Here is a 288,358-nt window from a genome sequence, read left to right on the forward strand (position 1 = left end):
ACTGCTATCTCTACTGCTGACGGCCGATCGATGAACCCAATTGACCTCCGCAAACTGGTTTAGAATCACTTAATCCATCTCCCAGTTTATTAATATATTTTATCAACATTTCTACTTGGTTATAATCCAGCCAATAAATATTTATGTTAGATTGTATGCTGATCTGGAATCAGTTACATGGCTTTCATCGAAAGTCCAGTCTGATTGTAGACTGCGTGAAAAAGGAGTTGGAGTCAGTTTCACTCTTGCTCTTCTGAAGAATTGTCCACCCATATGCTCACACCCCTCATGTACACTACCGTTCAAAAGTTTGTGGTCACTTAGCTTTTCTTTCAAAAACAAGGAAATGTCAACAACAAAAAATGTCCATTAAAATAACATCAAATTGATCAGAAATACGGCGTAGACATTGTTAATTTTGTAAATGACTATTGTAGCTGGAAATGGCTTATTCTTTATGGAATATCTACATAGGCGTACAGAGGCCCATTATCAGCAACCATCACTCCTGTGTTCCAATGGCACGTTGTGTTAGCTAATCCAAGTTTATCCTTTTAAAAGGCTAATTGATCATTAGAAAACAATTTTACAATTGTGTTAGCACAGCTGAAAACTGTTGTGCTGATAAAGTAGCAATAAAACTGGCCTTTAGACTAGTTGAGTATCTGGAGCATCAGCATTTGTGGGTTTGATTATAGGCTCAAAATGGCCAGAAACAAAGACCTTTCTTCTGAAACTCGTCAGTCTGTTTTTGTTCTGAGAAATGAAGGCTATACCATGCGAAAAATTGCCAAGAAACTGAAGCTCTGGTACAACGCTGTGTACTACTCTCTTCACCGAACAGCGCAAACTGGCTGTAACAAGAATAGAAACAGGAGTGGGAGGCCCCGGTGCACAACTGAGCAAGAGGACAAGTACATTAGAGTGTCTAGTTTGAGAAACAGATGCCTCACAAGTCCTCAACTGGCGGCTTCATTAAATAGTACTCGCAAAACACCAGTCTCAACGTCAACAGTGAAAAGGTGACTGTGATCCCGGCCTTGTTAAATGTTGAGGGGCGGTAGGTAGCCTAGTGATTAGAGCGTTGGGCTAGTAACCGAAAGGTTGCTAGATCAAATCCCCGAGCTGACAAAGTAAAAATGTCATTCTGTCCCTGAACAAGGCAGTTAACTTAGGCCGTCATTGTAAATAAGAATTTGTTCTTAACTGACTTGCCTAGTTAAATAAAAAAAATGTCTACACTGTATTTCTGATCAATTTGATGTTATTTTAATGGACCAAAAAAATTGCTTTTCTTTCCAAAAAAGTCTGTCTAAAAAAAGTCTAAGTGACCCTAAACTTTTGAACGGTAGTGTACGTTATTTGAGTGACGAGGTCATGACGATCATTATAGTCCGCAATAAAAGTGCGTCTTTAGCCGATCAACCCAATAGGATTAACAGGATCAGATTACACAGAGCCTATCACACAGATTTATACCAACAAGGAATGTAGACTGTCCATGAAATAACTGTCTGGAACATGATATATAGAAAAGGGTTTGACACGTCGGTCTGCATAAGCAGACTGGTACAGTAGCCTCTTGACATTGAGGATAATGTAAATCTCTGATGACACCATTTTTCCTAGTGCACTACTTTTGCCAGAGTCATATGTGCTATTTGAGAAGAAGTCTATAAATTGCATTGGTCTTCGTCAGCCTCCTGTAACACTCTCTCCTTAGCAAACTTGTTTGTCACACTTGTGATGATGAAATCATCAGAGGATAACCCTTGAGTATACAGTATATGTTCTAGATGTTTTTCTCATGAATTACTGTGTGTGTGTGTGTGCGTGTGTGTCCTAAATCTGTCTATGCTGACACCATGCTGAGTTCCATGCACGTCCCTAATCCTAAGAGAGAATCTCTTAAAAGGGTCTCTGCCCGCCTCGGGGGGCAGAACACACCACCTCTCATCACCAGGATCTATTTCCTCCATCTATCTATCCAACCTACCAGCTAGAAATAGCTCCTCTCGTAGAAGGGATAGTGCTTTCACTTTCCTCTCTCAAAATACCAGAGAGGATAGAGAAAGACACAAACTCCTGTAGAGACACATAGACAAACAGAAACACACACACACCACAACAGCCGTCGCCATGAACGGCACAGAGGGCCCAAACTTCTACGTGCCCATGTCTAACAAGACAGGGGTGGTGAGGAGCCCCTTTGAGCACCCTCAGTACTACCTAGCTGCACCCTGGAAGTACTCGCTCCTCGCTGCCTACATGATCTTTCTCATCATCACAGCCTTCCCTGTCAACTTCCTTACGCTCTATGTCACGGTGCAGCACAAGAAGCTACGGACCCCCTTGAACTACATTCTGTTGAATCTGGCTGTGGCTGACCTCTTCATGGTGGTGGGGGGCTTCACTGTGACTCTCGCAACAGCCCTACAGGGATACTTCTTCCTGGGGGTCACCGGCTGTAACGTTGAAGGATTCTTTGCCACTATGGGAGGTAAGTCATGGTGGAGCCTTAGGCTAGGTAGAAGTTGTCGCAAGCTACAGGATAAGATATGTTTATTCCCATACTGGTTATGGTTAGGGTATGGGGAAATTTGATTTTAGATCTGTGGTTAAGAGGAACTTTTACCTAAAGGGGTGCCCAACTTTTTCAGGTGCAACCTCAATGTACCTTGAACTCAATGAGTTTAATGTAAGGAGATACAGATTTTTTTTTTCCCATATCAAGAACACTAGGGTTAAGTACCTTGCTCCACTAGGCTACCTGCCGCACTATAATATGTATATTTGCACCTCTTTTACACACCTGTGTTCTGTGACTGGGGGGATGGGGGAAAGGTATTTAATAACTGCAGATGTATAGGCCTTATATAATAAATACATTAAGCTTTGTGTTGAAGTAGGACCTACAGTAGTTATCATATCAATGTATGAAAACGTATATTTGTCAATATTTTTGGAACTCACTCACTGTACCCTGTGTACTTTTAGATACAGTAGCCTGTGTTCATTGTTAAGTTTTCTGCCTGTGTCCAATATTCCTTAACTGTCTGAATACTTTCTACACATGAGCATTTATACTGTGTATGTCTCTATAACTTGCTGTGTCTCTCTCAGGGGAGATCGCCCTTTGGTCTCTGGTAGTATTGGCCATCGAGCGCTATATCGTGGTGTGTAAACCAATGACCAACTTCCGCTTCAATGAGAGGCACGCCATTGTGGGCGTGGCCTTCACCTGGATCATGTCTCTCACCTGTGCTCTACCTCCATTGTGTGGCTGGTCCAGGTAGGTCACCCTCTAAATACCCTCCAAATAGCATATCCTACTAGTCTTACCTTAAATGTCACCTTAAGGACAGTGAATGGGCTGATGGCTGGTAGACCACAGGGGCAATACTTCTGTATATTACATTTTCAAACAAAAATATGAGTTGAATGTTTGTAGGTACATCCCAGAGGGCATGCAGTGTTCCTGTGGGATTGACTACTACACCCCGACGCCTGAGCTGGGAAACACCTCCTTCGTCATCTACATGTTCACCCTCCACTTCTCCATCCCTCTGGTCATCATCGGCTTCTGCTACGGCCGACTGCTCTGCACCGTCCGCGCGGTACGACCACACACACGGTCACTGAGTACCGGTAAACACACAGGACTAATATATCTCCAGTTAGGGCTCATATCAAAGCACTCTGTGTATGTCTGTCCGTTCAGGCGGCAGCCCTGCAACAGGAGTCGGAGACCACTCAGAGGGCAGAGAAGGAAGTGACCCGTATGGTGATCGTCATGGTCATCTCGTATCTGGTGTGCTGGATGCCCTATGCCACCGTGGCCTGGTACATCTTTGCCAATCAGGGCACCAACTTTGGCCCTGTCATGATGACCATCCCAGCCTTCTTTGCCAAGAGTGCTGCCCTCTACAACCCAATAATCTATATTCTACTCAACAGACAGGTAACCCAAGCAGATGATTCTGGAATTGTGTGTGTATGTCTACATAAAGCGTACATAGATAAACGTGTGTGAAAAACCTCCCCTCCTCCCTTCTCCAGTTCAGGAACTGCATGTTGACCATAGTGTGTTGCGGGAAGAACCCATTCGGTGAGGAGGAGACCTCCACCGCCTCCTCCAAAACACAGGCCTCCTCCATCTCCGCCAGCCAGGTGGCTCCTGCCTGACCTACGACCCATAAACCCTGACTCCTTACCTGTCCCAGCCCATCTGTGGACCCACCGCCAAGCAGCAGCCTCCGATAGGCCAATGTTCTCAATTTACCTCTGTCTGCACTGCAGGGGTGTGCCTGTTGTACCTGTACATATATCCCTCATTGTGACCTAAGCATAACAAACCAAGGAACAGTGCTTAGTTGTCTTCATCAATCGTTTACTGGAGTTGGTAGAAGTTGCCTCAAACCACTGATACAGTCAGATTATTTTACTCCCCTTTTAAAGGTTATGGTTAGGAATAGGGGTTGCATTGTCTGATACTAGGCCTCTGGTTAGGGCATCTTGACTTCTACCTCCAGCACTTTTAGCAGCACCACTGGGTGTCATTTTGGTGGCTGTCCAACTAACACGTTCCATGGGCTCCCTTCCCATTAAAACACATACAATCATTTAGTGTTTAAGTGAAACCTTCAAATGCCACAAAATAAAAAACTGATGTTAACATTTCTTTACATAATTGTTCAGCTTATGCCCCTTAAATACACTTTAAAGTATCTATTTGTTAAATTAATACTTAGGGTAAAATACATTTTAAATTTGTTTAGATTGTGCCTACCATAAAGCATTGAGGAGAGCTCTCCCCTGGTTTCTGTGTCTTTCCCATGATGAGGCTGAACGGGTTAGTTCTTAACACTTGGCTCGGAAAAGGTCCTGAATGTAAACAAATGAACCTGCATAGAACCTCTGCAGAAAGAAGACACCTCCTGAGAGTGTGTTTGTTTGTGTGCATGAGTGTGTGCATGCGTGTATGTTTAAAAGCTCTGGAGACAGGACTAGTGTTAATAATGTAAAGATTAGGATGTTGTACGTGACGTGGAAATAAAGTTGTTAAATGTCCTGGAATAAAAATGACGATAAAAATATGAGACCTTTCTTTTTCATAGCTGTTTCTTTCATATGGGAGCATTTACAGTACTATTCTTTCAGAAAAAGTCCAGATGCCCATTGGGTTGTTGGGTGGTATGCACAACCAATCAAGACAGCACAAACAAAACACTACAGTACATTGCTGCCCTGTGGTTTACAAATGTCACTTTGCTGAACTTTTCTCAGTTTACACAGGACTAGGGCCTAGATTCAGTCAGATCAAGCATTAACTGGCGATAACAGACACCCGCATAGCAGATGTTTTGGCAATGTCAGAGGTGAAACTGCTAGAGCTGTCAAATCGGTGAGCAGCTGCTCTTGCGATTGTTGTCATGAAAGCCAAAGCGTTAGAAGTTAAGAATGAGAAAATGTAGGCTATATAGAAATAATTTAGCTCAAATTTATAACTCATCCAATGAAATCATGAGCATTTCTATCATCCTAATCCAGGTGTAGATTATATCTCACATTCCAGTGTTCAAACTTGTAAATAAGGCTGCATGGGATTTTTGTTAATACAACTATGTGCAGCCAATGGGAATGTCCGCTTTAGGTATAATGCTGGGAGCCACTTGTGGATTTGACAGCTCTAACTCAGTGCCAATACCGCCAAAACAAACACTATGCAGATGCTGGCTAAAGCGGATTTGATTGAATCGAGCCATTGTCATTGATGAAAACAAGAATTTAAATATTTTTACGAAACTGAAATTTCATAACATTTTATACTATATTATAGCTTTGTAATAGCATTTATTTTCACAAACTCTGACAATAGACCCAAGTCATTTTGGCATCACAAGTACAGTCATGTCAAACAGTTCTTCCTCTTTGATTAACTGAAGGTCATAATTTTACTCTAAATTTCCCTCTTGGTCATAATCAATCTTCGTTCTCAGTCACTTCCAAAACAGATCAACCTGCCTTCACATGAACACATCCAATGTAATTATATAGAGTCTAGTCTCTTTGCAAGCAGGTCTGGCACATGAAACATCACCTAAATAAATCATCTAATTATACTCTCTACTCCTCCATAACCCATCACCAACTTGCAAAGCACATTGGGACTTGTAGTTCAAAGCACCGGTGGAGTTCTTTGCCCATTCCACCAATCAAACCTGAGAACAGTGCAGGTTATAAGAAGATGGGAGGAGTTTCTCATTCACATATCATTGAACAGGCCACTCAGAAAGCATTATAACTCAGCTATAAATATTGCTATGGACATTTATCATACAGTACAGTGCATCATTGGCTCGTCCCCCAAGAAAAAGGGGGTTAGTGCGTAAGATGGTTGCCAGGGATCCAGGTCCCAGAGGCGGTGACGTCATCCAGAATAAGGTCCATCTCCAAGTGCCTCCTCTAACTCCACTATGCTTCAGGTCAAAGCACTGTGAAACCAGAGTAAGATTTAAGCCAGGTGTGAATAAGCAGGAAACCAGATTGGGGTTATATCTATGTGTGAATAGAAGAGTCAACACAGTCAAAGAGAGGATCCAGAGATTCTATATTTGATATAATGGACGTGGGTATCAATTCCTCAGTATCTAAAGCAATTGCTCAGTACAAGGTAAGTTTCTTAGGACATTTCTTAATCCATGGTACAGTGCTCCCAATCAGGTTTCTGAGGCAGTCTTCTTGGGTTAGGGGTGGTACAGTAAAGCTCAAGCTGCCATCTCTTCCAGTCTTAAAGCAAAATCTTTCTTAAAGCAAAGAGTTCCTTTCTGTCTTTGGGCTCTATAAACAGAAGGGATATGTGGAGGGTAGACAGACAGGGGGTTTCCCAGGTCCTTGGACCCCAGGTAGGGTGGAGGCAGCCAGGGGGAATAGGCTGGAATCTGGGTAGAGGGAGACTCAGGCCTCACTGCTGCACTCATAGATGTTGTCCTCCACCAGAGCAATGACCTGCTCAAACTTGTGGTGCAGCTGAGTACGCTTCGCTGTGGGGTTGGACTCAAGAGCACTCACCACCTGACAGCAAGGAGGGTGAGAGAGAGGGAGAAGGAGAGCGAGAAAGAAACAGTTCAGACAATGGCCAAGTGAGCAACCTTACAAAACGTATCTACCCACAGTTAGAGAATGAGAGAGAGATAGAGAAATAGAGAGACTCATTTCAGTAACCCTTAAGCGTTCATGCATTCTACAGCACAAGACAGAAGCTCAACCACCTGCCCAGACAGAGAAAGAGTACTTCAGCAGTTCTCCAGCCTTCATGCATGACTCTCTCCCCACAAAAGCCTTTCCTGTTCACATACTATTTACAAAACCCATGTCTGTGCTGCATTTCATGCCTGCTAGTTGTCATGCGTTCAGTGGGTGTTACTGGCAGCATGTGCCCAGTGAGAGGGCTGAGTGCGAGAATGTGTAATTCAGAAGTGATTCATAGAGATTCCCAGAGAAACCTCTGAGTGCCAGGGCTTGGTTGCATAAAACATCTTAAGTGTTAGAGGGCACTTTGGTCACTCCACTGCAGGAAAGTGTGCAGGGAAATGTGCCTTAAAATGTTTTGTGCAACTGGCTTAAAGTTAAGGAAACTTTAAGGGAAAAGATGAGGGGGAAATTAATTTAAGATGTTTTATGCAACCGGGCCCTGGTGTCTGCTGGTACAGGAGAATGGCAGTGAACAGCAGTTATTAAACACGAGGGCCCTCAGACATTATGATGAGGGCCCTCAGACATCATCACTGTCTGAATCATTCCACGGAACAGTAGGTGTGTGTGTGTGTGTGTGTGTGTGTGTGTGTGTGTGTGTGTGTGTGTGTGTGTGTGTGTGTGTGTGTGTGTGTGTGTGTGTGTGTGTGTGTGTGTGTGTGTGTGTGTGTGTGTGTGTGTGTGTGTGTGTGTGTGTGTGTGTGTGTGTGTGTGTGTGTGTGTGTGTGTGTGTGTATTTCGGGTCTGGGTGAAAGAGGGTGTGTGGGGTTGTGAGGAGGCCGTTAGATCTTTAAAGAAGCATGTGATCGCCTGTACTGATGCTTCATGCCCTGATACTCATCTCTCTCTTTCTCTCTGAAACTCTAAACTCCATGTGGAATATAGACTGTGATAAGGCTGGAGACAGGGCCAGTTTAAACGTGTCAAACAGCTCATCCAGGGCAGAGGTAGTGTGAGAGATAGCGGATCTTACCTGGTTTCTGTATTTCTTGGCGTATTTGTAGATCTCCGTCAAGGCCAGGTTGGTATTGAACTCGTTTCTGTATTTCTGTAACAGAGTGAGCGTATCGTTCCGATATACAGTCAAAAGTTTGTATACACCTACTCATTCAAGGGTTTTTCTTTATTTGTACTATTTTCTACATTGTAGAATAGTAGTGAAGACATCAAAACTATTAAATTACACACATGGAATCATGTAGTAACCAAAAAAGTGTTAAACAAATCAAAATATATTTTATATTTGAGATTCTACAAATAGCCACCCTTTGCCTTGATGACAGCTTTGCACACTCTTGGCATTCTCTCAACCAGCTTCAAGAGGGAGGTACCTGGAATGAGTTTCAATTAACAGGTGTATCTTGTTAAAAGTTGATTTGTCAAATTTCTTTCCTTCTTAATGCATTTGAGCCAATCAGCTGTGTTGTGACAAGGTAGGGGTGGCATACAGAACATAGCCCTATTTGGTAAAAGACCAAGTCCATATTATGGCAAGAGCAGCTCAAATAAGCAAAGAGAAACAATAGTCCATCATTACTTTAAGACATGAAGGTCAGTCAATAGGGAACATTTCAAGAACTTTGAAAGTTTCTTCAAGTGCAGTCGCAAAAACCATCAAGCGCTATGATGAAACTGGCTCTCATGAGGACCGCCACAGGAAAGGAAGACCCAGAGTTACCTCTGCTACAGAGGATAAATTCATTAGAGTTAACTGCACTTCAGATTGCAGCCCAAATAATGCTTCACAAAGTTCAAGTAACAGACACATCTCAACACCAACTGTTCAGAGGAGACTGTGAATCAGGCCTTCATGGTCGAATTGCTGCAAAGAAACCCCTACTAAAGTACACCAATAAGAAAGAGACTTGCTTGGGCCAAGAAACACAAGCAATGGACATTAGACCGGTGGAAAGCTGTCCTTTGGTCTGATGAGTCCAAATTTGAGATGTTTTGGTTCCAACCGCTGTGTCTTTGTGAGACGCAGAGTAGGTGAACAGATGATCTCCGCATGTGTGGTTCCCACCGTGAAGCATGGAGGAGGAGGTGTGATGGTGTTTTGCTGGTGACACTGTCTGTGATTTATTTAGAATTCAAGGCACACCTTAACTAGCATAGCTTATACAGCATTCTGCAGTGATACACCATCCCATCTGGTTTGCGCATAGTGGGACAATCATTTGTTTTTCAACAGGACAATGACACAAAACACACCTCTAGACTGTGTAAGGGATATTTGAGCAAGAAGGAGAGTGATGGAGGGCTGCATCAGATGACCTCGCCACCACAATCACCTGACCTCAACCCAATTAAGATGGTTTTGGATGAGTTGAACCGCAGAGTGAAGGAAAAGTAGCCAACAAGTGCTCAGCATATGTGGGAACTCCTTCAAGACTGTTGGAAAAGCATTCCTCATGAAGCTGGTTGAGAGTATGCCAAGAGTGTGCAAAGCTATCGAGGCAAAGGATGGCTACTTTGAAGAATCTCCAATATAAAATATATTTTGACTTGTTTAACCTTTCTAGGGTATGTAGGACGAAATCGTCCCACCTACTCAACAGCCAGTGGAATCCCGTGGCGCGATATTCAAATACCTTAGAAATGCTATTACTTCAATTTCTCAAACATATGACTATTTTACACCATTTTAAAGACAAGACTCTCGTTAATCTAACCACACTGTCCGATTTCAAAAAGGCTTTACAACGAAAGCAAAACATTAGATTATGTCAGCAGGGGTACCCAGCCAGAAATAATCAGACACCCATTTTTCAAGCTAGCATATAATGTCACAAAAACCAAAACCACAGCTAAATGCAGCACTAACCTTTGATGATCTTCATCATATGACACTCCTAGGACATTATGTTATACAATACATGCATGTTTTGTTCAATCAAGTTCATATATCAAAAACCAGCTTTTTACATTAGCATGTGACGTTCAGAACTAGCATACCCACCGCAAACTTCCGGTGAATTTACTAAATTACTCACGATAAACGTTCACAAAAAACATAATTATTTTAAGAATTATAGATACAGAACTCCTTTATGCAATCGTGGTGTCCGATTTTAAAATAGCTTTTCGGCAAAAGCACATTTTGCAATATTCTGAGTAGATAGCTCGCCATCACGGGCTAGCTATTTTGACACCCACCAAGTTTGGCACTCACCAAACTCTGATTTACTATAAGAAAAATTTGATTACCTTTGCTGTTCTTCGTCAGAATGCACTCCCAGGACTTCTACTTCATCCACAAATGTTGTTTTGGTTCAAAATAATCCATAGTTATGTTCAAATATCCTCTGTTTTGTTCTTGCGTTCAAGACACTATCTGAACGGTGACGCGCGGACGCGTATCGTGACAAAAAATGTCAAAATATTCCATTACCGTACTTCGAAGCATGTCAAATGCTGTTTAAAATAAATTTTTATGCGATTTTTCTCGTAAAAAAGCGATAATATTCCGACCGGGAGACGTCCTTTCCGTTCAAAGACTCAAAATCGAAAATGGACTCTTCACGTGCACATGCACGCGCCCATCTCATTGTTCTCAGATCGTCCACTTACCAAATGCGCTACTGTTTTTCAGCCATGGGCTGCAAAGTCATCATTCAACATTCTGGCGCCTTCTGGGAGCCTATTGGAGCCTTAGGAAGTGTCATGTTACAGCAGAGATCCGTTGTTTTCAATAAAGAGAGTGTAGAAGGCCAAGAAATGGTCAGAGAGGGCACTTCCTGTACAGAATCTTCTCAGGTTTTTGCCTGCCATATGAGTTCTGTTATACTCACAGACACCATTCAAACAGTTTTAGAAACTTTAGGGTGTTTTCTATCCAAATCAAACAATTATATGCATATTCTAGTTTCTGGGCAGTAGTAATAACCAGATTAAATCGGGTACGTTTTTTATCCGGATGTGAAAATACTGCCCCTACCCAAGAGAGGTTAACACGTTTTTGGTTACTACATGATTCCGTATGTGTTATTTCATGGTTTTGATGTCTTCACTATTATTCTACAATGTAGAACATAGTAAAGATAAAGAAAAACCCTTGAATGAGTAGGTGTGTCCAAACTTTCGACCGGTACTGTAAATCCGTCAAACAAAAATATCTCAAAAAGTAATACATGAATTAACAGTGTATCACCGTTGAATGCAGTGACAGTCTGCCACCAAGGCTGACAAATTACAATCAATCAATCATATATATTTATCTGTCACCCCTCGCTATCTCACCCGTGACTCCTCGGCCAAGTGGGCGTTCATCTCCTGCTCGCTCAGTGGCGCCATCTCCTGGATCTGCTTGTAGTAGCACTGCACCCTCTTCTTGTACTCTGGGATCTCCTTGGCATACAGCAGCTTGTTGGTGGGAGAGTCCTGAAACAAGAGACACAGTCCTATTTAGTCAAAGTAACCTCTATGGATCTTGATCTTTTAGTAATCAACCAAACTAGTTCTGTCCTTTACCACTCTCCTGACCACGACCAGAATGTAATATAACCACTGCCTGTGTTTGGTTGTCAGATTGTTTTCAGTATGACAGTGATCAGTCCAGTGTATGGTGAGTGTGGTCTATGGTCAGTAAGTTGTTAATGAGACTGTGGGCAGCATGGTCTGTGGTCATATTGTAGTTGGTCTATGGTTGATATATGGTTGGTCTACGGTCCATGGTCATAGTGAGTGTTATCAGTGTGTGAGTAGGTCAGCACCTCCTTGTGCTGAGACAAAGAAGGGAGGGCCCAGGGTTTCCTCTCCTCACAATAGGAAAGTTAAACAAACCATATCTACAGCCACAGAGAACCAGGCCAGACATAACAACCCTTCTACTTACATCTGCTACTTCTCCAAGTTACTGACAGCATTTACAATGGTACTGAAAGCATTATTCAATCACTAAGGTACACATACAAGGTATTGGGTTGAGCTGAGCATACAGATATGTAGGCTATGCATTTGCGGGGGGTGTGTGTGTGTGTGTGTGTGTGTGTGTGTGTGTGTGTGTGTGTGTGTGTGTGTGTGTGTGTGTGTGTGTGTGTGTGTGTGTGTGGTATCGGAGCTAGGAAGACTCCAGCCACTGCCCCTCCTCCTGATAGGATCTCTCTCTTCCTCTCCACAAGGTCATTTCATTTCCTGTGGTTCCTCCATCTGCCTGACGACCCCCCTTGACCCCTAATAACCGCCCACACCCCCTCCATCCCTACTGTCTGTCTGCAGGCCACCAGATAAGGTTTTGGTGGAAGCAGCTTCGTTTCCAAGCCCTCTCTCACCCCTGCAGAGCGATTGCTAATCCAGACCTCTTACTGACCTGTCCTGTCCTGTCCTCTGACCGCTACACACTTGTGTATTATACTTGTGAGGATTTTGGGGGATTCCCATTCAAAGTCCTATTTACCCTAAACCTGACCCTAACCCAGGGTTTCCCAAACTAGGTCCTTTTGGTTTTTCCCCTAGCACTACACAACTGATTCAAATAATCAACAAATTATCAAGCTTTGGTCATTTGATTCAGCTGTGTAGTTTTAGGGGGGAAAAAACGAAACATGCACACCTTGGGTCCCGAGGACCGAGGACCGAGTTTGGGAAACGCTGCCCTAACCCTAGTTCTAAACCTAACCCTTAAGCCTAAAATAGTCTTTTTTCCATTTTAGGACTGGCCAAATGTCCGAATTCTCCTCCTTCTCCACATCCCAATGAACATAGATATTTTTATGGTGCCATGGTGTGTTTTTTTGTTTGTGTGTGTTTCACCTGCTTGAGGTGCTTACATTGGCTCTTTGGCAATGAACAAGTGGAATAGATCAGTATTGTTTGACAAATATCTCCAGGGAGGAAGTCAGTCAGAGAGACAGGAAGCAGTGTGTATGCTAGGGGTCACAGCGTCTGAGGGATGAGACTGATTTGTGGGGAGTGAGGGCACTGAAAGACACACACACACAGACACACACACACACACACACACACACACACACATAGGGGATTCCTGGCGCTCATGACCTTGGTTGAGCAGACTGGGCTGAAATAACATGAGGAGAGGTAGACAGAGCTGACGGACTGACTGGAGAAAGGAGGGGACGGAGGTTGGCAGGGACTGGGGAGGAAACTGGGGATTTCTGCACTTGCTTTTTCCTACTACGACTGACTTTGCTGATAACTATTTCGTTGAGGGAAAATGTACTTGTTAAGACAGTGATGTGTGGTTGTCTCACCTAGCTATCTGAAAATGAATTCAATAATTGTAAGTTACTCTGGATAAGAGCATCTGCTGTCAAAAATGGCATTTCTTTTCAGTGTGTAAGAGAATCTGCTGTAGGTACAGCTGTCTTGTGTAAGAGTATATGCTGTAGGTACAGCTGTCTTGTGTAAGAGTATATGCTATAGGTACAGCAGTCTTGTGTAAGAGTATATGCTGTAGGTACAGCTGTCTTGTGTAAGAGTATATGCTACAGGTACAGCAAACTTGTGTAAGAGTATATGCTGTAGGTACAGCAGTCTTGTGTAAGAGTATATGCTGTAGGTACAGCAGTCGTGTATTTGTAACTGTCAAAATATTCTTTGGTGATTTCATTGAACAGTTTTACTTTCATTTAATCCTTGGTTTTGCTTTTAAATAGTTGTGCTTTAGTATAATTTTGTTGGTCGAATTGCTGCAAAGAAACCACTACTAAAGTACACCAATAAGAAAGAGACTCGCTTGAGCCAAGAAACACAAGCAATGGACATTAGACCGGTGGAAAGCTTTGCAAATTACAGTATTCCAACAAAGATTTTCAAGCAATAAATATGCATTTTATAAATAAGGTAAATTTACAACAAGATTAGAAATAAAATGAAAATCACAAATTAAAGTTTATTCCTATTCCTGAGATTTGGGTAACCAAAATTGTGGTCTGCCTCTTGACAGTGGAGAGAAAAATGTACCCTTTAAAAATGAAATATCCAGCAATTCTACACATTATGCCAAGGAGGCGTAGAGAAAATCTTGCAGTTTTAAATTAAGTTTTCTGCAGTTTTACACATTTTGCCATGGAGCGAAGAGAACATTTTGCAATTTTATAAGAAATATCATGCTATTCTACTTATTTCGCCATGAGGCAGAGATAGATTTTTGCAGTTTTAAAGCACATTTCCTGCAATTCTACACATTTTCTCATGACTTATGTCATGTGTGCCCGGTCGGTATTCGGCCATGATTACTACAGGTTTAGATAACTGGCTAGACTAACTTACAATCTAAAAGTTGTTAGCTGACATGGCTAATTGAGGGACTGTCAATGACTGACAAAACATTTTAAAATCTGCTAATGCACAACCAAATTTCCAATTTACACCTTGTGTATTCTACTATTATAACTCTCAACAGTAAGTTGAGACCCCGACTGAGTTCCAAAGAAACAAAAAAAACATGGGGGGGGGGGGGGTCGGGTGCCCGCTAGCGGCCGGGGGCCCTAAGCGACCGCTTATGTCGGCCCTAATGTGTAACCATGTCTATGAGTGTGTGTTTACCGAGCAGTGAATATGTGTATGTGTGTATGCATGTTTATGTGTACTGTATTACATGTGTAGGTGTACCATAAAAGTGTGTGTAATGCATGTGTAAAGTGTTTTTGTGTCTCACCTTGCCCAGCTGCAGGTCTGAAATGGAGCAGGCGTCTATGAAGGCCTGGGCGATGACAGACAGACATGCATCCATGTGATCCGTCTTATCAATGTCAAACACAAACTGAGGGTTCTTCAGGATGTTCACCCAGAAACGCAAAGGTAAACTAAGGAGATGGGAAAACATTCTGTGAGCTTCAGAAAACATTTAGCATTAGAGGTACTATAGTACATCATGCTACATTGATGAGTAGATGATCAGATGTATCTAGTTCCCCTACCTGTTGGTCTTCCAGATGTGCAGGGTGTCGGGGTCAGTGATGCCCCTCTTGTCCGCCTGCTCCTCCAGGAAGTCAAAGAAGTATTTGATGGCCAGTGGGGGACGCTCTGCGGGAATACTGAGGATGGCCTGGAAAAGGTCGTCCAGGAACTTCTGCAAGGTTCCCTACGGAATCACAACACAGATGGGATCAGACACAGAACCAGAACTGGGATCAAGATGGATTGTTTGGAATTCCAGGATGATATCACTGTAAATAGAACTGATAATGGAATGATTCATAATGATAAAGGAAGGAGGCCTCTGGTTTAGCCAACTACTCTGTGATTGTCATGCGAAACTGTTCAGGCTCACGATTGGACATGCTAAGGAGTTGGCTAGCTTAAGCAGTTACAGACCCAAACTAGGCTGGGCACTGCTTTCTGTCACAGAATTGTAGACTGCAAATAGTTCAAGATGGCTGCCATGTATTTTTTATTTTCTTACCTTGGTGGAGAGGAGGCGTGTCAGGTAGATCTCAGGGAGGACCTTCTTACGGTGACTCTGTCTGTGGGACTTCTTATTCTCAAACAGCTCATCATGAGGCAGGACCTAGATGGGCAGGGGGCAGAGATTAGAGGTTAGAGGTCATGGTACAAAAACATCCAATCAGCACGATGGGAAATTACCTCATTCTAAATGGGAATCTACTGTACTACGGAGGTGACTAACATTTGACAGGGAGATTAAATGAAAAAAAAATGGTATTTTTGGAAAAGTTCAGTTAATACGTCTTCCATTTCAAAAGGTTTCTCTTATTCTTGCCTCATGAACACGACCCAGGAATCACAGTGGGGATTTATGAGGTATGACTAACATGATGTCACTTTATGAAATACTGCAAGTTGGAAACTTCTGGAATTTTCTCTTTCGCAATACCAGTATCATGTGTAACATGCTCCTACAGGTTTTAGCTAGGACAGGGGTATGGAGCTGGGGTAGAAAGACACTGCCATTTTTCCTCTACTGAGCCTGTCAACAAGCTCCAGTCCAGGCCAGCACACCATAATATGAAGTCCTACAACAAAAAACTGCACAGTAAAAATGACTGAAGCAAGAACTCATGTCTAACCCAAAGTCATATCTGAGTTTTTTCAATGGCTAATGTGCTATTAGCGTTGTCATGTCCTTGCTCCAGCTTTCCTACATGCACGTGCACACTCAAACTCTTATGAAATTGTGTAGTCAGATGTATTGCTCAGGCTTTCACTGTGTCTGTCTGAGTTAAATTGAGCTCTCTCTGAGACCAATGGGGCTAATGACAGAAGGAACGGGGTTTAATAGAGGTGAATGAGAAAGCTCTCTGTCCATGTGTGTGTGTGTGTGTGTGTGAGTGAGTGTGTCTGTACTTACTAAATGGACATATTTCTCTGTGTCCAAGTCTTTGGCTGCAGAGGGAGAGAAAAAACAGAAAAAAACAATCAGAAATCAGAGGAGAGAGAGAGAAATCAGAGGAGAGAGAGAGAGAAATCAGAGGAGAGAGAGAGAGAGGCAGTTTGAAAGAAAGAAGATTGGGGAGGGAAGGCGAGTGATAGACAGTAAAAAGGAAGACAGTTAGGGGTTTATGGAAAAGAGAGAGTGTATGTGAGAGCTAACTATTCAGGTGGATTGGAAGCTGAGTGAAAAAAAGAAAGATTATGAGTGAAAGAATGAGAGGGAGAAAAGCTGAAGAGAGACAGACACAGAGTTTGTGATTGGTGCTGGAGCCAGTGTAATGAGTTTACAAAGCTCAGGCATGCGCGTAGACAGACAGACAGACAGACAGACAGACAGACAGACAGACAGACAGACAGACAGACAGACAGACAGACAGACAGACAGACAGACAGACAGACAGACAGACAGACAGACAGACAGACAGACAGACAGACAGACAGACAGACAGACAGACAGACAGACAGACAGACAGACAGACAGACAGACAGACAGACAGACAGACAGACAGACAGACAGACAGACAGACAGACAGACAGACAGACAGACAGACAGACAGACAGACAGACAGACAGACAGACAGACAGACAGACAGACAGACAGACAGACAGACAGACAGACAGACAGACAGACAGACAGACAGACAGACAGACAGACAGACAGACAGACAGACAGACAGACAGACAGACAGACAGACAGACAGACAGACAGACAGACAGACAGACAGACAGACAGACAGACAGACAGACAGACAGACAGACAGACAGACAGACAGACAGACAGACAGACAGACAGACAGACAGACAGACAGACAGACAGACAGACAGACAGACAGACAGACAGACAGACAGACAGACAGACAGACAGACAGACAGACAGACAGACAGACAGACAGACAGACAGACAGACAGACAGACAGACAGACAGACAGACAGACAGACAGACAGACAGACAGACAGACAGACAGACAGACAGACAGACAGACAGACAGACAGACAGACAGACAGACAGACAGACAGACAGACAGACAGACAGACAGACAGACAGACAGACAGACAGACAGACAGACAGACAGACAGACAGACAGACAGACAGACAGACAGACAGACAGACAGACAGACAGACAGACACACACAGACACACACACACACACACACACACACACACACACACACACACACACACACACACACACACACACACACACACACACACACACACACACACACACACACACACACACACACACACACACACACACACACACACACACACACACACACACACACACACACACACACACACACACACACACACACACACACACACACACACACACACACACACACACACACACACACACACACACACACACACACACACACACACACACACAGAGAGAGAGAGAGAGCCCCATGGTGACTGTGCTCTCATTAATCCAGGCCTAGCTTTGGCAGGCAGACAGGTTTAGGCCCCGGTCCCAGTCCAGACCCTCTGAGGTGATCACAGAAAGGGGTAAATGTGTTTTACATTAGCCAGGGTTTACTTCACATCCATTTAGCCTGTTTCTGGCCCAATATGACTGAGAGGAGAGGCCCTAATCATTAAGGTGGACAGAGCGGGTCTGTCAGAACTAAGATCTGTTCTGGGTGAGGTTAGCAGACCCTCTGAAATGTTGACGTCACAGTAGAGAATCATCTGGTACAGGGAACACTCCCCCTCCTGTTTCATCTGGGGCTAGATATCTGTTCATGCTTATGGCTACTGGATACCAACCATGCTGTAGAAAGGTCTAAATGTCTGGTTGGGGTCACAGTGTCACAGTGTCTCCTGACCCCTCCTGTCTCAGCCTCCAGTAATTACGCTGCAATAGTTTATGTGTCGGAGGGCTAGGGTCAGTCTGCTATATCTGGATTATTTCTCCTGTTTTATCCGGTGTCCTGTGTGAATTTAAGTATGCTCCCTCCCTCCAATTCTCTCTCTCTCTCTCTCTGATGACCTGAGCCCTAGGACCATGCCTCAGGACTACCTGGCCTGATGACTCCTTGCTGTCCCCAGTCCACCTGGTCGTGCTGCTGCTCCAGTTTCAACTGTTCTGCCTGCGGCTATGGAACCCTGACCTGTTCACCGGACATGCTACCTTGTCCCGGACCTGCTGTTTTCGACTCTCTCGCTGTACTGCACCTGCTGTCTCTAACTCTGAATGACCGACTATGAAAAGCCAACTGACATTTACTCCTGAGGTGCTGACCTGTTGCACCCACTACAATCACTGTGATTATCATTATTTGACCCTGCTGGTCATCTATGAACATTTGAACATCTTGGCCATGTTCTGTTATAATCTCCAGCCGGCACAGCCAGAAGAGGACTGGCCACCCCTCATAGCCTGGTTCCTCTCTATGTTTCTTCCTAGGTTTTGGCCTTTCTAGGGAGTTTTTCCTAGCCACCGTGCTTCTACATCTGCATTGCTTGCTGTTTGGGGTTTTAGGCTGGGTTTCTGTACAGCACTTTGAGATATCAGCTGATGTAAAAAGGGCTTTATAAATACATTTGATTGATTTGATTGATATACTGTGTGTGTGCGTGCATCTGTGTGTGATTGATTAAGCGAAACTATTACAGCGTGTTTTATGGCGGGAAATGTATGTATGTCGGTGGTTTGATGTGTGTGTATGTGTTTAATATGCTCAGGATAAAGTGAATGTGTGGGGTTTTACTGTAATACGCTCAGGATGAAGTGAGTGTGTGCAGTTTTACCATAATAAAGTTTGTATTTTTCTAAGCATGTAGGAGTGTGTGACAAGGTGACAGAGTGTGTGTGTGTGTGTGTGTGACCTACCTCTCCCCAGTGTGTTGTCTCTCTTGTCTTTCATGCTCATGGCGAACGACGCCCCCTCTGGGATCTGTGGGAGGGTTCAGAGGTCACAGGAACAGGGGTGAGAGGGGGAGCACGAGAACTGGATCATTATCCGCTGCCTCAGGGTATGTGTGTGTGTTCGGGTGTGTGTGTGAGTCTGAAGTGGCAGGGTGGCTCCAGGGGGGCTGTGGGGTGTTGCAGGGGGGCTCATTAAAGTCAACACAGTGAAATGGATTGAACAGTCTTGCCAGTAAACCGAGACTGTTAGTACACACTGTGCCTCACTGCCTTCACAACTCAGCACTAACTTAACAGAGCACGTAACAGCACTGGTAACAGGGCAAAGGTTATAAGTCACCACCCGACTGTTTACACACACAAATACACTCAGACACACAGAATTACTCTAACACATTAAAAACATATCAAGACACTAGAAAATGCAAAGACCCCCCAATACATTTTTTTTTTACAAGACAAAACACAAATACCCACAGACAATGACAGATACAAACAAAAACAGAAATCACACAATAACATACTGCATGTGTATGATGAACAAACACAGTCACAGAGGGCACCACACACATACTGTATTGACACCCATTTGTATGCAAACACAGATAAACAGAATGTGGCACCCCTTGGGCAGTCAACATTTACAGTGACTTCTCACCCTCACCTCTGTTACTTCCACCCTTGCTGTGAGTGTGTTAATGTCAGGGAAAACACAAAGACACAGGGGACACACACCACGCACAACCTCACTTATGCATGCACTCACGCACGCACACACACGCACAGGTGAGATGGTGTGTGTGTTGTGGGAGCAGAGCCTTGCCTGGTAATGCGTGACTGTGTTGAGTTTCTTCCTGCCATCCTCCATCACTGAAGTGTTATCCAGGTCCTGGAGGATCCTGCTGTTACTACCAGACGCAAACCATTCTACAGCACAGCAGAGAGGGGAAAAAAGGAGAGAGGGACGAGGAAAGGGACAAAATGTTATGAATGTTCAAATGCATTTGGCCATCTATTGTATAAGCTTCATGTCAGTTGAGCTACAAAGCAAGAGTTGATCAGGGCTCCCTTTAAAAAAATGTCTCTCAATCAATCTAAATAAAGGAAGGAGAATAAAATACAGTTTTCTCACCCAGGTCTACGTCCTCTGCCTGGGGCCACTGCGAGAAGGGCAGGTTCTTATAGAAGGCATCTAGAATCTTGTCCTTCACCTGGCAGATGGTGTCTGTGTTCATCACCCTCACGGCCAGAGAGTCCATCCCACAGCCCTGGAACGAGACGTTGATGTTCTGGACACACACAAAGAGTGGGAGGACATTAGAGTAGGCAGGGTAGGTCACAATTATTTAATTAGGACATTATAAACAGGATTATATACAGGTGAATGATTGACACATGATACATGCATACAGCAAGACTTTTAGATTTTTTATTAACCAATCAGTTGTCAGTATATGAAATCAGCATTGCTGTGTGGTGACTGACCTGTGGCTTGGCCTCAATGTTCTCTCTGAGCAGCCACTCCTCGTTGAGGGTGTACCGGGCCTTCCCTGTGATGGCGTCTATAGAACCCTTGTTGATCTGCTGCTTGATGGCACACAGTAGCAGGAAGAAGGGCTCGCCCACTGTCTCCTGAAGAAAACATCACAGTAACATGTTAAAAACGTAACAGAAAGCTTTGAGAACCGAGGGATGATGTTTCTCAGTAAGGGGTTCAACAACATTGACAGTGGATCCTCATGATTTGATAAAAAGGTCCAGGTGAGTCTCTTTTTTATCCCTCCATCCTTCCCACACCTTGAGGTAGCTGTACATGCAGATAGACATCCAGTTGGTGAGCATCTTCTCCACCACAGACTCTGTGCGTCGCAGCATCAGCTTGGGGTTCTTGGCGGCCGAGGCGTCGATCAGGTCCACCAGCAGATCCTTCATAATGCTGGTGTAGTACTCCAGTTTACCATGGAGGGCGATAGTGAGCAAGGACGCCAGGCTACACCTGAGGAAAGAGACAAAAGAAAAACACCAAAATGTGTGTGAGAACAGAGTACAGAGACATACCCGATTCATGCAAGAGGATTTACTCCCCGCACCTGAGAACACACAGAGTTATGTAGTTCAGAAAGGAAATACCACTTGTACATTTAACCATTTATTAGAAAAGATAACCATGCATAGTATTGGCATTAGCAAGAGACACCAGCGCATGTGTGCGTGTGACATCTGGCATTGAGGAAGCATGTGTAGAACTGATCAACTTAACTAGACCGCATGTAAGTAGAGTGTCAATACATTTGGTGCAATATCCGTTGATGCCATCAGCTGATGCCACCACACTTGGGTTTCCCTTCTGAACTGGCTCCGTTTTATTTATGAGTGGTCCAAATGGATAGAGGGTGTGCACGGGGTGATTTCCATAACGAAGAGCCTTTCATCCAGGAGACCAGGTAGGGAAATATTATAGCTGCTGTGTTGCTTAGCCTGGAGAGGGAGGGAAGTGGTTTGGTCTCAGGTAACCTAATGTAGCAGGAGTAAAAGAAATGCCTGAGTTCCTAAATCCAGTTTTCAGCAGAAAAGGAAGCTAGGTTGAAGATATCCCTGAAAATCGGATGCATCCGGTTGTTGGCAACTAAGCTAAAGGTGGGACTCGGGGTCTTTGAAGAGCCTCCAGAAAAACATTGTTTTTACACTGATATGCTGAGGTGTTGTATGGAGCTGTCATATTCTACACATAAACACTTTGAACTGGGAAGAGGTGGATTCCAACTTAGGAAATTACGCCTTTCTTTCGCACGCCTTTCCTACGCATTTCTCAGTAGTTGGTATTCAGACTTACCTTGTGCAGGTGTGCAACAGGCTTTGGCAGGCGTGGTTCCCTTGCGCGCACTGAATAAATGTAAATCAACTGCTGAAAACCCTCCCGCTTGCTGGCCAACAGAATTTCTAGTGGAGCTTTCATTCAATAGGGTTGTCAGTACATTTATCTTAATTTTAAGCCATCCCTTTAAATACTGTGTACCTTTAATTAGAATTTTGGCGACAGACTAGAATACATTGAGAGAACTGGTTCAGAAAATAGGGATCAATAAAAGAAAGCCATCTGAATATATGCATATTAGTCTCCTATTCAACACCAACTGGTAGAATATATACTCTGATCTTGTAGATTATGTAGGCAAATTTTAGAGTTAGGAAAGTATGTATGTAAAAACAGGTTTGGAGAGCCTGTACTCACAAAATATATTGATGAATAACAAAGACAGTGGTTTGATTCATCCTGAAAGTTGGCATTTTCAAATTCAATCTATGAAATATTAGAAGGTGTGAAGAAAAGTGTACAATAGGGCTTGAACAATAGTCCTATAAATCTACCCTGATTCTCGCTAATCATGGAACTGTTTGACAACGGTCCAGTCATTGTAAAGTGTGCACCAGGCTCCAGGTTTACCTGCTATGTGTGGTCTTCCACAATGATTCAAATAGGCTACATGTACCAAATGATTGCACAACATTAGCCTAATGTGATCCACTAATGCTAGCGACCCTCAGGACCAACTACACAGACGTGACAGAGGAAAGAACAACTGCACAGACGTGACAGAGGAAAGAACAACTACACAGACGTGACAGAGGAAAGAACACCTGCACAGACGTGACAGAGGAAAGAACAACTACACAGACGTGACAGAGGAAAGAACAACTACACAGACGTGACAGAGGAAAGAACAACTGCACAGACGTGACAGAGGAAAGAACAACTACACAGACGTGACAGAGGAAAGAACAACTACACAGACGTGACAGAGGAAAGAACAACTACACAGACGTGACAGAGGAAGAAAGGTCAACGGAATGGAATGGAATGATGCAAAATGGAAGCTAAAGTGGCAGTTGGAAATGTATGTGGGTATTACTGACGGTGACTCCCGATCGTGGCTAATATTTCACATGATACAAATTGTAAAAAAAAACACTGAAATTATGAGACCACACATTTTAAAATCTGAATAACGGCACAGCTATTTATAACCTATTTCACTGTTGGAAAGGGGCCGCAATACATGTCACGTTGATATAATTTTCAGTTTGCTTCCATGTGGATGGTTTCACATTCGTCTCTAGGGATCATAAGGAAAAATAATCTAAAACAATTGGTATATGCACTCCAAACGGATTACTAATTTACCTAGCTCTTATCAATAGCTCTTCTCCATTTACAAACTACAGTGCATGGAGAATGCTGTTATTTCTATGGAAAAAATAAAGTAGATGCTTTTTCCACTTGGAACCTGCAGGTTGGCTCCACCTTATTCATGGTTTCCTGGCATGTAAAGCTGGTGGAATTATGAGGGAATTAAGTCAAGGTCAGAATACCGCTTATCTGTAGACACACCTCTGCCATACCTTCATTTCTTAGATCTGCACCCCGAACGAATAGCGGGTGAATAGAGTGCTATTCTCATGCTTAGGTTCAAGGTCAGAATACGCATAGAGAGAAAAATGCATAAAAAGGGAATGACGTTCCATTTACGCATGTTTAACTTGGGTTGGAATCAGGGCCTTATACAGTAGACAGTAACAGTGTTTTGGGTTTGAAGTGTGCATGGTTGTCATGATTTTCATGGTTACCTGTCGCGTACGGCAAAGTCCTTCTGTTGCTCCAGCGCGTGGACGAAGGTAACCAGGAAGTGCTTGTTGTTGAGAAGAGTGGAGAAGAGAGTTATGCCCTCTTCCATGTTAGGCTTGGCTGTGTTAGAGGGCTGGAGAGACAAAGAGAATGAGGACAGAGAAAAGAGGGAGTTACAGTATGTGTATTGAACCAACCTGTTCAATCAGCCTCCTCCCTAACCCAAATCCATCTCATAACTTCATATGATCAGGGTATGATCACTAAAAGTCATTATGCAGTTTCTACCTCTGAGCTTTCACCTGCTCTCTCACACTCTCAGCCTAGTTAATGAGATGATATCCTATCTAATGGTGCATCTAAGCAGTGCTCTGATAAAGTCTTCCCCCTGGACTGCAGCAATATGCTCCTGTTTTCACAGTGACAGGAGACCGGTGATAAATGGCAGATGTGAGATTTGGACGCTGTGGCCTGGAAAACATGGGAAGGATCTAAAACACTTTATCACTCTTAGACAGGCTCCCCAGGCTGTTGACCCAAAACCATGCAGTGATGCAATAGTAGATCTCTCTCTTTCTCACACACACACAACCAACAGAGATGGCTGACTGCATGGTTACAGTAAAATGTGTGGTGCCATTGTCATGGAGATGGTGGGAAGTGTGTCAACAACCTGCCAGTTTCTGGGTGGGCTGGGGTAGTGTTTGACAACATGAAAACTGCCAGAGTCATAAGGACTGGCAGCTGGTGAATGGGAATTAAAATGCAATGTATACATACAGATAGAGACACATGCACACACACACACACACACACACACACACACACACAGTTGTGGTTTCCTTCTATAGTTACTCCTAATCAACAGCCTCACCGTGGAGACGTAATAATCGGTGTGACCCAGTTGTGAAGCAGAGGCGCTGGAGATAGAGGGGAGCAGAATGGATAGTGGAACACTTCAGGGGGTTAACTCTTTACCTGCCAGTCCTGCAGAAGGGGGTGTGTCTCAGGGAGGGCTCGTGGACCGAGGGTGTTGTTCTCATAGACGGGCTGGACCAGACTCCTCTCATAGTCTGAACACATCTGAGATAAACACACAGAGAGACAGAATCAGACTGTGCGGACAGTGTGTGCTTGTGTGTCTGGCGATGTTGGAGTAAGTACATAATAATAATAACAATAGAGGGGGTGCTTATATTTGTCCTATTTCACACATGTACAAGTGTGTATTAAAACGCATGTGTGATTGGAAATGTGTTTTTTGCACATCCCAACTCGCCCTTAGACACCGTCGGAGAGTGCGGTCACGGCCAGCGTCTACCATTATCAACGGAGACCCTGAGCAATTAGGGTTAAGTGCCTTGCTCAAGGGTACATCGACAGATTTTTCACCTTATCAGCTCGGGGATTCAAACTAGTGACATTTTGGTTACTGGCCCAACACTCTAACCCAGGGGTGTCAAATTAATTCCAGAGGGCCTAGTGTCTGCTGGTTTTTGGATTGTCCTTTCAATTAAGCCCTAGACCACCAGGTGAGGGGAGTTCCTTACTAATTAGTGATCTTAATTCATCAATCAAGTACAAGGGACAAGCGAAAACCCGCAGACACTCGGCCCTCCGTGGAATGACTTTGACACGTGCTCTACCAGCTAAGGTCCTTGCCATTGTTAGGTTGTACTAAAGCGTGTATATGCATACAAAAGTGTAAAAGTGTGTATGGGTGAGTAGAAGAATGTGTGCTGTGTGCGGCAGTGTGTTTACATAAGTGGGGAAAGTTTTCTTGTGTGAGTGGCCAGCATTGTTCTGTCTCCTTGAAACATCATGTTTAAACATGAAACACACTGTTCTGTCTGTATCTCTGTCTGTGGAAAAACAGATAGAAAAGAGAAAACACTTACATGTAACAAATATATGTTCTCCGCTAGTGACTAAAACCACACCACGCTTGAAAAGTTTTGGGATGGTAATATATTGGATATGTGAAGAACTATTTAATGTAAATGGTTTCTGATCGAAAATCTCTCTCTAATGGTTGTAGTAAGGTGGTTGTAGTAAGGTGATTGTGTGTGTGTGTGTGTGTGTGTGTGTGTGTGTGTGTGTGTGTGTGTGTGTGTGTGTGTGTGAGAGAGAGAGAGACTGACTCACCTTGGGGAAGAAAGTGCGTGTGACAAACTGTTTGTACTCCAGGAAGGGGATTCCCTGGCTACTGTTCAGCTCCTTAGTCAGGTCTGTCATATCTGTCTGCAGCTCTGCAAAGCCTGGAGGGACACCACAGGGTTAGAGGATAACATCTCACCACCATTCACAGGACATTTAGTCCAGAATACCTCAGACGACTGTCTTTTATTCCAGAGCACAGGCCCAGAACCATGCATATGTCTCTACCTAGTTCTCGAACATTATTTCACATTCTAGAATATCCCAGAACTAAGGTTTAACTACATTACATTCTAGCATGTTCTGGTGTCACATGACCGTGCCAGCATTTGCAGTCCAGCACAGCATGCAGGGAAATATTTACAAAACACAATCAGAGCTGCCAGATTCAATCTGAGAGTCTCCTATCAGAACCATGTGTGCTTGCAGTAAAACCCACAAGAACAGTATCAACATATCTAAACACATGGGTCTCATAGGTTCTGGTATGAGTGGATTATGTTCTGTCATTACAAGCTGTTATGAGACATGGAGGGGCTGTGTTGTCTCGTTATTGGACATGGGAAATCTCTTTATGGACAAGCTCTTCCTTCCTCAGGATGAGAAGTTTGTTTACGTTTTATACAATAATCACCATGGAGACATTCTGTGTGTGTGTATCTGTGTATGTGTGTGTGTGTGTGTGTCAGGCCAAAACTCCCTCTTAAGCATTTCCCTTCGGGATAATACATCCCCTGACAAATAGTCCTTTGGTCAGGCCTGACCATCAATGACTGACTCTACAGCCAAATTCCAATGCTCTTCAGTCACACACCTTATCACTCCCACACATACCAAACTATTCTCATTCATCTAGATAGGGGTGTCAAACTCATTCCATGGAGGGTCTAGTATCTGAAGGTTTTTGTTTTTTCCTTTTAATTAAGCCCTAGACAATCAGGTGTGGGGAGTTCATTAATAATTAGTGACCTTAATTCATTAATCAAGTACACGAAAGACACTCGGCCCTCTGTGGAATGAGTTTGACACGTGTGATCTGATTTTAGGGCGGCAGGTAGCCTAGTGGTTAGAGCGTTGAGCCAGTAACAGAAAGGTTGCTGGATCGAATCCCTGAGTTGACGAGGTAAAAATCTGTCGTTCTGCCCCTGAACAAAGCAGTTAACCCACTGTTCCCCAGTAGGCTGTCATTGTAAATAAGAATTAGTTCTTAACTGACTTAACTAAATTGTCCCTGCAATATGCCAATCTCTTTACTCCCTTCCCAAACCTGTCCCCCGCCCCTGACACTCTCACCCACACATCTATGTGTCCTCTAAAACACCTACCCTCCTCTTCTTTCCCTCATCCTCCTCCCACACTTCTCCTCACAGAAACATGTCCCTGACTCCTGCCCCTACTTCTTCCTCTCCATTTCTCTCTCTTTATTTATCCATCGTTATCTATCTGTCCTATAAATCTGGTCGCTCAGACATTCTGTGGCCTTCAAACTGGCCCACAGTGACCCCCCTCCTCTCCTCTCCCCTCCCCTCTCACACTCCTATCACTTTTCCCCTACAGAGTAGACACATCTGAAGCAGTGTGTCCATGTTTGTGTGTGTGTGTGTGTGTGTGTGTGTGTGTGTGTGTGTGTGTGTGTGTGTGTGTGTGTGTGTGTGTGTGTGTGTGTGTGTGTGTGTGTGTGTGTGAGAGAGAGAGTGATCACTACTCAGTCTGTGTTTTATGAGTCACGCGAACTATGCACACATCTTTCAACTGCTGCCACCACATATCTGCACAGACACACACATACGTAAGCGCACACACATAAAAGCCCTATCCCTAAGTGAAGGTCCATGTTTTCTGTTTTCCCACATGTAGCCTTGGCCCAGGAACATCAGAGAACATGAGTGAGACTTCAATGGAGCTTTAATAACAATCTGAGTGTAGGGAGACCTGCTGGTAGCATTACCAATCACACAGAAACTCCAGCCAGTACAAGAGAGTGCAAGTGTGTGTGTGTGGTTCTGAACCTTTGCGGATCTCCTCTCTGATCTGGGACTCCATCTCCTCCATCTGCAGCAGAGTCTTCTGCCAGTAGCGCTCCGCCCTCCGGCTCTTAGTACAGTATACCACCAGAGCTGTGTGTGTGAGTGAGAGTGAGTAAGAGAGTGAGAGTGAGAGAAAGAGAGAAAGAGAGAAAGATGAGGCAAGGGAGATGGAGTGAGAGAGGAAAAGGGTGAGAGAGAAGAAGGAGGGACAAAAGGGAATGAGGGAAAGTATGTGGGAGAGAAACACACAGAAAGAGACATAAGAGTCAATAAATAGATGTCTTTGAAGCCATATCCTGTTATCACAGGTTGACATGTTGTAATGAATCAGGACATACTCCATTTGTAAAAGCTCCATACATAAACAGCTTCTGGAGAGAAATAAAAACACACTTGTCGAAGACACACACACACAAACACATTAAAAAAGACACACAGACATACAACTACGTGAGTACAAACAATCGCACCCACAGACACAAACACAGACGTCACACGCACACACTGGGAGCAGTGGTAACAGTGGTGTCTTTGTGCTGTGTAGACTGGGGGAGAGAGACCCTAACCCCAGAGATCCTTTTATCTCCCTCACATCTGGAGCATCCGTCGACAGGCAGCCCAGACATCCATCATCCCCGGCAATGTCACCAGCCCAGACACTTACCCACAGTGCACAGCAGCAGCAGGACGCAGCACACCACGATGGACACCACAATGGCCAGCTCACTACCACCCAGCTGCACCTTAGCTATGATCCTCTGGAAGTTACCCACCTGCACCTAGAGAGGGAGAGAGGGGGAGGGAGAGAAAGAGAAAGAGTAAAGAAAGGAGAGAGAGTGAAAGAAAGGGTGAGATAGGAGGAAAGAGGAGAGAGGATTCAGGGGCGAGAACGGTGTTTAGCAGGCCTGTTTCAACATACAAATGCAAACATATGTTCTGAGGAATAGAAATGCACACAACCTCACATTGACACACACAATCAGACAAATACACGTTCAGGCTAACATGACACACATAATTGGAATGTGTGTGATGGTATTAGTCAACCAGTTCAGGGTAAACAGATGTGGCTGGAGGGATGACTTTCACTTCTGCTTTCTGGTTGTCCAACCCAATTCCCTATCGCAACCTTGTTGATAAAAGTCTGTATGTCTGCTTCTAGGTCCTATTCCCCATATCCTTCTGTTCCTGGACTGAGGAGGGGTACGAGTGGTCTCTCTCTCTGCGGGGTCTCTCTCTGGTATGACCAATTCTTTCTCCAAACCATGAAAACAAAGCAAGAAAGAGTGTTGGAAAGAAATGCTATTGTTCTGTGTTCATATTTGGTTTGGGGTACAACAGCCCACACAACCCCTCACACACAGCTCCCCCATACAGAGGCTGAGCTTCACTTCTGAGCCAAGGGAATAAAGGGAGGTAAAAATAGGTACTAGTATGCCACTGAAAAGTCACTGAATAAATCATAAAGGTTGTTTTAATGCCTAGAAGCTAAACATTTGCATACCTTTTAAACAGGGGGGAGCTAGCGTACACACACACACACACACACACACACACACACACACCACACACACACACACACACACACACACACACACACACACACACACACACACACACACACACACACACACACACACACACACACACACACACACACACACACACACACACACACACACACACACACACACACACACACACACACACACACAAATGCACACACACGAGGGATGAGGGCAGCCCAACCGTTAGTGTTTTGACATCTTGTTTGACCCCTGCCCTCTGTGTTTGTCTGCTAATTGCATGTGTTTATTTATGGACATCCTGAGAGAGTTTTTTTCCTTCCTACACTCCATTTCTCCCTCTCTCTCTTTTTGTGACTCACGCCTCACTGACTGTCTGTGAGGGACATAGACTGACAGACAGACAGACTGACTGACAAACATGGCTATTCTAATCCACTGCTCTCAATGGCCTTATTTTCCCTAATAAGCCCTCTTATTAGGGAAAGAGAGAGTAAAACGAGAGAGAAAGAGAGAGAGAGAGAGAGAGAGAGAGAGAGAGGAAGAGAGGGGGTGGGTCTTTATCAGAGCAAAGCAGGGTTTAGTTGATTGAGCCCTTCTATTATAAAGAGAGACTTCTTAGACAAAACAAAAACCATATGGGCAAGTTCTAGCGTTCCTTCCAAGAAAGTGTAATTTCAGCTGAAGCCCAATGTGTGTGTGTGTTGATGCTTGCATGCAGGCTTACGCACATGCTTGCGTGCCTGTGTCCCCCTACACGTGTGATTCAGATGGACAGACACAAAAGATGAGCAGATAACAGATGAACAGATATCAGATTGGTTTACTCTTTGATTCGTTTACTGTTACACCCTATCCCCTGACCAAGAGTGGCCTGTCATCCTGCTCGTCCCTCTGCTCTCAGCCAAATCATCGAGGCATAGTTAAGTTGGTAGTTAAACCAAACTGGACACTGTTTCAAAACATTGATAATAAAGTGGTCCAAAGTAGCAGCCTTAAAATATAATGCAGTTGTACTTACGGTGACAGGCAGTTCTCCTTCACTGGAGCCCAGCGAGCCGTTGATGCTGCAGTGGAACAGCTGGTCGTTATGGAAGCTGATGTCACAGGGATAGGAGCCAATCATTACTGAGTATTCCTCCGGCGCCAGTTCCAGATTGCTCGGTCCTTTCTGTGCCAGACCCAAACAAAAACAGCCGTCTGTCAGTCAGAGCTCTAGGGACACCATGGTCTGTCTTGGATAGGCTCAGCTGACACACAAGCACAGGCACACACATAAACACACACACTGAGCAGTCCAGAACCAAACTCATTCAGTCTCACATCATTCCTCACACACAGGGCGAGAGTTCATCTTAAAGAATCAAACAGTAGACATGGAGAGAACACTTTCTCCAAACTGACTAACCCACTGACTGTCATGACGGAGACTGTCCATCAAAACCCCAGCCACTCCTTCATCAATGCACTGTAGGAGTATTGGTCCCCTCCATGCGCACGCACACCCACCCACCCACCAGTGGAGACTGCTGTGTGAGGAGAAGAGGAGAGGTTGTATGTTTATCCCCAGTGTGTTTCCTCTCTGTGATTACACCCTCAGGACCATGTACTGTCCTGTCCCCTCTGCAGGATGCCACCCCCTGGGTCTCTGTCAACAAACACTTCCTCCACACACACACACACACACACACACACACACACACACACACACACACACACACACACACACACACACACACACACACACACACACACACACACACACACACACACACACACACACACACACACACACACACACACACACACACACCTGCATAATGCACAGGCAGGCACACAAACATGCACACTCAGACAAAACACATACATGAAACAATGAATTCCAAGGACCAAAACAGGATGAAAGCAAAACAAAACCCACCCACATTCCAACAGATGTCCTTAATATAGGATCTAACCAAACAACAATCCCCATCAAACAAACATGTTCTACTCCATCCAACATTTTATGAACCTGGATAAGCCCACAAACACCCAAAGTGGAATCCACCTTCGTAAAGAAAACAAGAAGCAACATTGAATACCCCCTTGCCCCTATATGACCCAAGTAGACTGGGCTGAGGCAGAAATTCCTGTAAGGGCCCCAGCCTTACACACACATATGCACAGAGGAGAGAAAGAGAGCGAGAGGGGCAGAAAGAGAGAACTCAGACCAACCATGTTCAAAGCCCCATTTCTGTAACTTCCCCTGTCTGTGTCTCTTCCTGGCGGCACCCAGGGTCTGTATCGCACCAGCACCAGTGGAGATCCAGCAGTTTTTTTTATGACTGTTTGCATTAAATCCCTCATCCTCTTTCATATATGAGGTAGTCGTTTATGAGGCAGTAGCTTAGGTCAGCTAGAATACAGACAGGACCTCACACAAAGATGTCTGATTGAGTTATCTGCTAAAAGGTGGTGGTCATGTCCTATACTGTAATCCCATTCTTTCTGAACAGCCCAGCCTCAACTCAACACACCCCAGGTTTCAGAACGACACAGTCTTTTATCTTTTTAAAGTATGAATACAAAGACAGTGAGCCATGATTGCTATTTTCAGAATGAAGTCAGATTGACAGTACTGGACAGTTCCTAGAACAAGTGCACTAATCTCCCTGGTCAATGGGCCTTTCAGTTCTCATCCTGCTCCATCCTCTCCCATTTGGTGGACTAAACTCTCACTTACAAAACTCCCCACCCCCACCCATTAGTGCGCTGGTCTGTCACATACGTTGATGATGAGTGTGAGTGGCTCCCCAGGGTGGTGTTTGATCAGCTTCTCCTTGTTGGCGGTGAAGAATTGAGGGTCCTCCACGTACTCCAACAGGAAGTGACCTCCGTGAGGCTCCTCCTCTTCCTCCTGGCCTGGGCCGTAAAAGACAGGGCTATCTCCCGTGTAGAGGACTCCATTCAGGAAGAACTCTACCGTGGCCTGCTGAGATTGGCTAGAGGTGGGGGAGGGGCATGTAATCATGGAGGGAGGCTGCACCTTACAGGCCTAGAGAGGGACCAGGAGGATGAGAAAAAAAAACCTTCATCACCTCGATGTGTACACACTGTGCAGGAGTCCATTCTTCAAGTTTTGCTTCTAAGATGTTAGCTACTTCAGGAGTTTATCTATTCACACTTGAGATGTTCCCTGTTGTTACTTACCGCCTGTCCGATGTCTAGTACCTCCATAGTGACGCTCTGAACCAGGTGAAAACCCTGCCCCGTCACTGTGATGGTCCGACCGCCACTGGAACACAACCACACAAGGTTAAAAACATAGAACACAGAGACGCACCCAAACAACCACTCTGGTCAGAGACGGAGAGCACAAACTCACATGCACATAACCACAGGATCAGAGACAGTGCCCCCCCCCCCCCCCCCCCCCCCCCCACACACACACACACACACACACACACACACACACACACACACACACACACACACACACACACACACACACACACACACACTACACACAGTCAGAGTCGGCACTCAAGGCAATCCGACCCACCATGCCCGTCCTCATGGGTCTGTCTCACACATGCGGTGTCATTTCAAACCAACACACGCACACGCACACGCAAACCCTGTGGAGAAGCTACAGAGCATACGTCAGGAAGACATTAACTCAGTATGTGATCTCTGTGGCTGGGTGGGATACCAGTCAAACTCTCCAAGAGAGTGTCTGTGGTAGAATGGAACTACAAGAGCATCATAATGACTGAAATCCTATTTTCTATATGCTGTCATAGTCTGTTGTCAACAGAACACTGGATAAATAGAATCTATGGAATGCTAGATTTATCAATGGAACAATGCAGGACACTGACTGTTCAGTTTTCTATTGTATTTATGAGATAGTGCATAACACAAACAGTGTGTTTGATCGCCAAACCACTGCCCAGCACATAGACATTATGACGCACTGTGTGTTTGTACCTGAGGTAGCTCTGTCTGGGTTTGATGTAGCTGATGCTGGGGTTCTTCTCGTAAATGTACTGGGTGAGGAGCTTCGAGCGCTGACAGGGTATGTATTCAAACTCCACACACACCGACACCGCCTCAGTGTGTGTGTGCAGGGCCGCAGGCATGGTGCACTCAATGGTGTCTTCAGTTAGCCTGGAACACACACACGCAAACACACACACATTCATGCACACACACACACACACGGACACAGACACACAGGGACGCACAAGGACAGAAAAATACCACACAATCAGCATAATAAAACGACACACTAAGAGCTTCCATAAAAAATATATCCAAGAACAAAAACAGCCTCTGAAAATACAACAAATGCATCAGCTGAAAAAACAACAATATCTCACACATGATATAACTAAACAATTCAACTGGACTGTCTCCTTTAGAATAACACTCAGCATCACAAAGCCTACAGATTCTGCACAGCAACATATGCAAGTTCAACAGTGATGACAATGTACTGAATCCCACAGCAAGACTCACGTGAGGATGGTGCATTCCTGGGTTCCATTGACCTTGACTCTGATCTGGGAGCCAGTGTCCAGGTGCTCCCCCTTGATGGTAACCCTGGTTCCCCCAGAACGAGAGCCCTTTCTAGGCTCCATGGATAGCAGCTTGGGGACCTGGGGAGGGAGATGGGACATATGTGTTGGTATTCATGTGCCATAAGGCTACGTTGTTGTTATGCTGTCATGTACTGTCCACACCTCCGAGGCAGCAGTCTGCTGGTGTTGCATCATTGTGGCACTGTAATTGAGTGATTCAAATAATATTCTATACAGTAGATGTCTACAGTATATATACCATATGCTTGGTTTCCTCAGCTAAATAAGTTGCTGACTATAACATATTTTAAGTTTGACAACTTGTGGACACTGCAGCCCTGGGAAACTAAAGTTGAGTAGCCCACCCTTGCAGTTCAGTCTTGTTCTGCACTGAGGCCTTATGGCCTTGCATTCATCTCAGCCACATATGACAGATCCCTGGGGCTAGGATATATTTTGCTATCCAGCTATATAGCAGTACAGCAACACACACACACACACACATAAAACACACATACACAGGACAGGTCCCTGGGGCTAAGACGAATATCCCTATACAGCTATACAGTTCTACAGCATCAGCATTCTGGAGACTTCTGAAGCCTCTCTCCCCTCTGTGAACCTTGCCTCCAGGGAGGACCTCTCATTCTCACTGACATGATCCACTTCCTGTGTATGTGTGTGTGAACGGGGCAGGGGTGTCTATTGTGTGTGCGTGTGTGTGTAAGAAAAAGGCAGATGTTTCCGGCACGATATTTGAGGAAGGAGGTGCAAAGGAGGCACACATCCGGTCTCCGTTTGGATCGAAACAGTTTTCCCTTTTCCTCATAAATCACCTTCTCCCCTCTCTACCTTTCTGTCCCGCACATCCTGGGGCAGCATCCCAGAAAGTGGCAAGGGGAAGAAAGGACTTCTCAGAACCCCTAAAAGTGTTTGTTGCTTTGCATTTCAATACTTTCACATCTCCAAGACTGTTACTTCTTACTGGGATCATGACTCATACTGAAGGCAGAAACCCTTTTTAAAAGTGTCTGAAATTATGCAGAACCCTTTGACTTTATCCACACTTTGTTAGGTTACATACTCATTCTTGCTGCACAGCTATTTTCAGGTCTCTCCAGAGATGTTCCATCGGGTTCAAGTCCGGGCTCTGGCTGGGCCACTCAAGGACATTGAGACTTGTCCCGAAGCCACTCCTGCGTTGTCTTGGCTGTGTGCTTAGGATCATTGTCCTGTTGGAAGGTGAACCTTCGCCTCAGTCTGAGGTCCTGAGTGGTCTGGAGCTGGTTTTCATCAAGGATCTCTCTGTACTTTGCTTCATTCATCTTTGCTTCGATCCTGACTAGTCTCCCAGTCCCTGCCGCTGAGAAACATCCCCACAGCATGATGCGGCCACCACCATGCTTCACTGTAGGGACGGTGGCAGATTTCCTCTAGATATGACGCTTGGAGTTCAGGCCAAAGAGTTCAACATTGGTTTCATCAGAGCAGAGAATCTTGTTTGTCATGGTCTGAGAGTCTTTAGGTGCCTTTTGGCAAACTCCAAGCGGGCTGTCATGTGCCTTTCACAGAGGAGTGGCTTTCGTTTTGCCACTCAACCATAAAGGCCTGATTGGTGGAGTGCTGCAGAGATGGTTGTCCATCTGGAAGGTTCTCCCATCTCCACAGAGGAACTCTAGAGCTTTGTCAGAGTGACCATTGGGTTCTTGGTCACCTCCCTGACCAAGGTCTTCTCCCCCAATGTCTCTGTTTGGCTGGGCAGCCGCTCTAGGAAGAGTCTTGGTGGTTCCAAACTTCTTCCATTTAAGAATGATAAGGCACTGTGTTCTTGGGGACCTTCAATGCTGCAGAAATGTTTTGTTACCTTTCCTCAGATCTGTGCCTTGACACAATCCTGTCTTGGAGGCTACAGACAATTCCTTCGACCTCATGGCTTGGTTTTTGCTCTGACATGCGCTTTCAACTGTGGGACCTTCTATAGACAGGTGTGTACTTTTCCAAATCATGTCCAATCAATTGAATTTGCCACAGGTGAACTCCAATCAAGTTGTAGAAACAGCTTAAGGATGATCAATGTTTAGAGGATGAACTTGAGCTCAATTTCGAGTATCATAGCAAAGGGTCTGAATACTTATGTAAATAAGGTATTTCTGTTTTTATTTTTAATAAATTTACTAACATTTTTAAAAGCCTGTTTTCGCTTTGTCATTATGAGGTAATGTGTGTAGATTGCTGAGGATATTTGTTTTTAATCCATTTTATAATAAGGCTGTAAAGTAACACAATGTGGAAAAATGTAAGATGCCTGAATACTTTGCGAAGGCACTGTATTCTAAACAAAAATATAAACGCAACATGAAACAATTTCAAAGATTTTACTGAGTTACTGTTCATATCAGGAAATCAGTCAACTGAAATAAATTCATTAGGCCCTAATCTATTGATTTCACATGACTAGGCAGGGGTGCAGCCATGGGTGGGCCTTGGAGGGCATAGGTCCACCACCTGGCAGCAGAGGCCCACCCACTGGGAAGCCAATCAGAATGAGTTTTCCCCCACAAAAGACAGAATTACTCCTCAGCACAATAAGCCGGATGTGGAGGTCCTGGGCTGGCATGGTTACACGTCGTGTCAGCGGTTGTGAGGCCAGTTGGACGTATTGCCAAATTCTCTAAAACGACATTGGAGACAGCTTATGGTAGTGAAATTAACATTCAGTTATCTGGCAACGACTCTGGTGGACATTCCTGCAGTCAGCATGCCAAATGCACGCTCCCTCAAAACTTGAGACATCTGTGGCATTGTGTTGCGTGACAAAACAGCACATTTTAAAGTGCTCTTTTATTGTCCCCAGCACAAGGTGCACCTGTGTAATGATCCTGCTGTTTAAATCAGCTTCTTGATATGCCACACCTGTCAGGTGGATGGATTATCATGGCAAAGGAGAAATACTCACTAACATGGACACATTGTGCACAACATTTGAGAGAAACAAGTTTTTGTGTGAATGGAACATTTCTAGGATTTCTTATTTCAGCTCATGAAACATGGGACCAAAAGAAAGAAACAGAGGGCTTAGATGGGAATTTCCACAGGCTGTGTAGTCTTAATCCAAAGGGAGACAGTGTTGGTCAGGGTCAATTAGCAGAAGGAGCAGCCAGCCTCGGCTGGTCATGAATTCAAAGAGGGGGACATTTCATCAAGCGCCATATTTGTTTTTGCTGGCACTGAGTTCTGGATGACAATAGTGCTTAGTTGCTGTTCTAATGAACGTTTGAAGATTCCCACACACTTGCATTCCTGAATATCAAGACGCATCTGTTAACATTCAACTGACACATTGGGAACACTTTCCCAGTATGAACAAGGACTGGGGAGTGGGGAGAGGGAGAGAGAGAGAGGAGGGAGGAGAAAGAATGGAGATATTGTGGATTTAATCAGCAAGAGAAAGAGAAAGACTACAGCAAAGAAATACTGTAAATTAATAGGAAGAAGAAAATGAAAAGGCAGGTCAGGGAGAAGGAGAGGAAAAACGAGGAAGGAAGACATAGAGAGGAAGGAGAGAGAGAGACAATGAGAGAGAAAGAGACAGAGAGGGGAAGGAGAGAGAGAGAGAGGGGAAGGAGAGCAGGAGAGAGAGAGGGGATGGAACACACTCACCAAGTATGAGAAGACCTCTTTGGACACCCCCATTGCTTTTTGGATCACAGTAATTCTGACGAAATCACTTGTGGGATCAACGGCCTGCCCAGTAACACACACCAGCCTGTAGATAGAATGCAAAACTGTAAGGTCAGCAGACACCCTTAATCTGAACCAACACTGACCAAAATCATCGCTACCGGAACAGCACAGTATTTTGGCAATTGCCTTTTAGGATGTTTTTGTGTCAACTGTGGATTACATATTTTTATATTTTTCATGAGTTTCACAACTTCTAAAAAAAAGATAAACACAGACAATACAATAGAGATCCTTAGAGGTTTTGTAATAATATCTATGTAAGTACTGTACAGTGTTGGCTCAACCCAGAGGAGGGGGACTTCAAAGCCCCCCCGGCCAGATGCTGCGAAACACAGAGGGGCTTAACGAGCTGACTGGATGTTTGTTTTATAACCTTATGGCTCTAATTAAGCCTCATATTGTCACACAGTACTGGGACCAGAGGGAAGCAGTTGGATTATCCATACAGTGATGGAGCAACAGAAAACATTCTGCAAGGCCAGATCCCAGATCTCTATGTGCTTTGGCCCTGCTATATTTCAGTCAGAGGAACTGGCTAAAACATATATGGTACAGATCATGGACCAGGCTATGATACAATGACTCCCCACAGAAATAAACAAAGGGGAAACCATGACGCCCCACCCCAACCCTGCATGGCTCGAAGCCCATCCCTTCACCCTCCTCTTGTTCAGCACGTGCGGGCAGTTTATTTAGCCAGGTGGTTGGTTCTATAACGGCCATAAATACCTGGCAACCCAATCAGGGGTCTAGTCGCTGACTGACTGGAGGCTTGATCGTCTGAGGGTCACATGAGATAGGTACCCCAGAGACAGGGCAAGACCAGAAACAGGGCTGGGCTGAAGGATGGGTCTGAAGGGGATCAAGGAGCTCATAGAGCTGGATCAAGTCCCAGTAGTTGTTTGTTGTTGTTTTGAAACAAGTAACTGATTGTAACCAAATTCACAGCTTTCGGACAGATTTCCATGTCAGAGAGTTCAAATCTCAATGCAATGGGATCCCCTCTAGGGAAAATTATACATAATTTTGGTAAATGAATGTGAAACCTAGCTCAGTATAGGTCACAGATGAAACAGAGCGAAAAAGCAGCTCTAGTGAATTCCATCCAAGTCCGTATTATTACAGTAGATAGATAGCTGTGGATATGAGTCACAGCATCTGGCCGGGATGATTAATGATGTTGGTAGAAATGTAAATGTAAACTCCACAAACTCCACCTGTATGCTGACGACACAAGTGTTTACTCCTGTGCCTCGAAATGGGGAAGACTTTTCAGGATTTGCAACTGGCTTTTGATGACAACAGAAAAAACTATTCCACCTGAAACTGCTTAATGCCAGAAAGACTGAGTACATGGCTATTGTCTAACTTCAAAGCAGACAAATGTAGTCATTTGCAAATTGTAACTATAAATGGCCAACTGATTGAAAGTGTAGTATAGAATACTACAGTACTTACTATAGAATTCTGTAGTAAACTGTAGTATATTGTAGAAAACAATACTAAACAATGTAGTATCCCTTGATCATGTGTAGTACTCAGTATAGAATGTTGTGGTATATTGTAGAATACTATAGTAAACCTTACAGTATTATCCACATAAAAAAAACACTGAACCGTGCCCATTCCCCTCCCTAATATCCCAATTTGTGCCACCCATAAGTGAGAAACCTACATGTCAAGTAGGGTTCATATATTGTGTTCCTTACAGGTTATAGAAAAGAGCAGAAGCTCTGAACTCTACGTTCAGAATCCAGTCCTAGTTTTGGAAAATGTGTTCTTTTAGTATTTCTCCAGTAAATTTCCTCAAGATGAAAGCTCTCCACTTCTATGTCAAAAATAATAAAACCAAATCACTTTAGTAAATATTTAAGCGGAGACAGTTCAGAAAGGAAACCCGAGTGCCCCGCCTCAGGCTGACGCATCAGCTGAGATGGCATCAATTAGAGACTAGTATCAATCACGCCTACCTTATTTGGCGGCCTATTTAAGCTGACCGGGTCTGCTCAATAATCCTGCTGTCGCTTGCTGTTACTGCTACTATGTACTGGCTTCTTGCTCCCACCACCACCCCAGCCTCCACCTGTTAGGTTCTGTGTTGACGCTTTGCTTGGGCAGTGACCTACCCTGAAGGAGCAGAGCCTATATCGCCAAGACTTGCATTATTCATTGTTAAATAAATGGATTAACATATTTCCACGTGGTGTTTTCTTTCTGAACTACAGTAATGTCCCCAAAAACAGTAAGTAAATAATACAGCATACCACACTATAGTCCGCAAAAACACTACAGTAAATACTACAGTATACCATTCTATAGTCTGCAAAAACACCACAGTAAATACTACAGTATACCATTCTATAGTCTGCAAAAACACTACAGTAAATACTACAGTATACCACACTATAGTCCCCAAAAACAGTAAGTAAATAATACAGCATACCACACTATAGTCTGCAAAAACACTACAGTAAATACTACAGTATACCATTCTATAGTCTGCAAAAACACCACAGTAAATACTACAGTATACCATTCTATAGTCTGCAAAAACACCACAGTAAATACTACAGTATACCGTACTATACTCAGCAAAAACACTACAGTAAATAGAACAGTATACTGCAGTCTGCAAAAACACTACAGTTTTTATGATAGTATATACATATTTTTTTTAACTACAGAACCTCGCTTTACATTCCTCCACCGCCCAGAGAGGAAATATTTTGCGATCTAGCGCGTGATGTTTTGGCTACTATGAGCAATGTCTCTGGATATTTACCCAGTGAGGAGGACCAGGATAATCAGCAATGGAGCCTGAGGAAGGCGGTATGTGTGTTTGTGCATGTGCACACGCTTGGTGCATGCGTGTATGTGTTGAGGGAGAGAGGGAAGCCAACCAGGACACTCAAGGATATAAAAGAGTTGTCAGCTTGAACTGCTTGAATTTCTATTCTTTCCCTAACAGATGTGTCCAGAGTGGGTACTGAATTAGTTACCCCTACTTAGCCTACATGATTAATTACCTTGAAACTATTGACACATTCTGACTTAATCTCTCTCTCTCTCCAGAGCAGTACACTTCCCTCTGGCACTCAGCTGTGACCTCTGACCTCTCAGCACATGAACAGACACCTGTCTCAACAGCCATGGTCATGGTGAGGTCACGCAGGTGTATGTGTGTGCATCTATTCAGTGTGTGCGCCTGCTGTAAGACAAACTGACATGTTTTGGTTTGTCAGCACCACTACCTCTGAAGAGGAAACATTTTGCTGTCATAACAACCAGCTCAGGGAACTAATGAGGGACGAGCAAGCAGGGTGAGGTCATCCCTGATGTGAAATCTGATTCTCTGGGTCTGGAGTGACCTGGAATGTGTGTGTGTGTTTGGGAGAGTGTGTAGTGTGACAGGTTAGGCTTGTGGGTCACCCCAGCACTGGTCTGAATTCTACTACAGCGTGATTGGCTCCAGTGGAGCGGGACCAGATAAACATTTCCATCCGAGGAACATTCTGGAAATCGGTATGGACGTTTTGATGTGGTTCTATAGTTACAGTGTTGCCATGGAAGACTATGTGCAGGTGTCAACCCAGGGTTCTGCTGTCTCCTTGGTGATAGGGTTGTCCTTGAAGTGTCTCCTTTATTTTAAAGGAATGGTTTAAAATGAGAAGTACTGTTCTATATTATGCTTTAATAAATTACCCCAACAGCATCATTACAAATTTCTGACACCTGTGCAAGAAGACACTGAACGAATTAATGCATCAACCAATTAAATCAATGAATCAATCAAACATAAGACATTTACTTACTCCACAGAGACAGTGTATTGGTCAGGAATGATTGTACATGGGAACATCCCGATGGAGACCTCCACTACCTCAGCCCTGTGCCCCATGTTCCTACCCTGCACCGTGAGCAGGGTACCTCCCTCCAACGGCCCACTCCGGGGGGAGATCTAGGGGGGAGAGAGGAGGAGAAGAGAGGGGTAAGTGCCCAGTTATATCCCAGCTAGCATATTTGGTTCCTTGGAAGCTGTGGGAACGTATATTTTTGGTTTTACATTGGTTGTGGAAATGAACCCATATGTTCCCTGACCGGTAAAACTGAACGTTTTTGCTAGCAGATACCCATAGATTCCCGCAAACACTACCTCTAACTTCCTTCATACTGGACACAGACACAATTCAAATGGTATCCACAAGTTTATTTGACTCTGGGGAATCAGATAAAGGGCCTCATTGCCAAAGTGTCAATTTAAAATGTTCAATAAGAACACTTATTGACACTTATTTCTCAATGCCAGAAACACATATACTAGTAAATTAAAGCACCAAGATAAAAAAAAAAAAAAAAGAATCAATTATTATAATATTATGTTGTTCTAAAAGTTGTGTTTGAGGTTTGCTCCAATTCAGCTCTAACTTTGGAAAAAAATTGCACAACGCCCCGTTGTTGGTTATGATGAATGAAAAACGTTGTAAAAGTGGGATACATTTTGTGAGAAGTCATTCCTATTTCTGACGCAGATCGCGCTGCAAGTCCTGCCTCTCCCATCTCCTCATTGGTTTATAGAAGCAGGTACCCACGTGCCATCTCCTCATTGGTTATACCCACGTGGGTGATTGAAAGACGAACTGTTTTGCCGGTCGTCATGGTAATACTCTGAAAGTTTAGATGCCAATCACCATTTAAGTTCAAAGATGAAAAAGCCTGGAAGGAGGAGAGATGACTAGAAACGATTCGGTTGACCGTTTTATGTGTGGATTAATTGTCTGAGTAGAGGACCTTGTGCATTTCAGGAAAAATAACAACTCAATGTTTATATCCCAGGACAAATTATCTAGCAACAGCAAGCTAGCTAAATAGGACAAATTAGCTAGCATGTGCAAGATAGATAGCTAAATTGCCATACATGTTTAATGCGGTGACTTTTAAGATGAGGGAGGATGATAAAAAAAAAATGCATGAGCATGGCCTTATTTCTATTTCAGCATATTGGATGACTGTTATTCATATTCCATTCACCCAGCTCAATGAAACATCGATAGGTTTAGTCTACTACATGACACTCAAATGTTCCCTATAACCATCATGAGGTTGCTACATCCTATCCTATGAATGAACGTTTTCAAAGTAGGTGCACAGGTCGAGTGAATTTTGACTAATCAAGGTGACAGACAGTGACACATTCAATACCGTCTTGCACATGCTTGCCTAAATCTAGCTAATCTAGGGTGTAATCATTAGTCCAACAGTTAGAGTTTATATTGGACAAATTCAGGTATGTTTATCCCCATTTCGTTACGTTTGCTTATGTTTAAGAAAACATTTTCATCAGAATCAGCAGAATGAATACACCCCTGAGCACACGCAAACACAGTTCACTTTCATAGCAACCACATAAAACAGCGTGTATATATTTGCTCATTGTATATATAATTCCTTCTCCTAACTATCTACGCGCTCTCCTCCTCTCACCTATTCCCTTCGCTTGTGGACTTCAGTGCACAATTTTGGTATTTGGTATTTTATTAGGATCCCCATTAGCGTTGCGAAAGCAGCAGCTACTCTTCCTGGGGTCCACACAAAACATGAAATAACACAGAAAAGTAATAGACAAGAACAGCTCAAGGACAGAACTACATCAATTTAAAAGTAGCCTACATATCAATACATACATAAACTATGTCAAATAGGGGACAGGCGTTGTGCCATGAGGTGTTTGCTGTTAATTTGAGCAATATGAGAAGGAAGGGAGTTCCATGCAATAATGGTTCTATATAATACTGTATGCATTCTTGAATTTGTTCTGGATTTGGGGACTGTGAAAAGACCCCTGGTGGCATGTCTTCTGGGGTAAGTGTGTGTGTGTCAGAGCTGTATGTCAGTTGACTATGCAAACAATTTGGAATTTTCAACATATGTTTCTTATAAAAAGAAGTGATACAGTCAGTCTCTCCTCAGCTCTTAGCCAAGAGAGACTGGCATGCATAGTATTTATATCAGCCCTCTGATTACAATGAAGAGTAAGATGTGCCACTCTGTTCTGGGCTAACTGCAGCTTCGCTAGGTCTTACCTTGCAGCACTTGGCCACACGACTGGACAATAATCAAGATAAGACAAAACTAGAGCCTGCAGGACTTGCTTTTTGGAGTGTGATGTCAAAAAAGCAGAGCATCTCTTTATTACGGATGGACCTCTCCCCATCTTTACAACCATTGAATGTAAATTGAATTGAATCCAAGATGGCATAGCAGACAGACGTCTTTGTCCTGTCGTGTCCCTTGTATATATCTTTTTAATCTTTTTCTTCGCATATCTTTTAGAAATATTTTTCTAAACCTCAACTCCTAAATACTCTCCTGCAACCCGCCTCACCCAATGTGGCGTGGATCTGTTTTTTTTTCTAAAGTATTTCTATTTACTTCGGATCTGGAATCCCTCAACTGAAGCTAGCCAGCTAACTACCTAACCAGCTATCAGTCAGCAAACCATTGCTAGCGGTCACCAGCTAACCTTTAGCACGGAAAGCTCTCGCCAGTTCGAACAATGTGACTCAAACCAGAGCATAACGGACCTATTCATATTTTATATATTTTTTCCCCCCATATCCCCGGATTCCTACCGCAAACTCTGAACATTTCATCTGGATCTTCGCAACTAGCTAACCGCAATCCCGGGTGACTACTGGCTAGCGTTTCCATCCCGGAGCAAGCACCAATTAGCCTGAAGCTAGCTCGGCCAGGGCTCCTGTGCTACCACCGAAGCCCACTCCTGGGCTACAATATCCGGACCCCTTATACTGCCGGTACGGGGCACGGAACCCCGCCGATCCTCTACGACTGGAATACCGACATTATCTGCACGAGGATTCCAACACACCCCACAGGCGCGACGTCCGCTAAAGGCCCATTCTGCTAACTGGCCTGCTAGCTATCTAGAGCTACTTGGAACCCTACTAATTCCACGACTGGTCTATCGATGTCACCGCACAAAGAGGCAAAAACAGACTTACCCCCATCGCAACGTCCCCCAAAGGCTAACTTGCTAGCCCCGGTCTGCTAACTGCTAGCTTGCCTGCCCTGGTCTGCTAACTGCTAGCCCCGGTCTGCCAACTGTTTGCTTGCTAACCCGGTCTGCTAACTGCTAGCAAGCTTGCCCCGGTCTGCTAACTGCTAGCCCCGGTCTGCCAACTGTTTGCTTGCTAACCCGGTCTACTAATTGCTAGCTTGTTTATCCCAGGCCTACTAACTGTTAGCTTGTTAGCATCGGTCTGCTAACTGTCTGAATCGCCGTGTCCCCAGTCAGCCCAACCAATCACTGGACCCATATGTTCACTTGGCTATGCATGCCTCTCCCTAATATCAATATGCCTCATCCATTACTATCCTGGTTAGTGATGACTGTCTTATTTCACTGTAGAGCCTCGAGCCCTGCTCAATATGCCTTAACCAACCATTTTGTTCCACCTCCTACATATGCGATGACATCACCTGGTTTAAATGTCTCTAGAGACTATATCTCTCTCATCATTACTCAATGCCTAGGTTTACCTCCAATGTACTCACATCCTACCTTACCTTTGTCTGTACACTATGCCGTGACTCTATGCTATCGTGCCCAGAAACCTGCTCCTTTTACTCTCTGTTCCAAACGTGCTAGACGGCCAGTTCGTATAGCCTTTAGCCGTACCCTTATTCTACTTCTCCTCTATTCCTGTGGTGATGTGGAGGTTAATCCAGGTCCTGCAGTGCCTAGCTCCACTCCCACTCCCCAGGTACTCTCATTTGTTGACTTCTGTAACCGTAAAAGCCTTGGTTTCATGCACGTTAACATTAGAAGCCTACTCCCTAAATTTGTTTTACTCACTGCTTTAGCACACTCTGCCAACCCGGATGTCTTAGCCGTGTCTGAATCCTGGCTTAGGAAAACCACCAAAAACCCTGAAATCGCTAACGATAACATTTTCCGCCAAGATAGAACTGCCAAAGGGGGCGGTGTTGCAATCTACTGCAAAGATAGCCTGCAGAGTTAGGTATTACTATCCAAGTCTGTACCCAAACAATTTGAGCTTCTACTTCTAAAAATTCACCTTTCCAGAAACAAGTCTCTCACTGTTGCCGCTTGCTATAGACCTCCCTCTGCCCCCAGCTGTGCCCTCGATACCATATGTGAATTGATTGCCCCCCATCTATCTTCTGAGCTCGTGCTACTAGGTGACCTAAACTGGGTCGCTACTAGCTGACCTAATGCTGAACACCCCGGCCATCCTACAATTTAAGCTTGATGCCCTCAATCTCACACAAATTATCAATGAACCTACCAGGTACAACCCCTAATCCGTAAACACGGGCACCCTCATAGATGTCATCCTAACTAACTCACCCTCCAAATACACCTCTGCTGTTTTCAATCAAGATATCAGCGATCACAGTCTCATTACCTGCATCCGTAATGGGTCTGCGACCAAACGACCACCCCTCATCACTGTCAAACGCTCCCTAAAACACTTATGCGAGCAGGCCTTTCTAATCGACCTGGCCGGGGTATCCTGGAATGACATTGACCTCATCCCGGTAGTAGATGATGCCTGACTATTCTTTAAAAGTGCCTTCCTCACCATCTTAAATAAGCATGCCCCACTCAAAAAATGTAGAACTAGGAATAGATATAGTCCTTGGTTCACTCCAGACCGGTCTGCCCTTGACCAGCACAAAAACATCCTGTGGCCTTGTGCATTCGCATCGAATAGCCCCCGTGATATGCAACTTTTCAGGGAAGTTAGGAATAAATATACACAGGCAGTTAGAAAAGCTAAGGCTATCTTTTTCAAACAGAAATTTGCATCCTGTAGTACTAACTCAAAAATTCTGGGACACTGTAAAGTCCATGGAGAATAAGAGCACCTCCTCCCAGCTACCCACTGCTCTGAGGCTAGGAAACACTGTTACCACTGATAAATCCACTATAATTGAGAATTTCAATAAGCATTTCTCTACGGCAGGCCATGCTTTCCACCTGGCTACCCCTACCCCAGTCAACTGCCTGGCACCCTCCACAGCAACCCGCCAAATCCCCCACCATTTCTCCTTCACCCAAATCCAGATAGCTGATGTTCTGAAAGAGCTGCAAAATCTGGACCAATACAAATCAGCCGGGCTAGACAATCTGGACCCTCTCTTTCTAAAATTATCTGCCGAAATTCTTGAAACCCCTATTACTAGCCTGTTCAACCTCGCTTTCGTATCGTCTCAGATTCCCAAAGATTGGAAAGCTTCAATTCTTGGGCCGACTCTCTTCTCTGTATACATCAATGATGTTGCTCTTGCTGCTGGTGATTCTCTGATCCACCTCTACGCAGACGACACCATTCTGTATACTTCTGGCCCTTCTTTGGACACTGTGTTAACCTGTTTAGGATAGGGGGCAGTATTTTCACGTCCGGATAAAAAACGTACCCAAATGAATCTGGTTATTACTCCTGCCCAGAAACTAGAATATGCATATAATTGTTTGATTTTGATAGAAAACACCCTAAAGTTTCCAAAACTGTTTGAATGGTGTCTGTGAGTATAACAGAACTCATATGGCAGGCCAAAACCTGAGAAGATTCTATACAGGAAGTGCCCTCTCTGACCATTTCTTGGCCTTCTATAGCCTCTTTATCGAAAATACAGGATCTCTGCTGTAACGTGACATTTTCTAAGGCTTTCATTGGCTCTAGGAAGGCGCCAGAACGTGGAATGATGACTCTGCAGTCCCTGGCTGAAAAACAGTAGCGCATTTGGAAAGTGGTCGACCTGAGAACAATGACACCGGGGCGCACGTGCACGTGAAGAGTCCATTTTACATTTTCAGTCTTTGAACGAAAACAACGTCTCCCGGTCGGAATATTATCGCTATTTTACGACAGAAATCGCATAAAAATTTATTTTAAACAGCGTTTGACATGCTTCGAAGTACGGTAATGGAATATTTTGAATTTTTTTGTCACGATATGCGCCGGCGCGTCACCCTTCGGATAGTGTCTTGAACGCAAGAACAAAACACCGCTATTTGGATATAACTATGGATTATTTGTAACCAAAACAACATTGGGTGTAAAGTACAAGTCCTGGGAGTGCATTCTGACGAAGAACAGCAAAGGTAATCCAATTTTTCTTATAGTAAATCTGAGTTTGGTGTGTGCCAAACTTGGTGGGTGTCAAAATAGCTAGCCATGATGGCCGGGCTATCTACTCAGAATATTGCAAAATGTGCTTTCACCGAAAAGCTATTTTAAAATCTGACATAGCGATTGCATAAAGGAGTTCTGTATATATAATTCTTAAAATAATTGGTATGTTTTTTGTGAACGTTTATCGTGAGTAATTTAGTAAATTCACCGGAAGTTTCGGTGGGTATGCTAGTTCTGAACGTCACATGCTAATGTAAAAAGCTGTTTTTTTATATAAATATGAACTTGATTGAACAAAACATGCATGTATTGTATAACATAATGTCCTAGGAGTGTCATCTGATGAAGATCATCAAAGGTTAGTGCTGCATTTAGCTGTGGTTTTGGTTTTTGTGACATTATATGCTTGCTTGAAAAATGGGTGTGTGATTATTTCTGGCTTGGTACTCTGCTGACATAATCTAATGTTTTGCTTTCGTTGTAAAGCCTTTTTGAAATCGGACAATGTGGTTAGATAAAGGAGAGTCTTGTCTTTAAAATGGTGTAAAATAGTCATAGGTTTGAAAAATTGAAGTTTTGGGATTTTTGAGGAGTTTGTAATTTGCGCCACGCCCTATCATTGGATATTGGAGCAGTGTTCCGCTAGCGGAACATCTAGATGTCAGTTAACTAATCTCCAGACGAGCTTCAATGCCATACAACTCTCCTTCCGAGGCCTCCAACTGCTCTTAAACGCTGGTAAAACTAATTGCATGCTATTCAATCGATCACTGCCCGCACCTGCTCGCCCGTCCAGCATCACCACTCTGGACGGCTCTGACAACTACAAATACCTGGGTGTCTGATTAGACTGTAATCTCTCCTTCCAGACTCACATTAACCTGTTATGGCTAGGGGGCAGTATTTTCACGGCTGGATAAAAAACGTACCCGATTTAATCTGGTTACTACTCCTGCCCAGTAACTAGAATATGCATATAATTATTGGCTTTGGATAGAAAACACTCCAAAGTTTCTAAAACTGTTTGAATGGTGTCTGTGAGTATAACAGAACTCAAATGGCAGGTCAAAACCTGAGAGATTCCTTTACAGGAAGTGGCCTGTCTGACCATTTCTTGAACTTCTTTGCCATCTCTATCTTTTACAAAGGATCTCTGCTCTAACGTGACACTTCCTACGTCTTCCATAGGCGCTCAGAGCCCGGGTAAAAACAGAATGTCGTCATCCCAGCCCCAGGCTGAAACACATTATCGCCTTTCTCAAGTGGCCGATCAAGGGACTGTGGGCTTAGGCGCGTGACCTGGCCGTCGCCGTCTTTGTGATTTTTCCTCTGTTTGCCGAAAAGGAGATTCCCGGTCGGAATATTATCGCTTTTTTACGAGATAAATTGCATAAAAATTGATTTTAAACAGCGGTTGACATGCTTCGAAGTACGGTAATGGAATATTTAGAATTTTTTTGTCACGAATTGCGCCATGTGCGCGACCCTGATTTACCATTTCGGATAGTGTCTGGGACGCACGAACAAAACGCCGCTATTCGGATATAACGATGGATTATTTTGGACCAAACCAACATTTGTTATTGAAGTAGCAGTCCTGGGAGTGCATTCTGATGAAGACAACAAAAGGTAATCAAACTTTTATAATAGTAAATCTGATATTGGTGAGTGCTAAACTTGCCGGTGTCTAAATAGCTAGCCCGTGATGGCTGGGCTATGTACTTAGAATATTGCAAAATGTGCTTTCACCAAAAAGCTATTTTAAAATCGGACATATCGAGTGCATAGAGGAGTTCTGTATCTATAATTCTTAAAATAATTGTTATGCTTTTCGTGAACGTTTATCGTGAGTAATTTAGTAAATTGTTAAGAAATTCCCCGGAAGTTTGCGGGGGGTATGCTAGTTCTGAACGTCACATGCTAATGTAAAAAGCTGTTTTTTGATATAAATTTGAACTTCATTGAACAAAACATGCATGTATTGTATAACATAATGTCCTAGGTGTGTCATCTGATGAAGATCATCAAAGGTTAGTGCTGCATTTAGCTGTCTTCTGGGTTTTTGTGACATTATATGCTAGCTTGAAAAATGGGTGTCTGATTATTTCTGGCTGGGTACTCTACTGACATAATCTAATGTTTTGCTTTCGCTGTAAAGCCTTTTTGAAATCGGACAGTGTGGTTAGATAAAGGAGAGTCTTGTCTTTAAAATGCTGTGAAAAAGTCATATGTTTGAAAAATTGAAGTTTTTGTATTTTTGAGGAATTTGTAATTCGCGCCACGCCTATCATTGGATATTGGAGCAGGTGTTCCGCTAGCGGAATGTCTAGATGTAAGAGGTTAAGCATCTCCAATCCAAAATTAAATCTAGAATCGGCTTCCTATATCGCAACAAAGCATCCTTCACTCATTCTGCCAAACACACCCTCGTAAAACTGACCATCCTACTGATTTATTTATCTTGCTCCTTTGCACCCCAGTATCTCTACTTGCACATTCATCTTCTGCACATCTACCATTCCAGTGTTTAATTGCTATATTGTAATTACTTCGCATCATGGCCTATTTATTGCCTTAACTTACCTTATTTGCACTCACTGTATAAAGACTTTTTGTTTTCTTTTGTTCTACTGTATTATTGACTGTATGTTTTCTTTTGTTCTACTGTATTATTGACTGTATGTTTTGTTTATTCCATGTGTAACTCTGTGTTGTAGTATGTGTTGAATTGCTACGCTTTATCTTGGCCAGGTCGCAGTTGCAAATGAGAACTTGTTCTCAACTAGCCAACCTGGTTAACCTGTTAGGGCTAGGGGGCAGTATTGACACGGCTGGATAAAAAAACATACCCGATTTAATCTGGTTACCACTCCTACCCAGTAACTAGAATATGCATATACTTATTACATATGGATAGAAAACACCCTCAATTTTCTAAAACTGTTTGAATGGTGTCTGTGAGTATAACAGAACTCATTTGGCAGGCAAAACCCTGAGACATTTTCTGACAGGAAGTGGATACCTGATGTGTTGTATTACCTTTAAACCTATCCCATTGAAAAACACAGGGGCTGAGGAATATTTTGGCACTTCCTATTGCTTCCACTAGATGTCACCAGCCTTTACAAAGTGTTTTGAGTCTTCTGGAGGGAGATCTGACCGAACAAGAGCCATGGAACGATGATGGCCCATTAGACACCTGGCGCGCGAGTTCATGTTGGGTACCCTCGTTCCAATACGTTATAAAAGAGTATGCATTCGTCCACCTTGAATATTATTCATGTTCTGGTTAAAAAAGGCCCTAATGATTTATGCTATACAACGTTTGACATGTTTGAACGAACGTAAATATATTTTTTCCCCTCGTTCATGACGAGAAGTCCGGCTGGCTTAGATCATGTGCTAACAAGACGGAGATTTTTGGACATAAATGATGAGCTTTTTTGAACAAAACTACATTCGTTATGGACCTGTGATACCTGGAAGTGACATCTGATGAAGAGAATCAAAGGTAATGGATTATTTACATAGTATTTTCGATTTTAGATCTCCCCAACATGACGTCTAGTCTGTATCGCAACGCGTATTTTTCTTGGCGCAGTGCTCAGATTATTGCAAAGTGTGATTTCCCAGTAAGGTTATTTTTAAATCTGGCAAGTTGATTGCGTTCAAGAGATGTAAATCTATAATTCTTTAAATGACAATATAATATTTTACCAATGTTTTCTAATTTTAATTATTTAATTAGTGGTGCTGACTTGACTGCCGGTTATTGGAGGGAAACGATTTCCTCAACATCAATGCCATAGTAAAACGCTGTTTTTGGATATAAATATGAACTTGATAGAACTAAAAATGCATGCATTGTCTAACATAATGTCCTAGGAGTGTCATCTGATGGAGATTGTAAAAGGTTAGTGCATCATTTTAGCTGGTTTTATGGTTTTGGTGACCCTGTCTTTGAATTGACAAAACATTACACATAACTCTTGTAAATGTACTGTCCTAACATACTCTAAATTTATGCTTTCGCCGTAAAACCTTTTTGAAATCGTAAAACGTGGTTAGATTAAGGAGATGTTTATCTTTCAAAGGGTGTAAAATAGTTGTATGTTTGAAAAATTTGAATTTTGACATTTATTTGGATTCAAATTTGCCGCTCTTGAAATGCACCTGCTGTTGATGGAGTGCACCACGGGTGGCACGCTAGCGTCCCACCTAGCCCATAGAGGTTAAATAAAGGTAAAATAAAAAAATGTTTTGTCCATGACAGTTTACAATCTAAGGTAACACCAAGTAATTTAGTCTCCTCAACTTGTTCAACAGCCACACCATTCATTACCAGATTCAGCTGATTTGTACCAAATACAATTCTCTTAGTTTAAGAGATGTTCAGGACCAGTTTATTACTGGCCACCCATTCCAAAGCAGACTGCAACTCTTTGTTAAGGGTTTCAGTGACTTCATTAGCTGTGGCTGCTGATGCGTATATGGTTGAATCATCAGCATACATGGATGCACATGCTTTGTTTAATGCCAGTGGCAGGTCATTGGTAAAAATAGAAAAGAGTAGAGGGCCTAGAGAGCTGCCCTGCGGTACACCACGCATTACATGTTTGACATTACAGAAGCTTACATTAAAGAAAACCCTCTGAGTTCTATTAGATTGCCATATCGTGGATTCAGAGCTGAGGTTGAAAAGCCATAATGCATATGTTTTCTCAACAACAGGTTAACCTGTTAGGGCTAGGGGGCAGTATTGACACGGCCGGAGAAAAAACGTACCCGATTTAATCTGGTTACTACTCCTGCCCAGTAACTAGAATATGCATATAATTATTGGCTTTGGATATAAAACACCCTAAAGTTTCTAAAACTGTTTGACTGGTGTCTGTGAGTATAACAGAACTCATATGGCAGGCCAAAACCTGAGAAGATTCCATGCAGGAAGTGGCCTGTCTGACAAGTTGTTGTTCATCTTGGCTCTTTTTATTGAAGACTGAGGATCTTTGCTATAACGTGACACTTCCTACGGCTCCCATAGGCTCTCAGAGACGGGGAAAAAGCGGAATGATATCGAGGCAGCCTGTGGCTGATACACATTATCGCGTTTGGCAAGTGGCCGATCAGAGTACTATGGGCTTAGGCGCGTGCCCGAGTCGACCCCATGCTTTATTTTCTTTCGTCTGTTTACCTAAACGCAGATTCCCGGTCAGAATATTATCGCTTTTTTACGAGAAAAATGGCATAAAAATTGATTTTAAACAGCGGTTGACATGCCTCGAAGTACGGTAATGGAATATTTAGAATTTTTTTGTCACGAAATGCGCCATGCTCGTCACCCTTATTTACCCTTTCGAATAGTGTCTTGAACGCACAAACAAAACGCCGCTATTTGGATATAACAATGGATTATTTGGGACCAAACCAACATTTGTTATTGAAGTAGAAGTCCTGGGAGTGCATTCTGACGAAGAACAGCAAAGGTAATAACATTTTTCTTATAGTATATCTGACTTTGGTGAGTGCTAAACTTGCTGGGTGTCTAAATAGCTAGCCCTGTGATGCCGGGCTATCTACTGAGAATATTGCAAAATGTGCTTTCACCGAAAAGCTATTTTAAAATCGGACATATCGAGTGCATAGAGGAGTTCTGTATCTATAATTCTTAAAATAATTGTTATGCTAGCGTCCCACCTAGCCCATAGAGGTTAAGGTCAATAATGTAAAAGGCTGCTCTGAAATCTAACAGTACAGCTCCCACAATCTTCTTCTTCTTAATTTCTTTCAACCAATCATCAGTCATTTGTGTCAGTGCAGTACATGTTGAGTGCCCTTCTCTATAGCATGCTGAAAGTCTGTTGTTAATTTGTTTACAGAGAAATAGCATTGTATTTGGTCAAACACAATTTTTTTCCCAACAGTTTGCTAAGAGCTGTCCGCTAGCTTATAGATCTACTGTTAGAACCAGTAAAGGCCACTTTACCACTGGGTAGTGGAATGACTTCATTCATTCATCAAGCATGTCACACATATTATCTAGGTACTGACTGTTAGCACTTGGTGGCCTATAGCAACACCCCAAAAGAAAAGGCTTTAGATGTGCCAAGTGAACCTGCAACTACAGCACTTCAAAAACACTTGACATAAGATCTTCTCTAAGCGTTACAGGGATATGGCTCTGAATATACACAGCAACACCTGCTCGATAAGCATTTCGGTCTCTTCCAGAGATGTTATATCATTGTATTGCGACTGCTGTATCATCAAGTGATTTATCTAAGTGAGTCTCAGAAATGGCTAATATATGAATGTTATCTGATGTTAGCAAGTAATTGATTTCATGAACCTGGGGTATGGGATATTTTCAGCCCTTCCTGGGTAGTTTATCAGAGATAGACATAATATGGAAAAGTGCAAACAAAGAGCAAACAGAGCAAACAAAGCACAACACATTAGCTGTCTGTGACCAGGACGAAAACACCTTTCCAAGCCAAACCTTCATATCATGACCGCTAACAGCTACACACAGCCTACATCATTGTCACATCATAGTCAACATACAAGAACTAACGCGTTAGTAAACCCACTAGGTTCTACAGCTACACCATGGAGAGACTCCTGACCGGTTGCATCACCGCCTGGTATGGCAACTGCTCGACATCTGACCATAAGGCGCTACAGAGGGTAGTCCGAACGTCCCAGTACATCACTGGGGCCAAGTTTCCTGCCATCCAGGAAGTTTCCTGCCATTCCTGCCATTCGGTGTCAGAGGAAAGCCCATAAAATTGTCAGAGACTTCAGTCACCCAAGTTATAGACTGTTTTCTCTGCTACCGCACGGTAAGCGGTACCGTATCGCCAAGTCTAGGAGCAAAAGGCTCCTCAACAGCTTCTACCCGCAAGCCATAAGACTGCTGAACAATTAATACAATCGTAACCAGACAATTTACATTGACCCCCCCCAATCCCTTTTTGTACACTGCTGCTACTCGCTGTTTATTATCTATGCATAGTCACTTCATCCCCACCTATATGTACAAATTACCTCAACTCACCTGTACCGGGCTGCAAGGAAAGGTTGCTAGATCGAATCCCCAAGCTAACAAGGTAAAAATCTGTCGTTCTGCCCCTGAACAAGGCAGCTAACCCACTGTTCGTAGGACATCATTGTAAATAAGAATTTGTTCTTAACTGACTTGCCTAGTTAAATAAAGGTTAAATAAAAATAAATAAATACCCTCGCACACTGACTCAGTACCGGTGACCCCTGTATATAGCCTTGTTATTGTGTTACTTTTTATTTTAGTCTACTTGGTAAATATTTTCATGTGACAAATACAGTTTGATTTGATTTGACTACAATCATGCAGTACAGCGTACAGTCAGAAAGCCATTTAGCAGTTACACTGGCAGGCCTCGGTGGCAATAAATGAATACAACCAAAAGCTTACCTTGGCTTGGAAGAGTTCCAGTGTTGGATGGCCATAGCCAGCTAGCTAACATAGCATCCCTCTCTGTTTGAGACAGGTTTTTGAGTAGGCTAAACTAGCTAGCTGTATTCACAAGTGAAAGAGAAAAAAATACAACCAAATCTCTCTCTCCCTCTCAATCTCCCACTCTCAATTCTCCTTAATTTTGAAAGATTTTTTTTTCTTCAAACTGTTCAACTATTGTCTTTCTCTCTCTTTGAGTCCACTACTCAGCACATTGTATGCACTGCAGTGCTAGCTAGCTGTAGCTTATGCTTTCAGTACTAGATTAATTCTCTGATCCTTTGATTGGGTGGACAACATGTCAGCTCATGCTGCAAGAGCTCTGATAGGTTGGAGGACGTCGTCCAGAAGTTGTCATAATTACTGTGTAAGTCTATGGAAGGTGTTGAGAACCTCGAGCCTCCTAGGTTTTGTATTGAAGTCAATGTACCCAGAGGAGGACAGAAGCTAGCTGTCCTCCAGCTAGACCATGGTGCTACCCTACAGAGTGCTGCTGAGGCTACTTTAGAGCGTCATTGCAAAATAGTGTGTTTTAATCAATTTTTATATTTATGAAATTCACTGAGGAGGATGGTCCTCCCGTTTCTACTCTGAGGAGCTGGACTTTAAAAAAAACAATTTATTTTGGATGAACTTTTTACAAATATAATCACAGATAGAACACATGAAAATTAATTTCCTTAAGTAATATCCAAATGAACACATTTATCAGTGGGATTTGAACCTATGACATTTGGTTTTCCGTCCATGGAATTAGTCCACCACACCACCAGGATGTAGCTAGCATGCCAATGTTGTTTTGCGCACACAAAGCTGTTCATTTTAGTCTATTCAAACAGACCCCATTTCAAAAGACACAAGCACTCATTAAGATCAGTGGGCGCAGCCAACACACCTGAACACACTTAACAAGATAGAGGATAAAAATAGTTTTGTTGATGCTGAGAATGGAAGGTATATGTTTATTTTGATTTATTTTTACTTTTTGTAAGTTTTCTTTTTGTTTTTATGGAAAGTTTTCGGAACAATTTGTGAACATGACTTTAAATAGAACCATGAGGAAACCTGTATGAAACTTTATGCAGAAGTACTGAAATTCCCACTGAAGAACATTGTTTATTAACGTTCTCTGAACTATTCAAGAGCATTCCCAATGTCAACCAGTTGGAGAACGTTCCTAGAACATTACCAAAATTATTACAACCAAGTTTGAACTTTTAGGAAACACTCTTTTAAAGTAATGAAAATACCAATAAAATATTTTTTTTTGTCAAGTTCCTTAAATGTGCTGAGTATATTCCAAAGCCACAAAACTCTCCTGCACCATTCCCAGGAAGTTGTGGGAAAGTTGTATGCAAAATAATCATAGGACAACCACACTCTCACCAAGCTCTAAGAAACATATGGTTCTCAGAACATTATGTGCTAGTTGGGATTGCTCTTCAGCTCAAGATTCAGATATAATTGAGACAGACAGTCCCTCCACTCAGTTTGGGGTCAAGTTTCATATAGAGGGCTCGTCAGTCTGTACCTCTCTGAGCTACAGCCCTGTATCTGTGCTAGTTGAGTGCAACCTGAATAGTTCTTCCAGGACTCAAGTGAGACAGAGAGAGCTACATAGAGTCAGTTTGTGAGAGAGCAATAAGGAGGAAAGATGGAGAGGTAGATGGAAAGGAGTGGGGCAGATATTGAGCTAAGAGAGTTAGAGTGAATATGGGGGAGAGGTGATAGGGTAGTGTGTGAAGGTGAGAGAGACAGCAATCTTCAGCAATGGAGCCAGCCTCCACTCCCATTCCTCCAGTAGCCTATTTTCCCTACAGTACCTCATACCTCCGTCCCATTACTCCTGTGGCGCTCAGAAGCATGCTCTCTTTCACAGATCATTTCAACCCTGGCCTTTCTTCTCCCAGTGCTCCTCTCAGGAGCCATGGAGAGGACGGCAAGAGTATTTACCACTTCCATCGCCAAGGAAAAACAACCACAGAGATAGCCATCTCTGGCTCCCAGGCAAAAGCAATCTACCATCAACTCATAGTGTAGCGTAGCTAGCTTAGTGTGCTCTAGAGTGGAAACAATGATGAAGGATGAAGTTGCTCCTAGAGGCTGATCTGAGGTCAGCTTTGTTTTTTTCCCCATTCATGTTTAGGGAATTGGGGGTGGGAAAGTTGGTCCTAGAGCTGTGTTTAAGGGAACATCTATCCAGCAGGTCCAGAGGTTCCTGTCACCTTGGCATCATGCTTATTAGAGTGACCCTTTGCCTTGGTGTCCCAAGATCGCTGTGACCACACCGTGTGTTATTAGTCTGGCTCCAGCTTGCTGCAGTTCTATCCCCCATTTGGTCTAGGTGAGAGGGGAGGAGGAGGGTCTACCTTAAGAAAGGAATTCATGTGGACATGCGATTGACAGCTGAGACACACAAAACTGTGCTTCCGAGGTAAAGTGAGAAATGAGGACACCTACATCTGTATAAGACCAAGAGTGTGATGTACAGTAAGTGTTTGGTTATACAAAGCTTTTGGCCTTCAAGTAGCTTATCCCAAAATGAGTTACAGTTCTAAGCTTTTAGATTAAATAGTGACAAACACATACACACACAAACGCACGCATGCATGCATGCACACACGCACACGCACACGCACACACACACCCAAGCTCAACTTGGTAAGTACAGCAATTATCACTATGTATCGCTGAGCATCTCACTCTCTGGTGTTAGCATGTCTGGGGTTAGTGATAGCGTTAGCTGCCATGTTGCTCATTTGCACCTCTCACTCCTCTGTGAATGAGTCTCAAGCTGAGCGGAGGACGGTACAGTACAATAACATCAGGACACTTCCTGATCCAAAAACACCTTCAACAATAAAGGATCTCTAAAGATCTCTATAATGCTTTAAGTAATCCTGACAGGAAATTAGGAGTTTTATGATCTTCTAAACATACCAAATCATTTGGATAAAGATCCTCAAAGGATCGTGCCTCCAGATTATATCAGGGTCAGGTGTTCAGACCATACTGCAGACATCATCTGACATTATTAGTTCAGACCCACTGTATGAGACCGTATACACTGTTGCAGTCAATCTTAACTCCTCCTCACTGATGAAGGAGGATGTGAAGACAAACACAGGAAAAGGAAAGAAACCTTACTTCGGTACTCTCCCTCCTCTCTCTCCCACTGTATCTCTCTCTGCATGTCATGAATAAACTATGCCTGTCAGTTCCTGTTTTGGACACTGAATAAACTCCAATCAAATGAATTTGTAACAATGGGGCTTGGCATGCCACGGAACAAGAATGCAGGCTCTGGAATGACGACAACTGCCTTTGTTACCTGCGGTATTACGGACACATAGAACACATTAGGGCCGATCCACCTCAAAAAGCACAAGAAAGAGAAATTCGATACCCACCATCTCTGATTGTTCTGAAATTGTTTCTGTAGTTACGATTAGCATTCCTGAAACATTCTTTTGTTGAAATATAATTTGATCTCTGGAGAAATTAAGCTAATTGATTGCACCCAAATTGGCCATTTTAATTTATATGATTCAGATAATATTCAATAAATGAAGAGTGTGTGTTTTAGACTTTTACTATTGAAGACCATAACATTGAAACCATTAGAACTGCTGTAGCCTCAGAGTTTGCTTGTTCACCACGAATGGTTTAACAGTAACTAATGCAGATCTTTTACAAGGACATAAACCCCACACAAACAGTCTGGACACAGGTTAAACATAAAAGAAGAACAAACTGAATTGCTTTCATGGAGGACTGGCTTAAATGGAGGATGACCACACAATTTATTTAACCAATGAGACAAATCTAGTGGTTTAGAACCCAAAGCTGCAAACGACATGTTGTGATATATTTAATAAACACAAGAAACCAGCAAAATGGCAAAAAAAGGATAGCAAGAACAGCGCCATCTAGTGTTCAAAACCTGGTAATTTTACAATACTTTTGTGACGTGGTAAGGTTGGACCCTGGTGCAGAAAAGAGACCAGACAAGGAATCAGTGGTTAACCTGTTGGGGGTAGGGGGCAGTATTGACACGGACGGATAAAAAACGTACCGATTTAATCTGGTTACTACTCCTGCTCAGTAACTAGAATATGCATATAATTATTGGCTTTGGATAGAAAACACCCTAAAGTTTCTAAAACTGTTTGAATGGTGTCTGTGAGTATAACAGAACTCATATGGCAGGCCAAAACCTGAGAAGATTCCTTACAGGAAGTGCCCTCTCTGACAAGATCTTGTTCTTCTTGTCTCTGTTTATTGAAGACTGAGGATCTTTGCTGTAACGTGACACTTCCTACGGCTCCCATAGGCTCTCAGAGCCTGGGAAAAAGCTGAATGATATCGAGGCAGCCCCAGGCTGAAACACATTATCGCTTTTGGCAAGTGGCCGATCAGAGGACAATGGGCTTAGGCGCGTTCACGAGTCGACCCCATGCTTTATTTTCTTTCGTCTGTTTACCTAAATGCAGATTCCCGGTCGGAATATTATCGCTTTTTTACGAGAAAAATGGCATAAAAATTGATTTTAACCTGTTTGGGCTAGGGGGCAGTATTGAGAATTTTGGAAAAAATATGTGCCCATTTTTAACTGCCTCCTACACCAACTCAGAAGCTAGAATATGCATATTATTGTTCAGGTTTGGATAGAAAATACCCTGAAGTTTCTAAAACTGTTTGAATGGTGTCTGTGAGTATAACAGAACTCCTATGGCAGGCAAAAACCTGACAAGGTTTCATGCAGGAAGTGGCCTGTCTGACAAGGAGTCGTGCGTCTTGCATCTGTTTATTGAAAAGTAAGGATCTTAGCTGTAACGTGACAATTCCCAGGGCTCCAATAGGCTCTCAGGACGCGGGAAAATCATGAAGGTTGACGAGGCAGCCTCAGGCTGAAACAGATTATCATCTTATTCAAGTGTCCCATTAGGTGACAATGGAGTGAGGCGCGTGCGCGATTAGCCCCCGTGGAGTATTTTAATTCGGCTGTTTAGTTTATTGCAGATTCCCGGTCGGAATATTATCGCTTTTCTACGAGATAAATGGCCTAAAAAATGGTTTTAAACAGCGGTTGACATGCTTCGAAGTACGGTAATGGAATATTTAGAATTTTATTGTCACGAATTGCGCCATGCGTGCGACACTTCTTTACTATTTCGGATAGTGTCTGGAACGCACGAACAAAACGCCGCTATTCGGATATAACGATGGATTATTTTGGACCAAACCAACATTTGTTATTAAAGTAGCAGTCCTGGGTGTGCATTCTGACGAAGACAACAAAAGGTAATCAAACTTTTATAATAGTAAATATGATTATGGTGAGTGCTAAACTTGCCAGGTGTCTAAATAGCGAGCCCGTGATGCCTGGGCTATGTACTTAGAATATTGCAAAATGTGCTTTCACCAAAAAGCTATTTTAAAATCGGACATATCGAGTGCATAGAGGAGGTCTGTATCTATAATTCTTAAAATAATTGTTATGCTTTTTGTGAACGTTTATCGTGAGTAATTTAGTAAAATGTTAGCGAATTCCCCGGAAGTTTGCGGGGGGTATGCTAGTTCTGAACGTCACATGCTAATGTAAAAAGCTGGTTTTTGATATAAATATGAACTTGATTGAACAAAACATGCATGTATTGTATAACATAATGTCCTAGGGTTGTCATCTGATGAAGATCATCAAAGGTGAGTGCTGCATTTAGCTGTCTTCTGGGTTTTGGTGACATTATATGCTGGCTTGAAAAATGGGTGTCTGATTATTTCTGGCTTGGTACTCTGCTGACATAATCTAATGTTTTGCTTTCGTTGTAAAGCCTTTTTGAAATCGGACAGTGTGGTTAGATTAACGAGAGTCTTGTCTTTAAATAGCTGTAAAATAGTCATATGTTTGAGAAATTGAAGTAATAGGATTTTTAAGGTTTTGAAAATCGCGCCACAGGCTGCAAGTGGCTGTTACGTAGGTGGGACGAATTCGTCCCGCCTAGCCCAGAGAGGTTAAACAGCGGTTGACATGCTTCGAAGTACGGTAATGGAATATTTAGAATTTTTTTGTCACGAAATGCGCCATGCTCGTCACACTTCTTTACCCTTTCGGATAGTGTCTTGAACGCACGAACAAAACGCCGCTATTTGGATATAACAATGGATTATTTGGGACCAAACCAACATTTGTTATTGAAGTAGAAGTCCTGGGAGTGCATTCTGACGAAGAACACCAAAGGTAATACAAATTTTCTTCTAGTAAATCTGACTTTGGTGAGTGCTAAACTTGCTGGGTGTCTAAATAGCTAGCCCGTGATGCCGGGCTATCTACTTAGAATATTGCAAAATGTGCTTTCACCGAAAAGCTATTTTAAAATCGGACATATCGAGTGCATAGAGGAGTTCTGTATCTATAATTCTTAAAATAATTGTTATGCTTTTTGTGAACGTTTATCATGAGTAATTTAGTAAATTTTTTGTAAATTCACCGGAAGTTCACCGGAAGTATGCTAGTTCTGAACGTCACATGCTAATGTAAAAAGCTGGTTTTTGATATAAATATGAACTTGATTGAACAAAACATGCATGTATTGTATAACATAATGTCCTAGGTGTGTCATCTGATGAAGATCATCAAAGGTTAGTGCTGCATTTAGCTGTGGTTTGGGTTTATGTGACATTATATGCTAGCTTGAAAAATGGGTGTCTGATTATTTATGGCTGGGTACTCTGCTGACATAATCTAATGTTTTGCTTTCGTTGTAAAGCCTTTTTAAAATCGGACAGTATGGTTAGATTAACGAGAGTCTTGTCTTTAAAATGGTGTAAAATAGTCATATGTTTGAGAAATTGAAGTAATAGCATTTCTAAGGTATTTGAATAACGCGCCACGGGATTCCACTGGCTGTTACGTAGGTGGGACGAAATCGTCCCACTGGCCCTAGCGAAGTTAAGGATAAACATAATACTTTACTGAGATATGGTAGCCACAGGATCACAGTACACTTGAAAAAACAACAAACACTAATTCTCGAAAACTCACTCAGGCAACGAATGCACAGGGTAAGCAATTCAAGCTTCTGCAAAGGACCCCAGAAAATACACCTCTTTTAACAGGGACACAATCATGAAATAATAAGACACACCTGAGTCCAAGAAAAGTCTCTAGGTCGGTCTCTGCCGCCCTCTGGTCCCAGGAGGAACCATGACAGTATCCCCGACCCTCCTCTAGGAGCGGCCCAAGCTGACGACCACCAGATAGTTGTTTGCAGTCTAACAAGACCCGAATCCAGGATGTCCCGGGCAGGCACCCACACCCGCTCTTCAGGACTGTAGCCCTCTCAGTCCACCAGCTACTGCAGGGTCCCTCGGACCCGATGAGCCTCCAACAGATGCCGGACCGTGTAGGCCGGGAGGCCATCCACATGTCGAGGGGGCGGAGGAGCAGATGTGGGGGGAGAGAATGGACTGGTCCTTACGAGCTTGAGATGGGAGACATGAAAGGAAGGACAGACCCTCATGGACCTGGGAAGCTGGAGATGATAGGTGATTGGATTGATGCGACTCAGGATCTTGAATGGTCCTATGTAGCGAGGAGCGAGCTTCCGCAAGTCCACCTTTAACCTGTTAGGGATAGGGGGCAGTATTTTCACGGCCGGATAAAAAACATACCCGATTTAATCTGGTTATTACTCCTGCCCAGAAACTAGAATATGCATATAATTAGTGGATTTGGATAGAAAGCACCCTAAAGTTTCTAAAACTGTTTGAGTGGTGTCTGTGAGTATAACAGAACTCATATGGCAGGCCAAAACCTGAGAAGATTCTATATGGGAAGTGCCCTGTCTGACCATTTCTTGGCCTTCTGTAGCTTCTTTATCGAAAATACAGGATCTCTGCTGTAACGTGACATTTTCTAAGGCTTTCATTGGCTCTAGGAAGGCGCCAGAACGTGGAATGAGAGCTCTGCAGTCTCTGGGCGAAAAACAGTAGGGGTTTTAGAGAGTGGTACTTCTGAGAACAATGACACCGGTGCGCGCGTGCATGTGATAACTCCATTTTCTTCTTTCAGTGTTTGAAAGGATACAACGTCTCCCGGTTGGAATATTATCGCTATTTTACGAGAAAAATCGCATAAAAATTTATTTTAAACAGCGTTTGACATGCTTCGAAGTACGGTAATGGGATATTTTGCATTTTTTTGTCACGAAACGGGCCGGCGCATCACCCTTCGGATAGTGACTTGAACACACGAACGAAACGGAGCTATTTGGATATAACTATGGATTATTTGGAACCAAACAACATTGGGTGTTGAAGTAGAAGTCCTGGGAGTGCAGTCTGACAAAGAACAGCAAAGGTAATCCAATTTTTCTTATAGTAAATCTGAGTTTGGTGAGTGCCAAACTTGGTGGGTGTCAAAATAGCTAGCCGTGATGGCCGGGCTATCTACTCAGAATATTGCAAAATGTGCTTTCACCGAAAAGCTATTTTAAAATCGGACACAACGATTGCATAAAGGAGTTCTGTATCTATAATTCTTAAAATAATTGTTATGTTTTTGGTGAACGTTTATCGTGAGTAATTTAGTAAATTCACCGGAAGTTTTCGGTGGGTATGCTAGTTCTGAACGTCACATGCTAATGTAAAAAGCAGTTTTTTTATATAAATATGAACTTGATTGAACAAAACATGCATGTATTGTATAACATAATGTCCTAGGAGTGTCATCTGATGAAGATCATCAAAGGTTAGTGCTGCATTTAGCTGTGGTTTTGGTTTTTGTGACATATATGCTTGCTTGAAAAATGGCTATGTGATTATTTTTGGGAGGGTACTCTCCTGACATAATCTAATGTTTTGCTTTCGTTGTAAAGCCTTTTTGAAATCGAACAATGTGGTTCGATAAAGGAGAGTCTTGTCTTTAAAATGGTGTAAAATAGTCATATGTTTAAAAAATTGAAATCTTTGCATTTTTTAGGTATTTGTAATTCGCCCCACTCTATACCATTGGATATTGGCGAGGCGTTCCACTAGCGGAACGTCTGTCCCTAACAGGTTTAAGGGAAGATCACGGGTGGGCAGCCACACCTGTTGACCCCGTCGAAGGAGCTGAAGAGGTGTTCGGTGCCGGTTTACATGATGTTTGTGGTCGGGCAGAGGAGCAGAGCAAGGAGCATCGCGCTCTGATCCAGGTGCGGCGACATTGTCGAATGAACACCTTGGCTGATTTCACCCCCACCTTGGCTGATTTCACCCCCACACCCCGCCTCTTGTTCAGGAAACGGGAGGGGGACTTCTCCAGCTCCTGGTTGGCCCACTCAGTTTGCCCATTCGACTGAGGGTGAAACCAGGAGGAGAGACTCACCGATGCCCCCAACAGGGAACAGAAGGCCTTCCAATATCGTGCGACAACCTGGGGCCCATGATCTGAAGCAATTTCCTGGGGATGTCTGTGTAGTCGAAAGACATGGATAATCATGAGATCAGCGGAATCCTTTGCTGAAGGCAACTTGGGTAAAGCGATGAAATGTGCTGCCTTGCAGAACCGATTGACGACCACCAGGATTGTGGTAAGCCCTTGAGATGGAGGTAACCCTGTGATAAAGTCTACAGACAAATGAGACCAGGGTCAGCTGGGGATGGGCAGAGGTTGGAGCAACCCGTCCGGTTGCTGACGTGAAGACTTGCTTTGGGGACAGATGGAACAGACTGCAACAAAGGATTTCACATCCTCCATCATGTTGGGCCACCAGAATTTCCGCCTCAGGAACTCCAGTGTCCGATTAACCCCTGGATGGCCAGTTAATTTAGAGGAGTGTCCCCATTCCCTTTATAGTACTTGGGATCGGGCTGATCACGGAACGTAAAGTATGATAGTGGGTCCCCCCTGGGGTCAGGTTCTCGGTCTGGGCTTGTCAGACCGTGGTCTCAATACTCTATATCACAGGGGCCACAATGCTTGAGCTGGGGATGATGGGCTCTTGGTCCCTCTCCTTGTTAGAGACATCATGTTGGCGGGACAGGGCATCTGCCTTCTAATTCTTGGATCCCGGGCATAGGCTAGTGTGAAATCGAACATGTTAAAAAACAGAGCCGACCTAGCCTGGCGAGTGTTCAACCTCTTGGCTTCTTGAATGGAGACCAAGTTCTTATGGTCCGTCCAGATTACGAAAGGATGAGTTGCCCCCTCCAACCAGTGTCTCCACCCCTCAAGAGCCCACTAAACTGCTAACAGCTCCCGGTTGCCTACATTGTAGTTGCATTCCGCTGTCGAGAACCGCTTGGAGACAAAGGTGCATGGGTGCAGTTTCTTGTCCTCCTCATTCCACTGTGAAAGGACCGCTCCTGCTCTGGTGTCCGAGGCATCCACCTCCACCACAAAGGGACGAGTCTGATCAGGATGAAAGAGGATAGGTCCAGAGGTGAAACGTCTCTTGAGCTCCATGAATGCCCTGTCAGCCTCGGGGGTCCAGCAAAAACGGGTCTGGGACTTGCCTGTTAGGACTGTGAGAGGCGCTGCCACAGCACCAAAGTTGCATATAAAACACCTGTAAAAACTGGTAAACCTGAGGAACCGCTGGACCTGCTTGAGTGAGGTGGGACGGGGCCAGTTGGCGACCGCCTCAATCTTTATGGGGTCTATGTGGATGCCTGCGGTTGAGATAATGTGACCCAGGAAGGAAACCTGGGATATGTGGAACTCCCAGTTCTCTATCTTGAAATATAGTTGACTCTGCAGGAGGCATCTCAGGACTTGGTGGAGGTGCAGTATGTGTTCTGGAAGGCTCTTGGAGAAGATCAAGATGTCGTCGAGGTAAACAAAGACGAACCGATTCAACCTATTCCTCAGGGTGTCATTAACAAATGCTTGAAAGACTGCCGGTGAGTTCGATAATAAGAATGGCATGGCCAAATACTCATAGTGGCCACTAGGGGTGTTAAAGACAGTCGTCCACTCATCTCCCTCCCTGATTCTCACCAGATTGTAAGCACTACGGAGGTCCAGTTTGTTGAAGAATTGGGCCCCTTGGACCAACTCCAATGCGAAGGACATCAGGTGTAGGGGGTAATGATTCTTGATTGTAATCTGGTTCAGCCCTCTGTAGTTGATGCATGGATGCAGGCCTCCATCCTTCTTACCCAAAAAGAAGAACCCTGCACAAGCAGGGGGGCGAATGAAACCTGTGTCCAGCACAAGCAGAGGGGCGAATGAAACCTGTGTCCAGCAACTCCCAGATGTAATTGTCCATGACTGCTGCTTCAGGGGTCGAAAGGGAGTACAGATGACCCGGGGGAGGTGTGGCGCCAGGTAGGAGTTTTATGGCACAGTCATACGAACGATGAGGGGGAAGGGTGGCCATCGAGGGCTTGAATCTGCAGAGGGATGGGACATTTCACGCAAGGGATCTGTAACTCTCTGTCGAAGTCTTGATCAATGAAATCATCCGCGGCTCCGGAGTCCACAAAGGCTTGAATCTGGTGCTGATGGTTATCCCAGTGGAGTGTTGTGGGTAGTAACAAACGGTGAATGGGTAGCCGGGAGGTATCTGCACAGCTCGTCAGGGTCTCCCCCTGTCCTGGCGAGCCCTGGCGTTTCCCGTCAGCTCTGGGCAGGTAGCATGGAGATGGCCGAGACCTCCGCCGTAGATGCAGCAGCCTTCGCGCATTCGACTGTCACGCTCAGCTGCATGGGATCCTCCATGCTGTGCTCGGTGGGCTTGGGGTGCTCAGGAAACCTGGAATGCTGGATGGTGCGGAACTCACTCAGGAAACGAATGCACATGGTAAACAATTCAAGCTTCTGCAAAGGACCCCAGAAAACACACCTCTTTTAACAGGGACACAATCATGAAATAATAAGACACACCTGAGTCCAATAAAAGTCTCTAGGGCAATCTCTGCCGCCCTCTGGTGCCAGGAAGAACAACTTTATTGTACTTTATGATAAATCATTTCCCTGAATTGGGAAAAAAACACCAGATTTACAGGGAATATATTGCATAGTATGGAGAAGCAATACTGAATATTATCTGAATCCTATCAATTAAAATGGCACATTTTGGTGCAATCAATTAGCTTAATTTCAATTATGTTTCAGGAATGCCAATCTGATCTGTTTCCAACTACAGAATAGTTTTTCGAACAATCTGAGATGGTGGGTGACATGGCTTGCTGAAATTACATGAAACAACTCATTACTGTATTTTACCAGCTTGCCATCCACATAGGTAACATCCCAGCTAGTAGATTTGGTTCCTTGGAAATTGTGGGAACATACTGACTGGTAAAACTGAATGTGTTTTAAGTGTTCTGAAAACGGAAGTGAAAATGTATCCTTTTCTGGGAATGTTAATTTTTTTAAGTTGCAGGGAGGTTCTGAGAACATTTTACTATGATTCCCTGAAAGTTTTCCTGGGAAGTGTTAACGTTCTGAGAATGATGAATCAGGTTTACCAGGAGAAAATTATAGGTTATTTTAATGTAATTAAATAACGTTCTGAGAGCATGTTTCAATAAGACTTTTAATAACACTGCTAGCTTAGTTTGTGTTAACTGTTTTGAACTCCAAGCAAAGACAGGACAATTGGAAATTCATTTGCTCATTTGCTTATTAATAATGCAAACATATTTATTTTTATTTTGACATGGTGTCAGTGAGATTCAAACCTATGATCTTCTGTTCTCTATCCATGGAATTAGTCCACTGCAAAAGAAGATGAAGGGATGGTTCACTCGTCTCCGAGTAAACTTCCGGAAGTGAATGATGGTAGACGACACACCCCCTTCAACATGTGTACTGTAAACCAACCTGACTCATCTTGTAATCTCTTATCTTTGGTTGACGCGAAAAACAAACATGGCGGCATGCACAAACTACCCATCATGGGATTACCTTAGATTTTTTTTACTTAATGATTTCGATCACTGGTGAGGTCAACCGTGATGTGATGAACTGTAAATAGTAATTGCTATTGGCTTTTTCATATTATGGTTTCTGTCAGCCTAGCGTTAGCTAAATATGACCACTTGTATTAGGTCAGACTTTCTCAGTTAGCGCTAACCTGTAGGAAATGCTATGCTAAAGTACTGAAATTCCTACCTAAGGAACATGTGGTTCTCAGAACATACACTATATATACAAACGTATGTGAATACCCTTTCAAATGAGTGAATTTGGCTATTTCAGCCACAACCATTACTGACAGGTGTATAAAATAGAGCACACAGCCATGCAATATCAATAGAGAAACATTGGCAGTAGAATGGCCTTACTGAAGAGCTCAGTGACTTTCAATGTGGCACCGTCATAGTCAGTCAGTTCGTCAAATTTTTGCCCTGCTAGAGCATGGCAGGGCAGAAATTGTAAAGTGTTGTTATTGTAAAGTGTAAACGTCCAGGAGCAACAATGGCTCAGCCATGAAGTGGTAGGCCACTCAAGCTCACACAACAGGACCGCCGAGTGCTGAAGTGTGCAAAAATCACTACTGCGTTCCAAACTACCTCTTATAGTAAATCTGAGTTTGGTGAGCTACATAATCTTAACGCTACAACATACAATGACATTCTGTGCTTCCAACTTGGTGGCAACAGTTTGCAGAAGGCCCTTTCCTGTTTTAGCAGGACAATACCCCTGTGCACAAAGCAAGGTCCATACAGAAACTGGCCTGCACAGAGCCCTGACTTCAACCCCATCGAACACAATTGGGATGAATTGGAACGCAGAGTATGAGCAAGGCCTAATTGCCCAACATCGGTGCCTGACCTCACTAATGCTCTTGTAGTGTATGTGCTAGCTGGGTTTCCTGTACCATTCCTAGAACATTGTGGGAAAATTGTATGCAAAATAAACAATAGGACAACCACGCACTCACCAAGCTCTAAGAAACATATGGTTCTCAGAATGTTATGTGCTAGCTGGCATGTACTTAATATTATTTGTAATTTGGTTAGACTTCTACTCAAAGAATATGCTACAATTACTGATTTCCCAACCATTTGAAAGCTGACTAAGAAAGAAATGTAGCGTAGTAAGGAAAACCTTAGAGCAACAGCCCATACAAGCTTTATACACAGTCACTGTAGCATATGGGGTAACAGTAAACCACGGGTGATACTGTGGGAGAACAGATACGTAAAGCTGAGAACTCTGACTGACTGTTACTCTAACTAACTCCTGGTGATTCTCTGTCTGGGAAAACATGGCTGCCAAGGCATTGCATCACACTCCCACAACCACAGCCCTAGTTTTCTGCCTTACAATCACCTCTCTCCTGAGGCAGCTATTCCAGTGTGTGTGTGTGTGTGTGTGTGTGTGTGTGTGTGTGTGTGTGTGTGTGTGTGTGTGTGTGTGTGTGTGTGTGTGTGTGTGTGTGTGTGTGTGTGTGTGTGTGTGTGTGTGGTGTGTGTGTGTGTGTGTGTGTGTGTGCGCGTTTATGAGCATGTGTGTTCGTGTCTTTGAGCTGCCCACGCATTGAGGATTTCAACACATCTAACCCCAGTCATCTCAGTGGGATACACACACAGATGGACACTCAACAGTCCATGAGTCATGACACAATGGCTGATACAGAGAGTCAAGCAGGGACACTGAGTGTGCTGACAGTGGTAACAGCTACTAGTCTGTGAGTTGTGCCTCTAAATCCTTGCTGATGTTTGAGTAAAGGTGTATCCATGTGTGTAAGATATTATAGATTGTTTGAGTGGTAGTGTGAGTGTGTGTGTGTGTGTCAGTCAGACTCCTTTGTTTCCCTGCTGGGCCAGGCAAGGCAGGTTTAATCTTCAGGAAGTGTTTAGGCCGATTGGGCCTCATGCGAGCCGTACTTCCCGTCTGCAACTGCAGCACAGATAAAGGCAGCATTCAGCAGCGTTCAACGTGGGTTTTAACGCAACACTAAACACAGCGGCATAACCACAGAGGTTGAAAAGTATCGGTACAAAAGAGCACGGTCACCCAGATGAATCCAAATGAAATGTTGAAACCATGTGTTCCCAATAATGAAGTTTAATGACCACAAAGAGGAGACCACAGTGAGATCTGCAACCAAATAAAAACTTTAATTCACTTGACCCATGTGGTTGAAGTGTGGTCACATCTTGTAATGTAGTTCTGTATTGCTCTATTCTATTCCTGTGGGTGACCGCGTAGAGAGCTCAAACATTCTCTCTCTCTCTCTCTCTCTCTCTCTCTCTCTCTCTCTCTCTCTCTCTCTCTCTCTCTCTCTCTCTCTCTCTCTCTCTCTCTCTCTCTCTCTCTCTGACAGACAGACAGACAGACAGACAGACAGACAGACAGACAGACAGACAGACAGACAGACAGACAGACAGACAGACAGACAGACAGACAGACAGACAGACAGACAGACAGACAGACAGACAGACAGAGTAAGTGTTCCCATGCCCTCTGTCATCCCTCCAGATCAATTGTGTTGTTCCTCCATAAGGGCCAGTGTCTAAGTGGTGTGACTGTGCTGTGGAGTCAGCCAGCCAGTCAGTGTACAGTATATAGTGTGTTATTTCAGATTGACTTGGTTTAATGAGGCTCTGTAAAAACACTTCCCCTTCCAAAATAAACCCTCATCACGAGACAGAGGAAAGGCAGGGCACAGTGCCCACCCGCCCCACACCATGTGACAGGTCAAGTGACACACAACCACTTCCAGTTCTAAATGTGGGCCTAAGTCAATAATGAGCGGATGGAGAATTGTGTGTACAATGGTTCTTCCACGACCGTTTGTGGTAGATGGTGGCATTCTGTCATTGCACCATACTATCACAAGGGGGAGTTAGAACGCTGATCTATCGGTAGTTTATTAATTCGACCATTTTAAAAAACAAGCACACATAAAACTTTGTGGTCCATTGTGGTCCTCTTGAGACAAGATGGCTAGACAAGATTGAATGAAGTTAAACACAGTATGGCAGTGAAATAATAAAACATAAATCAAAGAAGAAGAACATCTATCTCATCATTGCAGTTACATCATAGAGGTTATTCATATGGGCATAGAAGACATCAAACATATTTTTACTTAATTTTTTTAAGCTGCCCAGAAAGGACGTCGTTTTTATAGGCAGAGGCAACTCATTCCATTCTGAGGCTCCAGTATACAAGAAAGTACCTTCCCCAGCATTAGAGGTCGACTGATTAATTGGCATGGCCAATTACAAGTTTTCATAACAATCGGTAATAGGCATTTTTAGATGCTGATTATGGCCGATTGCATTCCACGAGGAAACTGTGTGGCAGGCTGACCACCTGTTATGCGAGTGCAGCAAGGAGACAAGGTAAGTTGCTAGCTAGCATTAAACTGATCTTATAAAAAACAATCAATCTTCACATAATCACTAGTTAACTACACCTGGTTGATGATATTATTAGGTTAACTAGCTTGTCCTGCATTGCATATAATCAATGCGGTACCTGCTAATTTATCATCGAATCACAGCCTACTTCGCCAAACGGGTGATGATTTAACAAAAGCCCATTCGCGAAAAAAGCACAATCTTTGCACGAATGTACCTAACCATAAACATCAATGCCTTTCTTAAAATCAATACACAGAAGGATATTTTTTTAAACCTGCATATTTAGTTAAAAGAAATTCATGTTAGCAGGCAATATTAACTAGGGAAATTGTGTCACTTCTCTTGCGTTCATTCATCGCAGAGTCAGGGTATATGCAACAGTTTGGGCCGCCTGGCTCGTTGCGAACAAATGTTCCAGATTTTAAAGGCTCGTATTTCTGTGTTTATTATATTGTAATTAAGTCTATGATTTGATATTTGATAGAGCAGTCTGACTGAGCGGTGGTAGGTAGCAGCAGGCTCGTAAGCATTCATTCAAACTTTACAGCGTTTGCCAGCAGCTCTTAGCAATACTTGATTCACAGCGCTGTTTATGATTTACAAGCCTATCAACTCCTGAGATTAGGCTGGCAATACTAAAGTGCCTATTAGAACATCCAACAGTCAAAGGTATAGGAAATACAAATGGTATTGAGAGAAATAGTCAACGTGTCATAATTCCTATAATAACTACAACCTAAAACTTCTTAACTGGGAATATTGAAGAACTGGGAATATTGAACCACCAGCTTTCACATGTTCTGAGGAAGGAACTTAAACGTTAGCTTTTTTACATGGCACATATTGCACTTTTACTTTCTTCTCCAACACTGCATTTTTGTATTATTTTAACCAAATTGAGCATGTTTCATTATTTATTTGAGACTAAATAGATTTTATGTGTATTATATTAAGTTAAAATACAAGTATTCATTATTCATTCAGTATTGTTGTAATTGTCATTATACCAACACAATGTAACTCCAAGTCAATCACACTTCTGTGAAATCAAACTGTCCACTTAGGAAGCAACACTGATTGACAATAAATTTCACATGCTGTTGTGCAAATGGAATAGACAACAGGTGGAAATTATAGGCAATAAGCAAGACACCCCCAATAAAGGAGTGGTTCTGCAGGGGGTGACCACAGACCACTTCTCAGTTCCTATGCTTCCTGGCTGATGTTTTGGTCACTTTTGAATGCTGGCGGTGCTTTCACTCTAGTGGTAGCATGAGACGGAGTCTACAACCCACACAAGTGGCTCAGGTAGTGCAGCTCATCCAGGATGGCACATCAATGCGAGCTGTGGCAAGAAGGTTTGCTGTGTCTGTCAGCGTAGTGTCCATAGCATGGAGGCGCTACCAGGAGACAGGCCAGTACATCAGGGGACGTGGAGGAGGTCGTAGGAGGGCAACAACCCAGCAGCAGGACCGCTACCTCCGCCTTTGTGCAAGGAAGAGCAGGAGGAGCACTGCCAGAGCCCTGCAAAATGACCTCCAGCAGGCCACAAATGTGCATGTGTCTGCTCAAACGGTCAGAAACAGACTCCATGAGGTTGGTATGAGGGCCCGACGTCCACAGGTGGGGGTTGTGCTTACAGCCCAACACCGTGCAGGACGTTTGGCATTTGCCAGAGAACACCAAGATTGGCAAATTCGCCACTGGCGCCCTGTGCTCTTCACAGATGAAAGCAGGTTCACACTGAGCACATGTGACAGACGTGACAGAGTCTGGAGACGCCGTGGAGAACGTTCTGCTGCCTGCAACATCTTCCAGCATGACCGGTTTGGCGGTGGGTCAGTCATGGTGTGGGGTGGCATTTCTTTGGGGGGCCGCACAGCCCTCCATGTGCTCGCCAGAGGTAGCCTTGACTGCCATTAGGTACCGGGATGAGATCCTCAGACCCCTTGTGAGACCATATGCTGGTGCGGTTGGCCCTGGGTTCCTCCTAATGCAAGACAATGCTAGACCTCATGTGGCTGGAGTGTGTCAGCAGTTCCTGCAAGAGGAAGGCATTGATGCTATGGACTGGCCCGCCCGTTCCCCAGACCTGAATCCAATTGAGAACATCTGGGACATCATGTCTCACTCCATCCACCAACGCCACGTTGCACCACAGACTGTCCAGGAGTTGGCGGATGCTTTGGTCCAGGTCTGGGAGGAGATCCCTCAGGAGACCATCTGCCACCTCATCAGGAGCATGCCCAGGCATTGTAGGGAGGCCATACAGGCACGTGGAGGCCACACACACTACTGAGCCTCATTTTGACTTGTTTTAAGGACATTACATCAAAGTTGGATCAGCCTGTAGTGTGGTTTTCCACTTTAATTTTGAGTGTGACTCCAAATCCAGACCTCCATGGGTTGATAAATTGGATTTCCATTGATTACTTTTGTGTGATTCTGTTGTCAGCACATTCAACTATGTAAAGAAAAAAGTATTTAATAAGATTATTTCATTCATTCAGATCTAGGATGTGTTATTTTAGTGTTCCCTTTATTTTTTTGAGCAGTATTTATAAATAAATATATATATAAAAATCGGCCAATTAATCGGTAGAGGCGGTTTTTGGTCCTCCAATAATCGGTATCAGTGTTGAAAAATCATAATCGGTTGACCTCTACTCAGCACTACTCCTGAACCTGTATAAACACACCTAAACCACATCTGGTGCTGTGATTGTGTGCATCCCTAACACAGGGAAAGTAATCAGTTCGATATTTGGGAGCAGAACCATAAATACTCCTGTAAACCAAACCTTGTCTAATCTAGGACACCCTAGCCTCAACAGACAGCCAGTTTAGTACCTGAAAGCAGCTCCTGCCTATAAGCTTAGATAAGCCCCGAAACCAGGAAGTACTAGCGTAGTCAAAATTGCATTGAATGAGGGCAGTGGCTTGGCACTTTCATGGAGTCCTTATCAAACAGCTTGGACTTTCTAGCCAAAAACGTAGTCCTGGGATTAACCTTCCCTAGCACTTTATTGGCCATGCTCACACCTCCCAAGCTTCCATCAATAATACATCCCAGGTAGCTAACAGAGGTTTTAGTAGTCAGCACCTCACCTAACTCCACTCTGATTTCAGAGGACCTACCTAACCTAACTCCACTCTGATTTGATTTGACCTACTCAATGTAGGTCAATTTAGGTCTGGATCCAAAAATAATTGCCTCAGTTTTCCCTACGTGCAGAAATAGCTTATTATCTCCAAGCCATTTGCTAATGTTAGTAAGCTCTGTGCTAAGTATTCTCTCCAACATAGTTTTACTTTGTGAGACACCAGAAGTTTAGAGTCATCCGCATTAAGGAAAATACGGCAAGAACAAGCATCTTTCATAGCGTTAATATACAGTAAAAACAGTAGAGGCCCAAGCACGCTCCCCTGCGGAACACCACAACTCATTAGTTTTGCCTGAGACCGTGAACCATTAACCTCTACTACTTGCTCCCTACCTGATAAATAGGACTTTACCCAGCCTAGAAGGACACTGCTTAACACCAATGCCTCCAGTTTGGAGATTAGGAGACAGTGGTTAACTGTATGGCCTTTTGTAGGTCAAGCAGTACATTCCACAGAGATTTCCCTCAACAATCTCTTTCCTGATGAAGTCAGTCAAGTAAAGTAGACATGAATCAGTGGAGTATGTTTTTCTAAAACCCAACTGAAAATCATACATTAGATTTTGTTTGTTGACATATGAATACATTTGCTCATGTACAACTCTCTCCAGGATCTTTGATGTTATACTGAGAATAGATACAGGCTTATAATGCCCAAGGTCAGACTTTATCCACTTCTTATACAGAGGTATAACTTTAGCCTGTTTCATGTCCCTTGGAAAGATGCCTTGTTCAAGAGACAGATTAACGATATGTGAAATACAAGGGCCAATCTTCTCAGCAGAATCTATAAGAAACCTTGCATGAATATTATCCAGGCCTGTGGCTTTGTAGCATTTAAGCTCTGCTAGCATACTGACTATTTTGGCTGTTGCTACCTTTGCAAAGGAAAAAGAGTTTGGCTGAACCCCTAACTCTACATAATACTTATTGACTTGGTTGTTTCCATACAAACCAGAACTGGTGGGCAGCTTGCTAACCAGTTTGCTGGCAACAGAAGTTAAAAAAAAGAGTTGAATTCATTGGCAAACTCTGCTTTTTCATATACCATCTCCCCCCTGATGTTCAGTCCAATAATAAAATCAGGCTGCTCTTGAGAGGTCTTACATTTCTTAAAGGCCTTATTCCTTGCTTGGATAGATTCTAGAATCTCACGATTAAACCAAGGGCTAGAGCTCTGCCTTCCCTGACCCATCAAATGGGAGCCATCACATTCACCACATCAAGGAATCTACATTTAAAGGCTTTCCAGGCACTGTCTACCCTACACTATCCACAGGTGTCCAGTCAATTTTACCCACTTGCTCCCTAAACATTTCACAGTATTTTTTGAGTCCTCTGATTTTAACAGTTTTGTGACACTTACAGTGAATTTAAAAAGTCTACACACCCCTGTTAAAATGCCAGGTTTTTGTGATGTAAAATAATGAGACAAAGATAAATCATGTCAGAACTTTTTCCACCTTTAATGTGACCTATAACGTGAACAATTCAATTGAAAAACAAACTGAAATCTTTGAGGGGAAAAAATAAAAAACTCACAATTACCTGGTTGCATAAGTGTGCACACCCTTAAACTAATACTTTGTTGAAGCACCTTTTGATTTTATTACAACACTCAGTCTTTTTGGGTAGGAGTCTATTAGCATGGCACATCTTTATGTGGCAATATTTGCCCACTCTTCTTTGCAAAAGCGCTCCAAATCTGTCAGATTGCGAGGACATCTCCTGTGCACAGCACTCTTCAGATCACCCCAGAGATGTTCAATTGGAATCAGGTATGGGCTCTGGCTGGGCCATTCCAAAATGTTAATCTTCTTCTGGTGAAGCCATGCTTTCGTGGATTTGGATGTGTGCTTTGGGTCGTTGTCGTGCTGAAAGGTGAACTTCCTCTTCATCTTCAGCTTTCTAACGGACGCCTGAAGGTTTTGTGCCAAAATTGCCTGGTATTTGGAACTGTTCATAATTCCCTCCACCCTGACTAAGGCCCCGGTTCCAGCTGAAGAAAAACAGCCCCAAAGCATGATGCTGCCACCACCATGCTTCACTGTGGGTATGGTGTTCTTTGGGTGATGTGCAGTGTTGTTTTTGCGCCAAACATACCTTTTGGAATTATGGCCAAAAAGTTCAACCGTGGTTTCATCAGACCATAACACATTTTCCCACGTGCTTTTGGGGGACTTGATGTTTGTTTTTGCAAACTTCAGCCGGGCTTGGATGTTTTTCATTGTAAGAAAAGGCTTCCGTCTTGCCACCCTACCCCAGAGCCCATTCATATGAAGAATACGGGAGATTGTTGTTACATGTAGAACACAGCCAGTACTTGCCAGAAATTCCTGCAGTTCCTTTAATGTTGCTGTAGGCCTCTTGGAAGCCTCCCTGACCAGTTTTCTTCTCGTTTTTTCATACATTTTGGAAGGACGTCCAGTTCTTGGTAATGTCTCTGTGGTGCCATATTTTCTCCACTTGATGATGACTGTCTTCACTGTGATCCATGGTATATGTAATGCTTTGGAAATTCTTTTGTACCCTTCTCCTGACTGATATCTTTCAACAATGAGATCCCTCTGATGCTTTGGAAGCTCTCTGCGGACCATGGCTTTTGCTCTGAGATGCAAACTAAGAAAATGTCAGGAAAATCCTACTAGAACAGCTGAACTTTATTTGTGATTAATCAGAGTCACTTTAAATGATGGCAGGTGTGTAATGACTTCTATTTAACATGAGTTTGAATGTGATTGGTTAATTCTGAACACAGCCACATCCCCAGTTATAAGAGGGTGTGCACACTTATGCAACCAGGTTATTGTAAGGTTTTAATTTTTAATTTTTCCCCCTCAAAGATTTCAGTTTGTTTTTCAATTGAATTGTTCACATTATAGGTCACATTAACAGTACAAAAAGTATCTTGTGATAAAATGCAGACCACTCTATTTGCCTAGAGAGTTTTCAGCTATACTTTTCGTGGCTGTTTATTTACAGCCACAGACAGATGCTGGCACTAAAACCGCACTCAGTCAGCTGTATAAGGAAATAAGCAAACAGGAAACCGCTCACCCAGAGGCGGTGCTTCTAGTGGCCGGAGACTTTAATGCAGGGAAACTGAAATCAGTTCTACCAAATTTCTATCAACATGTTAAATGTGCAACCAGAGGGAAAAAAAATTCTAGATCACCTGTACTCCACACACAGAGACGCCTACAAAGCTCTCCCTCGCCCTCCATTTGGTAAATCCGACCACAGCTCTGTCCTCCTGATTCCTGCTTACAAGCAAAAATTAAAGCAGGAAGCACCAGTGACTCGGTCTATAAAAAAGTGGTCAGATGAAGCAGATGTTAAACTACAGGACTGTTTTGCTATCACAGACTGGAACATGTTCCAGGTTTCTTCCGATGGCATTGAGGAGTACACCACATCAGTCACTGGCTTTATCAATAAGTGCATCGAGGACGTCGTCCTCGATGCACCAACCAGAAGCCATGGATTGCGGGCAATATTTTCAACATGTCCCTGATTAAGTCTGTATTACCAACATGTTTTGAGCAAATCACCATAGTCCCTGTGCCCAAGAACACAAAGGCCACCTGCCTAAATGACTACAGACCCATAGCACTCACGTCCATAGACATGAAGTCCTTTGAAAGGCTGGTAATGGCTCACATCAACACCATTATCCCAGAAACCCTAAACCCACTCCAATTTGCATACCGTCCAAACAGATCCACAGATGATGCAATCTCTATTGCACTCCACACTGCCCTTTCCCACTTGGACAAATGAACACCTACGTGAGAATGCTATTCATTGACTACAGCTCAGCGTTCAACACCATAGTACCCTCAAAGCTCATCACTAAGCTAAGGATCCTGGGACTAAACACCTCCCTCTGCAACTGGATCCTGGACTTCCTGACGGGCCGCCCCCAGGTGGTGAGGGTAGGTAGCAACACATCTGCCACGCTGATCCTCAACACTTGAGCCCCTCAGGGGTGCATGCTCTGTCCCCTCCTCTACTCCCTGTTCACCCACAACTGCATGGCCAGGCACAACTCCAACACCATCATTAAGTTTGCAGACGACACAACAGTGATAGGCCTGATCACCGACAACGACGAGGCAGCCTACAGGGAGGAGGTCAGAGACCTGGCCGGGTGGTGCCAGAATAACAACCTATCCCTCAACGTAACCAAGACTAAGGAGATGATTGTGGACTACAGGAAAAGGATGTCCCCAAAGGATGTCCCCAAAAGGATGTCCCCTACAGGAAGAGCATGCCCCCATTCTCATCGATGGGGTTGTAGTGGAGCAGGTTGAGAGCTTCAAGTTCCTTGGTGTCCACATCAGCAACAAACTAGAATGGTCCAAACACACCAAGACAGTCGTGATGAGGGCATGACAAAGCCTATTCCCCCTCAGGAAACAAAAAAGATTTGGCATGGGTCGTGAGATCCTCAAAAGGTTCTACAGCTGCAACATCGAGAGCATCCTGACTGGATGCATCACTGCCTGGTACGGCAATTGCTCGGCCTCCACAGGCACCACAGAGGGTAGTGCGTACGGCCCAGTACATCACTGTGGCTAAGCTGCCTGGGATCCAGGACCTCTACACCAGGCGATGTCAGAGGAAGGCCCTATAAAATTATCAAAGACCCCAGCCACCCCAGTCATAGACTGTTCTCTCTACTACAGCATGGCAAGCGGTACCGGAGTGCCAAGTCTAGGACAAAAAGGCTTCTCAAGAGTTTTTACCCCCAAGCCATAAGACTCTTGAACAGGTAATCAAATGGCTACCCGGACTATTTGCATTGTGTGCCCCCCCCCCCCAAACTCCTCTTTTACGCTGCTGCTACTCTCTGTTTATCATATATGCATAATCACTTTAACTATACATTCATGCACATACTACCTCAATTAGCCCAACCAACCAGTGCCCCCGCACTTTGGCTAACCGGGCTATCTGCATTGTGTCCCGCCACCCACTACCCGCCAACCCCTCTTTTATGCTACTGCTACTCTCTGTTTATCATGCCTGTATTTAGCCTCGCTACTGTTATTTTTCACTGTCTTTTTACTGTTGTTTTAATTTTTTTACTTACCTATTGTTCACCTAATACTTAAAACATTTTCTTTTGAAATTGCACTGTTGGTTAGAGCCTGTAAGTAAGCATTTCTCTGTAAGGCACATGTGACAAATAAACTTTGATTTGATTTGATTTCCTTCATCAGGGAGTCATTACAGTAGTCTAAACTGTGGCAATTAATGGAGGTGTTTTCTGAGAGTCTCTCCTCTGGCACTAGAGTCCTGCATCAGGCAACAACAACAACAACAACTGTCAGTGGTTCTAGACTTAAGAGAGAACTTGGGTAAATACAATGCGGGAATTTCACTTGACATGTGGACTGATGATTTTTGAAAAATAGGCATGGTGGGCTTTTGGTTTCTCTCCCTCTAAAAACCGCAATAAATAATTCTATAGAACAAACTGTCTTTATTTACAAATTAGTAAGAATGTCTCACCCCATGTTCAAAAATGGCATTTTTCCCTTTATTCAGATTACAATCGCTCACTTTTGGTCATTTGAAATGAAATCTTCTCCAAAATATCATCATTTTTTACCAAGTTAATCTGCTCATGTTGTGTGTGTTCAATTATTTGTGACATTGTGGCATTTAAAGCATATTGAAGATAGAAGCCGCCTCTTAATGAGTTCCGAGAGCCGATCTGTTATCCAACGATTAGTTTAATAGCCTGGCTACTGTAGGTGTGAAAATCCCTCCCAACTTGCAATGTATTTGATGCTTAAGTACTCTAAAGATTTACAGAGTAACTGCTCATCAACATCTTTATGCTTTCGTTCATAAAATAACAATCAGTTTCTCAAGCCAAAACGTCTTGATGGCCTTCACCAGTTCATCTTTGCTTGTAGGCTTGGCAGAGTTACGGATGAATTTTTCAGAATAAAGTAGGCTAATGAAGGAAATAAATTGTTGCTTACTGGAACACCCAAAGTCATCCAATTGTTATTATAGGATTTGAAGCAATAGCCTACCTGCGTGTGGTCAACTATTTCAGCACCGTTTCACGCTGCTCTGAGACAAGCATGGGACTGGTCTTGATAAATCAATGAGATTTTTATTTTCACAAAATCTCTGTTTGGGTATTGGTTAGCCTACAATTAGGGTGTGGAAATGTTAGGATTATTTTTCTCTTGGACAGCCTACTCCCAACCGGTCACGTTGTACAGCGCCATATTTAGTGTTTTGTTTTTCATTTTCCTTGGAATAGAAACACCATAATCTTAATAAAATTAATTAAGCTACATTTCTTAAAATCAATCCCATATACTATGTTCTCACAAAAAAAGGTACAGCCAATATTAAAAACTGCCAAATGCTTCTCAAAGATTCCCTCTGGTGGTCAAACTAGCACTAACTAGCATTAATGGCAACAATGGCTGACACTTAAATAAAGTACAATAGAATTCTGCGGCAGCCCGCAAGGTGTGCTGCAGTATGACACAACTTTAAAGGAAGAACCATTGTACACTAGAGTATAGTTTCAGTATCTATCAGACTAGTGTGTGTGTATTCCTACCTTGGTGATCTCGGGGTCAGGACACTGGCTATTCATATACTGGCAGTCATTCCTGGGTCTACAGCTGTTGTCACACCAGCCACACAGATGTCCCAGGTTCTCACGTCCCCAACACTGGGAACAGTCCCCAATGCCCACCCCACAGTTATACACCTCCACTGAGAGAGAAAGAGGGGGAGGGAGAGGGTTTTATTATTACAATACAGCAGGCTAGCAACATACAGGCTACATCACGTAACCGTATGGGCTGAATATATTATACTGAACCTATGTCAGATGCTTTGGATAAAAAATATTTTCAACATAATATAAATAAACCCTGAAAAACTGAGAGGAAAGACATATGAACAGAAAGAAAGAGAAACAGATGAGCATGTTCATGTTCCAGCACCTCCCATAGAGAAATCATGTGCGCTTGTGTGTGTGTTTTGATGACTGAGCACGGTATGAAGCATCAATCTTGTAATAAAGTATGCCGTTTTTCTGGCTGTGGGCCAGGGCTGTTCTTCTGCTCTAAGGGCTCACATGGTAAACACATGGCCTAATAACTTTGAGAATATACTGGCATCTGGGAGTGTGTGTGTGTGTGTGTGTGTGTGTGTGTGTGTGTGTGTGTGTGTGTGTGTGTGTGTGTGTGTGTGTGTGTGTGTGTGTGTGTGTGTGTGTGGTTTTACTATCCTTGTGGGTAACAGAAGTCCTCGCAAAGATAGCAAAACAAGGATAATTCGGGTCCCCACAAGGAAAGAGGCTATTTTAGGGGTTATGTTTAGGGTTAGGGTTAGAATAAGTGTTAGGTTTAGGAAATAGGGTTAGGTTTAGGGTTAGGGGTTTGGTGTTAGGGTTAAGTTTAGGGAAAATAAGATTTTGAATGGGAATAAATGTTTTGGTCCACACAAGGATAGTAAAACAAATGTGTGTGTGTGCGTGCATGCACTCATACCTGTCATGGGTTTAGGGCTGTCGATGTATTTGTCCAGGTGTCCCTTTCTACGCAGACTGAGCTGAAACACCTGACTCCTCTCCACAGTGGTTAGCTATATGGTAAGAGAGACAAGCCCGCTGATCGGCCATTTCACCATACACTACCAGTAAGCATGGCTTCAATTGGCCATACACTAAACAGCTTATTTCTTATTGGCCCTTTACAAAGATTGTGATGCGTGACAGCTACTCTTGGAACATGATTGGTTGTACTCACTGTCACTCCAGGGCACTTGACCCCTGAGCTGTCCTCCAGCCATCGGGAATCATACCGCTGCTCGTTCCCAAAGTCACACTCTAGCTCCTCCCCCTAAGGAACAAAACAATACAGCCATGTCGTCATGGCAACAACATTTCATTTATAAACCAATCAGAGGGGAGGCACAGTCTGACATCACCCAGGGAAACAGGGTTTATGGGGACACATTTTGGGATACTGTATATTACCTTTACACATCTTGTTATGTCATTACTTTCCTCATCCTATCTAGTCCTGCAGCTTAGATGCCAATCTGCTTCTTCTTCAGCCAACTGCTTTGGAAATGTCATGCCAAACATTGGCAAGAGAACATTGTCAAGAAAGCGACAAGTTAGCAAAAGCAACAGCCTGGCACCCAGAAAACTCCATATTTTCCCAATAGTTCATTTTGGAGCTACAAATAGTGTCTCTTTATTCAGAGTGTGCACTTGTTCTAGTTCCATTATCAGAATGGTGGCTGTTTCTTTTGGTTGAGCTAACATACTTATTAGTCCATCAGGGCTAATGTTAATTGGTTCATGAATGTACATGCACTATGTAGGGAATAGAGTGTCATATGAGAAACAATAACAAGGACCTGGCTGGGAGAGAACTCTGTCCTCCTAAATAGTTGGTAACCATTGACAACCCTGGGAAGGGAGGAATGCAAAACATCTAAATAGCCCAGGACAATTGTCCCTGCCAGGCAGAATTTAGAATCCATTTATAATTCATCATATTCATCAACATCTGGACGGTAAAGTCCCCTACCTCAGCAACTCATCTGGGTTTACTATGAATTCACATTTCAGCCAAAACATCAGGAGATACGACCACACATTTTGTGTGTAATAGTGTACACGTCAGGAAGAGAAGTGCAGTCAATCTATTCAAAGTGCTTGTAGTCAGTCATAAGGTATGTATAAACAGTTACATATGGATTGATTTAACAGGTTATAATAGGCCAGAATAAGTCACTCAGGCTCCCTAGTGGCACAGCAATGTAAGGCACTGCATCTCAGTGCAAGAGGCGTCACTACAGAACCTGGTTCGAATCCAGGCTGCATCACATCTGGCCATGATTGGGAGTCCCATAGGGCGGTGCACAATTTGCCCAGCGTCATCCGGGTTTGGCTGGGGTAGGCAGTCATTGTAAATAAGAATTTGTTCTTAACTGACTTGCTAAATAAAGGCTAAAAAAATATATTTAAAAAAAGTATATGACTGTGGTGTTTGAACTGTAAAACATTTACCCTTTCACATAACAGTGTTAATTTCCCTTCTGCTTTCGACAACGTTCCCCTGATTCATAGAGATCTTCTCTGAATAGTCATTGCATTCTTTGCCCCAGATAGACTATATGCCAATTTGAGGCATAGAGCCATGTTTAAACAAGCTAAATAATAGCAAGGAATGCCAGGTCAAGCTAGTTTGGTCTTCCCACTGTAGTATGAGACCTCCTTTTCTATACTTTACAACACATATACATCTGACTCACAGCAAAGCTGATGACATTGTTAAAAGAACTGAAATTAAATAATAACAGCTATCAAAGGTTGATTATATCTATGCCAATTAAACTGTGTGTGTGTGTGCATGTGTGTGTTTTTGTGTGTATTTCTGACTAACTGTCTGTCGCCATAGAAACCCAGTCAGAGAGTGTGTGAAAGGGCACAGGGTTATGGTTATGACTGACCAGACCTGGCAACTAGTCAGAGATGGAATGTCACAAGCTAACAGAGTCAGACCCTCATCACTTTTTTCCTCCAATAAATTGAGGTTAGGATTTGGGTTATACAGACTGATCTGAGATCAGTGTCTGAAGGTAAAAAGTGTCTGAAAGGGAAAAGATAGGGCAAATAGTACTAAAGATTGCTATGTGTTCTTTGAATGTCTCCATATGTCTGTGAATGCCTGTATATCTACTGAGAGATAAGATATCAGAGAACCTGGTGGGAACAGACAGCTAAAAGGTGTTTCAAATAAGTGAGGAGATAAAGCCATTCATCATTCTGATTCTAACCTCTTCCATGCAGTCACTGCAGATGTCTCAGCTCATTCCCAAAGAGCAACCACTGAGGGGTTCACTATCATTCCCACGAATCTCCCTCTAAATCACTCCTATCTGGCTGTACCACATTTAGTATAGTATCTAACAGGGGCTACTGTATATTGTACCTGTACCACGTTGACTAGGAACAGGGTGAAGTTCTGGGTCATCCCCGAGGGTGAAGGTCCAACATTCTCTGCCACAAGACTTGGACAGAAAGCAGCATTCTGGGGGACAGGAAGTGACACACACACTCAGGGGTTAAAGAAAACAATGGTTCCCCTGCAGACATCCGCTTCCAAAAATACCTGTCCTGTTTATGTTGCTGAGAGGAGGAGGAGGAAATGAGAGGGTTAAGCTCTGCTCTGCTCAGAGTGAAACAACAGCCTAAAATGGAAGGGTGGTGAGGGATTAGAAAAACAGGCACACCGGAAGGCAACGATGGCAGAATAATGGCAGGATGGGGCTCAACACAGAAAACCAGACTTAGAAAATGTTATGTCCAGCTAACAGACTAACAGAGCCAAGCTCACTCTGACTCACCTAACCACACTCCTTCAGAGTACACCAGTTTTTATGGACTCGATCAGACTGTGTGTGGGGATCCAAACAGTGGCAGGGCGACTTTGCTTCTCTAACACCAAAGGCAGTATGAGAGAGGGGTGGCTGGCTGTACCACAGCAGTGATGCTGTCAGAACCTAGGTATGCTCATAGGAGGTGAGTAGTGTATCTAAGGGGTAGTGATAGCTTCAATGAACATAACGAGCATGTCCTGCCGTAACATAACAATACTTAAAGGGATAGCTGTTCTCACAACAATTAAAGTTTGACTGAGATTTTTATATCTCAAAAGAGTTTTAATATTGAGATCAGTCCTCCATGCCAGATTTGGACATCATTACTAACAAACATTTTCAGATGAAAGCAGCTCCCACTCTGGCACCATACACACTAACTATACACCAGGGCACCATTATACGACACTGTACAGTAGACAGGAAAAACGGTGAAACAGTGAGCCTATTCTTCACACTGGTTCCAGAGGGCCTATCAAAAGCCACCACCATGAAGAACTGGGAGAGAGAGCTCTGAGAAGGTCAGAGAGGCTTTAACATGGCCCATTATCTCATTAGGAGTCTGTTAACCATGTCTCCCTGTGTTTTATGGGCTGTTTCAAAAATGGCTGACAACAGTAAGATAGCTTTAACCTGGTATGACTGGCCGGAATGTTACATGAGGCCAAATCAGAATGGACTGAGGTCATCATAGGAGCTTTTGATTGGTTGCCATTGATCTAGGGTTTAGTTTGACATCTTCCCCGCTAATGTTTAAGGTTAGGACTAGTGGGGAATGGATCCTCGATCTGTAACTAATAGAGCTACTTCTAAACTAGACAGTGTTTCTGACTGGAGTGGTTTAACAGAGGGCTAACTCACCTCTAGCAGGCTATGTTTGGAGTCGTCTTTAGAGGAGAGGCAAGAGTGGCTGTCCTGGTCCCAGTAACACCTCCACCTGGTGCTCAGACAGCTGATACATCTGACACACAGGAGAACACACATAGATAAGGGTTAGACCAGCGTTTCCCAAACTCAGTCCTCGGGACCCCAAGGGCTGCACGTTTAGTTTTTTGCCCTAGCACTAAACAGATGATTCAAATAATCATGAAGCTTTGATTATTTGAATCAGCTGGCCAAACACACACACGTGAGACCTGGAACCTGTAGTAAACACAGTGGACGAAGCAACATGCAAGGTCAAACAGGGTTACACTGGCTACGAGAGAAGATACTAAACATCGAGTTCCACTATTCACGAGGAGCTCTGTAAAGGCAGGAATCCCTGATAGAGCTGTGTGCATGCGTGTGAGTGTTTTCCCAGATAGCAGCCCAAATAAGAACCCCTCCACTGTGTGTCACTCTATTGCCTGTGGGTGGAAGACAGATGTCCCCACACCAGGAGTGATAGCGCCTTCAGTGATACCCTGTCTATCTCGTAACAACCATGGGAGAAGGGGTGCCAGCTTGCCATTTAAGAGAGGGGAGATGAAGGGGTTTGCAGGAACGTGATTTGCTGGGTGTGTGTGGGGGAGGGTGATTAGAAGCAGACGACCCACTCCAGGGACTCTTATCAGGCAGCTTTTTTGTTTTAGCTAAAGTACTCTCACTCACAAACACATACACAGAAACACACACCCCCGCTCTCCCTCTCTCACACTGCTCGTCATATAGAGTCATCCTGAAAACCCACCCCTGACCCTCACACATTGAACACACAGATGAGCTCTTACTCTCAGGCCTCTCAGTGAGCACTGTGGTTCAACACACACTCTGAGTCTCTGTCAAGGAGAAAGCTGTTAGGGAGAATCAGGGGCTCAACTTTCACTGGGGTCGGGGACATTTATATTTTTGTCCCCCCCAGTTTTATCATTGCACTGCAATACAAAAAAAGCAGCAATGGTGTGCTTTAGGACCATGCAGACACCACAGATCATGCGGACAAGTGACTGACCAGCACAGTGCTACTGTCTGCAGCGGCTCTCTCTGTGTATTGCCCCTTTTTTTCAGAGTTGTAAAAGCAAGCAGAGCAGAAACTGGCTACTCTTTATTTGACTGATGTAGCTGTCGAGGTAACTGTTGATTAGACTAAAAGGAAGAAATAATTTATTACCAGTGCTGAGCTAGTAGTGTAACTGACATGTAACGTTAGCTAATGTTCAATCCCCTCTCGACTGAAGTTCTGTCTGAAGAGAATGAACTAGCTAGTAGCTGCCATAGCCAGTTCAGCTCTAGCCTCTAACTATCTGTCAGGTAGCAGTATCTAACAGCTGTTGTGTGCATGGAAATCTTTTTGTCCCGTTTCAACAGAAGTAAATTAACTTGGCTAGTTTTCGGGCAGTAATGTACCATTAGAGCTAGCCAAAAGTTGGCTAACGTTAGCTAGCTTGCTGACTAACTGTATGTATTATTTTTGCCTCAATCCCACTAGACCTGAATCAAACAATGAAACCAGTAGCCAAACAATTGAAGACGAATATACTGACGTTTTTTGACAGCGTAATGTGAGTTTTTATTAGAGTCTGAATAGCAATGTAACGTTATTGATCTGTCAGTTTCCTTAGCTAATTCCCTACTTTTCACACTGACACAGTATAAACAGCTCTACAGGCTACTCTGTCATGGTGCACAGTCAGTACACAGCACAATATTGATGATGATGAATGGATACATATATGTTTGAATGCCCATTCATGTTCATATCATCTCAGACATCAATTACTGCAGTTTAAGACCATCCATCGAATATTCTACATGCCAGTGAAACTGAATATCATGCATTCAGAAATGTAATTAGTCTGCTGGAAGTGTAAAACACAAAAGGGGTCATATTTGCATATGTTATGATCTTCTGAAGGCTGGCTGAATTCTGGCAACGAGTATGATTTGATTTATTAGATTCACTAGATTTGATTTATTTATTTTACCTCAGCAGGTCTACAGATTCTTATCCCTGTTTTTGTTTGCTTGGAAATGTTGATACTGAATGGCAGAAATGTCAAATTGGGTATCAATAGATTTGATTTATTACAAGATTAAAGGTATACTGTGCAACTTTCATAAGGTCTTGGTGCCTTTATGACAGAAGGGGTCTGTATTGAAAACATTCAATTTTTTTCGTCGTACAGTCGCAAATAAAACACTTATTTTCATGGCACACGAGACACCTGTGTGATTTGGCCTGTCTCAGTGGACTAATCCATTGAGGAGGCCCAGTGGTGTAAAGAACTTTAAAGTAAAAAATACTTTCAAGTAGCCTATTACTCAAGTAATTTCTGGGGCGTATCTGTACTTTACTTGACTATTTATAGTTTAGACAACTTTTACTTTTACTCCACTAAATTCCGAAATAAAATAATGTACTTTTTACACCATATACATTTTCCCTGACACCCAAAGTACTTCTTACATTTTGAATGCCTGAGGGCACAGTGTGTTGTGAAATCTGTGAATGTATTATAATGTTTTTAAAATTGTATAAACTGCCTTAATTTTGCAGGACCCCAGGAATGGGGATTCATAATAAACACAAATACAAATGCTTAGCAAGACAGGAACATGGTCCAGTTCACGCATTCATCAAGAGAACATCCCTGGTCATCTCTGAACATCCCTGCCTCTGATCTGGCAAACTCACTAAACACAAATGCTTTGTTGGTAAATTATTGTCGGAGTGTGCTGCCGGGCTATCTGTTAATAAAATTTACAAAAAACATTGTGCCATTTGGTTTGCCTAATATAAGGAATTTCAAATGATTTATACTTTTACTATTGATAATTAATTGTATTTAAAACCAAATGCTTTTAGACTTTTACTCAAATAGTATTTTACTGGGTGACTTTCACTTTTACTTCAGTTATTTTCTATTAAGGTATCTTTAGTTTTACTCAAGTATGACAATTGGGTACTTTTTCCACCACTGAGGAGGCCGTGGGGATGCCATGGTCCAAGAATATGGGGATTGTGGCTCAGATGCACAAGGCACGTCTCCAGAATGCGCTCTCTCCCGCCATTTTGTGGGTATTCATTGTTTCATAACTTTTTACATTTTTTGTTTATTTAATTCACCTTTATTTAAACAGGTAGGCTAATTGAGAACAAGTTCTCATTTGCAACTGCGACCTGGCCAAGATAAAGCAAAGCAGTTCGACACATACAACAACACAGAGTTACACATGGAATAAACAAACATACAGTCAATAATACAGTAGGGGAAAAAAGTTTATATACAGTATGTGCAAATGAGGTAGGATAAGGGAGGTAAAGGCAATAAATAGGCCATGGTAGCAAAGTAATTACAATATAGCCATTAAACACTGCAATGGTAGATGTGCAGAAGATGAATGTGCAAGTAGAGATACTGGGGTGCAAAGGAGCAAGATAAATAAATAAATACAGTATGGGGATGAAGTAGTTAGATGGGCTATGTACAGCTGCAGTGATCTGTGAGCTGGTGCTGGTGCTTAAAGCTAGTGAAGGAGATATGAGTCTCCAGCTTCAGTGATTTTTGCAGTTCGTTCCAGTCATTGGCAGCAGAGAACTGGAAGGAAAGGCGGCCAAAGGAAGAATTAGCTTTGGGGGTGACCAGTGAGATATACCTGCTGGAGCGTGTGCTACGGGTGGGTGCTGCTATGGTGACCAGTGAGCTGAGATAAGGCAGGGCTTTACCTAGCAGAGACTTGTAGATGACCTGGAGCCAGTGGGTTTGGCGACGAGTATGAAGCGAGGGCCAGCCAACGAGAGCATACAGGTCGCAGTGGTGGGTAGTATATGGGGCTTTGGTGACAAAACGGATGGCACTGTGATAGACTGCATCCAATTTGTTGAGTAGAGTGTTGGAGGCTATTTTGTAAATGACATCGCCAAAGTTGAGGATCGGTAGGATGGTCAGTTTTACGAGGGTATGTTTGGCAGCATGAGTGAAGGATGCTTTGTTGTGAAATAGGAAGCCAATTCTAGATTTAATTTTGGATTGGAGATGCTTAATGTGAGTCTGGAAGGAGAGTTTACACTCTAACCAGACACCTAGGTATTTGTAGTTGTCCACATATTCTAAGTCAGAACCGTCCAGAGTAGTGATGCTGGAGGTGGGCAGGTGCGGGCAGTGATCGGTTGAAGAGCATGCATTTAGTTTTACTTGCATTTAAGAGCAGTTGAAGGCCTCGGAAGGTGAGTTGTATGACATTGAAGATGCTTAATGTGAGTCTGGAAGGAGAGTTTACACTCTAACCAGACACCTAGGTATTTGTAGTTGTCCACATATTCTAAGTCAGAACCGTCCAGAGTAGTGATGCTGGAGGTGGGCAGGTGCGGGCAGTGATCGGTTGAAGAGCATGCATTTAGTTTTACTTGCATTTAAGAGCAGTTGAAGGCCTCGGAAGGTGAGTTGTATGACATTGAAGATCGTCTGGAGGTTAGTTAACACAGTGTCCAAAGAAGGGCCAGAGGTATACAGAATGGTGTCGTCTGCGTAGAGGTGGATCAGAGAATCACCGGCAGCAAGAGCGACATCATTGATGCATACAGAGAAGAGAGTCGGCCCGAGAATTGAACCCTGTGGCACCCCCATAGAGACTGCCAGAGGTCCGGACAACAGGCCCTCCGATTTGACACACTGAACTCTATCAGAGAAGTAGTTGGTGAACCAGGCGAGGCAATCATTTGAGAAACCAAGGCTGTTGAGTCTGTCGATAATAATGTGGTGATTGACAGAGTCGAAAGCCTCGGCCAGGTCGACGAATACGGCTGCACAGTAATGTCTCTTATCGATGACGGTTATGATATCATTTTGGACCTTGAACGTGGCTGAGGTGCACCCATGACCAGCTCTGAAACCAGATTGCATAGCGGAGAAGGTACGGTGGGATTCGAAATGGTTGGTAATCTGTTTGTTTACTTGACTTTCGAAGACCTTAGAAAGGCAGGGTAGGATAGATATAGGTCTGTAGCAGTTTGGGTCTAGAGTGTCTCCCCCTTTGAAGAGGGGGATGATCGCGGCAGCTTTCCAATCTTTGGGAATCTCAGACGATACGAAAGAGAGGTTGAACAGGCTAGTAATAGGGGATGCAACAATTTTGTCATTTTAGAAAGAGACAGTCCAGATTGTCTAGCCCGGCAAATTTTTAGGGGTCTAGATTTTGCAGCTCTTTCAGAACATCAGCTATCTGGATTTGGGTGAAGGAGAAATGGGGGAGGCTTGGGCGAGGTGCTGTGAGGGGTGGAGGGCTGTTGATTGGGGTAGTGGTAGCCAGGTGGAAAGCATGGCCAGCCGTAGAAAAATACTTATTGAAATTCTCAAATATAGTGGATTATTCAGTGGTGACAGTGTTTCCTAGCCTCAGTGCAGTGGGCAGCTGGGAGGAGGTGTTCTTATTCTCCATGGACTTTACAGTGTCCCAGAACTTTTTTGAGTTTGTGCTACAGGATGCAAATTTCTGCTTGAAATTGTTTGTCTATCAATTCCCCATTACATACATCACCAGCAATAGTTTACATTTACTGTTAATGCCCATAATGTCTAATCTGCAATGTCTGTTTGGTTATGGTAATTTCTGTAACTTTTACAGTAACTTACCGATCTCATTGTCGGAGTGGACATGTGTTTTGCAGAACTCACAATCTATGCTACACTTGTGAGAAACAAGTTTTTGTTTATTTTATTCCATTTATGGGTTTTGTCAATTTATTCATCGTCTTTTGCTTAAAAAACTGCTGTCAATGTTGAGTAAGGACGTGAACCTGATTACGCATATAGAAGTAGGACTAGGCTACCTGGCCTTCGTGCAAATGTAGGCCTATAAACGTTCCATTTGGGGATGTCTGATAGTATTTCTGATTGGCTTAACTCAGAAGCTGTGCAACTTCTCAAAATATTTTTTCTTCACCTCAAACAGTAAGTAAACAAAGTCAGATTTTTAGAATCAATTGAGAATGACAATAGTTCCTCAAAGTACTTGAACAATATTTCCAGCTCTCTCCCTTTCGATAACCACTCGGCATTAAAGGGAAAAAAGTAATGCTCTGATTCAGTGGAAATACCTGATTACTTCTTAAGCCTTGCACAAATAGCCTACAGCTGTGTCTGTCCCGAGCTCACTGGCGCGGGAAATTCTGAGGGCCCAGAATATTTTATACAATGTTTAAAGTTTTCTAGTGCGAGTTTTGGGTTGACCCAGTTGATAGTTTTATAAAATGTTTCAGACAGGCCCTGAATAGCCAATATGATTTATCAGATATTTATTTTTATTATGATATTTTCTACCTGCAGGCTGCAACGCTTTTATGTGTTGGCTTTATGTAGATTTTTATTACATAGTTGACAATGGCAATAGAAGTTACTTTTAGATTTGTATTATTTTCATTTAGATATAGAATGTAGATTAATCACAGACAATGATTTTGAGATACAAAGACTATTATAAATTAAATAAAACTGTTCCATGAAAATGTGCATATGAAAATCATAACTGGCACGCAGATTGGTATAAATGGTAAGATAAATTGGCACAACAAATGGAAAAGGTTGCTGACACCGGGTGTAGCTTATTACCGGCAACTTCAGGAACATAAAGGTAGAATCTGCAAAGCAGCGGGAGAAGGAGTGTCGGGAACTTTTTTTCCTTCTGGTTAGGCTATCTTGATCTCTGGCTCCCTCTTGAGTAATTTGTCATTTGTTGATTGTCTTCATTATTTAATCAAACAGCGTACTTAAAGCATCAGACAAGTTCAGTAGGCCTACATATAGTTGATTTTATAAAAACACATAGGGTGTGTCTATATAGGCTAAGGAAAACTCCATGTTTTAAAAATTTTGATCAATCGATTGGTCGGAAAAAAAGACTACTCTTGGTGAACCAAGATTTTTTTAGTTGGGGACAGTCCTAGTAGAAATGTGGAAAAATGCGCTTTAGATTACCCAAAAATTCTGAGGGAGAACCCCCTGCTAAGTTATGTCCCCCCCACTTCTAAAACTAAAGTTGCGCCCCTGGGGAGAATATACAGTTGAAGTCGAAGTTTACATACACTTAGGTTGGAGTCATTAAAACTCGTTTTTCAACCACTCCACAAATTTCTTGTTAACAAACTATAGTTTTGTGCATGACACAAGTAATTTTTCTAACAATTGTTTACAGACAGATTATTTCACTTATAATTCACTGTATCACAATTCCAGTGGGTCAGAAGTTTACATGATGAAAGAAATAAAAGCTGAAATAAATCATTCTCTCTACTATTATTCTGACATTTTACATTCTTAAAATAAAGTGGTGATCCTAACTGACCTAAGACAGGGAATTGTTACTAGGTACCCTTCAAGCTTGGTAAACTTCCGACTTCAACTGTACATTTTCAAAGGGGGAGAAAGGGACAGTCAGAGGGAGGCCCACAGAACCAAGAAACCAGGCTTCGCTCCAAACACAGAACAAAATAAGCCTGTATCCAGTTACAGTGTGATGGTGAAACTCTCGTGTACACAGACAGCCATTTTTATATCAGAATCAAAACATTTCTGGGTAACAATTAAGTACCTTACTGTGATTGACAATTTGAATTGAAAACAAAAAGGAACAAAAATAGCTTATTAGTAAATAGCAATTTCTCAAGTAAGAATTTATCTAGGACTGTGTGGGAGTGGTCTGAGTAGGGAGGGGAAATTTGAAAATGTGCTGTTATTGGCAGAGAGGTTTAAAACTATCTTTCTTATTGGTCTATTAACAAATTTACCACATGGTGATTTCCCCGTGGAAGGCCAAAAACTCCATCCCGCCAAAACAAACTGAATCTTCATGCGGTGTTTTCAATCAGCTCTTACACTAAAATGGCATTATCATCATTTTCACAATTTCACAGTATTATTCCAACCTCATAGAGTGTAAATATATATAAAACACAGGAACACACGTTTTGGACAGAACTTTGCCTTGAAGAGAGCAACTTGAAGTGGTTAAAAGTGGATAGAGTATCTGAGGTCTTCAGTTTGCGGCCCTGTGCTCTTCCTGTGAGAATGGCACTTAGCTCATTATCACCTTCACCAATACAGTCTAACTTCACACCTTCAGACCTCACTGAGGACACAGGGGCATGCAAAAACCCACACACATACAACTTCTTACATATCTTCTTTGAGATTTAACGTGTAATGAAAAGTGCTATATAAATTACATCTATTATTATTATACACCTGCATACACACAGACAACTCCATTTTCACACCTCTAAACCAATCTGACAAGTGGACCGAATGAACACATTCCAACTGTTTGCTGCTCTGAATGCACAAACATACACATTGTCATTTATACGTACGCACACATACATTATACACATTACACTATACACATTACACATACTGTACATTAGCCACCGCTCTCCACAGGAAAAGCATGAACAGGAACAGCTACAGCGCTTACTTAGCCAATTAGCTTACTTCTACTGCCACACAACATACATTTTACATTTCATACCTTGTCAAGACTTCAACCAGGCTGAATTTAAACTATTCAAATAGATATAAAAAAATATTAAACCATCATTCCCCTTACTGAGTACAGAGGGAAAGCTATTAAATTCAATGCACTATATTTACCCCAAATAAACAATGGTTGCTAGTCAAAACATAGTATTGTAGACCACATAAAACAACATGAGAGACACTGTATATAGCCAGCCAACAACATACAGCATATACAAGACAAATATAAACAATACAGCACCCCTGACTGACACCAACACTGACTTCAATAGCTCTGCCGCCAGAGGCGTCATGACCCACTGGAATTGTGGTACAGTGAGTTATAAGTGAAATAATCTGTCTGTAAACAATTGTTGGTAAAATTACTTGTGTCATGCACAAAGTAGATGTCCTAACCGACTTGCCAAAACTATAGTTTGTCAACAAGAAATTTGTGGAGTGGTTGAAAAATGAGATTTAATGACTTCAACCTAAGTGTATGTAAATTTCCAACTTCAACTGTATATGTACATATATATATTTGCAAAAAAATATATGGGGGATTGGAAGTGATGCAGACAATTACATTGATGGAAGCTACAATCTATCTGCAACATTAAAACTGTTCTAACCCCCCAAAAAAGGATTCAGACCCCTTGACTTTTTGCACATTTTGTTACGTTACAGCCGTATTCTAAAATTGATTAAATTGTTTCTTTCCTTCATCAATCTACACACAATACCCCATACTGACAAAGCAAAAACAGGTTTTTAGACATTTTTGGAAATGCAAATATATATATTTTTTAAATAAACATTTACCCAAGTATTCAGACTCTTTACTCAGTACTTTGTTCAAGCACCTTTGGCAGAGATTAGAGCTTCACGTTTTCTAGGGTATGACACTACAAGCTTGGTACACCTGATTTGTGGAGTTTCTCCCATTCTTCTCTGCAGATCCTCTCAAACTCTGTCAGGTTAGATGGGGAGTGTCGCTGCACAGCTATTTTCAGTTCTCTCCAGACATGTTCGATCAAGTTCAAGTCTGGGCTTTGGCTGCGATACTCGAGGACATTCAGAGATTTGTCCCGAAGCCACTCCTGCGTTGTCTAGGCGTAGGGTCGTTGACCTTTTGGAAGGTGAACCTGAGCGCTCTGGAGCAGGTTTTCATCAAGGATCTTTGCTCCGTTGATCTTTCCCTCAATACTGAATAGTCTCTCAGTTCCTGCAACTGAAAAACATCCCCACAGCATGAAGCTGCCACCACCGTGCTTCACCGTAGGGATGGTGCCAGGTTTACTCCAGATAGGATGCTTGGCATTCAGGCCAAAGAGTTCAAGCTTGGTTTCATCAGACCAGAGAATCTTGTTTTTCATGGTCTAAGAGTTGTTTTGGCAAACTCCAAGCGGGCTATCATGTGCTTTAACTGAGGAGTGGCTTCTGTCTGGTCATTCTATCATAAAGGCCTGATTGGTGGAGTTCTGCATAGATGGTTGTCCTTCTGGAAGTTTCTCCCATCTCCACAGAGGAAATCTGGAGCACTTTCAGAGTGACCATCAGGTTCTTGGTCACCTCCCTGACCAAGGCCCTTCTCCACCGATTGCTCAGTTTGGCCGGGCGACCAGTTCTATGAAGAGTCTTGTTGGTTATTAACTTCTTCCATTTAAGAATGATGAAGCCCACTGTGTTTTCTGAGACCTTCAATGCTGCAGGCATTTTTGGTACCCTTCCCCAAATCTGTGCCTGGACACAATCCTGTCTTGGGACTCTACGAACAATTCCTTCAACCTCATGGCTTGGTTTTTGCTCTGACTTGCACTGTCAAATGTGGTACCTTATAGAGACATGTGTGTACCTTTCCAAATCATATCCAGTCAATTGAATTTACCACAGGTGGACTCCAATTAAGTTGTGGACACATGTCAAGGATGATCAATAGAAACAGGATGCACCAGAGCTCAACTTCGAGTCTCATAGCAAAGGGTCTGAATACTTATGCAAATAAGGTATTTCTGTTTTTATTAAACCTGTTCTTGCTTTGTCATTGTGGGGTATTGTGTGTAGATTGATGAAATTTTTATTAACACCAGTTAATTGAAACGCATTCCAGGTGACTACCTCATGAATTCAGATGAATTCAGACTACCTGATGCACATTCAGATGTTACAAATCAGCACTGCAGAGCTCTCCCTGTACTATGCCGTGCCTTGAATGTATTACTGTTGATGATATCTGGAAATGTGCATGTACACCCTGGCCCATCGACTGTTGCTAGCCCCAATTCTGACTTGTGCTCTGATATCCGCTACACTAATTTCTGCTATCGTAAAAGCCTGGGTTTTCTGCACGTTAACACCAAAAGCTTATTACCTAAAATGGATCAATTGAAAGTGTGGGTTCACAGCTCCAATCCAGATGTGTTGGTCATTACTGAGTTTACATTACTGGTTAAGAAAGAGTGTTTTGAATACTGATGTTAACCTTTATTGTTATAACCTTTTTCAGCAAGACATATCTTCCAAAGGTGGGGGAGTGGCAATCTTTACCAAGGATCATCTTCAGTGCTCGGTTGTCTCCAAGTCTGTCCCCAAACAATTTGATTTGCTGGTTTTAAGCATTACACTTTCAAATAGCTCTTTGTTGACTGTTGCTGGGTGCTATCGTCCTCCATCAGCACCGGCCTGTACCCTACCTGCCCTACGCTCTCTCCTGGCCCCTTACACTAAGTCTGAATTTGTCCTGCTAGGTGACCTAAACTGGGACATGCTTAAACCACCTGACTGTCCTAAAGCAATGAGACTCCCTAAATCTTTCTCAGATTATCACCAATCCCACAAGGTATGACTCCAAACACTCAGAAATGGCTACTCTTCTCGATGTTTTCCTCCCAAATAATCCTGATAGGTATCAGTTTGGTGTTTTCTGTAATGACCTTAGTGATCACTGTTTTACAGCCTGTGTTCATAATGGCTTCTCGGTGAAACGACCTGTCCTAATTTGTCATAGACACTTGCTAAAAAACTTTAATGAGCAAGCCTTCCTTCATGACCTGGCCTCTGTAAAATGGTATAGAATCAGCTTGATCCCCTCTGTCGAAGACGCTTGGACCTTATTTTTTTATATTTTCAGTGGTATTGTTAACAAACACGCCACCATAAAGAAAGTGATAATTAAAAACAGGTTCAGCCCCTGGTTCGAATGTGATCTTGCAGAGTTACTCTAACCCAAGAATTGCATTTGGCGAAAGGCTTGGCACACGCAATCTCAGGCTGACCGGCAAATGAGAAATAAGTGCACTCAGGCTATCCGGAAGGCCAAAGGTAGTTACTTTAAGGAGCAGTTCTCTCTCTGCTGGTCTAACCCCAAGAAGTTCTGGAAAACAGTTAAAGACCTGGAGAATAAACCCTCCTCCTCATAGCTGCCCATGTCCCTTAATGTTGATGATGTGGTTGCTACTGACAAGAAGCACATGGCTGAGCTCTTTAATCACCACTTCATTAAGTCAAGATTCCGATTTGACTCAGCCATTCCTCCTTGCCCATCCAACATTTCCTCATCTCCTACCCATTCTAATGCGTCTGGGTCAAATGGTTTAGACCCTTTCTTCTTTAAGGTTGCTGCTCCTATCATTGCCAAGCCTATCTCCAAACTTTTTAACGTATCTCTCCTCTCTGGGGAGGTTCCCATTGGTTGGAAGGCAACCACAGTTCAGCCTTTATTTAAAGGGGTTGATCAAGCTGATCCTATCTGTTTATCAAAAGTTTTGGAAAAACTTGTCAATAATCAACTGACTGGCTATCTTGATGTCTATAGTATTCTCTCGGGTATGCAATCTGGTTTCCGCTCATGTTATGCATGTGTAACTGCAACCATAAAGGTCCTCAATGATGTCATCATTGCCCTTGAGTCTAAGCAATATTGTGCAGCTATTTTTATTGACTTGGCCAAAGCTTTTGATACGGTAGACCATTCCATTCTTGTGGGCCGGCTAAGGAGTGTTGGTGTCTCTGAGGCGTCTTTGGGCTGGTTTACTAACTACCTCTCTCAAAGTGCAGTGTATAAAGTCAGATAATCTGCTGTCTCAGCCACTGCCTGTCACCAAGGGAGTACCCCAAGGCTCAACCCTAGATCCCATGCTCTTCTCAATTTACATCAACAACATAGCTCAGGCATTTATATGCAGATGATACAGTCTTATACTCAGCTCCCCTGCCCCCCGGATTTTGTGTTAAATGTTCTACAACAAAGCTTTCTTAGTTTCCAACAAGCTTTCTCTACCCTTAAGCTTGTTCTGAACACCTCCAAAACAAAGGTCATGTGGTTTGGTAAGAAGAATGCCCCTCTTCTCACAGGTGTTATTACAACCTCATACAAGTACTTGGGAGTAGGGCTAGATGGTGCACTGTCCTTCTCTCAGCACATATCAAAGCTGCAGGCTAAAGTTAAATCTAGACTTGGTTTCCTCTATCGTAATCACTCCTCTTTCACCCCAGCTGCCAAACTAACCCTGATTCAGATGACCATCCTACCCATTCTAGATTACGGAGACATAATTTATAGATCGACAGGTAAGGGTGCTCTCGAGCGGCTAGATGTTCTTTACCATTCGGCCATCAGATTTGCAACCAATGCTCCTTATAGGACACATTACTGCACTCTATACTCCCCTGTAAAATGGTCATCTCTGTATACCCGTCACAAGACCCACTGGTTGATGCTTATTTATAAAACCCTCTTAGGCCTCCCTCCCCCCTATCTGAGATATCTACTGCAGCCCTCATCCTCCACATACAACACCCGTTCTGCCAGTCACATTCTGTTAAAGGTCCCCAAAGAACACACATCCCTGGGTCGCTCCTCTTTTCAGTTCGCTGCATCTAGCGACTGGAACGAGCTGCAACAAACACTCAAACTGGACAGTTTTATCTCAATCTCTTCATTCAATGACTCAATCATGGACACTCTTACTGAAAGTTGTGGCTGCTTTGTGCGAGTATTGTTGTCTCTACCTTCTTGTCCTTTGTGCTGTTGACTGTGCCCAATAATGTTTGTACCATGTTTTGTTCCCCTACCATGTTGTGTTTCTACCATGTTGTTGTTATGTTGTGTTGCTACCATGCTGTGTTGTCATGTGTTGCTGCCTTGCTATGTTGTTGTCTTAGGTCTCTCTTTATGTAGTGTTGTGTTGTCTCTCTTGTTGTGATGTGTATTTTGTCCTATATTTATATTGCATTTATTTATTTATACATTTTGTTTATCTTTTTAATTTTAATTTTATTAATATATATTTTTTTTAATTTAATTTGTATTTTTTATCCCAGGCCCCCGTCATTGTAAATAAGAATTTGTTCTTAACTGACTTGCCTAGTTAAATAAAGATTCAATCGATAAATAAAAACATAAAAATTAAGCTGGTTAAGAGAATTCCAAGTGTGCAAAGCTGTCATCAAGGCCAAGGGTGGCTACTTTGAAGAATCTCAAAAATAAATATATTTTGATTTGTTTAACACTTTTTTGGTTACTAAATGATTCCATGTGTGTTATTTCATAGTTTTGATGTCTTCACTATTATTCTACAATGTAGAAAATAGTAAAAATAAAGAAAACTTCTGGAATGAGTAGGTGTGTCCAAACTTTTGACTGGTACTGTATATATAATATTTTTTGTTGTTGTTTCTCTTTAATACTACTAGCCACCTAGACGTTTTAGGAAGTTGGCTTTAGCTAGCCCAGATAGGTTCCCAATCTCCGAACCTCATAACTAGCTACCAAGAAGCCATTTCAGGCTATCAATCAAGTTAGAGTAGCTAGCTTGTCTAACTATCTTAGCAGGCAAGCAATAACTACATGTACTGAATAAGACTCACATTCTTTGAAATCTTTTATCCAGATTTGAATAGACATGCAGAGAAGCATACTTAGTTTCTTTTAAAAAAGAACCATCAGTCAGGAGGATACAGGCAGCTCAAGAGGTATGCTTAGATATGCAGAAAAATAGACATATTTATTTACATAGTATTAATAATAATGATTAGGGCTCTACATTGCAGGAAAAGTCTTTCAAAATTGCAAAATTCTCCAATTTACGGACAGCCATAGGACCACCCCCCACTCATCATCACAGACTTTGTGCCCCCTCAGATTTTTGGGGTGTATACACCCGTCTGCCACCCTTCCGGCCTTGAGCTGCATGTGTGGTGAGAGAATGCCAGTGAGACTATAGATGACATTTGGCTGACGTTTGAGTGATGCAAGTGACTTGGCAAAGAACTCTGCTCAGGGACGGGGCTGATTGCGTGCCTCAAATTTCACAGTTATGATCCTGCTATTTAGGTTTCATTTGAGGCAGATTTGTCTTGGTGGATCCGGGGTAAACAGAGACAGTGCAGATTGGAAGTGTGTGTGTCAGCATGTGTGTGTCTTGTAACTGGGTTTAACTTAGGAAAGTCTGGAAATAGTGTTAGTGGTTAAAACTATAAGATGGGCAAACAAGTGTAAAAGAAACCCTAGATGACTCAGACTTGAAAACACTCACGCAGTCTTGGGGTGTATGGCTCCTGTCCTCTCGCAATCATAGATGACGAAGCTCCCGGAAACCACGGATGTGCCGTTCACCTTTATCGCCACGGGAACAGTCAGGTGATCTGGCACAACAACATATAACATGGAAATGTCTCAGCATATGTCAAGATCAGCAGTGATGTCACAGAATGAAATCAAACTAGTGTTCTACCAGTAGTATAAGTAACCCTTACCTCTGCCAGGGGGGATGTTGGGGTACCTCTCCCGAGGCAGTAGGGGGCAGGTCTGAATCTGGGCTGGGCCATAGTCCAGGTGCACCGTGGCTGCCGTGGCAACGCCCAATCCATAGTCACATTCCACCCGCGAACCAACTAGATCAGGGACGCTGCCGTTTATCAGAATCCCCACATCCTGGTGGAGAGAAAGAAATGTTTGGGGGGTGGAGGCAAGTAGAGAGAGGGAGAGAGAAATCTTCATGTCTCCAAAAGACAGATGGCATAGTAAACTTGCATCCAAACATACTGTTGCGTGACGAGAGACATGAGTGATCTACACTGGGATCACAACACTGGGGAACATCACACTTCATTGTCTGTCAATCTCACTGATCTCATTTCAATATGTGGGAGAAAAACAGAGGGGGAGGAAGAGGGGGAGACAAGGGGGGGTGAAGAGTGAGAGCAACAGACGGAGAGGAAGATGACATAGCTGTAGATATAGTAGTTGGAGAGGCCAGTGACATATGGTAACATGCTACAATGAACACCCTATTGTCTTTGGAATTGATCACTTCCTGGCTGTGGCGCTGACTTCCTCTTTCCTGCTTGCTGCTTCCTGTTTGGGGAGACGGCAGTGGGCCCAGCTTCCTGTGGTCCTGAGTGATGACTTGGGATTGGACAGCTGCTGGAGCTATCACAGCCAACCGGACCTACATACTCCACACAATGCTGTGTCTGACCCTCATAATGTACCTACTGTACACACAGAACCAGTGTGTACAGTATTTCTCAAGTGTGCATTACCAGTCAAAAGTTTGGACACACCTACTTATTCAAGGGTTTTCTTTATTTTTACTATTTTCTACATTGTAGAATAATAGTGAAGGCATCAAAACTATGAAATAACACATATGGAATCATGTAGTAAACAAAACAGTATTAAACAAATCAAAATATATTTCATATTTTTGATTCTTTAAAGCTGGTTGAGAATGCCACGAGTGTGCAAAGCTGTCATCAAGGCAAAGGGTGGCTACTTTGAAGAATCTCAAATATAAAATATATTTTAATTTGTTTATCACTATTTTGGTTACTACATGATTTCATGTGTTATTTAATAGTTTTGATGTAAAATAGTAAAAACAGTAAAAAATTAAGAAAAACACTTGAATGAGTTGGTGTGTCCAAACTTTTGACTGGTAATGCACACTTGAGAAATATTATAAAAGTAACATTAAAAGAATAACTTGGTACTTCACATGATTCACTTAACAATATGTTTGAACTTACACATAAAAACAGTTATGATGTAATGTATGGTACCTTGATGTCAGTGGACAGGCTGATCTCTGGGGGGGTGAGGGTCATGGAGGGGCACTGCTGGGGACCTTCGCCCATCCCGATCCAGGAGCGCGCCAGAGGCCCCCAGGCACACTCCCTTTGGATGGAACACCTGCACATGGGGCACATATAAAGACATTGTGTACATGAGTAAATACGTTTAAATTGGAGCCAATTTTTCTAGTAATTTATGTTTATAATCTTATAATATATTTCATAGTGAGCTCCCACTCGGTGCAGATGTCAATTCAATGTCTATTCCACATTGTTTCAACGTAATCTCATAGAAATTTCATGGAAACAGCATTGATTCAACAAGTGTGTGCCCAGTGGGATAACACATAATGAAAGTTATTCATAGCCAAACTACTGTCTAGCAGAGCTTCTTAAATGAGCTCCCAGCTTCCTCTATTGACCTAGTAGCAACAGAGCTTCACATTGCAAACTCTGTTTACTCAGTGTTTCCACTACATCTGCTCTCCTCTCATTGCAGAGAGCGCACATATTTTGATTTCTGTCCTCATTAAATCTCAATGTAGCATTTAGTGGGCTGGTTGGTTTCCCATAGAGTTGCGTATCAGACTCATCTCATTGTGTCACATGAGAGGTCTGGGCTGTCAGTCAGTCAGGTCAACACACACAACACACTGTTTGACTTGGTGTCAAACATGTTCCCATCACAACCTAAACCCTCTGGCATCAGGATCAAAGGCCATTTAATTCAATTAAGGAGCTACCAGGCCATGTCATTCGTGTGTGTGTGTGTGTGTGTGTGTGTGTGTGTGTGTGCGTGCGTGCGTGCGTGCGTTCGTGAGTGCTTCTGTGTACATCTGTGCATATGTATGAGAGACAGACTGTGAGAAAGTGGGAGCTTATCGAGCAGGGTGGGCTCATATTATGACTACTGTTTCACTAATAAACTTCACCAGTCCCTAAGCACAGAGCACAGCTAGTACTCCTGCAGTGCATTATCAAACAAGGACACAATGACCTTAAACTATAGATAAACTAGACTGGAGCAGCCACAAGCAGTAGAACAGCAGTTAGAAGTTATAATCACCATGTAATGACTTTGGCACCCATACTTTCTTTGACACTTTAACAAGTCTGTTCTAAAATGGGTGTGTGTGAGCGAACGAGTGGATGTGTGTATGCATTTAAATGTGCATCTGTGTGTGTGTGTGTGTGTGTGTGTGTGTGTGTGTGTGTGTGTGTGTGTGTGTGTGTGTGTGTGTGTGTGTGTGTGTGTGTGTGTGTGTGTGTGTGTGTGTGTGTGTATCGCTGCGTGCGTGAGTGAATGTCCAGATTTTAGTCCTACTGGCGCTAAGGGACCAGGAAGGATCATGAGGTCAGCTACTCTTCTAAGAATAGAATAGAATGGCTCTACAATCCCACAAAAATCCCCTACACACACACGAACAAACACACGCAACAACCTCAAACACATAAAACACAAGCAGTTTTGACAAACTTAATAGCCTCTCTGGAACACACAGCACACATTGAAGCCTAAAGAAACTAACAAACACACATAAAGAATATTTAAACACACACACACACACACACACACACACCACACACACACACACACACACACACACACACACACACACACACACACACACACACACACACACACACACACACACACACACACACACACACACAGAGACAAGCTATGATGCTGAGCAGGAAAGTCAGACAGTAACTCAGTGACCAGTGAGTCATTCACCTCTGTCTAACCCAGTGTGGTATCAGAATGGACTTTTATTACTTCCCTTTCTAAAGAGTAAGGGCTCTATTTTAACAAACCTAACGCAATGGTAAATCTACGTGCAGGCGGTAACGCTATAGGTTCAGGGGTGTGTCAGAAATATTTTAGCTATTTTCACTTTCAAAATTATCAACACACTTGCTGGCATTGGAGTGAAAGGGCTGGGTTTGGATGTGTGTAAATCTTGCTTAATGCAATTTACAATTTACATTCTAATAAATTTGTCAGTAAGCAAGATTTACACACATCCAAACTTTTCACAGTATGGACCAAGATCCAATATAAATAGAAAGGGAGGATGCCCACTCCCTGTTATACTGCTCCCAAATAGGCCTATGCTTTATGAACATAATCGGAACCATTTTACAGATCAGATCGCAATTCACAAACCTCCAGAAGTTGTATTGCAAGCGCGCCACGGATGTTGTCACCATAAAACCAGGAAGGTCAATCATTCTAATAAATTTGGTTGTAATAAAATTCAATGAAGAACAACTTCTTCTTTTTAACAACAACAACAATAAATACATTTAAAATGTAATGACATCATAAAATCGCCAGGATTAAAAAGACACGCATTGCTGTTGAACCAGCCTTCGTTATAATAGGCCTAAGGGAGGGATTGGATTTTGAACATATGAAACAGAAAACAAGCTATTTTCACAGGTTACAGATAACTTCTAAATACGAGGTTCACCAGTATTCACATAGGTTCTCATCTCTCGTTTCATGATGGGCATGGTTAAAATAATGTGGGCTTGTCTACAATACATAGATAAAAAAGGAATGTCAGCTCACTATTTTACTCCTCTCTAACTTGATATTTTAATAAAGCTTTGGTGATTAAGATGTATTTCCAAGCTGTCTCAAGAGCCAAACCCTTTATGCAGATAAAAAAAATCCTTATTTGAGAGGAGGGGAGGCTATGCTTGGTTTTTGATAAAATAAAACGAAATGGGACAAAATATTAGTTTTTTTAATGTTTCTAGCCTTCTCTTGTTCCATGCGCATATGGCCAGTGTGCATCACGGCTGGATAGGCTACGTTTTCGCTGTCGAAATTAATGCCATAACCAACTGCATTACCGTTAAAACCATATTTTGATTGGTCTTAAATATTCCTATCAGCGCTGCCTGAAATTAGCACTTTGCATCATATTTTTAAGGACACACCTCACATATTTCCACCCTGCCCATCTGAGTGCAAGTAAGCTGATAAAAGACAGGTGAATTGCCAAACCAAATGCCAGGGCGCCAGTTTTTACATGACAAAATTGCAAACTAATGTGCGTTTGATACTAACGCAGCCTTAACGCCAGTTGAAAATAGAGCCTAAATGTTAACGCCAGGGGCTGCTCAGGAAAAGTTCTCACTGTTTTGAAATTGTTTTTAAAAATCGATTCACACCTTCTCTGTCAACTCTACCACACTGACAGTGATCATGGTGTACATAAGTAGATACAAAAACAACTCCCTCTCTCAAATACACCCACATCAGCAGCCTGCCATCACCTGTCAACTACTTTGCTAAAGCAGGCATGTTTTAAAAGGTAACACGCTACTCCTTACAGTTTTTGTATAGCTTTAGTGCAATTTCACAAGTATGAAAGAAGATTCTTTAGTGATGAGATAATCCTCCAGCACCCATTATGTTTGAGTGTGTGTGTGTCAGAGAGGTGACGGAGAGGACCCTCCACCCCCAGACACTGACCCCCGATGCCCTGAGAGCAGCCCCCCTTCCTGGGTAAATCTGCCCTCCAGCCCTGGAACATACCACCAGCAGCAGTCCAGAGTGAGCGCCCAAACACACCACTACACACACGCTCATCAGTTCAGTACCCAGCCCAGGACTCTCACACAAGCGCGCGCACACACACACACACACACACACACACACACACACACACACACACACACACACACACACACACACACACACACACACACACACACACACACACACATATACACGAAAACACAAAGACACGCACACATACAAAAAGCTACATAGAAAAGCGCACACACACACACACACACTCAGACATACTCAGAGACACAGAGACACATCTGCATACACACACAAACACAGGCACAAAGTCACACAGACATGCGCCCAGATACACACTTTGACATTTTCTTGTCAAAGGAGCCAGTGTGCACTCTCCCTCCCACCACCATTATCATCACAATCAACAGGCTTGTGTAGAGGTAGAGAGAGAGAGACGGGGAAGAACAGCAAGGGAAGAAGACAGAGCCCAAAGAGACAACGAGAGGAGAAGGGAACCCAAAGAGAGAAGGATGACTAGAGCCAGATAGAGAATGAGAGCAAATGAGACAATAAGAAAATAGTAACTAACAGTTACTAAATAAAAAAGGAATGTCAGACATGGAGTGAGAGAGATAAATAGGAGATATATAAATAAAGAGAGGTGTGAGTGAGATTAAAGAGTCTGTTACATTGAATCAAACACCAGTCTCTCTCTCCCTCCCTTCCTCACTCCCTCCCTCGGTGCCCCCTGGCCATGTTAGCCGTGCCAGAGCCCCAGTCAGCCAGCGCAGCCCAGCACATCACTAACCCTCATCTCATCTGTTGATCTGCTTTTATCACCCAGCCATAACCAACACAGTCCTCAGGCACAGAGATATAGAGCGAGAGATACAGACAGAGACAGAGAGAGAAAGACCCACATCCCAGACAGACCCACATTCATAATACTATACTCTCACTCCTTTCACAGCTATTACCATAAAACTCTACTCCAACACCACTTCTTACAGTAATCTTACAGTAAACTACACTGTCACTCCTCACTAAACTCCTCACCCCTCTAACATCAATCATCAGCTCTCTCACAGTCCCTCCTCTCTCAATCTCCTAAAAGTCCTTATATCACTAATATAACATGTTATACCATTAAACCACTGCGCCTTACTAAACTGAGGATTGATTGGTTGGTTTACATGGGTGGCCGTGGTTCTTACCTGCTCTCCAGTGTGCACCAGCCACAGTGTGCATCGCCGGCCCCCAGACAGTCACTGCATGTTCTGTACTGGCTACATGTGGCTACCTTTACCCTCAGGAGCTATTGACAGAAGCACACATACAGACACTCAAAACACTGTACATAATACAGTATATTATTCACACCTCCTTATCTCTTTTAGCATGTTTTGTGCATTTACACACTGCCATACACACTGACCACACATGGTTAGGTCTTATCATGTTTATTAAGCATAACTTGTCGCCTGGCTTTCACACACATGCAAGGTGTCTTTCTCACTCTTTGTCTAATATATTATCATGTTGAATAGGTACGTATTTCTCTGTTTAGAGGAAGGACATTCATTCTCTCACACCAATTTTTCCAGTTGCAGCCCCACTTCCACAAACAGTTTGCACGGTTGACTCATAACCTTTGTGCATTATTTAACATACAACACTTTTAGACAAGGTGCCACCACATTCTCCTAAAACATCTGACAAGGCAATGCATTGTTATCTCTCTAAATTGTTATCTCTGAATGTATTTATCTGATGTGAAGTGAAGGGATATAATATCACTTATTCAGAAACTTGTAATAAATGCTAAATAACATCTGTTTTTCATAAAAAATATGACTACTCACTAGGCAAAACCAGGAAAATGCATAAACGAAAGGCATGTCAAACAAACAAACTAAACCAATGCCATTGTCAGTGAGAACATGAATAAGTCTGAGTCTAGTTGATGGATGAAAGTATTGATCCCACAGCCTTACATGGTGAGAGGTCATAAGGTAGAGGTAGTTCCTGTCTATGGGGTCAAAGGTCATAATGTGGTGCACTGATTCGCCGCCTGGTAGCTTCAGAGCCCACTGATTGGCCACGGTCAGGTTCTTCAGGAGGGTCAGCTGTGGGAGACAGGCAGAGTGCTTAGTACACACAAAGACACGTAACAAGTTAGGTAACAATTTAAGTCATGATTACCAGTGATTCTAGTTTTTTATTTAATGGATTTCATTCTTTCAGACTATATAAACCTTGTGTTTATACATGTAATATTTACACAAAGGCACACTACTTGGCGGTGCTGATGTGCAGTAGGCTACTTCTTTGAGTTAAGCAGATTCATTACCTTGGCCATCTCACAGTTTCACTGGGGTGTGATTTAGGGGTTATGCAACCAGGCACTTCAGTCCACTCCAACACAACTCACCCTCGATACTTTGAAAATACTCAAATTATATTAAGTCCTTTAACAAAGCACTTCTTGAGAAAAGGCACACTGTAAGATGTACACAAGAGTACACACAATTCTTTACAAAAAGTATAAAGTCTTTGGAATCTTGCTCGTACACACTCACATACACACAGTGATCCATAGACCACAGACAAATAAATGCTAAGGATGTGACTTGATGTCACACAGACAGTGAGAAAGCTTCTTGTTGAGAATTGTTGTGGTTTCTGTCTCAGCTCTATGGACATCCTGCCATCCTGAGGAAACCAGACAGAGATTGTTCTGGTGACAGTCCCGGACTCGGCTGCTTCTCTAGTGATCAATCACAACACAACCCACGAACACACACACATATGCATGAGCACTAGCACAAACTTTCACACACAAACACCTATAAAAACAGGCACGTGCCACACACACACACACACACACACACACACACACACACACACACACACACACACACACACACACACACACACACACACACACACACACACACGCCAATAAAGATCAAACATACAGGGTCACAATAGAGCCCCCCAATAGCCCACACCTGGGCAGATAGCAGGGAGCTGTGAAGAGGTGGAGATGAGTTGGGTACAGCCAGGTCAAACAACAAAACACCTGCTGTATACTGGCAGGTCACTCACTGCCTCTCTCTCTCCCCTGTCTGACTGCCACTAGATGAAAGACTCTATTCAACTCAGGAGTACTCAGCTGCTCCAAGCGCTCTCTCTATGAGCGCGTGTGTGTGTGTGTGTGTGTGTGTGTGGGGGGGGGGGGGGGATAGAGTGTGTGTTTGTTGACAATATAATCAAAGGACCCTTTTTATGGTTGAGATAGTGGACTGAGAGACAGAAAGGGAGAGGGAGTGAAAGAGAGACAGACAGAGTAAAATAGAGAGACAGTGCTGCTGTAGTGAGAGACTTGGTTAAAAATGTCTGTAATTACTTCATTGAGGGTCTCCCACCCCCAGTAGCAGAGGCCTAACTCAATCTCTACCCCTGTTCCCATGTACTCTACTACTCCGCCTGAGCCAAGCTCACAGACAGAATCACATTACACACACTAACAGCAGCATTACCCTCTGTTACAGTGCTGCCCCCAGGACAAACACAAACACACAAATGTGTACACGCACACACCCACACACAGCATAAAACACACAGACCTCCTGTTTTGAGCATGAACACATGCATCATACATATATGCCACATGTAACACACTCCATATTAAAACACACATGCACTTGCGCACACACACCAGGGTTTCCTTTAGGAAAATGCGGCGCAGGCAGCATTTGAGAAAAGTACCGGACACATACGCATTGGGTGTGTACCCTGATTAGAGCGTCCACCCACGGTGCTCAGAATGACAGAAATTCTGATGCACACTTTGAAGATGTTAGAATACCTGTCCACATTTACTGTTCCTCAGCCAACAAGACGAGTAACCAACAGCAACATCACTAGCCTATATCAATCTACTATCCCACATAGTAGAAAAGTTGACCTATTCTATTTCTCAGCTTGTTGAGAAAGAAATAGCCTATTCCAAACAGACTCTGGGACAGTTTGGGATGATAGATCCCAAATTCATATAACTAATAAGCCTAGGCTACATAAAAAACAAGTTAAAAAGCATTGAGGCTGATGCAACAGATCAGAACTTTTAGTTGAAAATGTTGATAAACTATTATTTCTTCACATTATAAGCGCAGCAATTCGCACAAGGCGGTAGACTACGCATGAATGTTCGTTCCATAGTGCAATTAGAGGGAAAGCACCACTGTCAAAAGCAAACCGCACATGCGAGCGGTTTCATGTGACAGAGATGAAAATATCTGTTTGAATTTAGAAAGAGAGGAGATCTAATAGGAAAGATCTAGCATGGGTTGCTATAACTAGGATTGTGCCTTTTGCTACTAGACAACGAAAGAAAATATATATAAAATAATTGCCTACAAGGATATGGTCTAATATTGGCTAGGCTACTTTGAAGCAAGGTACGACATGCCTCATAATATGTAGTGAAACGTTCACGTTTCAAACAATTAAGTAAAAGTTTTCAAAATGCATACTGCCTCCAGCACATTGCAAAGTGATGTGTGACGCGTTGATGAACCCTGCTGATGAAGCCTGCCTTCCTTTGTCTTCCATTTGCTGTTTGAGATGCTGTAACAGCAGCAGGCTCTGTATCTGTATGCTGTATGGCATGATAAAGATACATAACGAATATAGCCTAGCCTACTGTACACACCCGCCAATTTAATTCCACTAAATTATGCAAATGAATCTATAGACCGATAAGCATGACCAGTCAAAAGTATTTCCAACAACTGGTATTTCCATCAATGAATAAGCTAAAAAGCATTATTTCGCAATGGGATTTGTTCTTCTTCTCCCGGATAATTGGCAGGGTCAATTTTATTTATCAGCTTTTCAAATGTTTTATCTGTAAAAAAAAACAGCTATTACCGGCTAAGGAAAACCCTGGTGGGTGAAGCTTCAGGTTAAAGATAAAGTGATGAACTATGAATCCACCTCAGCCATTGTGAATGAAAAAGTACTTTTTTTATGTGTCCAGATGTGGTCACGGGGGGGGGGCATGAGATATTGCCCTTTCAAATGTATTTTTTTGTGTGCATTAAACTTCAGAAATATGTTGCTGGATGATGTCTTGTTTTAGGCCTCCTAAAAGAGCTTTCTGTCAGCTTTTTTATGTTTATGCCAGAGGTATGGTGGTGGTTAAGGTGGTTTGTGTGTGTGCGTGCGTGTGCGAGTGCATATGCGTGTGTGTGTGTGTGTCCAAATTGTCTGGCCTAATTGTATATTTAGGTTTTGGATGTGTTTTGGGTTGTCTGCCTATGTCCTTACGCCACTGAGTAAAAGTGGTTTGGTGTTTACCCAATGTGCATACCCCATACCCCATGATTATGTGCTCTGTGTGTTCTCACAGCATGTGTGTTTATGTCTGTCTGTCTGTGTGTGTGTGTGTGTGTGTGTGTGTGGTGTGTGTGTGTGTGTGTGTGTGTGTGTGTGTGTGTGTGTGTGTGTGTGTGTGTGTGTGTGTGTTTGCTTGTGCGAGCGTGTGTGAGCGCGACACCCACATAAAACAAATGTTCTCTCAACTCTGTACACTTTTCCTCACCCTGCTCAGATGTGATCTTTCATTTTTACAGTTCCTTGCATTTTAAAGCACCTTTTTTGACCTACAGTAATTCTACGTTATTTTCTCATGTTAGCAATGTCTCATCTTTATTCATTACCTTTTAAATGCACTTTTCCCTGCAGTTCAATCTATTGTAATGTACACCTTACACTTCTCTGATAACATCTAAAACTGCTCTCTCTTCTTGGTAAATGTGACTATTCCTGAAAGAAAAATGGATGTCAATAAAGCAGTTCCTCTGACCTTACGCAGTCGTCCGGTGCTGGTGCCCAGAAACACCACAGTGTGGTGATGTACGTCATCCACGGCAACAGAGCTGAGGCCCAGGGACTCAAACAGGGGTGTGGCCCTCAAGGGCCTTTGTAGGGCCAGTGGGTGCTGCAGGTGGGCTGCTCCACAGTCCAGCTGCTCCGGTTGCAACTGACAGATGGATATAGAGAGACAAATAGCCAATGATCAAACTTTGAGTCAGTTTAAAATATCTCAATAAACAGGAAGAGAGACAGGCAGGCAATTATGATAAAAAATATATATATACTGCTCAAAAAAATAAAGGGAACACTTAAACAACACAATGTAACTCCAAGTCAATCACACTTCTGTGAAATCAAACTGTCCACTTAGGAAGCAACACTGATTGACAATAAATTTCACATGCTGTTGTGCAAATGGAATAGACAACAGGTGGAAATTATAGGCAATAAGCAAGACAACCCCAATAAAGGAGTGGTTCTGCAGGTGGTGACCATAGACCACTTCTCAGTTCCTATGCTTCCTGGCTGATGTTTTGGTCACTTTTGAATGCTGGCAGTGCTTTCACTCTAGTGGTAGCATGAGACGGAGTCTACAACCCACACAAGTGGCTGAGGTAGTGCAGCTCATCCAGGATGGCACATCAATGCGAGCTGTGGCAAGAAGGTTTGCTGTGTCTGTCAGCGTAGTGTCCAGAGCATGGAGGCGCTACCAGGGGACAGGCCAGTACATCAGGAGACGTGGAGGAGGCCGTAGGAGGGCAACAACCCAGCAGCAGGACCGCTACCTCCGCCTTTGTGCAAGGAGGAGCAGGAGGAGCACTGCCAGAGCCCTGCAAAATGACCTCCAGCAGGCCACAAATGTGCATGTGTCTGCTCAAACGGCCAGAAACAGACTCTATGAGGGTGGTATGAGGGCCCGACGTCCACAGGTGGGGGTTGTGCTTACAGCCCAACACCATGCAGGACGTTTGGCATTTGCCAGAGAACACCAAGATTGGCAAATTCGCCACTGGCGCCCTGTGCTCTTCACAGATGAAAGCAGGTTCACACTGAGCACGTGACAGATGTGACAGAGTCTGGAGACGCCGTGGAGAACGTTCTGCTGCCTGCAACATCCTCCAGCATGACCGGTTTGGCGGTGGGTCAGTCATGGTGTGGGGTGGCATTTCTTTGGGGGGCCGCACAGCCCTCCATGTGCTCGCCAGAGGTAGCCTGACTGCCATTAGGTACCGAGATGAGATCCTCAGACCCTTTGTGAGACCATATGCTGGTGTGGTTGGTCCTGGGTTCCTCCTAATGCAAGACAATGCTAGACCTCATGTGGCTGGAGTGTGTCAGCAGTTCCTGCAAGAGGAAGGCATTGATGCTATGGACTGGCCCGCCCGTTCCCCAGACCTGAATCCAATTGAGCACATCTGGGACATCATGTCTCGCTCCATCCACCAACGCCACGTTGCACCACAGACTGTCCAGGTTTGGGAGGAGATCCCTCAGGAGACCATCCACCACCTCATCAGGAGCATGCCCAGGCATTGTAGGGAGGTCATACAGGCACGTGGAGGCCACACACACTACTGAGCCTCATTTTGACTTGTTTTAAGGACATTACATCAAAGTTGGATCAGCCTGTAGTGTGGTTTTCCACTTTAATTTTGAGTGTGACTCCAAATCCAGACCTCCATGGGTTGATAAATTGGATTTCCATTGATTATTTTTGTGGGATTTTGTTGTCAGCACATTCAACTATGTAAAGAAAAAAGTATTTAATAAGATTATTTCTTTCATTCAGATCTAGGATGTGTTGTTTAAGTGTTCCCTTTATTTTTTTGAGCAGTGTATTTTGGATAAAATAATATCAATTATGTGTCAACATCTAAATATTGCTCTCAGCATTGTTCAAAATTATTTTATTTGTGAGTATATATGTGTATATATAAATCATTGGTTCTAATCGCGAATGCATTTTGCGAACAAGTAGAATCATAAACAGTGGTTTGTTTGTTATGTTCGCCTGCGTCCACTGGATTTTCCTCACGGATTTGCCTTTTGATCATTACATTCACCACTCTCTCAAACGTCTAACTCCGCCATGTCGTGGCACAGGCCGAGGGTTTGAGACGTGAAACGAATTGTCCCAGCTGAGAGTCGGCTCAAGTAGGGAACTAGAGACGCTGTTGATAGTGTGTTTGCAAGATGCCGAACAAAAGGCAATTTTAAAACCGTCCCTTTCCCAGACATCCCCAAACAAACATACACTGACTCTGGTAAATAGTCACTTAGATATGTTAGTTAGTCAGGTGGCTAGCTGACAGCAGAGACTTCTATTGCAGTAACGTTGAAGGGCTCTGGCTACCAGGCCTATTACTTAGCCAGCTAGAAGGATGAAGTAAGAAGCTAACGCTAAGTGGAGATGCCTCAACAGGAGCAGAAAGAGGCTACTGAGTTCTCATAATAACGTTGCTCTACAGACTAGGCTACTAAGTTTTCATAATAACGTTGCTCTACAGACTATGCTACTAAGTTCTCATAATAACGTTGCTCTACAGACTAGGCTACTAAGTTCTCATAATAACGTTGCTCTACAGACTAGGCTACTAAGTTCTCATAATAACGTTGCTCTACAGACTAGGCTACTAAGTTCTCATAATAACGTTGCTCTACAGACTAGGCTACTAAGTTCTCATAATAACGTTGCTCTACAGACTAGGCTACTAAGTTCTCATAATAACGTTGCTCTACAGACTAGGCTACTAAGTTCTCATAATAACGTTGCTCTACAGACTAGGCTACTAAGTTCTCATAATAACGTTGCTCTACAGACTAGGCTACTAAGTTCTCATAATAACGTTGCTCTACAGACTAGGCTACTAAGTTCTCATAATAACATTGCTTTACAGACTAGGCTACTGAGAAAGAAAGTGATGTGGCGCTCAGTGTTGAGGCTGAGGCAGGCTTCAATGCATGCTGGAGGAAGAGACAGAAAGAGAGAGGAAGCAAACAGAGTACAGTGGGTTAGTACAGTGGGTTCATATTAGTTTGCAGCCCAAAATAGTTTGGACACTACAGACAGAAGTTGGCACATCTGCAGTACCGACTTCAGACGGGCAAAACGGAGACCACCACCGTGCTCCTGAGAGTCTCATCTTTCCATAGAGTGGTCATATTAGTTAGTAGGCCATTTGGACAATACAAAGGTTTTGTGGGAAGACTGATTTTCGGGATGTCTCCTGGTCTGACAAACAGCGCAGTAGCTCTGCCACTTTCCAACACAGATGTGGTGGATTGAGACACAGCCCATGCCAACAAAATAAAAATCTGTAGCTTAACCTGACGTATTTTGATGGGGATTTCTGTATTATGTTAATTCAATTTACAAACAGGTGAGTCATTTAAGCAATAATACATGAGAGGCCATGTGTTATGACATTTTTATCATGGCTGTGATGTGGCCATAGCCACAAGATGAAGACTCTTAAGGATTTTGAAACCAAATGAAGTGGGTTAAGATGGTGTCTCATAGAGACAGAACATGCGCAGTTTGAGCTACTCCAGGAAGTGACACTACAAGTTTTGGTTAAGTGCTGCCCCCTCTTATTGAGTAACTGAAGTTGAAGGCTGACCACTGCAGGCTGACAACTTCTTCTGTGTGCAATTTTAAAATAATCAGTTCGAGGACATAGATCTGGTGTATTAAAAGTAATTATTTGCAGCATGATTGTCTTCTAAAAAATCTTTGCACAAAGATTGCCATTTTTCCATTCACTATAATGGGGGAATCCTGTTTTCTGCTAACAATGCCTGCAGTACCGAGGTTGGCCTTGAACTCATATGGCTTCAATGAGAGGGGGAAGTCGTTCTCCACTGGTTTTAACACTGTTGGGTGGAAAGCCTTATTTGCATATTTTTTTCCCAGGGTGCCTTTCGAGGGAATTTTAGAGGTACCAGTACCACCAATGACTGTGTTTGTTAATGACAGAGACATGATTGTTGCATTCGATTGCTGTTAATCATACAATCTTCACCAAGTGAATATTTTATCATAAAGTCAAGATTTTTTATGACAGTACATTTTTTGACAATACCATACTCTGACAGCCTAGTTTTATACTAACACAATGTTCTGAAACTCCTGTTTTGCAGGTCATATATGCATGTCATATTATTCTGGCTTGCAAAGTGTTATTTAAATTGGAATCCAGCCAGTTAGGATAGCTAACAATTGGAACTTTTAATCACACACAACTGCAGTTAGAATGACTACCAAGGTGGGAAGATTGCTAAATGAGACTACCTAAACCATCTAAACTGGAACAACCATCTCAATAATGGGTGAAATAAGTCCAACCACTTACATATTGGATTAGTTTAGAATAATGTATGTTATTTAATTTTGTGTGGTTGGCTATAAAACAAATTAAACAATCAATGTGCATGCAGAAACATATATATTAAAACAAACTATTCTAAAAAGCAACCTGCAACAAAGCATACCAGGGAATGTGATAATAAACCCCCTTTCTGGTAATTTTAACTCGGAGAGTTCATGGAAATTAACTCAACACAGCCAAGTAACAATAAAACCACAAGGTGGTGATTCAACTGTGATTCAGTGATTGAACTGTGATTCAAATGACACTTCATTTATTCACTGTAGGTGGTGTAAATTTCAATCCCACTAGAATCAGCACTCAGATATACCCCAACACCGTGATTTGCAGTGTAGCATCTTTATGACCTGCCTGTCAACACAATGGTAGGGTGGAATTTCTCAGCACTCCTCAGAAGCTGCAAGCTGCATAAATACCTTTTATAAGACACATTGTTTGAGTACTATGGGTCCTTTAAATAATGAGAGGGGATTTATAGTGTGAAAGTAATAGCCTTTATATATATGATCTATAAGAATACATTTTTCTTCCTAAATTATGTACGTAAAATATTTTTTATAGGCCTAATCTAAGAGCATGTATTATGTTATTTGACACATTGAATACAGATTAACCTCAATAATGATTATGGGCTATGATACTACCTTTTCCTAGAGAACGAATCAGCTTGCCTTGTGGAAAAAGTATAATGTTACCCTACATTTAATTAAAAAACTTGTTGAGTATCGTTTACTTAAAAAAACATGTCCATTATACGTCTCCAGTAGAGGCCGAAAGCTTGAATGCGCTGGCGCGGATGAGAGTTAAACAGAAGTAGCCTACCCCGCACTGTTCCCATAACCAGATACTGCACACAATCACCGACCTGAGCGCGCTCATGACAAGGAACTTTTCCCATAGAAATGATATGGGGTGATTCATTATTAAAACTTTCTGTTGCCAAAAGCAACAGATTTTGCCAATTCATTTATACAGGCCTATAGTAGCAAGTCCAATAAACCCACATCTTTCGGATTTTTTTTGTATCGCGTTCCATGCACGTGTGGCTCCTAACTTTATCAAAATCAAATTAAATAAAATGAGTTCCCACCAAGTCTCAAAAATATGAATAGGCCTACAAATCTCACTAAAGTTTAAAACAAAATGCAATGATAGTTTTCAGGCTTCACTTACCACCAGATTCCCTTTGTGTACGCACGCTGCGCCCGAGCCCTGAATGACGCTGTCCAGCACCTGCACCTCGCTGCTGGGGGAGTTGGAGCAGTTCCTCCGGCCCTGACGGATCTCCTCCTCGATGTCTGAGAACCGAAACGCACACAGGGCAGACTTTCTGTCTGATTTGGTGAACACTCCGAACAAGTACGACTCCAGCCCCTCTCCGGTCCCCGAGTGGATCTCCGCGGGGTGAACAGAGAGGAGACGGTTGTAGATGTTCCCGTTATATCCACACTGGAGCGGCATCTGGATGAAGGACTCAGTGAGTTTACGGCTCTCCGAGGTGGATTTTCTGGGGTTCTCGGTGTCCAGGCATATCCTGGCCAGGATGCTGTTCGGCTGGCTCTCCTTGTGGCCCATTTTCGCGTCATTGTTGATAGCAATATAAGAGTAGGTCTTCTGAATGAAGGCATGGACAAAGTTTAGTTTATTCTTCTGCTTCACCTCCTGTTTGATCTTGAAGACGTTATCCTCGGACGGGTTGATGTCATAGGTGAACAGCCTAGATAAATCACTGATGTTCAGGGACCGAATGGCGATTTCGGGTGTATTCTCGAAGCGCAGGTCCTCCTTGCTGTGGTTCTTGGGGAAAAATGTGGTCCCGACGCCGGTGTAAGTGGCCCCAACGAGGAGTCGGGTGTTCCCCCCATGGCTCCTGAAGATGAGCCCCACGGTGGAAGCGTTGGGGTGGTTCGCGGCGATATTCAGCATGCTGGGGAACACGGTCTTCTCGCCCTGAGGGGGAAACTCCACCGCTATCTGAGATATATTTTCCATCTTCCTGAGCTCACAGAAGCCCTGGTACACCGAGCCGCATACCACCAGCACCCCCTGCTCCCGGTCCAGCTCGAGCAGCTTGTTGAAGTTGTCAGTGAGGGATTTGGGGTGCTCGCAGGGCGCTTGGGGAAGCTGCGGCGCATGGCACAACAGGTTGTCCTCCACCGGCCCTGTTCTCTTCTCCACCTCCACGCTCAGGGTCCTGTTAAGCTGGTAGACCATGTTTACCGTAGCCAGGTAGACTTTTCTACTCACCTCATCCACCACAAAGTTATTGGTCTGATTTGGAGAGGCGAACGCCTGTTGGATCTGTAGCGCGCTGGCAAGCCATGGGCTGTGCTGTGCATTCCAGGACGATTCCAGCACCAAAACGCCGAAAATCAGAACAACTATCTTCTCTGAAGGAGGCATTTTTCCTTCTGGCCGGTTTCCGCGTCTTCTGTGCCGAGGGGTGCATTGAGTAAGGAAAAAAATATTGTGTTTGTTCCTACTGCGACAATCCAAGAGGAAAGGCTGTTTCCTGCTCAACGCCTTAACACAGAGTGACGTGATAAGAGAGTCGTGCTTCCTTTTCTCAGCGCAGCGCACATCAGAGCACAGCAGAGGAGGGCTGAGAGCGCAGAGCTGTCTTCTGCTGCTGCCCCTCTCTCTGCCCACTCCACCCCGCAGCCCCGCGCCCAGCAGCTGCACTCCTCAATCCTCCCATTCATTCTTCTCAATATTATACGTCTTGGAATTTCATCATGTGAGATTTGTTTCAGTCAAAGTTTATTGGAGTGGTTAGGGTAGGCTAATTGTAGGCTATTTGCGTAATAGACATCCACACACCAAGGCAGAACAATAATGGTGTAATTACTGTTAATTAGTTATCTATCTATAAAACTATAACAAAATAATCCCAAAATGATCAAAATAGAATAATAATTTGAGAGGGATTTGAGGGGGAATAATAATGTGAGAAGAAAATATAGCCTGGGCCTATTTTCTAAAATAAAAACCTACAACAGACTACTACATTTAGATAGCCCAGTTGATGTAGCCTGTCATCCTAAATCAGTGCTCTGCTCCTCTTAGGGTTGATGCCGGGAGCTGCTCTCACATCCTGTGGCCAGTGGCCCCTTCCCACTGGGCATAAACTGGTTGAATCAACTTGGTTTCCACGTCATTTCAACCCAAAAATAAACGTGATGACGTTGAATCAGTGTGAAAAACTGATTGGATTTGCAAAAAATCATCAACGTAAGGGGATTTCATATTTTTGACCTAATTCCATTGACATGGTGAAATTTCTTGTTGAGTTCATGTGGAATACACGTTAGTTGATAACTTAATAAAATGTAAATCAAAACTAAACGTTAAACTGACGTGTGTGCCCAGTGGTTCTCAGATTAGTTATGCAGATTTGCAAAGGGCTCCGTCTGCGCTCTGTGCACATATGGTGGGGTAAGCACCGTGAAAGTGCTACCAGATGGGCACCGCATTGCACCTTTCCATTTTTTGACATTCACATCTATTTAGCTTTTGGATCTCTGCCTCATAAATATTCAAACGCAACACATGTGCACCTCTCAAAAATGTATGACGCTTAAAGTTTCATTTTTTTTTACAGAAATGAAGTGCTTCTTGTTCACAGCTCTGCAATGAGAGAACATGCAACATTTCAGTGGGATATCAATACAAAAAGTGACAGCGCAGACTGGGAGTGCATCTTTTGGATTACCCACATTCTCTCAAGGGCCCACATAATGTAAATACAATTACCCAAAGACAGATCAGAAAGGTGGAAGGGAGAATAATCTCTGGAGTGAGTGAGAAATACGCCAATTTATGCTTCATGCCAGTTCGTGCACTAATGCCTTGCTGGATCTCTCGCGGCCAGCGGTCACAGGGGACCTGTTCTGTCCCACTTAGTTCCGTGCACGCCTCCCATCACCACTTGGTGCTGTTATTTGTGCTGATAAGCACCACCGGGGCCTATGCGTGTTTACGTTTGCCCACAAACACGCTCATCTAATTGGACAGTGTGGAGTGGCAGGAAAGAGGTATGATAAGGAACCAGCTCACTGATCGCTCTGAGGAAGACTACCACACACACATATCGCCTACACACATCCTCCAACACACCCACGAAAACCCCTCATCTCTACTAAGAGTGAGAGGGAAGGGAAGGGACTGAGGAGAGAGACTGGGGAGAGACGCGATATCATGGGTCACGGCTGTCAAGGATCAGATATTACTGAAGAGGTGTGACGGAGTGCTGCACTCTGGTTACCCTCGATTTTTCATGACACCTCATGGAAGGGTGTGTGTGTGTGTGTGTGTGTGTCTGTTAGGGGGTAGAACTATCTAATCAAATCAAATCTTTCCATGCTTTCCACCTGGCAACCCCTACCCCGGTCAACAGCACTGCACCTCCCACAGCAACTCGCCCAAGCCTTCCCCATTTCTCCTTCTCCCAAATCCAGTCAGCTGATGTTCTGAAAGAGCTACAAAATCTGGACCCCTACAAATCACCCGGGCTAGACAATCTGGACCCTTTCTTTCTAAAATTATCTGTCGAAAATGTTGCAACCCTTATTACTAGCCTGTTCAACCACTCTTTCGTGTCGTCTGAGATTCCCAAAGATTGGAAAGCAGCTGCGGTCATCTCCCTCTTCAAAGGGGGGGACACTCTTGACCCAAACTGCTACAGACCTATATCTATAATACACTGCCTTTGTAAGGTCTTCAAAAGCCAAGTCAACAAACAGATTACCGACCATTTCGAATCCCACCGCACCTTCTCCGCTATGTAATCTGGTTTCAGAGCTGGTCATGGGTGCACCTCAGCCACGCTCAAGGTCCTAAACGATTTCTTAACCGCCATCGATAAGAAACAATACTGTGCAGCCGTATTCATTGACCTGGCCAAGGCTTTCGACTCTGTCAATCACCACATCCTCATCGGCAGACTCAATAGTCTTGGTTTCTCAAATGATTGCCTCGCCTGGTTCACCAACTACTTCTCTGATAGAGTTCAGTGTGTCAAATCGGAGGGCCTGTTGTCCGCACCTCTGGCAGTCTCTATGGGGGTGCCACAGGGTTCAATTCTTGGGCCGACTCTCTTCTTTGTATACATCAATGATGTCGCTCTTGCTGCTGGTGAGTCTCTGATCCACCTCTACGCAGACGACACCATTCTGAATACTTCTGGCCCTTCTTTGGACACTGTGATAACAACCCTCCAGACGAGCTTCAATGCCATACAACTCTCCTTCCGTGGCCTCCAACTGCTCTTAAATACAAGTAAAACTAAATGCATGCTCTTCAACCGATCGCTGCCCGCACCTGCCCGCCCGTCCAGCATCACTACTCTGGACGGTTCTGACTTAGAATATGTGGACAACTACAAATACCTGGGTGTCTGGTTAGACCGTAAACTCTCCTTCCAGACTCACATAAAAAAATCTCCAATCCAAAGTTAAATCTAGAATTGGCTTCCTATTTCGCAAACAAAGCATCCTTCACTCATGCTGCCAAACATACCCTCGTAAAACTGACCATCCTACCGATCCTCGACTTCAGCGATGTCATTTACAAAATAGCCTCCAATACCCTACTCAATAAATTGGATGCAGTCTATCACAGTGCCATCCGTTTTGTCACCAAAGCCCTATATACTACCCACCATTGCTACCTGTACACTCTCGTTGGCTGGCCCTCGCTTCATACTCGTTGCCAAACCCACTGGCTCCAGGTCATCAACAAGACCCTGCTAGGTAAAGTACCCCCTTATCTCAGCTCGCTGGTCACCATAGCAGCACCCACCTGTAGCACGCGCTCCAGCAGGTATATCTCACTGGTCACCCCCAAAGCCAATTCCTCCTTCGGCCACCTCTCCTTCCAGTTCTCTGCTGCCAATGACTGGAACGAACTACAAAAGTCTCTGAAACTGGAAACACTTATCTCCCTCACTAGCTTTAAGCACCAGCTGTCAGAGTAGCTCACAGATTACTGCACCTGTACATAGCTCATCTATAATTCAGCCCAAACAACTACCTCTTACCCTACTGTATTTATTTATTTATTTATTTTGCTCCTTTGCACTCCATTATTTCTATTTCTACTTTGCACTTTCTTCCACTGCAAATCTACCATTCCAGTGTTTTACTTGCTATATTGTATGTACTTCGCCACCATGGCCTTTTTTTGCCTTTACCTCCCTTATCTCACCTCATTTGCTCACATTGTATATAGACTTATTTTTCTACTGTATTATTAACAGTATGTTTGTTTTACTCCATGTGTAACTCTGTGTTGTTGTATGTGTCAAACTGCTTGGCTTTATCTTGGCCAGGTCGCAATTGTAAATGAGAACTGGTTCGCAACTTGCCTACCTGGTAGGTGAAAGGTGAAATAAAAATAATAATAAAAAAATTATAATCTAATCAAAGTTTATTCGTCACTTACACAGTTTACAGCAGGTATCAAGGTCAGTGGTGGAAAAGTGAAAGTCACAATAAAATACTACTTAGTAAAAGTCTAAAGGTATCTGGTTTTAAATGAACTTAAGTAGCCTGCAGTGGTGGAAAAAGTACTTAATTGTCATACTTGAGTAAAAGTAAAAAGTAGGCTAAAAGCAAATGCTATACATCAAATTCCTTATCCTCTTATGGCTAGGGGGCAGTATTTTCACGGCTGGATAAAAAACGTACCCGATTTAATCTGGTTACTAATCCTACCCAGTAACTAGAATATGCATATACTTATTATATATGGATAGAAAACACCCTAAAGTTTCGAAAACTGTTTGAATGGTGTCTGTGAGTATAACAGAACTCAAATGGCAGGTCAAAACCTGAGAGATTCCTTTACAGGAAGTGGCCTGTCTGACCATTTCTGGAACTTCTTTGCCATCTCTATCTTTTACTAAGGATCTCTGCTCTAACGTGACACTTCCTACGTCGTCCATAGGCGCTCAGAGCCCGGGAAAAACCTGAAAGTCGTCATCCCAGCCCCAGGCTGAAACACATTATCGCCTTTCTCAAGTGGCCGATCAAGGGACTGTGGGCTTAGGCGCGTGACCTGACCGCCCCCGCCTTTGTGATTTTTTCCTCTGTTTGCCGAAAAGGAGATTCCCGGTCGGAATATTATCGCTTTTCTACGAGAAAAATGACATAAAAATTGATTTTAAACAGCGGTTGACATGCTTCGAAGTACGGTAATGGAATATTTAGAATTTTTTTGTCACGAATTGCGCCATGCGCACGACCCTTCTTTACCATTTCGGATAGTGTCTGGAACGCACGAACAAAACGCCGCTATTCGGATATAACGATGGATTATTTTGGACCAAACCAACATTTGTTATTGAAGTAGCTGTCCTGGGAGTGCATTCTGACGAAGACAACAAAGGTAATGAAACTTTTGTAATAGTAAATCGGAGTTTGATCAGGGCTAAACTTGGTCGGTGTCTAAATGGCTAGCCGTGATGGCTGGGCTATCTACTGAGAATATTGCAAAATGTGCTTTCACCAAAAAGCTATTTTAAAATCGGACATATCGAGTGCATAGAGGAGTTCTGTATCTATAATTCTTAAAATAATTTTTATGTTTTTTGTGAACGTTTATCGTGTTTGCGGGGGTATGCTAGTTCTGAACGTCACATGCTAATGTAAAAAGCTGTTTTTTGATATAAATATGAACTTGATTGAACAAAACATGCATGCATTGTATAACATAATGTCCTAGGGTTGTAATCTGATGAAGATCATCAAAGGTTAGTGCTGCATTTAGCTGTGGTTTTGTTTTTTGTGACATTATATGCTAGCTTGAAAAATGGGTGTCTGATTATTTCTGGCTTGGTACTCTGCTGACATAATCTAATGTTTTGCTTTCGCTGTAAAGCCTTTTTGAAATCGGACAGTGTGGTTAGATAAAGGAGAGTCTTGTCTTTAAAATGCTGTGAAATAGTCATATGTTTGAAAAATTGAAGTTTTTGTATTTTTGAGGAATTTGTCATTCGCGCCACGCCTATCATTGGATATTGGAGCAGGTGTTCCGCTAGCGGAACGTCTAGATGTAAGAGGTTATATTAAGCAAACCAGATGGCATGATTTTCATGTTTTAATTTATTTACAGAAAGTCATGTGCCACACTCCAACACTCAGACATCAATTACAAAGAGGGCATTTGTGTTTAGTGAGTCCTCCAGATCAGAGGAAGTAGGGCTAACAACTTGTTATAGTGATATGTGCGTGAATTGGACCATATTGCTGTCCTGCCTGAGCTGTCCTGCCTGAAAATCTATGGGTGTAAAAATAACATATTTTCTTAAGGAATCTAGTGGAGTAAAAATGGTTAAAAATATGAATAGTAAAGTACAGATACTGAAAAAAACGACTTAGAAGTGTTTTTACTTAAGTAGGCTACACCACTGTAAAAGATACATAGAAAAACGTACTTGCAAGCTCCCTCAACAATGCAGTTGAAGTTGAAGAAAGTCTTATACTAAGTCATAAAACTGATATGTACACAATATGATATACAGTATACACTTTGAATGTGCAGTCAAGCATGGCTGTATTTACAATATGAAGTGGATTGTGTCTTGGTCACGCAGTTTAAATAGTAGGTCCTAAATGGAACAGCAGCGTAGACTGAACGTATGTGTGCACAGTGCCTTCAAAAAGTATTCATTCCCCTTGATTTATTCCACATTTTGTTGTGTTACAGCCTGAATTCAAAATGGATTAAATTGATTTATTTTCTCACGCATCTCACCACAATAACCATAATGACAAAGTGAAAACTTGTTAGAAATTTTAGCAAATCTATTGAAAATTAAATACGGAAATATCTAATTTACATAAGTATTAACACTCCTGAGTCAAAACATCGTAGAAGCACCTTTGGCAGTGATTACAGGTATTAGTCTTTCTTTGTAAGTCACTAAGAGCTTTCCACACCTGGATTGTGCAACATTTGCCCCTTATTCTTTTCAAAATTCTTCAAGCTCTGTTAAATTGGTTGTTGATCATTGTTAGACAATCATTTTCAGGTCTTGCCATAGATTTTCAAGTAGATTTAAGTCAAAACTATAACTCTGCCATTCTTTAAACATTATTCTTGGTAAGCAAATTCAGTGTAGATTTGGCCTTGTGTTTTAGGTTATTGTCCTGCTGAAAGGTGAAATCATTTCCCAATGTCTGATGGAAAGTAGACAACCAGGTTTTCCTCTAGGATTTTGCTACTTATGTCACAGAAATCTTCGTCGTCAGACGATATAGCGAAAGCATCGCCGGAGAACGTGGACCAATACGCAGAGGAGTTAGTGCTCATCATCTTAATTTATTAAATGAATGTGAACACGGAGGAAAAACAAGAAAACGAAATAAGACTAGTGACAGTTTTACAGGCATAATAAACACAGTGCAAAATACAACTACCCACAACCTACCCAACAAACACACACCTACTTATAGGACTCCCAATCAGAGGCAACTAGAAACACCTGCCTCCAATTGAGAGTCCAGCACCCAAAACTACACATAGAAAAACAAACCTAGAACCTATACCAAAACTAACACACCCACTACACCACACACAAAACCCCATAATACAAAACAGATATACCTCTGCCAGGACGTGACATTACCCCCCCCCCCAAAGGTGCATACACCGAATGCACCAACATAAAGAAAACCCAATACAAAAATAAACCCCCTAAACTAAAGGGAGGGAAGGGAGGGTGGCTGCCGTCAACGACGGCACTGTGCTACACCCCCCCTCCCCAACCCACCTATATTGGAGGTGGCTCCAGTTCTGGCCTACTGCCCTCCAGACCGTAGACAGACTTGCTTGGCTTTGGACAGTAGGCAGACTCCTTCGGTTCCAGGTCGTAGGCCGACTCCTTCGGTCCCGGTCTGTAGGCAGACTCATTACAGTCACAGTTACTTAATTCTAATTTGGGATCGTAGCCAGACTCACCCGGTTCTGGGTCACAGGCAGATTCCCTCAGTCCCGGGTCGCAGGCCGACCCCCTTGGTTCCGGGTCGCAGGTAGACCCCTTCGGTTCTGGGTCACAAACAGACCCCTTCGGGCAGACGGGCCGCTCTGGCAGCTCTGGGCAGACGGGCCGCTCTGGCAGCTCCGGGCAGACGGGCCGCTCTGGCAGCTCCGGGCAGACGGGCGGCTCTGGCAGCTCCGGGCAGACGGGCGGCTCTGGCGACTCCTGACTGGTGGGCGGAAGAGATACTGGCCGGAGAGGACACTTCTCAGTTCCTATGCTTCCTTGCTGATGTTTTGGTCACTTTTGAATGCTGGCAGTGCTTTCACAGTGGTAGCATGAGACGGAGTCTACAACCCACACAAGTGGCTCAGGTAGTGCAGCTCATCCAGGATGGCACATCAATGCGAGCTGTGGCAAGAATGTTTGCTGTGTCTGTCAGCGTAGTGTCCAGAGCATGGAGGCGCTACCAGGAGACAGGCCAGTACGTCAGGAGACGTGGAGGAGGCCGTAGGAGGGCAACAACCCAGCAGCAGGACCACTACCTCCGCCTTTATGCAAGGAGGAGCAGGAGGAGCACTGCCAGAGCCCTGCAAAATGACCTCCAGCAGGCCACAAATGTGCATGTGTCTACTCAAACGGTCAGAAACAGACTCCATGAGGGTGGTATGAGAGCCCGACGTCCACAGGTGGGGGTTGTGTATACAGCCCAACACCGTGCAGGATGTTTGGCATTTGCCAGAGAACACCAAGATTGGCAAATTCGCCACTGGCGCCCTGTGCTCTTCACAGATGAAAGCAGGTTCACACTGAGCACGTGACAGACGTGACAGAGTCTGGAGACGCCATGGAGAACGTTCTGCTGCCTGCAACATCCTCCAGCATGACCGGTTTGGCGGTGGGTCAGTCATGGTGTGGGGTGGCATTTCTTTGGGGGGCCGCACAGCCCTCCATGTGCTCGCCAGAGGTAGCCTGACTGCCATTAGGTACCGAGATGAGATCCTCAGACCCCTTGTGAGACCATATGCTGGTGCAGTTGGCCCTGGGTTCCTCCTAATGCCAGACAATGCTAGACCTCATGTGGCTGGAGTGTGTCAGCAGTTCCTGCAAGAGGAAGGCATTGATGCTATGGACTGGCCCACCTGTTCCCCAGACCTGAATCCAATTGAGCACATCTGGGACATCATGTCTCGCTCCATCCACCAACGCCACGTTGCACCACAGACTGTCCAGGAGTTGGCGGATGCTTTAGTCCAGGTCTGGGAGGAGATCCCTCAGGAGACCATCCGCCACCTCATCAGGAGCATGCCCAGGCATTGTAGGGAGGTTATACAGGCACGTGGAGGCCACACACACTACTGGGCCTCATTTTGACTTGTAAGGAAATTAAGTTGGATCAGCCTGTAGTGTGGTTTTCCACTTTAATTTTGAGTGTGACTCCAAATCCAGACCTCCATGGTTTGATAAATTGGATTTCCATTGATTATTTTTGTGGGATTTTGTTGTCAGCACATTCAACTATGTAAAGAAAAAAGTATTTAATAAGATTATTTCTTTCATTCAGATCTAGGATGTGTTGTTTAAGTGTTCCCTTTATCTTTTTGAGCAGTGTATATATACACAGTTGAAGTCGGAAGTTTACATACACTTAGGTTGTAGTCATTAAAACTCGTTTTTCAACCACTCCACAAATGTCTTGATAACCAACTATAGTTTTGGCAAGTCGGGTTAGGACATCTACTTTGTGCATGACACAAGTCATTTTCCCAACAATTGTTTACAGAAAAATAATTTCACTTATAATTCACTGTATCACAATTCGAGTGGGTCAGAAGTTTTCATATACTAAGTTGACTGTGCCTTTAAACAGCTTGGGAAATTCCAGAAAATGATGTCATGGCTTTAGAAGCTTCTGATAGGCTAATTGACATAATTTGAGTCAATTTGAGGTGTACCTGTGGATGTATTTCAAGGCCTACCTTCAAACTTAGTGCCTCCATGCTTGACATTATGGGAAAATCAAAAGAAATCCGCCAAGACCTCAGAAAAATAATTGTAATTGTAATTGTAGACCTCCACAAGTCTGGTTCATCCTTGGGAGCAATTTCCAAATGCCTGAATGTACCACGTTCATCTGTACAAACAATAGTACGCAAGTATAACCACCATGGGGCCACACAGCCATCATACCGCTCAGGAAGAAGACGCATTCTGTCTCCTAGAGATGAACGTACTTTAGTGCGAGAAGTGCAAATCAATCCCAGAACAACAGCAAAGGACCCTGTGAAGATAATGGAGGAAACAGGTACAAAAGTATCTATATCCACAGTAAAACGAGACCTATATCGACATAACCTGAAAGGCCGCTCAACAAGGAAGAAGCCACTGCTCCAAAACCGCCATAAAAAAGCCAGACTACGGTTTGCAAATGCACTTGGGGACAAAGATCGTACTTTTTGGAGAAATGTCCTCTGATCTGATGACACAAAAATAGAACTGTTTGGCCATAATGACCATCATTATGTTTGGAGGAAAATGTGGGAGTCTTGCAAGCCGAAGAACACCATCGCAACCGTGAAGCAAGGGGGTGGCAGCATCATGTTGTGGGGGTGCTTTGCTGCAGGAGGGACTGGTGCACTTCACAAAATAGATGGCATTATGAGGTAGGAAAATTATGTGGATATATTGAAGCAACATCTCAAGACATCAGTCAGGAAGTTAAATCTTGGTCGCTAATGGGTTTTCCAAATGGACAATGACCCCAAGCATACTTCCAAAGTTGTGGCAAAATGGCTTAAGGACAACAAAGTCAAGGTATTGGAGTGGCCATCATAAAAGGCCTGACCTCAAGCCCATAGAAAATGTGTGGGCAGAACTGAAAAAGCGTGTGCGAGCAAGGAGACCTACAAACCTGACTCAGTTACACCGGCTCTGTAAGGAGGAATGGGCTACCCAAAATGTTTGACCCAAGTTAAAGGCAATGCTTCCAAATACTAATTGAGTGTATGTAAACTTCTGCCCCACTGGGAATGTGATGAAAGAAATAAAAGTTCAAATAAATCATTCTTCCTACTATTATTCTGACATTTCACATTCTTAAAATAAAGTGGTGATCCTAACTGACCTAAGACAGGGAATTTTTACTAGGATTAAATGTCAAGAATTGTGAAAACTGAGTTTAAATGTATTTGGCTAAGGTGTATGTAAACATCCGACTTCAACTATATATATATATATGTCTTCACTATTATTTGAGATTTTTGGTTCCAATATATATATATATACACACATACTGTATGTATACACTACCAGAGTTTGGACACACCTACTCATTCAAGGGTTTTTAATTCTTTACTATTTTCTACATTGTAGAATAATAGTGAAGACATCAAAACTAAGAAATAACACAAATGGAATCATATAGTTATCAAAAAAGTGTTAAACAAATCCAAGTATATTTTATTTTTGAGATTCTTCAAAGTAACCACCCATTGCCTTGATGATAGCTTTATACACTCTTGGCATTCTCTCAACCAGCTTCACCTTGAATGCTTTCCAACAGTCTTGAAGGAGTTCCCACATATGCTCAGCACTTGTTGGCTGCTTTTCCTTCACTCTGCGGTCCAACTCATCCCAAACCATCTCAATTGGGTTGAGGTTGGGTAATTATGAAGGCCAGGTCATCTGATGCTGCACTCCATCACTCTCTTTCTTGGTCTAATAGCTCTTACACAGCCTGGAGGTGTGTTGGGTCATTGTCCTGTTGAAAAACAAACAGTAGTCTCAATAAGTGCAAACCAGATGGGATGGTGTATCGCTGCAGAATGCTGTGGTAGCCATGTTGGTTAAGTGTGCCTTGAATTCTAAATAAATCACTGACAGTGTCACCAGGAAAGCAACCCCACACCATCACACCTCCTCCTCCATGTACGGTGGGAACCACACATGTGGAGATCATTCGTTCAACTACTCTGCGTCTCACAAAGACACTGCAGTTGGAACCAAAAATCTCAAATTTGGACTCATCAGACCAAAGGACAGATTTCCACCTGTCTAATATCCATTGCTTGTGTTTCTTGGCCCAAGCAAGTCTCTTCTTCTTATTGGTGTCCTTTGTAGTGGTTTCTTCACAGCTTCGACCAAGAAACTTTCAAAGTTTTCAAAATTTTCCGGATTGACTGACCTTCATGCCTTAAAGTAATGATGGACTGTCATTTCTCTTTGCTTATTTGAGCTGTTCTTGCTTAATATGGAATTGGTCTTTTACCAAATAGGGCAATCTTCTGTGGACCAACCCTACAGTACCTTGTCACAACACAACTGATTTGCTCAAACGCATTAAGGAAATAAATTCCACAAATAAACTTTTAACAAGGCACACCTGTTAATTGAAATGCTTTCCAGGTGATTACTTCATGAAGCTGGCTGAGAGAATGCCAAGAGTGTGCAAAGCTGTCATCAAGGCAACGGGTGTCTACTTTGAATAATCTCAAATCTCAAATATATTTAGATTTGTTTAACACTTTTGGGGTTACTACATGATTCTATATGTGTTATTTCATAGTTTTGATGTCTTCACTATTATTCTACAATGTACCCTTGAATGATTAGGTATCCAAACTTTTATCTATCTATCTATCCATCCATCCATCCATCCATCCATCCATCCATCTATCTATCTATCTATCTATCTATCTATCTATCTATCTATCTATCTATCTATCTATCTATCTATCTATCTATCTATCTATCTATCTATCTATCTATCTATCTATCTATCTATCTATCTATCTATCTATCTATCTATCTATCTATCTATCTATCTACAGTTGAAGTCATAAGTTTACATACACCTTAGCCAAATACATTTAAACTCCATTTTTCACAATTCCTGACATTTAATCCTAGTAAAAATTCCCTGTCTTAGGTCAGCTAGGATCACCACTTTATTTTAAGAATGTGAAATGTCAGAATAATAGTAGAATGAGAATGATTTATTTCAGCTTTTATTTCTTTCATCACATTACCAGTGGGTCAGAAATGTACATACAGTCAGTTAGTATTTGGTAGCATTGCCGTTAAATTGTTTAACTTGGGTCAAACGTTTCAGGTAACCTTCCACAAGCTTCCCACAATAAGTTGGGTGAATTTTGGCCCATTCCTCCTGACAGAGCTGGTGTAATTAAGTCAGGTTTGTAGGCCTCCTTGCTCGCACACACTTTTTCAGTTCTGCCCACAAGTTTTCTATAGGATTGAAGTATGCTCGGGGTATACAGATGCAGAGCCTCGGTCTGACGCCATTAAAAGGTCATTTACCACCTTCACAAGTGCAGTCTCAGTGCTATGATGGGGTCTAAAACCAGACTGAAGCATTTCGTATACATTGTTTGTCTTCAGGAAGGCAGTGAGTTGCTGCGCAACAGCTTTTTCAAAATGTTTTGAGAGGAATGGGAGATTTGAGATAGGCCGATAGTTTTTTATATTTTCTGGGTCAAGGTTTGGCTTTTTCAAGAGAGGCTTTATTACTGCCACTTTTAGTGAGTTTGGTACACATCCGGTGGATAGAGCCGTTTATTATGTTGAACATTGGAGGGCCAAGCACAGGAAGCAGCTCTTTCAGTAGTTTAGTTGGAATAGGGTCCAGTATGCAGCTATGAAGGGTCCACGTCAGGCCCTAGCTGTTCATGGGGGCGTGCTCCCTCACCCCCCCACTTTCCTGTAGTTCACAATAAGCTTCTTGGTTTTGCTGACATTAAGGGAGAGGTTGCTGTCCTGGGAACACTTTGCTAGGGCTCTAACCTCCTCCCTATAGGCTGTCTCATCGTCGTCGGTGATCAGGCCTACCACCGTTGTGTCGTCGGCAAATTTAATGATGGTGCTGGAGTCATGCGTAGACACAGTCGTAGGTGAACAGGGAATACAGGAGGAGGATGAACACACACACTTGAGGGGCCACTGTGTTGAGGGTCAGCATGGCAGAGGTGTTGTTGCCTACCCTCACCACCTTGGGGCGGCTGTCAGAAAGTCCAGGATCCAGTTGCAGAGCGAGGTGTTTTGTCCCAGGGCCATGAGCTTAATGACGAGCTCAGAGGGGACTATGTTTTCTGAAGCTGAGCTGTAGTCATTGAACAGCATTCTCACATAGGTATTCCTCTTGTCCAGGTGGGATAGGGCAGTGTGCAGTACAATGGTGATTGCGTCGTCCATAGATCTGTTTGGGCTGTATGCAAATTGTAGTGGGTCCAGGGTGGTAAGGGACTGGGACTGCACTCTGCCCACCAACCTGTTTCCTGCCAGATAAGAAACAACCCCTGCACAGGGACAGCGTCAACACTCCACTGCCTCTCCGCCCCATATGGACTGACATTGAGACATGAACAACTAGGGAATATATATATATATTTTGAACACACACTGCATAAAGGACACGGACGCACACACACACATTGAAAAGTTAAATATGTATCACATATTTCTAAACCCACTGTAAAGAAGGTGTTTCAAGGCTCAATTTGAGCACACAGATCATCTGTGGGTCATGTTAGGCAACTAAGGAGTTATAAACAGGATAGGACCTCCATCTAGTGGCTTAGTACATGAACTTCAACAGGACTGATTCATTCTATAATCAATCCACATTAAACACTAATCAGTGCTTAAGCCTACTTTGTTCCTTAGTTAAAAATGTATCTCATCTAGACAAAGTTTGATCCAGGCAGTTTAAGAATCTCTCTTAATTCATTAATCTGTTTAACAACATGACTTTAAATAATTGCCCATCCTCAACCTGAAACAGGAGTTGGCCAGCAGGGAGGAGATGATCGCTTGCCAATCCTACGAGAGAGCCTGAGACAGACACACACACACAAGACTATGAGTGTGTGTCGAGGTACACATGCAATAACACACACACACGCACGCACGCACGCACGCACAAAGTCAGAGTGCCAGGAGTTAGTCAGGAATGCACTTTTATTGTCCCACACTTAGAAAAGGACATCAGAAGGCACTGGAGTGGTTTAGCACACAACCCTACCCTACCATACACCAGAGAGGACACGGCAAGGTCACACCAAAGTCAGAAGTCAACTCAGGAGCCATTCACCTGTGGCACGTTCAAGATCAAAACAATGAACAGTCTTTAAACTGATTGGTGTGCAACAATATCCAGTGAGTTTCATGAATTCTTATTTCGAGTTGAGACTGACACAAATTCAGTTTCTGGTTTAAATCTGTTTCAATGATCCTGAACATAGGCCTAACCCGCCAGAGAGGTCTATGTATAGGAAGAAATGATAGGCCTAAACCATCAGAGAGGGCTATGTATAGGACGAAATGTACAAAGTGTTTCTCAACCCTTGTCCCAGAATGCTATTCCCAATATCAGTTATCTTCAAACAAGCTCCCAATGGAGCTGCAGAATGGACTTCAGATGGACTCATTCATGTCAGCTAGGTCGACTGAAGGTCCTTGAACAGATGAATGGGAGGATAAAATGGATTGAGAGCCAGCATATTCAACAGTAATCAAGGACCCAGATTAGGAAACACACATCAGATCATTAGCAGTGAGTGTCTCAGAGCAATTACTCAGAAGTGGCTTTGTTAAGGTATATTCTGTTAGCCTGGTCCCATATCAGTTTGTGCTTTGTTTAGTCAATTCTTCTGCAATGTCATGACCATGAATCAGAGGAGTTGGCTATTAAAGCACAAACAGATCTGGGGACCAGGCTAATATTATTTGTCATACACCTCAAATCCAAGGTGAGACATACAAGTAGGCCGTATGTACAGTTGGCTGATCATCGAAGAGAACTGTATGTTTTGTATCACAAATGGCACACTATTCTCTATTATACACAGTAAAAGCAGTGCACTATAAAGGGAATAGGGTGTAATTGACATTTTGCCTATGACCATCTGCTATGGCCTCTCATCCCCACAAGGCTATATGACCTGCTCTGGGTCTTTTCTCTTTACATACCAAAGAAAGAAAGAACATAAAAACCTGCCTATTTATAAACCAGGTGAAACAGGAGAGTTTTGGCACATAGGACAGAATGTTGGAGGAAACATGGGGATGAAAAGAGAGTGAAAGGGAGAGAGAGAACAGTAAGTGATGGAGTGAGTCACATTTGTAATACAGGCAGCGCATTGAACAACAGTAGCATAGCAGTGGATACAGTTGTCTATGTCTGGCAAAAGTAGCATTCCTTTTCAACATGAACTTCAGCTGACACAATGAGTGGGCACCAGTGAAAGCAGTATCATGGCAACTACACATTTCCTGCAAAGTGGCCTTATTTGTACCTTTGGTCTCTGGTGGCTCTGTGGCGAATAGCCCTAACTGTTAAACCCTCCCTCTTGTCTAAGCTAGTGCCACACTCTAGAAGTCATTATCATTCATGATATCACCTATCTTAATTGAAAAGGATGTAAATGATCGCTAGTAGAAACCGTACGGAAGCACGAGGAGTCTCTAGGCGTGACACTCAAAGTATTGTCCGGGAAACAAAGAGTCCTCTGTAGAAAGGTTCCTTCTGATCTCAGAATCAATCCATCGTGTGGGGAAAAGTGCAAGGGCATTCATCTTTTTATATTCTACCCATAACAGCCAGGTAGAGCACTTTCTTCCTGAAAAGGCAGACAATCAGAATAGCATTTCTCTGCAGAGGGCCTGAGCCTCTGAGGTGAACTTCCAATCAGTTTCCTGACAGCTCCCCTTTGTGCAGAGTGGGAGGAGCTTAACGCTACATGGTACTGAATAAAAAAACATTTAAAATTAAAATAATAATATTAGAAATAATAATAACGACAATAATATACTTGATTAACTCCTAGGAAATAAAACAGTGTCAGGATGCATCCTGTGAAAGAAAAAAAACACTATTTCTGATCTCCAAAAATGTAAACAGTCTCATTCTTCCTAAATGAATGTCAGAACTGAGTGGTATTCTCATCTTCCCTCCTTCCCTGACTTTCTCCTCAGTCCCACCTCACTGAGCTCAACAGATAGGCTCATTCCATCGGCGTCTGTCAACACAACCACCACATCCCATTGGCAGTTAGGCTGTTTCTGCTTCTTGTGTGTGTGTGGACAGAGTTCCACCCCCATGCATAGTCATAGAAACACACGTCTCCACGCGGTCATCTGGGTGGCTGCAGGGCGCGGTGCATGCAGCCCGACAGCGCGTCCCAGTTCCTCCAGATGAAGGCGAAGAGCAGGATGAGGAGGAGGGTGGAGAAGGACCGGGAGCGGGTCTTCATCAGGGGGACCACACATTTGGCCACGGTGGAGACGAACACCAGGAGCACGGCCATGAGGGCCAGGAGGACGTTGATGAGTTTCCCCAGCAGTGTCCGGGCTGTGGCATTCTCTAAGCCCTCTAGCTGGACCACCTGCTGCTGTTGCTGCTGCAACTCCATCTTAGAGATACGTGTCTGACACGCCTCCAGGGCTTCCTACAGGACAGGTCAAGAGAAAAGTGTTACACATACTCAGTACTACTACACGCAGTAAAGTAAAGACAGTAGTGTCTGACAGACAAATAACAAAGATCATTAAATGTAAAACTCTAGAATTTCATTTAAAACATCAAAGAGAGGGATGTGTAGGTTAAAGACAAGGCAACGTCATGCACCCACAACCTCATGCAGGACAAAAGGAGATGTGGTTTACAGACATGGAAATGCTCTGTTTACAGACAAACAACCCACTGAGGTTATGGTACACAGACATGGTTTTCAGTTAATTGTACAGTCCTGTTTTTGCTGGTAATGCCCTGGTATTTAATAAGAAATTACATTGAAACAATGGTTACTTTTCTGGGACTAACCTGTGAAAGAACTGACTCAACAAAATAGCTAACTATCTGGTACATTATGATGCTGGTTCTTATGGATTCCAATGAAACAAAATATACAGTTGAAGTCGGAAGTTTACATACACTAGATTGGAGTCATTAAAACTCGTTTTTCAACCACTCCACAAATTTCTTGTTAAAAAACTATAGTTTTGGCAAGTCGGTTAGGACATCTACTTTGTGCATGACACAAGTAATTTATCCAACAATTGTTTACAGACAGATTATTTAACTTATTGTACACAATTCCAGTGGGTCAGAAGTTTACATACACTAAGTTGACTGCCTTTAAACAGCTTGGAAAATTCCAGAAAATGATGTCATGTCTTTAGAAGCTTCTGATAGGCTAATTGACATCATTTGAGTTAATTTGAGGTGTACCTGTGGATGTATTTCAAGGCCTACCTTCAAACTTAGTGCCTCTATGCTTGACATTATGGGAAAATCAAAAGAAATCAGCCAAAACCTCAGATAACAAATTGTAGACCTCCACAAGTCTGGTTCATCCTTGGGAGCAATTTCCAAACGCCTGAAGGTACCAAGTTCATCTGTACAAACAATAGTACGCAAGTATAAACACCATGGGACCACGCAGCCGTCATATCGCTCAGGAAGGAGACGCGTTCTGTGTCCTAGAGATGAACGTACTTTAGTGTGAAAAGTGCAAATCAATCCCAGAACAACAGCAAAGGACCTTGTGAAGATGCTGGAGGAAACAGGTACAAAATGATCTATATCCACAGTAAAACAAGTCCTATATTGACATAACCTGAAAGGCCGCTCAGCAAGGAAGAAGCCACTGCTCCACCCACCATAAAAAAGCCAGACTACGGTTTGCAACTGCACAGGGGGACAAAGATCGTACTTTTTGGAGAAATGTCCTCTGGTCTGATGACACAAAAATAGAACTGTTTGGCCATAATGACCATCGTTATTTTTGGAGGAAAAATGGGGACGTTCGCAAGCCGAAGAACACCATCCCAGCCTGTGGCTCAGTTGGTAGAGCATGGTGTTTGCAACGCCAGCATGGTGTGTGCAACGCCAGGGTTGTGGGTTCGATTTCCACGGGGGGCCAGTACAAAAACAATGTACAAAAAAAATGCATGAAATTAAATGTATTCACTACTGTAAGTCGCTCTGGATAAGAGCGTCTGCTAAATGACTAAAAATGTAAAACTTTTTTTTAAAGCATGGGGGTGGCAGCATCATGTTGTGGGGATGCTTTGCTGCAGGAGGGACTGGTGCACTTCACAAAATAGAAGGCATCATGAGACAGGAAAATTATGTGGATATATATTGAACCGACATTACATTTCAGTCATTTAGCAGATGCTCTTATCCACCGCGACTTACAGTAGTGAATGCATACATTTCATACGTTTCCCCCCCCCCCGTACTGGTCCCCCATGGGAATCGAACCCACAACCCTGGCGTTGCAAACACCATGCTCTACCAACTGAGCCACACGGGACATCAGTCAGGAAGTTAAAGCTTGGTCGCAAATGGGTCTTCCAAATGGACAATGACCCCAAGCATAATTCCAAAGTCGTGGCAAAATGGCTTAAGGACAAAAGTCAAGGTATTGGAGTGGCCATCACAAAGCCATGACCTCAACCCTATAGAAAATGTGTGGGCAGAACTGAAAAAGCGTGTGCGAGCAAGGAGGCCAACAAACCTGACTCAGTTATACCAGCTCTGTCAGGAGGAATGGGCTAAAATTCACCCAACTTATTGTGGGAAGCTTGTGGAAGGCTACCCGAAATGTTTGATCCGAGTTAAACAATTGAAAGGCAATGCTACCAAATACTAATTGAGTGTATGTAAACTTCTGACCCACTGGGAATGTGATGAAAGAAATAAAAGCTGAAATAAATCATTCTGTAACAAGGGTCGTGTAAAGGGGACCAAGGCGCGGCATGTGAAGTGCTCATATTTCCTTTAATGAATACACTTAAAACAGAAAACGACCAAACAGTTCCATCAGGTACTACAGACAAAACAGAAAACAACTACCCACAAAAACCCAGCAAGAAAAACCCCTACTTAAATATGATTTCCAATCAGAGGCAACGAGGACCAGCTGCCTCCAATTGAAGATCAACCCCAAAAAACAACAACATAGAAATAGAAAACCTAGAACACAAACATAGAAATAGAAAAACACCCCCTGTCATGCCCTGACCTACTCTACTATAGAAAATGACATCTTACTAGGGTCAGGACGTGACACATTCTCTCTACTATTATTCTGACATTTCATATTCTTAAAATAAAGTGGTGATCCTAACTGACCTAAAATCTTTACTAGGATTAAATGTCAGGAATTGTGCAAAACAGTTTAAATGTATTTGGCTAAGGTGTATGTAAACTTCCGACTTCAACTATAAATATTAATTCATTATCATGTATTGTAATCCAATTTAAATACCAGGTAAATGGTGAACTGTAAAATAACCTGGTACTCCCACACACAGAAGAAAGATTATTGTGCCTCTTCCTCATTCCTTATAACTGAAAGGCTTTCTGTTTGACTTCAGATGAAATTGTGTTTGTGAAATTAATCACAATCATACAATTGTCTGGCTATCTAGTTTGTATGTGTACAGTGTGTATGTGTACAGTGTGAGTGTGTGTGTGTGTGTGGTTGCGCGTGTGACTGACCTGTGTGTCTCTGGCTCTCTCGTAGGACTGGTAGGCTATCTTCTCCTCCATGCTCGCCAGCTCCTGCTTCAGGTTTAGGATCTCATTCTGATGAAGCTCTGTCAGATCATTCAGCTGCTCCTCCAGACGCTCACACCTAGACATACCCAAATATAGACACAAACGTTAGTCTAATAGCTCACGCAAACATAGACACAGACAGAGATACAGAGACGCAGACAGTCACACACACACACACGCACACACACACACAGACAAACACACGCTCTCTCATGTGCCCCTTTAGAGAAACAGAGGTTCCAGTTTTTCCTGGAAAAGAGCCTAAAGAGCTTTCAGGTCAATGACAACTGACTGGACTGATGGCTATCTGTGAGCTGATTAGCACATGCTTACTCGTCTGTCGATAAGACTGACCAATAGCAGATAATCAGCAGGATGACACTGACCAATCACATACTCTCAGCAGGAGGGAGGAGACCAGGAACATTGGTGTTATTAGTAGTGGAAAGCAACTGAACAGGCAAAAACGAGAGCTGTATATGAATGTGAGTATTTTTTAATACAGTATGTACAAAATGTGTCTCAGGAAAAATGTGAATAAGTGCATAATGTGCTTGTCTGTGCATGCATGCGTGTGTGATTAGGTGAATCACCTCACCAGTCTGATCTCATTATGGCTCACCTGACCTGTTTAGAGTCACATTTTAATAAGATCTACAACTCTTCCCTCTGGTACCACACTGGCACGCACACACACACACAACAGATGTGACAATAAAAAGATCAAGCAGAATAGAAGCACAACAGGTGAGTCAGAGAGTGGGGGAGGAGGAGGAGGAGCTACCGCAGAACCCAAGTTTTCTGAGCAGAAACTCATTGTTGGACATAAAGAACAAAAAAAACACCAGGAAATCAGCTCCAAGTTATTTTAATTTAAGAAATCTGTTCCAAAGTATTACCATGCATAATAGAGATACGTGATCATATACAAATGGAAGCAAGGTTTGAAATGATTATGTTCTAGTCAAATATTATATCTCTTTGGGCTTCTTGCGGTCAATTTGTATGTTCCGGCCCCCCGACCATCTGCTCAAGAAAAAGAAAAAAAACGGTCTGCGGCTGAATCTAGTTGATGATCCCTTTGGTAAAGTTTCCTCTAAGAGTTATACAGGTAGCAGTCTCAACACAGAAACTGTGTGAAATAACCAGTGGACTTAGTTCATTAGAAGTCATGAAAAGATCAATACAAAGTCTTCAGTCCAGGCTGTATTCTCATTCATTCATCCATCCATTTCTTCATTAGTTATGCTTCAGACTCTTATCAAAGGTTTAAACACAGTGGTTTAACCATAGCTGTGTGGTTAATTGCGAGAACATAGTCATCAGCAGACATGCTCAAAGCTCATTAGGGTCCCTCAGTTTTGATGGTCTGTATTTTTTGCCTAAACACATCTCTCTCTCTCCTGTTAATTTGCCTAAATATACTTAAATGGAGACCTCTGTTCCTGTAGTGTCTTTACTAAATGGTCTGTACAAACACCTCTACAGTTTAGTAGTCTACAGCTGTTCTCTCTGCCTGAATGATGCATAACGGTGTTTCTGTAATTTCTGTGTATCTTTATGGTTAATGTCACTAGCTTTACAACAAACATACATGCATCCATATCACTTAAAGATAACCTCTCAAATGTTAACCTTATCCATCTTTGAATGGAGTTTTTCATACAGGTCTCTCTCTCTCTCTCTCTCTCGTTATTTAGTGATTCTTGTTTCCATACCTGAATCGTTCCTCCTGTAGGGTCTGCATGATGACAGTGTAGTCCCTCTGATAGTGGCTCTTAAGTCCCTCCAGACTCTCCTCTAGTCTCCCCTGGCATTCCCTCAGCTCCTGCACTTCCTGCAGCAGCATGTCCAGGCTGGAGCTCTGGCTCCTCTCCAGGGTGTTCCCTTTGGAGCTGGGGGGGCCTCCGGGGGCCCCAGTCGTGCTGTTGGCCCCTGCCGACCCTGAGGTAGCGCTGGAGCAGTCATCCTCGCTGCCGTACTTGGGGCTGGACTGCAGGTGGTGTTGGCCTGCGAGGCCCAGAGACCTCCCCCCGGCCCCCATCAAACCCTCCTCAACACCTGACGGGTCATCCAAGGAGTCCTTCAGCCCGGGGATGTTGTCGGCGCTGCCAAACTTGTTGCGGAACAGCGAGGCGATCTCTCGGGGCTTGGAGACGACCCCGGTGGCAGCAGAGTGCGTGGCCTGGGAGAAGCTGGTGAGGCCTCCCTTGACACTGTCCACCACACCTTCGCTGAAGCCTGTGACCTTTGCCCCCACGCCCTTTAGGCCCTGCTGCATGTCCCTGAGGACGTCCTTGGACTGGCGAGGGATGCCGTTGTGCTCTACCTCCCTCAGCTTGCGGTGGTAGTGTTCCAGCTTCCTCTGCAGCTGCTGGATGGTCAGGGCTGACTTCTGGTTCTTCTTCTCAAACACCTGCAGTTATATAGGACATTTACACTGAGTATACCAAACATTAGGAACATCTTCCTAATACTGAGTTGCCCCTTCCTTTTGCCTTCAGAATAGCCTCAATTTGTCGGGGCATGGACTCTACAAGGTGTTGAAAGCGTTCCACAGGGATGCTGGCCCATGTTGACTCCAATGCTTCCCACAGTTGTGTCAAGTTGGCTGGATGTCCTTTGGGTGGTAGACCATTCTTGATACAAAATGGGAAACTGCTGCATGTGAAAAACCCAGCAGCGTTGCAGTTCTTGACATAAACCGGTGGGCCTGGCACCTACTACCATACCCCATTTAAAGGCACTCCCATTTACGCTCTAAATGTCACACATACACAATCCATGTCTCAATTGTCTCAAGGCTTTAAAATCCTTATTTAACCTGTCTCCTCCCCTTCATCTACACGTGGGTCAATACCATTTTTTAAATGCAGGAACTCAGTCAGGGTCTCAACTTACTGTTGAGAGTTAGAATAATATAATACACAAGGTGCAAATTGGAAATGTGGTTATGCATCAGCAGTCACTCAATTAGCCCATGTCAGCAAAGATGTTTTAGATTGGTAAATTAGTCTAGCGGCCAGCTATCTAAACATTGTAAGCATGGTCAAATTACCAACCGGGATAACCCATTAATCATCAATTATCATATTAAAAACTGCAAACATTTGCCTCCACCCTATGGCAAAATGTGTAGAATTGCAGGAAATGACCTGTTAAACTTCACATTTTTCTCTCTGCCCCATAGCAAAATTAGTAGAATTATATGAAATCAATTATAAAATGTCCAAATATTCTCTCCGCCCAATTGCAAAATGAGTAGATTTGCAGCAAACGTGCTTTAAACTGCAACATTTTCTCTAAGCCACATGGTAAAATGTGCAGAATTGCAGGAAATTAGTAGGCCATAACGAATAACTTATTTTCTCTGTCACGAGGGGGGGGGGGGGGGGAAGAGAAAGACTTCAAGACTGTTGGAAAAGCATTCCAGGTGAAGCTGGTTGAGAGAATGCCAAGAGTGTACAAAGCTGTCATCAAGGCAAGGTTGGCTACTTTGAAGAATTTGTTAAACACTTTTTTGGTTACTACATGATTCCATATGGGGTTTTTTTCAGAGCCTTCTTGGGTATGACACTACAAGCTTGGCATACATATATTTTGGGGGAACTCCCCAAATATATGTATGCCAAGCTTGTAGTGTCATACCCAAGAAGGCTCTGAAAAAAACCCCATATGGAATCAAAGTAGCCAACCTTGCCTTGATGACAGCTTTTTACACTCTTGGCATTCTCTCAACCAGCTTCACCAGCTTCACCTGGAATGCTTTTCCAACAGTCTTTAAGGAGTTCCCACATATGCTGAGCACTTGTTGGCTGCTTTTCCTTCACTCTGCGGTCCAACTCATCCCAAACCATCTCAATTGGGTTGAGGTCGGGTGATTGTGGAGGCCAGGTCATCTGTTAAATAGCCCTTACACAGCCTGGAGGTGTGTTGGGTCATTGTCCGGTTGAAAAACAACCAATAGTCCTACTAAGTGCAAACCAGAAGGGATGGCGTATCGCTGCAGAATGCTGTGGTAGCTTACCCTCTGGGTCTTCCTTTCCTGTGGCGGTCATCATAGCACTTGATGGTTTTGGAACTGCACTTGAAGAAACTTTCAAAGATCGTGGTCTTCCTGTCTGGGTTGGCGCCCCCCCTTGGGCTGTGCCGTGGTGGAGATCTTTGTGGGCTATACTCGGCCTTGTCCCGGGATGGTATGTTGGTGGTTGGAGATATCCCTCCAGTGGTGTGGAGGCTGTGCTTTGGCAAAGTGGGTGGGGTTATATCCTACCTATTTGGCCCTGTCCGGGGGTTTCATCGGATGGGGCCACAGTGTCTCCTGACCCCTCCTGTCTCAGCCTCCAGTATTTATGCTGCAGTAGTTTATGTGTCGGGGGGCTAGGGACAGTCTGTCACATCTGGAGTATTTCTCTTGTCTTTTCCGGTGTCCTGTGTGAATTTAAATATGCTCTCTCTAATTCTCTCCTTCTCTTTCTTTCTTTCTCTCTCTCGGAGGACGTGAGCCCTAGGACCATGCCTCAGGACTACCTGGCTTGATGACTCCTTGCTGTCCCCAGTTCACCTGGCCGTGCTGCTGCTCCAGTTCCAACTGTTCTGCCTGCAGCTATGGAACCCTGACCTGTTCACCGAACGTGCTACCTGTCCCAGACCTGTTGTCCCAGACCTGCTGGAACCCTGACCTATTCACCGGACGTGCTACCTGTCCCAGACCTGCTGTTTTCAAATCTCTAGAGACAGCAGGAGCGGTGGAGCTGCTCTCAAAGATCGGCTATGAAAAAGCCAACTGACACTTACTCTTGTGTTACTGACTTATTGCACCCTCGACAACTACTATGATTATTATTATTTGACAATGCTGGTCATTTATGAACATTTGAACATCTAGGCCATGTGCTGTTATAATCTCCACCCGGCACAGCCAGAAGAGGACTGGCCACCCCTCATAGCCTGGTTCCTCTCTAGGTTTCTTCCTAGGTTTTGGCCTTTCTAGGGAGTTTTTCCTAGCCACCGTGCTTCTACACCTGCATTGCTTGCTGTTTGGGGTTTTAGGCTGGGTTTCTGTACAGCACTTTGAGATATCAGCTGATGTAAGAAGGGCTATATAAATAAATTGTATTTTATTTGATCGTGTAATTTTCCGGATTGACTGACCTTCATGTCTTAAAGTAATGATAGATGGTCATTTCTCTTTGTTCATTTGAGCTGTTCTTGCCATAACATGGACTTGGTCTTTTACCAAATAGGGCTATCTTCTGTATACCACCCCTACCTTGTCACAACACATCTGATTGGCTCAAACACATTAATTACATCTAGACGTTCTGCTAGCGGAACACCTGCTCCAATATCCAATGATAGGCGTGGCGCGAATTACAAATTCCTCAAAAATCCAAAAACTTCAATTTTTCAAACATATGACTATTTTACACCATTTTTAAGACAAGACTCTCCTTTATCTAACCACACTGTCCGATTTCAAAAAGGCTTTACAGCGAAAGCAAAACATTAGATTATGTCAGCAGAGTACCCAGCCAGAAATAATCAGACACCCATTTTTCAAGCTAGCATATAATGTCACAAAAAACAAAACCACAGCTAAATGCAGCACTAACCTTTGATGATCTTCATCAGATGACACGCCTAGGACATTATGTTATACAATACATGCATGTTTTGTTCAATCAAGTTCATATTTATATCAAAAAATTTTGCAATATTCTGAGTAGATAGCTCGCCATCACAGGCTAGCTATTTTGACACCCACCAAGTTTGACCCTCACCAAACTCAGATTTACTATAAGAAAAATTGGATTACCTTTGCTGTTCTTCGTCAGAATGCACTCCCAGGACTTCTACTTCAATAACAAATGTTGGTTTGGTTCAAAATAATCCATAGTTATATCCAAATAGCGGCGTTTTGTTCGTGCGTTCAAGACACTATCTGAAGGGTGACAAAGGGTTACGCGCCCGACGCGTTTCGTGACCAAAAAATCGAAATATTCCATTACCGTACTTCGAAGCATGTCAACCGCTGTTTAACCTCTTATGGCTAGGGGGCAGTATTTTCACGGCTGGATAAAAAACGTCCCCGATTTAATCTGGTTACTAATCCTACCCAGTAACTAGAATATGCATATACTTATTATATATGGATAGAAAACACCCGAAAGTTTCTAAAACTGTTTGAATGGTGTCTGTGAGTATAACAGAACTCAAATGGCAGGTCAAAACCTGAGAGATTCCTTTACAGGAAGTGGCCTGTCTGACCATTTCTGGAACTTCTTTGCCATCTCTATCTTTTACAAAGGATCTCTGCTCTAACGTGACACTTCCTACGTCGTCCATAGGCGCTCAGAGCCCGGGAAAAACCTGAATGTCGTCATCCCAGCCCCAGGCTGAAACACATTATCGCCTTTCTCAAGTGGCCGATCAAGGGACTGTGGGCTTAGGCGTGTGACCTGGCCGCCCCCGTCTTTGTGATTTTTTCCTCTGTTTGCCGAAAAGGAGATTCCCGGTCGGAATATTATCGCTTTTCTACGAGAAAAATGGCATAAAAATTGATTTTAAACAGCGGTTGACATGCTTCGAAGTACGGTAATGGAATATTTAGAATTTTTTTGGCACGAATTGCGCCATGCGCACGACCGTTATTTACCATTCGGATAGTGTCTGGGACGCAGGAACAAAACGCCGCTATTCGGATATAACGATGGATTATTTTGGACCAACCCAACATTTGTTATTGAAGTGGCAGTCCTGGGAGTGCATTCTAACGAAGACAACAAAAGGTAATCAAACTTTTATAATAGTAAATCTGATATTGGTGAGTGCTAAACTTGCCGGGTGTCTAAATAGCTAGCCCGTGATGCCTGGGCTATGTACTAAGAATATTGCAAAATGTGCTTTCACCAAAAAGCTATTTTAAAATCGTACATATCGAGTGCATAGAGGAGTTCTGTATCTATAATTCTTAAAATAATTGTTATGCTTTTTGTGAACGTTTATCGTGAGTAATTTAGTAAAATGTTAGCAAATTCCTCCGGAAGTTTGCGGGGGGTATGCTAGTTCTGAACGTCACATGCTAATGTAAAAAGCTGTTTTTTGATATAAATATGAACTTGATTGAACAAAACATGCATGTATTGTATAACATAATGTCCTAGGTGTGTCATCTGATGAAGATCATCAAAGGTTAGTGCTGCATTTAGCTGTCTTCTGGGTTTTTGTGACATTATATGCTAGCTTGAAAAATGGGTGTCTGATTATTTCTGGCTTGGTACTCTGCTGACATAATCTAATGTTTTGCTTTCGCTGTAAAGCCTTTTTGAAATCGGACAGTGTGGTTAGATAAAGGAGAGTCTTGTCTTTAAAATGCTGTGAAATAGTCATATGTTTGAAAAATGTAAGTTTTTGTATTTTTGAGGAATTTGTAATTCGCGCCACGCCTATCATTGGATATTGGAGCAGGTGTTCCGCTAGCGGAACGTCTAGATGTAAGAGGTTAAAATCAATTTTTATGGGATTTTTCTCGTAAAAAAGCGATAATATTCCGACCAGGAGTCGTTGTTTTCGTTCAAAGACGAAAGAATAAAAACATGGTGTCGCCTCGTGCACGCGCCTCCAGTCTCTGTTCTCTGATCGACCACTATCCAAATGCGATATTGTTTTTCAGCCAGAGCCTGCAAAGACATCATTCAGCGTTTTGCCGCCTTCTGAGAGCCTATGGGAGCCGTAGGAAGTGTCACGTTACAGCAGAGATCCTCAGTTTTCAATAAAGAGAGTGTAGAAGGCCAATAAATGGTCAGAGACGGCACTTCCTGTAAGGAATCTTCTCAGGTTTTGGCCTGCCAAATGAGTTCTGTTATACTCACTGACACCATTCAAACAGTTTTAGAAACTTTGGAGTGTTTTCTATCCAAAAATAATAATTATATGCATGTTCTAGTTTCTGGGCAGGAGTAATAATCAGATTAAATCGGGTACGTTTCTTATCCGGCCGTGAAAATACTGCCCCCTATCCATAACAGGTTAAGAAGGAAAGAAATTCCATAAATGAACTTTTAACAAAGGCACAGCTGTTAATTGTAATGCATTCCAGGTGACTACCTCATGAAGCTGGTTGAGAGAATGCCAAGAGTGTGCAAGCTGTCATCAAGGCAAAGGGTGGCTACTTTGAAGATTCTCAAATATAAAATATATTTAGATTTGTTTAACCTGTTGGGGCTAGATGGCAGTATTTGCACGGCCGGATAAAAAATGTATCCGATTTAATGTGGTTACTACTCCTGCCCAGTAACTATAATATGCATATAATTATTGGCTTTGGATAGAAAACACCCTAAAGTTTCTAAAACTGTTTGAATGGTGTCTGTGAATATAACAGAACTCATTTGGCAAGCCAAAACCTGAGAAGATTCCTTACAGGAAGTGGCCTGTCTGACAATGTCTTGCCCTTCTTGATTACCTCTAACAAATACAGGGGATCTCTGGCATGACGTGACACTTCCTACGGCTACCATGGGCTCTCAGAAGGCGGGAAAAAGCTGAACGATGTAATTCCATCACCAGGCTGAAACACATTAGCGCGTTTGGCAAGTGCTCTATCAGAGGGCCATTAGACTGAGGCTCGTGCATGAGGGGATAGCATGCTTTTACTTTCACTTTCTTTGTAATAAAAAACGATTTCCCGGTCGGAATATTATCGCTTTTTTACGAGAAAAATGGCATAAAAATTGATTTTAAACATGCTTCGAAGTACGGTAATGGAATATTTACACATTTTTGGTCACGAAATGCGCCATGCTCGTAACCCTTATTTACCCTTTCGGATAGTGTCTTGAACGCACGAACAAAACGCCGCTATTTGGATATAACAATGGATTATTTGGGACCAAACCAACATTTGTTATTGAAGTAGAAGTCCTGGGAGTGCATTGTGACGAAGAACAGCAAAGGTAATAACATTTTTCTTATAGTAAATCTGACTTTGGTGAGTGCTAAACTTGCTGGGTGTCTAAATAGCTAGCCCTGTGATGCCGGGCTATCTACTTAGAATATTGCAAAATGTGCTTTCACCGAAAAGCTATTTTAAAATCGAACATATCGAGTGCATAGAGGAGTTCTGTATCTATAATTCTTAAAATAATTGTTATGTTTTTTGTGAACGTTTATCGTGAGTAATTTAGTAAATTCACCGGCAGTGTTCGGTGGGAATGCTAGTCACATGCTAGTCACATGCTAATGTAAAAAGCTGGTTTTTGATATAAATATGAACTTGATTGAACAAAACATGCATGTATTGTATAGCACAATGTCCTAGGGTTGTCATCTGATGAAGATCATCAAAGGTTAGTGCTGCATTTAGCTGTGGTTTGGGTTTATGTGACATTATATGCTAGCTTGAAAAATGGGTGTCTGATTATTTCTGGCTGGGTACTCTGCTGACATAATCTAATGTTTTGCTTTCGTTGTAAAGCCTTTTTGAAATCGGACAGTGTGGTTAGATTAACGAGAGTCTTGTCTTTAAAATGGTGTAAAATAGTCATATGTTTGAAAAATTGAAGTTTTTGCATTTTTGAGGTATTTGAATATCGCGCCACGGGATTACACTGGCTGTTGAGTAGGTGGGACGCAAGCATCCCACCTAGCCCATAGAGGTTAACACTTTTTTTGGTTACTACATGATTCCATATGTGTTATTCCATAGTTTTGATATCTTCACTATTATTCTACAATGTAGAAAATAGTAAAAATAGAGAAAAACCCTGGGATGAGTGCTCTAGGTGTGTCCAATCCAAACGTTTGACTGGTACTGTATGGGAATGTGATATTTCCGTTTTTTATTTTAACCTACCTGGGCAAGGTGGGACGTTTGCGTCCCACCTAGTCAACAGCCAGTGGAATCGCGTGGCACGAAATACAAATACCTCATAAATGCTATAACTTCAATTTCTCAAACATATGACTATTTTACACCATTTTAAAGACAAGACTCTCTTTAATATAACCACATTGTCCGATTTCAAAAAGGCTTTACAGCGAAAGCAAAACATTAGATTATGTCAGGAGAGTACCCTGCCAAAAATAATCACACAGACATTTTCAAAGCAAGCATATATGTCACAAAAACCAAAACCACAGCTAAATGCAGCACTAACCTTTGATGATCTTCATCAGATGACACTCCTAGGACATTATGTTATACAATACATGCATGTTTTGTTCAATCAAGTTCATATTTATATCAAAAAACAGCTTTTTACATTAGCATGTGATGTTCAGAACTAGCATACCCACCGCAAACTTCCGGTGAATTTACTAAATTACTCACGATTAACGTTCACAAAATATATAACAATTATTTTAAGAATTATAGATACAGAACTCCTTTATGCAATCGCGGTGTCAGATTTAAAAAATAGCTTTTCGGCCAAAGCACATTTTGCAATATTCTGAGTACATAGCCCGGCCATCACGGCTAGCTAATTTGACTCCCACCAAGTTTGGCCCTCACCAAACTCGGATTTACTATAAGAAAAATTGGATTACCTTTGCTGTTCTTCGTCAGAATGCACTCCCAGGACTTCTACTTCAACAACAAATGTTGTTTTGGTTCCAAATAATCCATAGTTATATTCAAATACCTCCGTTTTGTTCATGCGTTCAGGTCACAATCTGAAGGGTGACGCGCGAGCGCATTTCGTGACAAAAAATGTCAAAATATTCCATTACAGTACTTCGAAGTATGTCAAAGGCTGTTTAAAATCAATTTTTATGCTATTTTTCTCATAAAATAGCGATAATATTCCAACCGGGCGACGTTGTATTCATTCAAAGGTTGAAAGAAAAACATGGCAACTTCTCGTGACTGTGCATCTCCAGTGTCACTGTCCCCAGACAGGCCAGTAACAAACAGAGCTGCTGTACTTCGCCCAGCGACTGCAGACACCTCATTACACTTTCTGGCGCCTTCTGAGAGCCAATGGAAGCCTTACAAAATGTCACGTTACAGCAGAGATGCTGTATTTTCGATAGAGATGCCACAGAAGGAGAACAAATTGTCAGACAGGGCACTTCCTGTATGGAATCTTCTCAGGTTTTGGCCTGCCATATGAGTTCTGTTATACTCACAGACACCATTCAAACAGTTTTAGAAACTTTAGAGTGTTTTCTATCCAAATCTACTAATTATATGCATATTCTCATTTCTGGGCAAGAGTAGTAACCAGTTTAAATCGGGTACGTTTTTTATCCGGCCGTGCAAATACTGCCCCCTAGCCCCAACAGGTTTTAATACATTATAATTTTTTTATCCATTTCAGAATAAGGCTGTAACGTAACACAATGTGGAAAAAGTGAGGGGGTCTGAATACTTTCCAAATGCACTGTATTGTAGTCATACCTATCATTTAGCAGTGCTGTTATCCAGTAAAAGTAGACCCGTCTGGTGTATTGTCATTCAACTGTTTTGTGTTTCATATCAAAAGGATAAACATTCTGATTCTAAAACAATGCTCACCTGTTTGATGTGGGCACTCTGTTGCTTGTCAGCGTTGTTGGCCAGTTTGAGGTACTCGGCCACGTTGCTGTCTCTGGCCGTCTGCTCAATCTTGATCTGCTCGGTGAGCTTCAGGATCTTCTGCTGCAGCTGGGCGATGGCCTGCTTGGTGCGCTGGGGGCCTGGGGTGCCATCGTCACCCCCAGAGAAAGACCCATCCTCCCCACACGACACTGCCTGGGGGATCTGAGCTAAGCCACTCATCTCCAACTGCTCAGTCTGGTGGAGGAGAGGGGAATTCATGATCACAATATTTCTATACCTTGGGCTCCACAAAGAAAACAGAAAAAAGGAAGCAGCTGAAAAATAACCAATTTCCTTCCATATGGCCAGACAATACTGACTGTGTAGCATGGCATGCAGGCTGAACCATAGAGGAAATGGATGTTAATCATGAGTGGAGGTGGATAATATCATTGAACCTAATCACTAGTGTGCCCAGTACAATGTAGGATGATTACAGTGTTGACATTGTTTCACAGATTAGGTCTACCTACAGACAACCTTTGCTTTTTCAGCCATTGACCTGATTTCTGCCAACAAGCACCAGTGTAAAAAAAGCATCCTATCTAAATGGGAAACGTAGTATTCGATTAGCACTCCATGATAATTAGGAGTTAGAATAGACTGGGAACCATGAATCCCCTGAGCCCTACAACTCCAGCAGCGACAAAGTCAAGGGCCATGCTCACTACTTACTAACCTAACTGTCAACACATTCCCTGGGGCCATTCTCTGCATCAGAGACTGACACTGGCATATGCTACAGTGCACCGAACAGACAGGAGCAAGAGGGATGGGGAGAGCCAGTATTTGCACGCCGAAGTTGGGAAATAGAAAACTGGCAAATTCCACACCTGTCGGCACAATATGACTAACCGATGACATATGCCACGCTGTAATGACATGATTAAAAAGAAAACCACAGCATCCGGTAAAATCCAGTCTATTGAAACCATTATGCTCCAAAATGCAGAGACACCTGATACTTTCAAAAAGACAAGGGACAGCGAAAACTCTCTCACCTTGCCATTCTCCAATCGGAGTACTTGTTCCCAATGCATGTTCCCTTATTCCCTCAGTCTGTCCGGCAACTTCATTCATGTATCCCGCTCCGGAGCTTCGCCCGTTGCTCACGCCAACTCCCCTAATTTATGTATAAACATTTAGTGTACCTGAACCCTGACTATCCTCCTCTCCCCCTCCCCACGGCGCGAAAGTGGTGACATCATCCTCCTGCGATCCCGCCTAGAGACAAGTGCCAGAAGTGCTCAAACGTCAATCATTATCCGCTCATGTTCAGAATGTGGTAAAAAAAAGACTTGTCAGAGACATTTCAAACTGCCCGCGATCTGTATTGTTCATGTTTATTTACTTCAAACAACTTGGTGGAAATAAGAGGAACATTTCTTCCTTCTTTGAACACAGTAGCCTAGCCGTATAGATTCACTATGTATTTTCACCTCAAGGTTCTCGTTTTACCTGTCACACAATAATATTAATCATATGTATCGCATATGTATTAATCAAAATGTATTGCACAATGCAAATAGTTTCTCAGAAAAAAAACTGGAGGAAACAGGATGTTCTCCAAAAAAGGGCAAAATGAACAAATCTGACCTATTCCGTAAACAACTTTTTGACCTTGACATGCATTTATAGAAACGAAACCCTTGGAGATATAACTATTTATATAAAACTCCCTCCTTAATCTGGGTTTAATTTTTCCATTCTTAAAACAGACATTCATTCAGGGAGGAAAAACTGACTAACAGAGTACAGAAAGCAGGGTGGCTGGGAGTGTAAATTAGATAACATCAAATCTTTGCCAAACAGTGGCTGAAGAAAGGTGGCAGCAGGACAAGCTCAACCAGTCTGACAAGCTCAACCAGTCTGACAGTTTCAGAAATGCCGCATGCGCACGCACGCACACGCACACACACACACACACACACACACACACACACACACACACACACACACACATAACCACAAAAAGAAGCTCCAATTATTTTGAATGCGGCATTGTTGGGCTCCCAAGTGGTGCAGCAGTCAAAGGCACTGCATCTCAGTACATGAGGCATCAATACAGTTCCTGGTTCGAATCCAGGCTGCATCACATCTGGCCATGATTGGGAGTCCCATAGGGCGGGGCACAATTGGCCCAGCATCGTCTGGGGTAGGCCTTCATTGTAAATAAGAATTTATTTTTTACTGACTTGCCTAGTTAATTCAAAGATATATACAGTTGAAGTCAGAAGTTTACATACACCTTAGCCAAATACATTTAAACTCAGTTTTTCACAATTCCTGATATTTAATCCTAGTAAAAATTCCCTGTCTTAGGTCAGTTAGGATCACCACTTTATTTTAAGAATGTGAAATGTCAGAATAATAGTGGAGAGAATGATTTATTTCAGCTTTTATTTCTTTCATCACATTCCCAGTGGGTCAGAAATGTACATACACTCACTTAGTATTTGGTAGCATTGCCGTTAAATTGTTTAACTTGGGTCAAACGTTTCAGGTAGCCTTCCACAAGCCTCCCACAATAAGTTGGGTGAATTGTGGCACATTCCTACTGACAGAGCTGGTGTAACTGAGTCAGGTTTGTAGGTCTCCTTGCTCACACACACTTTTTCAGTTCTGCCCACACATTTTCTATGGGATTGAGGTCAGGGCTTTGTAATGGCCACTCCAATACCTTGACTTTGTTGTCCTTAAGCCATTTTGCCACAACTTTGGAAGTATGCATGTGGTCATGCAACTTCGTTGTCCATTTGGAAGACCCATTTGCGACCAAGCTTTAACTTCCTGACTGATGTCTTGAGATGTTGCTTCAATATGTCCCATAATTTTTCTGCCTCATGTTGCCATCTATTTTGTGAAGTGCACCAGTCCCTCCTGCAGCAAAGCACCCCCACAACATGATGCTGCCACCCCCGTTCTTCACAGTTGGGATGGTGTTCTTCGGTTTGCAAGCCCTCCCCTTTTTTCCTCCAAAGATATCGATGGTCATTATGGCTAAACAGTTCTATTTTTGTTTCATCAGACCAGAGAACATTTCTCCAAAAAGTACGATCTTTGTCCCCATGTGCAGTTGCAAACCGAAGTCTGACTTTTTTATGGCGGTTTTGGAGCAGTGGCTTCTTCCTTGCTTGTTTTACTGTGGATATAGATACTTTTGTACCTGTTTCCTCCAGCATCTTCACAAGGTCCTTTGCTGTTGTTCTGGGATTGATTTGCACTTTTCGCACTAAAGTACATGCGAAAAGTGATGTCAAGCAAAGAGGCACTGAGTTTGAAGGTAGGCCTTGAAATACCTTCAAAGGTACACAGCCGATCAGAAGCTTCTAAAGCCATGACATAATTTTCTGTTATTTTCCAAGCTGTTTAAAGGCACAGTCAACTTAGTGTGTGTAAACTTCTGACCTACTGGAATTGTGATACAGTGAATTATAAGTGAAATAATCTGTCTAAACAATTGTTGGAAAAATGACTTTTGTCATGCACAAAGTAGATGTCCTAACCGACTTACTAAAACAATAGTTTGTTAACAAGACATTTGTGGAGTGGTTGAAAAACGAGTTTTAATGACTCCAACCTAAGTGTATGTGAACTTCCGACTTCAACTGTATATAAACTGTGAAATCCTAATCATACAATGACAACTTTGAAACCTCCTGCTTTGGACTGGATGTATCAATGTGTAGTTTGTAGTCTACATGAATAATCTATTAGCAGAATTACTGTTTTACCTCAATTAGCCACGAAATCCCTAGTTTGAAAGCCACTCTTTTCTTGAAGCTCTGCTGAGACATTTTCCCTACATTTTCTCCCACATAGGCCAGCACCTTAGCAATTTGAGTTCTAGCCAATTAGCTTCAGGCCCTCGCATTCGAGCGACAGCTAGCAAAAGGCATGCCTAGCATTATCCAATGAGGTAGAAAGGCTAAGTGGACACAGCAGAGAGATGCCGCATTCAAAACAACTGGGAACTCAGAAAAAGATCAAATCATGACATAAGTGATCTTCAGGTTGGAAAGTCAGAGCTCTAGAAAGAGGCTCGAGTTCCCGAGTTGGAATTCTGAATTGGATGACCATTCAAATCGATTTTTCCCAGTCTGAGCTTGTTTTTTCTCCGAGTTGCCAGTTGTTTTGAACACACTGGAGTCAGAAGTCGGAAATTTCCTAGTTCCCAGTTTCGTGTTCCCAGTTGTTTTGAACGCGGCAAGAGAGACACAGAGAGAGCAATGACGTGGTGCACATATCTGGACATATGTGACGTAGTACGTAACTTTCGGGGACCACTTTTGGCTCGTGAGTGCTACTTTCAGAAATACTGGCTGAAAAGTACACAAAATTACCAGAGAATCTCTTTAATGGCCCAATAAGAGAACATGACTATTATTATGATGACTGCTAAAGTGAAAAGTCCCAATTAACAAGATGTGCTGTCGACTGAAAAGGAAATAAATCAGAGAATGAGAAAAGCTCGCATTTCAACCGTATGCCTAAAGTGAGAATCCATAGGCCTATATATCCAGATCCAAAAATGTGTCCGTCATCATTGGTAAGACTAAGCTACATGGCTTTAACTGCAGAAGTGAGATCAAAGACATGATGACACGGATTAACTGTGGCCACAGAAACGGTCCATTAAAATAGCTATCTGGCCACTGACTGAGATAGATAAAGGAGGGAGGCCAAGGAATGGCTGAGTCAGCTGACCACAGTGAATTTGAGTGCCCTGCGAAGCAGCGCTGAGATACAAACTTGCCCGTGATAACGAAGAGCTCAGAGACACTCACAGACTGGCACAGGAGTAATCCATCCCTCCCCATAAACCGGGCCTAAAATGTACAATAAGCAAGACTTCGAGCATGCGTCCAGGTACAGATGCAAGAACACACACACACACACACACACACACACACACACACACACACACACACACACACACACACACACACACACACACACACACACACACACACACACACACACACCAGAAAGAGGAGAATGGTAATCCCTAATTTTCCCAATGCTCCTCTAATTTATCTGAGAGTATGACCTAACTTCCATCTTGATAATGAATTTCTGAGCTATAAGGGAGGACAGACACTGATAAGGGCTTTATGAAAGCAGACTCCTCCAATGCCCTAGAGATCCTCACCCACTCGGAACACGTTACCATGGCTACACTGTTCCGTCTGATCCACAGAAGCTAGGGGTCAAGGGTTGTAAAACTAATCTGGAGTGTAAAGTTCAGATCTCAAAGAAAGGAAGGAAAAGGGAGAGTGAGAGAGAGAGAGAGAGAGAGAGAGAGAGAGACCAACAGAGATGTACTTAGCCATGGAGAAAAGATACCCTAACCTCAATACACCTGTGACGAGTACACCTTATTGTTTACGCCTAGATGGAGCATAACTATGTCTGTATACAGTAGACAATCACAAAGCACATTCACATTACAGTGCAAAGTTTATCCCTGACTGCTTCATAGGTTGAAAATATGATACATATATGGTACGATATACAGTATGTGTGTCATACATTGGACATATACCTGCACCCCTCACCCAACTAACTCTTGTCAGCCATAAATCAACTCCTGATAAGGGCACATACCAGTAAGTGGGAAAGTGAAAACTCCATTTAGGTGAACTGCAGTTCACAAATTCACCATTATCTGTAATGGCTTTGGCTATCTGCAGGCTCAACTTTAGTGCATGCATCACACTTATCAGGAGTTGACTGAGGTATCACCACTTAACGTACATGGCATTGAGTTACATACTGTACAATATTGCCACACCCCGGAGAACTGCACCTGACTAACCACTGTGGATATCTCTGTGATTCCCCTGTGTGTGTGTCCACCTGAATTAAGCCTAGATATAACATCAGAGCATGTGAGTGTAAATCCTTTACCAGTAGTAAGTACACAGCAGACCTTACAGTGCAGGACTATTCTATACTAGGACTAGAGAGAGTTTACTTGCACAGCTCAATATAAGATTGGCAGACTGGGAGACACTGTAATGGACTAAGGCCCTGGAATTTCCCTCTCTAGGGCAATGCAAGTCAAACTGATTAACACAAGTTCCCAATGCTTTTCCTTTCCTGATCTCCTCTCCCCCAGTCTTAATGACTCCCCTCTTCTCTTCTCCTCTCTTCATCCATCTCCTGCTCTTCCTCCCCATTTTACCTCCATTTCATCTCCTCTCCGTTCCTCTCCTCTCCTCTCTACTCTCTTCTCTACTCCTCTCCTTTCCTGATGGTCTCAGTTCCCACCCAGCCATGCCAAATTAAGCAGCTCTGATAGTTTTTAATGGAAATCCGCTTTATTTGTGTCTTTAAGGGATTCCAATCAGACAACAATGAGGTCCATTCAATAGCTACGGACAATTACATAACTCTGTGTGACGCTGGGCAAAGCAGCAATTTACTAAACACACAAACACACAGTTCAAGCTCGCCAGCAGCTAACTTTTGTTGTGTGGAGGAATTCAGAGGGGTCTGGGAGAAAAGCCTGTTGTGTCCGCTTCCAACAGGAAAAAAAAACACACCGACTAAACTAAACTTGGAGCCTGTTGAAATGCTGTGGCTTTCCCTAGCCCAGCCATCACAACACAGGCTTTCAGTCCCCATGACGTCAAAACAAAGTCCTCTCAAAGCTTCTCAGTACAGGCCTTTGGTCTCTTACCGCAACTCACAGTCTCTCAAATGCTCTGTTATGTTTCAACATGGGTGTGTATTGGTTCATGTAACGCAAGGACATTTTTACACATTGTAGACAGATCAACATTCATAGATGCTGTTTATGGATGGATACAGACATGGATGTCTGTACACATGTATATACAATGAACAACAACATTTTGAGATATACGTGCACATGGCTGTGAGGTCCAACATAGATGAACACACACACACATGCACACACTGTATACAGGTGGAGACTCACGGTGGTGGGGAAGGGAGATGGAGAGGGGTCAGCAGTTATCAGGTTGAGGATGACCTCCATGATGAGGGGGTGCATGGAGCCTCACACAGCCTCACGTGGGGAGGGGGTCATCGGAGAAGAGAGTGGGGTCTGTCCCACAGCAGGGAGGAGGATTGAGCCATGGGTCCACTCATCACACTGGACACACTTACTGTCTGGTCCTCTTGGAACAAGGTCCACTACCACTAGACAAAGACTGTGAATAACCTCTGTAGGAGCCAATGGAATACTATCAAGACTGAGTACAGTATCTGGCCCCAACATAAGATCCACTGAGGCAGAGTCCACTGTCCAGCACAGGGCCTTCTTTAGAGCAGAGTCCATAGTCCAGTCTGTCCATCAAACAGCTAACCTCTGCAGAGTCCCCAACAACCAGATGTTATGGTTTCAGGGAAAATGAAAGAGTCTGTGACGTGACTTCCGCTTTTGGACGTTAAGAAGGTGACACTCCATATTAACTCCTTCTCCACATTTACTGCATTGGTTGAACAGTGCAGAAGAGAACCTCTCCCAACAGTTTTCGTTCTTCTCGTCAAGACCAGTATGAAGGGGATGTAGTTTCAGGCTTTTGTTTTACACCTGCTACGTTAATCCAAGAGCAGACCCACTTAAACCGCTACTTAGTCCAGTCAACTGAGTCACCACTGAGTCCACAGACCTAGGAGACCCTGATACCAGCCTGTCCTGCTATCAGCCTGAGAGACATAGAGCTGCAGCTCTGCTGGGTCCAGGCTTCACTGATCACACACTCTACAGAGTGGAGGGAGAGTCCAGCCAACGTCAAGCCTATGGAGCACACAAACACACGCTTCAGCGAGCACAAATCCCACAGACACAGCGCTCCTGGAAGAACAAGGAGTCCTCGCATCGTAGGGTCGTCTTGATGCAGCCTCAGGATGACAAGAAGTGACAGTTAACTGACTAGAGTTGACTGCAGTTTGAACGCAGGGTGACAAACTTCAGGGTTAACTAAAGGAAGAGCTGACCAAAGATTGAATGCAGAGTTAACTGAAGGAAAAGTTGACTGCAGTTTGAAAGCAGGGTTAAGTTTTCACAGAGTTTATAGGGCGTAAATCCACTGAGGGAGAAAGAGAGAAAGTGAGACCCTGAGGACAAATGTGCGGGGAACAAGGGAGCAGGGAGGAGAAAAGAGCCCACCAGGAGCTGTCAGTGTGTGTGTGTGTGAGTGAGAGAATGAGAAGGAGGGGGAGAGGGAGGTGAGAGGGGGAGCAAGCGCACAGGGAAGGGGGGCAAGGGAGAAAGTATTTTCATCCTTCACAGTTTCTGGGCCAGTGAAACTCCACAGTTGGCTAGCTGATGCAGAAAACATCACATAAGTAGAAAAAAAACTGTCAAGCCTGAGCTAATTATCTTTCACAGCTTGATTGTCACAGCCAATCAGCACTGATGGCCAGCACACTGAAACCAATCAGAAATGAACATAGCCTACATAGCCTGACCAATGAGCTTCACAGCCAGAATCTCTTAGCCAATCACCTGCCTGAAATCAAAATAGCCTTGCACCAGAATCCTATGATCTCATCTCTGTCCCTGCTGTACTGGCTACTGCCACTGGGCCTGATGTCACTCACCACACATCCACAATCCACATACTGTCGGATACATAATGTCACAGTCCTAAACAAAACCAGTGTTGTCATGTCCTTAAAGATGACTAGGTTTTCTATCTGAGAAAACAGAATCAGTTTCAGCTGAAAAACAGCTCCACCATAAACCCCTTCTCAGATTATACGGTCATATGACCAACAAGACCGCAATGCAATGTGTGTGTGTGTTTTTGTATACCAACTGCTCACAACCAATCAGGGAGAGAAGTGAAGTGGGGTACATAGGGGGGTAAAGCAGGATGAGGGCTGACAAATAATTTATGTACAGAAATGAACTGAGAGGAGGGAGGGAGAGGAGGATGAAGGAGGGAGAGAGAAGGAGAGGGGATGAATATAGGCTTTAATGAGGACTGTGGGAGGGAGGAATAGAGGGAATGAGGGACCAAGACCCAGAGAGAGGCTAGAGTTTAGGGGAAAGGTGGCTTACATAAGAGTAGGCCTCAGTCATTCTGAGGTTTCTGGGAGTGTGTGTGTCCACTCGACTCAACTCTAATTCCTTTAATGAATGAAAGGGGGCATATGACTATTTGCAGGCTTTATAAATCCACCCCCGTGCACTATTACCAAAGACACAGACAGAGACTCATTGTCAAACTGCCCAACACTAAAGCAATGTTCTCTTTAATATGTATCAATCAATCATTCAGGGAAAGACCCGTGCCATAGTCTGACTGACCTAACTTGTTTGCAGGTGCTTTTAGAGTTAGCATCACATACATGTTGCAGACCCAGATCTGAACACACTGATCTGTCTCTACCTTAAGGATTGGACACTTTTTTTTTTAAAGTTTCGCCTAAAATGACATACCCAAATCTAACTGCCTGTAGCTCAGGACCTGAAGCAAGGATATGCATATTCTTGATACCATTTGAAAGGAAACACTGAGGTTTGTGGATTTGAAATGAATGTAGGAGAATATAACACATTAGATCTGGTAAAAGATAATAATAATTTAAAAATCATCATCTTTGAAATGCAAGAGAAAGACCATAATGTATTATTGCAGTTTAGGTGAAAATTAGATTGTGTGTGCAAAGCTGTGTGTGTGCAAAGTTTCAGATTGATCCAGTGAAGCATTTCAATACTGGACAATATTTTGTATCAAGTCTGCCCAAATGTGCCGAATTGGTTAACTGATACATTTTCAAGTACATAATTATAGAGAACATACAAAAATGATATGGTAATACAATATGTAATTTGACACACTCCCAGGAATGTCATACATGACGGATCATTAGCTTATACACTAACTTTCACACATCTAGATGGCCGGGTGGGGTGGTGTGGAGCCAGACACAGCAGGGGTTCAAACTGTAGAACCCAGTTCCTACATTTGAATATAAAAAATTATTTTATCAAACAAAACTATGCTACATTTTATCTCTGGGACCCTCAGAATGACAAATCAGAGCAAGATTACTGAATGTAAGTACATTATTTATCTTCAGAGGTGAATGTATCAAACCAGTTGCCGGGATAAAAGTTTTTTTGTTGTTGTGCACTCTCCTCAAACAATAGCATGGTCTTTTTTCACTGTAATAGCTACTGTAAATTGGACAGTGCAATTAGAGTAACAAGAATTCAAACGTTCTGCCCATATTAGACCTGTCTATGTCCTGGGAAATGTTCTTGTTACTTACAATGTCATGCTAATCACATTAGCGCACGTTAGTTCAACCGTCCCGGTGGAGGGACGCCAATACCGTAGAGGTTTTAAGCCTTGCTCACATTGGCATTTTTAAATGACCCCAAAAAATATGCATATCCTAATCTGTTATTTTTCCAGCAGGCTGAACAGCCAAAAAGCCCATGGAATTGAATATTTCAAGCCACATTTCAGATAGTCAGATACAAAGCTGATTCAGATACAAAGCTGATTCCTGGCCATGCAACGGCCAAATCGTATTTATTTGCCCTCAAGTGGTTTTTAGACTGTTATTTGGCATATCAGCTTGACAAGAACATGTGATATTTAGTATTTTATTAGGATTCCCATTAGCTGTTGCAAAAGCAGCAGCTACTCTTCCTAGGGTCCATACAAAACATGAAACATAATACAGAATGACATAACACAGAACATCATTATACAAGAACAGCTCAAGGACAGAACTACATACATCTTTAAAAAGGCACACGTAGCCTACATATCAATACATACACACAAACTATCTAGGTCAAATAGGGGAGAGGCGTTGTGCCGCGAGGTGTTGCTTTATCTGTTTTTGAAACCAGGTTTGCTGTTTACTGTGGCTTGCGAAAGTATTCACCCCCTTAGCAGTTTTCCTATTTTATTGCCTTACAGCCTGGAATTAAAATAGATTTTTGGGGGGATTGTATCATTTGATTTGCACAACATGCCTACCACTTTGAAGATGCAAAATATTTTTTATTGCAAAACAAACAAGAAATAAGACAAAAAAACGGAAAACTTTACAGTGCGTAACTATTCACTATTCAGAGTCAATACTTTGTAGAGCCACCTTTTGCAGAAATTACAGCTGCATGGCTCTTGGGGTTTGTCTCTATAAGCTTGGCACATCTAGCCCTGTGATTTTTTTTCCCATTCTTCAAGGCAAAATTTCAACAAGCTCCTTCAAGTTGGATGGGTTCCACTGGTGTTCAGCAATCTTTAAGTCATACCACATATTCTCAATTGGATTGAGGTCTGGGCTTTGACTAGGCCATTCAAAGACATTTAAATGTTTCCCCTTAACCTCTTGTCGTTCGCCTAGGATAGGGGGCGCTACAGCGATTTTTGAAAAAAATTAGTGCCCATTTTAAACGGCCTCCTACTCAAACTCAGAAGCTAGGATATGCATATAATTAATACTTGTGGATAGAAAACACCCTAAAGTTTCTAAAACTGTTTGAATGGTGTCTGTGAGTATAACAGAACTCATATGGCAGGCAAAACCCCGAGACCGATCGTAACAGGAAGTGGAATTCTGAATTGCGGACTCAACTTCATCAGTTTGCCTGTAAATCACACAGTGAGCAATGGTTCATTGAGCACTTCCTATTGCTTCCACTAGATGTCCCCAGTCTTTACAAAGTGATTTGAGCCTTCTACTGTGAAAACTGAATGAATGAGACGCAGTGGAACGTGGTCACATGGAGAGGGCCATCACCATTATGACGCCGGCGCCCCTGGCTACCCTCCCCTTTCGAAACGTTTTGAAACACAATGCAATCGTCCCCCTTGAATCTTATTGGAGCTCTGGTTGAAAAAGGCCCTAAAGATTTATGTTATACAACGTTTGACATGTTTGAACGAACCTAAATTTAAAAAAAAATGCATTTTATTGAAAGAGTAGTCCCGCAGCCGACGGAAGTTTTGGAGCAGCCTTCAGAACGCGCTAACAAGAACAAGCTATTGGGACGTGAAGGATTAACTTTTTTGAACGAAAATACATTTGTTGTGGACCTGGGATTCCTGGAAGTGCTTTCTGAGGAAGATAATCAAAGGTAAGGGATTATTGACAATAGCATACAAGACTAGATTTGATATGCGATTGTTCCAAGATGGCGCTGACCTGTAACGGTAGGCTATTTTTCTGAGTATGTGATTACCCAGTAAAGTTATTTTGAAATCTGGCATTACAGGTGCTTTCAAGAGATATTCATCTATAAATCTTAGAATGACAATATTACATTTTAAAAAGTAAATTGTAGCGCTGTTTCACCGGATGCATTTGAGGGAAAATAGTTAGTCAACGTTACGCGCCGATGTAAAATGCTGTTTTTATATATAAATATGAACTTTATCGAACAAAAGAATGCATGTATTGTGTAACATGATGTCCTAGGGGTGCCATCTGATGATGATTGTCAAAGGTTAGTGCTGCATTTAGCTGTTTTTGGTTATTTGTGATGCATGTGGTTGGTCAGAAAATGGCTATGTGGCTACTTTTACGATATACTCCACTAACATAATCTAATGTTTTGCTTTTGCTGTAAAGCCTTTTTGAAATCGGACAACGTGGTTCGATTCAGGAGAGGTGTATCTATAAAACGATATAACATAGTCCTATATTTGAAAAAAAATATATATAAAATTTCGTTATGCTAATGGCGATATGATTTTTCGCTGGATGTCGAGCCCGACCAGGGGTTAAACCACTCGAGTGTTGCTTTAGCAGTATGCGTAAGGTCATTGTGCTGCTGGAAGGTGAACCTCCGTCCCAGTCTCAAATCTCACGAAGACTGAAACAGGTTTCCCTCAAGAATTTCCCTGTATTTAGCGACGTCCGTCATTCCTTCAATTCTGACCAGTTTCCCAGTCCCTGCTGATGAAAAACATCCCCACAGCATGATGCAGCCACCACCATGCTTCACTGTGGGGATGGTGTTCTCGGGGTGATGAGAGGTGTTGTGTTTGCACAAAACATAGTGTTTTCCATAATGGCCAAAAATATCAATTTTAGTCTCATCTGACCTTTTTCCATATGTTTGGGGAGTCTCCCATATGCCTTTTGGCAAACACCAAACGGGTTTGCTTATTTTTTTCTTTAAGCAATGGCTTTGTTTCTGGCCACTCTTCCGTAAAGCCCAGCTCTGTGAAGTGTACGGCTTAAAGTGGTCCTATGGACAGATACTCCAATCTCTGCTGTGGAGCTTTGCAGCTCCTTCAGGGTTATCTTTGGTCTCTTTGTTGCCTCTCTGATTAATGCCCTCCGTGCCTGGTCTGTGAGTTTTGGTGGGCGGCCCTCTTTTGGCAGGTTTGTTGTGGTGCCATATTCTTTCAATTTTTTAATAATGGATTTAATGATGCTCCATGGGATATTCGACGTTTTGGATATTTTTTTATAACCCAACCCTGATTTGTACTTCTCCATCACTTTGTCCCTGACCTGTTTGGAGAGCTCCTTGGTCTTCATGGTGCCACTTGCTTGGTGGTGCCCCTTGCTTAGTGGTGTTGCAGACTCTGGGTGTAACGGTTGTCGTCTGGAATGGAGGACCAAAAAAACGCAGCAGGAATGTGGATGCTCATCTTGTATTTATTTTATACAACGTTTGACATGTTTGAACGAACCTAAATAAGAAAAAAATGAATTTTGTTGAAAGAGTAGCCCCGCGCACGTCGGAACTTTTGGTGCAGCTTTCAGAACGTGCTAACAACAACAAGCTAATGGAACATAAAGGATGAACTTTTTCGAACGAAAATACATTTGTTGTGGACCTGGGATTCCTGGAAGTGCCTAAGGATGAAGATAATCAAAGGTAAGGGATTATTGACAATAGTATACAAGAGTAGATTTGATATGCGATTGTTCCAAGATGGCGCTGACCTGTAACGGTAGCCTATTGTTCTGAGTATCGCATCCCCTTTTATCGCAAAGTGTGATTACCCAGTAAAGTTATTTTTAAATCGGGCATTACAGGTGCTTTCAAGAGATATTCATCTATAAATCTTAGAATGACAATATTACATTTTAAAAATGTTTTCGAATAGTAATTTAGTAAATTGTAGCGCTGTTTCATCGGATGCATTTGAGGGAAAATAGTTAGTCAACGTTACGCGCCGATGTAAAATGCTGTTTTTATATATAAATATGAACTTTATCGAACAAAATAATGCATGTATTGTGTAACATGATGTCCTAGGTGTGTCATCTGATGAAGATTGTCAAAGGTTAGTGCTGCATTTAGCTGTTTTTTGGTTATTTGTGATGCATGTGGTTGGTCGGAAAATGGCTGTGGCTACTTTTACGATATACTCCTCTAACATAATCTAATGTTTTGCTTTTGCTGTAAAGCCTTTTTGAAATCGGACAACGTGGTTCGATTCAGGAGAGGTGTATCTATAAAACGCTATAATTTGGAGACATTTTTTTTTTTTTTTTAATTATTACATTTTGTTATGCTAATGGCGATAGGATTTTTCGCTGGATGGGCCGCACAGGGTGTGACGGCCCTGAATTTTCCTGAACAGTCTCAGTTCTTCTCCTTCCAATAGGGCGCTTTCCCTTTAATTCTCAATTAAATAGTGCTTCTCCTTCCAATAGGGCGCTTTCCCTTTAATTCTCAATTAATTAGTGCTTCTCCTTCCAATAGGGCGCTTCCCCTTTAATTCCAAATTAAATAGCCAGCATAAGCTGCGAAAAAGGGAGTTGTGATGGAAATGTGAATGAGGATGTGTTCAACCCTCAGTTCTGAAGCTGCTCTCTTCCGTTTGTTGTGTTGCTTTAAAAGTGTGCTTTGTGTAGCCTAATAGCAAATCTACCCAGGATCGGATCCACTCTTTGCATCCGTGGACTACACCTCTCCGTTGTTTTTCGTGGCCTTTCTCCGCTGGAGATCTGTCGGCGGATTGGCTTGTCTGACTGACCGACTGACTACAACCTTATGTATACGGTATTTCATTTGTTTTGGTGTGATGTATACCGTGATAATTTATGTAGTTAGTTGTAGTTGAGGATTTACTAAGATGTGATACGCTTTATAGTTGTGTGGTAAAATATTTGTTACTTTGATTGTATGATTGACACTGGGTTTACGCTATACTGGGATGAACGGACAAACATTTAAAGTCACTTGAGTTCCCTGAACTTGTTTACCGGGATGGACTCTTTTTTTAGGCCCGAGGTACAGGACATTTCTGGAGGAACCAGAGCTGTTTAAAGCTCATTATTGTTATATGTGTGTGTGATCATTTGTTAGTAATACAACCACACAAAAGAATACCGTTGTTTTGAAGTTCTTTCCAATGTTTTAAGGGTTTATGAAAAGTGTATTTCCATCCTGACTTTTACATGACTCCTTTGTATTGGTGTAGACTTGACGGACCAGATGGGACTCATTCCCTCCCAAACTAAAATGAGAAACCAAGATTTTCTCTGGTAGGCACAACCTACCTGGCACCCCTATAAATGATAACCTCAAGTCAAAACCGTTACATAAAAAATGGCACCCCAGATGGGACCTCAACATTGAGAAATAACCAAAGCAAATCTTTTGTGTGGAATTAAAACAATGGATTCACCCCAAGAAAATGTGCTCATCCATATCATACCTGTCAATGGGAATACACAGGGCCAGTCTGACCATCGAGCAGACAATACAAATCATAATGTTAATGGAGTTGATTTGGGCCAGAGCCCTGGGAATCTGAATGCTCGGTCTGGACCACAGGCCACAGGAGGTCTAACCAGCTACTCCCTTATTGACATGGATCTGTGTGGAAGTACTGAGCTAGCCCTCCCTCTGACGCCCAACCTTCCTCCATTGTCTGGTTTATCTCCAGAGGTTGTAGTCTTACAACTTCAAGGTGACATCCTTGATATTCGTCGGACTCAACAACATCTCCAAACTCTAATCCACAATAAATTCAAATGTCTGAGTGAAGAGCAACAACAGAGTGCCATGGAATTCAGAAACTCACTTAGCACTCTAACCCACACGCTGACAGAGCTCAGTGAGAGTGGAAGACGAGATGTTACTGGTGCCATGGACAGGCAGTTTGACTACCAACAAACCCAACTCACTGCCACTCTCCAGTGGCGCTTGCAACATCATCACACTGAGGTCCTCAAGGACGTTAATTCAGTTTTTTCTCCTCTGGTTAACACTGTAGACCACTTGCAGAAAGAGCACTCTAATTGTGTTAAAATATTGGATGACGTGTCTGTTGACATGGCCTCCATTAGGCACAACTCCTTACACAGAGCTTCTCTGGTGTCCACTTCTGTTCAGACCACTGAGGGCCAAGCTGGCACCTCAGAACAGCTAAGACAAGGCCATGCTTCAGCCACCCCTTACAGGATGCAATCCATCATGCATCCTGGTGTTCATTTTCATGGTCCGATAACTCCCTCACCCTCTACTTCCTCAATCCCTCCTAGCTCTTTTGTTCATGGTGATTTGAGTAGACGTCATGTGGGGGCGATGCCCATTAAATTGCAATTTCCCACCTTTGGGGAAAAAGGATGACAGTCCTGATCCGCTAATGTATCTGGAAAGATGTCGTGACTTTCTTGCCCTCAATCCCCTGGCTGACGAAGAACTCCTTGCCACATTGAGGAATGTGTTGCATGGTACAGCTCGAGATTGGTGGGATGTGGCACGTCTCACCACTACCTCCTGGGCTGACTTTGAGGCCAAGTTTTCCTCTGCATTTCTGTCTGAGGACTACACAGATGAGCTGGCAGACAGAGTCAGGAATCGAGTGCAAAGAGAAAGAGAGTATCCGTGACTTTGCATACGGTTACCACTCCCTGTGCAGAAGGTGGACACCTGGCATTGAGGAGGAAGAGGTCATTAAATTGATCTTGAAGAACATCAACCCACTACTAGCCAGTCAACTCAGAGAAAGAGTCACCACTGTTGATGGACTGGTTCGCCTGGGACAGCAGTTCGAGAAGGACAGAGAATGCCAACAGCAATATGAACAGAGAAAGAAACAGACACCCAAGCCAGACCATCAACAACAGCCAGAGTCTCCAGCCAAAACCCCTCCCATGTTCTGTTGGAGATGTAGCCAAAAGGGACATTCTTCAGCTACATGTCCAAGACCATATCAAGTAAACCCTTCCAGAAACCACAACTCACAACAGGCCAACACACCTAACTCCCTTCGCAGGAACGACCATCCTACTCTGGGTGCTTTGACCAGAGCTGAAACCCCAAGAGTCACTGCCTATGCCCCCCCCCATCGACATCCCCTTCCTTTCAGTTAATACCGCACCAACTGGTGGTACCCCTGTCCATAGGTCCATGGACAGGAAGAGCCATCCTGGACACCGGGTCATCCTACACACTGCTCAATGAGAAACTGTGGAAGGAGGTTAAAGGTCTACACTACAACTTGAAGCCGTGGACAGAAGGTCCACTCTATCTGGCTGATGGTGAGGCTAAACGACCACTTGGATGGAGTGAGGTAGAGTTCCGCCTGTGTAACCACTCCTATATGATTCCTTCTGTTATCCTACAAACCAAGAACCTTGCTTTTCCTGTCGTGTTGGGAATTGATTTCATGTACTTCAGTGGTGTCCAGATTGATATCGCACACAATTGCTACTGGTTTCCATACAATCCGAGCAAGAAGCATTTCTTCCAGTCAGAAGCTACAAAGTTACATGATTGGGGTCCAAATGTGGCAGTCTTCGCTGCCATTGCTCCGGTACCACTAACCCTCGATAATCCTTCTGATGATCTCCTTTTACAGGCTGTGAGAAGAGCTCAGCTGGAACAGCCAGAGGAGTTGAGGCTGTTGGAACAGCTGCAGAATAACGCTGATGTATGTACTTCAAAGCTGGGACGTACCGGGCTCCTGAAGCACAAAATATTCCTTACACAGGAAATGCCGATCAAGCAGAAGCCATATCGTTTGTCCCCAGCGAAGCTAATCATCCAAAAGGGACTCATTAATGATATGTTGACACAAAATATAATTGAACGTTCATCCTCTCCCTGGGCTGCTCCTGTTGTCCTCATCCCAAAAAAGACCGGTGGTCTTAGATTTTGTGTGGACTATAGGAAGACCAACAAGGTTTCCCAGACTGATGCCTATCCTCTTCCCACCATCCAAGAGATCCTGGAGTCATTGTCTGGCGCGCTTCTGTTCACTACCCTTGACCTCAATAGTGGCTATTGGCAGGTTGAGATGGACCAGGAAAGCAAGGACAAGACTGCTTTTGTCTGTGCTGAGGGCTTGTTTTCCTTTAAGGTGATGCCTTTTGGATTAAAGAATGCACCTGCCACTTTCCAAAGACTGATGGAGATTGTGTTAGGTGAGCTCAAAGGGAAGATCCGTTTCGTCTACCTGGACGATATAATTATCTACTCCCAGACCAGAGAACAACACTTTCAAGATCTTCAAGCAGTGTTGGACAAGCTAAGGGAAGCTGGTCTGACATTGAACATGAAGAAGAGCAACTTCTGCCAAACCTCCCTGAAGTTCCTTGGCCATATTGTGTATTTTGAAGGCACGCATGTGGATCCTGAAAAGACCAAGGCGGTACAAGATTTCCCTGTCCCAACCACACTCAAGGCCCTTCAACGGTTCCTTGGGATGGCTGGATGGTACCATCGGTTTGTGTTGAACTTCTCCCAGGTGGCAGAACCCCTCAACGCATTGAAGCGAAAAGGTGCGAAATTCCGATGGACGGCAGAGTGCCAGACCTCTTTTGAAACCCTAAAACGACACCTCGTCACACCTCCCATTTTGGGTCATCCCAACTTTGATTGCCCCTTTGTTGTTTACACTGATGCAAGTGATGTTGGACTTGGTGCTGTCCTAGTCCAACAGACTGGACTTGGCACTGAAGAAGTGCTAGCGTTCGCCAGTCGAACATTGAATGGAGCAGAACGGAACTACTCCACAACCGAGCAAGAGTGCCTTGCAGTTGTCTGGGCTTTGGAAAAGTGGAGGTACTACCTGGAGGGAAGACACTTCACTGTGGTCACTGACCATTCCTCCCTTGTGTGGGTGTTCAAGACCAACAAACCAAGCACCAGACTCATCAGATGGGCTCTACGGTTGCAAGAGTTCACCTTTGCAGTAGAATACAGGAAAGGAAAATACAACACTGTTCCAGATGCCTTATCCAGAGCTCCTGCTGGTGGTAATGGTGGCCCTCATCTTACATGTGCTACTGTCCTGTCAAGCAGTCGAGACTCACCCAAAACTGACTTTCCCATCTCTGATGAGGCCATTTGGAAAGCCCAACAGGATGATCCAGAAGTACAGGCTTTGTACCACACTATCCTGGAAGATGGAGAAAAGATTGTCAATCCTACCACCAAGCTGACCATCATTGAAGACAAAGTCTACCGAGTTGTACAACTACCTCACAGAACACTCTACCAAATGTACATAGCTGAAACTCTACGCCTTCAACTGCTTCAACATTTCCATGAAGACCCGTTAGCTGGTCATTTGGGCAGGTTCAAAACCTACAAGCGGTTGCAAGCATTACTGTACTGGCCACATCTGAGCATGGATGTGAAGTCACACATCCGAAACTGTCAGGTGTGTCAAATTTACAAACCAGAAGGTAGAAAGCCTGCTGGCAAGTTGCAGCAAACTGTGGTTACCCGACCTTGGGAAATGTTAGGAGTGGATTTGATGGGTCCATTTCCTAGAAGCTCCAATCAGAGTGTGTACATGCTTGTTTTTGTTGATTACTATTCCAAGTGGGTGGAGCTCTTTGCCCTGCTTCAGGCCACAGCAAGGACTGTCTCTAACATCCTTACGAAAGAGATCCTGACTCGCTGGGGAGTGCCTGATTACATCCTGTCTGATCGAGGTTCCCAATTCGTCTCTGATCTCTTTGAGGAGACCAGCCAAAGATGGAACCTGAGACAGAAATTGACCACGGCTTATCGCCCACAGACCAACCTCACTGAGAGAGTTAATCGAACCTTGAAGACAATGGTTGCTTCCTATGTAGGGACCCAGCACAAACACTGGGACAAGCACCTTCACGAGTTTCGATTTGCCCTGAATTCTGCTGTGCAAGAGTCCACTGGAGTCACACCTGCAGAGCTGAACCTGAGTCGTCCCCTCCCGAGGACCCTTGGAGATGGTGCTACAGTCCCAGCAGGTTACTCCAGATGCTGCTTGCTATGACCAGGTAGTCCATCTCCATGACTTGAGAGCTCTTGTCTCAAAGAACATGATCCAGGCTCGACTCAAGCAGAAGAGAAATTATGATAAGAAGAGACGAGACCTGCAGTTCCAGCTTCGTGATCGGGTGTGGCTTCGCTCTCATCCTTATTCAAAAGCTGAACAATTCTTCTCGGCCAAGCTCGCTCCTAAATGGCAAGGACCATATAGGATTGTGGAGCAGAGAGGCCCTTTGAACTATCGAGTGGTGAAAGAGGACACAGGTGAAGATATGCGCGTTGTCCATGTCTCACGCCTTAAGGCCTGTTACCCCTCGGCTGAGGAATTGGAGGAGATTGAGCGCCGCAAGGTCCTGGAGATCTTTGAAGAGGAAAGTGAGGAGACTTTTCTCGGATTCCCAGACCCAGAAGTCTCACGCCTTAAGGCCTGTGACCCCTTGGCTGAGGAGCGTGAGCGCCAAAAAGTAATGAATATTTTTGTAGAGGAAAGTGATGAAGAGACCTTTCTCGGTTTCCCAGACCAAGATTTGCCTTCCAGGGCAATGGTCGGCTTTTTCCAGGGGAGGGGGTGTGTGACGGCCCTGAATTTTCCTGAACCGTCTCAGTGCTTCTCCTTCCAATAGGGCGCTTTCCCTTTAATTCTCAATTAAATAGTGCTTCTCCTTCCAATAGGGCGCTTTCCCTTTAATTCTCAATTAATTAGTGCTTCTCCTTCCAATAGGGCGCTTCCCCTTTAATTCCCAATTAAATAGCCAGCATCAGCTGCGAAAAAGGGAGTTGTGATGGAAACGTGAATGAGGATGTGTTCAACCCTCAGTTCTGAAGCTGCTCTCTTCCGTTTGTTGTGTTGCTTTAAAAGTGTGCTTTGTGTAGCCTAATAGCAAATCTACCCAGGATCGGATCCACTCTTTGCATCCGTGGACTACACCTCTCCGTTGTTTTTCGTGGCCTTTCTCCGCTGGAGATCTGTCGGCGGATTGGCTTGTCTGACTGACCGACTGACTACAACCTTATGTATACGGTATTTCATTTGTTTTGGTGTGATGTATACCGTGATAATTTATGTAGTTAGTTGTAGTTGAGGATTTACTAAGATGTGATACGCTTTATAGTTGTGTGGTAAAATATTTGTTACTTTGATTGTATGATTGACACTGGGTTTACGCTATACTGGGATGAACGGACAAACATTTAAAGTCACTTGAGTTCCCTGAACTTGTTTACCGGGCTGGACTCTTTTTAGGCCCGAGGTACAGGACATTTCTGGAGGAACCAGAGCTGTTTAAAGCTCATTATTGTTATGTGTGTGTGATCATTTTTTAGTAATACAACCACACAAAAGAATACCGTTGTTTTGAAGTTCTTTCCAATGTTTTAAGGGTTTATGAAAAGTGTATTTCCATCCTGACTTTTACATGAGTCCTTTGTATTGGTGTAGACTTGACGGACCAGATGGGACTCATTCCCTCCCAAACTAAAAGGAGAAACCAAGATTTTCTCTGGTAGGCACAACCTACCTGGCACCCCTATAAATGATAACCTCAAGGCAAAACCGTTACAAGGGGTTAAACCAAGAAAATAACAAAAGAAGAACTCACGAACAACAAAACAGTCTTGTCAGGCTCACACATGCAAAACAAGAAACAATCTCCCACAAACACTAAACCAAACACATACCCATATATAGGACTCCCAATCAGAGGCAACGAGAAAACACCTGCCTCCAATTGAGAGTCCAACCCCAATAAACCAGACATAGAAATACAAAAGACCAGAGACCACATACAAATACGAACATTACCCAAAAACCTGGAAATAATAAATCAAACGCCCTACTAAATAAACCACCACCCCGAACCACATAAAACAAATACCCTCTGCCACGTCCTGACCAAACTACAATAACAAATAACCCTTATACTGGTCAGGACGTGACACCGGGGCCTTTCAGAACATGTGTATATATACTGAGATCATGTGACAGATCATGTGACACTAAGATTGCACACAGGTGGACTTTATTTAACTAATTATGTGACTTCTGAAGGTAATTGGTTGCACCAGATCTTATTTAGGGCCTTCATAGAAAAAGGGGTGAATACATATACACCCACCTTTTTCAGTTTTTTATTTTTTAGAATTGTTTGAAAGAAGTTATATTTTTCACTTCACCAATTTGGACTATTTTATGTATGTCCATTACATGAAATAAAAATAAAAATCATTTTAAATTACAGGTTCTAATGCAACAAAATAGGAAAAATGCCAAGGGGTGAATACTTTTGCAAGGCACTGTATTTGAGCAATATGAGATGGAAGGAAGTTCCATGCAATAAGGGCTCTGTATAATACTGTACGTTTTCTTGAATTTGTTCTGGATTTGGGGACTATGAAAAGACCCCTGGTGGCATGTCTGGTAGGATACTGTCACAATTGTCGTAGTGATGAGACCAAAATGCAGCAGGGAAGTGTATACTCATCTTCTTTATTGACGGGAAAAGAAGGAAAAACCAAACAAACACGTATACAAAAATACCACAACGATGACCGACGAACAACAGTCTTGAAGGCAACACAGCAATCCAAGAACAAACACTAAACCAAACACATACCCATATATAGGACTCTCAATCAGAGGCAACTAGAAAACACCTGCCTTCAATTGAGAGTCCAACCCCAATAAACTAGACATAGAAATACAAAAGACTCTAGAGACCACATAGAACATAACCCGGAACTAACTAAACAAACACCCTACTAAATAAATCACCAACCCGAACCACATAAACAAAATACCCTCTGCCACGTCCTGACCAAACTACAATAACAAATAACCCTTATACTGGTCAGGACGTGACAGATACGTGTGTGTGTGTCAGAGCTGTATGTAAGTTGCCTATGCAAACAATTTGGGATTTTCAACACATTAATGTTTCTTATAAAAATAAGATGTGATGCAGTCAGTCTCTCCTCAACTCTTAGCCAAGAGAGACTGGCATACATTGTATTAATATTATCCCTCTGATTACAATTAAGAGCAAAATGTGCCACTCTGTTCTGGGCCAGCTGCAGCTTAATTAGGTCTTTCCTTGCAGCACTGGACCACACAACTGAACAATAATCAAGATTAGACAAAACTAGAGCCTGCAGAACTTGCTTTTTGGAGTGTGGTGTCAAAAAAGCGGAGCATCTCTTTATTACGGCTTGACCTCCCCCCATCTTTGCAACCATTGAATCTATATGTTTTGACAATGACAATTTACAATCTAAGGTAACGCCAATAAATTTAGTCTCCTCAACTTGTTCAACAGCCACACCATTCATTACCAGATTCAGCTGAGGTCTAGCACTTAACCCCTGGTCGGGCTCCGTCCCGTATGCGGGACGGACAGCCAGCGAAAACTCCTATCGCCATTAGCATAACAACATTTTATATTTTTTTTTCACTTTTTTTTTCAAATTATATCGTTTTATAGATACACCTCTCCTGAATCGAACCACGTTGTCCGATTTCAAAAAGGCTTTACAGCAAAAGCAAAACATTAGATTATGTTAGAGGAGTATATCGTAAAAGTAGCCACATAGCCATTTTCCGACCAACCACATGCATACAGGTCAGCGCCATCTTGGAACAATCGCATATCAAATCTTTATGTTCATCCTTTATGTTCCAATAGCTTGTTCTTGTTAGCGCGTTCTGAAGGCTGCACCAAAAGTTCCGACGTGCGCGGGGCTACTCTTTCAACAAAATGCATTTTTTTCTTATTTAGGTTCGTTCAAACATGTCAAACGTTCTATAACATAAATCTTTAGGGCCTTTTTCAACCAGAGCTCCAATAAGATTCAAGGGGGACGGTTTCATTGTCTTTCAAAACGTTTCGAAAGGGGAGGGTAGCCAGGGCCGCCGGCGTCATAATGGTGATGGCCCTCCTCATGTGACCACGTTCCACAGCGTGTCATTCAGTCAGTTTTCACAGTAGGAGACTCAAATCACTTTGTAAAGACTGGGGACATCTAGTGGAAGCAATAGGAAGTGCTCAATGAACCATAGCTCACGGTGTGATTAATAGGCAACGTGATGAAGTTGAGTTCGCAATTCAGAATTCCACTTCCTGTTTCGATCTGTCTCGGGGTTTTGACTGCCATATGAGTTCTGTTATACTCACAGACACCATTCAAACAGTTTTAGAAACTTTAGGGTGTTTTCTATCCACAAATATTAATTATATGCATATCCTAGCTTCTGAGTTTGAGTAGTAGGCCGTTTAAAATGAGCACAATTCTTTTTCAAAAAGCGCTGTAGCGCCCCCTATCCTAGGCGACCGTCAAGAGGTTAACCTCTTACATCTAGATGTTCCGCTAGCGGAACACCTGCTCCAATATCCAATGATAGGCGTGGCGCGAATTACAAATTCCTCAAAAATACAAAAACTTCAATTTTTCAAACATATGACTATTTCATAGCATTTTAAAGACAAGACTCTCCTTTATCTAACCACACTGTCCGATTTCAAAAAGGCTTTACAGCGAAAGCAAAACATTAGATTATGTCAGCAGAGAACCCAGCCAGAAATAATCAGACACCCATTTTTCAAGCTAGCATATAATGTCACAAAAACCCAGAAGACAGCTAAATGCAGCACTAACCTTTGATGATCTTCATCAGATGACACACCTAGGACATTATGTTATACAATACATGCATGTTTTGTTCAATCAAGTTCATATTTATATAAAAAAAACAGCTTTTTACATTAGCATGTGACGTTCAGAACTAGCATACCCCCCGCAAACTTCCAGGGAATTTACAAAACAATTTACTAAATTACTCACGATAAACGTTCACAGAAAGCATAACAATTATTTTAAGAATTATAGATACAGAACTCCTCTATGCACTCGATATGTCCGATTTTAAAATAGCTTTTTGGTGAAAGCACATTTTGCAATATTCTAAGTACATAGCCCAGCCAGCACGGGCTAGCTATTTAGACACCCGGCAAGTTTAGCCTTCACCAAAATCAGATTTACTATAACAAAAATGTTATTACCTTTGTTGTCTTCGTCAGAATGCACTCCCAGGACTGCTACTTCAATAACAAATGTTGGTTTGGTCCCACATAATCCATCATATATACGAATAGCGGCGTTTTGTTCGTGCGTTCCAGAAACTATCCGAAATGGTAAATCAGGGTCGTGCGCATGGCGCAATTCGTGACAAAAAAATTCTAAATATTCCATTACCGTACTTCGAAGCATGTCAACCGCTGTTTAAAATAAATTTTTATGCAATTTATCTCGTAAAAAAGCGATAATATTCCGACCGGGAATCTCCTTTTCGGCAAACAGAGGAAAAATCACAAAGACGGGGGAGGCCAGGTCACGCGCCTAAGCCCACAGTCCCTTGATCGGCCACTTGAGAAAGGCGATAATGTGTTTCAGCCTGGGGCTGGGATGACGACATTCAGGTTTTTCCCGGGCTCTGAGCGCCCATGGAAGACGTAGGAAGTGTCACGTTAGAGCAGAGATCCTTAGTAAAAGATAGAGATGGCAAAGAAGTTCAAGAAATGGTCAGACAGGCCACTTCCTGTAAAGGAATCTCTCAGGTTTTGACCTGCCATTTGAGTTCTGTTATACTCACAGACACCATTCAAACAGTTTTAGAAACTTTGGAGTGTTTTCTATCCAAAGCCAATAATTATATGCATATTCTAGTTACTGGGCAGGAGTAGTAACCAGATTAAATCGGGTATGTTTTTTATCCAGCCGTGAAAATACTGCCCCCTAGCCATAACAGGTTAAGGAATGCTTTGTACCAAATACAATGCTCTTAGTTTCAGATATGTTCAGGACCAGTTTATTACTGGCCACCCATTCCAAAACAGACTGCAACTCTTTGTTAAGGGTTTCAGTGACTTCATTAGCTGTGGTTGCTGATGCGTATATGGTTGAGTCATCAGCATACATGGACACACATGCTATTTTTAATGCCAGTGGCAGGTCATTGGTAAAAATAGAGTAGAGGACCTAGAGAGCTGCCCTGCGGTACACCACACTTTACATGTTTAACATTAAAGACCCTTCTATTAAAGTAAACTCTGAGTTCTATTAGATAGATAGCTCCGAATCCACGATATGGCAGAGGTTGAAAAGCCATAGCACTTAATTTTTTTCAACAACAGGTTATGGTCAATAATATCAAAGGCTGCACTGAAATCTAACAGTACAGCTCCCACAATCTTCTTATTATCAATTATAGTTGATAGCCAACTATCTTGTTTATTGTTTCCAAACAAATTAGTGAATGTGCTAGAAAACTAAACAGCTACGTAGTTAGCTAGTTGACTGCTGTGGCAAGCCAAAAAAGACTCGTTTTGAAAGTTAGATCATTTTATCCTTTTAGGATTTAGAAGTGTTCTTACACTATGATTTTGAACATTCAAAGCAAATGGGAAACACCCATGAACATTATGAAACATCAAAGATACCATGCCTGGTCTTCATAGCAGATTTTGAAAAGGCATTTGAGAAAGTATGACTAGAATTTATATATAAATGCCTGGAATACTTTAATTTCAGCGAATCTCTTATAAAAGCAACCACAGGTGTAAAATAGTAAATAATGTTTACTTCTCAGAAAGTACTGAGCTGTTAAGAGGAGTAAAACAAGGCTGTCCAATGTCAACATATCTATTTATTATGGCAATTGAAATGCTAGATATTAAAATCAGATCCAACAAGAACATCAAGTGGTTAGAAATCCAGCAGTTAAAAACAAAAAAGTGTCAATGTATGCCGAGGACTCCGCAATCTGGATGCCTACACAGTCTCATTGAAGACCTCTCATTGAAGACCTCCTTTTTCTACCCTCTCTGGACTAAAACCCAGTTATGACAATTGTACCACATTATGTATTGGATCGTTAAACTAGACAACGTTTACACTACCTTGTAGTTTATCAATAAAATGGGCTGATGGTGAAGTTTACATAATTGTTATTGATATCTCAAAAAATATAAATGAACTTACCACAACCAATTTCTATAGAAAGTAAAAAAAAATAGATACAATTCTGCAATCATGGACACTGATTAACTCTTTGGTCCTATCACAGTTTACTTATTTACTAATGGGGCTGCCTACTACAGATTACACATTTTTTTTAATCATATGACAAAAAATATGACATTTTATTTGGAATGCTAAGCCAGACAACATTAAACGTGCCTATTTATTTAATGAATATGAGTTTGGGGGGCTAAAGGTCTTACATATTAAAGCACTTGTTGGCTGCTTTTCATTCACTCTGCATTCCAACTGATTCCAAACCATCTACATTTTTTAATTCCACCTTTATTTAACCAGGTAGGCCAGTTGAGAACAAGTTCTCATTTACAACTGGGACCTGGCCAAGATAAAGCAAAGCAGTGCGACAAAAACAACAACACTGAGTTACACATAAACAAATGTACAGTCAATAACACAATAGAAAAAATATATTTACAGTGTGTGCAAATGTAGAAGAGTAGGGAGGTAAGGCAATAAATAGGCCATAGAGGCGAAATAATTACAATTTAGCATTAACACTGGAGTGGTAGTTGTGCAGATGATGATGTGAAAGTAGAGATACAGGGGTGCAAAAGAATAAGAAGATAAAAAACAATATGGGATGAGGTAGTTGGGTGTACTATTTACAGATTGGCTCTGTACAGGTACAGTGATCGGTAAACTACTCAGACAGCTGATGCTTAAAGTTAGAGTGGGAGATATAAGTCTCCAGCTTCAGTGATTTTTGCAATCCGTTCCAGTCATTGGCAGCAGAGAACTGGAAGGAAAGGCGGCCAAAGGAAGTGTTGCCTTTGGGGATGACCAGTGAAATATACCTGTTGGAGCGCGTGCTACGGGTGGGTGTTGCTATGGTGACCAGTGACCTGAGATAAGGTGGGGCTTTACCTAGTAACGACTTATAGATGACCTGGAGGAAGTGGGTTTGGCGACGAGTATGTAGCGAGGGCCAGCCAACGAGAGCATACAGGTCGCAGTGGTGGGTCGTATACGGGGCTTTGGTGACAAAACGGATGGCACTGTGATAGACTACATCCAGTTTGGTGAGTAGAATGTTGGAGGCTATTTTGTAAATGACATCGTCGAAGTCAAGGATCGGTAGGATAGTCTGTTTTACGAGGGTATGTTGGCAGCAGGAGTGAAGGAGGCTTTGTTGCGAAATAGGAAGCCGATTCTAGATTTCATTTTGGATTGGAGATGCTTAATGTGAGTCTGGAGGGAGAGTTTACGGTCTAACCAGACACCTAGGTATTTGTAGTTGTCCACATATTCAGTCAGAACCATCCAGAGTAGTGATGCTCGTCGGGCGGGTGTGGGCAGCAATCGGTTGAAGAGCATGCATTTAGTTTTACTAGCATTTAAAAGCAGTTGGAGGCCACAGAAGGAGTGTTGTATGGCATTGAAGCTCCTCTGGAGGTTTGCTAACACAGTGTCCAAAGAAGGGCCAGATATATAGAGAATGGTGTCGTCAGCATAGAGGTGGATCAGAGAATCACCAGCAGCAAGAGTGATATCATTGATATATACAGAGAAAAGAGTCGGCCCGAGAATTGAACCCTGTGGCACCCCCATAGAGACTGCCAGATGTGCGGACAACAGGCCCTCCGATTTGACACACTGAACTCTATCTTAGAAGTAGTTGGTGAACCAGGCGAGGCATTCATTTGAGAAACCAAGGCTATTGAGTCTGCCAATAAGAATGTGGTGATTGACAGAGTCGAAAGCCATGGCCAGGTCGATGAAGATGGCTGCACAGTACTGTCTTTTATCGATGGCAGATATGATACCGTTTAGGACCTTGAGTGTGGCTGAGGTGCACCCATGACCAGCTCGGAAACCAGATTGCATAGTGGAGAAGGTATGGTGGGATTCGAAATGGTCGGTGATCTGTTTGTTAACTTGGCTTTTGAAGATTTTAGAAAGGCAGGGCAGGATGGATATAGGTCTATAACAGTTTTGGTTTAGAGTGTCTCCCCCTTTGAAGAGGGGGATGACCGCGGCAGCTTTCTAATCTTTGGGGATCTCAGACGATACGAAAGAGAGGTTTAACAGGCTAGTAATAGGGGCTGCAACGATTCCGGCAGATAATTTTAGAAAGAAAGGGTCTAGCCCAGCTGATTTGTAGGGATCCAGATTTTGCAGCTCTTTCAGAACATCAGCAATCTGGATTTGGGTGAAGGAGAAGTGGGAGGGGCTTGGGCAAGTTGCTGCAGGGAGTGCAGAGCTGTTGGCCGGGGTAGGGGTAGCCAGGTGGAAAGCATGGCCAGGCATAGAAAAATGCTTATTGAAATGATCGATTATCGTAGATTTATCATTGGGGACAGTGTTTCCTAGCTTCAGTGCAGTGGGCAGCTGGGAGGAGGTGCTCTTATTCTCCATGGACTTTACAGTGTCCAAAAACTTTTTGGAATTAGTGCTACAGGATGCAAACTTCTGTTTGAAAAAGTTAGCCTTAGCTTTCCTAACTGACTGTGCATATTGGTTCCTGACTTCACTGAAAAGTTGCATATCGCAGGGGCTATTCGATGCTAATTGGGTTGAGGTCGGGTGATTCTGGAGGCCAGGTCATCTGATGCATCACTCCATCACTCCCCTTCTTGGTCAAATAGCCCTTACACAGCCTGGAGGTGTGTTGGGTCATTGTCCTGCTGAAAAACAAATGATAGTCCCACTAAGCGAAAACCAGATGGGATGGTGTATTACTGCAGAATGCTGTGGTAGCCATGTTAGTTAAGTGTGCCTTGAATTTTAAATAAATCACTGACAGTGTCACCAGCAAAGCACCCCCACACCTCCTCCTCCATGCTTCACGGTGGGAACCACACATGCGGAGATCATCCGTTAACCTACTCTGATTCTCAAAGACACGGTGGTTGGAACCAAAAATCGCAAATTTGGACTCATCAGACCAAAGGACAGATTTCCACCGGTCTAATGTCCATTGCTGTTGTTTCTTGGCCCAAACAAGTATCTTCTTCTTATTGGTGTCCTTTAGTAGTGGTGTCTTTGCAGCAATTTGACCATGAAAGCCTGATTCATGCAGTCTCCTCTGAACAGTTGATGTTGAGATGTGTCTGTTACTTGAACTCAGTGAAGCATTTACTTGGGCTGCAATTTCTTAGACTTGTAATGGCTGGTAATGAACTTATCCTCTGCAGCAGAGGTAACTCTGGGTCTTCCTTTCCTGGGGCGGTCCTCATGAGAGCCAGTTTCATCACAACACTTTATGTTTTCTGCGACTGCACTTGAAGATACTTTGAAAGTTCCTGACATTTTCAGAATTGACTGACCTTTATTTCTTAAAGTATTAATTGACTGTCGTTTCTCTTTGCTTATTTGAGCTGTTCTTGCCATAATATAGACTTGGTCTTTTACCAAATAGGGCTATCTTCGGTATACCAACCCTACCTTGTCACAACACAACTGATTGGCTCAAATGCATTAAGAAGGAAATAAATTCCACTATTGAACTTTTAACAAGGCACACCTGTTAATTGAAATGCATTCCAGGTGGCGACCTAAGGAAGCTGGTTGAGAGAATGCCAAAAGTGTGCAAAGTTGTCATCAAGGCAAAGGGTGACTACTATTTCATAGTTTTGATGTTTTCAACATTATTCTACAATGTAGAAAATAGTAAAAATACAGAAAAACCCTGCAATGAATGCAACTGAAAAACCCTGCAAACTTTTGACTGGTACTGTATATTTAGCAAAAAAGTGTATTTATTTATTTGTGACCTCCGAAGAGGGGTGGTGGTGGATGGCTTAATAAAAAAATAAAAAATACCATATGGTAGCCAACTAGCTTGTTAATTGTTTACAAACAAATTAGTGAATGGGTTAGAAAGCTAAACAGCTACATAGCTAGCTAGTTGACTGCTGTGGCTAGCCAAAAACGACTCGTTTTGAAAGTTCTTACACTATGAATTTAACATTCAAAGCAACTGGGAAACATCCATGGCAGGCATGGTTGTCATCTTAGCTTACTACATAACTTCTGAGTGATAAGAAGCACCAGCACCAATCAGCCTATACCACTGTGCACACCCCCGTCAATACTATGACAACTAGCATAGCCATGTCAGCAAATGACTGCTGTCTGAACAAACAATATCCGATTTGGTCACTTGTAACTTGCTGTTCGGACAGTCAATATTCCAAAACGGATTTGAAAAACAAAACTGATTTGAAAATTTAGGCCTGCAGTGTGAACAAGGCTTTAGGGACCCAAGCTACTTGAGCATCTATCAATGTAACCCAGGGAATACCCAAATCTTTCAAGTGACTCAGGAATTCTTAAGACATTCTGTAAAACAATCCAAATGCATTCCAAAGATAATCCACAAGACAGGACATTCTTTAGTGACATTCCTTGGTGGCACACCACAAATGGCAGAGTAGCTACAGTATGTCAACTTGAACTGTGTAGTGTCAGTCAAATCAAATCAAATTTTATTTGTCACATGTTTCATAAACAATATGTGTGGACTAACAGTGAAATTCTTACTTACAGGCCCTTCCCAACAATGTAGAGAGAAAAAATTGAAATAATAGCAAAGTAAAACATGTAGTAATAGAAGATACACAATGAGTAACGATAACTTGGCTAAATACAAGGTGTACCAGTACCGAGTCAATGTGCAGGGGTACGAGGTAATTGAGGTAGATATGTATATATATGTACGTATATATAACTAGGAATAAAGTGACAGATATTAAACAGGAGTTAGCAGCGGATGTGATGAGTCCAAAAGGTTTAGTGAAAAAAGAGTCAATGCAGATAGTTAAATAGTTAAGCAAATAGCTACCTGGACTAACTATTTAGCAGTCTTATGACTTAGGAGTAGAAGCTGTTCAGGGTCCTGTTGGTTCCAGACTTTGTGCATCGGTACTGTTTGCCGTGCGGTAGCCGAGTAAACAGTCTATGACTTGGGAGGATGTAGTCTTCTACAATTTTTAGGGCCTTCCTCTGATACTGCCTGGTATAGCTCGTCGGTGTGGCAGGGCTTGCAAACTATTACAGACTACAAAGGGAAGCACAACCGAGAGCTGCCCAGTGACACGAGCCTACAAGACGAGCTAAATAACTTCTATGCTCGCGTCGAGGCAAATAAAACTGAAACATGCATGAGAGCATCAGCTGGTCTGGAGGACTGTGTGATCACGCTCTCCGCAGTCGATGTGAGTAAGACCTTTAAAACAGATCAACATTCACAAGGCCGCTGGGCCAGACGGATTACCAGGACGTGTAATCTGAGCATGCGCTGACTAACTATCAAGTGCCTCCACTGACATTTTAAACATCTATAGTCCCTGTGCCCAAGAACACTAAGCTACCCAGCCTAAATGACTACTGACCCATAGCACTCATGTCTGTAGCCATGAAATGCATTGAAAGGCTGGTCATGGCTCACATTAACACCATTGTCCCAGAAACACTAGACCCACTCCAATTTGCATACCGCACCAACAGATCCACAGATGATAAAAAAACCTTTTTTTTCACCTTTATTTAACCAGGTAGGCCAGTTGAGAATAAGTTCTCATTTACAACTGCGACCTGGCCAAGATAAAGCAAAGCAGTGCGCCCCACCAACAACACAGAGTTAGACATGGAATAAACAAACGTACAGTCAATAACTCAATAGAAAAAAAGTATATATACAGTGTGTGCAAATGGCGTGAGGAGGTAAGGCAAAAAATAGGCCATAGTAGCGAAGTAATTACAATTTAGCAAATTAATACTGGAGTGATAGGTGTGCAGATGATGATGTGCAAGTAGAAATACCGGTGTGCAAAAGAGCAAAAAGTAAATAAAAACAATATAGGGATGAGGTAGGTAGATTGGATGGGCTATTTACAGATGGGCTGTGTACAGCTGCAGCAATCGGTTAGCTGCTCAGATAGCTAATGTTTAAAGTTAGTGAGTCTCCAACTGCAGCGATTTTTGCAATTCGTTCCAGTCATTGGCAGCAGAGAACTGGAAGGAAAGGCGGCCAAAGGGGGTGTTGGCTTTGGGGATGACCAGTGAGATATACCTGCTGGAGCGCGTGCTATGGGTGGGTGTTGTTATCGTGACCAGTGAGCTGAGATAAGGTGGAGATTTACCTAGCAAAGACTTATAGATGACCTGGAGCCAGGGGGTCTGGCGACGAATATGAAGCGAGGGCCAGCCGACGAGAGCATACAGGTCGCAGTGGTGGGTGGTGTATGGGGCTTTGGTGACAAAACAGATGGCACTGTGATAGACTGCATCCAGTTTGCTGAGTAGAGTGTTGGAGGCTATTTTGTAAATGACATCGCCGAAGTCGAGGATCGGTAAGATAGTCAGTTTTACAAGGGTATGTTTGGCGGCGTGAGTGAAGTAGGCTTTGTTGCGAAAGAGGATGCCGATTCTTGATTTAATTTTGGATTGGAGATGTTTAATATGAGTCTGGAATGAGAGTTTACAGTCTAGCCAGACACCTAGGTATTGGTAGTTGTCCACATTTGTAGTTGTCCACATTGTCCACATCTCTATGCACTCCACACTGCCTTTTCCCACCTGGACAAAAGGAACTCCTATGTGAGAATGCTAATCATTGACTACAGCTCAGCATTCAAAACCATAGCGCCCTCAAAGCTTCAAAGCTCATCACTAAGCTAAGGACCATGGGACTAAACCCCTCCCTCTGCAACTGGATCCTAGACTTCCTGACGGGCCGTCCCCAGGTGGTAAGGGTAGGTAACAACACATCCACCACGTTGATTCTCAAAACGGGGACCTCTCAGGGGTGTGTGCTCAGTCCCCTCCTGTATTCCCTGTTCACTCATGACTGCACGGCCAGGCACAACTCCAACACCATCATTAAGTTTGCTGATGACACAACAGTGGTAGGCCTGATCACTTCTAAACAGCTTCTACCCCCAAGCCATAAGACTGCTGAACAGCTAATTAAATGGCTACCTAGACTATTTGCACCCCCCCCCCCCCATGCTGCTGCTACTCTCTGTTATGATCTATGCATAGCCACTGTAATAACCCCACGTGCATGTACATAATTACCTCAATTACCTACCCCCGCACATTGACACCTGTATATAGCTCCACTTTTGATATTTACTGCTGCTCCTTAATTATTTGTTTTTCTTATCTCTTACTTTTTTGGGGGTATTTTCTTTAAAATGCATTGTTGGTTAAGGGTTGGTAAGTACAGTGGGGGGAAAAGTATTTGATTCCCTGCTAATTTTGTACGTTTGCCCACTTACAAAGAAATGATCAGTGTATAATTTTAATAGTAGGTTTATTTGTACAGTGAGAGACAGAATAACAACAAAAGAATCCAGAAAAACGCATGTCAAAAATGTTAGAAAATGATTTGCATTTTAATGAGGGAAATAAGTATTTGACCCCTCTGCAAAACATGACTTAATACTTGCTGGCAAAACCCCTGTTGGCAATCACAGAGGTCAGACGTTTCTTGTAGTTGGCCACCAGGTTTGCACACATCTCAGGAGGGATTTTGTCGCACTCCTCTTTGCAGATCTTCTCCAAGTCATTAACCTGTTGAGGCTAGGGGGCAGTATTTTCACGGCTGGATAAAAAACGTACCCGATTTAATCTGGTTACTAATCCTACCCAGTAACTAGAATATGCATATACTTATTATATATGGATAGAAAACACCCGAAAGTTTCTAAAACTGTTTGAATGGTGTCTGTGAGTATAACAGAACTCAAATGGCAGGTCAAAACCTGAGAGATTCCTTTACAGGAAGTGGCCTGTCTGACCATTTCTGGAACTTCTTTGCCATCTCTATCTTTTACAAAGGATCTCTGCTCTAACGTGACACTTCCTACGTCGTCCATAGGCGCTCAGAGCCCGGGAAAAACCTGAATGTCGTCATCCCAGCCCCAGGCTGAAACACATTATCGCCTTTCTCAAGTGGCCGATCAAGGGACTGTGGGCTTAGGCGTGTGACCTGGCCGCCCCCGTCTTTGTGATTTTTTCCTCTGTTTGCCGAAAAGGAGATTCCCGGTCGGAATATTATCGCTTTTCTACGAGAAAAATGGCATAAAAATTGATTTTAAACAGCGGTTGACATGCTTCGAAGTACGGTAAAGGAATATTTAGAATTTTTTTGTCACGAAATGCGCCATGCGCACGACCGTTATTTACCATTTCGGATAGTTTCTGGAACGCACGAACAAAACGACGCTATTCGGATATAACGATGGATTATTTGGGACCAAACCAACATTTGTTATTGAAGTAGAAGTCCTGGGAGTGCATTCTGGTGAAGAACAGGAAAGGTAAGACCATTTTTCTTATAGTAAATCTGATTATGGTGAATGCTAAACTTGCTGGGTGTCTAAATAGCTAGCCCAGTGATGCCGGGCTATGTACTTAGAATATTGCAAAATGTGCTTCATCCGAAAAGCTATTTTAAAATCGGACTTATCGAGTGCATAGAGGAGTTCTGTATCTATAATTCTTAAAATAATTGTTATGCTTTTTGTGAACGTTTATCGTGAGTAATTTAGTAAATTGTTAGCGAATTCCCCGGAAGTTTGCGGGGGGTATGCTAGTTCTGAACGTCACATGCTAATGTAAAAAGCTGTTTTTTGATATAAATATGAACTTGATTGAACAAAACATGCATGTATTGTATAACATAATGTCCTAGGGTTGTCATCTGATGAAGATCATCAAAGGTTAGTGCTGCATTTAGCTGTCTTCTGGGTTTTTGTGACATTACATTACATTTACATTTAAGTCATTTAGCAGACGCTCTTATCCAGAGCGACTTACAAAATGGTGCATTCACCTTATGATATCCAGTGGAACAACCACTTTACAATAGTGCATCTAAATCTTTTAAGGGGGGGGGGGGGGGGTTAGAAGGATTACTTTATCCTATCCTAGGTATTCCTTAAAGAGGTGGGGTTTCAGGTGTCTCCGGAAGGTGGTGATTGACTCCGCTGTCCTGGCGTCGTGAGGGAGCTTGTTCCACCATTGGGGTGCCAGAGCAGCGAACAGTTTTGACTGGGCTGAGCGGGAACTGTGCTTCCTCAGAGGTAGGGGGGCCAGCAGGCCAGAGGTGGATGAACGCAGTGCCCTTGTTTGGGTGTAGGGCCTGATCAGAGCCTGAAGGTATGGAGGTGCCGTTCCCTTCACAGCTCCGTAGGCAATCACCATGGTCTTGTAGCGGATGCGAGCTTCAACTGGAAGCCAGTGGAGAGAGCGGAGGAGCTGGGTGACGTGAGAGAACTTGGGAAGGTTGAACACCAGACGGGCTGCGGCGTTCTGGATGAGTTGTAGGGGTTTAATGGCACAGGCAGGGAGCCCAGCCAACAGCGAGTTGCAATAATCCAGACGGGAGATGACAAGTGCCTGGATTAGGACCTGCGCCGCTTCCTGTGTGAGGCAGGGTCGTACTCTGCGAATGTTGTAGAGCATGAACCTACAGGATCGGGTCACCGCCTTGATGTTAGTGGAGAACGACAGGGTGTTGTCCAGGATCACGCCAAGGTTCTTAGCACTCTGGGAGGAGGACACAAGGGAGTTGTCAACCGTGATGGCGAGATCATGGAACGGGCAGTCCTTCCCCGGGAGGAAGAGCAGCTCCGTCTTGCCGAGGTTCAGCTTGAGCTGGTGATCCGTCATCCACACTGATATGTCTGACAGACATGCAGAGATGCGATTCGCCGCCTGGTTATCAGAAGGGGGAAAGGAGAAGATTAATTGTGTGTCGTCTGCATAGCAATGATAGGAGAGACCATGTGAGGATATGACAGAGCCAAGTGACTTGGTGTATAGCGAGAATAGGAGAGGGCCTAGAACAGAGCCCTGGGGGACACCAGTGGTGAGAGCGCATGGTGCGGAGACAGATTCTCGCCACACCACCTGGTAGGAGCGACCTGTCAGGTAGGACGCAATCCAAGCGTGGGCCGCGCCGGAGATGCCCAACTCGGAGAGGGTGGAGAGGAGGATCTGATGGTTCACAGTATCAAAGGCAGCAGATAGGTCTAGAAGGATGAGAGCAGAGGAGAGAGAGTTAGCTTTAGCAGTGCGGAGAGCCTCCATGACACAGAGAAGAGCAATCTCAGTTGAATGCCCAGTCTTGAAACCTGACTGATTAGGATCAAGAATGTCATTCTGAGAGAGATAGCAGGAGAGCTGGCCAAGGACGGCACGTTCAAGAGTTTTGGAGAGAAAAGAAAGAAGGGATACTGGTCTGTAGTTGTTGACATCGGAGGGATCGAGTGTAGGTTTTTTCAGAAGGGGTGCAACTCTCGCTCTCTTGAAGACGGAAGGGACGTAGCCAGCGGTCAAGGATGAGTTGATGAGCGAGGTGAGGAAGGGGAGAGGGTCTCCGGAAATGGTCTGGAGAAGAGAGGAGGGGATAGGGTCAAGTGGGCAGGTTGTTGGGCGGCCGGCCGTCACAAGACGCGAGATTTCATCTGGAGAGAGAGGGGAGAAAGAGGTCAAAGCACAGGGTAGGGCAGTGTGAGCAGGACCAGCGGTGTCGTTTGACTTAGCAAACGAGGATCGGATATCGTCAACCTTCTTTTCAAAATGGTTGACGAAGTCATCCGCAGAGAGGGAGGAGGGGGGGGGGGAGGATTCAGGAGGGAGGAGAAGGTAGCAAAGAGCTTCCTAGAGTTAGAGGCAGATGCTTGGAATTTAGAGTGGTAGAAAGTGGCTTTAGCAGCAGAGACAGAAGAGGAGAATGTAGAGAGGAGTGAGTGAAAGGATGCCAGGTCCGCAGGGAGGCGAGTTTTCCTCCATTTCCGCTCGGCTGCCCGGAGCCCTGTTCTGTGAGCTCGTAGTGAGTCGTCGAGCCACGGAGCAGGAGGGGAGGACCGAGCCGGCCTGGAGGATAGGGGACAGAGAAAATCAAAGGATGCAGAAAGGGAGGAGAGGAGGGTTGAGGAGGCAGAATCAGGAGATAGGTTGGAGAAGGTTTGAGCAGAGGGAAGAGATGATAGGATGGAAGAGGAGAGAGTAGCGGGAGAGAGAGAGCGAAGGTTGGGACGGCGCAATACCATCCGAGTAGGGGCAGAGTGAGAAGTGTTGGATGAGAGCAAGAGGGAAAAGGATACAAGGTAGTGGTCGGAGATTTGGAGGGGAGTTGCAATGAGATTAGTGGAAGAACAGCATCTAGTAAAGATGAGGTCAAGCGTATTGCCTGCCTTGTGAGTAGGGGGGGAAGGTGAGAGGGTGAGGTCAAAAGAGGAGAGGAGTGGAAAGAAGGAGGCAGAGAGGAATGAGTCAAAGGTAGACGTGGGGAGGTTAAAGTCACCCAGAACTGTGAGAGGTGAGCCATCCTCAGGAAAGGAACTTATCAAGGCGTCAAGCTCATTGATGAACTCTCCAAGGGAACCTGGAGGGCGATAAATGATAAGGATGTTAAGCTTGAAAGGGCTGGTAACTGTGACAGCATGGAATTCAAATGATGAGATAGACAGATGGGTCAGGGGAGAAAGAGAGAATGTCCACTTGGGAGAGATGAGGATTCCAGTGCCACCACCCCGCTGGCTCGATGCTCTAGGGGTATGCGAGAACACGTGGGCAGACGAAGAGAGAGCAGTAGGAGTAGCAGTGTTATCTGTGGTAATCCATGTTTCCGTCAGCGCCAGGAAGTCTAGGGACTGGAGGGTAGCATAGGCTGAGATGAACTCAGCCTTGTTGGCTGCAGACTGGCAGTTCCAGAGGCTGCCGGAGACCTGGAACTCCACGTGGGTCGTGCGCGCTGGGACCACCAGGTTAGAGTGGCAGCGGCCACGCGGTGTGAAGCGTTTGTATGGCCTGTGCAGAGAGGAGAGAACGGGGATAGACAGACACATAGTTGACAAGCTACAGAAGTGTTGTTTCTTGTATTATTGTCTCTTGTGTCTTTAGAGAACTGTTTCACTTTGATATCCTTTTTCTTCTGTCCTGATTTTCTCTTTCTTTTCTTCTGTTAACTAGATATTCTTTGTTGTTCTTCGTTAGCTAGCTAGCTTCTTCCAAAAGAGTCCCTAGCAACTGCTTAGCAACTGGTAAACAATTCAGCTAGCTAAGATAACTACAATTTTATGAACAATAGTTATTTTTCAAAAGCCTATCTTCTTTGTTTGTTGCTTGTTTTTTCTCCTATTCAGTCTTGCAGTTTTCTTTTGCTTTTTTCCGATGTACTTCACTCTAAATACCATGTAAATTTCAATATTTGTAGGAGCTCATTTTTCAGCTGCTGCTGCTCAAATTGGAGTTCCGGAACATTATATGCTAGCTTGAAAAATGGGTGTCTGATTATTTCTGGCTGGGTAGTCTGCTGACATAATCTAATGTTTTGCTTTCGTTGTAAAGCCTTTTTGAAATCGGACAGTGTGGTTAGATTAACGAGAGTCTTGTCTTTAAATAGCTGTAAAATAGTCATATGTTTGAGAAATTGAAGTAATAGCATTTCAAACGTTTTGAAAATCGCGCCACAGGATTCAACTGGCTGTTACGTAGGTGGGACGAATTCGTCCCACCTAGCCCAGAGAGGTTAAGGTTTCGAGGCTGATGTTTGGCAACTCGAACCTTCAGCTCCTTCCACAGATTTTCTATGGGATTAACGTCTGGAGACTGGCTAGGCCACTCCAGGACCTTAATGTGCTTTTTCTTGAGCCACTCCTTTGTTGCCTTGGCCGTGTGTTTTGGGTCATTGTCATGCTGGAATACCCATCCACGACCCATTTTCAATGCCCTGGCTGAGGGAAGGAGGTTCTCACCCAAGATTTGACGGTACATGGCCCCGTCCATCGTCCCTTTGATGCGGTGAAGTTGTCCTGTCCCCTTAGCACAAAAACACCCACAAAGCATAATGTTTCCACCTCCATGTTTGACGGTGGAGATGGTGTTCTTGGGGTCATTGGCAGCATTCCTCCTCCTCCAAACACGGCGAGCTGAGTTGATGTCAAAGAGCTCCATTTTGGTCTCATCTGACCACAACACTTTCACCAGTTGTCCTCTGAGTCATTCAGATGTTCATTGGCAAACTTATTATTAATTTAAGATTTTGTGTCACTGATCTACACACAATAAATACCCCAAAGAACATTTTAGAAATTCAAAAAATAATTAAAAGCTGAAATCTCTTGAGTCAATAAGTATTCAATCCCTTTGTTAAGGCAAAACGTAAAAATGTTCTTAACAAAATCACATAATAAGTTGCATGGACTCATTCCATGTTCAATAACAGTGGTTAACATGATTTTTTAATGGCTACCCCATCTCTGTACCTCACACATACTGTACAATTATCGGTAATCCCTCAATCGAGTATTGAATTTCAAACACAGATTCAACCATAAAGACTAGGGAGGTTTTCCAATGCCTCTCAAACAAGGGCACCTAGCGTACTTACTGTATTGGTAAATGAGTAAAAATAAAAGAAACAGACTGAGTATCCCTTTGAACATGGTGAAGTTATTAATTAGGCTTTGGACACCCAATCACTACAAGATACAGGCATCCTTCCTAACTCAGTTACCGGAGAGGAAGGAAACTGTTCAGGGATTTCACCATCAGCCCAATGTTTAAAACAGTTACAGTGTTTAATGGTTGTGATATGAGAAAACTGAGGATGGATCAACAGTTGCACCACAATACCAACCTAAATTACAGAGTGAAAAGAAGCAACCCTTTACCAAACAAAAATATTCCAAAACATGCATCCTATTTTAAAAATTGTGGCAAAGAAATATATATTTTTTGTCCTCAATACAAGGACAAATCTAAAACAACACATCACTGAGTACCACTCTTCATATTTTCAAACATGGTGGTGGCTGCATCATGTTATGGATATGCTTGTCATCAGCAAGGACTAGGGAGTTAAAAAACCTGGTTCAGTCTGCTTTCCAACAGACACTGGGAGACGAATTCACCTTTCAGCAGGACAATAACCTAAAACACAAGGCTAATTATACACTGGAGCTGCTTACCAAGACGACATTGAAAGTTCTTGAGTTGCGTAGTTACAGTTTTGTCTTAAATCGTCTTGAAAATCTATGGCAATACTTGAAAATGTCTGTCTAGCAATGATAAACAATGAACTTGACAGAGCTTGAAGAAATTATGGGCAAATATTTTACAATCCAGGTGTGCAAAGCACTTAATTGCCACCAAAGGTGCTTTTACAAAGTATTGATTTAGGGGTGTGAATACTTATGTAAATGAGATACTTCTGTATTTCATTTTCAATACATTCATTTTGCAAAATTTCCCAAAAACATGTTGGGTGAGAAGAAAAATCTATTTCATCCATTTTGAATTCAGGCTGTAACACAACAAAATGTGGAATAATTCAAGGGGTATGAATACTTGCTGAAGGCACTGTAAGCTCATGCGCAGAAACATGTCATCGGGTCTAAAGGTTGTCTCACGCCGAATTGTATATGTGCAGGCCTTCAAATCAAAGGTACTCCTTCGACATAAAGTTGTTTTTGACTAAAATTAAAATGTGTCAGTTTGTCACTTTCACAAAATTGGAGTAATGACATGTTCAACTACTTGGTTGTGCCTTTAGATTTGAACAAATCCCAAACCCCGGCCTGGTCTTCTTGATCTGTTTTGCAAGCATTCCCAGAAGTCTTGAGACGTTGCACCTCTCGGTTTAGAAACTCTGTGACGTAACCAATCACAGCCCTCCTTTTACTTGCATCATTCCACATCCTGCAAATCAGCAGCAGAGGGGGACGATTTGTTGGTAACGCTTACAAATTGGATCATAACTCTAAGAGTAGCAGAGATCCGATTCTGCCACTATGCCGGTAGAGTATAGTATGTTCAACAATATATTAAAGAATTCACCAAATCCAAAATGTGGATTTGCCAATATTCATGTTTATATTTTTCAATATTTATACATTAATGTAAGACATTGTTATTGAAATCAAGATACTAATCATATTACAGAGCAAGTGGTAAAGCTTCATATGACACCAATATCTGCTTTGTAGAATGTACATAGTCTTAAAGGAGGCCTGGGTAAGGCCAAAATGTCAGAAATATGCCAACTTTGATTAATTATTTCTCAATTATGCTTATATTGCAACAATCCTTCCTCCAAAGGACCATTCTATGGATTAAATTTTGTAAAAATCCCCCAAGTAGGGCCTCCCTCAGCAGTCTAAGGCACTGCATCGCAGTGCTTGAGGCGTCACTATAGACCCGGGTTCAATCCCAGGCTGTGTCGCAGCCGGCCGTGACCGGGAGACTCATGAGGCGAAGCACAATTGGCCCAGCATCGTCCGGGTTAGGGGAGGGTTTGGCCGGCCGGGATGTCCTTGTTCCATCGTGCTCTAGCGACCCTTTGTGGCGGGCCGGGCGCATGCACGCTGACTTCTGTCGCCAGCTGTATGGTGTTTCCTCCGACACATTGGTGTGGCTGGCTTCCGGGTAAAGCGAGCAGTGTGTCAAGAAGCAGTGCGGCTTAGCAGGGTCGTGTTTCGGAGGACGCATGGCTCTCGACCGTCGCTTCTCCCGTGTTCGTACAGGAGTTGCAGAGATAGAGAAACTGTAACTACAAATTGTATACCACGGAATTGGGGAGAAAAGGGGGTAAAAAGTATCAAATAAAAAATGGTTTTGTGAGGAATCACTCAGATACTGCTGACAAATAGGGAACGGTATGTCACAGCTGGCCTAAACACATGGCTGTGTTTACTGGACTGTTTGTTGACAGATTTTACTATGTGTGTTTATCAGGTCAGGGTGAAACAAAACCTAATTCTATAGCTAGCAATTGTTCCCATCAGTGGAGCCTGGTGGGAGGAGCTATAGGAGGATGGGCTCATTGTAATGGCTGGAATGGAATAGATCAATTTCAGCCTTTACAATGAGTCCATCTCATTTAATGGGCTTGTGGGAGACTTATACAGCAACCTCAACACTTACCCATTTGGCCCACACACACACACACACACCACACACACACACACACACACACACATTGAATAAGAATGCATGGGTTAAGACAAACTGAGCAAGAGTAATATTTTAGTAAACCAAAGACCAAAACATTAAATCATCTTTGTCACATAAGATCACCACACTGTCATGACTATTTAGCAGAGGCTAAATAGAAGGATCTGGATTCCAGAGTAGGTTTTTGGATTCCGGAATAGAAGGCTCTGGGGCCTGTGAATTCCAGAGTATTGCCCTCAGCCAGAAACCCAGGAACAAAACACAGACAGAACAGATACAGGACTGGTGAGGGAACAAGAGAGAAAGGAGAGGGAAAGAAAGAAGGGCAGAAAGAACATAAAGGGGAAAAAAGGTTGAAGAAGATAAACAAATAAATAGAGATGGGGAGGGAGTGGATAGAGGACAGTTAGGAAAGAGGATAGTGAGAAAGTCAGGGAGAGTGAGGGAAAGGGAGAACAATCAGAAAAGATAGAGGGGTACACTGAGATCCTAACACTGCCCACCATGTGCATATGGGTTATGAGTTGTCGGGATGGGGGTGTGCATGTTGGAGGTTACTTGAAGGGAGAAGAGCGAAGGCTTTGCTTGGTCTTCAAGCCACTAGGAGAGGAGAGTCAATCTCAGGGCCCCATAAACAATACCGCCCCAATTGAGAACAGGCTCATTTCAGCCCCTTTGCCGTGCACCCACCAGCCCCTCATCTCCCATCAATGGGCTGATTAGGGGTTGCATAAACCACTAGGCAGATTATTAACAGAGGCTTTATGATTGAAGGTCAAGGGGCGACCATGGTCCTAATGACCAACCCAAACAACAAGACCGAACAACAACAAAACACAGGATTACTGCTCAGTCACATTCTATGGCGGTTTATATATAATTGAATAGGTGAAACCTAGGGAAGTGAACATTGAAGTTTTCAATGCCCATTAAGGAAAGCTGAATCCATAAAGGGTGCTCTGAACAGTTGGTCTGAGCATACAAACATGGTAGAGTACAGAGTGTGTCTAACAATGGTTTTGGCCCTAGCCACTGTGCATCTGTGTAGTTGGGTGTTGTAGATTAGATTAGAACACTGTGACCCTGACTGGTCTCACCAATATGGAGTACAGCCACGGTGTGCTAGAGACACATCCTGTCACAGATTACAGTGATGGTCGCAAGGGGTACATTTTGTGTGTTTCCCATGTATGTCAGTAGTCCTTTCAGTATGCAGGAACTCTGAAAGGAAACAGATATACAGTACTGAAAGTGTATTTAACATAACTGCTCAGTGAGAGTAAGGTGCCCTTTTGAGTGTGTGAACTTGCATGCTCATACATATGTGTGTGTGTCTCTGTGTGTGCGTCTGCTGGTTCTGGTCAGGATTTACCAGACCCAGTCTTGTTTACACCCGTCTCACCCTGATTATGCAACACAGAGACTGAGGCCGCTATCCCACAATGCCCTGCTGGCCCTGTACAATACAGCGTGTTGGCCCCAACACCCTGCCAGCCTATTCATGGGCAAGAAGACACAGAGACTAAGACAATCAGTTACAGGCCTTTTCACCTACACTGTTTGATCCCCCCAACACACCTCCACTGGCCCTGCCTGGCCCACTTGGTGCTCTAATCTTGACCCAGCTGGCCCCTGGCAGGTGGGGTGTTGGGAGGGACAATCCAGTCCAGTTCTGACCAGTTCAACCAGTCACAGTGTGAACTGGACCACCAGTTAAACCAGGATATTTGAGATAGGGTGCAGAATGAGTCCTACTATACAGTACTGCAGCCTACCACTGGGAGAGGTAATGTGAGTGTAGAAATCTAGCATTGGGTTTCCTAAAAGGTAGGTCAGGAGGACCCACTGGTGTGTACAGTAGCAGCTGGTTCATTTTCGGTCCGCGCATAAAACAGGGGCCTAGAAGATAGAATAAGTTTGGTTTATTTCATTGGTCGTGTAATAAAAACAATGTGTGTGAGAGAGAGAGAGAGAGAGAGAGAGAGCTGCATTGGCATCCAGACTGTATCACATCCGGCCGTGATTGGGAGTCCCATAGGGCGGCGCACAGTTGGCCCAGCGTTATCCGGGGTAGGCCGTCATTGTAAATAAGAATTTGTTCTTAACTGACTTGCCTAGTTAAATAAAGGTTAAATGCAAATTGGCATTGGTGACCACTAGGTGGTACTATCCCAACAGCAATGAGTACCATCTCAGGGAAAGACCGGCTTCAGTTCCATCTCTTCTTACACACCCACATACATACAGACTCTCTGGGACTATCTGCCCATTCTAGAATGCCTTTGGTCTGAGTAGCCAGGTCTGTGTCTCTGACCGTAGCCATTTCCTGTGCTATTTCCTGTCAACATTCCTTTTCCTTGTTCCACCTGTGACCGATGTAACACATATCTAAACTTTAAAGCCCTTTACATAGCTTTATTGAAAGTCTGCTGTATGGACATTACATAAAAACATGTGAGTTGGTGAGGCGGATGCTCACTGGGAGAGGGTAGAGGGAAAGACTGGGAAAGACTGAAGAGAGGAAAGGACACAAAAGGTAAGATGGGTATAGATGACTGAGCGCAATAGTCATTTGAACAAGGGCTATCATGCTGGAAGGGGCTAAGTGTATATACTGTATTTGCAAGAAAGAGGAAATTGATCACCAATATGGTAGAAACCCATTATTACGACTTAAACTTATTCCGTCCGTACATACAGTATCTGCACACACCGAAGGGTAAGGAGGCCAGGATAAGGAGCCTTAGAGAGTAAATTAAGCTCTCTGATATGAGACAGTATGAGAACATGGTGGGCTGCATTCAGATTGGTGGATCCACTTGCAAACAAGGCATGGGCATGACAGGTCTGACGATGGTCACTGGAGGTATGTTTGTTTGAGTGCTCTCCTGTGTGTTAACTGGGTTAGTGGCGCAAAGCCTCAGAGCTGAGCTCAGAGATATATATTGTAATCTTGTTACGGTTCTCTAACGACAGACGCTGTGAGACGAGAAGCAAGTACAGGGTGTGGATTTAATAATAAATAGACATGAAACAAAACAAGAACATCACCTGGACAGGAGAAACGTAACATCAAAGCTGACTCGGGAATGAAACTGAGGAAGTGACAGATATAGGGGAGGTAAATGACGTAATAGAGTCCAGGTGAGTCCCATAACTGAGTCTAGGTGAGTCCCATAATTAAGCGCAGGTGCGCGTAACGATGGTGGCAGGTGTGCCTAATGTGAACTGGTGACCTCGAGCACCGGAGAGGGGGAGCGGGAGCAGACGTGACAAATCTATTATTCATTAAACACACACACACACTCAATTATATACAGGGAAAGGCAGAGAGAGAGACAGAACACTTTCTCTCCATCTAAGAATGTTCTCATAGACTGCAGTAGACTCTCTGAGGGAAGGAGGACCAATCACAGTAAAATGCTCACAAACATACAAGATGATTTATGTAATCATGATCAAATTAACTTTAACATGGAGTAAGGGAGGACTTTCCATTGTTTAGCCAACCTTGACACAGAGACAGAGTGAAGTGGAACAGTAACAGTCAACTTCTCTTTAACACAAAGACCTGATGGACCAATGACAGTCATGTTCTATTTGACACAGAGAAAGGATAGACCAATGACAGTCAGTTGTATTTGGCACATAGACAGAGTGGACCAATAACAACTGAGTGCTGTCATATGCCAGTGTTATTTGCCAGTGAGCAGACATGGGTGAAGGTTGACCAGCATATCCTCACATCCTCCCCAGAGAGTAAAGATGTGGCAATGCTCAATGACCAAAGAGGAAGTACAGCTGTGGAACCCCCCAAAAAACACACAAACAATGACCCACAGTGACTCCCTAAGATTCCACACACGCGCAAGTACATACGCACGCACACATACACAAAGACACACGCACACACACAAACACTCACAAAAGCAGGCTAACACAAACACTGGAGTGTCCTTGAGTGATGTACTTCATTTACACTAGCCCAGGAGCTGGAAAGCTGGTACTATATATATAGATGAGCAATGAGAAAGGCAGAGTGCAGCCACAGCCATCCTACCCAGATTAGAAAGACTTATAAACCAGGAAATAAAGGGTCAAACAGGCTCTCAAGTCTCCACACGTCTCCATACATCCTTTGTGTGTGTTTTTTTTTAGGGTCTACAGACAAACATAAATATACATAGGACTACAAAGGGAAAACCAGCCATGTCGCGGACCCCGACATCTTGCATCCGGAGAAGCTAAACACCTTCTTCGCCCGCTTTGAGGATAACACAGTGCCACCGATGCAGCCTGCTACCAAGGACTTTGGGCTCTCCTTCTCCGTGGCGGACGTGAGTAAGACGGCCCAGACGGCATCCCTAGCCGCATCCTCAGAGCATGTGCAGACCAGCTGGCTGGACTGTTTATGGACATATTCAATCTCCCTGTAGCAGTCTGCTGTCACCACTTGCTTCAAGATGTCCACCATTGTTCCTGTACCCAAGAAAGCAAAGGTAACTGAACTAAATGACTATCGCCCCGTAGCACCCTCTTCTGTCATCATGAAGTGCTTTGAGAGACTAGTTAACCTCTATGGGCTAGGTGGGACGCTAGCGTGCCACCCGTGGTGCACTCCATCAACAGCAGGTGCATTTCAAGAGCGGCAAATTTGAATCCAAATAAATGTCAAAATTCAAATTTTTCAAACATACAACTATTTTACACCCTTTGAAAGATAAACATCTCCTTAATCTAATCACGTTTTACGATTTCAAAAAGGTTTTACGGCGAAAGCATAAATTTAGAGTATGTTAGGACAGTACATTTACAAGAGTTGTGTGTAATGTTTTGTCAAGTCAAAGACAGGGTCACCAAAACCATAAAACCAGCTAAAATGATGCACTAACCTTTTACAATCTCCATCAGATGACACTCCTAGGACATTATGTTAGACAATGCATGCATTTTTAGTTCTATCAAGTTCATATTTATATCCAAAAACAGCGTTTTACTATGGCATTGATGTTGAGGAAATCGTTTCCCTCCAATAACCGGCAGTCAAGTCAGCGTCACAAATTAAATAATTAAAATTAGAAAACATTGGTAAAATATTATATTGTCATTTAAAGAATTATAGATTTACATCTCTTGAACGCAATCAACTTGCCAGATTTAAAAATAACCTTACTGGGAAATCACACTTTGCAATAATCTGAGCACTGCGCCCAGAAAAATACGCGTTGCGATACAGACTAGACGTCATGTTGGGGAGATCTAAAATCGAAAATACTATGTAAATAATCCATTACCTTTGATTCTCTTCATCAGATGTCACTTCCAGGTATCACAGGTCCATAACGAATGTAGTTTTGTTCAAAAAAAGCTCATCATTTATGTCCAAAAATCTCCGTCTTGTTAGCACATGATCTAAGTCAGCCGGACTTCTCGTCATGAACGAGGGGAAAAAATATATTTACGTTCGTTCAAACATGTCAAACGTTGTATAGCATAAATCATTAGGGCCTTTTTTAACCAGAACATGAATAATATTCAAGGTGGACGAATGCATACTCTTTTATAACGTATTGGAACGAGGGTACCCAACATGAACTCGCGCGCCAGGTGTCTAATGGGACATCATCGTTCCATGGCTCTTGTTCGGTCAGATCTCCCTCCAGAAGACTCAAAACACTTTGTAAAGGCTGGTGACATTTAGTGGAAGCAATAGGAAGTGCCAAAATATTCCTCAGCCCCTGTGTTTTTCAATGGGATAGGTTTAAAGGTAATACAAGACATCAGGTATCCACTTCCTGTCAGAAAATGTCTCAGGGTTTTGCCTGCCAAATGAGTTCTGTTATACTCACAGACACCATTCAAACAGTTTTAGAAACTTTAGAGTGTTTTCTATCCATATATAATAAGTATATGCATATTCTAGTTACTGGGTAGGATTAGTAACCAGATTAAAATCGGGTACATTTTTTTTATCCAGACGTGCAAATGCTGCCCCCTAGCCCTAACAGGTTAAGGATCATATCACCTCTACCTTACCTGACACCCTAGACCTACCTCAATTTGCTAACCGCCCCAATAGATCCACAGACGATGCAATCGCCATCGCACTGCACAGTGCCCTACCCCATCTGGACAAGAGGAATACCAATGTAAGAATGCTGTTCATTGACTATAGCTCAGCATTGAACACCATAGAACCCTGCAAGCTCATCATTAAGCTCGGGGCCCTGGGTCTGAACCCTGCCCTGTGCAACTGGGTCCTGGACTTCCTGACGGGCCGCCCCCAGGTGGTGAAGGTAGGAAACAACACCTCCACTTTGCTGATCCTCAACACAGGGGCCCCACAAGGGTGCATGCTCATACCCCTCCTGTACTCCCTGTTCACCCATGACTGCGTGGCCATGCACGCCACCAACTTAATCATCAAGTTTGCAGACAACACAACAGTAGTAGGCCTGGTTACCAACAATGACTAGACAGCCTACAGGGAGGAGGTGAGGGTCCTGGGAGAGTGGTGCCAGAAAAGTTCCTCGGCGTACACATTACTGACGATCTGAAAGGGTCCACCCACACAGACAGTGTGGTGAAGAAGGCGCCTAAAACCCAGATGCACAATTGAGAGCATCGTGTCAGGCTGTATCACCACCTGGTACGGCAACTGCACCGCCCACAACCGCAGGGCTCTCTAGAGGGTGGTGCGGTCTGCCCAACTCATCAAAGGTGGCCAACTACCTGCCCTCCAGGACACCTACAGAACCGATGTCACAGGAAGGCCAAAAAGATCATCAAGGACATCAACCACCCGAGCCACAGCCTGTTCACCCCGCTATCATCCAGAAGGCGAGGTCAGTACAGGTGCATCAAAGCTGGGACCGAGAGACTGAAAAACAGCTTCTATCTCAAGGCCATCAGACTGTTAAATAGCCATCACTAGCCCGGCTTCCACCCGGTTACGCAACCCTTCACCTTAGAGGGGCTGTAGTGGTGCAGGTTGAGAGCTTCAAGTTCCTTGGTGTCCACATCACCAACAAACTAGAATGGTCCAAACACACCAAGACAGTCGTGAAGAGGGCACGACAAAGCCTACTCCCCCTCAGGAAACGAAAAAGATTTGGCATGGGTCCTGAGATCCTCAAAAGGTTCTACAGCTGCAACATTGAGAGCATCCTGACTGGTTGTAATCACTGCCTGGTAAGGCAATTGCTCGGCCTCTGACCGCAAGGCACTACAGAGGGTAATGCGTACAGCCCAGTACATCACTGGGTCTAAGCTGCCCAACATCCAGGACCTCTACACCAGGCGGTGTCAGAGAAAGGGCCTAAAAATTGTTAAAGACCCCAGCCACCCCAGCCATAGACTGTTCTCTCTACTACTGCATGGAAAGCGGTACCGGAATGCCAAGTCTAGGACAAAAAGGCTTCTCCACAGTTTTTACCCCCAAGCCATAAGACTCCTGAACAGGTAATCAAATGGCAACCCGGACTATTTGCATTGTGTGCCCCCCCGCCAACCCCTCTTTTTACGCTGCTGCTACTCTCTGTTTATCATATATGCATAGTCACTTTAACCACATCTACATGTACATACTACCTCAATCAGCCTGACTAACCGGTGTCTGTATGTAGCCTCACTACTTTTATAGCCTCGCTACTGTATATAGCCTGTCTTTTTACTGTTGTTTTATTTCTTTACCTACCTATTGTTCACCTAATACCTTTTTGCACTATTAGTTAGAGCCTGTAAGTAAGCAACACCTGTTGTTTTGAGCGCACGTGACAAATAAACTTTGATTTGATTTAGAGGCTGCTGCCCTATATACATAGACTTGTAAATCACTGGCCACTTTAATAATGGAACACTAGTCACTTTAATAATGTTTACATATCTTGCATTGCTCATCTCATGTATATACTGTATTCTATTCTACTGTATTTTAGTCAATGCCACGCGGACATTGCTCAATCTAATATTTAGATATTTCTTAATTACGTTTGTTTACTTTTAGATTTGTGTCTATTGTTGTTGTTAGATACTACTGCCCTTTTGGAGCTAGGAACACAAGCATTTCGTTACACCCCCAATAACATGAACGTGAAATGAGGCTGCACCATTGAAGACCAGTTCTATTGATTTATCTGTTATCTTATACAGATGTAGGATCTTAATTTGAGCCAGTTCGCTACAGCAGGAAAGTAATCCTGCAGCAACAGGAAATGTTAATTATGTGAATTATAATAAATGGACATCTTTGTAGGGAATGATACATTTTTGGTTGGTAGGAAAATTCTCAGCAACAAAAGAGTGATCAAATTAAGATTATACATCTGTAGCTTTAATTTATCTTCCCCAGAGGTTTTCTGTATATAATGAGCCTGGATAACCCTCCACTTCTCATCTCTCTGGCTATATCATACACACCCCACCTCCTATTCCACACATTCAATACTGTGGCCTGGTTGGACAATGAGTGAAGGTCTGTGTGAATATCTATAACTATGCAGTGAAAGGATGATACCTAGTCAGTTGTACAACTGATGCATTCAACTGAAAAGTTTCTTATGCATTTAACCAAACCCCTCTGAATTAGAGAGATGCGGGGGGCTGCCTTAAATTGACATCCATGTCCAGGGGGAACAGTGGGTTAACTGCCTTACTCAGGGGCAGAACGACAGATTTTGACCTTGTCAGCTCTGGGATTCGATCCAGCAACCTTTCGGTTACTGGCCCAAAGCTCCTACCTGCCAGGCTACCTGCTGCCCCGTGTAGTACAGGTTAATATGTGTGTTAGTCCATCTAATCGGGGGTGATTATTCCATCTAATCAGCATGTTTTGTGGTAGTGTGTTTTTTCACAAATATGCTTCAGGGAGTAAGAGATGTGGTACTGGCTCACAGACTGGGCTATGCTAAGTTAATTGATTACCCATCCCATGCTCTAGGGAAAAAGCGCACGGTGGCCCGGTAGCAAACTCTACGCGGCACGGTACCAGTCCGGGGCCCGGTGGTTGGGAAACCCTGTACTACAATGTTTCATCTGCTGCGTCATACACTGCTCAGTGTTGTGCTCTGTGGAGATATGATAGGACTATAACAATGACTGTGGAGCTAGTACATCTACACCTCCACCACAGGAAATAGAAAACAGCTGAGTGTCATTCTCACACACAATGGCTGGCCGGTATCCAGATTTCATTACCTTCATACTGTGCCTGTGCCATTCCGGGATATACGGAATTACTGGCAGTGTACACAAGGGGCGCACTTTTTTTTAAAGCTAAACAAAAAGCCCCAAAAACATCAGTTACCAGAATGCTAACAAAATGACAGCTAACCCAGCTCATAAAGTTATGCAAGTATCTAAAAATGCAGTTTGCAGCATGCACAAAACAAATATTAGACAGCAGAGATCTTAATCCACGAGGGGATTGTCTCTGCTGCTGTTCCCAAGCTAACATTAGCCACTTAGCTAACATTAGCAAGTTACAAAAACTCAGATAGAGAAAATGTATTTGGCACATCTTAAATAGTTAACCTAATAGTAATAAGATATATAGCTGGCAAACATTAGTAGTGGCGTCATACCCTGTGTTGTTCTTGTTCTGAACAGAATCAACCAATGTTTGTCTATTGTGAAGAAAATTGCAGCAGAACACGCACCTGCATTCACTAATAACTACTTTCTATGTGCACAAAAATTATGATCTGTTTATCTGAATTGCCTTGTGAAAGCCTAACACTGTAAGATCATATTTTATAACTTAGCTAGTCATGTTGGCAATAGAACAAGCTTTCAAATGATGCCCACCTGACCCAGATTGAGATTTATAATGGGCCGTTTTTGGAATGCGTAAACAACAGCAGTAATTGTGTGATAGCTGGGATGCAGGGTTGTGTTCCAAACAAAACAACTACATGTGTGCTTGCTTTAGTTCCTCAATGACACAGCTAGGAGAGCTCAAAAAAGCACTTTATAGTTGAAGACTCTTCTTTGAGTCATGAAAGTGCATTGAAATTACTTAAGAACTGTGTACACTTTGGAAAGGTGTGTGACCACTTAGTCCTCTCAGTCAAACCCTTGTCCTTTTTTTGTTGTCTTATGTTGCACTTACCCCACATTTTTCAGGAATATTCCTATAATGTTACTCAAGGTATACAGAGTATTTGCAGATTTCGTTTTTTACAAATGCGGTAAAAAGTATAGTTAAATGTAAAATACATATAAAATCAACAGTGTAATGTTTGGATTCAGTCTTGTGTCAGGTGAACTGTTGTGTCCTCAACTTTGGTCTAATAATTATCCCATTATCTTAAACTGTTCCCTTTCAATTGCTAACATGCTTATTGCATTTCATATTTCTTCTGTAAGAAACATTTCAATTTAGCCCTATTCATATGGGCCAATTCCAACGAGTGTAAAGGGTTAACACTCTTAACCTGTTGGGTCTAGGGGGCAGCATTTGCACGTCTGGATAAAAAAAATGTACCCGATTTAATCTGGTTACTAATCCTACCCAGTAACTAGAATATGCATATACTTATTATATATGGATAGAAAACACTCTAAAGTTTCTAAAACTGTTTGAATGGTGTCTGTGAGTATAACAGAACTCATTTGGCAGGCAAAACCCTGAGACATTTTCTGACAGGAAGTGGATACCTGATGTGTTGTATTGACTTTAAACCTATCCCATTGAAAAACACAGGGGCTTAGGAATATTTTGGCACTTCCTATTGCTTCCACTAGATGTCACCAGCCTTTACAAAGTGTTTTGAGTCTTCTGGAGGGAGATCTGACCGAACAAGAGCCATGGAACGATGATGTCCCATTAGACACCTGGCGCGCGAGTTCATGTTGGGTACCCTCGTTCCAATACGTTATAAAAGAGTATGCCTTTGTCCACCTTGAATATTATTCATGTTCTGGTTAAAAAAGGCCCTAATGATTTATGCTATACAACGTTTGACATGTTTGAACGAACGGAAATATATTTTTTCCCCTCGTTCATGACGAGAAGTCCGGCTGGCTTACATCATGTGCTAACGAGACGGAGATTTTTGGACATAAATGATGAGCTTTTTTGAACAAAACTACATTCGTTATGGACCTGTGATACCTGGAAGTGACATCTGATGAAGAGAATCAAAGGTAATGGATTATTTACATAGTATTTTCGATTTTAGATCTCCCCAACATGACGTCTAGTCTGTATCGCAACGCGTATTTTTCTGGGCGCAGTGCTCAGATTATTGCAAAGTGTGATTTCCCAGTAAGGTTATTTTTAAATCTGGCAAGTTGATTGCGTTCAAGAGATGTAAATCTATAATTCTTTAAATGACAATATAATATTTTACCAATGTTTTCTAATTTTAATTATTTAATTTCTGACGCTGACTTGACTGCCGGTTATTGGAGGGAAACGATTTCCTCAACATCAATGCCATAGTAAAACGCTGTTTTTGGATATAAATATGAACTTGATAGAACTAAAAATGCATGCATTGTCTAACATAATGTCCTAGGAGTGTCATCTGATGGAGATTGTAAAAGGTTAGTGCATCATTTTAGCTGGTTTTATGGTTTTGGTGACCCTGTCTTTGACTTGACAAAACATTACACACAACTCTTGTAAATGTACTGTCCTAACATACTCTAAATGTATGCTTTCGCCGTAAAACCTTTTTGAAATCGTAAAACGTGGTTAGATTAAGGAGATGTTTATCTTTCAAATGGTGTAAAATAGTTGTATTTTTGAAAAATTTGAATTTTGACATTTATTTGGATTCAAATTTGCCGCTCTTGAAATGCACCTGCTGTTGATGGAGTGCACCACGGGTGGCACGCTAGCGTCCCACCTAGCCCCAAGAGGTTAATCCATCATCAATACCAAATGTTTGCTTTCTAATTAATAACACCTAAATCAATACACTCACACAAACGGAACAAAGAGCTAACATAAAACTAACATAGATACAGTATACAATGATATCAAAATCAAACACACAATCTCAATGGTCAGTCTAAGCTCAGGCAGAACCCACATTCTCTGCCAACTCAGTGGAGCAGCATCCCATGGGCAAAAAGCAGGCAAGGAAATATTTACACTTTTAGCAGAATATTTCTACAGCGCTCTCGGAGAGAGAGAAGTCTGTTTGTTTGAGGATGAAAGAGAGAAACAGGGAAGGTGATAAGAGGGCAGAAGAGCGGAGAGAGAAGAGAGGACAAGTAAAGAAAATGTCTGAGAAAAAGGGGAGAGGAAGAGAGTAAAAGGGAAAGAGGGCGGAAGGAGAGCAGGCATGAACACAGATAAGGATAAAGTATATCTTACTCTTTCTCTGATGAGAAGAATCTAGGCTCAGCAAAAACAACAAACCACAAAACCACGTGGCTTAGTGTATAGCCAGCCCGCACTACAGAACTCTGCCTAAACATATCCCTTTAACTGTAAACACTGTGGGTTAGAGAGGTAAGTGTTACATCAACTAACAACAGCTTTCAAGCACTAATGCAGAGTGGGGCGATGACATTGGCCACATCACACACATGCACAGCACAAGCACACATGTTTTTATCTATTCAACCTTCACCTAACCTTTATTTATCAAGATCTGCAAAAACAGCAATAACACACACACTGCAGTTTCATTGAAATGACACAACAATGGATTACATCATGTCCTGGTCACAGGTCACATGGACTGCAAAACCCACACCTCATGCTTGTGTATGTCTACTGAAACTCAATCGAAACTCTGCTGTTTGATGAGGGGGGGGGGGGGGGGGGGGGGGGGGGTGTGTGTGTGTGTGTGTGTGTGTGTGTGTGTGTGTGTGTGTGTGTGTGTGTGTGTGTGTGTGTGTGTGTGTGTGTGTGTGTTTGCCTGTCATAAACACAAATTAAGGTCAACAATGCCAGTAATATTGGTCCTTCAAATCAAATCAAATTGTATTAGTCACATGCGCCGAATACAACAGGTATAGACCTTACAGTGAAATGCTTACTTACAAACCCCTAACCGACAGTGCAATTAAAAAAAATACGGATAAGAATAAGAGATAAAAGTAACAAGTAATTAAAGAGGAGCAGTAAAAAATTACAATATATACAAGGGGGGTGCCGGTACAGAGTCAATGTGCGAGGGCACCGGTTAGTTGAGATAGTATGTGCATATAGGTAGAGTTAATTACAGTGACTATGCACAGATGACAACAGAGAGTGGGAGTGGTGTGGAGAGGGGATTGGGGGGGCAATATGAATAGTCTGGGTAGCCATTTGACTAGATGTTCAGGAGTCTTATGGCTTGGGGGTAGAAGCTGTTTAGAAGCCGCTTGGACCTAGACTTGGCGCTCCGGTACCGCTTGCCGCGTGGTAGCAGAGAGAACAGTCTATGACTAGGGTGGCTGTAGTCGTTGAACATTTTTAGGGCCTTCCTCTGACACCGCCTGGTATAGAGGTCCAGGATGACAGGAAGCTTGGATCCAGTGATGTACTGGCCATTCTCACTACCCTCTGTAGTGCCTTGAAGTCGGAGGCCGAGCAGTTGCCATACCAGGCAGTGATGCAACCAGTCAGGATGCCCTCGATGGTGCAGCTGTAGAACCTTCTGAAGATCTGAGGACCCATGCCAAATACTTTAGTCTCCTGGGGGGGAATAGGTTTTGTCGTGCCCGCTTCACGACTGTCATGGTGTGCTTGGACCATGTTAGTTTGTTTGTGATGTGGATACCAAGGAACTTGAAGCTCACAACCTGCTCCACTGCAGCCCCGTCGATGAGAATGGGGGTGTGCTCGGTCCTCTTTTTCCTGTAGTCCACAATCATCTACTTTGTCTTGGATCATGTTGAGGGAGAGGTTGTGGTCCTGGCACCACATGGCCAGGTCTCTGACCTCCTCCCTATAAACTGTCTCATTGCTGTCGGTGATCAGGCCTACCACTGTTGTGTCATCTGCAAATTTGATGATGGTGGTGGAGTCGTGCCCGGCCGATGTGTATTCATTATTAAAGATTTTAATCAACATAAACACTCTATACAAAACACGAAAAGAAACGACAGCAAACAGTCCTGTCTGGTCCCAAATGAACACAACAGAAAACAATCACCCACAAAACCCAAAGGAAAAACAGGCTACTTATGTGTGACTCCCAATCAGCAACAACGAACTACAGCTGTGCCTGATTGGGAGCCACACAAGGCCAAACCAACGAAACCAGCCAACATAGAAAAATGAACATAGAACGCCCACCCAATGTAACACCCTGGCCTAACCAAAATAAAGAACAAAAAACCCCTCTCTATGGCCAGGGCGTTACAGTACCCCCCCCCCCCCCCCAAAGGTGCGGACTCCGGCCGCAAAACCTGGCTCTGAAGGGGAGGGTCCAGGTGGGCCTTCCTACAGCGGCGGCTCAGGTGCTGGACGTGGCCTCCGCTCCACTCTCGGCTTCGCCCACTTAGGTGGCGCCCCTGGCTGCGCCGGAGGACTGGTGGGTGACCCTGACTGCGCCTGGCTGGCGACCGACCCTGGCTGCGCCCGGCTGGCGGGCATCCCTGGCTGCGCCCGGCGACCCTGGCTGCGCCCGGCTGGCGGGCGACCCTGGCTGCTCCGGCGGCTCCGGGCTGGCGGGCGACCCTGGCGGCTCCGGGCTGGCGGGCGACCCTGGCGGCTCCGGGCTGGCGGGCAGCTCTGGCGGCTCTGGCCCAGGATTCTCCAGGCTGGGGAGACATGAAGGAGGCCTGGCCCTGGGCGCAGGCACAGGACTCACCAGGCTAGCGGGCGGCTCTGGCGGCTCCGGGCCGGCGGGCGGCTCTGGCGGCTCCGGGCGGCTCTGGTGGCTCCGGGCAGGCGGGCGGCTCTGGCGGCTCCGGACAGGCGGGCGACTCTGGCGGCTCCGGACAGGCGGGCGACTCTGGCGGCTCCGGACAGGCGGGCGGCTCTGGCGGCTCCGGACTGGCGGGCGGCTCTGGCGGCTCCGGACTGGCGGGCGGCTCTGGCGGCTCCGGACTGGCGGGCGGGTCTGGCGGCTCCGGACTGGCGGGCGGGTCTGGCGGCTCCGGACTGGCGGCGGCTCTGGCAGCTTCGGCCCAGGATTCACCAGGCTGGGGAGACATGAAGGAGGCCTGGCTCTGGGCGCAGGCACAGGACTCACTAGGCTTGGGAGACCCACTGGAGGCCTGGTCCGTGGAGGAGGCACAGGACTGACCAGGATGGGTAGACCCACTGGAGGCCTGGTCCTGGGAGGAGGCACAGGATAGACCAGGCTGGAGAGACCCACTGGAGGCCTGGTCCGAGGAGGAGGCACAGGATAAACTGGGCTGCGGGGGAGCACTGGAGATCTGGTCCGAAGCCTAGCCACCCATACTCCAGGCTGAATACCCACTTTGGCCCGGCACGGGCGGAGCGCAGGCATTGAGCGAAATGAGCCCTCCCAGCGCCCTGGAGACACAGTGCGCAGAGCCGGCGCAGGATAGCCTGGACCGAAACGGCGCTCTGGAGACCAGACACGCTGTGCTGGCACAATCCGTCCTGGCTCGATGCCCGCTCTCGCATGGCACTTGCAGGGGGGCTGGCATGTAGCGCTCCGGGCTATCAACGCGTACTGGGGACACCGTGCGCTTTACCGCATAACACGGTGCCTGACCAGTACTGCGCTGCCTACTGTAAGCACGGGGAGTTGGCTCAGGACTCCAACCTGACTCTGCCACACTCCCCGTGTGCCCCCCAAAAAAATGTTGGGGGGGGGGGATGCCTCTCGTGCCTGTTGCGCTCCCTTGCCTCATACCAGCGCCTCTCCGCTCTCGCAGCCTCGATCTCCAACTGCAGGCGGCAATACTCCCCAGCTTGAGCCCATGGTCCTTTACCGTCCAATATCTCCTCCCATGTCCACGACTCCCGATAGCTCTTCTCCTGGTTCTTCTCCTTCCTCCGCTGCTTGGTCCGTTTTTTGGTGGGTGATTCTGTAACGTCTGTCGTTAGAATTAGACCAAGGTGCAGCGGAGGATGTGTATTCATTATTAACCTGTTAGGGCTAGGGGGCAGTATTGACACGGCCGGATAAAAAACGTACCCGATTTAATCTGGTTACTACTCCTGCCCAGTAACTAGAATATGCATATAATTATTGGCTTTGGATAGAAAACACCCTAAAATTTCTAAAACTGTTTGAATGGTGTCTGTGAGTATAACAGAACTCATATGGCAGGCCAAAACCTGAGAAGATTCCATGCAGGAAGTGGCCTGTCTGACAAGTTGTGTTTCATCTTGGCTCTTTTTATTGAAGACTGAGGATCTTTGCTCTAAGGTGACACTTCCTACGGCTCCCATAGGCTCTCAGAGCCTGGGAAAAAGCTGAACGATATCGAGGCAGCCTCTGGCTGAAACACATTATCGCTTTTGGCAAGTGGCCGATCAGAGTACTATGGGCTTAGGCGCGTGCCCGAGTCGACCCCATGCTTTATTTTCTTTCGTCTGTTTACCTAAACTCAGATTCCCGGTCGGAATATTATCGCTTTTTTATGAGAAAAATGGCATAAAAATTGATTTTAAACAGCGGTTGACATGCTTCGAAATACGGTAATGGAATATTTAGAATTTTTTGGTCACGAAATGCACCATGCTCGTCACCCTTATTTACCCTTTCGGATAGTGTCTTGAACGCACGAACAAAACGCCGCTGTTTGGATATAACTATGGATTATTTTGAACCAAACCAACATTTGTTATTGAAGTAGAAGTCCTGGGAGTGCATTGTGATGAAGACAGCAAAGGTAATAGCATTTTTCTTATAGTTAATCTGACTTTGGTGAGTGCTAAACTTGCTGGGTGTCTAAATAGCTAGCCCTGTGATGCCGGGCTATCTACTGAGAATATTGCAAAATGTGCTTTCACCGAAAATCTATTTTAAAATCGGACATATCGAGTGCATAGAGGAGTTCTGTATCTATAATTCTTAAAATAATTGTTATGCTTTTTGTGAACGTTTATCGTGAGTAATTTAGTAAATTCACCGGCAGTGTTCGGTGGGAATGCTAGTCACATGCTAGTCACATGCTAATGTAAAAAGCTGGTTTTTGATATAAATATGAACTTGATTGAACAAAACATGCATGTATTGTATAACATAATGTCCTAGGGTTGTCATCTGATGAAGATCATCAAAGGTTAGTGCTGCATTTAGCTGTGGTTTGGGTTTATGTGACATTATATGCTAGTTTGAAAAATGGGTGTCTGATTATTTCTGGCTGGGTACTCTGCTGACATAATCTAATGTTTTGCTTTCGTTGTAAAGCCTTTTTGAAATCGGACAGTGTGGTTAGATTAACGAGAGTCTTGTCTTTAAAATGGTGTAAAATAGTCATATGTTTGAAAAATTTAAGTTTTTGCATTTTTGAGGTTTTTGAATAACGCGCCACGGGATTACACTGGCTGTTACGTAGGTGGGACGATTTGGTGCCACCTACCCTAGAGAGGTTAAAGATTTTAATGAACATAAACACTCTATACAAAACACGAAAAGAAACGACAGCAAACAGTCCTGTCTGGTCCCAAATGAACACAACAGAAAACAATCACCCACAAAACCCAAAGGAAAAACAGGCTACTTATGTGTGACTCCCAATCAGCAACAACGAACTATAGCTGTGCCTGATTGGGAGCCACACACGGCCAAACCAACGAAACAAACCAACATAGAAAAATAAACATAGAACGCCCACCCATGTAACACCCTGGCCTAACCAAAATAGATTACAAAAAAACCCTCTTTATGGCCAGGGCGTTACAAGTGGAAATGTTTTTGGGTGATTCATTTACATTACATTTACATTTTAGTCATTTAGCAGACGCTCTTATCCAGAGCGACTTACAGTAGTGAATGCATACATTTCATACAATTTCATAATTTTTTTTGCTGGCCCCCCGTGGGAATCGAACCCACAACCCTGGTGTTGCAAACACCATGCTCTACCAACTGAGCTACAGGGAAGTAGTAGTAGTAATGAACTGATTCAGTTCATTTGCATGGCAAAGAGGGACTTTGCAATTAATTGCAATTCATCTGATCACTCTTCATAACATTCTGGAGTATATGCAAATTGCCATCATACGAACTGAGGCAGCAGACTTTGTGAAATAAATGTTTGTGTCATTCTCAAAACCTTTGGCCACGACTGTACTCCTCAATTCCATTGGCGGAATCCCGGAACATATTCCAGTCTGTGCTAGCAAAACAGTCCTGTAGCTTAAAATCTGCTTCATCTGACCACTTCCTTATTGATCTAGTCACTGGTGCTTCCTGCTTTAATTTTTGCTTGTAAGCAGGAATCAGGAGGATAGAATTATGGTCAGATTTGCCAAATGTGAGGGAGCGCTTTGTATGCATCTCAGTGTGTGGAGTATAGGTGGTCCAGAGTTCTTTTCCCTCTGGTTGCACATTTAACATGATGATAGAAATGAGGTAAAATTGATTAAAGTTTTCCCGCATTAAAGTCCCCGGCTACTAGGAGCGTCGCCTCTGGGTGAGCGTTTTCTTGTTTGCTTATGGCAGAATACAGCTCATTCAATGCTATCTTAGTGCCAGCCTCTGATTGTGGTGGTATATAAACAGCTACAAAGAATATAGATGAAAACTCTGTCAGTAGGTAATGTGGTCTGCAGCTTATCATGAGAAACTCTACCTCAGGCGAGCAGTAGCTCGAGACTTCCTTAGATATCGTGCACCAGCTGTTGTTCACAAAAATACATAGACCGCCACCTCTTGTCTTACCAGAAGCCACTGTTCTATCCTGACGGTATTGTCGGCATTCAGCCACGACTCCGTGAAGCATAGGATGTTACAGTTTTTAATGTCCCGTTGGTAGTTTAATCTTCCCAATAACTCGTCCATTTTATTGTCCAAAGATTGCATGTTTGCATGCAGAATAGAGGGGAGTGGGTGTTTATTTGATCGCCTCCTACTCCTCAGAAGGCAGCCCGCCCTCCGGCCTCTCTTTCTCCGCCTCTTCTTCACGCAGATCACTGGGGTCGGGGCCTGTTCCCAAGGAAGCAGTATATCCTCCGCCTCGGGCTCGTCAGAGTCGTGAAAGAAGAAAAAGGATTCTGCTAGTCCGTGGTGGGTAATAGCAGTCCTGATGTCTAGAAGTTATTTTTGGTCATAAGCGACGGTCGCGGCAACAGTCTGCACAAAAATAGTCAAAAAATAAGTTACAAACAACGCAGATAAATAAACAAAAAAACTCAATCGGTTGGGGCACATAAAACGTCTGCCTTCTGCTGCAGAACAGGGTGTGGTGAGTCTTTTGTTCCAGCCCTGCACTAACACAGCTGCTCTAGCTAATCAAGCATGTGGCGATATAGTACATTGCTTAGCTGAATCAAATGTGTTGTATCTGGCAAAGAACAAAATCCTGTGCACACTGTGGCCCTCAACGACCAGTTCCAACCAACCCTTACGACCAGCATGACAAAGACCATGCATCCATCCAAAACAATACTGTAGTTATGGACATCATCTTCTGTCTTTCTCATAATATTGTAAACAGAGAGAGTACAACCCCTTGCTTATGTAACCAGCATCTACAGGTTTTTAGAAAGAGGGCATGTGTCAGTGTGTGTGTGTGTTTACAGGTAAAATGATCTGAAGTAGATAATAGCTGTACCTTATTACTCCTGAATATTAAGTGCTAATTACTCCTGGATAGGATTGCATGCTACCAAAACTGCAGATATTTCTGTATGTGTTATTGTAATGTATGTTCTCACAGATACATGAAGGAATAACAGAGTACAATAAAAAGTGTGGTTGAGGAGAGCAGCAGGTGGGTATGTGGAGAAGTGGCCTAAGAGGAGCAGGAGGAAGGAAGGGAAGGAGGAGGATAATCCCATAATCCTGCTCTCTGAGGGGCGGGATGAGCAGACATCTTCAGAAAAGCCCTGAGGAGGCGAGATAGAAAGTGAAGAACACTTTCTAATCACCTGCCCCAAATATAGATTCATTAGAGATTCCTTATTTTCAAAATGAAAGGTTCTACATTCACAGAACATTTAAACAAAGAGAAACTTTCTATACTTTTGTGGGAGAGGTCTGATGTTATAGAGTTGGCAGCAAAGTATGTCACAGCTTGCCCCAAGCAAAGGGAGGAAACATAAAAATGTAGTATTGTACCATTGTATTATAAGTAATATTATAAGTAATAGACAATATAAGTACCACCATTTTGAATGATTTTTTTGATTCTGAACATTGGCCATTATTACATTTCTGTATTGGATATTTATTTGTTATATACTGTATATATACAGTGTACACTGAATGTACAAGTTCTTAATGTTTTGTACACTCAGTGTATATTTTTTTATTTCATATTATATTATATTATTTTTATTGCTGTCATTGTTGCTTTCATCATTTTTATTTGTATCACTTTGCTTTGTCAACATTGACCTTGTCATTCATACCATTAAAGCATATTGAACTTGAGAGAGAGCAAGAGAGAGATAGACAGGGACAGAATCAACACAGTGATGAGACAGATTATTTTTGACAGATTAACCAAGAGAGATGGAGCTAGGAGGGCAAAAGAGAGAGACATTCAGCAACTACAGTTGTATACACTTGAAATAGCCACACTAAACATATGTCACAGGTCCCAAATGACCAGACTAATATGGGGGTCCCCGCAATGAAGTCAATTTAATGTATTATGTTCAGCTCAGTGGGTCACTTTACAGTTAAGTGGGGGTCTTTTAGCAGACTTACCTTGGAGTACTGTCTGCGTAGACTACACCTCTGAACCATCCTGACTGACGGAGCGACTGACGATGTGCTCTACTCTACTCCACGCACAGAGCTCTTCTCAGTAGGAACACACACATCCAGAGCCAGTATACACACACATAGCTACAATCTATTTCACGCTAAAGGAAATATGCATGTGCATAATCACAGAAAAGCACACACACGCAAACACACGTCTCTCTGTTCCAAACTGCTCTAGACCATGCTGGTTCATCTAGTGAGAAAACACAAGTGAAGAGAGAAAAGGAAGTGAGAAGGAGGTGAGAAGGAGGGATGAAAAGGGAGGGAGGGAGAATAGACAGAGATAAAAGAGTGCTCAGCTGTGCTGCCCTCTACTCACACAGCATGGGTGCTCGCTCTCTCTCCACATTCACACAACGTGGTTGAAAGAACATAGAGTTACAAAGCAGACAGGAATTAGAAATACTGACACTCACTAAAACTCTCTTTCTGCAGACACAGGGTCTGACGCACAAACAGACACACAAACACATACACACACTCTCTGTCTTCAGCTCCGTCACATTTACTGTAGGAAAAAGCAAGGTTGCGTCATGCTTCCTGTCAGTCAGTGGAGGGGGCAGAAAAAGGGGAGGGTGAGGGGCTGTCTGACTGTCTGTACAACGCCTCTCCTAGGACTATGACAGTGGGAGGTGGGAGAGAGAGAAAAAGGGTGGGAAAGGGAGGAAGGATAAGAGAGAGAGCACACACACATTCCTTTCCAAAGGGCCGTGGGGTGAGACAGAGATGCAGCTTGAGCCCCACCCTCTTCAACATATATATCAACGAATTGGCGAGGGCATTAGAACAGTCTGCAGCACTCGGCCGCACCCTACTAGAATCTGAAGTAAAATAGCTACTGTTTTCTGATGATCTGGTGCTTCTGTATCCAACCAAGGAGGACCTACAGCAGCACCTAGATCTTCTGCACAGATTCTGTCAGACCTGGGCTCTGACAGTAAATCTCAGTAAGACTAAAATAATGGTGTTAACCTGTTGGGGCTAGGGGGCAGTATTTTCACGGCTGGATAAAAAAACGTACCCGATTTAATCTGGTTACTAATCCTACCCAGTAACTAGAATATGCATATACTTATTATATATGGATAGAAAACACCCTAAAGTTTCTAAAACTGTTTGAATGGTGTCTGTGAGTATAACAGAACTCATTTGGCAGGCAAAACCCTGAGACAGATTCTGACAGGAAGTGGATACCTGATGTGTTGAATTACCTTTAAGCCTATGCCATTGAAACACACAGGGGCTTATTAATCTTTTGGCACTTCCTATTGCTTCCACTAGATGTCACCAGCCTTTACAAAGTGTTTTGAGTCTTCTACTGTGAGATCTGACCGAACAAGAGCCTTGGAACGGTGATGGCCGATTAGACTCTGGCACGCGAGGTCATGTTGGGTACCCTCGTTCCAATACGTTTTAAAAGAGAATGCATTCGTCCACCTTGAATATTATTCATGTTCTGGTTAAAAAAGGCACTAATGATTTATGCTATACAACGTTTGACATGTTTGAACGAACGTAAATATATTTTTTCCCCTCGTTCATGAAGTGAAGTCCGGCGGGCTTAGATCATGTGCTAACAACACGGAGCTTTTTGGACATAAATGATGAGCTTTTTTGAACAAAACTACATTCGTTATGGACCTGGGAATCCTGGAAGTGACATCTGATGAAGAGAATCAAAGGTAATGGATTATTTACATAGTATTTTCGATTTTAGATCTCTCCAACATGGCCGTTCGTCTGTATCGCAAAGCGTATTTTTCTGGGCGCAGTGCTCAGATTATTGCAAAGTGTGATTTCCCAGTAAGGTTATTTTTAAATCTGGCAAGTCGATTGCGTTCAAGAGATGTAAATCTATAATTCTTTAAATGACAATATAATATTTTACCAATGTTTTCTAATATTAATTATTTAATTTGTTGTGCTGACTTGACTGCCGGTTATTGGAGGGAAACGATTTCCTGAACATCAACGCCATAGTAAAACGCTGTTTTTGGATATAAATATGAACTTGATAGAACTAAAAATGCATGTATTGTCTAACATAATGTCCTACGAGTGTCATCTGATGGAGATTGTCAAAGGTTAGTGCATCATTTTAGCTGGTTTTATGGTTTTGGTGACGCCTGTCTTTGACAAAACATTACACACAGCTATTGTCAATGTACTCTCCTAACATAATCTAACTTTATGCTTTCGCCGTAAAACCTTTTTGAAATCGGACAACGTGGTTAGATTAAGGAGATGTTTATCTTTCAAAGGGTGTAAGATAGTTGTATGTTTGAAAATTTTGAATTTTGACATTTATTTGGTTTCAAATTTGTCGCTCTTGAAATGCACCTGCTGTTGATAGGGTGCACCACGGGTGGCACGCTAGCATCCCACATAGCCCCAAGAGGTTAAAAAAAGGTTCAGTTGTCATGACCACAAATACAAATTCCAAATTGAGACTCGGCATGCAGAATTCTGCAAAAACATCCTCCATGGACAACGTAAAACACCAAATAATGCATGCAGAGCAGAATTAGGCCGATAGCCGTTAATTATCAAAATCCAGAAAAGAGACGTTAAATTCTACAACCGCAAAAAGAAAGCAAATCCCAAATCATCCATAACAAGACCATCACCTACAGAGAGATTAACCTACAGAAGAGTCTAAGTAAGATAGTCCTGGGGCTCTGTTCGGAAACACAAACAGACCCCTCAGAGCCCCAGGACAGCAACACAATTAGACCCAACCAAATCATGAGAGAACAAAAAGATAATTACTTGACACATTGGAAAGAATTCACCAAAAAAATGGAGAAAACCTGAATGCTATTTGGCACTAAACAGAGAGTACACAGAGGCAGACTACTTGACCACTGTGACTGACCCCAAATTAAGGAAAGTTTTGACTCTGTACAGACTCAGTGAGCATAGCCTTGCTATTGAGAGGCCGCCGTAGGCAGACCTGCCTCTCAAGAAAAGACAGGCTATGTGCACACTGCCCACAAAATTAGGTGGAAACTGACCTGAACTTCCTAACCTCCTGCCAAATGTATGATCATATCAGAGACACATACTTCCCACAGATTACACAGACCCACAAATCATTTTTAAAAACAAATCCAATTTTGATAAACTCCCATATCTGTTGTGTGAAATACCACAGTGTCCCAGCAGCAATGTGTGTGACCTGTTGCCACAAGAAAAGGTCAACCAGTGAAGAACAAACACCATTGTAAATACAACCCATATTTATGTTTATTTATTTTCCCTTTCGTACTTTAACTATTTAAGGGATTAGAAATCTGTGGCTTAAAAACAAAGGTGTCATTATACGCTGATGATTCATGTTTTCTATTAAATCCATAATTATAATCCTTCCACGGCCTCATAGAGGATATAGATACTTTGTCTATCCTCTCTGGATTAAAACCAAATTATGATAACTGTACTATATTTTGTATTGGGTCACAAAAAAATTCAACTTTTACATTACCGTGTAGTTTACCAATAATATAGTCTGGCAGGGATGTGGACATACTTGGTATTCATATCCCAAAATAAATAAATGATCTCACTCCAATAAATTATTTTTGAAAGTTAGGAAAAATAGATAAGATCTTGCTACCATGGAAAGGAAAATACCTTTCTATTTGTGGAAAAATCACCCTGATTAACTCTTTAGTCATATCACAGTTTACCTATTTGCTTATGGTTTTGCCTACACCTAGTGACTTGCTTTTTAAATTATATGAACAACAAATATTACATTTTATTTGGAATGGCAAGCCAGACAAAATTAAAAGGGCCTATTTATATAATGCATATGAATTACTGGAGGGGGGGGGGGGGATTATTCAATATTAAAGCATTTAAACTCTCACTAAAGGCATTGTGATGAATTTTCCTGTTTCCTGTTTCCGGTCACAACTTGCAGACTTGTTTACGCTGCTGTGCGTTTTTGTTGCCGATCTTACTTTGATACCTGACGGTTTTTTACTTTTTCATTACCGTATATTTTTACTTTTTCCCTCACTCAACTTTTTTCATTCAACTTTTTCACCCCGGAGGTTTTATCTGGACATGGTTCGTCAGGACTTCAAACAGCCGAAGCTAAGTAACATTAACATGATGCCTTCTAATTGCAGTCGTTGTACTTATAATATACAGGAGAACGATCGCCTTACGGCAAGGATAGCTGTGCTGCAAGCCCAGCTTCAGACGCGATCGTTAGGCAAGGGTAATTTCAGTGTAGGAAAGGATGAAACAGCGTCTGTGCCACCAGTAAGTACAGATAGTAACGGTTCTCCCCATTAAGCGAGTCGGAGTCGGAGGCCGAGACTTCTCTGGTCTCTACTCCTCCCGTTGTGGGGTCTGAGACGCCGACGGCTCCCACCATTAGCTCTGACAAATTGAAAACCCTAGTCATTGGCGACTCCATTACCCGCAGTATTAGACTTAAAACTAATCATCCAGCGATCATACACTGTTTACCAGGGGGCAGGGCTACCGACGTTAAGGCTAATCTAAAGACGGTGCTGGCTAAAGCTAAAACTGGCGAGTGTAGAGAGTATAGAGATATTGTTATCCACGTCGGCACCAACGATGTTAGGATGAAACAGTCAGAGGTCACCAAGCGCAACATAGCTTCAGCGTGTAAATCAGCTAGAAAGATGTGTCGGCATCGATTAATTGTCTCTGGCCCCCTCCCAGTTAGGGGGAGTGATGAGCTCTACAGCAGAGTCTCACAACTCAATCGCTGGTTGAAAACTGTTTTCTGCCCCTCCCAAAAGATAGAATTTGTAGATAATTGGCCCTCTTTCTGGGACTCACCCACAAACAGGACCAAGCCTGGCCTGTTGAGGAGTGACGGACTCCATCCTAGCTGGAGGGGTGCTCTCATCTTATCTACGAACATAGACAGGGCTCTAACTCCTCTAGCTCCACAATGAAATAGGGTGCAGGCCAGGCAGCAGGCTGTTAGCCAGCCTGCCAGCTTAGTGGAGTCTGCCACTAGCACAGTCAGCGTAGTCAGCTCAGCTTTCCCCATTGAGACCGTGTCTGTGCCTCGATCTAGGTTGGGCAAAATTAAAAATGGCGGTGTTCGCTTTAGCAATCTCACTAGTATAAAGACCTCCTCCATTCCTGCCATTATTGAAAGAGATTGTGATACCTCACATCTCAAAATTGGGTTACTTAATGTTAGATCCCTCACTTCCAAGGCAGTTATAGTCAATGAACTAATCACTGATAATAATCTTGATGTGATTGGCCTGACTGAAACATGGCTTAAGCCTGATGAATTTACTGTGTTAAATGAGGCCTCACCCCCAGGTTACATTAGTGACCATACCCCCCGTGCATCCGGCAAAGGCGGAGGTGTTGCTAACATTTACGATAGCAAATTTCAATTTACAAAAAAAAAAACAACAATGACGTTTTCGTCTTTTGAGCTTCTAGTCATGAAATCTATGCAGCCTACTCACTCACTTTTTATAGCTACTGTTTATAGGCCTCCTGGGCCATATGCAGTGTTCCTCACTGAGTTCCCTGAATTCCTATCGGATCTTGTAGTCATAGCAGATAATATTCTAATTTTTGGTGACTTTAACATTCACATGGAAAAGTCCACAGACCCACTCCAAAAGGCTTTCGGAGCCATCATCGACTCAGTGGGTTTTGTCCAACATGTCTCTGGACCTACTCACTGCCACAGTCATACTCTGGACCTAGTTTTGTCCCATGGAATAAATGTTGTGGATCTAAATGTTTTTCCTCATAATCCTGGACTATCGGACCACCATTTTATTACGTTTGCAATTGCAACAAATAATCTGCTCAGACCCCAACCAAGGAGCATTAAAAGTCGTGCTATAAATTCTCAGACAACCCAAAGATTCCTTGATGCCCTTCCAGACTGCCTCTGCCTACCCAAGGACGTCAGAGGACAAAAATCAGTTAACCACCTAACCGAGGAACTCAATTTAACCTTGCGAAATACCCTAGATGCAGTTGCACCCCTAAAAACTAAAAACATCTGTCATAAGAAACTAGCTCCCTGGTATACAGAAAATACACGAGCTCTGAAGCAAGCTTCCAGAAAATTGGAACGGAAATGGCGCCACACCAAACTGGAAGTCTTCCGACTAGCTTGGAAAGACAGTACCGTGCAGTATCGAAGAGCCCTTACTGCTGCTCGATCATCCTATTTTTCCAACTTAATTGAGGAAAATAAGAACAATCCGAAATTTCTTTTTGATACTGTCGCAAAGCTAACTAAAAAGCAGCCTTCGCAAATGGAGGATGGCTTTCACTTCAGCAGTAATAAATTTATGAACTTCTTTGAGGAAAAGATCATGATCATTAGAAAGCAAATTACAGACTCCTCTTTAAATCTGGGTATTCCTCCAAAGCTCCATTGTCCTGAGTCTGCACAACTCTGCCAGGACCTAGGATCAAGGGAGATACTAAAGTGTTTTAGTACTATATCTCTTGACGCAATGATGAAAATAATCATGGCCTCCAAACCCTCAAGCTGCATACTGGACCCTATTCCAACTAAACTACTGAAAGAGCTGCTTCCTGTGCTTGGCCCTCCTATGTTGAACATAATAAACGGCTCTCTATCCACCGGATGTGTACCAAGCTCACTAAAAGTGGCAGTAATAAAGCCTCTCTTGAAAAAGCCGAATCTTGATCCAGAAATTATAAAAAACTATCGGCCTATATCGAATCTTCCATTCCTCTCCAAAATTTTAGAAAAAGCTGTTGCACAGCAACTGACTGCCTTCCTGAAGACAAACAATGTATACGAAACGCTTCAGTCTGGTTTTAGACCCCATCATAGCACTGAGACTGCACTTGTGAAGGTGGTAAATGACCTTTTAATGACGTCAGACCGAGGCTCTGCATCTGTCCTCGTGCTCCTAGATCTTAGTGCCGCTTTTGATACCATCGATCACCACATTCTTTTGGAGAGATTGGAAACCCAAATTGGTCTACATGGACAAGTTCTGGCCTGGTTTAGATCTTATCTGTCGGAAAGATATCAGTTTGTCTCTGTGAATGGTTTGTCCTCTGACAAATCAATTGTAAATTTCGGTGTTCCTCAAGGTTCCGTTTTAGGACCACTATTGTTTTCACTATATATTTTACCTCTTGGGGATGTCATTCGAAAACATAATGTTAAATTTCACTGCTATGCGGACGACACACAGCTGTACATTTCAATGAAACATGGTGAAGCCCCAAAATTGCCCTCGCTAGAAGCCTGTGTTTCAGACATAAAGAAGTGGATGGCTGCAAACTTTCTACTTTTAAACTCGGACAAAACAGAGATGCTTGTTCTAGGTCCCAAGAAACAAAGAGATCTTCTGTTGAATCTGACAATTAATCTGGATGGTTGTACAGTCGTCTCAAATAAAACTGTGAAGGACCTCGGCGTTACTCTGGACCCTGATCTCTCTTTTGAAGAACATATCAAGACTGTTTCAAGGACAGCTTTTTTCCATCTACGTAACATTGCAAAAATCAGAAATTTTCTGTCCAAAAATGACGCAGAAAAATTAATCCATGCTTTTGTTACTTCTAGGCTGGACTACTGCAATGCTCTACTTTCCGGCTACCCGGATAAAGCACTAAATAAACTTCAGTTAGTGCTAAATACGGCTGCTAGAATCCTGACTAGAACCAAAAAATTTGATCATATTACTCCAGTGTTAGCCTCCCTACACTGGCTTCCTGTTAAGGCAAGGGCTGATTTCAAGGTTTTACTGCTAACCTACAAAGCATTACATGGGCTTGCTCCTACCTATCTTTCCGATTTGGTCCTGCCGTACATACCTACACGTACGCTACGGTCACAAGACGCAGGCCTCCTAATTGTCCCTAGAATTTCTAAACAAACGGCTGGAGGTAGGGCTTTCTCCTATAGAGCTCCATTTTTATGGAATGGTCTGCCTACCAATGTGAGAGACGCAGACTCAGTCTCAACCTTTAAGTCTTTACTGAAGACTTATCTCTTCAGTAGGTCCTATGATTAAGTATAGTCTGGCCCAGGAGTGTGAAGGTGAACGGAAAGGCTGGAGCAACGAACCGCCCTTGCTGTCTCTGCCTTGCCGGTTCCCCTCTTTCCACTGGGATTCTCTGCCTCTAACCCTTTTACAGAGGCTGAGTCACTGGCCTACTGGTGTTCTTCCATGCCGTCCATGGGAGGGGTGCGTCACTTGAGTGGGTTGAGTCACTGACGTGGTCTTCCTGTCTGGGTTGGCGCCCCCCCCCCCCCCCCCCCCCCCCCCTTGGGTTGTGCCATGGCGGAGATCGTTGTGGGCTATACTCGGCCTTGTCTTAGGACGGTAAGTTGGTGGTTGGAGACATCCCTCTAGTGGTGTGGGGGCTGTGCTTTGGCAAAGTGGGTGGGGTTATATCCTGCCTGTTTGGCCCTGTCCGGGGGTATCATCGGATGGGGCCACAGTGTCTTCTGATCCCTCCTGTCTCAGCCTCCAGTATTTATGCTGCAGTAGTTTATGTGTCGGGGGGCTAGGGTCAGTCTGTTACATCTGGAGTATTTCTCTTGTCTTATCCGGTGTCCTGTGTGTATTTAAATATGCTCTCTCTAATTCTCTCTTTCTCTCTTTCTGTCTTTCTCTCGGAGGACCTGAGCCCTAGGACCATGCCTCAGGACTACCTGGTATGATGACTCCTTGCTGTCCCCAGTCCACCTGGCCGTGCTGCTGCTCCAGTTTCAACTGTTCTGCCTGCGGCTATGGAACCCTGACCTGTTCACCGGACGTGCTTGTTGCACCCTCGACAACTACTATGATTATTATTATTTGACCATGCTGGTCATTTATGAACATTTTAACATTTTAACATTTTGACCATGTTCTGTTATAATATCCACCCTGCACAGCCAGAAGAGGACTGGCCACCCCTCATAGCCTGGTTCCTCTCTAGGTTTCTTCCTAGGTTTTTGGCCTTTCTAGGGAGTTTTTCCTAGGGAGTTTTTCCTAGCCACCGTGCTTCTTTCACATGCTTTGCTTGCTGTTTGGGGTTTTAGGCTGGGTTTCTGTACAGCACTTTGAGAATATCAGCTGATGTACGAAGGGCTATATAAAAATAAATTTGATTTGATTTGATTTGATCAGTCAAACAAAAGTTACACTTAAATAATAAATGGTTCTCTAGTAAATTAGTAAACATTTCTCACCCCATGTTCAAGAATGGCCTTTTTCCCTTTATTCAGATTACAACTGCTCACTTTCGGTTATTTGAAAATGAAATAATCTCCAAAATATCGGTAGTTTTTAAATAAGCCTTAGAGAGTTGGTTGCAATTTCAGTTTAATCCATCTGCAAAGACAGAACAAATAATATAACAAATATTGTGGTTAAACTCAAATGTACTAATTGATAAAAAAAACATTTTTTATCAAATTTAAAAAAAGTTGAATCTTTGTAAATGATATCATAAATAGGACTGGTGGAGTTATGTCACACATGCAGCTAACACAGACATATGTAAATGTCTGCTCTACCCAAAATTACAACCAACTACTTGCAGCATTACCACAGAAATGGAAGAGGCAAGCGGAAGGGGGAAAAAGTAAGGAAGTTGTCTGTCGGCCCTGCATTTAAGACCAAAAATGGTTAAAGAAAATTGTGATAAATAAAAATATATACCAATTTCATTTAAGGACCAAAAAATTGACAGCTGTGCCATATAAGTTGCAACTTTTTTTGGGAAGAGATGTTCAATGTACCGATTCCATGGCATATGGTTTATATATATGGGGGATACAATCTTCCCAGCTCTGCAGATTTTGCAGGCACACAGACACTGGAACTCTGCCTAGAAGGCCAGCATCACCTCTTCACTGTTGACTTTGAGACTGGTGTTTTGCGGGTACTATTTAATGAACCTGCCAGTTGAGAACTTGTGAGGCGACTGTTTTCAACTTACATATTTGTCATATGTTTACATTGTGCATGTTTATTTATACAGTAATTATTATTCAACATGTCCTCATCTGGGATTTGAACTCACAACCTTTGGTTCATGGCATTCTGATCATTCTGCAATGCCACCATGTCTGTGTCAATTGGGAAGTAGTGAACTACATGTAATTCAACAAGTAATCTAATTACATTTTGCAGTAGCTTAGTGGTAGTTTAACTACATTCAAATCTTGGTAGTGTTTTCAGTAGTTAATAACTTTTTTCCATGTAACTACTGGATCTACACTCAATTTATTTTGCAAAAAAATGATATGGGTGAAGTAGACAATCATTTCCTTTCATTTTCAGCATCAGACCTGCCTAATTCTCACTTAAAACACTTTTTGTGGGGCATCCCGAGTGGTGCAGTGGGCTAAGGCACTGCATTGCAGTGGGTTCAATCCCAGGCTGTGTCACAGCTGGCCATGACTGGGAGACCATTGAGGCGGCGCACAATTGGCTCAGTGGGTTTGGCCAGCCGGGATTTCCTTGTCCATTCGTGCTCTAGTGACTCCTTGTGGCGGGCTGGTTGCCAGACACATTGGTGCTTCCGGGTTAAGCGAGCAGTGTGGCTTGTCAGGGTTGTGTTTTGAAGGACGCATGGCTCTCAACCTTTGCCTCTCTCGAGTCTGTATGGGAGTTGTAGTGATGGGACAAGACTGTAACTAACAATTGGGGAGAAAAAGGGCTACAAAAAATAATAGCAACTAAAACTAGTCTATGACATTTTAGATATGATAATTTTCCTGATGTAGTGAACTACTTTTTCAAAGTAACTTTAGTTAAGTAAACTATATGTTTCTTAAGGGGGTAGTTTTCGTGTAGCTTACCGACTTCCAGTGTGAAGTAATTGGTAGCTTGGTAAACTATTTTCAGAGTAGCTTCTCCAACACTGGTCAATTATCAGTTAATCTGACTATTCTTTCATCATTGATATGATTTACCTATTTGAGGGTTTTCTGTATAGTTGTCTAATGTTTGTGGGGCATATTATTCAGTTCTAATGTTACTCCTTAATTACTATGATAAATAATAATTTCTATTTGAATGAACATATGAGACAAGTTGAGCAAACAAATAATTTTAAGTTGACTGAATTCTTGCCTAAGCTTTCTCAAGTTGGAGCAAAGTTTTAATTCAGGTAACACTTTGTTCGAAAGGTTGAGTAAACTAAAAAAGTATGTGGAACCAGTTAATAATAATTAGTTGAAACAACTATCTTTTTACAGTGCAAGAATTTGCAGGGAAGGTCGAAACGTTATTCTCTCTCTATTACAGTTTTTTTACAATCGCTAGGACCCATTTCTCAATACATAGGTCACTTTTTCAAAACACTTCACACAGTGAGTACAACAGCAGTCTATGTGGGCTAAACTGTGGATCATTTTTCATTGCTTTGGCACAAAATGCATTCAATGACTACATCTTTCAATTTTCATGAACTCTTTTCTCACTCAGACACAACCACCACCAAAACTCTATGTACCTACAGGCCAATTTGCACATGTTTACATACTCTTTTCAAAACTGTTAAACTTTAGTTCAAAACCTAAAATAACACAAAATTGAATAAGACATACATTTGCTACATTTCTACAGTAATACCGTATTGAAATATATTCCAAATCTAAAAGATTAAATGCTATCAAAACAGTTAGACCAACCACAGCTGATTCCCATTGTAGCTGAACACCTACACAGGTGTTAGTCTTTAAATTTCATTACCATCTATACAAAAGGGGACATCTTAGGAATAATGCTGTACTGTAATGTAAACATGGACCCAGCCAGATATAGAGAAGTGGCTGATAGAGAAAGAAGAGTGGCTGGGAGAGGGAGAGGAGTACGCATGCGTGGTGGAAGAAGACTGAGAGGGAGATCAAGAGCTGTAGTCTCAGATGAGATTAGGGCTACTATAATTGATCATGTAATAAGTCATGGTCTATCAATGAAAGAGTCTGGTCTGAGAGTGCAGCCAAATCTGCAACGCTCAACAGTGGCATCTATTCTGAGAAATTTCCAGCAAAACAACATGTAAGATGTGCATTCTGCAAGGGCATCTGACTGAACTGCACATTACAGAAGTTATTACACATTACAAAATCCTACTTGTGTGTAATTGTAATTGTTTTTGTATTTCTGCTTAGGACCCAACGATTACCTCCTACAGGCGGGAGAGGTAGGATTTTCACTGCTGTGCAGGAAACTGCAATCGTTAATATGGTCATCAGAAACAATGGCATAAAACTCACAGAGATTCGGGATGAATGTTGGCAGACAATGTAAGCATAACAACTATTTCTAGAGTCCTGAAACAACATCAAGTCAAGATGAAGCAGTTGTACACTGTCCCCTTTGAGAGGAACTCTGAACGAGTCAAGCAACTCAAGAACCAATAAGTCCAGGTAAGATGACTATAAAATACAGAACTGGTTTTGAACAAAACCAAACAGGGCAGAGGCACACAATGGCATTTTTTATGGTATAATGTAAACTACCGTAATAGCCTAACTCTTATGTTTCCTTGTGGATTTATTTTAGACAGTCATGGAGATTGAAGCCAGGCAAACACCCCACATATTCATCTTTGTGGATGAGGCTGGTTTCAACTTGGCCAAAACACGGCGGTGAGGAAGGAATGTGATTGGGAAAAGAACCACAGTGGATGTCCCGGGCCAGAGGGGTGCCAACATCACAATGTGTGCAGCAATATCCTCTGATGGATTGCTGTTACACAAACTGCTAATTGGGCCTCATTTCATTCCTGGGTGACCTCTATGGAAGGGTTATGCCAGGTGAGGAAAGGGTTGCAGTGAGGCGAAATCGGCCAACTTTTGTAATTGCATGGGACAATGTGGCATTTCACCACTCCCGTGCAGTCACAGAGTGGTTTGCAGCCCATCCCAGGATGATGTCACTTTTCCTCCCACCTTACTCTCTATTCCTCAACCCCATAGAGGAATTATTTTCCTCATGGAGGTGGAAGGTTTATGACCACCATCCACATGATCAAATGTCCCTCCTGGACGCAATGAATGCTGGATGCCTGGACATATCTGCAGAAGATTGCCATTGTCATTGTTTTATGAGTGACAAAGTGTGCTTGTTGGGTGACAACCTTTGCTAGTTTTATGGAAGTATTAGTTGATTTGAGACATGTATGAAGTGTTTTTGTCATTTTAGTGCATTTTGGATGTGAAATTAACTGCTGTGCCAAGCTGAAAGTTAGTTAGGAGAACTGTGTAGAGAGTTTTGAAAAAGTGACCTAAGTATTGAGAAATAGGTCCAAGCGATTGTAAAAAACTGTAAAATGGCTATATATACACACACGCAGATCAGACTACAGCCATTATCTGTATGACACCGCCTTCTGGTGGCAGTCAGGACAAACATCAAGCATTTACATACCAGTATGACTGTAGCTATACATTCAGAGAGGAGAGCAAGGCTGAAAATCTATATTCTCTCACTGGGGCCAGTCTGTTTCTCTTTCAGCCAACGTGTCTATCTTGGCAACAAGAGGTAGTAATGTTGTTGAATGACAAAATAGTCTGGCACCCAAACTAAATACATACGTTAGATAAAGTCAAGTGAACACAAATTAACCCAGTTCACACCTACTGTAGTGAGAGGCTACTTCACCAGAGGGTATAAAAAGAACATAGCACGCTAGATGAGCAGGAAAATACTGCATGTACTTCCCTTTTGTCAGCTTTCCTTTGTTATAGAGCTCCGTCCTTTCAGACACAAGTGGTCTATTCTTACACGCTGTACACCAGGCTGTGTCTTTGGATGTGTGTGTGTATGCGTGTGAATGTGTTGTTTGTTTGTGTGTGTGTGTGTGTGTGTGTGCGGTTATAGCAGTGTCTGGTACAGACCTCTCAATGCAAAACCTGAAAGGTCCTCTGACCCATCTTATCACAGATGGATAAGCATCAACTCTCTGAGAGGTCATACACATACTGTACATTCTGAACACAGAACAACACACATACACATGGATGCAGAACAATGACCTCCATATCTTGCGTGATGTAGCATGTCAAGCATTTCCAATTTCCAAAAAATGATAAGAATTCTCATAAAAGCTGAGTGCTCCTACAACATAAGGAGCTCTTCTTAATATATTATGTTGATAGACAGCATATCTACTTTACTGTTAAAATCAAATGTATCTTCTTGATATGACAGAAATGCATTTAGAACATTCAGCATTAGTTCTTCCTCCAGTTTTGTCACCAAAGCCCCATACATTACCTACCATTGCGACCTGTACGCTCTCGTTGGTTGGCCCTCGCTTCATACTCGTCGCCAAACCCACTGGCAACAGGTTATCTACAAGTCTCTGCTAGGTAAAGCCCCGCCTTATCTCAGCTCACTGGTCACCATAGCAGCACCCACTCGTAGCACGCACTCCAGCAGGTATATCTCTCTGGTCACCCCCAAAGCCAATTCCTCCTTTGGTCGTCTTTCCTTCCAGTTCTCTGCTGCCAATGACTGGAACGAACTGCAAAAATCTCTGAAGCTGGAGACTCATATCTCCCTCACTAGCTTTAAGCACCAGCTGTCAGAGCAGCTCACAGATCACTGCACCTGTACATAGCCCATCTGTAAACAGCCCATCTATCTACCTACCTCATCCCCATACTGTATTTATTTATTTATCTTGCGCCTTTGCACCCCAGTATCTCTACTTGCACATTCATCTTCTGCACATCTACCATTCCAGTGTTTAATTGCTATATTGTAATTACTTCGCCACCATGGCCTATTTATTGCCTTAACTTACCTCATTCGCACTCACTGTATATAGACTTTTTTATTTATTTTGTTCTACTGTACTCCATGTGTAACTCTGTGTTGTTGTATGTGTCGAATTGCTATGCTTTATCTTGGCCAGGTCGTAGTTGTAAATGAGAACTTGTTCTCAACTAGCCTACCTGGTTAAATAAAGGTGAAATACATTTTTTTTATTATTATAAAAAAAGTGGATAATTCATCTTCACATGTCTCATATCATATAAAAAATAACTGAGAATCTAAGAGACAGCGTCTGTTGGCAGTCAACAATTACAGTGGAAAATACCATCCTCAAACATCCAGAGAGGGGTGTTTGGCTATCTTGCTAGGATAATGCATATCAGACAGATGCGTTGCTCTAGACGTACTTAGGACAGTCTTTGGGCAGCCGGGGCTCAGGAATACTAGTTTCTGACTGATCTGAGTAGACGTGTATGTGTGTTTGTGTGTGTGTACCTCTCACCTGAGCCTGGATTAGCACTGCCTCTGCTCATGAGCATTTAGCATTACAGGACAGAAACATTATTATACCCACATGGCATCACGTGTCATACTCTAGTAGATACCCATAAACTTCCAATCATTGCGCTAATGCTAGTTAGCATTGGCTCGCGAAACTCTCAAACTTCCTTCATATTGGACACAGAGACATAACAATGGTATCCACGAGTTCACCTGACTCTGGGGAAGTAGATAAAGACTCATTGCCAATATCCCGAAGTATCCCTTTAAGCCTCATATTTAAGAGCAGGCCTGTTGGATGAAGAACACCTGAGTAGGACAGGATTGTATTACATCCATTACCAGATAAAACATGACCACAAACCAAAAAATACCCTAATATGATTGACAGCTGACATCGCTCACCTTTTCTGTCTCCTCCGTGGACTGGTATCCTGACGACAGCACCACGTCGCCTGACGTTGCGTATCCAGGGTTGTACCCAGGGGAGGGGCTACTTCGTGTGGTGTTGTCCGTGGTGGAGAGGAGCGCAGGCGTTCGGAATGCTTCTGTGCATCATACGTAGGGTGGCGGTGGGGGGCCTGGGGGCTGCCTCTCAGAGGGTGGTCCCGGTCTGCTCCCCCTCCCCCTGCCCCTGTCCCGTTCCCCCCACAGTGCTGGCTCTGCAGGATAGTCCCACGCCTCATCATGCCCACAGGGCCGGCACCCTGACCAGCTGGGGGTCAAGGAGACCACCAGAAGGGGGATCAGAGTCAGGACAGGCCAAGGGGGCTTGGAGGGGGGTGAGGTAGTCCTCGGGAGGGTAGCGAGAGGGGCCACCCATTGAGATCACAGAGGATGAGGAAGAGGAGGATGCAGAGAAGGAAGAGGAGGAGGCTAGAGTAAAGCGAGAGAGGGACAGGCGTCTGCGTTGCTGCTGGAACAGCTGCTTCAGACCCTGGCCCAGGACGCCCATGCTCTCTCGGGCATTCTGGGTAATTTTGGAAGGGGAGTGGTGGTCTGAGTGAGAGGAACACCTCCTGCGCCCCTTCTCTACACTCCGACCCCCCTGGGTGCCTCTCACTACCTCCTCTCTCCTCTACCTCCTCTCTGCATACGAGGGTGCAGCACTCTCATACACAGGGGAATGGGGGTAGGGTAGGGGAGTAGAGTAGAGTAGGGTGTGTGTTTTTGGGTTCTCTGTCTGTCTGTCTGTCTGTCTGTCTGTCTACAGGATGGGGTGAGACAGGAGAGGTCAAAGTTCAGCGGCGGCCAATGGGAGTCCACAACAGGGCATGCATCCAATCAGCTTAAAGATAATGCTTGCCTAGTAGTCTACCATAGAAAGAGAGGAAATGGGTTATGGGGTAATGAAAACAAGGGACAGACAAGAGGAAGCAAACAGGAAGAAGATGCTCTAAAACAGATAGTGTTGGAAGTTGCCCCTCGACTCTGGGCCAGATGTTGGGGGCAACTTCTACTAACACCACAGGCACTGCACACACAAACGGGGGAAGGGTAAAGGCACACAGAGATGGAACAAACAAAAGAGAGAAATAAGTGAAAAGACCCACCTACCATCAGCCCAACATTGCCTAGCCTCACTCAGTGTCCAAGATCACCTGTAGAGAGAGAGAAAGAGAGAGGGAGAGAGCAATCAATGTCTCAATCAACTAATCAAATCTACTTACGCAATCTATGAACAGTCAAACCTTACACCCAAGTATTGTGTCTCCTGGCAGATCTTCTGGGAGCTCATTTGGCATCTCTAAATGTCAATAAATCCTTCTGCTTACCGCTACAGTGGTGTCTGGAGAGAAGGGCTTCCTCAAAAACTACAACACACAGCAACACAGGCTCACTATACCAACTCACCTAACCTGCAGCAACCCAAAAAAACCTATGCCAATCTACGCTAAGCAACATGGTTTCCTTTGAGGCTGAGGAGCGACAGTAATGACCTTAGATACATATTCCTGGTGTGAAGAGAAGGCAGCCTGTCAGACAGTCACAGTGAGTACTGGCAGTGAGGGGAGGAAAACAAATCCAAGTCAGGAACATTCTGAGCTCTGGGGGTGGGTGACATGTTAACTATATTCCCTCAGCTGCACAGTCATAAGAGACTACTGCATCACACACACACACGCATGAATGCACACACACATGTGCGAGGACCAGAACACACAAACATGCAAGGGACACACACACACACACAATGTAATCTACACAAATGAGGCTGTGATACGGTCGGCCCACGTCACAGCTAATTAACACAATCAGCTGTTCAGTTTCACAATAGGCCTAGAGAGAGGAGAGAGAGCAGCACACAGCACAGCGCCCACACTGTCACTAGCAGCACACAGCAACACTGACACATTCACAAAGCAGCATACTGACCACTGACCAGCCACTAGCCTTCAATATAATAGTCTTAGAAAAAAAGGTGCTATCTAGAACCAAAAAGGGTTCTTCGGCTGTCCCTTTTGAAGAACCTCTTTTGGTTCCAGGTAGAACCCTTTTGGTTCTAGGTAGAATCATTTTGAGTTCCATGTAGAACCCTTTCTACAGAGGGTTCTACATGGAACCCAAAAGAGTTATACCTGGAACCAAAAAGGGTTCTACATGGAACCATAAACGGTTATACTATGGGGTCAGCCACAGAACCCTTTTGGAACCTTTTTTTCTAAAAGTGGCCTTTTTTTCACATTTTCAAACAGTTATATTTTCCAACCGGGCTATACATTTGGGTGAGGTTTCTTTCCTCGCCTGCAGTAGCCTCGTTTCACTGCCAAAAAATTAAATTAAACCATCTGGTGTGGTAACAACACAATGTCAAATACAGGTAGCCTAGTTAAATAATTAACATCCAATCACATTAACCGCTACTCTCTCGCGGGAATTCCACTAACGGTCCGTATGTAGCCAAACGTAGCTGCTGCTCATGTTGGTATCTGTACTGATGGCACAAAAGCCATGACAGGGAGACATAGTGGAGCGGTAAACTCGCATGCAAGCCGTTGCTCCCGACGCCACTTAGGTACACTGCAGCATCCATTGAGAGGCTCTTGCTGCCAAGGGAATGCCTGACAGCTTGAAATACGTTTTGGACACTACAGTGAAAATGGATAACTTTGTTAAAGCAAGGCCCCTGAACTCTCGTGTATTTTCTGCACTATGCAATGATATGGGCAGCAACCATGTAACGCTTTTACAACATACAGAAGTGCGCTGGTTATCAAGGGGCAAAGTATTGACACTTTTTTTGAATTGAGAGACGAACTTAAACTTTTCTTTACTGACTATCATTTTCACTTGTCTGGCTGCTTGCATGATGACGAGTTTCTCACACGACTGGCCTATCTGGGAGATGTTTTTTCCTCGCCTGAATGATCTGAATCTAGGATTACAGGGAATCTCCGCAACTATATTCAATGTGTGGGACAAAATTGAGGCTATGATTAAGAAGTTGGAGCTCTTCTCTGTCTGTATTAACAAGGACAACACACAGGTCTTTCCATCATTGTATATTTTTTTGTGTGCAAATTAAATCAAGCTTAAGGACAATGTCAAATGTAATATAGTGAAGCACCTGAGTGAATTGGGTGCACAATTACGCAGGTACTTTCCTGAAACGGATGACACAAACAACTGGATTTGTTATCTCTTTCATGCCATGCCTCCAGTCCACTTACCGATATCTGAACAAGAGAGCCTCATCAAAATTGCCCCAAGCGGTTCAGTGAAAATGTTATTAATTCAGAAGCCACTGACAGATTTCTGGATTGGGCTGCGCTCAGAGTATCCTGCCTTGGCAAATCGCTCTGTTAAGATACTGACGCCCTTTGCAACCACGTACCTATGTGAGAGTGGATTCTCGGCCCTCACTAGCATGAAAACTAAATACAGGCACAGACTGTGTGTGGAAAATGACTTAAGACTGAGACTCTCTCCAATACAACCCAACATTGCAGAGTTATGTGCATCCTTTCAAGCATCAGCTTCTCATTAACCTGTGGTGAGTTATTCATAATTTTCGATGAACAAATAAGGTTTTATATGTAAGATGGTTAAATAAAGAGCTAAATTATTATTATTATTATTATATTATTATTTGTGCCCTGGTCCTATAAGAGCTCTTTGTCACTTCCCACGAGCCCACGACAAAAACTCATACTCATTCTTATGTTTAATAAATGAATCGTATGGTGTGCGTGTGACATGCTTACAATGATGGCAAAAAACAACATTTGAGAGTGTGCTGACCCTGGAGCTAGAGGGGGTACGCAGCTGGAGGTTGAATGTTTGAAGGGGTATGGGACTATAAAAAGTTTGGGAACCACTGCTGTTGAGAAACACAGCCAACTGGAGACTCTCAGTGAGTGCAGGGTTTTGATAAGCATAACTTAAGTTGTTTAGATCAGGCGAGTTTGTGCTGGGCTGTACCTACACAAACCATAGTTTGCCAGCCATTAGCCTTCAGTACTCTACAGAAATAACATGCCATTGAGGAACACTCTAATAGCCTACACACAACTCACAGAGACACATGGCAAAGTGGAGTTTCTTAGCAAGTGCATGGTTTTGTTTCAACAGTGACACACCTGATTTAAATAATTGTGGTCTAAACCACAATTAGTGATCATTAAAGCAGGTGATGTAGCACCGGGCTGGAACAAGACTTAACACACTCTGTCTGTGGCGCTCCAGGACCTCAGTTGGCAACCTGGTAGTAGTGTTTGAGTGGAACGCAGTGATGAAAGGTTGAATATGACAGAGAGACAGAGAGAGAACAGATTGGGGACAGGACAGGTTCATGCTCACTGCCAGTCACAGTCACTCAGTCAGTAACCTGCTGCCAGCCTGGTACTCACTATTATAAACACTCTGAGTGGCACATTCAATGCATGACAAAATGCCCTTGTGATTTGAAAAGAACAGCTCTGACTGACACACCTTGAACCCTTTCTCCTTCACCACCCGAGTACTCAGAAAGGTATGTATTCTTCACATAACACAACACAAGCATGCACGCATAAGTGTGCAAACACAGTGTTTCCCCCCTATATTCAAACATATATAAGATCTAGGGGAAACACTGTGTACACTCATTCACAATACAGAAACACATACATAAATCCAATAGCACCTAACAAGCATCCTAAATGATTGCTATGGTGTGTATTTTTTGGAGTTAGCGGTGGAATTGTCCTGTTTGAATCTGGTGCTGAACCTGCCTCTGGCTGCTAGCCCTCACTCTCTCTAAGTCCTGGCTCATCTCCTCGGGCTGATCTCAGCCCATCTCAGCCCAGCTGATTGGGTCTTTTCTTTATTGTCTACTGTTTTATATGCATGCTTAATCCTCTTTCAGGAGCCTTTAGAGGACAAAGCCCCATTTTGTGTGTGTGTGTGTGTGTGTGTGTGTGTGTGTGTGTGTGTGTGTGTGTGTGTGTGTGTGTGTGTGTGTGTGTGTGTGTGTGTGTGTGTGTGTGTGTGTGTGTGTGTGTGTAGTATGCAGTCCTAATGCATAATGTCATTAGGTAAGGCTTGGCTTTCCACCTTGGTGAGGTCACGAAGCTATAACAAAATCAAATGAAATGTACCGTCAGTTGCCAGATGGGCTGTTGAGTGACATGACAGTGCTGTTCTGTTCTATCCTGTTCTGACCCTTACCCTCAGAGCAGGTGCTGCTGGAATCACAGAGAGGGTCTTGGTACACTACTGAGGCTACAGTCAACACATGACCATACTCTACAGCACAGATCACTCATATACTGTAGGCCTATCAGGACTTAGACAAACACTCACACAGTGATAATTAAACAGACAACAGGTGTCAGAGCCTTTGTGAGCAGGGCAGCCATGATGAGTCAGCACATTTCTCAGAATTACTGTGGCTGCATCCCAGTTAAAGGTAAACCAGCAATGACCACAAGAGCAATGGCCCTTCTGGAAGCCCCTGGTACATGCACACATGCACACACACATGACCTGGACCTTATCTCTATGTCAGGCCATTCGTTGGCCAGTTTTCCTGTTGCGGTTGTTGATACCATTGTCTCTGCATGGCCAGCTGAATGATACAGATGGAGACAGTTCAACCTTGATTACCAGGCAGGCAGACAGATACACCATCTCACTGACAGCCTGGAGCCTGATTGAAATATAAAACATATGTAAATGCACTGCTGGTTATGTAAGTTTGACTTATCAGCAACAGTTACTCAGTTAGGCTGTTAAGCAGATAGCCTATGCCATAACCGTTAAAGCCCCAGTTCTGTTAATTAACAGAACTCAAATTTCAAAACTATGTCCATTCTAGGCTAGACAGTAAAGCTTTCTTTTGGTTGGTCAATCTGGACCCTCAGTTGTGGCTTTGATGCACATATTGTTGGTCATTGTTGAACTTATAGGCTTACACTGAAACAGGCCCATACAGTTCCAGAGGACATGGAACAGACTGCTGTTTGTTCTGCTCAGAGCCACAAACAGCCCTATCTCTGGTCTTTGTGCTCTGTCTCTATCACTGACACATCAACAAGAGAGGAATTAGACCAGAGAGTTCTGTCAGCGCTGCCGTTGAGAGAGAGAGAGAGAGAGAGAGAGAGAGAGAGAGAGAGAGAGAGTACACTACCGTTCAAAAGTTTGGGGTCACTTAGAAATGTCCTTATTTTTTAAAGAAAAGCACATTTTTTGTCCATTAAAATAACATCAAATTGATCATAAATACAGTGTAGACATTGTTAATGTTGTAAATGATTATTGTAGGTGGATACGACAGAGGCGTCCAGAAGCCCATTATCAGCAACCATCACTCCTGTGCTCCAATGGCACATTGTGTTAGATAATCCAAGTTTATCATTTTAAAAGGCTAATTGATCATTAGAAAACCCTTTTGAAATTATGTTAGCACAGCTGAAAACTGTTGTTCTGATTAAAGAAGCAATAAAACTGGCCTTCTTTAGACTAGTTGAGTATCTGGAGCATCAGCATTTGTGGGTTCAATTACAGGCTCAAAATGGCCAAAAACAAAGACCTTTCTTCTGAAACTTATCAATCTATTCGTGTTCTGAGAAATTAAGGCTATTCCATGCGAGAAATTGCCAAGAAACTGAAGATCTGGTACAATGCTGTGTACTACTCTCTTCACAGAATAGCACAAACTGTCTCTAACCAGAATAGAAAGAAAAGTGGGAGGCTTCAGTGCACAACTGAGCAAGAGGACAAGTACATTAGAGTGTCTAGTTTGAGAAACAGACGCCACACAAGTCCTCAACTGGCAGCTTCATTAAATAGTACCCGCAAAACACCAGTCTCAACGTCAACAGTGAAGAGGCGACTCTGGGATGCTGGCCTTCTAGGCAGAGTTGCAAATGGAAAAAAACATATCTCAGACTGACCAATAAAAAGAAAAGATTAAGATGGACAAAAAAAACACAGACACTGGACAGAAGAACTCTGCCTAAAAGGCCAGGATCCCGGAGTCGCCTCTTCAGTGTTGATGTTGAGACTGGTGTTAGAGTTGTGGTCGGATTGACCAAATGGAGGGCGAGGGAGAGCTTTGTACACGTCTCTGTGTGTGGAGTACAGGTGATCTAGAATTGTTTTCCCTCTGGTTGCACATTTAACATGTTGATAGAAATTTGGTAGAACTGATTTAAGTTTCCCTGCATTAAAGTCTCCGGCCACTAGGAGCGCCGCCTCTGTGTGAGTGGTTTCCTGTTTGCTTATTTCCTTATACAGCTGACTGATTGCGGTCTTAGTGCCAGCATCTGTCTGTGGTGGTAAATAAACAGCCACGAAAAGTATAGCTGAAACCTCTCTAGGCAAGGAGTGTGGCCTGCAATTTATCGCAATATACTCTACTTCAGGCGAGCAAAATCTAGAGACTTCCTCAGATTTCGTGCACCAGCTGTTGTTTACAAATATGCACAGACCACCCCCACTCGTCTTACCGGAGTGTGCTGTTCTATCTTGCCGGTGCAGCGTATATCCCGCTAGCTGAATATCCATGTCGTCATTCAGCCACGATTCCATGAAACATAAGATATTACCGTTTTTGATGTCCCGCTGGCAGGGATATTCGTGATCGTACCTCGTCTAATTTATTGTCCAATGATTGCATGTTGGCGAGTAATATTGACAGAAACAGCAGCTTTCCCACTCGCCCTCTGCGGGTCCTCATGAGGCATCCCGCTCTGTGTCCCCTGTACCTGCGCTTCTTCCTCTTGCAAATAACGGGGATGGAAAGTCAACATGTACAAACCTAGATGACCAGCCTATGTACAATACAGTAATGTACATTTACATTAAGTGGTTTGTAAAGATGGTAAATTAATACTGCACAAAAAGTGGTTGTTTTATATGTTATTTGATCATGAAAAATATTTAATTTGATATAGATGCTTTGCACCTTTGATGTAAATGTTTGAGGACATGGTTTTGTTATTTCTGGATTCTATTAGAATGACAATTGCAGAGAAAGGGACAGGGCAACAACTCTTACAATTCCAAATATTGAATCCTGCAAGATACAACTACCTTTTTTTTGCCAAAGCAGAGATGCTGAATTTTTTTTTGCCAGCACTACAGACATCTATATCGGTCCGCTAATACCAAGTAAAGGCCCAGTGATATTTAGTTTTATATTATATATATATATAAAATTCTGATTTTTCAGGAGGTGCTGCAGCACCCTTAGCACCCCTACTTCCAGTGGCTGTGCATGGACCTAGTTCATGCTGGCTAGCTGGCAACAATGGTGCTAGTTAAAACTTAAAGTCATGTTTATTTTGATGGGAAGGGAGTATTGGTCACCATCTGGATGTCACCGTTACCAGCGCAATGGTGTTGAATCAAGGAGCTTTCCGATGTGAGTTGCTTCAGTTCCTACCAGGCAGCAGTTGCTTCCCACCAATTCAAGTTCGAATCCAGCTATAGAAAGTTGTTTTTTATATTTTTTGTTTTAAGCTTATCCCAAACCTTAACCATGTTGAGTTAATTCCTAACCTTAAGAATGTGGAATTACTGCCTGAATTTAACACTTCGAAATTTGGAACAACTTCGAAGTTTTACGCTTGAGAAACATGAACGTCTAACGCTTACTTGAGACTGAGCGCAACCATGTGGATGTCACCATGATACAGTCTGCTGCTCAATGGGGAGAGTTTGCGCTGCAAGCAGGCAACACTACATGGGGCTCAGTGTCCTTGGCTCCCGGTTGCCGCAGTCTGAGCCCTTGGCTCCCGGTCGCCGCAGTCAGGAGAGGGGAGTAGCTAGAATAGTGTATCCAATATCAGGCCAGGGTGAAATCTAAATAACATTTATTGCAGATTTAAACTGAATGATTCTACACTCTCTCAAGTCCCAACTTCGGCAGACAAGTTTCAAATTCTGGATGAAGTTTCTAGCCACAAGCACAACCTAGCTAGCTGGGAAGGGCTCACTAGGACGACTGACTAAACCGAATCCGTTCGTCTCCACTCAACTCTCGCTGCGCGACATAGGTCATCAATTTGGGCACCTGGCGCGTCAGTATAGCGGATCCTCTCCCAATATGAGGGACAATCTGTATCACTGAAACAGACGCATATTGACAGCGTTTGAAGTCATGTTAGATTGTGCCATTGTAAACCCAGATTTATGAAAATAGTTTTGCGAAAGAAACAACAGTTGTCTATATTAGCCTTTAAAATTGCACTACAACAGAGTCAATAACTGTCACACTATACACATTTACATTATATTTAGAGATGATAACTTCAGCGGTATATTGGCACTTACCTGGGCGATGAGAAAACTGTTACAGCCGACACACGTCCACTCCTCCTCTGACAGTGGGAATAGGCTGCCCTTGGCCCTTTCACTCACGACGTATGCTACTGCAGCGGAGGGCACGGGTATGGCCGGACCAAACCATTTGTTTAGATTAGGGAAATTGCCTGCAAAATATGCTCAATTCACATAGGTTACTCCAGCTATATTGGTCATTGAAACAAATAAAATGTTCAGAATATTGTGCAGGTTTTGAAATGATTTTATTCATCATCTATTATAAAACGTTTTATTCAACTTGATTATTACAGAGGACATGTATTTTATTGATCTACGCTTGTTGTTGTTTAGTGGTCATTGTCACCTCGTGGCAGTAGCCATACTGTGACCCCAATGACGGTGACAGTATGATAGTATTACAATGTGCACATTCGTCATATAAGGAAAAACACTGATGAAAAAATTGGTTACGGAAACGTTGATGTTTACATTTTATCGATACAGCCCAGCTCAGTGACACTCTCTGTATCTCAATTTACCATCAAACCTGAAAGGGACAGAGAGTTGATAGGCCCTTGGCAAACCTTAGAAAAACCACACATAAGCAGTGGCCCAAAAAGGCAACCAGAGAATTTAGCCTTAATATAACATGTTATTATAGCAATTGTGGAGAGACACTACATAAGACGGAGTTGAACTTATCCTTTATCTATCCCCTCTCCATTGACATCACACCTATCCAGTCTTCACTATAGAGATCCTATTAAATTATTATTCTAATTTATAATTCTATGGTCTTCACATTCTTCACTCACACAGTATGGGACTCTCATGATTACATTTGCTCTCAGATAGAGAGTGCACGGCTCCTCTGTTAATGGGCCCTGCACATCCTACGCAAACAGAGTGGTGGAGTGTCATATAAAGTCTGTTCCAAAATGTTAGCAGCACAAAAGTACTAGAACTACGTAGAAAACGCTGCTCCATCGCTGCATTTGCGAAAAGTCTGTAGCTGCCTTTAAAGGCCATCCATTTTAGTAACTATGGCAACATAAGATCTCTTCTAAATGTCTCACTGTTGAAAGCCTCTTGCGTTCCGCCTCCCTTCATTAGTTTCTGGCTGAAGTTGGTTTTTACACACACTCCCTTGAGCTTTGCAGTATTTGAAGGCTGAAAATCCTTTGTCACACAGAGAGACTTTGCCGCCAAAACTTCAACATCACACAACGGACACTGGGGCAATATATTTCAGCATCCGAATGTTGGGAGAGATGGAACATGGAAAATTAATGTATATTTTGTGTCATTAAAATGCAAATGTCTGGGTAGCCATTTTATTAGCTGTTCAGGAGTCTTATGGATTGGGGGTGGAAGCTATTTAGGAGCCTCTTGGACCTTAATTTGGCAGTCCGGTACCGCTTGCCATGCGGCAGCAGAGAGAACAGTCTATGACTAGGGTGGCTGGAGTCTTTGACAATTTTTGAGGGCCTTCCTTTGACACTACCTGGTCCTGTATGGCAGGAAGCTTGGCCCCTGTGATGTACTGGGCCGGACGCACTACCCTCTGTAGTGCCTTGCAGTCGGAGGCCGAGCAGTTGCCATACCAGGCAGTGATGCAACCCATCAGGATGCTCTCGATGGTGCAGCTGTAAAACCTTTTGAGGATCTGAGGACCCATGCCAAATCTTTTCAGTCTCCTGAGGGGGAATACGTTTGGTCATGCCCTCTTCACGACTGACTTGGTGTGCTTGGACCATGATAGTTTGTTGGGGATGTGGACACCAAGGAACTTGAAGCTCTCAACCTGCTCCACTACAGCCCCGTCGATGAGAATGGGGGTGTGCTCGGTCCTCCTTTTCCTGTAGTCCACAATCATCTCCTTTGTATTGATCATGTTGAAGGAGAGGTTGTTGTCCTTGCACCACACGGTCAGGTTTCTGACCTCCTCCCTATAGGCTGTCTCATCGTTGTTGGTGATCAGGCCTACCACTGTTGTGTCATCAGCAAACTTAATGATGGTGGTGGAGTTGTGCCTGGCTGTGCAGTCATAAGTGAACAGGGAGTACAGGATGGGACTGAGCACGCACCCCTGAGGGGCCCCGTGTTGAGAATCAGCGTGTTGGATGTGTTGCTAGCTACCCTTACCACCTGGGAGCAGCCAGTCAGGAAGTCCAGGATCCAGTTGCAGAGGGAGCTGTTTAGTCTCAGGGTCCTTAGCTTAGTGATGAGCTTTGAAGGCACTATGGTGTTGAACGCTGAGCTGTAGTCAATGAATAGCATTCTCACATAGGTGTTCCTTTTGTCCAGGTGGGAAAGGGCATTGTAGAGTGCAATAGAGACTGCATCATCTGTGGATGTGTTGGTGAGGTATGCAAATTGGAGTGGGTCTAGTGTTTCTGGGATAATGGTGTTGATGTGAGCCATGACCAGCCTTTCAAAGCATTTCATGGCTACAGACGTGAGTCCTATGTGTCTGTAGTCATTTAGGCAGGTTACCTTAGTGTTCTTGGGCACAGGCACTATGGTGATCCGCTTGAAACATGTTGGTATTACAGACTCAGACTGCGAGAGGATGAAAATGTCAGTGAAGACACTTGCCAGTTGGTCAGCACATGCTCAGAGTACACGTCCTGGTAATCCGTCTGGCACTGTGGCCTTGTGAATGTTTACCTGTTTAAAGGTCTTACTCTGCGGAGAGCGTGATCACAGAGTCATCCGGAACAGCTGATGGTCTCATGCATGTTTCAGTGTTATTTGCCTCGAAGCGATCATAGAAGTTATTTAGCTCATCTGGTAGGCTATTGTCACTGGGCAGCTCTCGGCTTTGCTACCCTTTGTAGTCTGTAATAGTTTGCAGGCCCTGCCACAACTGACGAGCGTCAGAGCCGGTGTAGTATGATTCAATCTTAGTCCTGTATTGATGCATTGCCTGTTTGATTGTTCGTCAGAGGGCATTGCGGGATTTCTTATAAGCTTCTGGGTTAGAGTCCCGCTCCTTGAAAGCGGCAGCTCTGCCCTTTAGCTCAATGCAAATGTTGCCTGTAATCTATGGCTTCTGGTTGGGGTATGAACGTACAGTCACTGTGGGGACGACGTCATCGATCCACTCATTGAGAAAGCCAGTGACTGATGTGGTGCACTACTCAATGCCATCAGAATAATCCCGGAACATATTCCAGTCTGTACTAGCAAAACAGTCCTGTAGTTTACCATCTGCTTCATCTGACCACTTTTTTAATAGACAGAGTCACTGGTGCTTCCTGCTTTAATTGTTGCTTGCGAGCAGGAATCAGGAGGATAGAATTATGGTCAGATTTGCTAAATGGAGGGGGAGAGCTTTGTACGCATCTCTGTGTGTGGAGTATAGGTGGTCTATAATTATTTTCCCTCTGGTATTTAAAATGCTGATAGAAATGAGGTAAAACTGATTTAAGTTTCCCTGCATTAAAGTCCCCGGCCACTAGAAGTGCCACTTCTGGATGGATGGTGTTCCTGTTTGTTGGTCTATGAGATACACTACCTCAGGCGAGCAAAACTTTGAGACTTCCTTAGAAATTGTGCAGCAGCTGTTCTTTACATAAATGCATACTGTAGGCCTGTGTCTTACCAGAGGCTGCTGTTCTGTCCTAGAGTGTATAACCCACCAGCTGTAAGTTCTTAATGTCGTCATTCAGTCACGACTCGGTGAAACATAAGATATTACCGCTTTTAATGTCCTGTTGGTAGGTTAAACGTGCTTTCAGTTCATCCCATTTATTTTCCAGCGATTGAACGTTAGCTAGCAGGATGGAAGGCAAGGGCAGATTAGCCACTCATTGCCTGATTCTCACATGGCACCCTGATCTCTTTCCGCGAAATCTCAGTTTCCTTCTCCAGCGAATAAGGGGGATCTGGGCCTGGTCGGGTGTCTGTATTATATCCCTCCCATCTGACTCATTGAAGAAGAACTCTTCGACCAGTTTGAGTTAAGCAATTGCAGTTCTGATGTCCAGAAGCTCTTTTCGGTCATAAGAGATGGTAGCAGCAACATTATGTACAAAATAAGTTCCGAACAACGCGAAAAAACAAACAAAATAGCATGGTTGGTTAAGAGCTGATAAGACGGCAGCCTTTCCCTCCGGCGCCATCACAAGGACTCGCTAACTAAATTTACAGGAGACCAAAATATGCCGGGTTACTACTGGCGTGTAAAATAGTTGAGAGTTGAACCCTGAATAATCAACCATTGAAGACCAGAGAACGTGAGACCGTGGTCCATGCTTTGAAATGGTTAAAACTTCAAGACCAGACAGTGTGGAGCGGTGGCTACACGGCTGAGAATGGTAGGAGCTTCTGAAACTCTCAACAAGTGAAGAAGGTAAAGACTGGCCCAAACATCCACAGTCTGCAGCAGTGTATGTAAAGTAGTCTGGGACATTTGACCAAAGACCAGAGGGAAGATATATCCCTCTCACCACTGCATAGTACACCTGAAGTATCTATTCTAACGAACACTCCCAGACAGAAAAAGCCTACAACTAAGAAGGACATTGTGACCTCTGGTGGACAACCAGAGACTTACATCCAACCACTTCCCATAGAACCATCGAGTTCAACAGAGAGACGACAAAGAAATCTATGCGTAAATATATACATTGCATTTATTTTCTGAATGAGTGGTCATTCATGTGCAAAGTATTCATATTCCCATGAGCGTAGCTTCCAAATGTATGTACGATAAGTTGACTCTCTTTGTCACCCCATCTCCTTACATACCCCTCCCTTCCATTGTGTAATCAAACAGTCATGCTTTTGTTAGTCCGCTAGTGACCTGTTTTCATTGTATTAGGTATGTAATTAATAACCTCTGCTGTGTGTGTTTACATATTCTGTGTGATGATTTAGTTAGTTAGTCAATTCATAACTAAGCCAATTTGTGTATCGCTGATTCATCACTTACTGTAGGTTAGGGTTCGTGCAGATATCCAAGAATTATGCGACGTTCAGAATGAGACTGATGAGGTAATAATTAATAATTGACTGTTATTGATGTTCGTGATATTTAGATATCTTTAAGTCGGGAGATAGTAACTCGTTAAATAACTTTTCCCGTGGTGCCCCAAATTAATTGTTACATGACTAATTTAAATTGAGTATCAATTAAACATAGTAGGTAATTATTTGTTAAATAGCAGTCATCACACTAATGATAGTCACGTCACGTCACTAACTAGCGTTAGTTAAATGAAGTCTATGGAAACAACTAACATGCAGTCATTGTGATAACACTAGTTAGCAATGGCTTGCAAAACTACCTTCAACTTCCTCCAAACTGCTCACAGAAACATGAAAATGGTATCCATGTGTTCATCTGACTCTGGTTAAGTAGAAAAGGTATGATTTGTGAAAATCTTGTACTATCCCTTTAAGATTAGCAGCCTTATTCTAAAATGGATTAAGTTGTTTTTTCCCTCATCAATCTACACACAAAATACCCTAATGACAAAGCGAAAACAGGTTTTTATAAATGTTTGCAAATTTCATCAGACCAAAGAATGTTGTTTCTCTTGGTCTGAGTCGTTTATGTGCCTTTTGGCAAACTCCAAGCAGGCTATTATGTGCTTTTTACTTACGAGTGGCTTCCGTCTGGCCACTCTACCATAAAGGCCTGATTGGGCAAAGGGGAAAGGGGGATACCTAAACAGTTGTAGAACTGAATGCCTTCAACTGAAATGTGTCTTCCTCATTTATCCCAACCCCTCTGAATCAGAGAGGTGCGGGCGTCTGCCTTAATCATGGTGGAGTGCTGCAGAGATGGCTATCCTTCTGGAAGTTTCTCCCATCTCCTCAAAGGAACTCTGGAGCTCTGTCAGAGTGAACATCGGGTTCTTGGTCACCTCCGCTGACCTTTGCCCTGCTCCCCAGATTGCTCAATTTGGCCGGGCAGACAGCTCTAGGAAGAGTCTTGGTGGTTCCAAACTTCTTCCATTTAAGAATGATGGAGGCCACTGTTTTCTTGGGGACCTTCAATGCTGCAGACATTTTATGGAACACTTCTCCAGATCTGTGCCTTGGCACAATCTTGTCTTGTAGCTCTACGGACAATTCCTTCGACCTCATGGCTTTTACTCTGACATGCTTGTCAAATGTGGGACCTTATGCAGACAGGTGTGTGCCTTTCCAAATCATGTCCAATCAATTGAATTTACCACAGGTGGACTCCAATCAAGTTGTAGAAACATCTCAAGGATGGTCAATGGAAACAAGATGCACCTGAGCTCAATTTTCGAGTCTCATAGCAAAGGGTCTGAATAGTTATGTAAATAAGGTATTTCTGTTAAGTATGTAAATAAGGTATTTAGAAACATTTCTAAAAACCTTTCGCTTTGTCAATATGGAGTAATATGGCAAATGTTTTATTTAATCAATTTTAGAATAAGGCTGTAATGTGACAAAATGTGGAAAAAGTCAAGGGGTCTGAATACTTTCTTAATGCACTGTATATAGATTACCAGTCAAAACTTTGGAAACACCTACTCATTCAAGGGTTTTTCTTTATTTTTACGATTTTCTACATTGTAGAATAATAGTAAAGACATCAAAACTATGAAATAACACATATGGAATCATGTAGTAACCAAAAAAGTGTTAAACAAAACAAAATATGTTATATTTGAGATTCTTCAAAGTAGCCACCCTTTGCCTTGATGACAGCTTTGCACACTCTTGGTATTCTCTCAACCAGCTTCATGAAACTAAATGCATGTTCTTCAACCAATCGCTATCCGCACCTGCCCGCCCGTCTAGCATCACTACTCTGGACGGTTCTGAATTAGAATATGTGGACAACTACAAATACCTAGGTGTCTGGTTAGACTGTAAACTCTCCTTTCAGACTCACCTTAAGCATCCAAAATTAATCCAAAATTAAATCTAGAATTGGCTTCCTATTTCACAAACAAAGCATCCTTCACTCACGCTGCCAAACATACCCTCGTAAAACTGACCATCCTACCGATCCTCGACTTCGGCGATGTCATTTACAAAATAGCCTCCAACACTCTACTCAGCAAATTGGATGTAGTCTATCACAGTGCCATCCGTTTTGTCACCAAAGCCCCATATACTACCCACCACTGCGACCTGTATGCTCTTGTTGGCTGGCCCTCGCTTCATATTCATCGCCAAACCCACTGGTTCCAGGTCATCTATAAGTTGTTGCTAAGTAAAGTCCTGCTTTATCTCAGCTCACTGATCACCATAGCGACACCCACCCGTAGCATGCGCTACAGCAGGTATATTTCACTGGTCATAAATTGTAATGATTTCGCCACTGTGGCCTATTTATTGCCTTACCTCCAACATCTTACTACATTTGCACACACTGTATATAGACTTTTCTATTGTGTTATTGACTGTACGTTTGTTTATTCCATGTGTAACTCTGTTGTTGTTTTTGTCGCACTGCTTTGCTTTATCTTGGCCAGGTCGAGGTTGTAAATGAGAACTTGTTCTCAACTGGCCTACCTGGTTAAAGGTGAAATAAAAAAATAATGAGGCAGTCACATGGAATGCATTTCAATTAACAGGTGTGCTTTGTTAAAAATGTATTTCCTTCTTACAGTTTTTTACAATCGCTAGGACCCATTTCTCAATACTTAGGTCACTTTTTCAAAACCTTTCACACAGTTCTCTTAACCAACTTTCAGCTTGGCACAACAGTTCATTTCACATCCAAAATGCACTAAAACTACCAAAACACTTCATACATGTCTCAAATCAACTCATTCTACCATAACACTAGCAAAGGTTTTCTCCCATCAAGCACACTTTGTCACTCATAAAACAATGACCTAAAAAACACTAAAAACAGGTAGCATTACACAATGTTTTCTTTTGTAAAATGTCTTTACAAAACAAGAATGACACCTCTCTGTTGTTTAGAATTAACTGCAGTATATGTTAGAGGAATGAATCAGACATGATGCAATATGCTTCAATATGTTTTATGTCATTTTCTGGCATTGAGTGATTCCAAAAATATAAGAATTTGTATAAACACCATCTACCGATACAGATACAGTAGCAATGCTAGTCAACCCTGTCTTCTGCATTTGTCCACAGGTTCTCATCCACATCACATCTTATGTCATCTTGGGCAGTACACATTTGATAATGTGGATGGTGGTCATAAGCCTTCCACCTACATGAGGAAAATAATTCCTCTATGGGGTTGAGGAATGGAGAGTAAGGTGGGAGGAAAAGCGACGACATCCTGGGATGGGCTGCAAACCCTTCTGTGATTGCACGGGAGTGGTGAAATGCCACATTGTCCCATACAATTACAATCGTTGGCCGATTTCACCTCGCTGCAACCCTTTCCTCACCTGGCACAACCCTTCCATAGAGGTCATCCAGGAATGAAATGAGGCCCAATTATCGGTTTGTGTAACAGCAATCCATCAGAGGATATTTCTGCACACAGTGTGATGTTGGCACCCCTCTGGCCTGGGACATCCACTGTGGCTCTTTTCCCAATCACATTTCTTCCTCGCCATAAAGATGAATATGTGGGGCATTTGCCTGGCTTCAATCTCCATGACTCTCTAAAATAACTCCACAAGGCAACATAAGGCTATTACGGTAGTTTACATTATACCTTAAAAAATGCCATTGTGTGCCTCTGCCCTGTTTGGTTTTGTTCAAAACCAGTTGTGTATTTTATAGTCATCTTACCTGGACATATTGGTTCCTGAGTTGCTTGACTCGTTCAGAGTTCCTCTCAAAGGGGACAGTGTACAACTGCTTCATCCTGACTTGATGTTGTTTCAGGACTCTAGAAATATTTGCCATGCTTACATTGTGAATATTTCCAAATGTAATGTTGTCTGCCAACACTGTCCCGAATATCTGAGAGTTTTATGCCATTGTTTCTGATTACCATATCAAAGTTGCAGTTTCCTGCCCAGTAGTGAAAATCCTACCTCTCCGGCCTGTGGGAGGTAACTATTTGGTCCTATGCAGAAATTCAAAAACAATTACACACAAATGGGTTTGGAGGCTTTGCTCAATTTACTTCTGTAATGTGCAGTTCAGTCAGATGCCCTTGCAGAATGCACATCTTACCTGTTGTTTTGCCGGAAATTTCTCAGAATAGATGCCACTGTTGAGCGTTGCAGATTTGGCTGCACTCTCAGACCAGCCTCTCTCATTGATAGACCATGATTTATTACATGATCAATTATAGTAGCCCTAATCTCATCTGAGACTACAGCTCTTGATCTCCCTCTCAGTCTTCTTCCACCACGCATGCGTACTCCTCTACCTCTCCCAGCCACTCTTCTTTCTCTATCAGCCACTTCTCTATATCTGGCTGGGTCCATGTTTACATTACAGTACAGCATTATTCCTAAGATGTCCCCTTTTGTATAGATGGTAATGAAATTGAAAGACTAACACCCGGGTAGGTGTTCAGCTACAATGGGAATCTGCTGTGGTTGGTCTAATTGTTTTGATAGTATTTAATCTTTTAGATTTGGAATATATTTCAATACGGTATTACTGTCTTATTCAATTTTGTGTTATTTTAGGTTTTGAACTTAATTATGTTTAACAGTTTTGAAAAGAGTATGTAAACATGTGCAAATTGGCCCGTAGGTACATAGAGTTTTGGTGGTGGTTGTGTCTGAGTGAGAAAAAATTCATGAAAATTGAAAGATGTAGTCATTGAATGCATTTTGTGCCAAAGCAATGAAACATTATCCACAGTTTAGCCCACATAGACTGCTGTTGTACTCACTGCGTGAAGAGTTTTGAAAAAGTGACCTATGTATTGAGAAATGGGTCCTAGCGATTGTAAAGAACTGTAATGCGTTTGAGACAATCAGTTGTGTTGTGACAATGTAGGGGTGTATGCAGAAGACAGCCCTATTTGGTAAAAGACCAAGTTCATATTATGGCAAGAACAGCTCAAATAAGCAAAGAGAAATGACGATCCATCATTACTTTTGGAGTCGCAAAAACCATCAAGCGCTATGAAACTGGCTCTCATGAGGACCACCACAGGAAAGGAAGACCCAGAGTTACCTCTGCTGCAGAGGATAAGTTCATTAGAATTAACTGCACCTCAGATTACAGCCCAAATAAATGCTTCACAGAGTTCAAGTAACAGACACATCTCAATGTCAACTGTTCAGAGGAGAGTGTATGAATCAGGCCTTCATGGTCGAATTTCTGCAAAGAAATGGTCCTGAGTGGATCAGTTGGTAGAGCATGGTGCTTGCAACACCAGGGTTGTGGGTTCGATTCCCACGGGGGACCAGTACGGAAAAAAATGTATGAAATGTATGCATTCACTACTGTAAGTCGCTCTGGATAACGACGTCTGCTAAATGACTAAAATGTAAAATGTAAACCACTACTAAAGGATACCAAGAAAAAGAGACTTGCTTGGTCCAAGAAACACGAGCAATGGACATTAGACCGGTGGAAATCTGTCCTTTGGTCGGATGAGTCCAAATTTGAGATTTTTGGTACCAACTGTTGTGTCTTTGTAAGACGCAAAGTAGGTGAATGGATTATCTCTGCATGTGTGGAACCCACCATGAAGCATGGAGGAGGAGGTGTGTTGGAATGGGGTTGCTTTGCTGGTGACACTGTCTGTAATTTATTTAGAATTCAAGGCACACTTAACAGCATGGCTACCACAGCACTCTGCAGCGATACGCCATCCCATCTGATTTGCGCTTAGTGGGACTATCATTTGTTTTTCAACAGGACAATGACCCAACACACCTCCAGGCTGTTTGGGAAGAGTTGGACCGCACAGTGAAGGAAAAGCAGCCAACAAGTGCTCAGCATATGTGGGAATTCCTTCAAGACTGTTGGAAAAGCATTCCAGGTGAAGCTGGTTGAGAGAATGCCAAGTGTGTGCAAAGCTGTCATCAAGGCAAGGGCGGCTACTTTGAACAATCTCAAATATAAAATATATTTTGATTTGTTTAACACTTTTTTGGTTACTACACAATTCCATATGTGTTATTTCATAGTTTTGATGTGTTCACAATTATTCTACAATGTATAAAATAGCAAAAATAAAGAAAAACCCTTGAATGAGTAGGTGTGTCCAAACTTTTGAATGGTCTCACTTCCGGCGCCGACAGAGATGGCCGCCTCGCTTCGCGTTCCTAGGAGACTATGCAGTATTTTGTTTTTTTATGTGTTATTTCTTACATTGTTACCCCAGGTAATCTTAGGTTTTATCACATACAGTTGGGAGGAACAATTGGATATAAGAGCAACGTCAACTTACCAACATTACGACCAGGAATACGACTTTCCCGAAGCGGATCCTCTGTTTGGCCTACCACCCAGGACAATGGATCGGATCCCAGCCGGTGACCCAAAACAACGACGACGTAGAAGAAGGGGCAGACGGAGCGGTCTACTTGTCAGGCTCCGTAGACGGGCACATCGTGCACCGCTCCCAAGCATACTACTCGCCAATGTCCAGTCTCTTGACAACAAGGTAGACGAAATCCGAGCAAGGGTAGCATTCCAGAGAGACATCCGAGACTGTAACGTTCTTTGTTTCACGGAAACATGGCTCACTCGAGACACGCTATCTGAGTCGGTACAGCCACCTGGTTTCTTCACGCATCGCGCCGACAGAAACAAGCATCTCTCTGGTAAGAAGAAGGGCGGGGGTGTATGCCTTATGATTAACGAGACGTGGTGTGATCATAACAACATACAGGAACTCAAGTCCTTTTGTTCACCTGACTTGGAATTACTCACAATCAAATGCCGACCGCATTATCAACCAAGAGAATTCTCTTCGATCATAATCACAGTCGTGTATATTCCCCCCCAAGCAGACAATGGCCCTGAAAGAACTTCATTGATGGCCCTGAAAGAACTTCATTGGACTCTATGTAAACCGGAAACCACATATCCTGAGGCTGCATTTATTGTAGCCGGGGATTTTAACAAGGCAAATCTGAAAACCATGCTCCCCAAATTCTATCAGCATATCGATTGTGCTACCAGGGCTGGCAAAACCCTAGACCACTGTTATTCTAACTTCCACGACGCATATAAGGCCCTCCCCCGCCCTCCCTTCGGAAAAGCTGACCACGACTCCATTTTGTTGCTCCCAGCCTATAGACAGAAACTAAAACAGGAAGCTCCCGCCCTCAGGTCTGTTCAACGCTGGTCCGACCAATCGGATTCCACTCTTCTAGATTGCTTCGATCACGTGGACTGGGATATGTTCCGCTTTGCGGCGAACAACAACATTGACGAATACGCTGATTCAGTGTGCGAGTTTATTAACAAGTGCATCGGCGATGTCGTACCCACAGCGTCTATTAAAACATTCCCAAACCAGAAACCGTGGATTGATGGCAGCATTCACGCAAAACTGAACGGGTGAACCACTGCTTTTAATCAGGGCAAGGTGACCGGAAACATCACCGAATACAAACAGTGTAGCTATTTCCTCCGCAAGGCAATCAAACAAGCTACGTGTCAGTACAGAGACAAAGTGGAGTCACAATTCAACGGCTCAGACACGAGAGGTATGTGGCAGGGTCTACAGTCAATCACTGACTACAAAAGAAAAACCAGCCCCGTCGCGGATCACGATGCCTTGCTCCCAGACAGACTAAACAACTTTTTTGCTCACTTTGAGGACAATACAGTGCCACTGACACGGTGCTCTACCAAAACCTGCGGGCTCTCTTTCACTGTAGCCAATGTGAGTAAAAGATTTAAACGTGTTAACCCTCGCAAGGCTGCAGGCCCAGATGGCATTCCCGGCCGCGTCCTCAGAGCATGCGCAGAACAGCTGGCTGGTGTGTTTACAGACATATTCAATCAATCCTTATCCCAGTCTGCTGTCCCCACATGCTTCAAGAGGGCCACCATTGTTTCTGTTCCCAAGAAAGCTAAGGTAACTGAGCTAAATGACTACCTCCCTGTAGCACTCACTTCCGTTATCATGAAGTGCTTTGCGAGACTAGTCAAGGACCATATCACCTCCACCCTACCTGACACCCTAGACCCACTCCAATTTGCTTACCGACCCAATAGGTCCACAGATGACGCAATCGCCATCACACTGCACACTGCCCTAACCCATCTGGACAAGAAGAATACCTATGTAAGAACACTGTTCATCGATTACATTTAACACCATAGTACCCTATGGTACTAAATTGTAAAAAAAGATATACATGTGACGGTACACTGAAAAGAGCATTTAACACCATAGTACCCTCCAAACTCGTCATTAAGCTCGAGACCCTGGGTCTCGACACCGCCCTGTGCAACTGGGTCCTGGACTTCCTGACGGGCCGCCCCCAGGTGGTGAGGGTAGGTAACAACAAGGGTGCGTTCTCAGCCCTCTACTGTACTCCCTGTTCACCCACGACTGCGTGGCCATGCACGCCTCCAACTCAATCATCAAGTTTGCAGACGACACTACAGTGGTAGGCTTGATTACCAACAACGACAAGACAGCCTACAACGAGGAGGTGAGGGCCCTTGGAGTGTGGTGTCAGGAAAATAACCTCACACTCAATGTCAACAACACAAAGGAGATGATCGTGGACTTCAGGAAACAGCAGAGGGAGCAGCCCCCTATCTACATTGACGGGACAGTAGTGGAGAGGGTGGAGAGTTTTAAGTTCCTCGGTGTACACATCACGGACAAACTGAAATGGTCCACCCACACAGACAGCGTGGTGAAGAAGGCGCAGCAGCGCATCTTCAACCTCAGGAGGCTGAAGAAATTCGGCTTGTCACCAAAAACACTCAAACTTTTACAGATGCACAATCGAGAGCATCCTGTCGGGCTGTATCACCGCCTGGTACGGCAGCTGCTTCACCCATAACCAGAAGGCTCTCCAGAGGGTAGTGAGGTCTGCACAACGCATCACCGGGTGCAAACTACCTGTCCTCCAGGACACCTACACCACCTGATGTCACAGGAAGGCCCAAAAAATCATCAAGGACAACAACCACCCGAGCCACTGCCTGTTCACCCCGCTATCATCCAGAAGGTGAGGTCAGTACAGGTGCATCAAAGCGGGGACCGAGAGACTGAAAAACAGCTTCTATCTCAAGGCCATCAGACTATTAAACAGCCATCACTAACATTGAGTGGCTGCTACCAACATACTGACTCAATTCCAGCCACTTTAATAATGGAAAAATGTATGTAATCAATTTATCATTAGCCACTTTATATTATATAATGTTTACGTACCCTACATTACTCATCTCATATGTATATACTGTACGCTATACCATCTACTGCATCTTGCCACCTTGATGTAATTAAATGTATCACTAGCCACTTTAAACAATGGCACTTTATATAAGGTTTTCATACCCTACATTACTCATCTCATATGTATATACTGTACGCCATACCATCTACTGCATCTTGCCATCTTGATGTAATGTGTCACTAGCCACTTTAAACAATGCCACTTTATATAAGGTTTTCATACCCTACATTACTCATCTCATATGTATATACTGTACTCTATACCATCTACTGCATCTTGCCTATGCCGTTCGGCCATCACTCATTTATATATTGTTATGTACATATTCTTATTCATTCCTTTACAGTTATGTGTATAAGGTAGTTGGTGTGAAATTGTTAGGTTATATTACTTGTTAGATATTACTGCATGGTCGGAACTAGAAGCACAAGCATTTCGCTACACTTGCATTAACACCTGCTAATTATGTGTATGTGACAAATACATTTGATTTGATACTGTATACATGCACACAAATATATACAGTACCAGTCAAAAGTTTGGACACACCTACTCATTCAAGGGTTTTTCTTTATTTTTACTATTTTATTCAATGTAGAATAATATGGGTTGAATACTTATTCAGGGGTTGGTTGTTTAGCAACAAAACCGACGTGTGCACAACTATAGGTCAAAACAGACAGGGTTGACTTTAGATCGTTGACAAAATGTAAGCTATAATTAATCTCCAATGTTTATTGAAAACAGAAATGAATTTGCACAATGAGCACTTGTTGTCTCTCAAATATATCGTTACAGTTGTTGGTTACAGTAGCTAGCTAGCGAATTGTAGCCATATTAGCATTGACATGAAATCAAGATCAAGATGAAACGAACCACTTACGATTCCCCACATGGCAGTTTCTAGTCAATCTTGCCATCCAGAATTACAACACACTGACTTCTGCCCCATTAAGCATGCACAAATCGTTTTAGGGATGTCATCAGCTAACCCATCCATCTTAGATATATTCGGTTTTTCATTTGTTTTTTACAAATAAAAAATTGTTCTTCCAATTTGACATTACAGAGTATTTTGTGTAGATCGTTGACAAAATACATAACAATTAAATCCATTTTAATTCCACTTTCTAACGCAACAAAAACGTGGAAAAAGTCAAGGGGTATGAATACTTTCTGAAGGCACTGTAGCTGTTACCTCAACAGCACAGCAATGAACACAGGGTTTTACTTCCTATGTGTCTGTCCTTCATGCTTTGTCACATATTACAATGTACAGTATGATACAGAGACAGCATGAGAGAATGAATATGATGGTGGGAATTAGTTTGTATATGACTCAGAGCTCACTTTCAGACAAGTACATGTATTTTCAACTATGCCCAACAGAGGGCAACAGTGTCAAATATATATTAACTTGTGTGTTACAGTTTTAGGCCTACCATTCTAGTAAATAAATATACACAATTCTGATGCTTATGGAAAATGTGTTCAATATCAAAATATTATGTTTACATGTTAGGCTACTGGTCATAAAGCACACTTTCATTCGATCATATCAAAGACAGACTGAGCAAAATACACTATTGCTAACAAACACATCTAAGGAAGAGTGGGCATTATCCTCATCATCATTTGCCTTGTCTCAGTCTTGTCTCAGGTTAGTAAGTTGGTGGTCTGTTGATATCCCTCTAGTGGTGTGGGGGCTGTGCTTTGGCAAGTGGGTGGGGTTATATCCTGCCTGTTTGGCCCTGTCCAGGGGTATCGCCGGACTGGGCCACAGTGTCCCCTGACCCACCCTTGTCTCAGCCTCCAGTATTTATGCTGCAATAGTCTATGTGCCGGCGGGCTAGGGTCAGTCTGTTATATCTGGTGTAATTCTCCTGTTTTATCTGGTTTCCTGTGTTTATTTAGTATGCTCTCTCTAATTATCTCTCTCTCCCTCTCTCCCCTCCTGGAGGACCTGAGCCCTAGAATCATTCCTCAGGACTACCTGGCCTGATGACTCCTGGCTGTCCCCAGTCCACTTGGTCGGGCTGCTGCTCCAGTTTCAGCTGTTCTGCTTGCGACTATGGAACCCTGACCTGTTCCCTGGACCTGCTACCTTGTTTTTGACTTAATGGCCATGTGCTCTTATAATATCCATCCGGCACAGCCAGAAGAGGATTGGCCACCCCTCAGAGCCTGGTTTCCCTCTTGGTTTCTTCCTAGGTTCCTGCCTTTCTAGGGAGTTTTTCCTAGCCACGTGCTTCTACATCTGCATTGCTTGCTGTTTGGGATTTTAGGCTGGGTTTCCATATAGCACTTTGTGAAATCTGCTGATATAAAAGGGCTTTATAAATACATTTGATTGAAATTTGATCGGGCTGCAGGACAGGAAGTCCAAAATCATGGCAGTTAGTTTCCACTTTGTTTCCACTTTGCCATTTTGGGCAATTCCATTATAACGGAATTGGGCTTATAGTCAGATTTTTCACTTAAAAATGTATGCCAAACAAAAAACATTGATTTCAAAGCACAAGGACTACTTTTAACAATTTACCCTGAACATTTCACAAAAACACATTTACTGAAAGAACCGTATGGTAAAATAATTCCTGAAATAAAAAAAATATGTTTTAAAAAAATGCTGTTATGTCTGCAGAAAGAATGGGGTGTCAGCTATGAAATTACATTGAATTTAAGAAAATATTTTTGGGTTATTGAACTACAGTAAGTGAAGTGGATTAACACCCAGGGTCCCTGATCTGTACTACATAGAAATGCATAATTATGGATATGAATGTCATTCTCTTCACGGTGATGTATCCTAAATAGCTACACAAAGGTATAAATATGCAATATCCTCCCTTGCATATTTGGGCGTTATCAAACACACTGGCTATTATTTTAATTAGCTCCGCCACAAACATGACCAACTTTAGTTGGTCCAGACCGGACTTAATCTGAACCAATCATAGAAGTCTATGTTTCACAAGTTTGGACATAAAAGTTCAGCACATTAGAGCTCAGTAGAGTACAGCACAGAACAGTAGAGTTTAGTACAGTTGGGTAGAGTTCATTACAGTATAGTAGAGTACAGTAGAGAATGGTAGAGTACACTAAAGTAGAGTAGAGTTCAGTACAGTACAGTACAGTAGAGTTCAGTTCAGTACAGCACAGTAGAATATACAGTTCAGTACAGTACAGTATAATATAGTTTACTTAACTCTAGTGTGCTCTACTGTGTACTGCACCAAACTTTACTCTAATCTATTATACTGCACTGTACTGTACAGTAAGGAACTGTACTGTACTGTACTGAACCATACTCTGCTCTTTTTTATGTTCTTTTATTATACTCTACTGTGCTCTCCACACTTATGAAACATAGACGTTTATGATTGGTTCAGATTTGGTCCAGCCCGGATTGAATCAATCATGGACATCTATGTTTGGGCCAAATCCTCCTGATCGCACCAAAAACCAAAAATAACGTATTTGGAAGTTGAAATTAAGGCTAGGGCGGACTGACCAAATTTCAACTACTCTCCAACATCCATGGAGGTCCAGTGTCAGTCGTGCTCAGTGGGTAAGGATGCTAGTTACAGTGGAAAGAGAGGGGGCTCATGAGTAGGTGTCAGTAAGAGCCGGGATAGGTGACATTAACTGAAGAGAGAGAGAAGAGAGAGAGGCAGAGAGAGAGAGGGTTAAAGAGGTGGAGGGGTTGTCCAGACTGTGGTCACACTAGGCTTTGACCATCAGACAACAGAAAGAGAACGAAAACAGTTATGAGTTGAATGTAACAGTATGCCAGTGGAAGGGAGGACTGTAGCAGTAGACCCAACTGTGGTTTGTGACTGTGGTTTGTGATCATTTCCCATTTTAGCCAATTCATTTGCAGTAATTCTGTTAGACATTTTTGGACATTCCGGTACCGATTTGGTAACAGAATTTAGAGTTTTAATCATTTGATAATTCATAAACTAAATAAATATCAGTTAAAACACTATAACCAATTAGTATGTCATTATCCTCCCTCCTCACGAGGGAGAGAAATGAGAAAATATCTTAAAGATATGTGGGGTTTTTTGGTAATGGAATTTCAAGGAAGAGGACACTGTTTCTTCAATTTGCACAAGGCAAATAATTTCTCCAAAACTAAGTAAAGTGTTGATTTTAGTTGGCAGGGGTCTTTACTTTAACTTTAATACTTTTTCTGGTAGATGTTTTCTAAGACCCCTTTTCCATCTGTTTGACCAGAAAGAAAAGCCATTGATTATTTCTAATATTTAGGATAGAAAATGGTTGAAAAATGTATATATGCCTTAATAAAAAATAAATAGACCATTAGCTTTCAATTGACACCAGCTTTTACATGCTCCTATGTACTTCACATGTTGGTGCTTTTACATGGAAATGACCTTGTATGTGTGTGAATGGGCTTCACACTATGTTAACCTGTTTAAATGTGAGGGTAGTAGCAAAGCAAAAATAGACAGGTTGTGCTAAATCTATTTCTCATGATGCTGTCAATATAGTGATTGAGTATGCAAATCGCAATTGCTACCCTCTAAATTACTTAAATTTTTAATTAAAATGATCAATTAAAACTATTAAGGGGTAGGAAATTGATTTTTGATATGAGGAAATATGAATGACTGGGTTTTTGGTCAATGATTGACCCTCCTGGATCCTAAAGTGACTACGTCTTACATTCTCAGTAGCTCAGGTGGTTAGCACTTACAGAGCTGCCTAAAATAACTTTTATCTACAGTAATGTTTATTGAATGCATTTAGTGCATGTTTCCACAACCCTTGACATTGGCCATGCATGTATCAGACACTCGTTAGGCTAATAGTTAGTAGATGAAACACCAGCGGTAAAAGGTCTTGATGAGTGCTTCATTCTCCTCCAGTGGTTTCCAGTGTTCATGATGTAACAGGAAGTACTTTGTCAAGCTGCTGAGTGACAGAAACACTCTACCTGACAAACAAACAAATAACAACATAACACAAAAACAGGCAGGGCTTTCTAGCAAATGCCTAGTCCCGAAAACACCTAGCTGACAAGGATCGAAAGCTTTGACGTCATCCCTACCCCTAACCTCTATGTATATCCTTCATTCTGAGAACACACACACACACACACACACACACACACACACACACACACACACACACACACACACACACACACACACACACACACACACACACACACACACACACACACACACTCCAGTGGTCTGTTTTTCTTCCTCTCACAACATCAGAGAGAGGTGGATAATGGGAAACATTAGTGTGAACGGCTGCTGCCAAGCGACCCTCTCTCCCTGAGCACGCCAGACGTGAATGCCATCTCCCCACGGCTCCCGCCAATTACAGGAGCCCCTCCAGCAGGCCTGGCCTAATAAAGAGCCTGGAGCATGGTGGGGGAGGGGTCAGGTAGGGATCGATCCCCCAGCCTCATGAGGGTACAGCTGGAGAGCCCACAGCTGACCCTCTGGGGAAAGTTACACCATTCTTGTCAATGTCCTCACTTGACCTCTCAACTTCATTATTTTCACTTCCTGTCGTGTGTTTGGTGCCATTGCCAACACAAAGTACAGACCTGGAGGACGACGCAAGTGCGAAAATGTCTGTCAGACCTGTCCCTCTACAAGTCCAAACATAACAGAGTGCTCTAGCGCGAATATTTGGAAGTAATCAACCTGGAAAATATAATTTTTAATTGACTGATATCAAACCAAATCAAGTCTTATTGGTCACATACACATGGTTAGCAGATGTTAATGCGAGTGTAGCGAAATGCTTGTGCTTCTAGTTCCGACCGTGCAGTAATATCTAACAAGTACTCTAACAATTCCACAACAACTACCGTATACACACAAGTGTAAAGGAATGAATAAGAATATGTACATATAAATATATGGATGAGCGATGGCCGAACAGCATAGGCAAGATACAGTAGATGGTATAGAGTACAGTATATACATATGAGATGAATAATGTAGGGTATGTAAACATTATATAAAGTGACATTGTTTAAAGTGAATAGTGATACATTTATTACATCCAATTTTTTATTACTAAAGTGGCTAGAGATTGAGTCAATATGTTGGCAGCAGCCACTCAATGTTAGTGATGGCTGTTTAACAGTCTGATGGCCTTGAGATAGAAGTTGTTTTTCAGTCTTTCGGTTCCAGCTTTTATGCACCTGTACTGACCTTGCCTTCTGGATGATAACGGGGTGAACAGGCAGTGGCTCAGGTAGTTGTTGTCCTTGATGATCCTTCTGGCCTTCCTGTGACATCGGTTGGTGTAGGTGTCCTGGAGGGCAGGTAGTTTGCCCCCGGTGATGCGTTGTGCAGACCTCACTACCCTCTGGAGAACCTTACGGTTGTGGGCGGAGCAGTTGCTGTACCAGGACGTGATACAGCCCGACTGGATGCTCGTGATTGTGCATCTGTAAAAGTTTGTGTGTCTTTGGTGACAAACCAAATTTCTTCAGCCTCCTGAGGTTGAAGAGGTTTGTTCGTGATGTGTACGCTGAGGAACTTAAAACTTTCCACCTTCTCCACTACTGTCCCGTCGATGTGGATAGGGGGTGCTCCCTTTGCTGTTTCCTGAAGTCCACGATCATCTCCTTTGTTTTGTTGACGTTGAGTGTGAAGTTATTTTACTGACACCACACTCGAGGGCCCTCACCTCCACCCTGTAGGCCGTTTCGTCGTTGTTGGTAATCAAGCCTACCACTGTAGTGTCATCTGCAAACTTGATGATTGAGTTGGAGGCGTCCATGGCCACGCAGTCATGGGTGAACAGGGAGTACAAGAGAGGGCTGAGAACGCACCCTTGTGGGGCCCCAGTGTTGAGGATTAGCGGGGTGGAGATGTTGTTTCCTACCCTCACCACCTCTGGGCGGCCCGTCAGAAAGGACCCAGTTGCACAGGGTGGGATAGAAGCCCAGGCTCTAACCAGAATAGAAAGAGGAGTGGGAGGCCCCGGTGCACAACTGAGCAAGAAGACAAGTACATTAGAGTGTCTAGTTTGAGAAACAGACGCCTCACAAGTCCTCAACTGGCAGCTACATTAAATAGTACCCGCAAAACATCAGTCTCAACGTCAACAGTGAAGAGGCAACTCCGGGATACTGGACTTCTAGGCAGAGTTGCAAAGAAAAAGCCATATCTCAGATTGGCCAATAAAAATAAAATATTAAGATGGGCAAAAGAACACAGACACTGGACAGAGGAACTCTGCCTAGAAGACCAGCATCCCGGAGTCGTCTCTTCAGTGTTGACGTTGAGACTGGTGTTTGATATGCGATTGTTCCAAGATGGCGCTGACCTGTATTGCTAGCCTATTTTTCTGAGTATCGCATCCCCTTTTATCGCAAAGTGTGATTACCCAGTAAAGTTATTTTTAAATCTGGCATTGCAGGTGCTTTCAAGAGATGCTAATCTATAAATCTTAGAATGACAATATTACATATTAAAAATGTTTTCGAATAGTAAATTTAGTAAATTGTAGCGCTGTTTCACCGGATGCATTTGAGGGAAAATAGTTAGTCAACGTCACGCGCCGATGTAAAATGCTGTTTTTATATATAAATATGAACTTTTTCGAACAAAAGAATGCATGTATTGTGTAACATGATGTCCTAGGAGTGTCATCTGATGAAGATTGTCAAAGGTTAGTGCTGCATTTAGCTGTTTTTTTGGTTATTTGTGATGCATGTGGTTGGTCGGAAAATGGCTATATGGCTACTTTTACGATATACTCCTCTAACATAATCTAATGTTTTGCTTTTGCTGTAAAGCCTTTTTGAAATCGGACAACGTGGTTCGATTCAGGAGAGGTGTATCTATAAAACGATATAACATAGTCCTATATTTGAAAAAAAAAATGTTATTACATTTTGTTATGCTAATGGCGATAGGATTTTTTCGCTGGATGTCCATCCCGCATACGGGACGAGCCCGTCAAGAGGATAATTCCATTCCTTTACTGTAGATTTGTGTGTATTGTTGTGAAATGGTTAGATGTTACTTGTTAGATATTACTGCACTGTTGGAGCTAAAAACAGAAGCATTTCATTACACCCGCAATAACATCTACTCAACACGTCTATTTGACAAATGAAATTTGATTTTTATTTGACAAGGTGACATAATTGACAGCCAAGTGGTAAATTGCATTTTGTTCTAAAGAAAGGACTAAGCTTTTTGCTAATGCACTTAAGAATCAAAATGACTGTATTACTTGTATCTGCTTGGCTGGGTAATTAGCCTACAAGTTTATCAAGCAGGGTATTTTGCAAACATCTTTTTACATAACACACATTACCTGTTGTTGTTGATGAACCCATCTGTGTCATCAGGGCAGTAACTCAGGCCACTTTCAGAGGCCTAATGATTGTGTGTCCTTTTCATATGAGTCAAGGGAGACTCTGGCAACAACGGAGGAGGTGTCTGTCACGCAGAGCGGTACAGGTGAACCCAAGAGCAGACTCAGATGAGGAGACTAGGATGAGCTAACAGAGGTATTTATTGAAACACGGGGGGAATATTGAGTGCAGGCCAGGGGAAGCTCAGGCGGGTTGCTGGAAACCAGGTGCGGAGGCTGAGGCTAGAGCGAGAGATGTGAGGACATGGTAAGCAGGTCCAGAGGGGAAACCAAGGGCGCGCAGAGTGGGGAATCCAGGACAGAGTAGCAGGACTGACGAGAATTCGGACTGGAGACAGGGACCAGAGTCAGAGCGGGCAGGAGAGGAAAACAGTGTCAGGCAAGGGGAAACAGGCACAACAGGACAACAGGAACAAACGGCTAGAAACATGGACTGACTGGGTTGAGATTACGATCTGGCAGTGTGGAAGTGGCAGGACTGAGTGTTTGTAGAGCTCTTGATTATGGAACAGGTTGCAGCTCGTGGGGATCTGCTCTGACTCCAGCACACCTGTCTCCGACCACACAATCACACACAGAGAGAGAGAGAGAGGGAGAGGGAGAGAGCACTGGGGGAGTGGTGGCAGGTCAAGGAGACACCGGATGAGCACTAGAGGGCGTGGCAGGAGCAGATGTGACAGTGTCAGTGTCACAAAGGTACTTGTGTCGTACGACATACTTTTGGTCTTGCCTGACAAGCTGTGAAAATAGCAAGTGAACAGTGAATTAAATTATTAATGGAGGTTCCTAAACCATTGCAATAACATTACTGGACATCTGGTAGGTCCCGGCATCTGTACAGTTGGCACAGAGACATACTGGTGTCACATGTCAGGGGGATCAGTCTGGCACCCAACTGTGCACTTTGTCTAACAGAAAAACAGGGTCAACGATTGTCACCATCCCTCAATTATAATTATAAACTGGGTGGTTTGAGCCCTGAATACTGATTGGCTGACAGCCTTGGTATAGCAGACCGTATACCACGGGTACAACAAAACATTTATTTTAACTGCTCTAGTTATGTTGGTAACAAGTTTATAATAGCCATATATGATATATGGCCAATATACCACGGTGTAACGGCCGTCGTTGAAATGAGACCAAGGTGCAGTGGAGGATCTGTTCATCTTGTAAGGTTTTTAATGACCGAAAGAACACTATACAAAAAGAAACCAAAAAGAACGACCAGCAACAGTTCTGTCAGGATACAAACTCTAAACAGAAAACATTCACCCACCAACCCCAAAGGAAAAGCAGGCTGCCTATGTATGACTCCCAATCAGCAACAACGATCTACGCCTGTTCCTGATTGAGAGCCATACACGGCCAAAACAAAGAAAACCACCAACATAGAAAAAGAAACCTAGAACGCCCACCCATGTCACACCCTGGCCAAACCAAAATTAGAGAACAAAAAACCTTCTCTATGGCCAGGGCGTTACAGTACCCCCCCCCCCCAAAGGTGCGGACTCCGGCCGCAAAACCTGACTCTAAAGGGGAGGGTCCGGGTGGGCCTTCTTACGGCGGCAGCTCTGGTGCGGGACGTGGACCCCGCTCCACCCTCGGCTTAGCCCACTTCGGTGGCACCCCTGGCTGCGCCGGAGGACTGGCAGCGACCCTGGGTGCGCCCGGCTGGCGGGCGACCCTGGCTGCTGCTCCGGACAGGCGGGCGACCCTGGCGGCTCAGGATAGGCGGGCGACCCTGGCGGCTACGGACAGGTGGGCGACCCTGGCGGCTCCGGACAGGCGGGCAGCCCTGGCGGCTCCGGACAGGCGGGTGGCTCTGGCGGCTCCGGACTGGCGGGCGGCTCTGGCGGCTCCGGACTGTCAGGCGGCTCCGGCGGCTCCGGACAGGAGGGCGACCCTGGCGGCCCCGGACAGGCGGGCGACCCTGGCGGCTCAGGATAGGCGAGCGACCCTGGCGGCTCTGGACAGGCGGGCGGCCCTGGTGGCTCCGGACAGGCGGGCGGCCCTGGCGGCTCCGGACAGGCGGGCGGCCCTGGCGGCTCCGGACAGGCGGGCGGCCCTGGCGGCTCCGGACTGTCAGGCGGCTCCGGCGGCTCCGGACAGGAGGGCGACCCTGGCGGCCCCGGACAGGCGGGCGACCCTGGCGGCTCAGGATAGGCGAGCGACCCTGGCGGCTCTGGACAGGCGGGCGGCCCTGGTGGCTCCGGACAGGCGGGCGGCCCTGGCGGCTCCGGACAGGCGGGCGGCCCTGGCGGCTCCGGACAGGCGGGCGGCCCTGGCGGCTCCGGACTGGCGGGCGGCTCTGGCGGCTCCGGACTGGCGGGCGGCTCTGGCGGCTCCGGACTGGCGGGCGGCTCCGGCGGCTCTGGACTGGCGGGCAGCTCTGGCGGCTCTGGCCCAGGCTTCACCAGGCTGGGGAGACATGCAGGAGGCCTGGTTCTGGGCGCAGGCACAGGACTCACCAGGCTGGGGAGACCCACAGGAGGCCTGGTCCGAGGAGGAGGCACAGGATATACCAGGATGGGGAGACCCACTGGAGGCCTGGTCCGAGGAGGAGGCACAGGATACACCGGGCTGTGGGGGAGCACTGGAGTTCTGGTGCATAGGCTTGCCACCCATACTCCAGGCTGAAGGCCCACTCTTGCTCGGCACGGGCGGAGCGCAGGCATAGGACAAACTGAACCCTCCCAGCACCCCGGAGACACAGTGCGCAGCACCGGCGCAGGATAGCCTGGACCGAAACAGCGCACTGGAGACCAGACGCGCTGAGCTGGCACAATCCGTCCTGGCTCGATGCCCACACTCGCATGGCACTTGCGGGGGGCTGGTCTATAGCACACCGGGCTCTGAGCGCGCACTGGAGACACCGTGCGCTTCACAGCATAACACGGTCCCTGACCAGTACCACGCTGCTTCCGGTAAGCACGGGGAGTTGTCCCAGAATTTGATCCTGGCTCTGCCACACTCCCCGTGTGCCCCCCCAAATTTTGGGGGGGAGGCTGCCTCTCGTGCCTGTTGCGCTCCCTTGCCTCATATCACCGCCTCTCAGCTTTCGCTGCCTCGATCTCCCACTGCGGGCGGCGATACTCCCCAGCTTGAGCCCATGGTCCCTTTCCGTCCAGTAATTCCTCCCACTGCCAAGAATCCTGAACCTTCTGCTCCTTCCTCTCACGATGCTTTGTCCGTTGTTGGTGGGTGAATCTGTAACGGCCGTCGTTGAAATGAGACCAAGGTGCAGCAGAGGATGTGTTCATCTTGTAAGGTTTTTAATGACCGAAAGAACACTATACAAAAAGAAACCAAAAAGAACGACCAGCAACAGTTCTGTCAGGATACAAACTCTAAACAGAAAACATTCACCCACTAACCCCAAAGGAATGTATGACTCCCAATCAGCAACAACGATCTACACCTGTTCCTGATTGAGAGCCATACACGGCTGAAACAAAGAAAACCACCAACATAGAAAAGAAACCTAGAACGCCCACCCATTTCACACCCTGGCCAAACCAAAATTAGAGAACAAAAAACCCTCTCTATGGCCAGGGTGTTACACATGGCTAAGGGTTGTGTCCAGGCACTCCACGTTGCGTTGTGCTTAACCTGTTAGGGCTAGGGGGCAGTATTTACACCGCCGGATAAAAAACGTACCCGATTTAATCTGGTTACCACTCCTGTTTAGCTAAATGGACATTCCCGGTCGGAATATTATCGCTTTTTTACAAGAAAAATGGCATAAAAATGGATTTTAAACAGCGGTTGACATGCTTCGAAGTACGGTAATGGAATATTTAGATTTTTTTTGTCACGAATTGCGCCATGCGCACGACCCTGATTTACCATTTCAGATAGTGTCTGGGACGCACGAACAAAACGCCGCTATTCGGATATAACGATGGATTATTTTGGACCAAACCAACATTTGTTATTGAAGTAGCAGTCCTGGGAGTGCATTCTGACGAAGACAACAAAAGGTAATCAAAGTTTTATAATAGTAAATGTGATATTGGTGAGTGCTAAACTTGCTGGGTGTCTAAATAGCTAGCCTGTGATGCCTGGGCTATGTACTTAGAATATTGCAAAATGTGCTTTCACCAAAAAGCTATTTTAAAATCGGACATATCGAGTGCATAGAGGAGTTCTGTATCTATAATTCTTAAAATAATTGTTATGCTTTTTGTGAACGTTTATCGTGAGTAATTTAGTAAATTGTTAGCGAATTCCCCGGAAGTTTGCGGGGAATTTGCTAGTTCTGAACGTCACATGCTAATGTAAAAAGCTGGTTTTTGATATAAATATGAACTTGATTGAACAAAACATGCATGTATTGTATAACATAATGTCCTAGGGTTGTCATCTGATGAAGATCATCAAAGGTTAGTGCTGCATTTAGCTGTCTTCTGGGTTTTTGTGACATTATATGCTAGCTTGAAAAATGGGTGTCTGATTATTTCTGGCTTGGTACTCTGCTGACCTAATCTAATGTTTTGCTTTCGTTGTAAAGCCTTTTTGAAATTGGACAGTGTGGTTAGATTAACGAGAGTCTTGTCTTTAAATAGCTGTAAAATAGTCATATGTTTGAGAAATTGAAGTAATAGCATTTCAAAGGTTTTGAAAATCGCGCCACAGGATTCAACTGGCTGTTACGTAGGTGGGACGAATTCGTCCCGCCAGTCCCATAGAGGTTAATTATAAACTGGGTGGGTCGAGCCCTGAATGCTGATTGGCTGACAGCCTTGGTATATCAGACGTATACCACGGGTATGACAAAATATTTATCTTTACTGCTCTAATTATGTTGCTAACCAGTTTATAATAGCAATAAGGCACCTCGGGGGTTGCGTGGCGTCGTACCTAGGAACAGCCCTTACCAGTGGTATATACCAAACCCCCTTAGGCCTTACTGCTTAAACAAAGCTAGAGAAATAACGTAATCTCGTTTCGTAGCTTATTCTATGCTCTACAGATGTAGACCTACTGCAGCTTTACATTGGATTAGATTCAGGTCGGTGACGCCGTTACACCATGCAACCAACTGTGACATGTTTTGCAAATGGCCCTGGGTTGTTTTTTTTCAGTTTGTTACTCCTAGTTCACTGTATTAGTCAGACTCAGATATGAGTAGCTACCACCGTAGCTGCAACCATTCATTTGTTTTGCTCTAGACAATACAGAATACACATGTATGAGCTACGAACTAACTTGCAAATCCAAGTTGTAGGCTATCTAGCTATCTGTTTAGCTAGCTGGACTATCTCACTTGCATTATCAAATGTTACATAACCAGCAGTATCTAGACCAGGCCTGGGCAAAGGCCGGTCGGTGGCCCTATGCGGCCCGCGACCTGATTCGATATGGCCCGCAGAATCATGTTCAGATCACAAATAATTTGCGATAGTAAAGTTTTGAAAAACTGATTTGTTATTCAAATTAAAAGCCCAATGAATACTTCCCTTTGTGTAATGATTTATACTAGCCTTGTGGCAAACTTATTTTGAAGGCACGTATAAATAACAACTGCATGAGGACAGACAGCGACTGACATGCTGGCACATACATCACAGTTGCAAATAGCAGCTAGCTAGAAATTGTGCAAAAAATGAGTTTTTCAAAGATTTCAAAGAAAAGGAAAGTAGACAGTGAATGTAGGGTGTTCCAGCAAGAGTGGAATTCTAAATATTTCTTTATTGAGGTTTTAGGGAAAGCTGTGTGTTTAGTGTGCAAAGATAGCATCACTGTCTTGAAAGACTACAACTGTCCCGACACTTCCAGATGAAGCATTAAGAGAAATATAGGAATATATCTTCTTAGCAGAGGGCAAGTGCACCGAAAGAGTTGCTTTCTCAGTTGCAAAAGCAGCAAGGACTTTTCACAAAACTGCATTCAGCAAACAACGGAATTGCGAGAGCTGTCCCACAAAATTGCTAAACATAGCAAGCCATTCGCTGACGGCAAATTCATTAAAGAATGTTTAATTGACTCTGCAGCAAGAAAGAGCTGTTTGAAAATGTTTCCCTTTCAAGATGAACAGTGACATGGTGATCGAGGACATCACAGAGAATATGGAACAACCATTGAAAGACAAGGTAAAGGATTTCACCTATTTCTCCTTGGCCCTGGATGAGAGCAGTGATGCATGTAACACGGCACAGTTGTTGATATTCTTCAGACTTTAAAATTACAGAGGAGTTTGCTTCAAATCAAATCAAATGTTATTTGTCAAACGCGCTGAATACAACAGGTGTAGACCTTACAATGAAATGCTTACTTACAAGCCCTTAACCAACAATGCAGTTTAAGAAAATATCTTTAAAAAGTAAGAGATAAAAGTAACAAATAATTAAAGAGCAGCAGTAAAATAACAATAGTGAGGATATATACATGGAGTACCAGTACAGAGTCAATGTGGGGGGACATCGGTGTTTAATGTACATTTAGGTAGAGTTATTAAAGTGAGATAATAACAGGGAGTAGCAGCATCGTATGGGGGGGGCTCAGTTGGTAGAGCATGGTGTTTGCAACGCCAGGGTTGTGGGTTCGATTCCCACGGGGGACCAGTACGGGGGGGGGAGAAAAAAAATGTATGAAATGTATGTATGAAACTCACTACTGTAAGTCGCTCTGGATAAGAGCGTCTGCTAAATGACTAAAATGTAAATGTAAATGCAATGCAAATAGTCTGGGTAGCCATTTGATTAGATGTTCAGGAGTCTTATGGCTTTCGGGGTAGAAACTGTTTAGAAGCCTCTAGGACCAAGACTTGGTGCTCCGGTACCGCTTGCCGTGCGGTAGCAGAGAGAACAGTCTATGACTAGGGTGGCTGGAGTCTTTGACCATTTTTAGGGCCTTTCTCTGACACCGCCTGGTATAGAGGTCCTGGATGAAAGGAAGCTTGGCCCCGGTGATGTACTGGGCCGGAGGCATTACCCTCTGTAGTGCCTTGCGGTCGGAGGCCGAGCAGTTGCCATAACAGGCAGTGATGCAATCCGTCAGGATTCTCTCAATAGTGCAGCTGAAAAACCTTTTGAGAATCTCAGGACTCATGCCAAATGTGTTTTGTCGTGCCCTCTTCATGACTGTATTGGTGTTTGGACCATGCTAGTTTGCTGCTGATGTGGACACCAAGGAACTTGAAGCTCTTAACCTGCTCCACTGCAGCCCCTTTGATGAGAATGGCAGTGCTTGGTCCTCCTTTTCCTGTAGTCCACAATCATCTCCGTTCTCTTGATCACGTTGAGGGAGAGGTTGTTGTCCTTGCACCCCACGGTGCAAAGACAACAATAGGCTGTCTCCCAATAGGCTCTCTCATCGTTGTCGGTGATCAGACCTAACACTGTTGTGTCATCAGCAAACTTAATGATGGTGTTAGAGTCGTGCCTGGCAGTGCACTCATTAGGGAACAGGGAGTACAGGAGGGGACTGAGCACACACACCCGTATTGAGGATCAGCGTGGCGGATGTGTTGTTACCAACCCTTACAACATGGGCCGGCCCATCAGGAAGTCCTGGATCCAGTTGCAGAGGGAGGTATTTAGTCCCAGGGACAGCTTAGTGATGAGCTTTGAGGGAACTATGGTGTTGAACGCTGAGCTGTAGTCAATGAATAGCATTCTCACATAGTTATTTTTGTCCAGTTGGAAAAGGGCAGTGTGGAGTGCAATAGCGATTGCATCATCTGTGGATCTGTTTGGGCGGTACGCAAATTGGAGTGGGTTTAGTGTTTCTGGGATAATGGTGTTGATATGAGCCGTGACCAGCCTTTCAAAGCACTTCATGGCTACAGACGTGAGTGTTACGGGTCGGTAGTCATTTAGGCAGGTTATCTTAGTGGTCTTGGGCACAGGGACTATGCTGGTCTGCTTGAAACATGTTAGTATTACAGACTCAGACAGGGAGAGGTTGGAAATGTCAGTGAAGACACTTGCCATACTCGGCATGTGGATTCCTTCAACTGCAAGATAAAGAATGGTTTATTGATTTTTCCTTCACCATGGACATCATGGTCCTTCTGAATTTACTGAATTCCAAACTACAAGGGAAGGGCCTTTTTGCACATCAGATGATCATCCTTGTCAAAGCCTTCAAGGGACAATTACTCCTCCTAACCCGCCAAGTAGAAGCCAACAATCTCACCCACCTTCCGACACTACTAGTCTGTTCCCTATCAGATGACCAGCTCACTGCTGCATGCTTTGAACAGTGAGTTTTGTTGTTGTTTTGAGGATTTCAAAGTGTTGGAAAATGACATGCTTTTGGTTTCCTCTCCATTCATCTTCAATGTGGATAACGCTCCCACTGACCTGCAACTTGAGCTTATCGATCTTCAGTCTATTTGCAGTGATAGGAGAACCATTCAAAACAATGTCACTGACGAGGTTCTATGCATCTCTCGATGAACAAAACTTTCCAAAGATTAGCGGAACGTCTTAACAAGAGTTCTGTCCGTGGTGATGAATGCACAATGTATTTTCCCTCTGTGTAGTTCATTGCATCTTTAATAATGAAAATACCTACCAAAAGGAGAACTTGGATGTGGTTTATTTCTGTGCTTGTTAAAAAAGTAAAATAAGTAGCATATCTGGACATGATTTACAGTAGATATATCTGTCAACACAGTCATACACATGATGTATAATCCTGTAATATGATTCTGGCCCGCGATGGCAAAAATATATTCTAATGTGGCCCTGCATGGAAAATAATTGCCAGGGCCTAATCTAGACAATACACAATAAACGTGTATGAGCTACGACCAAAATAAGTTGTAATGAGGTAAGTTATCCTCTTACATCTAGACGTTCCGCTAGCGGAACACCTGCTCCAATATCCAATGATAGGCGTGGTGCGAATTACAAATTCCTCAAAAATACAAAAACTTCCATTTTTCAAACATATGACTATTTTACAGCATTTTAAAGACAAGACTCTCCAAAGCTAGCCTGTCTGGCTCACATTATCAAAAGATAGCTACATAACCAGCAATAACATTATCTAATGTCGTTAGCTAAGTTATACCAGAGGGTTAATTATATTCCAGTATCTCTGCTTATACTCACCACCACTGGTCATGGGTTTGACAATTGACAGCATGCAGAAGTGGTAGCGTCAGATGCCATTGGGCCATCTAGCAAGATTGTAGGTACTGCGTTCACAGATAGGATTAACTTGAAATGGATAACGATATCCATTTGTTTGAAGTTTGAAAAGCATTCCCGAGTGAAATGTGCATTTCACACCAAGCTACTGATGCTGGTGGAGACTTGTGGACCGACGAACTGCAACAACCTGTCCCGCATGGTAGTCCTTTTAGCAGGGCATGAAAACTATGATTGCTGTGCTTCCTGGAACCACGCATTTTCAAACTGATGGAATTGTCTTGGCTAACAACACTGCTATACTGCTACTACTGTATACTAATGTTACTAGCTACTACAATGACTATGACTACTACTACTAACTAACCTTAATAATGATCTAGCTCTAATCTAGTGGATACTATGCTAATACTAACTTACTGTACTCTATCTCTAGCTCCGTCTCAAAGAGGACAATTTGAACGTGGACCTGAGGCTTTAAACGGGTGTTGCCATTCTGTGTTTTCAGCAAGAGGGGGCATGAATTGTTTACATCCATACCTAACCCTTAGGAAAACTGTGGCGTATCCTTGATTCTGTGACATACCCATATTTCTCATCATCTCATAAATCTCAGTTTTGGACGAGACTGACTTTATGACCAAAATTATCCTATTTACACTTTGTAGTACATTTTTACACCATAATAAATGTTCCTGACACATATCGATGCCACAGAGGCCATTTTAAAAAGGAGAAGTTGTTTTTTAATGCTTTAAGATTGAAACCCTGGGCTAAAGTTTCAGCACAGCTAATAAAAGGCTAATAAAATGGAAGACAGAAATATAAATCTGCAACACTCCGATTGGAGAGGCACTGCCAAAAACAGAAAGTTTATGCATAGTGTCCACTCCCCTGTGCATACGAACCAACACATTTAATATTGATACATTGAATATGAATGTAGACAATGCAACATCATGGTTGATGGACAAAATTTGGTATTCCACTAGAAATGCTAAAATTGTAATGGCACATTCTGGTGGCAGAGTGACAAAGTGGTGACAAAGTGAGTGCTCTAAATACAATTACCTATCTTGTTATCATTTGCCTCTTTTATTCATTTATTCATGAGTTGGGTCCTTAACTGAGCCCAGTAGACTGCTGTCAGCTCAGAGATGAGTTACTCCAGGGTTTCCCAACACTCCTTAGCACTACACAGCTGATTCCAAAAACCAACTCATCAAACTTTGATTATTTTAATCAGCTGTGTAGTGCTAGGCCAAGGGCACTGAGAGATAGAAAGAGGGAAAGAGAATTGGAAGGATGGAAAGAGAGGGATGGAAGGATGGAAAGAAAGGGATGGGCAGGGTGCACATTATTACTGCCTGTTAATTAGAAGGTTGTGTAGGAGAGGGGGAGGCATTTAAAGATGAGCAAAAGAGAAGGTTGTTCAGTGTTTCTGGGATGGGGGATTCAGTAAATGGGCTTAGAGGTTTTGAGAGTATCAGATAGGAGGGATTGTTTAGTAGTGATTAACTTCGGGGAATCAGTTTAGAGTTGGACAGAATAATAATTTTGATATCTGTGAGATAGTATCAGGTAAAAGGTCTGGGGTGAAAGAGGAAAGAGGAGAAAAGGGTGAAAGAAGAGTGTATTTTTGAGTGAATGAGGACAGATCGGGTGTGGCTCCTGAGGTAGGAATGTGAAAGAGGGCAATGTTTGAGGAAGATAGAATTAGGGAATAGAAGGAGATGGAAAATGACAGGACACAGGACAAATTGAGAAGTGTCTTCTGAGAGAGAGAGAGAATCAGAGGAACAGTAACAAGGGAGAGGAGAGACGTGAGGAGAAAATACGTAGTTAGTGAAGTCCAGAGAGGAGGTGTGAGCCCTCCATCACACTGTTGATTACAACAGAAGGAGGCTCTGTGGAATTCTATTACATCTCCCTGCTGCCTGTGAGCTCTGTGTGCCTGTTCCTCTGCCAGCCTTATTAACACGCACACACACACGCACACATTCCATTGATGATCTCATTGTATCTCATTATTTCACAGTTCCCTCTTTTTCTCTCTCCCTCTTACTCTCTCACCATTTCTAAGGCCCATGTTGCTAAAGCAAAATGAGACTGGCCCAGCATCATCCAGGTTAGGGGAGGGTTGGGTCGGGTCGGGGTAGGACGACATTATAAATAATAATTTGGTGTTAACTGACTTGCCAAGTTAAATAAAGGTTAAATAAAGGTTAAATAAAAAACTAAAATCAACGATAACAGTAAAATATAAATATTAGTAATGGTGATTATACTGTATATGTCACAAGCGTCGTTGTATGTAGACCAAAACGCAGCGGGTATGTGAATGCTCATCTTCCTTTTATTGAAGAAAAACAAAACACTTACACAAAAACAAACGATGAAAACAGTCGTGTAAGGTGCTCAGACTATACACGGAAACAACCACCCACAAACACAAGAGAAAACTAACCCACTTAAATATGGCCTCCAATTTGAAGCAACGACAACCAGCTGCCTCTAATTGGAGATCGTTCCAAAACCCCAACATAGAAATAGAAAAAATAGAAAAACACATAGAACATAAACCAAAAAACCCCGAAACACACTAAACAAACACACCCTGCCACGCCCTGACCAAACTACAATAACAAACAACCCCTTTTACTGGTCAGGACGTGACAGTACCCCCCCCCCCCCCCCTTGCAAAGGTGCAGACCCAGGATGCAGCGAAACACAAAAAAATAAAAAAAATAACCCCAAACTAAAGGGAGGGAAGGGAGGGTGCCTACTGTCACCGACAGCTCCCGTGCTACACCCCCCCTCCCCAATCCTCCAACTACGGAGGTGGCTCAGGCTCCGGCTTTAGTCCCCATCCTAACCTGCCCACCCCCCTTGAAGGCTCATTGCTGTAGACCACTGCTGAAGACCTCGGGCTGGGGTGCATCGCTGGGGGACTCAGGGCTGAGGCGCGTCGCTGGGGGACTCAGGGCTGAGGCGCGTCGCTGGGGGACTCAGGGCTGAGGCGCGTCGCTGGGGGACTCAGGGCTGAGGCGCGTCGCTGGGGGACTCAGGGCTGAGGCGCGTCGCTGGGGGACTCAGGGCTGAGGCGGGTCTCTGCGGGCTCCGGACTGTGGGCCGCCTCTGCGGGCTCCGGACTGTGGGCCGCCTCTGCGGGCTCCGGACTGTGGGCCGCCTCTGCGGGCTCCGGACTGTGGGCCGTCTCTGCGGGCTCCGGACTGTGGGCCGTCTCTGCGGGCTCCGGACTGTGGGCCGTCTCTGCGGGCTCCGGACTGTGGGCCGTCTCTGCGGGCTCCGGACTGTGGGCCGTCTCTGCAGGCTCCGGACTGTGGACCGTCTCTGTCGGCTCCGGAGTGTAGGACGTCGCTGAAAGCACTGGACGGGGAACTGTCGCCGGAAGCTCTAGACGGGGAACTGTCGCCAGAAGCTCTAGACGGGGCACTGTCGCCGGAAGCTCTAGACGGGGCACTGTCGCCGGAAGCTCTGGACAGGGACTGCGCACTGAAGGCCTGATGCGTGGGGCTGGCTTTGGAGGCACCAGACTAGTGACACGCACGACAGGGCTAGTGCGAGGAGCAGGAACAGGATGTACTGGACTGGGCAGGCGCACTAAAGGCCTGGTGCGTGGGGCTGGCTTTGGAGGCGCCAGACTTAACACGCACCTCAGGGCTAGTGCGAGGAGCAGGAACTGGATACACTGGGCCTTGACTACGCACTGGAGGTCTGGAGCGCACAGCCTGCACAACCCATCCTGGCTGGATTGTTACTGTAGCCCGGCACGGGCGGAGTGCTGGCACAGGGCGAACTGGGCTGTGCTGAGGCATGATGGCTGCCGTGCATAGAGCAGGCGCAGGGTATCCTGGGCCTAGGAGATGCACTGGTGGCCAGATGTATTGAGCAGGCATACTTCTCCCAGGCTGGATGCCCACTCTAGCACGGCACTAGCGGGGGGCTGGTATCGCTCGTACCGGACTGTGCGTGCGGATGGGCGAGACCGTGCGCACTTCCACATAGCACTGTGCTCTCACCGCCAAACGCTCCCCATAATAAGCACAATGAGTTGGTTCAGGCCTATTGCCTGACTTACTCCAACTCCCCGCGTGACCCCCCCCCCCCCCCCAAAAAAAATGGGGGCTGCCTCCTCATCTCCTGAAATGGAGGATATAGTGCCACGTACCTCCGTCGCTCAGCCTTTGCTGCCTCCAGCTCCTCCTTTGGGCGCTTGTACTCCCCAGCCTGGTGCCATGGCCCTTTCCCATCTAATACCTCCTCCCATGTTCACGACTCCAAATAACTTTCCTGCTGCTCCTTCCTCCGCTGCATGGTCCTACTTTGGTGGGTGGTTCTGTCACAAGCGTCGTTGTATGTAGACCAAAACGCAGGTGGTATGTGAATGCTCATCTTCCTTTTATTGAAGAAAAAACAAACAAAAAACACTTACACAAAAACAAATGACAAAAACAGTCCTGTAAGGTGCTCAGACTATACACGGAAACAACCACCCACAAACACAAGAGAAAACTAACCCACTTAAATATGGCCTCCAATTAGAGGCAACGACAACCAGCTGTCTCTAATTGGAGGTCGTTCCAAAACCCCAACATAGAAATAGAAAAAAATAGAAAAACACATAGAAATAGAAAACATAGAACATGAACCAAAAACCCTGACCAAACTACAATAACAAACAACCCCTTTTACTGGTCAGGACGTGACAGTATATACATAATATACAGTCAGGTCCATAATTTTAGTCATCCTTGATAAAGATGAACAAAAAATTGTGAATAAAATAAATATTATAAATCTTGTGCTATAAGGTATGCTTAAGAAAATTGGGAAATTATATTATTTTATACTAGAGATAAATCGATTTTGTTTAGCAAGTTAAGATTGGGATCAAAAGTATTGGCACCCGTGTTTTCAATAGTCTAGCACCCTCACCTGGCAAGGATAGCAACACTGAGCCTTTTTCAAAATGTTTTATGAGATTGAAGAACACATTGGAAGAGATCTTAGACCATTCCTCCATACATGATCTTTCCAAATCCTTGATATCCTTCGTCTGCTCTTATGGACTGCCCTCTTCCATTCAAACCACAGCATGTTGATTTAGTGGTCAATTAACCATTTCTTTGTGGATTTTGATTAGTGCTTGGGATTAATGTCTTGCTGGAAGATCCACTTACGTCCAAGTGACAACCTACTGGCAGAGTCAACCAGATTTTTGGCTAAAATGTCCAAGTACTTGGTCAAATTCAAGATGCCCCAGGACCAGTGAATAGGTACTATGAGATACAATGAGATTATCTATGGAATGTAGATGTGCATGCAGGTGTCAGTATTTTGTGTGTGTGTGTGTGTGTGTGTGTGTGTGTGTGTGTGTGTGTGTGTGTGTGTGTGTGTGTGTGTGTGTGTGTGTGTGTGTGTGTGTGTGTGTGTGTGTGTGTGTGTGTGTGTGTGTGTGTGTACACATGGTTATGTGTAAGGGGTGCGTACTGGCGGCAGGGAAGTCAGGCGCAGGAGAGCCAAAACTGGGTTACAACGGAGCAGTTTAATACATAAAACCACTGGAAAATCCAGAACAAACAATCAATGGGTACAAAACCCGTCGCACACCAGATAGACGTGCACAAAGCACTTACAATAAACAATTCCGGACAAGGACATGGGGGGAACAGAGGGTTAAATACACAACATGTAATGAGGGAATTGAAACCAGGTGTGTGGGAAGACAAGACAAAACAAATTGAAAATGAAAAGTAGATCGATGATGGCTAGAAGACCGGCGACGCCGACCGCCGAACGCCGCCCGAACAAGGAGAGGAACCGACTTCGACGGAAGTCGTGACAGTTTTGTATGGGTGTGTGTGGATGATAAGTACAGCATATGAGCGTATTACATTGTCGTGGAAATTCTTACACAGGGACACTCAAAGTCAATCTTAAATGAATCACTGTTTATTTGTCAGCACGCTGGAGAGGTTCCAACCAACTCAATGCACCATAGTACACATGTCAATCAGGAGCTCTGTCTGGGCAGTCCCAGCAGTTGTCTTATTTACGGCTATACACAGACAAGTTATATTTGCATGATTTAGCATAATTTATTAATCATTACCGTTTTGTTTCATTCACGTGAACGACCAATACTTGTTCATAACATGTGACAGACCAATACCTCACGGGGCTTCTTCTCTCTAAGCTGAGACCTTGAAATAGAGATATCTTTCATTCGTTCTTAAAACAAGGTCTGGGCATTCTGCCAAATTGCAGATACTGATAGTGAGGATTTGTTAAATCAATCACTTGCATGAACACAGAAATTGGTTATTAGAACAGCACATGAATAGAACACAGAAACTGTAACAGTGCCTCTAGCCAGAGGGGGGGGGGGGGGGGGGGAATCAGGAGCAGGAGCAGGAGAGCAGACGGGTTCCAGGAGAACAAATGTTTAATACAGGCGGTCCCAGAGGCACAGCACAACCACAACGGGAAACCGCACAAAATGTAGCATCCACCCACAGGGAAGGAATTAGTACACACAGAGGAGAAACCTCGACTCCGTTAACTAATCGAGCAAAAATGTCTCACGGTAAACACATACCGCACAAAATGAAACAAAACCCGTGGTGCAGGCACGCACCCCTTTACAGTACAAATCAGCCTAACCTGCAGCGGGGAAATATAAACCAACCAAAATCAGTACAACAAGACACAGGTGTGTAAAACCAGACAGTACTAAACGAAAAAAGGAAAATGGGATTGGTGGCAGCTAGTAGGCCGGCGACGACGACCGCCGAGCACCGCCCGAACAGGAAGAGGAGCCACTTTCGGTGGAAGTCGTGACAGAAACTCATTTTCAGAAAAGCACAAACATTAAATCGTCCATTATATTCCATCCTTTTATCACCGGTTTGATAATAATCATTACATTTTAATGCAAACATTTAGATTTGAACTTCTATAAAAAAAATCCTATACTCCAATTTAAGTAACGGGAATCAACACAAAAAATTAGACACTTCATAATTTCAAACCCTTCATTCTGTGTTATACAATCCACTTAGTATGGTAATATTATACTCATAATAAAGGCTATACTTTATTAATGGGTGAGAGTGTCAAAGAAATACACACATACACAAGGGATCTTTAGGTGAATAAATCGCTCAATGTTAACCATTGTTTCCATATTTCTAACCACAATCGGGTGGCATTGACCTATGTTTTTCACTAACTGTCCCTTAGTCAAAATATAAAACCCAGTTGTTTAACAATTCTGCTAAGATGTTCAAAAGGTTGGTGCATGCTCATCAGATCAGTGTTCCACATAATGTAAACAGGTTAAAGGTTTAGATTACCTTACCCTCAATTTGTTAAAAGAAAACAACCTTCCAATCGTTACTCATCGTCCATATCTACAGGGGGAAATGAGGGCTCATCCAGAGTTGGCATCTAACTGTTTCACCATCCTCTGGAGGAGCAGAAAACATGATAGCTGTTGAAATCTTACCAACCAGAGAGGTGCAGATCGCATTACAGCATGTTAATAACAATTCACAGGGAAGAGAGAGAGAACACATCTTAGAACAGTTTCACACCAACCTTGATAAGAATGAGATTGGGGCAAGATTAGCCCAAGCTACAATCTAGTGTCCCTCCTCACATTTTTAAGGCACAGGTCTGTCTCTAGAAGCCTTGCCTTTCCAAATCATAATTATAACTATTGATAAATGATCTAACCCAAATTTAGAATGACAGTCCTAAGTGCTTCACGTTGGTTCTATCACTCTAATTTAAGACCCTCACTTTTCTCATTACTTGTGATAATGACAGATTGGTATTTCAATGCAATCTTAGTTTAAATTACTATACATTTTGCAGTGTGTAGACCTTCACAATCAACCTGGTACCACAAATAAACAATTGTGGATAAGCCTAAATCAATTACGGGCACGGTTGACCCCTGTCCCTTGTCCCCGGCCACAGCGCTCATCCTTCCTTTCCTGCCGTTTATTCATGTTCTTCTTCAGATAGTGTTTCAGTTCGTCTTTTTAATGGCACATGTTCAAAGTGGATGGCCTTTGATAATGTCTCTCACCTGAGCCGACACTGTCCTTTACAGTCCATTAGACTCAGTAGAGGATGCCAGTAGAGGATGCCTGGTTGTTCTTTAAAAGTGCTTTCCTCACCATCTTAAATAAGCATGTCCCATTCAATTTTTCTTTTAACTAATTACAGATATAGCCCCTGGTTCACTCCTGACTTGACTGCCCTTGACTAGCATGAAAACATCCTGTGGCGTACTGCATTAGCATCGAATAGCCCCCGCAATATGCAGCTTCTCAGGAAAGTCAGGAACCAATATACACAGTCAGTCAGGAAAGCAAAGGTGAACTTTTTCAAACAGAAATTTGCATCCTGTAGCACTAATTCTAAAAAGTTTTGGGACACTGTAAAGTCCATGGAGAATAAGAGTACCTCCTCCCAGCTGCCCACTGCACTGAGGCTAGGAAAATCTGTCACCACCGATAAATCTATAATCTATAATTGAGAATTTCAATAAGCATTTTTCTACGGCTGGCCATGCTTTCCACCTGGCAACCCCTACCTCGGCCAACAGCTCTGTACCCCCCGCAGAAACTTGCCCAAGCCCCCCTTTGCTTCTCCTTCACCCAAATCCAGATACCTGATGTTCTGAAGAGCTGAAAAATCTGGACCCCTACAAATCAGCTGGGCTAGACAATCTGGACCCTATCTTTCTAAAATGATCTGCCGCAATTGTTGCAACCCCTATTACTAGCCTGTTCAACCTCTTTTGTATCGTCTGAGATCCCTAAAGATTGGAAAGGCTACTGCTGTCATCCCCCTCTTCAAAGGGGGAGACACTCTAGACCCAAAATGTTACAGACCTATATCCATCCTGCCGTGCCTTTCTAAGGTCTTCGAAAGCCAAGTTAACAAACACATCACCGACCATTTCGAATCCCACTGTACCTTCCCCCCGCTATGCAATCTGGTTTCCGAGCTGGTCACGGGTGCACCTCAGCCACGCTCAAGGTCCTAAACGATATCACAACCGCCATCAATAAAAGACAGTACTGTGCAGCCATCTTCATCGACCTGGCCAAGGCCAGGTGAGGGTGCTCCAGCAAACAAATAGATGAGTGTGAGTGTGCTCTAGCAAGCAAACAGCAGAGAACTGAGGACACCATCCAACCTGGAACTGACTGAGTAGTGTTTGGTCTGATGCTATTTTGAAAGCGAAGAAGAAAAAAAAAATGATATATTTTATTTTATGGTGACTGAATGCTGAGTTAAGGCTCCCAGACTTGCAAGGATAGACCAGACACAAATTAAATTAGCACTAAGGTGTGAAGCAAAAGGTGTTGAGGCCTTTGGGCCCAGCAAGTGGCAGGAGTCTTTGAAGCATCCTCTGAAGCCCCCTCCTGCTGTTCAAAGACCATTAAGTGGCATTTTGTACAAGAAATCTGCCTCCAGGAATAAAAGCTTCTCCCAAGTGGGTGTGACACCTAGTCCCGTTGCCTGCACTGCTGCTTGGATTCCACCTGGCGATCTGTTCACCATTTGCCCTGGCCTGTCTCCCCCTGTCTGGTACAGGTACACCCACCACACTCACCCCTCTCTCCCAAGCTTTCGCTCGCCTCCAGCACTCACACACTGTTGGGGCGAGTGACTCTGAAATTATAAATATATTATTATAATTTCATTATATATATATTATTTTTTTCTTGTGCATTTTGCTATTTTGCAATTTGACTCCTGCATACTTTGTTGACTACAAACTTTCTTTACCCAACCATGGGACAGACTGTGTTACACAGACTTTTGGCCTCCCATCCTATTCTAACCACCTCTCGCCGGCTTTGTTTTCATGTTACATGATGAAATTGCTATACAATATGATCTTGTTGCCATCTGATGCACATTCAGATGTTATAAATCTGCACTGCAGAGCTGTCCCTGTCCTATGCCGTGCCTCGATTGTATTACTGTTGATGATATCTGGAAATGTGCATGTACATCCTGGCCCATCTACTGTTGCTAGCCCCAATTCTGACTTCTGCTCTGATATCTGCTTCACTGATTTCTGCTATTGTAAAAGCCTGGGTTTTCTGCATGTTAAAACTAGAAGCTTATTACCTAAAATGGATCAATTAAAAGTGTAGGTTCACAGCTCCAATCCAGATGTTTTGGTCATTACTGAGATGTGGTTAAGGAAGAGTGTTTTGAGGGCTATGTGGGACGCTAGCGTGCCACCCGTGGTGCACCCTATCAACAGCAGGTGCATTTCAAGAGCGGCAAATTTGAAACCAAATAAATGTCAAAATTCTAATTTTTCAAACATACAACTATCTTATACCCTTTGAAAGATAAACATCTCCTTAATCTAACCACGTTGTCCGATTTCAAAAAGGTTTTACGGCGAAAGCATAAAGTTAGATTATGTTAGGAGAGTACATTGACAATAGCTGTGTGTAATGTTTTGTCAATTCAAAGACAGGCGTCACCAAAACCATAAAACCAGCTAAAATGATGCACTAACCTTTTACAATCTCCATCAGATGACACTCCTAGGACATTATGTTAGACAATGCATGCATTTTTAGTTCTATCAAGTTCATATTTATATCCAAAAACAGCGTTTTACTATGGCGTTGATGTTCAGGAAATCGTTTCCCTTCAATAACCGGCAGTCAAGTCAGCACCACAAATTAAATAATTAAAATTAGAAAACATTGGTAAAATATTATATTGTCATTTAAAGAATTATAGATTTACATCTCTTGAATGCAATCGACTTGCCAGATTTAAAAATAACCTTACTGGGAAATCACACTTTGCAATAATCTGAGCACTGCGCCCAGAAAAATACGCTTTGCGATACAGACAAACGGCCATGTTGGAGAGATCTAAAATCGAAAATACTATGTAAATAATCCATTACCTTTGATTCTCTTCATCAGATGTCACTTCCAGGAATCCCAGGTCCATAACGAATGTAGTTTTGTTCAAAAAAGCTCATCATTTATGTCCAAAAAGCTCCGTGTTGTTAGCACATGATCTAAGCCCGCCGGACTTCACTTCATGAACGAGGGGAAAAAATATATTTACGTTCGTTCAAACATGTCAAACGTTGTATAGCATAAATCATTAGTGCCTTTTTTAACCAGAACATGAATAATATTCAAGGTGGACGAATGTATTCTCTTTTAAAACGTTTTGGAACGAGGGTACCCAACATGACCTCGCGCGCCAGAGTCTAATCGGCCATCACCGTTCCAAGGCTCTTGTTCGGTCAGATCTCATAGTAGAAGATTCAAAACACTTTGTAAAGGCTGGTGACATCTAGTGGAAGCAATAGGAAGTGCCAAAACATTAATCAGCCCCTGTGTGTTTCAATGGCATTGGCTTAAAGGTAATTCAACACATCAGGTATCCACTTCCTGTCAGAAAATGTCTCAGGGTTTTGCCTGCCAAATGAGTTCTGTTATACTCACAGACACCATTCAAACAGTTTTAGAAACTTTAGGGTGTTTTCTATCCATATATAATAAGTATATGAATATTCTAGTTACTGGGTAGGATTAGTAACCAGATTAAATCGGGTACGTTTTTTTATCCAGCCGTGAAAATACTGCCCCCTAGCCCCAAAAGGTTAACCTTTATTGTTATAACCTTTTTTTCGACAAGACAGATCTTCCAAAGGTGGGGGAGTGGCAATCTTTACCAAGGGTCACCTTCAGTGCTCGGTTGTCTCCAAGTCTGTCCCCAAACAATTTTATTTGCTGGTTTTAAGCATTAAACTTCCAAATAGCTCGTTGTTGACTGTTGCTGGGTACTATTGTCCTCAATCAGCACCGGCCTTGTCACGTCCTGACCAGTATAGGGGTTATTTGTGATTGTAGTTTGGTCAGGACGTGGCAGAGGGTATTTGTTTTATGTGGTTCGGGGTGGTGGTTTGTTTAGAAGGGTGTTTGATTTATTATTTCCGGGTTTTGGGTTATGTTCTATGTTTTTGTATTTCTATGTTCTTTCTAGTTTAATATTTTCTATGTTAGGTATTGGGTGTTGGACTCTCAATTGAAGGCAGGTGTTTGTAGTTGCCTTTGATTGAGAGTCCTATATATAGGGATGTGTTTTGTTTGTTAATTGTGGGTAGTTGGCTTTAGCACTGCTGTTAAGTGTATAGCCTGCTAAACTGTTTCCTGTCGTCGTTTCTTTGTTTATTGTTTTTCCGTGTTCACAGTCTTTATTTAAAATAAATATTAAGATGAGCACGCAACCCGTTGCGCCTTGGTCTTCTCTACCCGAAGACAGACGTTACAGGCCTGTACCCTACTTGCCCTGAGCTCTCTCCTGGCCTCTTATACTAAGTCTGAATTTGTCCTGCTTGGTGACCTAAACTGGGACATGCTTAAACCACCTGACAAAGTCCTAAAGCAATGGGGCTCCCTGCCTGTGCCATTAAACCCCTACAACTCATCCAGAACGCTGCAGCCCGTCTGGTGTTCAACCTTCCCAAGTTCTCTCACGTCACCCCGCTCCTCCGCTCTCTCCACTGGCTTCCTGTTGAAGCTCGCATCCGCTACACGACCATGGTGCTTGCCTACGGAGCTGTGAGGGGAACGGCACCTCCGTACCTTCAGGCTCTGATCAGGCCCTACACCCAAACAAGGGCACTGCGTTCATCCACCTCTGGCCTGCTCGCCTCCCTACCTCTGAGGAAGCACAGTTCCCGCTCAGCCCAGTCAAAACTGTTCGCTGCTCTGGCACCCCAATGGTGGAACAAGCTCCCTCACGACGCCAGGACAGCGGAGTCAATCACCACCTTCCGGAGACACCTGAAACCCCACCTCTTTAAGGAATACCTAGGATAGGATAAAGTAATCCTTCTAACCCCCCCCCCCCCCCTAAAAGATTTAGATGCACTATTGTAAAGTGGTTGTTCCACTGGATATCATAAGGTGAATCCATCAATCTGTAAGTCGCTCTGGATAAGAGCGTCTGCTAAATGACTTAAATGTAATGTTAAATGTAAATTTTTCTCAGATTATTACGATTCCCACTAGATATGACTCCAAACACCCTGAAAGGCAACTCTCCTCGATGTTATCCTCACAAATAATCCTGATAGGTGTTTTCTGTAATGACCTTAGTGATCACTATTTTACCGTCTGTGTTCGTAATGGCTGCTCAGTGAAACTCCCTGTCCTGATTTGTCATAGACGCCTGCTAAAAAACTTGAATGAGCAAGCCTTCCATCATGAGCTAGCCCCTGTAAAATGGTATAGAATCAGCTCTGTCGAAAACGCTTGGACATTCTTTTTTTCTTTTTTCAGTGGTATTGTTAAGAATCACGCCACCATAAAGAAAATGAGAATTAAAAACAGGTTCAGCCCCTGGTTCGACCGTGATCTTGCAGAGTTACTCCACCTCAAGAAGCGCATTTGGCGAAAGTCTCGGCATACGCATACTCAGGCTGACTGGCTGTCGTTCAGGCAAATGAGAAATAAGTGCACTCAGGCTATCCAGAAGGCCAAAGTTAGTTACTTTAAGGAGCAGTTCTCTCTCTGTGGGTCTAACCCCAAGAAGTTCTGGAAAATGGGTAAATACCTGGAGAATAAACCCTGCTCTTCACAGCTGCCCATGTCCATTAATGTTGATGATGTGGTTGTTACTGACAAGAAGAACATGGCTGAGTTCTTTAATCGCCACTTCATTGAGTCAGGATTCACTTTTGACTCAGCCATACCTCCTTGCCCATCCAACATTTCCTAATCTCCCACCCCTTCTAATGCTACTATCCCTGATGCTTCTCCCTCTTTTACCCCTGCCCCGCTACAAAGTTTCTCCCTGCAGGCAGTCACTGAGTCCGGGGTGCTAAAGGAGCTCCTTAAACTTGACCCCCAAAAAACATCTGGGTCAGATGGTTTAGACCCTTTCTTCTTTAAGGTTGCTGCCCCTATCATCGCCAAGCCTGTCTCTCCTTTTCTGGGGAGGTTCCCATTGCTTAAAGGCAGTCACGGTTAATCCTTTATTTAAAGGAGATCAAGCTGATCCTAACTGTTATAGGCCTATTTCTATTTTGCCCTGTTTATCAAAAATGTTGGAAAAACTTGTCATTATTCAACTGACTGGCTTTCTTGATGTCTATAGTATTCTCTCGAGTATGCAATCTGGTTTCCACTCAGGTTATGGATGTGTCACTGTAACCTTTAAGGTCCTCAATGATGTCACCATTGCCCTTGATTCTAAGCAATATTGTGCTGCTATTTTTATTGACTTGGCCAAAGATTTTGATATGGTAGACCATTGCATTCTTGTGGGCCGGCTAAGGAATATTGGTGTCTCTGAGGGGTCTTTGGGCTGGTTTGCTAACTACCTCTCTCAAAGAGTGCAGTGTATAAAGTAAGAAAATCTTCTTTCTCAGCCACTGCCTGTCACCAAGGGAGCACTCCAAGGCTCGATGATAGGCTTACACTCTTCTCAATTTACATAAACAGCACAGCTCAGGCAGTAACAATCTCTCTCATCCATTAATATGCAGATGATACAGTCTTATACTCAGCTGGCCCCTCCCCAGATTTTGAGTTAAATGCACTACAACAAAGCTTCTTTGGTGTCCAACAAGCTTTCTCTACCCTTAACCTGGTTCCGAACACCTCCAAAACAAAGGTCATGTGGTTTGGTACGAAGAATGCCCCTCTCCCCACCGGTGTGATTACTACCTCTGAGGGTTTAGAGCTTGAGGTAGTCACCTCATACAAGTACTTGGGAGTATGGCTAGATGGTGCACTATCCATCTCTCAGCACATATCAAAGCTGCAGGCTAAAGTTAAATCTAGACTTGATTTCCTCTATCGTAATCACGCCTCTTTCACCCCAGCTGCCAAACTAACCCTGATTCAGATGACCATCCTATCCATGCTAGATTACGGAAACATAATTTATAGATCAGCAGGTAAGGGTGCTCTCGAGCGGCTAGATGTTCTTTAGCATTCGGCCATCAGATTTGCCGCCAATGCTCCTTATAGGACACATTACCGCACTCCATACTCCTCTGTAAACAGGTCATCTCTGTATACCTGTTGCAAGACCCACTGGTTGATGCTTATTTATTAAACCATTTTAGGCCTCACTCCCCCATCTGAGATATCTACTGCAGCCCTCATCCTCCACATACAACACCCGTTCTGCCAGTCACATTCTGTTAACCTCCCTGGGCGAGGTGGGACGTTCTGTATCTATAATTCTTAAAATAATTGTTATGTATTTTGTGAACGTTAATCATGAGTAATTTAGTAAATTCACCGGAAGTTTGCGGTGGGTATGCTAGTTCTGAACATCACATGCTAAGGTAAAAAGCTGTTTTTTGATATAAATATGAACTTGATTGAACAAAACATGCATCTATTGTATAACATAATGTCCTAGGAGTGTCATCTGATGAAGATCATCAAAGGTTAGTGCTGCATTTAGCTGTGGTTTTGTTTTTTGGGACATATATGCTTGCTTTGAAAATGGCTGTGTGATTATTTTTGGCAGGGTACTCTCCTGACATAATGTAATGTTTTGCTTTCGCTGTAAAGCCTTTTTGAAATCGGACGAAGTGGTTAGATTAACTAGAGTCTTGTCTTTAAAATGGTGTAAAATAGTCACATGTTTGAGAAATTGAAGTTATAGCATTTATGAGGTATTTGTATTTCGCGCCACGCGATTCCACCTTCCACCAAGCGTCCCACCTTGCCCAGGGAGGTTAATCTAACCACATTGTGTGATTTCAAAAAGGCTTTACAGTGAAAGCAAAACACAACTGACAGTTGTGGCACAGTTGTCCCACTCCTCTTCAATTCAGACATGTCACCCATTGAGCAGCCCAAACATGCTCAATGGGTGACATGTCTGCTGAGTGTGCAGGCCATGGAAGAACTGGGACATTTTCAGCTTCCAGGAATTGTGTACAGATTCTTGCGACATAGGGCAGTGCATTTTCATGCTGAAACATGAGATGATGGTGGAGGATAAATGGCCCGGCAATGGGCCTCAGGATCTCGTCACGGTATCTCTGTGCATTCAAATTTCCATCGATAAAATGCAATTCTGTTTGTGGTCCGTAGCTTATGCCCATACCATAACCCCACCGCCACCATGGAGCACTCTCAGCAAACCACTCACCCACACAATGCCATGCATGTGGTCTGCGGTTGTGAGACCCGTTGGACATACTGCTAAAGTCACTAAAATGATGTTGGAGGCGGCTTATGTTAGAGCAATTAACATTAAATTCTCTGGCAACAGCTCTCGTGGACATTCCTGCAGTCCGCATGCCAATTGCACGCTCCCTCAAAACTTGAGACATCTGTGACATTGTGT

At 43.4% G+C, this 288,358-nt stretch overlaps 3 protein-coding genes across 3 annotated transcripts; 1 reads left to right on the forward strand and 2 right to left on the reverse strand.

Moving 5' to 3' along the window:
* The first annotated feature begins 2,137 nt into the window (after positions 1–2,137).
* Positions 2,138–5,095, forward strand: LOC100136369 (rod-like opsin). Its single transcript, NM_001123536.2, is given in 5 exon segments — positions 2,138–2,500; positions 3,124–3,292; positions 3,452–3,617; positions 3,722–3,961; positions 4,060–5,095. Coding segments are annotated over 5 exon segments (1,062 nt in total). The 5' UTR covers positions 2,138–2,139; the 3' UTR covers positions 4,186–5,095.
* An 8-nt stretch (positions 5,096–5,103) lies between these two features.
* Positions 5,104–119,587, reverse strand: LOC106571875 (plexin-D1). Its single transcript, XM_014145393.3, has 36 exons — positions 118,217–119,587; positions 112,645–112,821; positions 108,767–108,898; positions 107,987–108,087; positions 103,214–103,343; positions 101,906–102,083; positions 101,686–101,794; positions 86,580–86,679; positions 85,271–85,369; positions 83,072–83,164; positions 82,814–82,907; positions 81,874–82,031; positions 41,940–42,085; positions 38,044–38,149; positions 34,322–34,461; positions 33,791–33,970; positions 33,011–33,095; positions 32,589–32,855; positions 30,840–30,989; positions 28,957–29,071; positions 28,275–28,382; positions 26,254–26,366; positions 25,087–25,191; positions 24,111–24,241; positions 21,282–21,480; positions 20,970–21,116; positions 20,617–20,773; positions 20,308–20,411; positions 19,449–19,512; positions 16,526–16,560; positions 15,620–15,724; positions 15,135–15,298; positions 14,873–15,020; positions 11,494–11,634; positions 8,228–8,302; positions 5,104–7,074 (listed from the first exon to the last, which is right to left on the reverse strand). The coding sequence occupies exons 1-36, from the start codon at positions 119,444–119,446 to the stop codon at positions 6,958–6,960; spliced, it is 5,703 nt and encodes a 1,900-aa protein (XP_014000868.2). The 5' UTR covers positions 119,447–119,587; the 3' UTR covers positions 5,104–6,957.
* Positions 119,588–133,976: 14,389 nt separating this feature from the next.
* On the reverse strand, positions 133,977–152,708 carry LOC106571885 (transmembrane and coiled-coil domains protein 1). The gene is made up of 5 exons (XM_045695906.2): positions 152,191–152,708; positions 151,127–151,384; positions 141,324–142,021; positions 139,546–139,681; positions 133,977–136,483 (listed from the first exon to the last, which is right to left on the reverse strand). Exons 1-5 carry the CDS (start codon positions 152,227–152,229, stop codon positions 136,169–136,171), a joined length of 1,446 nt encoding a protein of 481 aa, XP_045551862.2. The 5' UTR covers positions 152,230–152,708; the 3' UTR covers positions 133,977–136,168.
* Between the last annotated feature and the right edge of the window lie 135,650 nt (positions 152,709–288,358).

This window comes from Salmo salar, chromosome 15 (assembly GCF_965601325.2).
Source record: "Salmo salar chromosome 15, fSalSal1, whole genome shotgun sequence".
NCBI lineage: Eukaryota > Metazoa > Chordata > Actinopteri > Salmoniformes > Salmonidae > Salmo > Salmo salar.

Coding starts and splice junctions, on each gene's coding strand:
- LOC106571875 (XM_014145393.3), bottom strand. CDS start 119,446: ATGCCTCCTTCAGAGAAGATAGTTGTTCTGATTTTCGGCGTTTTGGTG. Junction 29,072..30,839: donor AAGGAGAACTGCCTGTCACC/GTAAGTACAACT, acceptor CTCCCTCTCTAG/GTGCAGGTGGGTAACTTCCA. Junction 26,367..28,274: donor CAGAGAGGAGATCCGCAAAG/GTTCAGAACCAC, acceptor GTGTCCCTCCAG/GCTTTGCAGAGCTGCAGACA.
- LOC106571885 (XM_045695906.2), bottom strand. CDS start 152,229: ATGCATTGGGAACAAGTACTCCGATTGGAGAATGGCAAG. Junction 142,022..151,126: donor AGAGTGCCCACATCAAACAG/GTGAGCATTGTT, acceptor ATATAACTGCAG/GTGTTTGAGAAGAAGAACCA. Junction 136,484..139,545: donor AGAGAGCCAGAGACACACAG/GTCAGTCACACG, acceptor CCTGTCCTGTAG/GAAGCCCTGGAGGCGTGTCA.